The following is a 279733-nucleotide window of genomic DNA, read 5'->3' as shown; positions in this document are numbered from 1 at the left end:
TAGAAATAGTGGATGCATTGGTGATCATTTTCCAACAGTCTATCGACTCTGGATCAGTTCCTATGGACTGGAGGGTAGCAAATGTAACACCACTTTTTTAAAAAGGAGGGAGAGAGAAAACGGGTAATTATAGATCGGTTAGTCTGACATCAGTAGTGGGAAAAATGTTGGAATCAATTATTAAGGATGAAATAGCAGCGTATTTGGAAAGCAATGACAGGATCGGTTCAAGTCAGCATGGATTTGTGAAAAGGAAATCATGCTTGACAAATCTTCTGGAATTTTTTGAGGATGTAACTCGTAGAGTGGACAAGGGAGAACCAGTGGATGTGGTGTATTTGGACTTTCAAAAGGCCTTTGACTAGGTCACACATAAGAGATTGGTGTGCAAAATCAAAGCACATGGTATTGGGGGTAATGTATTGGTGTGGATAGAGAATTGGTTGGCAAACAGGAAGCAGAGTCGGGATAAACGGGTCCTTTTCGGAATGGGAGGCAGTGACGAGTGGAGTGCCGCAGGGCTCAGTGCTGGGACCGCAGCTCTTTACATTATTCATTAATGATTTGGATGAATGAATTGAGTGTAATATCTTCAAGTTTGCAGATTACACTGAACTGGGTGGTGGTGTGAGCTGTGAGGAGAATGCTAAGAGGCTGCAGGTTGATTTGGACAGATTAGGTGAGTGGGCAAATGCATGGCAGAGTCAGTATAATGTGGATAAATGTGAGGTTATCCACTTTGGTGGCAAAAACACGAAGGCAGAATATTATCTGAATGGTGGCAGATTCGGAAAAGGGGAAGTGCAACGAGATTTGGGAGTCATGGTTCATCAGTCATTGAAAGTTGGCATGCAAGTGCAGCAGGTGGTGAAGAAGGCAAATGGCATGTTGGCCTTCATAGCTAGGGGATTTGAGTATAGGAGCATGGAGGTCTTACTGCAATTATACAGGGCCTCACCTGGAATATTGTGTTCAGTTTTGGTCTCCTAATCTGAGGAAGGACGTTCTTGCTATTGAGGGAGTGCAGCGAAGGTTCACCAGACTGATTCCAGGGATGGCTGGACTGACATATGAGGAGAGACTGGATCAACTGGGCCTTTATACATTGGAGTTTAGAAGGATGAGAGGGGATCTCATAGAAACGTATAAGATTCTGATGGGACGGGACAGGTTAGATGCGGGAAGAATGTTCCCGATGTTGGGGAAGTCCAGAACCAGGGGACACAGTCTTAGGATAAGGGGTAGGCCATTTAGGACTGAGATGAGGAGGAACTTCTTCACTCAGAGAGTTGTTAACCTGTGGAATTCCCTGCTGCAGAGAGTTGTTGATGCCAGTTCATTGGATATATTCAAGAGGGAATTAGATATGGCCCTTACGGCTAAAGGTATCAAGGGGCATGGAGAGAAAGCGGGAAAGGGGTACTGAGGTGAATGATTAGCCATGATCATATTGAATGTTGGTGCAGGCTCGAAGGGCAGAATGGCCTACTCTTGCACCTATTTTCTATGTTTCTATGTTTCTATCCTTGCCACTGGACCAAGACCTAACTCTGTTAAGCCCGTGTGGTGGCTGGTGTGCAACAGCCACCACACGTTAAAAAATTCCAAATACAGGCATCTTCCACTCTTCACGATGTAGTTCTGGATCTGGAATATTAGGTCCTTCATTGAAACACCTGTGAACTCATCCCTTTTTGGCATGGAAGCAAGTCATCCTCGCTTCAAGGGACTGCCTATGATGATGATTTGCTCTAATTTGCCCATTACCCCAATCCGCATTTATTTATATGCCAAAATATTTTAATTAAAATCCTTATCCTTATCTTCAAGTTCCTCCATGGCTTCATCCCATTTTACTTCTGCAACCTTATTCCCCCTCTTTTGCACTTGGTCCTCCAACTCTGGCTTGTGAATCCCTTCCCCCTTCATCTAGCACTGGTGTTATCGCCTTCAAATGCCTCTGCTCCACTCTGTGGAACTCTTTCCCTAAATTCTTTTGCCTGTCCACTTTAATCTCCACCTTAAAGAATCTTCTCAAATGTATTTTTTCAATCACCTCTTCTAACTGTCTCACCTTGGTTCCACATTTACTTCTTTATTCCTTTTATCTGCTTTTTCCGATTGTCTTGGCACTATTAAAGGCACTTTCCTATTAAAGAGCTTGTATAAATCACTATAGGGCTGTAGTGATACCCGCCCTCCTGTATGGCTCAGAGACATGGACCATGTACAGTAGACACCTCAAGTCACCGGAGAATTACCACCAACGATGTCTCCGCAAGATCCTACAAATGCCCTGGGGGGGACAGACACACCAACATTAGCGTCCTCGCCCAGGCCAACATCCCCAACATCGAAGCACTGACCACACTCGATCAGCTCCACTGAGCAGGCCTCATAGTTCGCATGCCAGATACGAGACTCCTAAAGCAAGCGCTCTACTCAGAACTCCTTCACGGCAAACAAGCCAAAGGTGGGCAGCAGAAACGTTACAAGGACACCCTCAAAGCCTCCCTGATAAAGTGCAACAAACCCACTGACACCTGGGCAACCTTGGCCTAAAACCGACCTAAATGGAGAAAGTGCATCCGGGAGAGCGCTGAGCATCTCAAGTCTCATCGCCAAGAGCGTGCAGAAATCAAATGCAAGCAGCAGAAAGAATGCGCAGCAAACCAATCCCACCCACCCCTTTCCTCAATGACTATCTGCCCCACCTGTGACAGAGACTGTGGTTCTCATATTGGACTGTACAGCCACCTAAGAACTCATGTTAAGAGTGGAAACAAGTCTTCCTCGATTCCGAGGGACTCCCTATGACGATGAGTTGTTCTTGTTCAATTGCAGGTTTTGCTACATTGATTAAAGAACATCATTCTCCTAAAGAAAGAACATGCATTTATATAGCATCTTATCACATCCTCAGGATATCCCAAGGTGTTTTACAATCAATAATTACTTTTGAAGTCACTATTATTACGTAGCTTTAAATGGAGAAAAGGGAACAATATTAGAGGGGAAGGACACAGATAATACAAAAGTAAAAAAAACAGGTTTGCAATTAAGTTTTTTAAATATTATCAAATTACCAAAACTCCATGACCATCATCGTATTGGATTCCCTTGAACTGCCCTTACAGAATTCTTGTTTTGCTTTAAAATAGATACTACGCCGACATGCAGGCCATGATCCTTACTAACAGATCCATCACAGACCCAATTCACGTCCGGACCGGGGTCAAACAGGGCTGCGTCATCGTCCCAACCCTCTTCTCAATCTTTCTCGCCGCCATGCTCTACCTCACAGTCAACAAGCTCCCCGCTGGAGTGGAACTAAACTACAGAACCAGTGGGAACCTGTTCAACCTGCGCCATCTCCAGGCCAGGTCCAAGACCATCCCAACCTCTGTCGTCGAACAACAGTTCGCGGATGACGCAAAATGCGTCTGCGCACATACAGAGGCTGAAATCCAGGACATTGTCAACGTATTTACTAAAGCGTACGAAAGCATGGGCCTTATGCTAAACATCCATAAGACAAAGGTCCTCCACCACACAGCACTGTCCCCCAGTCATCAAGATCCATGGCGAGGCCCTGGACACCGTGGACCACTTCCCATATCTTGGGAGCCTTCTAGCAACAAGAGCAGGCATCGACGACGAGATCCAACACTGCCTCCAATGCGTCAGTGCAGCCTTCGGCCGCCTGAGGAAAAGAGTGTTTGAAGACCAGGCCCTCAAACCTGCCACCAAGCTCATGGTCTTCAGGGCTGTAGTAATACCCACCCTCCTGTATGGCTCAGAGACATGGACCATGTACAGCAGACACCTCAAGTCGCTGGAGAAATATCACCAACGATGTCTCCGCAAGATCCTACAATCCCCTGGGAGGACAGACACACCAACATCAGCGTCTTTGTCCAGGCCAACATGCCCAGCATTGAAGCACTGACCACACTCGATCAGCTCCGCTTGGCAGGCCACATAGTTCGCATGCCAGACACGAGACATCCAAAGCAAGTGCTCTACTTGGAGCTTCTTCATGGCAAACGAGCCAAAGGTGGGCAGCAGAAACGTTACAAGGACACCTTCAAAGCCTCCCTGATAAAGTGCGACATCCCCACTGACACCTGGGAGTCCCTGGCCCAAGATGGAGGATGTGCATCCGAGAGGGCGCTGAAAGCATGCAGAAATCAAGCGCAAGCAGCAGAAAGAGCGTGCGGCAAACCAGTCCCACCCACCCCTTCCCTCAACGACTATCTGTCCCACCTGTGACAGCGTCTGTGGCTCTCATATTAGACTGTTCAGCCACCAAAGAACTCACTTCAGGAGTGGAAGCAAGTCTTCCTCGATTCCGAGGGACTGCCTATGATGATGACAGGTATACAATGATAAATTAAAGTGAGGGATTAAGATGTTTAATTATGTACAATATGCACTATTATTTTCCAATAAGCATGACTTAAAGCATTTCAAATCCACTGCCAGTTTGTATACACTAAACAAAAATTTTAACTGGGACCACATTTTTTTAAATTACAGGGAACAGGTTGGTTATTTTGAATTAAACAACCAGTTGTGGCAGGTGCATTCTTTTGATGAATTCTAAGAAGAATGAATATAATAGCAGAGAAGAATGGAGCTCCGATGGATAAAAGAAGCTTGCTGGGAAGTTAATTACCACTGCCTTTTCCTGTGTGTCTTTTCTTTTCCACTCAAACCTGATTTTACACCCTCCCTTGTCGTAAAATAGTATTTTATCAGAAAGTTGGCATGGTAAAACAAGGTTGGTACTTTTAAATTAGTAAAGACTATAACATTGAATATATTTTCATCCGTGAGGTTTCATTTCTCCTCTATTCAGCATGTATTTGGTACACAAAGGTAGTGGCTTTTAACCCTGAGGTTTAAACAACAGTCTGGATGAACAGAGACATTGTAAATAAAAAGCATCTCATCCGTTAGTGTGTTGTAATATACTGGGTTTTCCCAATTACACACTGTTTAGCAATTAGGGTCCTTTTCATGATATAATATTCCAGTGAACTTTGTATGTTTCTAAGAAAGAAGAAAGACTGACTTGCATTTATATAGCACCTTTCACAACCACCGGACGTCCTAAAGCACTTTATAGCCAATGAAGTACTTTTGAAGTGTAGTCACTGTTGTAATGTAGGAAACGCGGCAGCCAATTTGGGGACAACAAGCTCCCACAAACCGCAATGTGATAGCGACCACATAATGGGCCCAAGTTTCGGGCCGCGCCTAGAACGGCGCAGCCCCAACCTGGACGCCTGTTTTTCGCACCACAAAGTGCGCCTAAAAAAAACTTTCCGATTCTCAGGCTCTCTGCAGGCCCTCTGGAGCTGGGCGCGGCGCAGCACAAGCTGTATGGGGCAGAGGCAGGTCCCTGCGCTGAAAACAGTGCCAGGACCTCTGCACAGGCGCGCTACAGTAGGCGCGCACGTGCAGTAGCTCCAGCGCCCAAAACTGTGTGGGAGGGGCCCGAAGCACGCAGCCCCTAGCCCTGGCCGAATGGCCTCACTGGGGCTGCATCGATAAGGCTGCCTCCCATGCCTAGCTCCTGCTACCTCCGGACCCGACCCGACTTGACTCCCCCCCCCCCCCCCCACCGGACCACCCCCCCCACCCCCGACCGACCTCCGCTCCCGACCGATCTCCGCCCCTCCCCCCCACCGATCTCCGACCGACCAACCCCCCTCCCCTCCGCCCCGACCCGCGCTCCCCCCGACCCGCGCTCCCGACCCCCCCGGATCCCGGACCCGACGCCACCTACCTGTCAATCCGGTAAGTCTAAGCTCGAAGTCTTGGGCCCGGCCGGGTCCGGCCTGTTCAGCCTCCCTCTCCTTTCTTTCTCTCTCTCTCTCCCTTCTCTCTCTCTCTCTCTCTCTCTCTTCCCCTCCCCTCCCTCCCTTCTCTTCCCCCACCCCTCCCTCCCTTCTCTCCCCTTCCCCTCCCTCCCTTCTCTCCCCCCCTCCTCCCTCCCTCCTTTCTTACCCCCCTCCCCTTCCTCCCTTCTCACCCCCCTCCCTTCTCAACCCCCCTCCCCTCCCTCCGTTCTCACCCCCCCTCCCCACCACCCCCTCTCCCCCTCCCCCATCCCCTCTCCCCCCCACCCCCTCTCCCCACTACATCCCCTCTCCCCAACTACACCCTCTCTCCCCCACTCCATCCCCTCCCCCCACTCCACCAACTCTCCCCATCCTCCCCCTTCCCTCCACCCCTCGCTGTCAGAAACACAGACACTGACAGACAGAGAGTGAGAGAGACACACACAGACAGACACAGAGATAGAGACACTAACAGAGACGAGACACACGGGGGGGGGAGGGGGTGGGGGCATCCCAGCACACTGTTGGAGGACTCCCGGTGCTGCAGTCAGTAAGTAGAAAATGTTTTATTTATTTTATTTTTTATTTTTTTATTTTTTATTAATTTTTTTGATTGATTTATTGGTTGATTTATTGATGTATTTATCATTTATTATTGATGATGACTCTTTTTGTAAAACTGAAGTGTTTAATGCTGGTAAACTTCCCTTTAAACACCCCCCGCCAATTCCCTACGCCTGATTTGTAGCCTACCCCTGATTTTCTAAGTGTAGACAAGGTTTTTCTGAGCTTACAAAAATCTACACTTACTCCATTCTAAGTTAGTTTGGAGTAAGTTTTCACTGCCTAAACTTTCAAAACGGGCGTAAGTGGCCAGACACGCCCCCTTTTGAAAAAAAAAATCTGTTCCAAACTGAAACTGTTCTAACTGACTAGAACTGGAGCAAACTAAATGCCGAGAATTGCAATTTCTAAGATACTCCATTCTAAACCAGTTGCTCCAAAAAAACAGGAGCAACTCAGGCCGAAACTTGGCCCCAATCTATTTTTTGTTATGTTGATTGAGGGATAAATATTGGCCAGGACACCGGGGATAACTCCCTTGCTCTTCTTTGAAATAGTGCCATGGGATTTTTCACGTTCACCTGAGAGATCCATGTGACTGATTTGTTTAATGTCTCTTCTGAAAGACAGGATCTCCGACAGTGCAGCGCTCCCTCAGTACTGCACTGACGTGTCAGCCTAGATTTTTGTGTTCAAGAGTCTGAAGTGGAACCCCAACCTTCTGACTCAGAGTCGAGTGTGCTACCCAATGAGCCACTATAAATAAGTACTTTATGCATATAGGTGCAATAAAGTATTTCAGCAGCATTTGCACAGACACACCATCGTTTTCTTACATCAATCAGTGTGCATACATTCATGTACTTAAAAATTCAGATTTATAAATTATTTTTATTTTGGTGTCACTTGTGATCATAGACAATATAAAGATGATTATATCTAAAGTATGCAATAATGTTCACTACATATTGGCTCATTAGTTGCATCATTTATATTTTGTTCATGGAATACTGCAGAGCTATTTATCATAGCAGCCTTGTCAACAGTTCAGAAATTGTCCTATGTGCATATTGGTTTCATTTTGATGACAAGTGGCTTTGATCCTGTTACATTAGAACTTATTTTCAGAAACTGAGGCTGTACTTTAAGTCATGAAATTACGATGTCAGCACCTTATAATGAACAGTTTATATAAACATTTTGATGGTAAAATACAAATGATAGAGTTTCACTGGTAATTTGGAATTTAGGTTTTTGGCTCTATAAAGGCAGTTTTAAAAACTTTTATGGAAACAAAGATAAATATATTCACTTTATGTGTTTTTAACAGACTTCATAGGTTTTAGAAATACACAGCGAGTCTGAAAAGAGACCAAATCCTTGGTCAAAGAGGTAGGTTTTAAGGAGGACTAGGAATGTCCCAGCTTCGACCCACAGTTTCTGCTGAGTTAGCTGGACTTTAGCTGGGGCAGGATTATCCAAGTTTCATCTCAGAGAGATAAAAAAATCAGGCAGAAATCCTGCTTCTGATCATTATCCAGTGACTAATGCTGAAAATGTCCATGTGTTCATGCCAGATGTGAATATTATCACCTTGTTTAAGCGGGCTAGCTTGTTTAGCTCCTATCATTAAGTCATTCGTTATAGTTAAATGTCAGCGCCCATTCCATATTAGAGATGGAAAATCCTCTTAAGGAGTGGCAACTTTGAGATGAGGCAAAAATCATTGCTATGCTGTGATGAAATGTAACTACTTAACACTTAAATATATTTGTCAAAATAAATAGCAAGCATTTGTGATTTGTATATATATATGTCATGTTTTGGGATTTATTTTATCATTTTTCCACAGAATTATTTTAAAATGGGCTTTTAAGTTAAAACTTGCTTCAAAGGGGTTAAATTCACAGGCAGCGGGGCGAGCAGGTGCATATAAGATTTCAGATGGGGCTTGTGAACTTAGCATCCTGAAGATAATTTGACATTTCAGTAATCATTCATACTTGTAACTGTTATAACAACCCTATTCCCTTGAACTTAGCAGGGGTCCTTGCCATGATGGATGGTGGATTCCACTCAGGGATGAGGGGAGAGGAGGGGTGGGAGGTGGGAAGATAGGCACAGGTGTCAGGCTTTTAAGAAAAGAATCATAGACACCAAAAAGTCAGTCAGGCAGTGAAGTGTTGTGGGAATGGTTGAAAAGACAGGAGACTGCAGGGAGAGAGGCTCTGCCTGGGTTGTAAAACAGGATGCAGAGAGATTTTTTTGTTTAAGTGCAACTAAATGATTCTGAGAATAACTGTTGCTCAGCATTAGAACAGCTTCATTCTACCATACAAGTCAATACAGGGCTGTGTGAATCAACTCCCACAGAAATAAGATACTCACATCACTTATGGGAGCAACTGATACCACTGAACCCGAGAAGTTACTTATGGCAGACTTGAATTTGTAACAGTTTATTAACAGACTAGCTTAAAATAAGATTTCCTTACTCTTGTACTCCAATCCTCTAGCAATAAAGGCTAATATGTAATTTGCCTTCATAATTGCTTGCTGGACTTGCATGCTAGCTTTCTGTGTTTCCTGGATGAGAACATCCAAATCTCTCTGGACACCAACATTTAATAGTTTCTCACTATTTAAAAAATATTATGTTTTTCTATTCTTCCTACCAAAGTGAATAACCTCACATTTCCCCACAATATACTCTACGTGCCACCTTCTTGCCCACTCACTTAACCTTTGCAGGCTCTTTGCATTCTCCTCACATAGAAACATAGAAACATAGAAATTAGGTGCAGGAGCAGGCCATTCGGCCCTTCGAGCCTGCACCACCATTCAATAAGATCATGGCTGATCATTCAACCTCAGTACCCCTTTCCTGCTTTGTCTCCATACCCCTTGATCCCTTTGGCCATATCTAACTCCCTTTTGAATATATCTAACGAATTGGCCTCAACAACTTTCTGCGGTAAAGAATTCCACAGGTTAACCACTCTCTGAGTGAAGAAGTTTCTCTTCATCTCGGTCCTAAATGGCTTATCCCTTATTCTTAGACTGTGACCCCTGGTTCTGGAACTCCCCGGCAACGGGAACATTCTTCCTGTCTCTAACCTGTCCAATCCCGTCAGAATTTTATATATTTCTATGAGATCCCCTCTCATTCTTCTAAACTCCAGTGAATACAAGCCCAGTTGATCCAGTCTCTCCTCATATGTCAGTCCTGCCATCCCGGGAATCAATCTTACTTTTCCACCTAGTTTTGTATCGTCAGCAAACTTGGATACATTACACTCAGTCCCTTCATCTAAGTCATTAACATAGATTGTAAATAGTTGAGGCCCAAGCACTGATCCTTGTGACACCCCACTAGTTACAACCTGCCACTGGAAAATGATCCATTTATCCCAACTCTCTGTTTTCTGTCAGTTAACCAATCCTTTATCCATGCTAATACCTTACCCAAACCCTTAGTTCCCTTATCTTTCTTAACAACCTTTTATGTGACACCTTATTGAATGCCTTTTGGAAATCCAAATACACTACATCCGCTGGTTCCCCTTTATGTACTATGATAGTTACATCCTCAAAAAACTCTAATAAATTTATCAAACACGATTTCCCTTTCATAAAGCCACATTGATTCTGCCTAATCATATTCTGATTTTCTAAGTACCTTGATATTGTTTCCTTAATAATGGATTCCCGCATTTTCTGGATGACCGATATCAGGCTAACTGGCCTGTAGTTCCAGTTTTCTCCCTCCTTTCTTGAATAGCCGGGTTACATTTGCTACCTCCCAATCCGTTGGGACCTTTACTGAATCTAGGGAATTTTGCATGACCACAATTGATGCAATCTACTATCTCTACAGCCAACTCTTCAGAACCCTAGGATGTAGGCTATCTAGTTCGGGGGATTTATCGGCTTTTAGTCCCATTAGTTTCTCAAGTACTTTTTCTCTACTGATAATTACTTTAAGTTCCTCGCTCTCATTAGTCCCTTGGTTCCCCACTATTTTTGGTATACTTTTTGGGGGCGAAACTCAGCAGCGCCTCATTTGGGGCATTAACTTTTAACGTTTTGGAAGGATAGCGCCCGGCGAGATGGGCTGCAAAATTGTGGAAAATTGGGCATTTTCGCCTCGGAGATGAAGGGAGGCGGTATCTGAGGTGCTAATGGCCTCATGGGTGCTGCTGCTGCGCTATTAACAGAGCTGTACCCAATTTCAGGTGACTTTCATTCAGCAATCATCAGCCTCCTGCTCATTCCAGTTCTTAAAGGGGATGTTGTTTCAGGCAGAACTGGCCATTTTCATCATTACTGAACTTCACTGAGCTGGAAGGAAATTCTGAGATTGCTGCTTAAAATCCTCTTAGAAGGGTCACTCGGTTTGATGACCTGACATTGGAAACATTGGTGTGGATGCAATGTTCCCTCAATCTGGGAGAAGGACATGTGGGCAGAAGTGGCCGCAGAGGTGTCGGCCAGCACCATGGTCGACAGAAGCCCAACACGGTGCCGGAAGAAATTTAATGACCTCAGTCAAGTGAGTATATGTTTGCACAACTCTGAGCCTCTGTCTGTACACACTCTGCAAACCAGCATTTATTCCAACAGACAACTACCAAGCATCTGTACTTACTCACACTCACATCCTCATTTCATGCCTTGCATACGTTCACAGCTATTCAACCACGGCAGGCACATCTTCCACATACATAGCTGGAGTCATACTCACACAGGTTCCTTTCTATTGCAGGCCAGGATGGCACATAACAGTAGGGAGCAGCAGCGGATTGGAGGGGGGGAGCTGAACTACGCCAGCTGACTGATGAAGGAGCGAGTGCTGCGGCTCATTGGCCCTCAGGTGGTGGGTACAGTGGCCGGCGGAGACTTCGAGCCTGCTGGGGGCAACAATGGTATCTTTATCCCGTCTTCTCATCCCACTTCCCCGTTAAACCAGAAGGCTTTCCAGCTCCTCATACTGTCTGCCTTACTCCATTCCTGCCTCCCTGCCCTCACCTTAACGCAACTCTTGTGCCATTTATGCTTTCAGATAACCATGCTGCAGATGCCCAGACTGTCCCTGAGCAACCAACTCCCCTCCACCCGCCGCCCCCCCACCCCGCCCCCTGCCCCGCCACCACGCAACTGAGTCAAGAGGGGGATAAGGATGAGGAGGGGGAAGAGGAGGAGGAGCTAAGCACTGCATCACTGCTCCTCTCACCCGCAGGCACCAGCGTAGATACTGGGTCTGCACTGGGTGATGCACTGGGGCCTAGCGGCCTGCAGCACGGTCAAGGGGAAAGGGAACCTCAGGAGCCATCTTCTCGAAGAGTGAATTTGCACGTGAGCTCTGCTGCACAGGACTCAGATGAGGACCTCGATGGGGGGGCCTTCACACAAAGGGTGCACCCTGACATGATAGGTGCAATGGCAAGGGTGCCCAAGAGCCTGTCGGCAGTGGTAAGGAACGTGGAGGAGTCTGTCTCCCGTATTGTGCAGTGCTCTGTGCACACTATGGAGCCCATCACTGCCAGTGTGCAGATGATGGTAGACTCCCAGAGAGACCGTGCGGATCCAGACCTCATGATGGATGTAAAGTCCTTACTCTATAGCATGAAACCACACGAGGCACATTCTGGGAACAAGGTCACTCTGTGACCATAACTCTTTATTCACAGGACTCCAAGTCATGACCCTGAGTGGGTCCTCCCTTTATATACCTGTGTGATCAGGTAAGGAGTGTCTCCCACAAGTTCACCCCTTGTGGTCAAGGTGTGCATCTAGGTTGAGTGTATACAGTAATGCTGTGGTGTTACATTGAGGTGTAATCACCTTCCCCCCCCTCCAAAGTCTTATTGGGATCATAGGTTTAGTCTTTCAGGTGGTCTACGCTCCCTCATGGAGCGCCGCAGTTGGGGCTCTGGTTGTTGGACACTGACGTGAGTGTCTGTCACTTGTGGTGATTCAGGTCTGTCCGGGCTGACCGCAGGGACTGTGCATTCTTCTGAATACTCTTGTTGCTCGTTCACTGGCAGTGTTGTGAGCTCCATCTCATGGTCTTCTCCAGGTTCCTCCGTGTCGATGCTGAACCTTTTTTTTACTTGGTCCAGATGCTTACGGCATATCTGACCATTGTTGAGTTTTACCACGATGACCCTATTCCCTCTTTGTCAATTACAGTACCCTCGAGCCATTTGGGCCCCATGGTATGATTGAGGACGAATACAGGATCATTTATTTCTATACATCTCCCCCTCGCATTGCGGTCATGGTACTCGGTTTGTGACTTGCGATTGCCCTCAACTATGTTGGTCAGGACTGAGTGAATAAGGGACAGCCGAGTTTTGAGTGTCCGTTTCATTAGTAGTTCTGCGGGCAGGACCCCTGTGAGCGAGTGCAGTCGGGATCTATAGGCCAGCAGGAGGCGCGATAGGTGGCATTGTAGGGAGGGTCCTTGAATCCTGAGCATACCTTGCTTAATGATTTGGACCGCACGTTCTGCCTGGCCATTGGAGGCCGGCTTGAACGGCACAGTCCTGACGTGGTTGATGCCATTGCCCGACATAAACTCTTGGAATTCGTAGCTTGTGAAACATGGGCCATTATCACTAACCAGGATGTCCGGCACGCCATGTGTTGCAAAGATCGCATGGAGACTTTCCACGGTGGTGGATGACGTGCATGAATTTAGAATGATGCACTTGATCCATTTCGAATATGCATCTACCACAATAAGGAACCTCTAACCCATGAACAGGCCCGTGTAGTCAACATGAATGCGTGACCATGGCCTAGTGGGCCTGGGCCAGGGCCACAGGCTGAGCGGGGTCTCCCTGGGGGCATTACTCAGCTGGGCACACGTCGTGCACCTACGAACACAGTGTTCCAGGTCTGAATCAATTCTCGGCCATCAAACGTGTGACCGGGCAATGGCCTTCATCAGCACAATGCCTGGGTGCTCGCTGTGGAGTTCCCTGATGAATGCCTCCCTGCCCTTCTAGGGCATAACTACCCGGCTGCCCCATAGTAGGCAGTCGACTTGGATGGAGAGCTCATCCATCCATCTGTGGAACGGTCTGACCTCCTCAGGGCATGCTTCGTGTGCGGGCGCCCAATCCCCAGTCAAGATACATTTCTTAATCAGGGATAGGAGGGGATCTCTGTCCAGATTTTGATCTGGCGGGCTGTGATGGGGGAGCCTGCGCTGTCAAAGGCATCAACAGCCATGACCATCTTGGCGCTTTGCTCCGCTGCCCCCTCAGTGGTGGCCAGTGGAAGCCTGCTGAGCATGTCAGCGCAATTTTCAGTGCCAGGCCAGTGCCGGATGGAGTAGTCATAAGCAGCCAGCGTGAGAGCCCATCACTCTATGCGAGCTGATGCGTTGGCATTGATAGCCTTGCTGTCAGATAACAGGGATGTTAATGGCTTGTGGTCCGTCTCTAACTCAAACTACCTACCAAAGAGGTACTGATGCATGTTTTTTACACCATAGGCACATGCAAGCGCTTCCTTCTCGACCATGCCATATCCCCGTTCTGCTTGAGAGAGCGACCTGGAGGCATAAGCCACAGGTTGTAGTTGACCCTCAGCATTGCCCTGCTGCAACATGCATCCCACCCCATAGGACGATGCATCACATGTAAGAACCAATTTTTTACAGGGGTCATAGAGGGTCAACAACTTATTTGAACAAAGTAGATTACGCGCCCCATCAAAAGCCCGTTCCTGACAGTCCCTCCAAAACCAATCGCAATCCTTACGCAGGAGCACGTGTAGCAGCTCCAACAACATGCTCAAGTTCGGCAGAAAGCTCCCGAAATAGTTCAGCAGTCCCAGGAATGAACACAACTCCTATGTGTTGCAGGGCCTGGGTGCTCGTCGAATCACCTCTGTTTTGGTGGGCCGAATCCCATCTGCCATAACCCTCCTGCCCAGAAACTCAACCTCAGGGGCTAAAAACACACATTTAGACTTCTTGAGTCGCAGGCCAACCCGGTCCAGTCGGCGTAGCACCTCCTCCAGGTTGTGGAGGTGTTCCTCGGTGTCCCAACTCATGATGAGGATATCGTCCTGGAATACGATCGTTCCAGGAATGGATTTAAGCAGGCTTTCCATGTTTTGTTGAAAAATCGCGGCCGCTGATCAAATGCCAAACGGGCACCTGTTATAAACGAACAGTCCTTTGTGCATGGTGATGGTGGTCAGTAGTTTGGATTCGTCGGCCAGTTCCTGGGTCATGTAGGCTGAAGTAAGGTCTAACTTGGTGAACAGCTTGCCGCCTGCCAGCATGACGAAAAGGTCCTCCATTCTCGGGAGCGGGTATTGATCTTGTAGGGACACCCGATTGATGGTGGCCTTGTAGTCGCCACAGATCCTGACAGAGCCATCCGCTTTTAGGACGCGAATGATGGGGCTCGCCCAGTCACTGAATTCAACAGGCGAGATGATGCCCTCTCTCAACAGCCGGTCCAATTCACTCTCGATCTTTTCCCGCATTACATACGGCACCGCTCTGGCTTTGTGGTGCACTGGCCTGGCGTCCGGGGTGATGTGTATCACTACTTTAGTGCCTTTGAAAGTTCCGACGCCAGGTTGGAATAATGAATCAAATTGTTGTAGGACTTGTGAGCACGAACTTCGCTCCACAGATGACATTGCATGAACATCCCCCCATTTCCAGTTCATCTCAGCTAACCAGCTCTTCCCCAACAGTGCGGGATTGCCCAGGACAATCCAGAGCGGCAGCCGATTCACTAACCCATTGTGTGTGACGGCCAACATTGCACTGCCTAGCACCGGAATGATTTCTTTTATGTAAGTCCGTAATTGTGTCTCAATACGTGTTAATTTTGGTCTACTGGCTTTAACTGACCATAGCTTCTCAAATTGCTGAACGCCCATGAGTGACTGGCTAGCCCCAGTGTCCAGCTCCATGCGTACAGGGATACCATTTAACAAAACCTTCATCATCATGGGTGGTGTTTTGGTGTATGAACTGTGAATATTCGCCACATGGACCCGCTGAACCTCGGCGTCCATCGACTCGCCCCAAAAGTCATCCTGCCTTAGAGGACCCTCTTCTGGTCCATCCGCCTCATATATTAGTCTGGTTGTAGGCTTCCTGCACATTCGAGCTAAATGGCCACTGAGATTGCAGTTCCTGCAGACAAACTGTTGAAATCTGCAAGATCTGGCTGGGTATTTTCCCCCACACCTCCAGCATGAGTTAAAGGTTCCATTGTTGGGAACAAAAGGACTATGGCTAGGCATTCCGCGGTGACTATCCCTTGGACTGCTCTTAAATACCCTATTTGTGCGTGTCAATGGCCCCATCCCGGGCCGCATTGTCCCCTGTGATGGCGTGAATGTCCGTTCAGCCTGCCATTGTCGCTGTTGAAGTCCTACTCTGGGGTCTATTGCTGCCTGGGGGTTGTCGAACTGCCTCTGCCTGCCTGCGGGGCTCTGAGTCACATTGACGATGTTGACTCCCTGATCCCTCACCGCATTAGTGGCAGAATTGCGTGCGTATATTATTTTCGCCTCTTCCTCCCCCGCCATGAAAGTTTGAGCTCACAACGCCACCGCTTCCAAGGTCAAATCCTTGATCTCAATTAATTTGCGGAAAATCCCCGCATGACCGATGCCCTCGATAAAGAAGTCCCTTAGCATCTCCCTCCTGCAGGCGTCTGTGAACTTACAGAGGCTAGCCAAACGCCGGAGGTCCGCTACGAAGTCTGGTATGCTCTGTCCTTCCTGACGTAGGTGGGTGTAGAATCTGTGTCTGGCCATGTGTATGCTAATCGCCGGTTTGAGGTGCTCCCCGATCAATTTGCTAAGTTCTTCAAAGGTTTTGTCCGCCGGCTTTTCGGGTGCTAGTAAGTCCTTCAGGAGCGCGTAAGTCTTTGGTCCACAGCTGGTCAAAAGATGACCCTTCGCTTGTCGGCCGCTGCATCCCCCAGCCATTCTTTCATAACGAAGCTTTGCTGAAGCCTCTCGACAAAATCATCCCAGTCTTCCCCTCTGGGCTACCGGTGGCCATTCTCGTGGGTCGTGAATTCCCATTTCTCGTCGCCAATGTAAAGTCCTTACTCTATAGCATGAAACCACATGAGGCACATTCTGGGAACAAGGTCACTCTGTGACCGTAACTCTTTATTCACAGGACTCTAAGTCATGACCCTGCATGGGACCTCCCTTTATATACCTGTGTGATCAGGTAAGGAGTGTCTCCCACAAGTTCACCCCTTGTGGTCAAGGTAGGTCGAGTGTATACAGTAATGCAGTGGTGTTACATTGAGGTTACATACATGACAATGGATGTCATGGGCAATGTGGTAGCTTCCATTGTAGCACAGGCGGAAGCAATGCAACATCTTTGTGCTTTAATGGAGTCAATGGTTGCTCGTTTGGAAGCTCAGACTGCTTTCATGTAGTCTCAGATTGATGCCATGCAATGTCGTGGTGCTGTCATGCAGTCCCAGCTGCATGCCATGCAAGCTCTGACTGCTGACATTGCCGTTGGGTCCACCACAGTCGACTGGGAATCTCACGGTGTCGCAGCAGCCCAGCAATCTGTCCTGCAGCAGATTAGTGGGGATACTGAGGTGCTACCCCAGGGGAGTGGCAGTGGGTCAGATGAGCAGGACCTGCTGTCCTCTCTCAGCATGACAGCATCCTTGATTCCAACACTGTCACTCCGCCATTGCACTTGTAGCTGCCTGTCACCCAGCCACCCACTGCCCAGCCTGAGCTGGTGTAGTTTACAGCTGAGCCTTCCAAGCCCAGAGCTGATTGATGGCATCCTGCAAGGCCATCTGTAGTCTCTGGCCTTGACACACAGCAACCTTCAGCAGCCACAGGGCACAGACTGCGGAGGAGTGTTACAATAGGTCAACAAAAGAGGCTATATAAGGAAATGCAAAAGGGTGATGAATAAATACACATTTATACATTTTATTGTTGTTTAATAAATGTTGATTCAAATGTTTAATGTTTGCTGTTGTCTCTCATTTCAGTTTTGGGACTTTGATATGGAAGGGCAATTTGATGTGATAATAGGGACATCCAGAGGAACTGGGAAGTGGGATGGAGATCAGTCGAAACGAGCTCTGATGAGACGGTCGTGGACTTCCCTTGCAGGATCACGATGGAGTCGCTGCCTCCTCCATCGCGGGTGATGCTGCTCCTGCTCCTCCTCGTCTTCCTGCTGTTGCTCCTCCTCCTGCTCCTCTTGGTTCTCCTCCTCCTGTGGTGGTGCGGCTATGCCTAGTGGCAATAGCTGTGCCCTCATGATGGCCAGGTTGTGCAGAATCAAGGTCAAGGCAGCAGAACCGTTGCACGAGCATGCCAATGGTGTGCTCAATGATGTTCCTGGTGGCGGCATGGCACTAATTGTATGAGTGCTGGGCAGGAGTAGCAGGGGTACGGAGGGAAGGTGGAGAGCAGATAGCCCTTGTCCCCAAGCAGCCAGCTGCGGGCTTAATGTGGTGGCTGGAACAGAGCTGGCACACCGGTCTGGCGCAGGATGAAGCCATCGTGTCTGCTTCCAGGATAGCGGATATTGACGGTGACGATGTGGTACATGTGGTCACTCACCAACTGCACATTCAGTGAGTGGTTATCCTTGCAGTTAAGGAAGATCTCAGGATTATGATGTGGTGCCCTTAAAGTGACGTGGGTGCAGTCAATGTCACCCTACAGCATGGGGAAGCCCACTATCCTGACTAATCCACATGCATGCTCGTGCTGTTTCTCTCTGGTAACGGGGAAGGAAATGTATTCCCTTCTCCTTCTGTAAAGAGCATCTGTGACCTCGCAGATTGAGATGGGAGATGTTAGAATTGTCTTCTGTTGCACACTGGAAGGATCCATTGGGGTAGAAATTGAGCACGATGGTGACCTTGACTGCCACTGAGAGAGCCCTCCTCACCCTGGTCTAAGGCTCGAGATCTGGTTGCAGGAGATGGCAGAGCTCTGTGATCACATCCTTGCTGAAACATCCTTCACTGCTCCTCAGTGAAATTGATGCATGAGAACTGCTGTCGAAATACTCTGGGAGGGTAAGGTCTTCTGTTGACAGCCCTGTTGTGCCTTCTCCCTCTTTAGCCACATCTTGCTGTCCTTGTATCTATCTTTCTCCCTCTCACTCTCTGTGCCTTTCTCCCTCTCTCTCTGTGCTTTTTTCCCCCTCTCTCTCGCTCTGTATTTCTCTCTCTCTTTGTGCCTTTCCGTCGTCTTTCTCTTTGTCTTTCTCCCTCTCTCTCTGTGCATTTCTCCCTCTCTTTGCATTTCTTCTTGTATTGCTGCATCTACTTCTTCCCATCTTTCTCTTTGTATTGATGCCTCTCTTGCTCTCTGCTTTTGTCACCACATTTGGCTCTGCCTAAGTAACCTCCAACGGTGATGTCACAGCAGGAAGTCGCGTGCCCACACAGTCCCCATGAAATGAGATAAATGTTGCAGAGTCAAATCTGCCCTGAGTTAAACAATGCAATGCTTAAGAGCCAAAATTGTCTTTGAGGTGAAAACCACTACAATCCTTGAAACAGGCACTCTGCCTATCTGTCAGCAAGCTGGAAATAATAATGGCCGACAGAAACGTTTTCGACAAGATGACGCCTTTAACCAACGCTTCTCCAGCCACCTCCCGCCTGCAATTCGACAGCTGAAGCTGTCGTTGTCAGTGCCAGGCAGTACTGGATGGGGGGGGAGGCCAAATTTATGGGGGACGCGGTAATGAGGTGGTGCGTACGGCGATGACATCATAATCACCAGGTGCACCCGAGCGGAGCACTACAGGCAGGAGCAGGAGACCTGGTAGTGCCTCTAAAAAACCTAAGGCCAATTTTGCTGGGAGTGATCGCTCAGGCAAAAACTGATTTGCGTCCCGTTAGCGCCCTCTGGAGGCACTATTGGGAGGCACAGATTGGGCCAATTTCGGCCTCTTTGTGTCTTCTGCTATGAAGATAGATACAAAATATTTGTTTAACGCTTCTGCCATTTCCTTGTTCTCCAATATAATTTCTCCTGTCTCAGCCTCTAAGGGACTCTCGTCCTTTTTACATACTTGTAGAAGCTCTTACACTGTTTTATATTTCTTGTTAATTTACTCTCATTCTATTTTCTTTTTTATCAGTTTTTTGGTCATCCTTTGCTGGTATCTAAAGCTTGCCCAATCCTCAGGCTTACTACTATTATTTGCAACATTATACACCTCTTTTTTAATCTAATACTATCTTTAACTTCTTTAGTTAGCCAAGGATGACACACTTTCCCCATGAAGTTTTTATTTCTCAATGGAATGTATATCCGTTGAGAATTTTGGAATATTTTTTTAAATGATTGCCACTGCTTATCTCTTGTCATACCTTTTAATCTAATTTCCCAATCTACCTTAGCCATTCGCCCCTCATATCTACATAAATGGCTTTGTTTAAAATCAAGGGGGCGAAATTGCCCCTTTCCGAAAGGCCCATGGGTGATAAGAACATTTCACCCAGGAGCAGGTGACGGAAGAGACCCGCCCGGTATTGCCCCAGGGATGGCGGCGGTAAAGATGTCTGTGTGCCTCGCCCGATAGTTTTCGCCCCTAGTGATGGCGCACACGGCGATGATGTAATCAACGCGCATGCCGACCTTTTATGCCTCACGGGGAGAGGTTGGCATGGGGAGTAAAGCTGTGGTGGTTAGTGTGCCTCATCCACCCTTAAAGGGGAGGGCCTTGCATCGTGGCTGCCTTCTTTCTTTTTGTCGACCAACTTTGTAGTCGGCACGACAATGGCGGCCGCTGGTTCGGCCAGGCTGCCGATTGCGCCTAATTTCAAAATTGTAAACTGACCTGTTTGCATGTGATTTATAAAATGTTTTCATTTGATACAATTTTGTATTAGTAACTCCAATGTGACAATGATGCCCTTTTTAAGAATTTACAATGGCATAATATTAGGCCAAAACCCTCCCTGGTGACCCAATGGGTGCCATGGAAGTGGCTGCATAGTTTGCAGCGGCTCTCCCCTTTAGGAGAAGGGGAGTTACATTGTGACGTCATTAGCACTACGCTGACATGGTCAGTGCAGCGCTGAATGACATTGCCACGCTTCTGCCCTTCTCTCGCCTCCAACACTGCCCTGACAATTTTTCTGTTAAAGACCCAAATTCTGGGTTAGTAACCTCTTCTTCCCGCCGGGCGATAAACTTTTATTTAATTCAAATTATGCGCTCCAAACCAGGAGTGGGGCAATTTCACCCCCTACGACTCTAGTGTCGGACTTAAGAATGTCCTCAATGTGAAATGCTATCATATTAGATGTCCGTCTGCCTGATGTTCATTATTGACAAAGTTGAATGTAACCAGTGTGCTCTGAAGGAATTTTCAATAAGTGGCTCCACCTGTAGCCCTGAGGGACAAGTGTAAGTACATTAAAAACTTTTTTCAACCTACAATTTAAGCATTTGCACTGTTCAATATTCCTTTTTAAAGTGCGTGTACATGCATGTAAATATATGTCATAAGAACATAAGAACATAAGAATTAGAACAGGAGTAGGCCATCTAGCCCCTCGAGCCTGCTCTGCCATTCAAAAAGATCATGGCTGATCTGGCCGTGGACTCAGCTCCACTTACCCGCCCGCTCCCCATAACCCTTAATTCCCTTATTGGTTAAAAATCTATCTATCTGTGATTTGAATACATTCAATGAGCTAGCCTCAACTGCTTCCTTGGGCAGAGAATTCCACAGATTCACAACCCTATGGAAGAAGAAATACTTCTCAACTCGGTTTTAAATTGGCTGCCCCGTATTTTGAGGCTGTGCCCCCTAGTTCTAGTCTCCCCGACCAGTGGAAACAGCCTCTCTGCCTCGATCTTGTCTATCTCTTTCATGATTTTAAATGTTTCTATAAGATCACCCCTCATCCTTCTGAACTCCAACGAGTAAAGACCCAGTCTACTCAATCTATCATCATAAGGTAACCCCCTCATCTCCGGAATCAGCCTAGTGAATCGTCTCTGTACCCCCTCCAAGGCTAGTATATCCTTCCTTAAGTAAGGTGACCAAAACTGCACGCAGGACTCCAGGTGCGGCCTCACCAATACCCTGTACAGTTGCAGCAGAACCTCCCTGCTTTTGTACTCCATCCCTCTCGCAATGAAGGCCAACATTCCATTTGCCTTCCTGATTACCTGCTGCAACTGCAAACGAACTTTTTGAGATTCATGCACAAGGACCCCCAGGTCCCTCTGCACCGCAGCATGTTGTGATTTCTCCCCATTCAAATAATATTCCCTTTTACTGTTTTTTTTCCAAGGTGGATGACCTCACATTTTCCGACATTGTATTCCATCTGCCAAACCTTAGCCCATTCGCTAAACCTATCTAAATCTCTTTGCAGCCTCTCTGTGTCCTCAACACAACCCGCTTTCCCACTAATCTTTGTGTCATCTGCAAATTTTGTTACACTACACTCTGTCCCCTCTTCCAGGTCATCTATGTATATTGTAAACAGTTGTGGTCCAAGGACCGATCCCTATGGCACACCACTAACCACCGATTTCCAACCCGAAAAGGACCCATTTATCCCAACTCTCACACTATGCAAAAAAAGATTTGTACTGAAAATAACCTGCTTAATTTATTCTGTTTTACTACTACCTTTAAGCAGTAAGCATACAGAAAAATAAATGGTATTTACCAGTGTTTTCTCTGGATAACCTGCGTCGATCCTTTCCAAACCAACTCTCTCTCTACAACTTGTATAGAAAAAACTTGAAAACTATATAGTCTGTTTCTTATGAATACTCTCAGTGCTAATTGAGTATGGTATGGCAAGTGTATTTTGAACAAGACACACATCCCCCCCATCCCCCGCCAGAAAGGATGTATTTCCTGCAAAACATGATGCTAACTTGTTTTTATCCTGTTCTCCATTGTCCCATCTCTTATCTCAAAACTGCCTTGGCTGTGAAAATACACAAATCTTGCATCCTGTAGTGTCATCAAAAAATCTGACAAATCAAACACTAAAGCACCTGGGAATGAACAACTTTCAACCATTTCATTAAGTAAAACAAAACCAAAAACTTCAGTCATGAGATTAAGCCAAGTCCTAATCCTACATATATATGTATTATACAACTAGTGTAACGTGGCCATCTTTAAAAAGGGGGACAAGTCCGACTGCGACAACTACAGGGGAATCTCCCTGCTATCAGCCACTGGGCAGGTTGTCACTAGAGTTCTCCTCAACCGTCTTCTCCCTGTGGCCGAGGAGCACCTCCCGGAATCATAGTGCGGATTTCGTCCCCTACGGGGCACAACGGACATGATCTTTGCAGCGCGACAGCTGCAGGAAAAATACAGGGAGCAGCGCCAGCCCTTATACATAGCCCTTTTCGATCTTACAAATGCCTTTGACACTGTCAATCGTGGGGGCTTATGGAGCGTCCTCCTCCGTTTTGGATGCCCCCAAAAGTTTGTCAACATCCTTCACCTGCTCCACGACGACATGCAGGCTGTGATCCTTACCAGTGGTTCCATTACAGACCTAATCCACGTTCGGAACGGGGTCAAAACAGGGGTGCGCCATCGCTCCAACTCTCTTCTCAATCTTCCTCGCTGCCATGCTCCACCTCACAGTCAACAAGCTCCCCGCTGGAGTCGAACTAAACTACAGAAACAGTGGATAGCTGCTTAACCTACGCCGCCTCCAGGCCAGGTCCAAGATCACTCCAATCTCTGTCGTTGAGCTGCAGTACGCGGACGACGCCTGCGTCTGCGTACATTCTGAGGCTGAACTACAGGATATAGTCGGTATTCACCGAGGCATATGAAAGCATGGGCCTTACGCTTAACATCCGTAAGACAAAGGGGGCCTCCATCAGCCTGTCCTCACCGCACAGCACAGTCCCCCAATCATCAAAATTCACAGCGCGGCCCTCGACAACGTGGACCACTTCCCATACCTCGGGAGCCTCTTATCAACAAAGGCAGACATTGATGCGTCGATTCAACATCGCCTCCAGTGCGCCAGTGCAGCCTTTGGCCGCCTGAAGAAAAGAGTGTTTGAAGACCAGGCCCTCAAATCTACCACCAAGCTCATGGTCTACAGGGCTATAATAATACCCGCCCTCCTCTATGGATCAGAGGCATGGACAATGTACAGAAGACACTTCAAGTCCCTGGAGATATATCACCAATGATGTCTCCGCAAGATCCTGAAATCCCCTGGGAGGACAGGAGCACCAACATCAGTGTCCTTGCCCAGGCTAACATCCCCGGCATTGAAGCACTGACTACACTCGATCAGCTTCAATGGGCAGGCCACATAGTTCGCATGCCAGACATGAGACTCCCTAAGCAATTGCTCTATGCGAAGCTCCTTCACGACAAACGAGCCAAAGGTGGGCAGTGGAAATGTTACAAGGACATCCTCACAGCCTCCCTGGTAAAGTGCGACATCACCACTGATATCTGGGAGTCCCTGGCCGAAGACCGCCCTAGGTGGAGAAATTGCATCCGGGAGGGCGTTGAGCTCTTCGAATCTCAATGCCACGAGCATGAAGAGGTCAGGCACGGCCAGCGGAAGGATCATGTGGCAAACCAATCCCTCCCACCCCCTTCCCCCGACGAATGTCTGTCCCACCTGTGACAGAGTCTGTGACTCTCATATTGGAATGTTCAGCCACCAAAAGACTCACTTTAGGAGTGGAAGCAAGTCTTCCTAGATTCCAAGGGACTGTCTATAGTGATGATGATGATCTCACGCCCAACATACAATTGAATATCAGACCTAAAAGCAGCAATAATTAATTTTAAGAATGTTTTGATGGAAAATTTCCCACAATTACACAAAAGTAACTATCGCTAACCTGGTGTCACTTTCTTCAGGGTAGGGTGACGAGGATGGTGTGAAAACCATATTTGGTGCTCTTTCTAAGAGGATATAGTGGGTGTCCCAGATAGCCCAATAACAGCATTCAACAGCATTCAAGTAAAGACCTAAACAGGGATAGAAACTCTCCACAAATGAGCTATCAGAAATGCTAGAATTCAGACATGACCAGAGCTTTATTATAGTCATGCAAATATTTACGTGACCTGCCTTTCCCTGGTGGCTCTGGACTTTCCTCCTATAGTAGTGACTATAGAATCCAAAAACTTCTCTTTTCAGGCTGCATATATCAACAAATTGAAAATGTATTCATTGCCCACTCGCAGAGCTAAAAGATGGAGAGTATTTTATTCACAAATTTCTTTCATAGCCATTGGATGTTAGTTTAAACCAAACTTTATCAGCACACATGGTTTTCACTCTCCTAGGCATCCAGGTGTATGAAAACCTATGTCTCAAATTTGTGGATTTCCTTTTTGAAATCTCGCACTCGCTTTCAACATTCAGCTCTAATCCAGGAAGGTGACTAATTTTGTGTATCTGGGGCTAGATTTTCCACTTTTGTGCTTCTCGCCCCAAAATGGGCGTTATTTCCGGTGTGGGCGGTAAAAAAGGGTTTCCAGATCGTCGGCTTCTCGCCTATTCTCAAAGCACCTTAGTCTCCATTTTTTTAAATGGGCATTACCATGAGCGATATGAAATGGGCGGTAGCGTTAAATCTCGCTGACCTTCTGCCATAAAGTGTCGCTGTCCTTAGCAATGGCATGGCAACGCTCAATTCCCGCGATTCAGGAGGTCAAAGGTCATCATGACATGCGCAGAAGAGGAGAGAGAGCGAGGGGGAGCTCAGAGGGACTGAAGGCATGTGTGGCTGTGGTGTGTGCTTGTTTGGCTGTTGTGGGAGGCACGAGGGAGATTCACCAGCAGCAAAAAGCCTACTAAGCACCAAGAACATAGTTGGCACTGAGTTTTTGTCCAACAAACAAGATATAACATGGACGGGATGGTGGAGGCCCTGGAGCTGGTAGCCAGGAACACTGGTGGCAGAGGGTTCCCAGTGGTCCCGGAGCGTGGCACTGCACCCCAAGGTGCCGCACCCACATTGCCAACCACACGAGTGCCAGCAGCACCATCTTGCTTCTGGCTCGGAGCACGTTCCCACCTCGGGACCGTCCTCTCCAATATCTATCCAAGCAGCGTTTCGGCCATCAAACCCCGCCCCCCCCACCCCCACCCCCAAATGAAGCATCGCCTGAGGAGCTCCTCAGCCAGGTAGCTTGGAGTCAGGAGGGGAAGGGGAAGAAGGGGTAGAGGTGGGGAGGAGAAGCAGGGGGTGGGTGGGGGGTGGGGGGAGGGGAGGGCAAGAGTTGTTTTTTACAAAAATAGTGATGATTTCAGACAAATGTTCGGTTTAAATGTTTTTTATTTAACAAGACCTTGTTGCGCATTGGCTCATATAGCTGTACCATTACACGCTGGTGATTCCTTAACATCAAAGGGTATAATGACACTTCCGTGTTTCTATGTTTAACTTCAATCAATTTAAACTTTAACTGTCACCATTGATGTATCACCTGCACACCCAGCAATGTGTCAGCCTTGTAAATAACACCAACATTCTTTCAGACAAAACGATCATTGATGAGCTCCTAACGTAAGACTCTTGCAGCTATCATGCCATCACAGGCCCTTTCATGTGGTCTACAGGGGGGGCGGGGGCATGGCTTCAGCATCAGTCTGATTGCCTGGCCCGATGTCAGTGTCCGCCTCCTCATCCTCTTCTCTTCTCTCTGGTGAGGTGGACTGTCAGACTCATCAGGCAATTCTTGTCCCCTCCTGATAGCCAAGTTGTGCAGCATGGAGCACACCACCACGAATTGAGCTACCTGCTCAAGGTGGTATTGGAGCTCGCCTCCTGAGTGGTCCAGGCATCTAAAGCGTTGCTTAAGCACACCAATGGTTTTCTCCATGATATTGCGAGTGGCTCTGTGGCTCTCGTTGTATCGCCTCTCGGCTTCGGTGTGGGTGTCACACAAGTGGGTCATCAGCCAGGTGGCAAGGCCATATCCTTTGTCACCAAGCATCCAGCATTGACCTTGTGGCTCATTGTTAAACAAGTCAGATACAGTCATCTCACACAGGATGTGAGCATCATGGATGCTGCCCAGAAATTGAGCATTCACTACCAGTATAATTTGCTGGTGGTCAACAACCAGTTGGACATTCAGGGAGTGGAATCCCTTGCGGTTCCTGAAAACCTCTGCATCCTGAAAAGGTGCCCGCATCACGATGTGCGTACAGTCTATTGCTCCATGCACCTTGGGGAAGTTTGCAATTCTGAGAATCCTAGAGCCCTCTCACTCTGTGCCTCCCTGGTTATAGGGAAACTGATCAAGTCCATATTGCGTGCGTACAGGGCTTCAGTGACCTGTCTAAAGCAGCAATGTGTGGCATGCTGAGAAAGTCCGCAAATGTCGCCAGCTGTGGCCTGAAAAGAACCCGACACGTAGAACGACAGTGCCATGGTAACTTTGACCTCGACAGACAGTGCAGTACTGGTGGTGCTGGCAGGCTGCAGATCTTCCCTTATCAGCTGGCATACCTCAGTGATAACCTCTTTGTGGAAGCGCAGTCTCCGAAGGCAGGTCGAGATAAGACTGCTTCTCCCTGTACTTGCGGGAGGTGTAACACCTGGTCCTCATCAGTCTGGCACATAATACTGTGGAGTGTACCTCCGGCGATCTCGAGTCTGCTGCATGTAATTGATCATCAAGAGAGGGTGAGAAAGGACAGACCCCATTGCAGTAGCTCTCTGTTTTCCACCGATTGGTCACAAACAATGAATGTTCTGATGAAGACACCTATTCAATTCCAATCGTTCACAGTATGGTCAAGATGTTTGTAGAGACGTTCACGTCAACTCCAACGACCTCCAGTGTACATCCGAACACCCCCAAGGTTGAAGCACAGCAGCCTTTTAAAGAATGCGATATGTGATGTAGAACATGGTATCCATAACGCTGTGATTAGTTCCGGTTAGTTCCACTACTTCTGGGTGGTTTTTGGGTGAGCAATATTGTGGGCGATATGTTGCGAGGTGGTGAAAGTGACACTGGGTGATCTCATGACCGCTAGTTTCAGTAAATATGCTCTTTACAACAAAAAAAAGTGGGCGGGTGGTATTATTGAATCTCGGCATTAAATCAGTGTGGATATTAACGCTGGGTGATATTATGGGTGTTGATTTCGCCCATTCTAATGATTCCGCCCAAAAAAGTGGGCGGGCGGTTTTATTTTTTTCCTGGCGTTAAGCACATGGGGAAAGTAACGCTCAGCGATAAGTTTCCGAAAAATGGCCATCAGTTTCCATTTTTGTGGCTAAATGGGCAATATCTGGGCGTGATACGTCATTTCAACGGTGGGCGTTAAGCATGCAAAAAAGGTGGAGGTTCTAGCCCCTGTTCTCTAGTCAAATTAAAATGTAGTTGTCTTTCTATTGACTCTCCAACATTGATCTGGGAACAATTGTACATGACCTTGATCTTATCAAAAATTTCATGTAAAGATTTGCAAAGTAGGTGGAGTCACCTCAAGACATTTATCAAATGTTGGTAGATATATTCAAAGTTGGTAGATATGTTCAAAAAAGGGAGTAAAGATAAACCCAGCAACTACAGGCCAGTCAGTTTAACATCGGTAATGGGGAAGCTTTTAGAAACAGTAATCAGGGACAAAATTAACAGTCACTTGGATAGGCGTGGATTAATTAAGGAAAGCCAGCACGGATTTATTAAAGGCAAATTGTGCTTAACTAACTTGATCGAATGTTTTGATGAGGTAACAGAGAGGGTTGATGAGTGTAATGTAGTTGATGTAGTGTACATGGATTTTCAAAAGGCGTTCGACAAAGTGCCACATAATAGGCTTGCCAGCAAAGTTGAAGCCCATGGAATAAAAGGGACAGTGGCAGCCTGGATATGAAATTGGCTAATTAACAGGAAACAGAGATTAGTGGTGAACGGTTGTTTTTCAGACTGGAAAGAAAGACTTGGTTTTATATAGTGCCTTTCATGACTACCGGACATCCCAAAGCGCTATAATGCATAGGAAGTACTTTTTGAAGTGTAATCAATGATGTAATGTACGAAATGCGGCAGCGAATTTGCGCACAGCAAACTCCCACAAAAAGAAATGTGATAATGACAAGATAATCTGTTTTGGATATGTTGATTGAGGGATAAATATTGGCCAGCACATCAGGGATAACTCCCCTGCTCTTCTTCAAAATAGTGCCTGGGATCTTTTATGTCCATCTCAGAGGGCTGGACAGGGCCTCAGTTTAATGTCACATCAGAAATACAGCACCTCTGTGCAACATTCCCTCAGCACTGCACTGGAGTGTCAGCCTAGATTTTTGTGCTCAAGTTCCTGGAGTGGGACTTGAACCTACAACCTTTTGACTCAGAGGTGAGTGTGCTACCCACTGAGCCACAGCTGACACTGAGGAGGGTATGCAGTGGTACTCCCCAAGAGTCGGTTCTGGGACCACTGCTTTTCTTGATATATATTAATGACTTAGACGTGGGTGTACAGGGCACAACTTCAACATTTGCAGATGACACAAAACTTGGAAGTATAGTGAACAGTGAGGAAAAGAGTAATAGACTTCAGGAAGACATCAACAGGCTGGTGAAATGGGCGAACATGTGGCCCATGAAGTTTAACATAGAAAAGTGTGAAGTGATGCATTTTGGTAGAAAGAATGAGGAGAGTACATATAAATTAAATGGTACAATCCTAAATGGGGTGCACGAACAGAGAGAGCAGGGATTATGTATGCATAAATCACTGAAGGTGGAAGAGAAGGTTAAAAAAGCAGTTAAAAAGGCTTATGGGATACTCGGCTTCATAAATAGAAGTATAGAGTACAAAAGTGTGGAAATTATGATGAACCTGTAAAAACACTGGTTCGGCCCCAACTGGAGTATTGTATCCAATTCTGGGCACCACACTTTAGGAAGGATGTGAAGGTCTTAGAAAAGGTGCAGAAAAGATTTACGAGAATGATTTTAGGAATGAGGGATATCAGTTAAGGTGATAGACTGGAGAAGCTGGGATTCTCCTTGGAGCAGAAAAGATTGAGAAGAGATTTGATATAGGTGTTCAAAATCGTGAGGGGCTTGGACAAGGTAGATAGAGAGAAACTGTTCCCATTGGCCGAAGGGTCCAGAACCAGAGGACACAGATTTAAGGTGATTGGTAAAACAATCAAAGGCGATGTAAGAAAACTTTTTTACGCAGCGAGTGGTTAAGATCTAGAATGCGCTGCCTGAAAGGGTGGTGGAGGCAGACTCAATCTTATCTTTCAAAAGGGAGTTGGATAATTATCTGAAAGAAAAAATGTGCAGGGCTACGGGGAAAGGGCGGGGGTGTGGGCTGAGAGTCGGCACGGGCTCGACGGGCTGAATGGCCTTCTTCCGTGCTGTAACCATTGTATGATTCTATGATTCTATGATCACCCTATCTTAGAGGATCCTTTACTATAAGATTACTAATTAAACCTTTCTCATTACACAAAACAAGTTCTAAGATAGCCGGTTCCCTGATTGGTTCCATAACATATTGTTCTAGGAAATTGTCTCAAATACATTCCATGGACTCGTCCTCCAGACTACCCTTGCCAATACAATTTGCCCAATCTACATGCAGATTAAAGTCCCTCACAATTATTGTATTATCTTTATTACAAGCTCCTATTATTTCTTGATTAATATTCTAACCGGTGTTATAGCTACTGTTAGGGGGCCTATAAACGACTTCCACCATTGTTATCTGCCCCTTCTCATTTCTTAACTCCACCCATACTGATTCAACTTCCCGATCTTCTGAGTCAAGATCCTTTTTCACTTTTTCCTTATGTCATCCTTCATTATCAGGGCTACACTCATGCCCCCTTCCTCCCTCCTGTTCTAGTCTGCCTGTCTTTTGGTATTTGCAGACCCGATACATGATTCTTCTGTCTGCTATTTTAACTGTTTATTTTAAATGTTAACATTTCAGTTGAAATACTAAAGGAATGTCACATGATTAATTTAAGCATTTATCTACTAATTTCTAGGTTGCTGTACTATAGAATATTGGTTACATTAGGTAATGAATAGCAATAACTAGTATTTTTTTATCACAACAGTTATATATACTTGTGCCACTTTGCAGCAGAAATCTAATTTAGACATATATGCATTTTGCATCTGCACTGTGACATGGTATTGTATTTTGTAAACCCATTCTATCACCATGCTGTGCAGGGATGCAAAAAGGAATAAAATATTCATAGATCTTCCTGGAGCTAGATTGTGATTTGCATCTTATGAAGTATAACTATCAAAAATTGCAAAATGTATGCTTTGTGACCATTCTTATAGCTTGGGAGCTCCACTACACCTTTATTATTGTTGAGCCTGGAGGCATAGATACCAGATCATAGCTTCTGTCAACTGCTGAAGAAAGAGTGCAGTTAACTAGAAAATCACACACGCTGAAATCTGTAAATTAATGTCTTAAGAGCAGCCATCCACAGCTTCCCTAACCTTGCCTAGTACATACTGCAAAAGGATAAAAGGCTCATAGCTGGTGCTAGGATAATTGGCACACATGTAAACTGGAGTTGTGCAGATGGAATGATGGTCAATGGAATCAAGGGTATTGGCACGATATTAACAGCAGCTCTCTGGTTCTCTCTTAGGAGCTATTATAGCAACATGTTGTCTGGAGCAAAGCAGCAGTGATTTTAAAATTACTTTGGACTTTGCTGACTCATGGATAATGATTGCATTCGTTGGAGATCCGAAAAGTGCCAGTCACATGCATTATAAACACAGTAGTCAAATTCACTGTCAGCAAAAGGACATATTTGATAAGAACTGTACCCTCCAAATCTTCTTTTAAATCTTCACACAGTCAATACAATATTTGTTTGAAATCTAAAAAATTGATGCATGGCTGACTAATAATTGTCAGATTAATTCAACATTTGTAAAAACAGAGGGATATTGTTCTTTCCCCAAAATAAGTATGTCAGTTTTACCGAAACCTTATTACCAAAGGATTGACTAAACTAATTGATATGGCAGCCATTTGTATTGTGCAACATCAGTTATGCCACTTCAGAATGGTGCAAAACTATTATTTTTCTGAATTGCAGTGTTGTGTACCAAAGTGATTAGTTTACATTTTGGCAAGGGGATTGAGGAGATCATAGAAAGTGCTGCTCTATCAACTGCTCCCTAGCCTCTCTAACTGCAATGTACTGTGATGGCCCTCCTTCCTGGAGTTCTCCCCTGCCTTCCTCGAATTCTTCCTCATCTGTTGATGCCTCTTCTTGTTGCTGTGCCCCCTCCAAATCCAGTCCTCTTTGCATTGCCAGGTTGTGCAGATGCAGAATATAACAATGATACCCACTTTGGCAGGGCCATACTGTAGGAAGCCCTCAGAGTAATCAAGGCACTTGAACCTTTACTTAAGGGCTCTATTTGTACCTGTGTTACACATGCATGGTGGGATTGTGGAGGGGTGTCATCAGCCATATGACATGGGGTTATCCCTTGCCCCCCTCTGACATTCATGGATGGTGGAGTTAAAATGGCAATTGGAGGGTTTCCGGTGGTAAAGGCCTGTAAGTTAATTTACGGAATTTTAACTGTTCGCCCGTCCCATTCCTGCCAAGTGAGTTGGGTTAAAATCAGGGTCAGAATGTCAGTTTAACTGTGAAGAGTATCACAATCAAGACCAAATCAGTCTGCAGCAAATATCCACACACGTGCACTTTCCAGGAGGGAATACTGGTTAGCAATCAAGAACGAGAACTCTGGCTATATTATTTCCTTCCCTCACCCGGAGCCACTCAGGCTAATTGTTGCTGCCCTGACTAAAATCAGCTAACCAAAGTCAGATTAGTGATCAAACATGGAACCCTTTGGTCTGTATGACTTAGTACCACATCACGAAGTGAGTGCATTTGCTAACTAAGTCATCGGGACAGCCTCTGTGAATGTGCCAATATTGTAAGAAGATGGATGGAATAGTTTGCTTGTGGAAAATATTGGGGGTTTTCAACAGTTTTAGTCACAAAAAATTAAAACAAGAGGAGATATATTGTATTACCAATTTGTATGATAATAAACCCAATAACACAAATTGCACCCTGTGGATGGCTTTGCATTGAACCAAATGTTCCCATTGTAGTTTGATCTAAATATTACAAATGTCAATGCGTGTTATTTAACAAAATCAAAGTGACAGTTATATTACCCCATGTTTGGAATGTTTAATCATGGCAAATACAGTTTAAAATGTAAGACTATGTTTTTAAGATGTCAATATAGTAATTAGTGTCATTCAACAGGGAAGCATCCAACAACACAAAGGTCACCTCTGTTCCTTCATTCTCTAGAAACCAGCAGAAAAGAACAATTAATCCAAGGAAAACCCTTGAATGGTATGTGTAATGTCTGTAAGCTTGTAATGTTTGTAGCTCCATACTGTGGATGTGGACGTATTGTGTACTGCATCTACAGAGTTAATAATTAAACAGAACCAGGGAGTTCTGGAGACTTCCAAGAGCTGCCTGTCATGTTAGGAAGCTGTGTGTGCTTGTGCTCTGTGAATATATCACATTTGGCGGTGAGATGGGATTTTTCAGATGATTTTAAAGCTAAAATTTTGTTGGTAAAGGATTCAGCCAGCCAACAGGGAGACTTTGGAAGCTTCTCTGTCTTTGGAAAAAGCTACAAAATCCGAGGTAAAAAACGAGAACACTAGGTACTGCAGAGTTTAAAATGGCAGCTCCCGCAGGTGTTCTGCGACGCTTAGGTGAATATAGACACGACCGGTAAGTTTTTAAAGCGTATGTGGATCGGCTAAAAATGTATTCACTTCAAATAACATAATCGAAGTTCCAGACAATGCAGTCCAGACTCAGGTGATATTGGAACGAAAGCGAGCTATCTTCTTATCTGCAGCTGGACCTGAATTGTATGAAACCCCAGTAAATCTGCTTGTGCCTGATGAGCCAAAGGACACAACGCTTAAAGAGATTTTAACGAAGCTGGAGCAGCACTATAACCCCAAACCGTTAGAAATTGCTGAAAGCTATCGTTTTGGTGTATGAAATCAAAAGATTGATGAAAGTATCAGTGGTTACATTGTAGCATTAAAAAAGCTATTTATTCACTGTAATTTCGGAAACTTTCAAAACCGAGCATTGCGGGACCGTTTTGTTTGTGGGATGAAAAATGATGCAATCAGAAGAAAGTTATTGACTACGGATGACTTGACTTTTGAGATGGCTTGTCAGACAGCGAGGTCGATGGGCATGGCCAATCAATATTCCCGAGAATTGCATAATAATTACGGTCATCAGTCAACCGAGGTGAATCGCCTGCAAATTCAAAGTAAAAGGGGTGGTGGGGGCCCAAAATCTCAGAAACTGGAAATTCTAACAGAGCATCGAAGTCGTGCTATAGGTGCCTGGGACAATACATTGCTCAAAGTTGTCCATATGTGAAGGCAGAGTGTTTCTTCTGCAGAAAGACTGGGCACCTTGCGAAGGCATGCCGACTGAAGGATAAACCAGCTTTTAAAGCTATGAGTCCAGCGTTCAAAGCTATGAGTAGAAATCCCAAGAGACTACATAGCATGGAAGAACAACAACAGGACGAGGAGATGTTAGAGTTACACGTCATCAGGAGCACAAGGTTAATGGACAGCGATTTGGAGATTATCAAAATCCACATAGATGTTGCGGGATTCAAGATACCAATGGAAATCGACATGGGTGCATCCGTGAGTATAGTAGCGGAGTCGCTATACCTCGACAAATTGCGTGATTTTGCATTGGAGAAATCCAAGATGGAGCTGCGAGGCTACTCGGGAGAGAAAATTCCTGTGGTAGGTCGTATCATCGTACCAGTGAAATTTCAGAACTTGCCTCTAATAGTAGGGAAAGGAGACAAGCCTGCCTTACTAGGAGAAATTGGTGAGATCACTGAAGCTGGATTGGAGTGAGATTTTCCATGTAGAAGCGAGATTTGCATCAACGGATGATGTTATCAAGAAGTATCCGAAGGTGTTCTGCGAAACAGGCAGTCCGATCGAAGGCTTCAAGGCAAGTGTCAGGGTACAGAAGGACGCTAGATCGGTTTACTGCAAGCCATGTTCTGTACCATATGCACCCAAGGAGAAAGTTGAGCAAGAACTCAAAAGACTAGAGACTGAGAACATTATTTGTAAGATAGGTCGATGTAATTGGGCTACACCCATTGTTGTAGTCCAATGGTAAGGTAAGATTGTGTGGTGATTTTAAAGTAACCGCAAACCAGGTTCTAGAGGATAATGTCCCCAATACATTGCTGAATATAGAAGATTTGTTCACAACACTGACAGGTGGTCAGATCTTCTCACAACTGGATCTTACGAATGCCTACTTACAGCTTGAACTAGATGAGGAGTCCAAGTCATGTTTGACTATAAATACTCATCTAGGCCTATATCAATTTAATAGGCTACCGTTTAGAGTGTCTTCCGCTCCTGCCATTTTCCAAGGGGTGATGAACCAGATTTTGCAAGGTATTGAAGGGGTAGTATGTTATTTGGATGACATACTAATTTCAGCACCAAATAGGCAAATTCATAATAACATAGTAAATGAAGTCCTCAAATGGCTATAGAAGCATACAGTACGAGTGTCTGCTCTTAAGTGTGAGTTATTTCAAAACTCAGTGGCATACTTAGGGTACAGAGTAGACAAAGATGGTTTACATCCAACCATGGGAAAACTGAATGCAATTAGAAATGCACCCACTCCCAGCAATGTCACTGAACTTCATTCATTCTTGGGTCTTTTGAACTATTATGGGAAGTTCCTACCAAACTTGACTACAGTATTACATCCACTGAATGAACTATTGAAAAAACAAGTCCATTGGAAGTGGTCAAAAGAATGCGATACAGCATTCAAGGAGTGTAAAAGCAAATTGGTAGAGAGCACCATGTTAGTTCACTATGATATATCTAAGGAGATTAAGCTAGCATGTGATGCCTCTCCGTATGGAGTTGGGGCAGTAATCTCTCATAAATTAAGTAGTGGGGAGGAGAGACCAATTGCTTTTGCTTCACGCACTCTCAGTGTCAGTTTGGTTGCTCTACCAATCTCTTCAGCTGTAACTGGCAGTTCATCAATGTATGAAAAATAAAACACTTCTTCCCTATCCGGTGTAACTTGTGCCAGTGAGAATAATTATGCGCAAATTGAAAGGGAAGCTTTGGCATGAATTTTTGGGGTCAAGAAGATCCACAAATACTTGTATGGTCATAAATTTACCATTGTTATGGACCATAAGCCCCTAACAGTAATCCTCCATCCAAAGTCCCCAGTTCCAACATTAGCTGCAGCCCGGATGCAGAGATGGGCTTTGATTTTGTCAGCATATACATCTGATATTGAATACAGATGATCAGCTGATCACAGTAATGCTAATGCTACGTCTAGATTGTCTTCCCCATCACAAGGAATGTGCTTGACCAAGAGTTTTGCACGCAGGTACTTATGGTGGACAGGTCTTGATAAAGATATAGAGTACATCGTGAGTCAGTGTACGACATATCAATCGGTAAGCAAGCAACCATCATCAGTACCATTACAGCCATGGAAATGGCCTCCCAAGGTGTGGCAAAGGCTGCATATTGATTTTGCTGAGTTAGAAGGACAACAATTGTTCATTGTGATTGATAGCCATTCGAAGTAGGTTGAGGTGTTTCCAATGTGGAAAATAACAACAAGTAAAACATTGGACATTTTGCGAAGCTTATTTTCTTCATTTGGACTCCCAGAAGAAATTGTTTTGGATAATGAACCACAATTTCATTCCAAAGAATTTGCACAGTTCACAAGCAAAAATGGGGTGAAACATACCAAGGTTCCACCGTACCAACCTGCTTTGAATGGTGCAGCAGAGCGCACTGTACAAATTGTAAAACGTGCCCTCATAAAACAAATGTTAGATCCAAATCCAAAGAAATGACAGTTGTCATTGGATCACAAATTGGCTAATTTTCTAATTACATAGAAACATAGAAACATGGAAACATAGAAACTAGGTGCAGGAGTAGGCCATTCGGCCCTTCTAGCCTGCACCGCCATTCAATGAGTTCATGGCTGAACATGCAACTTCAGTACCCCATTCCTGCTTTCTCACCATACCCCTTGATTGCCCTAGTAGTAAGGACTTCATCTAACTCCTTTTTGAATATATTTAGTGAATTGGCCTCAACAACTTTCTGTGGTAGAGAATTCCACAGGTTCACCACTTTCTGGGTGAAGAAATTCCTCCTCATCTCAGTCTTAAATGGCTTCCCCTTATCCTTAGACAGTGTCCCCTGGTCTGGACTTCCTCAACATTGGGAACATTCTTCCTGCATCTAACCTGTCTAACCCCGTCAGAATTTTAAACGTTTCTATGAGGTCCCCTCTCATTCTGCTGAACTCCAGTGAATACAAGCCCAGTTGATCCAGTCTTTCTTGATAGGTCAGTCCCACCATCCCGGGAATCAGTCTGGTGAACCTTCGCTGCACTCCCTCAATAACAAGAATGTCCTTCCTCAGGTTAGGAGACCAAAACTGTACACAATACTCCAGGTGTGGCCTCACCAAGGCCCTGTACAATTGTAGCAACACCTCCCTGCCCCTGTACTCAAATCCCCTCGCTATGAAGGCCAACATGCCATTTGCTTTCTTAACCGCCTGCTGTACCTGCATGCCAACCTTCAATGACTGATGTACCATGACACCCAGGTCTCTTTGCACCTCCCCTTTTCCTAATCTGTCACCATTCAGATAATAGTCTGTCTCTCTGTTTTTACCACCAAAGTGGATAACCTCACATTTATCCACATTATACTTCATCTGCCATGCATTTGCCCACTCACCTAACCTATCCAAGTCGCTCTGCAGCCTCATAGCATCCTCCTCGCAGCTCACACTGCCACCCAACTTAGTGTCATCCGCAAATTTGGAAATACTACATTTAATCCCCTCGTCTAAATCATTAATGTACAGTGTAAACAGCTGGGGCCCCAGCATAGAACCTTGCGGTACCCCACTAGTCACTGCCTGCCATTCTGAAAAATCCCCATTTACTCCTACTCTTTGCTTCCTGTCTGACAACCAGTTCTCAATCCATGTCAGCACACTATCCCCAATCCCATGTGCTTTAACTTTGCACATTAATCTCTTGTGTGGGACCTTGTCGAAAGCCTTCTGAAAGTCCAAATATACCACATCAACTGGTTCTCCCTTGTCCACTCTACTGGAAACATCCTCAAAAAATTCCAGAAGATTTGTCAAGCATGATTTCCCTTTCACAAATCCATGCTGACTTGGACCGATCATATTATCTCTTTCCAAATGCACTGCTATGACATCCTTAATAATTGATTCCATCATTTTACCCACTACCGATGTCAGGCTGACCGGTCTATAATTCCCTGTTTTCTCTCTCCCTCCTTTTTTAAAAAAAGTGGGATTACATTGGCTACCCTCCACTCCATAGGAACTGATCCAGAGTCAATGGAATGTTGTAAAATGACTGTCAATGCATCCACTATTTCCAAGGCCACCTCCTTAAGTACTCTGGGATGCAGTCCATCAGGCCCTGGGGATTTATCGGCCTTCAATCCCATCAATTTCCCCAACACAATTTCCCGACTAATAAGGATTTCCCTCTGTTCCTCCTCCTTACTAGACCCTCCGACCCCTTTTATAACCGGAAGGTTGTTTGTGTTCTCCTCAGTGAATACCGAACCAAAGTACTTGTTCAATTGGTCCGCCATTTCTTTGTTCCCCGTTATGACTTCCCCTGATTCTGACTGCAGGGGACCTATGTTTGTCTTTACTAACCTTTTTCTCTTTACATATCTATAGAAACTTTTGCAATCCGTCTTAATGTTCCCTGCAAGCTTCTTCTCGTACTCCATTTTCCCTGCCCTAATCAAACCCTTTGTCCTCCTCTGCTGAGTTCTAAATTTCTCCCAGTCCCCGGGTTCGCTGCTATTTTTGGCCAATTTGTATGCCACTTCCTTGGCTTTAATGCTATCCCTGATTTCCCTGGATAGCCACGGTTGAGCCACCTTCCCTTTTTTATTTTTACGCCAGACAGGAATGTACAATTGTTGTAGTTCATCCATGCGGTCTCTAAATGTCTGCCATTGCCCATCCACAGTCAACCCCTTAAGTATCATTCGCCAATCTATCCTAGCCAATTCACGCCTCATACCTTCAAAGTTACCCTTCTTTAAGTTCTGGACCATGGTCTCTGAATTAACTGTTTCATTCTCCATCCGAATGCAGAATTCCACCATATTATGGTCACTCTTCCCCAAGGGGCCTCGCACAACGAGATTGCTAATTAATCCTCTCTCATTACACAACACCCAGTCTAAGATGGCCTCCCCCCTAGTTGGTTCCTCGACATATTGGTCTAAAAAACCATCCCTTATGCACTCCAGGAAATCCTCCTCCACCGTATTGCTTCCAGTTTGGTTAACCCAATCTATGTGCATATTAAAGTCACCCATTATAACTGCTGCACCTTTATTGCACGCACCCCTAATTTCATGTTTGATGCCCTCCCCAACATCACTACTACTGTTTGGAGGTCTGTACACAACTCCCACTAACGTTTTTTGCCCTTTGGTATTCTGCAGCTCTACCCATATAGATTCCACATCATCCAAGCTAATGTCCTTCCGAACTATTGCCTTAATTTGCTCCTTAACCAGCAATGCTACCCCACATCCTTTTCCTTTTATTCTATCTTTCCTGAATGTTGAATACCCCTGGATGTTGAGTTCCCAGCCCTGATCATCCTGGAGCCACGTCTCTGTAATCCCAATCACATCATATTTGTTAACATCTATTTGCACAGTTAATTCATCCACCTTATTGCGGATACTCCTTGCATTAAGACACAAAGCCTTCAGGCTTGTTTTTTTAACACCCTTTGTCCTTTTAGAATTTTGCTGTACAGTGGCCCTTTTTGTTCTTTGCCTTGGGTTTCTCTGCCCTCCACTTTTCCTCATCTCCTTTCTGTCTTTTGCTTTTGCCTCCTTTTTGTTTCCCTCTGTCTCCCTGCATTGGTTCCCATCCCCCTGCCATATTAGTTTAAATCCTCCCCAACAGAACTAGCAAACACTCCCCCTAGGACATTGGTTCCGGTCCTGCCCAGGTGCAGACCGTCCGGTTTGTACTGGTTCCACCTCCCCCAGAACCGGTTCCAATGCCCCAGGAATTTGAATCCCTCCCTGCTGCACCACTGCTCAAGCCACGTATTCATCTGCGCTATCCTGCGATTCCTACTCTGACTATCACGTGGCACTGGTAGCAATCCCGAAATTACTACTTTTGAGGTCCTACTTTTTAATTTAGCTCCTAGCTCCTATCGTAATACTCTAGAACACCAGCAGAATTGTTTCTCAAATGACGGCCACAAACCAGATTCTCGTTGTTAAAACCAAACTTGGCACAGTCCATAGAAGAGACACAATTAAGACAGAAAGAGAATCATGATAGAGGTAGAGTAAAAGGAGAGAAGTGTGAAATTAAACCAGAAGGTGGGAGTGAAGAACCATCACCATAAATGATTAAAGTGGTTACTAGGAAGAGTGGTGAAGATATGTGGTCCTCGCACATATTTGGTCAAGATGTTTGATAATGGACAGGTAGGTTTGTTCACATTGATCATATTTTACTTACAGACATGGAAGGTGTTGAATGATTCAATTATTTCTGACTCATCAGATAGTTTTGATATTCTAGTAGCATAGCCTACATCCAATGTACTGGAAACAAATCCAAGAGAAAATCAGAATGTAAGTCTGAGTCCGAGTCAGGAAAACAAACAGTGAGAGTGAGTTCAAATGAAAATCAAGGAAATCCCTTGGAGGAAAACGTCCCTCAGGATGAGCCTCGAATGAGTGTAAATTCGACACCATGTTTGGAAGTTTCTGTTTGAGAGCGAAGGTATCCTCTTTGAAACAGAAAACAAGTGGTTAAGTTAAATTTGTAAATATGGAAAAAATAAGTCTATATCCTGTGTTATGTGTAAACATGCAAGTTATGGATGATGTTGTTATAATAACTTCTTCATTAAGGAGGGAAAAGTGTAATGTCTGTAAGCTTGTAATGTTTTTAGCTCCACACTGTGGATGTGGACGTATTGTGTACTGGAACAACTACAGAGTTAATAATTAAACAGAACCAGGGAGTTCCGGAGACTTCCGAGAGCTGCCTGCCATATTAGGAAGCTGTGTGTGCTTGTGCTCTGTGAATATATCACAATATGTACTGTTAACTGCACATCACAGTGGTTTTGTTTGCACCAGGTGTGCAAAGCATTCTGAAAGAGTTCCAAACGCACAATAAGGATGTATTTCCTTAATTATTGAGCAACAATTTACTACCTTTTGAAACTTGCTGAGTATAGATTTGACTGTTTGGTGGTAGACATATTTTCTAATCATTGCTGGGGTATTTCTGTCTTGTAGCAGTACCATTTAGGCCAATGTTTTCGAACACTCTTAGAGCCTGAAAACCCACAGAGCTGTTGACTAAGCAGTTCCTGCACCTGCTGCATTACTCTAAAGAAACAAACTGCAATTGAACTCTAGAGATGTCGACCGCATCACCCCCTTTTATTAGGACTTGTGCGGCCCACTAGAAATTGCACAGAGAAAATAGATGGCCTACCCATTTTCTGACATGTGCAGAGGAACAGCCCATCAACTTTTTAAATGAAGTCCGGGAGTTACAATTGCCCGAGCTTCACATTGGCGACATCAGTGGGGGTTTGCCAATCAATTTGGGCCAACAGTCTGCACAAACTAGACATCAGTTCAACTAAGATTATAGAGAACAATCTGGCCAGATTTCCTTGAATGTTAAATAAAGATGCTAAGGTAAAAATTTGCCTCAGCGCACAAACTCTGCAAAGAATAAATGAAGAAGAACAAGTGTCCAAAGTTTAGCAAAGATACTTTACTATTTTTTCATTTTGATCCTTACTTACTGTACTGCTGTAAATTCAGGGTAAATCATACTGTAAATGCTTCTTTAATCTGTTATTGTATTCTGTTATACTGTTATCCCAATTTAGATAAACCAGTTGCTGTATGCTATACTGTACTCATTAAATAAACCAGTTTATTTTGTTATAGACAATGCAGTGAACTTTTATTACAAAATACAATCTGTATTTTTTCTTTGTAACATGAATGCAAACATTTGCATAAAGGGCAAGTGTTGCTGGGAAAACCTTAATACTTCACACTTTTGGTATATTAAATTTTCTTGATCCATCAAAGAATTGATACATCAAGGTTTTTAATATTTTGAAAATTCAATATTTTCATTTTGGTCCTTTTAGCTTCAATTTATATCAAGACTCCACTGTATTATAGCCTGTATTTTTCATTTTGTCAATAACTAGCTGATTCTAATTAGCTTTGGCTTTAATTTCTTTACATTCACTTTAATCTCCACAAGATACTCCCAAAGCTACTGCAGTATTACTTTCTACAGGCTCCCAAGTCCAGCCTTCCACAGGATCCACCATATGCCCCGAGGCCATTTCCTTCACCAATGTTGCTGCTCTAATAAATCCATTATTATTCCTTCTACCCCGCTTAGTAATTACCAGAGCACGTCCTGATTTACTGAAGGTTTTTGAAACACCTTAACACTCAACACCTACGATAAATAAAATATTTTGTTCATACTCAAATGTTTAAACTGAAAGCACATACTTATCTAAACTTGAATAATTATCCCGTGTGCATGCAGTAATTATCTCTGTACTCCGCATCAGAGGCGATTTAAAACATGAAAATGTATTTGTAATATTCAATACTAAAGCAAAGCATCTTGGTGATATTGCATCTCCAATGTGTGCTGCTGTGGCATGGTACAACCTTTAAAATGCAAATTCATCCTCCTTGTTAAATCACTGTCAGCTAGGTCTTGCTATGACTCTTCTCATGGTTCTGAAATCAGCCCTTCCAAAGTTTTGTAATGTTGCATTGTTGGCTTTTGCCTCAGCTTTAGCTCCCAGATGCTCACCAACCTCCAGGTTACTAACCAGCTCTGGTGGACAGTTAAACAGCAAATCCAGCATAACATATATTCTAATAGCCAACCTCACATGTTGCGTACGTTAAACAATTCTTGTCTGCCTCGGTGAATTTGTTTATAATTTTACTTCTCCCTTCTAGTTGTCATCGATCTGTTCATTCAACCTTCAGGATGGTGAAATCTCCTATGATGTTCTGCAAGTCTCCTTGTTCAAATAGCTTCGTAGCCACGTGTTCATCTTGAGCTGGTGGTCTCTAAAGGTTACCAAATAAAAATTTACCGCCCATATCATTATTTTAACTTTCCGCCCTTGTGTTACTTTGTCCATCCTTTGGATAGATGATAGATCATTTTTTTAAATCGATAATACAATTGTGAATCAGGGGGTCACCCATGAAGCGCGTGGAGGTCAGAGGGTGATGGCCCGATATTTACAGGGAGGCTGGGAGGGAGCGGCGGGTAGGGGGGTGGATTGTAGCCGCAGGGAAACCCGGAAACATGGAGGTCATGCCGAATTGAACGGAAAAGAATATGCCGACAAAACTCAATTAAAAAAAAAAAATTCTGTTTCCTGGCTGGCAGCCCGATTGAGAGGCTGGCTGGCTGTTGGATGGGAAGCCCCGTGCCTGGAGGCTGCAACCGAAAAGCGAAGAGGAGGGAGGGTTGGAGAGATTGTGGGTTGAGGGGGATTAGGGAGGGGAGGGATCATGGAGATCGCGGGGGAAAGATCCTGGAGGTCAGGGAGAGATCGTGGAGGTCATGGGGCGAGATCGTGGAGGTCGCAGGGAGAGATTGTGGATCAGGGAGGAGAGTGTGGAGGTCAGAGGGTGATCATGGAGGTTGGGGGAGAGATCGGAGGCCGGGGTGGGGATTGTGGCACTTGTTTCTATATGTTTGTTTCTATAAGGGAAGTTAGCTGTTTCTATAAGGAGTTGGATATGGTCCTTACGGCTAAGGGGATCAAGGGGTATGGAAAGAAAGCAGGAAAGGGGTACTGAGGGAATGATTAGCCATGATCTTATTGAATGGCGGTGCAGGCTCGAAGGGCCGAATGGCCTACTCCTGCACCTATTTTCTATGTTTCTATGTGAAGGGAGATCGGAGGCTGGTGGGAGATCGTGGGTCAGGAAGGAGATCACGGATTCCTTGGGGGGATCGGATCATGGGGGGCAGTGGGAGAGGGCAGTGGGGAGGGAGGCTGATCATGGCAGGTCTACCTGTGGGCCACATGGAAGCGCTCCTGCTTATCCCGGCTCACAAGCAATGTTGGAAAGGGATTTACCTGCTGGATCCGTTCTTCTTCCTCGCTCCAGATGTGGGTTTTCCGAGCCCTGGAAAACCCAGCCCTCAGGCGTTAAATGTAAAACTTAAGTAAAATTGGAGGCACACAGCCTCATTAACATATTGAAACAAGTGACCTGCCTGTCGAGAGCAGGTCAGTTGCCCGCATCCCAACATGCCTCCGTTAAAACCGTAAGTTGGAGACAAGTTGGGTCGTGTTTCCGATTTTTCAAAAGTAATCTTTCTCCCTGCCCTGGGTTAAAGATCCTCCCATGTCTTGGTACAGGTGAGTGGCAGAAATTGGGGGACTGCAAAATTAGTCTAACATAGTCTGATCAGCAGCCATGACCAAGAGCCTTGAATGGTGTCTTGCCATCTGGGACTCCTAATCACAGCTGCAAAACTGGATACATCAATGGGGCTGGAAAGATAGAATAATAAGAAGGACTTCAGATTACTCGGACTTTGGAAAAGTTCAAGGGCTGTGGAAAGCTGTTCAGATCAGCTTTTCTTTGTAGGTCAATCCTTGCTCTCAGCTTCAGCTCTTTGCTGTCAGCCATGTTTCTAAGATGACAGTATTATAAATATTCCATCTCGCTGCAGATATTTCTAACTCCAATACTTTGTTCCTGATGCTCCCTGTGATTTTATTAAAAATTAAAGCTGCTCCTTCAAAATATTCTTTTCCATATTGATCTTCCTGTTGTTGATTGTCATCACTTTTTCTTTTTAGTCTATTTTTATTTGGCCCTCAACACCAATTATGCTCCACCCGCCGGCACCATCGCAATCCACTTTACAATCTTAAATCCTCCCTCACTGCATTATCTACCCTTGCTACAATAATATTGGCATCAGTCTGATTTAAGTGAAACCTGTCTTATCTGAACAATTTCTTCCTGCCCCAGAATGTGTTCCAATTTCCTTAAAATCTAAAACTTCCCTTTTGTAATATATTTGCTTCCTGGGTTCTTTGCTTAAGAATTTATAGCTACACATTTGCTGTAAAGAACTAGCTGATTTATAAACAAAGGTTTAACAATCAAGCTGAACCCTCCCAGTTCATCCACCAGGTTTATAACTGCATGTTTCATCGTAGAGAAACTGGACTCAATTAACTGGGGTTTTATTGAGTCTTATGAACATCACGTGACTGGCTAAGCGACTCTCAGTGCAACAGCTCCACAACTATTTTGGTAGAAACTTTCATTCAAATGCTCCCTTGCTTTTTTGAGGGCACCAAAAACCACAATTAACAATTGAACAGAAAAGGGAACCTTTGTCAAATCAACTCAAATTAAAATTCTGTTCCCAGTTGAAATTATGCACTCCAGTCCCTCTGGCGCCCACGTCTCGTGGCGTGCTCCATCTCCAGGGACACCCTGGCTTGAATGTTACCGCGGAAGAGAGGCAGGCAGTTGGGCTGAACGACCCCCTCGACTGCCCGCTGCCTGGACCAGTTGATGGCCACCTTGGACATGCCCAGGAGCAGTCCTACGAGGAGGCCTTCCGACCTGCCGTTTCCCTCCGCACAAGATGCCCAAAGATCAGGAGCATGGGACTGAATGCAACCAGAATTTGAGGAGCAGCCCCTTCAAATAATGGAAGAGGGGCTGCAACCTCACACACTCTATATAAACATGGAACATGGACTCTAACAGACCGCAGAAATTGCAGGCAGCCTGGGAGTCCGTGAACCGACTTAAAAACTGATTGCATGGGACTGCCAAGTCCCCAATAAATAAAGGGCGGACTCCCGCATAGAGAGCACTCCATTGGGGACCCCCACTTTCTCCAGATGGCAAGATGGTGCGCCATGGCGTGTCCGGATAGCAGACAAGGATGGCAAAGTGAAGAGTGTGCAAGAGCAGCCCGTACAGGAATCCCCTCTGTGCAAAACTGAAAAGCACGGAGGGGATTCCCGGAGGAGGCTCAAGCTGTGTGGTGCCGGCTCCCGAGGGAGGTTTCGGGGCTTGGCGCCGATGAGGAATTCCATCCGGATGGAGGTCAGTTCAGATGGGATCACCCCACATGCTTGAGCATCCTCGACACACCTAACAGAGTCAGGACCCAGTGCTGTTTTTAGTGACTCGATGGCATTGGCCGCGCGCCGGATGTCGGCCCAGGATAGGCGCCGTGCCAGCTCTTCAGGCGCCATCCAGCCTGCTTCTCCACCATCCAGTAGGTCCCTGACCCTGGTCACCTTGACAAACACAGCCCTCTCATCCACCTGCCACCTAAAATCGCGCTTGTGGAGGTACGGATTCCTGAACAGCGGCTCCCGAAGGACGGGGGAGAACTGCGCTTGGTGGTCAACAGCTGCACAAACCTGTGAGCATACTCACAGGTGAATACATTGCACATTCTACTTCATCTCTTTGAGCCACACATTGATATTTCTATCTACTGTCCAGTGCATGGCACCAAGAGTAACCTGCAATTTCAGTTCAATCTAGAACCTAAATCCTCAAACTCCTTTAGTAACACCTTCAGCCTATGTCGGGAGGAAATTGTGGAGGTCGGGGGTGAGATCCGAAGCTGGGAGGGAGATCATGGGTCGTGGGGCGTTCGGAGACTGTGGGGGGCAGAGGGGGAATCGTGGAGTCTGGGGGGGGAGGGGAGAATGAGGATGGGGGAGGGGGTGGGGGGAAGCGGGGAGAATGTGGAGGTTGTGTGGGGAGATCGGAGGCCAGGGGGAGATCGTGTGTCAGCGGGGGCGGGGGGGGGGGGGCGGGGCGGGCGGTGTGATCGTGGTGACCCGGGAGAAATCGGATCATGGAGGAGAGGGAAGGAAGGCCGATCACGGCAGGTCTACTTGGGGGGCCAGGGTTTAACGCTCCTGCTCATCCTGGCCCACAAGCAGTGCTGGAAAGATAATTATCTGCTCGATCCAGCCGTTCTTCCTTCCTCCAGATGCGGGTTTGCCGAGCCCTGGGAATCTGAGCCCTCAGCCATTAAATGTAAAACTTTGTTAAAATTGGAGGCACGCGGCCTCATTAACATATTTAAATAAGTGGCCTGCCTGCCTGCCCGCATTCCAACACGCCTCCTTTAAAACCGTAAGTGGGCGCATTGGAGGGAGGTTGGGGTCGGGTTTCCGATTTTTGAAATTTAATCCCCCCTCGCTACTTGTCCTGGGGTGTTAAAGTTCCCCTTTATGTCTCGGTACAGGTGACTGGCTGAAATTGGGGACTGCAAAATTACTGGAAAGATTTTTCTGTTCATCATTGTCATTGTTATATATGTGGACCTGTATTTACTCTGTAGAGCCACCAGAGGGCTCATCCCCTGGAGTCCCAAGGGATCCAGGTATACCTGGAAGCACATGTATTTAAGGAGGCTTCACAGGTTGGAGAGGCACTCTGGAGACCTGCAATAAAAGACTACGGTCACACTTTACTTTGAGCTTATAGTATTCAGTCTGACTCTTTCTCCATACACAACAGTCATCACTTTGTCTTTTTGGTCTATGTTTATTTGTCCCTCAAAACCAACCACCACTATCCCGCCACCACTGCTTCTCTCCCCTCACCCCCCAACAACTGCACTTTACAATCTTAAATTATCCCCCATGCATTATTTACCCTTGTTACCAGTCTGATTTAAGTAAAGCCTTTTTTTTTATTAGTTCCTCGGATGTGGGCATAATTGGCAAGAGAAGCTTTTAATGCCCATTCTTAATTGCCCTTGAGAAAGTGATGGGGAGCCGCCTTCTTGAACTGCTGCAGTCCATGCGGTGAAGGTACTCCCACAATGCTGTTAGAGAGGGAATTGCAGGTTTTGAGAAAGCAACGATGAATGAAGGGCAATATATTTTTGTCAAGATGGTTTGTAAATTGGAGGGGAACTTGCAGGTGATGTTGTTCCCAGTTGCCTGCTGTCCTTGTCCTTCTAGGTGGTAGAGGTTGTGGGTTTGGGAGGTGCTGTCGATGAAGCCTTGGCAAGTTGCTGCAGTACATCTTGTAGATGGTACACTTTGAAGCCATGGTGCGCCGGTGGTGGAGGGAGTAAATGATTAAGGTGGTGGACGAGGTGGCAGTCAAGCGGACAGGTTTTTCCTGAATGATGTTGAGCTTCTTGAGTGTTGTTGGAGCTGCACTTATCCAGGCAAGTGGAGAGTGTTGCATCGCACTTGTGTTTTGTAGATGGTGGAAAGGCTTTGGGGAGTCACGAGGTGAGACACTCCCCACAGAATACATATCCTCTGACCTGCTCATGTTGCCATAATATTTATGTGGTTGGTCCAGTTAAGTTTCTGGTCAATGGTGATCCCCAGGATGTTGATGGTAGGGGATTCGGCGATGGTAATGCTGTTGAATGTTAAAGTGCAGTGGTTAGACTCTCTCTTGTTGGAGATGGTCATTGCCTGGCATTTGTGTGGCGCGAATGTTACTTGCTACTTATCAGCCCAAGCCTGAATATTGTCCAGGTCTTGCTGCATTATCTGAGGAGATGCGAATGAAACTGAACACTGTGCAGTCATCAGCGAACATCCCAACTTCTGTCCTTATGATCGAGGGAAGGTCATTGATGAAGAAGCTGAAGATGGTTGGGCCTAGGACACTGCCCTGAGGAATTCCTGCAACGATGTCCTGGGGCTATGATGATTGACCTCCAACCACCACAACCATCTTTCGTTGTGCTAGGTACGACTCCGGTGTAAGATTTCTAAATCTCTGGCATTAAATTGACAGTGGGACTAATTCTTTTAAAACAATTCAGAATAGTTTATTAAACACACACATGCACATTTATCAGCAGTCGTCAGTTACCTATGGATCTACTTAGTTACAACAGATACAATGTTAATATAATGATTTATAAAAAGATATATGTTACTTTCCTCTGGCTGGCTGAGCACACGGCTTGCTGTTTCGGCTGGTCTTCAGCAGGAGGCCTGTGTGTGCTCAGGAGAGAAGGAGAAGTGTGAGAAAAACCTATGGCTTGAGTTCTTATACCTCTCAAAGCCACTGTTCCTCAGAAAGCCTCAGGATTGGATCTCGGTTCCAGGGCAGTTCCTTATTGGCTCTCCTCACCCGTGTCTGTCTGGAGGCATTCCTTGATTAGGTTAATGGCTTTCCAATCAACACAATACACAAACACCATGCTGAGAGTCTGTGAGCTTCCATTTTGAATCTTTCAAAACTGTCTTTTTGTATAATCTCATTTTTTAAACATTTATACATACACAGAATCAATTTTATTACTGAACACTTTTATTCTTACGAACTCCCCACCTTGAGGGGGAAATATTCTTATTGACTCCTCATATGGTTTATCTCCTCAGGGATCACATATCATAAAGATTGAAAGGGTTCTGATAGCTCTGCTGTTTATGTTTCTGTGAGGTGGATGACCGCTGTATAATGAATTTTAAACTTAGAGAGAGAGAGAGAGAAAAAAAGTGGATGGCCTCTAAGGTGCAGGCTACATGTAGGGGATTTACTATAGTACAATAACATCTCCATCGGAGACTCTCCCCTTCCCGTATCTTCGGTGCACCGTCGCTTCTCAAAGCACATCGATAATTGATGATGTTCGTGAGTTATGCTGCAGCTCCCGCTTCTCCATCTTCCCTCAGCTTCGGTCATGACCAGCATTGTTCTGACAATCGTGAGGATCTGTAACATGGTCTGTGGGAAACAAGATCAGTGCAGTATTTACTCTTTGGTAGTTTTTAACTGATTAATGTGAAACCACTTCTTGTACTTAACGCCCTTTTCCCCCGGTAACTGAATCATAGAAACATAGAAACATAGAAAATAGGTGCAGGAGTAGGCCATTCAGCCCCTCTAGCCCGCACCGCCATTCAATGAGTTCATGGCTGAACATGCAACTTCAGTACCCCATTCCTGCTCTCTCACCATACCCCTTGATCCCCCTAGTAGTAAGGACTTCATCTAACTCCTTTTTGAATATATTTAGTGAATTGGCCTCAACAACTTTCTGTGGTAGAGAATTCCACAGGTTCACCACTCTCTGGGTGAAGAAATTCCTCCTCATCTCGGTCCTAAATGGCTTACCCCTTATCCTTAGACTGTGTCCCCTGGTTCTGGACTTCCCCAACATTGGGAACATTCTTCCTGCATCTAACCTGTCTAACCCCGTCAGAATTTTAAACGTTTCTATGAGGTCCCCTCTCATTCTTCTGAACTCCAGTGAATACAAGCCCAGTTGATCCAGTCTTTCTTGATAGGTCAGTCCCGCCATCCCGGGAATCAGTCTGGTGAACCTTCGCTGCACTCCCTCAATAGCAAGAATGTCCTTCCTCAAGTTGGGAGACCAAAACTGTACACAATACTCCAGGTGTGGCCTCACCAAGGCCCTGTACAACTGTAGCAACACCTCCCTGCCCCTGTACTCAAATCCCCTCGCTATGAAGGCCAACATGCCATTTGCTTTCTTAACCGCCTGCTGTACCTGCATGCCAACCTTCAATGACTGATGTACCATGACACCCAGGTCTCGTTGCACCTCTCCTTTTCCTAATCTGTCACCATTCAGATAATAGTCTGTCTCTCTGTTTTTACCACCAAAGTGGATAACCTCACATTTATCCACATTATACTTCATCTGCCATGCATTTGCCCACTCACCTAACCTATCCAAGTCGCTCTGCAGCGTCATAGCATCCTCCTCGCAGCTCACACTGCCACCCAACTTAGTGTCATCCGCAAATTTGGAGATACTACATTTAATCCCCTCGTCTAAATCATTAATGTACAGTGTAAACAGCTGGGGCCCCAGCACAGAACCTTGCGGTACCCCACTAGTCACTGCCTGCCATTCTGAAAAGTACCCATTTACTCCTACTCTTTGCTTCCTGTCTGACAACCTGTTCTCAATCCATGTCAGCACACTACCCCCAATCCCATGTGCTTTAACTTTGCACATTAATCTCTTGTGTGGGACCTTGTCGAAAGCCTTCTGAAAGTCCAAATACACCACATCAACTGGTTCTCCCTTGTCCACTCTACTGGAAACATCCTCAAAAAATTCCAGAAGATTTGTCAAGCATGATTTCCCTTTCACAAATCCATGCTGACTTGGACCAATGATATCACCTCTTTCCAAATGCACTGCTATGACATCCTTAATAATTGATTCCATCATTTTACCCACTACCGATGTCAGGCTGACATCCCTGTTATAATTCCCTGTTATCTTTCTCCCTCCTTTTTTAAAAAGTGGGGTTACATTGGCTACCCTCCACTCCATAGGAACTGATCCAGAGCCAATGGAATGTTGGAAAATGACTGTCAATGCATCCACTATTTCCAAGGCCACCTCCTTAAGTACTCTGGGATGCAGTCCATCAGGCCCTGGGGATTTATCGGCCTTCAATTCCATCAATTTCCCCAACACAATTTCCCGACTAATAAATCACGAGTTCAATCGGTCTATAACCCCACCACCCGGGCTCAAAGGCAGCTTCTTTTTCCCATAATTTGGAATCATTACTGAGTCTCCTACCTCATATTCAAAGGGACGTACTTTCTTGTTAAAATATCTTTTAATTTGTCTTCTTGACTTCCCCAATTTGGTGGCCACAAATCGATTGATCTGATCGGTGTGATCTACCACTTGTCCCAGCCACTTGGAACGACAGGTTTTCATTATCAGGGGGCTCATCACTGTTAGTGTTAGCTGGCCTGGTGTTCTCATGAGCCTCCCCATCATGGCCTGATATGGGGAGACCCCTGTTGTTCTATGAAGTGTGAACCTTGATCGCTGTCCACTTGTACTGGTACTCCCCATCTACAAAACACATGATTCAATAGTGTTTTGGTTGCTGTGATTGCGGTGTTGAAGCGGCAGGGGAATGCTTAGATTTATCCACCACCACTAAGGCATGCTGAAAATTTCCTTGCACCTGTGGAAGTGGCCCAATGAAGTCTATCTGGAGGTGAGTCCATGGTCCTTGAGGTGGGGGTGCGCTTTGAAGCAAGGCTCGGTTAGTGCATGCGGGAGGATTGTGTTGCAGGCACGATAGGCATCATGTTATGTATTGGTTGATTGTTTGCCTCATGGAAGGCCACCAAGCTGTGGATGCTACCTTATAGAAGGTTACTAGGGCCAAATAGTGCCCTGCTGTGGGGTGGGAGTGAAAGAGGGAGAACAGTTCCTGACCCATCTCTGGTGGAACACACACCACTGGGCAGGCATTTGACTTTCTTTTGAACATCAGCAACTGCTCATCTGAGTCAGGGGCAGTGGCTAGTATGGTATTGGGAGCCCAGGCTGTTGGTTGAGGAAGGGATCTACCTTCCTCGTGCCAGGTGCTTACAACATATGACCAGTATTGCTGCTGCAGGGATTTTAAATCGAGGTGATCTTTTGGGGAGGCTTTGCTAACAGCATTGCAGGGCTCAACAACTATGTCCTCTATCTCCCCATCAATCGCAGTATCCTTGGCTGCTCTGTCTGCTCTGGAATTTCCCTCACTATGTGGACCCCCTTTTCTATGGGTACCTTTCCTATGAAGCAGGGCTGGGATCGCTGTTTAAGGTATGGCCAGAGCAGGCGTAACCAGGGCTCATGGACCAGGGCCTTACCGTCTATCGTACGATAGTCATTTTTGTGGTATAGAGGCAAGGAGAGCATGGTATTTATAGCATAGGCACTGTTGGACCAAATAGTCACGGGTCTATCTGAGGCTTCCTTCACATCAGTTAGAAGTGCGGCGATTTCTGCATATTGTGAAGACTGTCTGATGCATCTTCGCTGGATGGTTCTTTCTGTCAATACCACAGCAGACCCGGTATGAGGGGATCATTCAATATGATATGAGGACCCATCGATATAGACATCTGGGGCACCCTGTATCGGCTCTTTTTGCACAGGATGTGTCTCAAAGTTAATCAGGGGTAACGAACATTCATGCAGGTCCCCCTCATAGATCAGGAATTGTGGCAGCAATGTAGTGGGTTTGGAAATGGTATCAATGTCTCTTTCCATAAATTCCAGTATCCATTTGCTGAGGCGCTGCGAGGAAACTAGTGAATCTCCAGGTTTCATCAGTAGTTTCAGAGGTGTGTGTCCGCTGTGCAGGATTGTAGCCGGTAACCCAGTAATAAAGGTAAAGTGATGTACCGACCAGAAGACGGCCAGTATGTGGCGCTCGCATGCGGAATACGTCTTTTCTGTCCCCTGCAGAATTCGAGATGCATATGCAATGGGCTGTAGTTGATCAGCTCGCATTTGGCACAGAACTGCAGTGAGGCTTTGCTCTGTGGCCCCGACCTCCAAATGGAAGGGCTGCGTGGGATCAGGAAGCATCAGACATGCGGCCTGTATCACTGCAGTTTTTAATTTAGCCACGGACTGGGTGTGGGCATCAGTCCATGCCAGGCGTATGTCATCACCCTGCAGTTTTATTAAATCATACAGGGTCTTTGCACTCTCTGCAAAGCCTCTGATAAAGTTCCTTTGGCACCAAGAATGATCGTAGGGCTGTTTTGGAAGTTGATGTATTATCTCCATCTTGTGAGAGTCGGGGGATGATCCCTCTGGAGAAATGGACACTCCGAGAAAGGTGACCCATTTTTTTACTAATTGAGCCTGACGGGGATTCACCTTTAGTCCTGCCTGAGCCAACATATCAAAAGTTCGTGCAAAAGGGACAGATGCTCCTCCATACTGTCGGTTGCCAGCAGTAGGTCATCTACATACTGTAGCAAGCAAGGAGGGTGGGAAAAGTCTTTTAAAATTGCAGCCATTCTTTTGTGGAATATCATGATGGCATTGTGGAATCCCTGAGGCAGGCATGTCCAGGTATAGCTCTGGTCCTCAAATGTGAACGCAAATTTGTACTGGTCTTCTCTCTTAACAGGGATACTCCAGAAGCCATTAAGCGATGTCGAGGGTCGAGAAGTACTTGGAACCAGCAGGAATTTGAGATAATATGGTGGGAGTTTCTCTTACTACCAGTGAGCAGGCTGGAGTTACAGAATTTAACTTTCTGTGATCAATAGTCAGTCGCCAGCTGCTATCAGGCTTTTTAGCCGGCCATGTGGGTGAATTGGTCGTGAAAGTGCCTGTCCTAAGAACACGCTGCTCGACCAGGGATTTTATGTTGTCTCGGATGTAAGGGTGACTCTCCCTTGGGATGGGGTACTGTTTAGTGAATGAATGGGTGGGTCCCTCAATAGATTCCTCATCTGCCATTTTTCTACAGACATGCTTGTGGCAAACACCGCTAGGTGTTCCTGAATTAGTTTTGCCACAGTTTCATTTTTGCTCCCTGGAGGATCATACTCAGATGGCTTTTTAATAGTAAAAACCGAGTGAGCATCTGAAATTTCTATTACTCCTGCCTTATCTCTCAATCCCATCCAAACACAGTCCTGATTATAATCTATCACCACGCCCATACTGACCAACACGTCAGTCCCTAAAATTCCCCTTCCATCGGGTGTGGTCATCAGCATCGGCACTGGGATCTTACAGGTGAGGCCTCCCAACTGAAGTTTAGTTGCCTTCCCTGTATATGCGATGGTTGTATCACTGTTAAACCCTTTACGGGTCATACAACCCTTGCCTGCTGCTGCGTAGCGTTCAGGATATGGGGTGTGGATGATGGTAATGGCTGAGCCAGTATCGATAAGCATAATCTGCTGCCTGCCCCTTTTAAGACAACAAGGACCACTGGTCTCCCGCTACCATCATGTTGGAATCTCACTTCCGACCAATCTTTGGGGGCCAAACCCTGTCATATGGTCGATCATTGAATGAGTCTCTCTAATGAGCGTGCATCGGCGATTGTGTGCACCGATAAATGATTTTGCATCCTTCCCGTGGTAATTTGGGTTTGTATGAGGGTTATCAATTAATCCAATCTTTGATCTGTCCCAGAGGGCTTGGATTCGTCCCTCGGGAGGTATCTATGCATTGCATCATGGTTCGGTGCTGGTCTGGGTCTGCTGGAGTCTTTTGCTAGGTGGCCTACCTTCTTGCAATTAATGCACTGTCCCTTAAAGGGGTAGTTTCGAGATCCCTCCACCATTGACAATGGTTTATTTGCAGTGGGTGGTGACTTCACCTTTAACTGGTCTTTTACCATCTCCCAGGCTATTTGAACGCTGGTCTCTATATCTGTCCACTGATTGGTGGGCCTCATGGCTATGTCCAGGGTGGTTTTAACTAAAGGGTGGAGTTGGGTCAGGAACATCGATTTAAATTGTTCCTGATTCTTTCCTACTGTAGCATTTGCGGATGCTTGGTTCTGCGTACATTGATAGATATCGTTCAGGCAATTACCAAAGGCTCGAGGGGTCTCTTCTGGGCGCTACTTAGTCTGATTAAGCAGAGCCACTAAGTTCAAGTTTTGGATCCCTAAATGGTTTAGGATCTCGGTCATGAGTGCATCACCCGCTGCGCCAGACTGGAGGACTGCTTCTGGCAGATTATCTTTTAGGGAAGTGGAACAGGCCAAGAGGAGGACTCGTGTTAAATCTCTCTCTTCCAACTTGGGGTGACCCCTCCTGAAATTTGCCCACCTCCTATTAACTTCCATTGGGTCGTCCCCATCATTAATGAGCTCCAACTCGTGGCTGCATGCCATGACGTCAGCCAGATATGAGCCGTGAGTCGGCATGGTTACTGGTGATGTGACTATGCACATTATGTCGTGAAGAAGTGGTTACTACAGCTATGATTGGCTCTTGTGTCTCAAGGTATCCCATCCTACACCACCCTCTTGGGAACTACACTGACTGCCTTCCACTTCCCAATCTGTCTCACCCTTGTCCCCTTCTGCTGTCTCTGTTACGGCTCCCCGTGTTACTGAGGATACCAGAACCTGCTGCTCTCCTAACTTAGCATCGCTATTTCTAGTTGGCACTGGGAGTGATCTGCCTCCCTATATGGCTTCTTAATTACTTTCCTTAATGCCCCCCTAACATCTTCTATCTCTTGCTGGAGACTCAAGTTTTCCAACTTATATTTTTTTCGCTCTAATTTAGCTCGAATTCAGCAGAGGGTGACAAAGAGTTTAATTAAGAGGGGGAAAATAGAGTACAAGAAGAAGCTTGCCGGGAACATAAAAACTGACTGCAAAAGCTTCTATAGATATGTGAAGAGAAAAAGATTAGTGAAGACAAACGTAGGTCCCTGACAGTCGGATTCAGGTGAATTTATAATGGGGAACAAAGAAATGGCAGACCAATTGAACAGGTACTTTGGTTCTGTCTTCACGAAGGAAGACACAAATAACCTTCCGGAAGTACTAGGGGACCGAGGGTCTAGTGAGAAGGAGGAACTGAAGGATATCCTTATTAGGCGGGAAATTGTGTTAGGGAAATTGATGGGATTGAAGGCCAATAAATCCCCGGGGCCTGATAGTCTGCATCCCAGAGTACTTAAGGAAATGGCCCGAGAAATAGTGGATGCATTGGTGATCATTTTCCAACAGTCTATCGACTCGGGATCAGTTCCTCTGGACTGGAGGGTAGCTAATGTAACACCACTTTTTAAAAAGGGAGGGAGAGAGAAAGCGGGTAATTATAGACTGGTTAGCCAGACATCAGTGGTGGGGAAAATGTTGGAATCAATTATTAAGGATGAAATAGCAGCGCATTTGGAAAGCAGTGACAGGATCAGTCCAAGTCAACATGGATTTATGAAGGGGAAATCATGCTTGACAAATCTTCTGGAATTTTTTGAGGATGTAACTAGTAGAGTGGACAAGGGAGAACCAGTGGATGTGGTATATTTGGACTTTCAAAAAGCTCTTCCCACACAAGAGATTGGAGTGTAAAATCAAAGCCATTGGTATTGGGGGTAATATACTGATGTGGATAGAGAACTGGTTGGCAGACAGGAAGCAGAGAGTCGGGATAAACGGGTTATTTTCAGAATGGCAGGCAGTGACCAGCGGAGTGCCGCAGGGCTCAGTGCTGGGACCCCAGCTCTTTACAATATACATCAATGATTTGGATGAAGGAATTGAGTGTAATATCTCCAAGTTTGCAGATGACACGAAACTGGGTGACAGTGTGAGCTGTGTGGGAGATGCTAAGAGGCTGCAGGGTGACTTAGACAGGTTAGGTGAGTGGGCAAATGGATGGCAGATACAGTATAATGTGGATAAATGTGAGGTTATCCACTTTGGGGGCAAAAACGCGAAGGCAGAATATTATCTGAATGGTGGCATATTCGGAAAAGGGGAGGTGCAATAAGACCTGGGTGTCATGGTTCATTAGTCATTGAAAGTTGGCATACAGGTACAGCAGGCGGTAAAGAAGGCAAATGGTATGTTGGGCTTCATAGCTATGGGATTTGAGTATAGGAGCAGGGAGGTCTTATTACAGTTGTACAGGGCCTTGGTGAGGCCTCACCTGGAATATTGTGTTCAATTTTGGTCTCCTAATCTGAGGAAGGACATTCTTGCTATTGAGGGAGTGCAGCGAAGGTTCACCAGACTGGACCAGGGATGGCTGGACTGACACATGAGGAGAGACTGGATCAACTGGGCCTTTATACATTGGAGTTTAGAAGGATGAGAGGGGATCTCATAGAAACATACAAGATTCTGATGGGACGGGTCAGGTTAGATGCAGGTAGATTGTTCCCATCGTTGAGCAAGTCCAGAACCAGGGGACACAGTCTTAGGATAAAGTGGTAGGCCATTTAGGACTGAGATGAGGATAAACTTCTTCATTCAGAGAGTTGTTAACCTGTGGAATTCCCTGCTGCAGAGAGTTTTTGATGCCAGTTCATTGGATATATTCAAGAAGGAGTTAGATATGGCCCTTACGGCTAAGAGGATCAAGGGGTATGGAGAGAAAGCAGGAAAGGGGTACTGAGGGAATGATCAGCCATTATCTTATCGAATGGTAGTGCAGGCTCGAAGGGCCGAATGGCCTACTCCTGCACCTATTTTCTATGTTCCTATGTTTCATTTGCTTCAACAACGGCTGCTGTGGTATTTAAATTTGAAAGGCTTTGTTGTTGCAGCAATGAAGCTGCCTGTTTGGCCCCTCTTGCTAATTGCCTAATACTGTGGTTTAATTGACCAATTTCTTGTCTTAAATGGTGTATTTCTCCCTCTTTTAACTGCTTCACAAGTTGGAGGCCTTCTTCCTTTTGTTGTTATATACCTTCAATCTCTCTTTCTTTTAGGTGATTTCTTTTACTTGCAATTTTTTAAAATCTTGTATTACTTTGGCATCCTGCCTCACTAATTCCTGATCTCTTCAGGCACAATAAAATGTGCTGATGCCACAAGAGCGTTTGCCTGTTTTGGCCTTCGCTCTCCTTTAACTACTTTCTCCTGGATAAGTGCCACCAGCTCCCCAAAGGACGCAGGTTGACCCTTGCGGAGGTACCGTGTCTGTGCCTTTAACTCTTCTATGTCTTGTATCAGGAACTTTTTGGACAACTTCTACTGATAAACGAGCTCAACATTTCTTTTTATTGTTTTGGCTTTCTGTTCATGACCGATCCCTTCATCAAGTGTCTTTTGAATATAACTACTGGTGGGTCCCCACTTAAACAGTTACAACTATCGAGATGACTGCTCCTAAGACAACTTCTCCCGATCTGTTTAATCGTTTATAAGTTATGCTTCGCAACATAAGTTAGAATCACAACTCCCGAAATTTCCAATTATTCAAAAGAATCCTCAAAAAGTTGTCTCGCCAGATGCCCGCATTCTCCACCAATTTGTTAGATTTATAATCTCTGGCATTAAATTGACAGCGAGACTGATTCTTTTAAAACAATTCGGAACAACTTATTAAACACACACACGTGCATATTTATCAGCAGTCGTCAGTTACCCTACGGATCTACTTAGTTACAACAGATACAATATTACAATTATTGTGGTCCTAACACAGATGACGCTGCACACAGGGAGGTTAAAGTAACAGTGACCTCAGTCTTTAATAAGACACTCCAGAGTGAGGAACAGGCCTTAGGGGCCGGTTTATATGCAGTGCTCCCAAGGGATGCTGGGATCCCTTGGGACTTCAGGGGATGAGCTCCCTGGTGGCGGAACATGGGAATGCATGCTTTACAGATACACAACATCACACCCTGCCGCAAAGTCAAAGTGAAAACTATTTACAAGGTGAGGCGGTCGGGAGCCTTTCTTTTCCTGGTGGACCACCTCTATACAAATGTCTGTTCTGGTGTGTTGGCTGTGCCCTCGCTGGGCTGGCGTGTTGTTGGCCCTGCAAGGCTGCTAGGTGAGCCTGGCTTTGCTGGGCTGTTGGGCGTGATGGTTTCGATTTCCTGGTCCGGCGTGGTGTCGTTGATCCTTTAGGTGTGTGTTGTGGGCTCGAAAAAGGTGGTGTCTGCTGTGGGTTGTTCAGGGCAGTCTGTGGACTGCAGCCTCGTTTGGTCCAGGTGCTTTCTGCAAATGTGTCCATTGTCTAGTTTGACTACAAACACCCTATTCCCTTCTTTAGCTATCACGTGCCCGCGATCCACTTGGGACCATGTTCATGGTTTCGCACATACACATGGTCATTCAGATCAATGTCCCGTGACACAGTGGCGCGACCATCGTTTACATTTTGTTGCTGCCACCTGCTCTTCACCTGATCATGCAGGTTGGGGTGAACCAGCGAGAGTCTGGTTTTAAGTATCCTTTTCGTGAGTAGCTCAGTCTGGGGCACCCCTGTGAGCGAGTGGGGTCTCGTGCGGTAGCTGAGCAGTACTCGGGACAGGCGGGTTTGGAGTCAGCCTTCTGTGACTCATTTGAGGCTCTGTTTGATGGTTTGTACTGCCCGCTCTGCCTGTCCATTGGAAGCTGGTTTAAACGGGGCCGAGGTGACATGTTTGATCCCATTGCGGGTCATGAATTCTTTAAATTTGGCACTGGTGAAACATGACCCGTTGTCACTGACCAGTATGTCAGGCAGGCCGTGGGTGGCAAACATGGCCCTCAGGCTTTCAATGGTGGTGGTGGCGGTGCTTCCCGACATTATTTCACATTCAATCCATTTTGAAATAGCATCCACCACGACCAGGAACATTTTACCGAGAAACGGGCCCACATAGTCGACATGCATCCTCAACCATGGTCTGGAGGGCCAGGACCACAAACTTAGTGGTGCCTCTCTGTGTAATTTGCTCAACTGAGCACATACGCTGCATTGCCGTACACAGGACTCTAAGTCAGAGTCGATACCGGGCCACCACACGTGGGATCTGGCTATCACTTTCATCATTACTATACCCGGGTGTGTGCTGTGAAGATCCGAGATGAACGTCTCCCTACCCTTTTTTTGTAGCACTACGCGGTTACCCCACAACAGGCAGTCTGCCTGAATGGACAGCTTGTTCTTTCGCCACTGGAACAGCTTGATTAGCTCTTGCATTTCAACGGGGATGCTGGCCCAGTTCCCATGCAGTACACAGTTTTTTACTAGGGACAGCAGAGGATCTTGGCTGGTCCATGTCCCAATCTGGCGGGCCATGGCAGGTGATTTATCATTTTCAAATGCTTCCATGACCATCAACAAGTCTGCGGGCTGCGCCACCATCAACAAGTTTGCAGGCTGCGCCATTTCCATCCCCGCGGTGGGCAATGGTAGCCGACTGAGAGCATCCGCACAGTTCTCGGTGCCTGGCCTGTGGCGGATGGTATAGTTATACGTTGATAGCACGAGTGTCCACCTTTGTATGCGGGCTGAGACATGAGTATTTATCCCCTTGTTTTCAGCGAACAGGGATGTGAGGGACATGTGATCGGTTTCCAGCTCAAATTTGAAGCCAAACAGGTACTGATGCATTTTCTTTACCCCGAACACCCACGTTAATGCCTCTTTCTCAATCATGCTGGAGGCCCTCTCGGCCTTAGACCAGCTCATAGAAGCATAGGCGACAGGTTGCAACTTCGCCACAACGTTAGCTGGTTGTAATATACACCCAACTCCGTACGACGACGCATCACATGCTAGCACAAGTCTTTTACACAGGTTATACAATACAATAAGAACATAAGAACATAAGAATTAGGAACAGGAGTAGGCCATCTAGCCCCTTGAGCCTGCTCCGCCATTCAATAAGATCATGGCTGATCTGGCCGTGGACTCAGCTCCACTTACCCGCCCGCTCCCCGAAACCCTTAATTCCCTTATTGGTTCAAAATCTATCTATCTGTGACTTGAATACATTCAATGAGCTAGCCTCAACTGCTTCCTTGGGCAGAGAATTCCACAGATTCACAACCCTCTGGGAGAAGAAATTCCTTCTCAACTGGTTTTAAATTGGCTCCCCCATATTTTGAGGCCGTGCCCCCTAGTTCTAGTCTCCCCGACCAGTGGAAACAATCTTTCCGCCTCTATCTTGTTTATCCCTTTCATTATTTTAAATGTTTCTATAAGATCACCCCTCATCCTTCTGAACTCCAACGAGTAAAGACCCAGTCTACTCAATCTATCATCATAAGGTAACCCCCTCATCTCCGGAATCAGCCTAGTGAATCGTCTCTGTACCCCCTCCAAAGCCAGTATATCCTTCCTTAAGTAAGGTGACCAAAACTGCATGCAGTACTCCAGGTGCGGCCTTACCAATACCCTATACAGTTGCAGCAGGACCTCCCTGCTTTTGTACTCCATCCCTATCGCAATGAAGGCCAACATTCCATTCGCCTTCCTGATTACCTGCTGCACCTACAAACTAACTTTTTGGGATTCATGCACAAGGACCCCCAGGTCCCTCTGCACCTCAGCATGTTGTAATTTCTCCCCATTCAAATAATATTCCCTTTTACTGTTTTTTTTCCCAAGGTGGATGACCTCACACTTTCCAACATTGTATTCCATCTGCCAAACCTTAGCCCATTCGCTTAACCTATCTAAATCTCTTTGCAGCCTCTCTGTGTCCTCTACACAACCCGCTTTCCCACTAATCTTTGTGTCATCTGCAAATTTTGTTACACGACACTCTGTCCCCTCTTCCAGGTCATCGATGTATATTGTAAACAGTTGTGGTCCCAGCACCGATCCCTGTGGCACACCATTAACCACCGATTTCCAACCCGAAAAGGACCCATTTATCCCAACTCTCTGCTTTCTGTTCGCCAGCCAATTCTCTATCCATGCTAATAACATTTCCTCTGACTCCGCGTACCTCTATCTTCTGCAGTAACCTTTTGTGTGGCACCTTATCGAATGCCTTTTGGAAATCCAAATACACCACATCCATTGGTACACCTCTATCCACTATTACGTGGTTTGATGGTAGTTGTGATGAAAAGTCATAGCACAGTTTTAAAAAAAAACTTCCCAGCAAAAGATGCATGTGTTCAAGCTACCCTCTGGTGAAAATTGCTTCATAGTATAAATAAGATGGTGTCATCCATCGAGCAAAACCATTTTTACCCAATAAGGGAATGAAGGGTTATGGGGAGTGGGCGGGTAAGTGGAGCTGAGTCCACGGCCAGATCAGCCATGATCTTGTTGAATGGCGGAGCAGGCTCGAGGGGCTAGATGGCCGCCTCCTGTTCCTAATTCTTATGTTCTTATTAATGTTGGGGAAGTCCAGAACCAGGGGTCACAGTCTAAGGATAAGGGGTAAGCCATTTAGGACCGAGATGAGGAGAAACTTCTTCACTCAGAGAGCAGTGAACCTGTGGGATTCTCTACCACAGAAAGTTGTTGAGGCCAATTCACTAAATATATTCAAAAAGGAGTTAGATGTAGTCCTTACTACTAGGGGGATCAAGGGGTATGGCGAGAAAGCAGGATTGGGGTACTGAAGTTGCATGTTCAGCCATGAACTCATTGAATGGCGGTGCAGGCTCGAAGAGCCGAATGGCCTACTCCTGCACCTATTTTCTATGTTTCTATGTTTCTATCCATCATGCTCGTTATATCCTCAAAGAATTCCAGTAAATTAGTTAAACATGATTTCCTCTTCATGAATCCATGCTGCGTGTGCTTGATTGCACTATTCCTATCTCGATGTCCCGCTATTTCTTCCTTAATGATAGTTTCAAGCATTTTCCCCATTACAGATGTTAAACTAACCGGCCTATAGTTACCTGCCTTTTGTCTGCCCCCTTTTTTTAAACAGAGACGTTACATTAGCTGCTTTCCAATCCGCTGGTACCTCCCCAGAGTCCAGAGAATTTTGGTAGATTATAACGAATGTATCTACAAAAACTTCCGCCATCTCTTTTAATACCCTGGGATGCATTTCATCAGGACCAGGGGACTTGTCTACCTTGAGTCACATTAGCCTGTCCAGCACTACCTCCCTAGTGATAGTGATTGTCTCAAGGTCCTCCCTTCCCACATTCCTATGACCAGTAATTTTTGGCATGGTTTTTGTGTCATCCACTGTGAAGACCGAAGCAAAATAATTGTTTAAAGTCTCAGCCATTTCCACATTTCCCATTATTAAATCCCCCTTCTCATCTTCTAAGGGACCAACATTTACTTTAGTCACTCTTTTCCGTTTTATATATCTGTAAAAGCTTTTACTATCTGTTTTTATGTTTTGCGCAAGTTTACCTTCGTAATCTATCTTTCCTTTCTTTATTGCTTTTTTAGTCATTCTTTGCTGTTGTTTAAAATTTTCCCAATCTTCTAATTTCCCACTAACCTTGGCCACCTTATACGCATTGGTCTTTGATTTGATACTCTCCTTTATTTCCTTGGTTATCCACGGCTGGTTATCCCTTCTCTTACCACCCTTCTTTTTCACTGGAATATATTTTTGTTGCGCACTATGAAAGAGCTCCTTAAAAGTCCTCCACTGTTCCTCAATTGTGCCACCGTTTAGTCTGTGTTTCCAGTCTACTTGAGCCAACTCTGCCCTCATCCCACTGTAGTCCCCTTTGTTTAAGCATAGTACGCTCGTTTCTGACACAACTTCCTCACCCTCAATCTATATTACAAATTCAACCAGACTGTGATCACTCATTCCGAGAGGATCTTTTACTAGGAGATCGTTTATTTTTCCTGTCTCATTACACAGGACCAGATCTAAGATCGCTTGCTCCTTATAGGTTCTGTAACATACTGTTCTAAGAAACAATCCCGTATGCATTCCATGAATTCCTCCTCCAGACTACCCCGTGCGATTTGATTTGACCAATCGATATGTAGGTTAAAATCCCTCGTTCCTTTTTCACATGCCTCCATTATTCCCTTGATTATTGCCCGCCCCACCGTGAAGTTATTATTTGGGGGCCTATACACTACGCCCACCAGTGACTTTTTCCCCTTACTATCTCTAATCTCCACCCACAATGATTCAACATTTTGTTCATTAGAGCCAATATCGTCTCTCACAACTGCCCTGATATCATCCTTTATTAACAGAGCTACCCCACCTCCTTTCCCTTCTTGTCTATCTTTCCGAATTGTCAGATACCCCTGTATGTTTAATTCCCAGTCTTGGCCACCCTGCAACCATGTTTCTGTAATGGCCACCAAATCATACCCATTTGTAATGATTTGTGCCGTCACCTCACTTACTTTATTTCGAATGCTGTGTGCGTTTAGGTCGAGTGTTTTAATCCTAGTTTTTAAACCATGATGTTTAGTTTTGACCCCTCCTGCAGCCCCTTTATATTCAGTGGCCCTTTTTGGTTTTTGCCTTGGGTTTCTCTGCCCTCCACTTTTACTCATCTCCTTTCTGTCTTTTGCTTTTGTCTCCTTTTTGTTTCCCTCTGTCTCCCTGTATTGGTTCCCATCCCCCTGCCATGTTAGTTTAACTCCTCCCCAACAGCACTAGCAAACACTCCCCCTAGGACATTAGTTCCAGTCCTGCCCAGGTGCAGACCATCCGTTTTGTACTTGTCCCACCTCCCCCAGAACCTGTTTCAATGCCCCAGGAATTTGAATCCCTCCCTGCTGCACCACTGCTCAAGCCACGTATTCATCTGCGCTATCCTGCGATTCCTACTCTGACTAGCACGTGGCACTGGTAGCAATCCCGAGATTACTACTTTTGAGGTCCTACTTTTTAATTTAGCTCCTAGCTCCTTAAATTCGTCTCGTAGGACCTCATCCCTTTTTTTACCTATGTCGTTGGTACCAATGTGCACCACGACAACTGGCTGTTGTCTCTCCCTTTTTAGAATGTCCTGCACCCGCTCCGAGACATCCTTAACCCTTGCACCAGGGAGGCAATATACCATCCTGGAGTCTCGGTTGCGGCCGCAGAAACGCCTATCTATTCCCCTTACAATCGAATCCCCTATCACTATCGCTCTCCCACTCTTTTTCCTGCCCTCCTGTGCAGCAGAGCCAGCCACGGTGTCTGCTGCAGGTACAAGCAGCTTGTTGGAGCATAAAATGTTTCTGGCTTTCCCAAAAGCAATTACTTGATTTTTTCCCCATTCCCAGTTCTCACCTTTGCGCAATAACACATGTAGGGGCTCTAAAAGGGTGCTTAATCCTGGTAGTAAGTTACCAAAATAGTTGAGGAATTACTGCAGCTCCGTGACATTCTGTGGCCTGGGCGCGTTTCTGATAGCCTCTGCCTTGGCGTCTGTGTTCCGAATGCTGTCCGCCGCGATCTTTCTCCATAAAAACTCCACTTGTGTTGTCATGAAGACGCATTTCGACCTCTTCAGCCACAGCCCTACGCGATCCAGTCACTGGAGGACCTCTTCCAGGTTTTGTCGGTGCTCGGCGGTGTCCCGAACCGTGACCAATATGTTGTCCTGAAAGACCACCGTGTGTGGTACCAACTTGAGTAGGCTCTCCATGTTTCACTGGAAGATCGCTGCAGCCGACCAAATTCCAAACGGGCATCTGTTGTTGATGAACAGTCCCTTTTGCGTGTTGATGCAGGTGAGGCCCTTCGAAGACTCCTCCATCTCCTGCATCATGTAGGCCGAAGTAAGGTCGAACTTGGTGAACGTCTTGCCTCCTGCCAGCGTCGCAAGTAGGTCATCTGCCTTAGGTAGCGGGTATTGGTGCTGTAGTGAGAAACGATTAATAGTTACTTTATAATCGCCGCAAATCTTGACCGTGCCATCACTTTTGAGTACTGGAACAATCGGGCTGGCCCACTCGCTGAATTCCACTGGGGAGATGATGCCCTCGCATTGCAGCCTGTCCAGCTCGATTTCCCTTATCATGTGAGGTACTGCTCGCGCCTTGTGGTGAATGGGTCGTGTCTCTGGGACCAAGTGGATCCGTACCTTCGCTCCGGAAAAGTTTCCAATGCCTGTCTCAAAAAGGGAAGGAAATTTGTTGAGAACCTGGGTACATGAGGCCTCATCGACATGTGATAGCGCTCGGATGTCATCCCAGTTCGAGCAGATTTTGCCGAGCCAGCTCCTTCCAAGCAGTGTGGGGCCATCGCCTGGGACAATCCAGAGTGGCAGTTCGTGCACCGTGCCCTTGTAGATGACCTTGACCATGGCGCTGCCCAGGACAGTGATAAGCTCTTTGTTGTACATTCTCAGTTTCGTATGGATGGGGCTCAGGGCTGGTCTGAATGCCTTGTTGCACCACAGTCTCTCAAACATCTTTACTCATGATGGATTGGCTAGCGCCAATGTCCAGTTCCATGGTTACGGGTAAGCCATTCAATTTTATGTTTAGCATTATAGGTGGACATTTCATCGAAAATGTGTGCACCCTGTGTAATTCAGCATCTGCCTCCTCTCTCTGAGGCTCGAAATTGCTTTGATCCACCATGGACTGATCTTCCTCTGCCACGTGGTGGTTAGCAGGTCTTGCAAAGCTTGCAGCTCATTTGCAAGCTCGTTGGAGGTGCCCCATTGTTCCACAGCTCTTGCAAACATACCCTTTGAAGCGGTATGAATAGGCTGGATGGAAGCCTCCACAATGCCAACAAGATGTGAATTGCCTTGCATTCATCCTTTGTTGGGGACTCTGAGTCATCTGGATCACCTGATGACTGCTGGCAGTTGCAGACTCGTGGGTTCTGCCCTGTACATTCTGCTTGCAAATACAGTTCCAGTTAATTTATGAACATTGCTAGCACTTGTATGCTGAGAGATTTGTTTGGTGTTATCACTGGTGGACATAAATGCCTGTACTATCGCAATGGCCTTACTGAGGGTCGGTGTCTCTACAGTCAAAAGTTTTCGTAGGATGGTCTCGTGGCCAATGCCCAGTACAAAAAAGTCTCTGAGCATTTGCTCCAGGTAGCCATCAAACTCACATTGTCCTGCAAGTCGCCTTAGCTCGGCAACGTAGCTCGCCACTTCCTGACCTTCAGATCGCTGGCACGTGTAGAACCGATACCTCACCATCAGCATGCTCTCCCTTGGGTTAAGATGGTCCTGAACCAGTGTACACAGCTCCTCATACGACTTATCAGTGGGTTTCACCGGAGAGCCAGAAGATTCTTCATGAGGCTGTAGGTCGGTGCCCCGCAGACTGTGAGGAGGACCGCTCTCCTTTTTGCAGCGCTTCCTTCTCCGTCCAACTCATTGGCTACAAGGTACTGGTCTAGATGTTTGACATAGGCTTCCCAGTCCTCACCCTCCAAGAACTTCTTCAGGATGCCCACAGTTTGCTGCATCTTTGCGTTGGATTTCCATCCTCGTCGCCAGTTATTTTGTTCCTAACACAGATGAGGCTGCACACAGGGAGGTTAAAGTAACAGTGACCTCAATCTTTAATAAGACACTCCAGAGTGAGGAACAGGCCTTCGGGGCCGGCTTATATACAGTGCTCCCAAGGGATGCTGGAACATGGGAGTGCATGCTTTACAGATACACAACAAAAAAATGATTTATAAAAATGTATATGTCTCTTTCCTCTGGCTGGCTGAGCACACGGCTTGCTGTTTTGGCTGGTCTTCAGCAGGAGGTCTGTGTGTGCTCAGGAGAGAAGGAGAAGGATGAGTAAAACCTTTGGCTTGAATTCTTATACGTCTCAAAGCCATTGTTTCTCAGAAAGCCCCAGGATTGGCTCTCGGTTCCAGGGCAGTTCCTTATTGGCTCTCCTCACCCATGTGTCTGTCTGGAGGCATTCCTTGATTAGGTTAACGGTTTTCCAATTAACACAAACACCATGCTGGGAGTCTGTGAGCTTCCATTTTGAATCTTTCAAAACTGTCTTTTTGTATAATCTCATTTTTTAAACATTTATACATACACAGATTCACTTTTATTACTGAACACTTTTATTCTTACACCAGGTAGTGGAGAGTTTTCCTACTATTCTTATTGACTTCAGTTTTACTCGGGCTCCTTGATGTCACACTCAGTCAAATGCTGCCTTGATGTCAAGGGTAGTCACTGTCACTTCAGCTCTTTGGTCCATGTTTTGACCAAGGTTGAAATGAGGTCTGGAGCTGAGTGGTCCTGGCGGAACCCAAACTGAGCATCGCTGACCAGGTGAGTAAGTGCCATTTGATAGCACTGTCGACACCTTCCATCATTTTGCTGATTATTGAGAGTAGACTTATGGGCTGATAATTGGCCAGATTGGATTTGTCCTGCTTTTTGTGGACAGGATTTATCTGGGTGTTTTCTACATTGTCGTATAGATGCCAGTGTTGTAGCTGCACTGGAACAGCTTGGCTAGAGGTGGGGCTCGTTCTGGAGTGCAAGTGTTCAGCACAACACCTGGGATGATGTGGGGGCCCATAGCCTTTGCTGTATCCAGTGCGCTCAGCTGTTTCTTGATATCACAGGAGTGAATCAAATTGGCTGAAGACCGGCTTCTATCATTGTTGGGATGTCTGGCTAAAGATGGTTGCAAATGCTTCAGCCTTGTCTTTTGCACTCACATGCTGGGCTCTGCCAACATTGAGGATGGGGATATTCATGGAGCCTCCTCCTTCCATTAGTTGTTTAATGGTCCACCACCATTCATGACTGGATGTAGCAGGAATGCAGTGCTTTGATCTGATCGGTTGATTGTGCGATCGCTTAGTTCTGTTTATCGCATGCTGACTTTGCTGTTCAGCATGCATATAGTCCTGTGTTGCAGCTCCCCCAGGTTGGCACCCCATTTTCAAGCCTGGTGCTGCTCCGAGCATGCACTTCTGCACTCACTGATCCAGGGTTTGTACATTGGCTTGTTGATAATGGTAGAGTGAGCGATACCCATGAGATTACAAATTCTGGTGGAATACAATTCTGCTGCTGCTGTTGACCCACAGCACCTCATTGATGCTCAGTTTTGAGTTGCTAGATCTGTTCTGAATCTATCCCATTTAGCACGGTGGTAATGCCACACAACACAATGGAGGGTGTCTTCAGTGTGAAGCCAAATCTTCGTCTCCACAAAGACAGTGGTCGCTGCTACCAATGCTGTCATGAACAGATGTATCTGCAACAGGTAGATTGGTGAGGGTGAGGTCATGTAGGTTTTTCCCTCATGTTGATTCTCTCACCACCTGCCTTCAGGACTCTGCCAGCTCAATCAGTAGACTTTCAATCTACCTTCACCTGAGACTTTCCAACAGCCTACTGGCATTTCTTTAAGAGAACCTTTGATTCAATCTAAACTTTCCTTCGATACATCCTGAATTTTGCATAGTTGATCTCTCAAATTCAAAAAATGATTTTCAGGCGCTGAACCAATCCTGAAGGCTGGTGTGCCAGACTTCATCAAGCCTTTTTACCGGGAAGAGTACAGTAACTAACTTCACAACACTGTATAAGTCCCAACTTACTGCATGAAAATGGTGGTAAGTTACCTGCCAGACATTTCCTAGTGTCTGCCACAGTTACTGTGGTTCTCCGGAACCACCATTTTGTAGGTGTTGGTTGGCCCCAAGTTCCCCCAATGGAAGGAGAGGCCTTGTTGCAGCCTCCTCTCTTTCCAATCTATTCCCCACTTACTTTGATGTGTAAGCCTTAGTCTCTGTTGAGGCACATGAAGCTGCCAATTTCCTGATCTTTGGGGCTGGTCTTTCCCTTTAATTGCCTGGCTGCCTCTTCGGGTGCTGCAGCAGCAGTCCCATTGCAGCACAGGTTGAGTATTGTAGCTGTACATTGATGGGATCCCTCTTGGTGATAGGAGTCCCACTGGGAGTCCACCATGCATTAATAATGACTCCCGAACCAAGGAAATAGGTTGAGATTGGAGCAGATTTGGAAGTCTCCAAAGAGAAGACTCTAGCTCAGGACATCCTCCATCAGAACTACTCATGCTCCATGAATCACCCAGTGCCACATCCTCGCTTACAGTATCTAATTCCCCCTGATTGAAAGTATCTGAGCTGGTGCATGGGAGTGAGAAAGCAAATGTCATAGGGGGTTATATCAAATGCATTGGAGCAGCTGGACACGGGGCAGATTCCTGATACAGGGGCTCTTGTGTGACCTGGTCCTCTTCATCATCGTCCTCATCATCATCTTCTTTCTGTAGGAAAGGGGGCCATTAGCTAAGAATAGGTTAGTATAACCCCTTAACATTAAGGACAAAGTGGATGGTTAGGAAGTTTTTGGCAATCTGGTCCTTCTCAAGGATGTCACAGTCAATGCCTCGGTCTGCACCCACTAGCCCGCACTGATCTCACCATCTCCTTGGCTGAAGCAGAGTGTCCTCCCACCACCTCAACTGTCTGCTCTTCGTAGCTGTTCAGCTTTTTAATGTCAGATATGTTGCCTCTAGTCACGTGCCTTTCTTGGACAATGTGCACACCTTTCTACTGATTGAAAGCATTCGGGGAAGGCTAGCAGTTGGGGGATGTCAGATTCTTAAATCACCTCCACTATTCAATCTGCGAGTTCTTTCCATATGTTTATCTCTCTTTGTGTCAAACAAATTGATACTGTATTGAAGGCTCTTTCTGGACGGTTGAACTAAATAACGTTTCTCACAACTGTAATTATTTACTATTTCTGAGGACTTTTAGCCTGTCTTGGACGTCCATCTCAGGAATATCAAAGCCATTCGTTTTACCTGAGATAACTGTTTTGGAAAGGACATTTTGCTTGTGTCGTCCATTGCCAATATTTCAAGAAATGAGTCATTTGATACATTCACTATCCTGTTCCAGTGCTGCTGGCCTGCCTGACGTCACAGAGATGCCCAGTTCTGTTAATTATGCGGAATATATGGTAATATAGCCCTCCGCAAATGCTAATGAGGCGGCAGGCTATGTTAATGAGCGGGTCACGTGTCTGTAAGTATTATCCGGCTCTGCCGCAGGGGCCGCTGGGACAAGAGGCAGTTCCAAGATGGCGGCCGCGGCAGCAACGACAGGGATGAGCTCGGCGGGTCCGACCCTCACCGGGACCCTCAACAAGAAAAAGAAGCCCTTCCTAGGCATGCCGGCACCGCTGGGCTATGTGCCGGGTTTGGGCAGAGGGTGAGTTCCGTGCCCAATGTCTGGCGCCAAGCGCGGGCTGGGAGAAAACACACACACACACAAGCGGGCCGAGTGCGTTCTGCGGGCCAGGGGGGATCGTGGCTGTCCAACTGAGTGCCTCAAAGAAGCTCCTGGGACATTGGGTTTGGCTCAAGGTGGAGCCAGCGGATTATATAATGTCTTGCAAATGCTGATCTTGGGGAATTTGCTTCCTACCTCCTTTTTCTTAGGTTATGTTCTTTCATCCTATGGTGTCAGCTGTGGCTCAGTGGGTAGTCCTCTCTCCTCTTGCGTCATAAGGTTGTAGGTTCAAGTCCCACTTCAGGGACCTGAGCACAAAAATCTAGGCAGAAACCCCAGTGCAGTGCTGAGGGAGCGCTGCACTGTCGGAGTTGCTGTCTTTCGGATGAGGTCCTCTCTGCTCTCAAGTGGACGTGTTTTAAAAAAAAAAAAATCTCACGGCCCTAATTTGAAGAAGAGCAGGGGAGATATCTCTGAGGAATAAATATTGGCCAGAACATCAATCAACATCACAAACAGATTATCTGGTCATTATCACATTGCTGTTTGTGGGACCTTGCTGTGGGCAAATTAGCTGCTGTGTTTCCTACATTACAACAGTGACCACACTCAAAGTATTTAATTAGCTGTAAAGCGCTTTGAAAGGCACGATATAAATCCAAGTCTTTCTTAAGAAGCTGATGAATGCCCAGTTGTCAGCTGCCCATGGATTTTTGGCCCAAATACCATTCTTCATATGTGAACATAACAGGATAATCAAAGCAGAGCCAATCCCATCCTAACTTTTTGTGCTCACACTTTGTAACAGGGGTCAAGGGCTGTATAGACATCAGGGGTTAGAAAGTGGTGCAAGTTGCATCTGTAAAATGGGTGTGCTGAGGGTTAATCTTGGGGACCAAAGCCCTGAGCCCAAAGGAGGCCTGAATGATGTGTGACCATTATTAGGTTAAGCCAATTTTCAGCCATCTAGAGAATCACCTGCAACGGCTACTCTTACTGTTCCTGCATCGTTATCTCTGGTGTCACCCAAGGATCTATCATTGGCCCCCTCCTGTTTCTCATCTACATGCTGCCCCTTGGCAACATCATCCAAAAACACAGCATCAGTTTCCACATGAGCGCTGATGACACCCAGCTCTACCTCACCACCAATTCTCTCAACCCCTCCACGGTCTCTATAAATTGTCAGACTGCTTGTCTGACAGTCCTGGATGAGCAGAAATTTTCTCCAGTTAAATATTGGGAAGACCGAAGCCATTATTTTTGGTCCCCGCCACAATCTTTATTCCCTAGCTACTGACTCCATCCCTCTCCCTAACATCTGTCTGAGGCTGAACCACACTGTTCGCAATCTTGGTGTCACATTTGACCACGTTATCTGCGGCATAACTAAGACCGCCTATTTCCACCTCTGTAAAATCGTCCATCTCTGCCCCTGCCTCAGCTCATTTGCTGTTGAAACCCTCTGTTACTTCGAGACTTGACTGTTCCAACACACTCCTGGCTGGCCTCCTACATTCAACCCAATGTAAACTTGAGGTAATCCAAAACTCGGCTGTTTGTGTCCTAACACGCACCAAGTCTCATTCACCCATCACCCCTGTGTTTGCTGACCTATATTGGCTCCTGGTTAAGCAATGCCTTGATTTCAAAGTTCTCATCCTGGTTTTCAAATCCCCCCGTGGCCTCACTCCTCTCTATCTCTAATCTCCTCCAGTCCCGCAACCCCCCGAGATATCTACGCTCCTCAAATTCTGCCATCTTGAGCAACCCTGATTATAATCGCTCGACTAATGATGACTATGCCTTCTGTTGCCCATGCCCTAAGCTCTGGAATTCCTTGCGTTAAGCTCTGGAATTTCTTGCTTAAACCTCTCTACCTCTCTCCCCTCCTTTTAAGACGCTCTTTAAAACCAACTCTTTGACCCAGCTTTTGGTCATCTGCCCTTATTTCTCCTTATGTGGCTAGCTGTCAAATTCTTTGCTCTTATTATATTCCTGTGAAGTGCCTTGGGACGTTTACTACATTAAAGGTGTTATATAAATACAAGTTGTTGTTGCCTGTGGTGGCATTAGGCCCCGTACAAATATAAATGAACATAGGCAAAATAAACAAGAAAAGACAAACTGATCTATCCAGCCTGAACCATTTGAGGGGTTTAATGTCTTAGTCTAGAACTACTGAGGCAAGCTGTAGTGTCCAACTACGTCCTGAGCTGAGATCAGCCAACACAGGGATTGAACCTGGGACAATCTGGTCCTTGTGGCTTAAAGCTACATGGCATAATGCCTTTGCCCTGAGGGCAGCTAAATTCTATTGATGTTGCTTTCTGTTGAAAATTTTTTATGCATGTTGTAAGCATTGGCCTAATGTACATAAATGATGATTTGATGGCTTCAAACTTTGCGTTTTATTCGTAAAGTGGGACTTGAACATGGAATATGACATCAGTTCAGTGCTTTCCTCGGGCTTCAATTGTTTCCGTTGAATTTCACTTGTTTTTGCGGGATTCTTTGTTCCTGCGTATGCTAATGTGATCCTCAGGAAATGCCGACATAACTCGCCAATGGGAAGATTAGCGTAAATTTAGTTTAACTTGTTTGTTACACCTTTTCAGGAAATTCCAAGCCAGTATCTTCATACTGCAAGTTTAGCATTGGTTTCTGCTTTGCACAAGCATGTAGTGTAAATCTGGAGTCAGGGTCCTACCTGACAGGAGAGAAATTATGTGATACTCCTTGAAGAAGGTAGTCTGATGCACGAGTGTACACCCAGTGCAGTACCAAACCTGGATTTTAAAAAGTGACCAGAGGATCGATTGACTACCTTCTCTCTTCCCTGCGCCCCCCCCTCTAACTGTGGGCACTTTTTAAGTCTACCTGATATTACGTTGTGTTTAGAAAGTGGGCTTCCTCTCTTGGAACTGTCTAAACATTTGCAAATTAACTGTTGGGAGAGCAGCTCTGTGCAGAGTCCCCCCCAGGGTAGCACAGTTCAAGTTTCAGGCATATCCAAGTGTGTAAACAGTGCACTCTCAGAACTGCACCTGAGACCAGTAGCTGCAGTATGAACGGAGCTGTAACCACTCTGTGTTTCAATCAAAGTAGGTAGCTCTTTTTTTTAAAAAAGAATATATATGTATGACATATATTGAGCCAAAACTGCAAGTGGTTGAAATGATGGTGTATCTGTAATAAAATAAGATGCTTTTATCATTTACCTGCAGTCAACAATGGATTATCATTTGAGGAATACATAGTGTATGCAAGGATATTTTGAATCAAAGAACTCTTTTTATAAAAAAAAATCTGTGATAGCATAAGTTTCCGATGATGGTATGATGCATTTTATAACCTCTGGTTGACATCACTGCATTGTAATCAATCGCAGTTATCCACTGCAAGTTGAGCTTCCCTTGTCCGGAGCCCATCCTGCAATCGCTGGCCTCATCCTGCAATCGCTGGCCTGACCCTGCGATCCACCCCTCTCCCGTATGATCTCTCTGCCACACTCTCAGTTCCAAGCCAGCCAGCCCCGATATCCCTTTGCTCAGTACCTGTACCATCCAATTTAACGTGACCACCCCTTGTCTGGAAAAATCTCTTATCCAGAGCAGGCCAGGTCCCGAGGGTTCTGGATAAGAGAGGTTCAACCTGGATTCTGTGTTAATACTGCATTTTCAGATTTATTATGGCTGTAATCCCCAGACCTGAGGTCATAGAATATGAAATTTCTTTCTTTAAAATTATTAATTCAGACATTACTGATACCTACAGTTTTTCCCTGTAGCTCAGGTGCTCGATGCCATTTATCCAATCACCACGGCAGCTTGGGGAATTTAAATTCAGTTAATAAATAAATCTGGAATAAAAAAACTAACATCAGTAATGGTGACGATGAAACTACTGGATTGTCGTAAAAACCCATCTGGTTCAGTAATGTCCTTTACGGAAGGAAGTCTTTGACATCCTTACCTGGTCTGGCTTATCTGTGACTCCAGACCCTCAGCAATGCAGTTCAAGAAAGCGGCTCACCACCACCTTCTCAACGGCAATTTGGGATGGGCAATAAATGCTGGCTTTGCCCATGCCCCATGAACGAATAAAAAAAATTATAATGATGGACTCCCTTGTTCTGGATTCCCCTGTATCTCTGTATTCTTTGTTTCTCTGAATCCATCCCATCGAATTTCTTCATCGTTTTTAAAGACCTCAATTAGATCACCTCTCAACTTTCTAAACTGCTGGAAATACAATCCAAGTTTAATGTAATCCTTTAAACTCTAGTATAATTCTGGTGAATCTTGGCTATATGCTCAAAGGACAGTATATTTTTGCTGAGGTTTAATGCCCAAAACTAAACTCAGTACTTCAGTTGTACTCCAGCCTTGGTGAGACACTATCTGAAGCGTGGAGCTCCATTAAAGATGAAGCATAGGGTTAGAGTTTTTTGGGTTTAAGTTGAAGACATGTACAAAGTTGAAACAAATTACAAACAAAAGATCCCTTCCAAAAGAAAAGATAATTTGTGCTGATTTGGAGAATGACCATCCAAACTTTGTTCTTGGGTCACCTAGGTACCCCAGAGCCTTCGGGATCACATATAGGGCTGGATGCTCCAGAGGGGTGGTAAATGGTGTTTCTAGGTGTTAAGGCGGGTGTCCAGCTTTTACCGCCCAGCCGGCAAATTCGGTTCATGGTTTGCAATGATACAAAAACTTACCGTCCTGCCCTCTAGTTTCGTGCAACGCTGCACTAGCGCCTCAGATGTAAAATTAGGCCCTAAACTTCTGAAAAACCAGATGTTCCCAGGGGGCATCAGGCGGTATTGGCAGCGTATTTAAATGCAGGGAGGAGGATACTACATCGCAGGTCAGGTTGACTGCAACGGTTGCGCATAGCACGCTGCGTGAAGCTCCAACTTAAAAACAGCAGTTTTATTTGCCGTTACACTGTCCTTACAAGTGAGAGAATGTAATGGGGGCATTACTAGTTCGCCAACGTATGCATGCTATAGCCAGGCAGCCTCGAGCTCGAAGAAGGGCTCTTGGTCATGTCGGCCCACGGATAAGGAGAGGCCGAAGACATCTGAGGAGGAGGCCTCCCCACTGACCCCCCATGGGTTTACAGGTACTAACGCTTATACCTTCAGCTCTCTGAGGAGCAGTGTGTGAGAACGCTGTGCTTCCGAAAGGAAATGCTGACCTATGCCGCCATCTACAGACAGACCTACAGCCTACCAGCACCAACAGGACTGCGCTGCCTGTCGCAGTAAACCCTCCGGCTCCTTCCAGACATCAGCAGGGGACATATACAGCATCCCTCAATACGCTGCACATTGCTGCATTCGGCACGTTACAAAGGCTCTGTACACCCATGGAATGGACTTTATAAAGTTCCCAATGAGCAGGGACATCCCAGAATGAGCGGGCACTTGGGTTGGGCAGAATTGCGGGCTTCCTGAGGAGCCATTGATTGCACATACGTGGCCTTGCGGGCACCATTCCACAACGCAGAGTTATTCAGAAACCGAAAGGAATACCACTCCCTAAATGTCCAGCTGGTATGCGACCATGCTCAGCGCATCCTCGCAGTGAATACCCGCTATCCAGGGAGTGCACATGATGCTGTCATCTCATGTGAGAGCAGTGTCTCACGAATGTTTCAGCGACAAAGGGAAGGGTGCGGCTGGCTGCTCGGGGACAAAAAATATGGCCTAGCCACCTGGCTCATGACCACCCTCTGCAACCCCACCATCGAAGCCGAGAAGCGCTACAATGAGAGCCATGCAGCCACCCGCAACACCATCAAACAGACAATTGGGGTGCTCAAGCAGTGCTTCCGATGCCTCAACCGCTCTGGAGGCAGCCTTCAATACTCCCCTCAACAGGTCTCCGAATTCATTGTCATGTGCTGCATGATGCACATCTTGGCCATCATGAGGGGCCAGGCATTGCCATTGGGGATTGCAGGTCCGCCTTCGGAGGAGGAGGAGGAGGAAGATGATGATGAAGAGGAGCCTGGCGAGGCCCCGATTGGACAGCTACCCCATCCACGAGGGAGGCAGTGGGGCGGCGTGCTTGAATGGAGGAAGCTAAGGGATGCATCTAATGCTGGCCATGCTATGTGCCACCATAAAGGCACATATACGCTGAACTTTGGAATGATACACACGACACCAATGGCAAACGGTCAAAGTGATGTTTTTATCAAAAATAACAAACAATCCCCCCGCCCCCACCAAAACGAAACTTTTCAATAAACCGCGTTCTGCTGCAAGTAACTCAACAACGAATGCATTAATGAAAAACAACTATTTACATGCGTACTCGTACATCAAGGCATCTGCACAAGGTTGTCCCACTCCTTAATGGGATTTGCCCTGAGATTTCCCCCCTTTCCCTTCATACCCCTCCTATGCCTGCTGCTCCTCAATGAGGCCTCAGTGCCTACAGCAAGGCTGCTTGAGGGCAGCTGTGTTAGGGGGCAGACAGTGCAAACAGCCTAGGACCGGAAGGCCCAGCTACAGACTGCTGTGCTTCAGAATCGGCAGAAACAGTCTCTGATGGCTCGGGTGTGGTCAGTGTAAGGTGCACAGTGTCAGTGGTGGGAGCCGGAATGCTGTCTTCCTGAGGAAGGACAGCACCTTCCATTTCCTGGGAGCCACTGACACTCGGGATGAACCTCCGCATCTGGAGCATGATGTGTCTCCACAACCTGCTGACTTGCTTTGGCACCATCTTCCCCATTGGACAGAGGGGAAGACCGAGAGGATGGCACCAGTCAGCGACCGCATGACGTCACCAAGCTGCAGTGTAGCATGTGCCTGCGATGCGATTGCTGCTGCAACGTTATCCATGGCACGCGCCACATACTCTGGCACACCACTGTCACTGCTGGCCGCCATCTGCCTCTGGGCTGGAGTCCTCAGATGCATGGACAATGCGTAAGGCAGCCTCCACGACGCTCACGGCAAGTTTCTCTATGCTCTGGGGATCCTACCCAATGCAGCCATGAGGTCGCGGTGCATTTCCATGTTTTCCCTGGACATTGCCACCAAGTCGAGGTCCATGCCACGTCTGCATGTTCTTCAGCAGGACTACTGTGCCGACTCGCCCTCCGGGGAGTTGGCCTCCGAGCTTCCCCTCCCGCTCGGTGGTGTTGTAGGCCACTGGGGCCAGGAGCCTCAGAGTCCTCAAACCCCGGGAAATCGCTGGATGTTGTGTCGGCAGACTGTTGGGCTGAGAGGTTCAGGCAGCACACTTTCATTGGCTCCCTCATCGTCTTCCCCGTGACCAGATGTAGATGGCCCCCAAGAAGGCTGGCGCGCTTGTGGCTGATTATCTGCAAGCAGAAAACAACAGACATGTGGTTGGCAGCAGGGGAGGGGGCAGGGTAATAGCAGGAAGGTTGCATTGGACATGTATATGTAAGGGGCTAGTCCACTTCATATTAGGGGTCAATGAAGCCACATCAGTCTCATGTTCCATTTACGTACCCTCACTACCCGAAAGGGGCTCGGCATTGCCCCGGCCGCTGTGCGAACTGGGATGCCCATGAGGGCCGAGACTCGCTGTCCACCTCGGTGAGCTTCAGCAGCTGCGGCTGTCCGTCGTTGCTCCCGTCTGTTATGGGAGAACTTGACCTGCAACAAGAACAAATAGGAAGGGTTCAGTAAGGGTGCACCTCCTATTGTGCCACATGTCCCTTCCATAGTTCAATAGCTGCTACTGTGTGGATATGCAAATGTCTTCGCTTTAATATATGTGGCTGGTGACTGAGGTTTTTCAAAGATTGGGAGGAGGTGAGGGGCTGGTAGCATAGTGGCTCAGAGTGATGTTTATAAAATGTTTATCAGCAGTGGAGTGCAAGGTTGACAATGATTAGGGTACAAGAGGGTAGGTGCATCCTAAATGAGGAGACAATGGCTGGAGAAGTGAGCTTTCTGCTGCATTCTACAACCCACACCAGGGCAAACAACACATTGAGAAGGAGCAGCTCCATCAAAGACTTAACATTGTATGAGACATTGATCTTGCAAGCATGGCAGGTCTACATAAATGGGAAGGGTACTCACCCTGACGACCCTAGTGAGGTTATTGAACTTCTTACGGCATTGTGTGTCACTTCTGGCCACCATGTCTGCCACTGACTTCTGTGCAATTTCCCCCCAGATTCTCTTAAATATGCTGGGCAACAGCCTCCCTCCCCTAACCAGATGGAGTGCAGACCACCTCCTTTCAATGGCTTGCAATAAAGCCTCGGCAGCCGCTGTAGGGAATTGTCTGGCATGCTGCCTGCCCTCTTGCTGCGCCATTTCTCCCGAAGCGTCTGAAGTGGGCTGGGTCATCTGCATGCGTGCAGGAAATTGCTGCGCCCAATGTACCAACTGCACCCGGGAAAATTGAAAGGCGTCTGCACATGCGCGAAAGTGAACTTTTTAAGCGCCCTTTAAACTTCCTTGTGTATTGCCTGATTTTGCGCCCCCGATTATGGAACTTCATTTTTTTGGTGAAATTTGCAGACGAGAGCACAAACTTTTTCCAGGCGGTATTGGGACCGCCCCGCTGCCATTACTGCCCCGAAATCACAAAAGCCAAAAATCCAGCCCAAAGAATTTAATCTATATTCTCATTAATTTGAATACATCTCATTTGGATACGGGACTTATCCACCAATGAGGCAACAGCATTAAAAATATCGCTTTCTGAACTTCCAGGCAAAATCCATGTCGGACAAATCAGAAATTAAGAAATACTAGTAAATTGCCCATGGTCAGTTGATGAATTTTATTCTGGAAACACAGTTGGGAGCAACTCAGTCCACAGGGCCACCAAGTGGCCGGAACTTGCAGCAACAACATGGCGGATCACACAGCAAAATTGAATGAGGTGTGTTGACAGAAAAGCATGACCAAAAATTGTGACAATAGCATATAAGTTTTGTGAAAAGGAGTGTGCACCCGAAGCAAGATTTTTAATAATGTGTAACTAGATATAAACATAAATAGTACTGAGTTGCCTGGATTTCAAGAGCTGGATTGTCAAGGTTTATTGGTTTTGACATTGTTGCATTAAGTGACTTCTCAGTATTGTAGAAAGGTGGTATGTGCTCAGGATGGGGTAAATTTACTAGCGATACTTAGTTTAAAAATCATGCAACTATTTAACAATGGAAACATGGGGGTAGGTTTTTTTGTGTTTATCATGCATAAGACATGTACCGAGTTGAAACAAAATTACATAGAAAAGACTCCTCCCAAAATATAAAACAATACTTGTTAGACAAAAAACAGCTCACATTATTGAAGAATCACAACCATGTTGACCACCCAACATGAAATCAAAGATGAACTTCTATCTTTAAAAAAAGAAGCCTACCTTTTGTCTACTGTTACAGTAAAGAATCTGGTTAACCTTGTATCCAACAGGAAGAGAAACTAACGCTAACTGTAGCTCCGCTGTAGTTTGAATACAAATGCTCCATTTTGTGACCTCGTTAATTTAAATCTTGTACCTTATCTAGTGCGACTGGTTTTACAACCCGTTCTGATATTGGTCCTGCTCGAGATGCAAATGACCCAGTTGATGACCGTCATGCTCCCCCTGGAAAAAGAACTGTTGGTGATCAAATGAAAAAGAACCAGGCAGATGATGACGATGAAGATTTGAATGACACTAACTATGATGAGGTGATAACTAGTATAACTGTATATAAAAACTTCAATAAGAGTTAAAAATATGTTTGTCCCAGAAAATGAAAAAAAAATGAAGTTATGACCAGAATAGCATGGTGCGGTAAGCCATTCACAAGTGTTTTATTTTTGCTTCTGTTCCATAGATAGCCTTCCTTTACTTTGCCATTTATTGCTTAAAATTACTTCTAACATTTTGACTGTTGATAGAGTATCTTCTTCTGATTTTTAGTTTTTCAAATATTGCTGCTGTTGCCGTAATTTGAAACAGCCAGATTTACATAGACTTTACAGCATAGAAACAGCCCATTTGGGCCAGATGGTATATGCCGGTGTTCATGCTCCATATGAGCCGCCTCCTCATTCTACTTCACCTAACTCTCTCAGCATATCCTTCTATTCCTTTCTCCCTCGTGTACATATCAAACTTTCCCTTAACCTCCATGCTATTTGCCTCTACTACTCCATGTAATAGCAAGTTCCATATTTTTACCATTCTCTGGCGAAAGAAGTTTCTCCTGAATTCTTTACTGGATTAATTAGTGACTATCTTGTATTTTTGACCCCTAGTTTTGGACTCCTCCATAAGTGGAAACATCATCTTTACATCTACCCTATCAAACCCCTTCATAATTTTAAAGACATCCATTCGTATGCCCCTTGGCCTTCTCTTTTCTAGAGTAAAAAGCCCCAGCCTGTTCAGTCTTGATAATTTTAACCTCTCAGTTCTGGTATCATCCTTGTAAATCTTTTTTGCACCTGCTCCAGTGCCTTTATATCCTTTTGTAATTATGGAGATCAGAATTGTGCACAGTATTTCATGTGCTCTAACTAAAGTTCTTTTAACATGACTTCTGCCCTCCATTCTATCCCTCTAAAAATGCTTTCTTTGCATTTTTTATGGCCTTGTTAATGCACATTTCTACTTTTTAATGATTTGTGAATCTGTACTCCTTGGATGGATCCCTTCGCCCCTCTATCCCATTTAGACTTATTTTCCAAGGAGCATGTGGCCTCCTCATTCCTCCTATCAAAATGCACCATTTCACATTTATTTATATTAAAATTAATTTGCCATTAATCTTCAAGAATATTAACATCTTGTATTTTGTTGCAGTCTTCCTCAGTATTAATCATACCCTCAATTTAATGTCGGCAAATTTTGAAATTGTACTTCTGATTCCCGAGTTGAAATTGTTTATATAAATGGTGAACAGCAGTGATCCCAGTGGCCACTTCCCGCCATTTGCCAGTCTGAGTAACTACCGTTAACCATTACTGTCTGCCTTCTGTTTTGAAGACAGCTTGCTATCCATTCTGCTACTTGCCTCCTGACTCCACATGCTCTGATATTAGTCACGAGTCTATTATCCTTATCAAAGGCTTTTGAAGATCCAAGTATATTATATCTACCGCATTACCCATATCTACTTTCTCTGTTACTACTTCAAATAATTCAGTAAGGTTGGTCAAGGATGACCTTCCCTTTTGGAATTCGTGATGACTATTCTTCATTACACTTCTGTTTTCTAAATGTTTTTCTATTGCTTCGAGTAATATTTACTATCATCACTGATGTACCTAGTTGGAAGGATTGTACATTCAGCACACTGTTGGTTTTCTTAAAGTAAACCACCAAATTTAAAAATAAGTCCTTTTTTCTGAATATCTTTGCTTGATATTTTGGGGATTTAAAGTCATTTTCTTTTTAAGTTCAATGGATATGCTGGAAGTTTGTTCTCCAGTGGACCATATGAAAAAGATGATGAAGAGGCTGATGCAATCTACGCTGCATTGGATAAGAGAATGGATGAAAGAAGGAAAGATAGAAGGTATGAAAAATTACATTGAATTATATAAGCATATACAGCATAAACAGGCCATTCAGCCCAACCAATCATTTCCAGCGTTTATGCACCACTCGAGCCTCCCACATTATGACAGTGACTACACTCCAAAAGTACTTCATTAGCTGTAAAGTGCTTTGAGACATCCAATTGTCATGAAAGGCGCTATATAAATCCAAGTCTTTCTTTCATCCTTCCTCATCTAACTCAATCAGCATAACCCTCAATTCCCTTCTCCCTCATATGCTTATCTAGCTTCCCCTTAAATGCATCTGTACTATTCGCTTCAGCTTCTCGCTGTGGTAATGAGTTCCATATTTTCATCACTCTCTGGGTAAAGAAGTTTCTTCTGAATTCCCTATTTTATTTCTTGGTGACTATCTTATAATGATGCCCTCTAGTTTTTCTCTTCCCACAAGTGGAAACATTCTCTCTGTCTTATCAAAACCTTCAATAATTTAAGGTCACCTCTCAGCCTTCTCTTTTCAAGAGTAAAGAGACCCTGCCTGTTCATCCTTTCCTGATAACTTCTCAGTTCTGATATCTCCCTTGTAAATCTTTTTTGTGCCCTCTCCAGTGCCTCTATATCCTTTTTATAATATGGTGACCAGAACTGTACACCATACTCCCAAGTGCAATCTAACCAGCATTCGATAAAAGTTTAGCATAACTTCTGTACTTTTTAATTCTATACCTCTAGAAATAAACCCTATTGTCTGGTTTGCTATTTTTATGGCCATATTAACCTGTGTCACTACTTTTAGTGATTTGTGTATTTGTACTCCAAATCCTTTTGCTCCTCTACTCCATCTGGGTTCTTATTTTCCAAGTAATATGTGACCTTATTTTTATTACCAAAATGTAATACCTCACTTGAGCTGAAATTCATTTGCCAATTTATGCCCATTCTGCAAGTTTATTAATGTCATCCTTTAATTTGTTGCAGTCTTCCTCAACGTTGACTATCCCTCCTAATTTAGTGTTGTCTGCAAATGTAGAAATTGTGTTTTTGATTCCAAAGTTTAAATTGTGGACAACAGTGGTTCCAACACTCATCCTTGTGGGACCCCTATTCTGCAGCTTTGAATAGTAACCCGTTACCTCTACATTTCAAAACGGTATTGCATTTTAATACTGTAAAATTTCAGCATCCATTGAATTTATTCGTGAACATACTTCATTGTATTGTAAGTATTTTCTAAAGACCATCAAAACTGGAAATACTTATGAATGTAAATTGTAAAAACTGATTCAGCATGATATGCAACAGGAGGCACACACAGCTGGACATTAATTCAGATGCCTGTTTGTTTTAACAAATGATTTCATTCTTGAATGCAAGATAATGGATATTATATGGAATCTCATTAGAATACAGTAGCTGAAATATGATAGATGAAGCATAAATGCATAGCTTTGTCAAATAATTAGCTGATTAGCAAAAAAAAGATATATAGCTCATCACTCTCTAATGCAAATTTCTGTCTCCCACTTAATACCGAATCCATATTGTCTGCAACTTTTAAAACTGTATTCTCCACTAACAAAGCCAGGGTTCTGAGGTGTAGCTTTACCTGTAAGTTCTACCACCATTCATTTAAAGAGTACAGAGTAATTACACCCACCTACGCTGAAAAGGACCACATTTGCACTTTATAAGCCGGATAATAGGGCAGAATGTGCTGGCATGCCCTGTTAGACTTGTTCCTGCACCCTTCAGCTTAAAATGATTTTGCCCTATATGTTGCTGGAAGTGCGAGTTGATGGAGGGTAGCCAATGTAACCCCACTTTTTTAAAAAAAGGAGGGAGAGAGAAAACAGGGAATTATAGACCGGTCAGCCTGACCTCAGTAGTGGGTAAAATGATGGAATCAATTATTAAGGATGTCATAGCAGCGCATTTGGAAAGAGGTGACATGATAGGTCCAAGTCAGCATGGATTTGTGAAAGGGAAATCATGCTTGCCAAATCTTCTGGAATTTTTTGAGGATGTTTCCAGTAGAGTGGACAAGGGAGAACCAGTTGATGTGGTATATTTGGACTTTCAGGATGCTTTCGACAAGGTCCCACACAAGAGATTAATGTGCAAAGTTAAAGCACATGGGATTGGGGGTAGTGTGCTGACGTGGATTGAGAACTGTTTATCAGACAGGAAGCAAAGAGTAGGAGTAAATGGGTACTTTTCAGAATGGCAGGCAGTGACCAGTGGGGTACCGCAAGGTTCTGTGCTGGGGCCCCAGCTGTTTACATTGTACATTAATGATTTAGACGAGGGGATTAAATGTAGTATCTCCAAATTTGCGGATGACACTAAGTTGGGTGGCAGTGTGAGCTGCGAGGAGGATGCTATGAGGCTGCAGAGTGACTTGGATAGGTTAAGTGAGTGGGCAAATGCATGGCAGATGAAGTATAATGTGGATAAATGTGAGGTTATCCACTTTGGTGGTAAAAACAGAGAGACAGACTATTATCTGAATGGTGACAGATTCGGAAAAGGGGAGGTGCAACGAGTCCTGGGTGTCATGGTACATCAGTCATTGAAAGTTGGCATGCAGGTACAGCAGGTGGTTAAGAAAGCAAATGGCATGTTGGCCTTCATAGCGAGGGGATTTGAGTACAGGGGCAGGGAGGTGTTGCTACAGTTGTACAGGGCCTTGGTGAGGCCACACCTGGAGTATTGTGTACAGTTTTGGTCTCCCAACTTGAGGAAGGACATTCTTGCTATTGAGGGAGTGCAGCGAAGGTTCACCAGACTGATTCCCGGGATGGTGGGACTGACCTATCAAGAAAGACTGGATCAACTGGGCTTGTATTCACTGGAGTTCAGAAGAATGCGAGGGGACCTCATAGAAACGTTTAAAATTCTGATGGATTTAGACAGGTTAGATGCAGGAAGAATGTTCCCAATGTTGGGGAAGTCCAGAACCAGGGGTCACAGTCTAAGGATAAGGGGTAAGCCATTTAGGACCGAGATGAGGAGAAACTTCTTAACCCAGAGAGTGGTGAACCTGTGGAATTCTCTACCACAGAAAGTTGTTGAGGCCAATTCACAATATATTCAAAAGGGAGTTGGATGAAGTCCTTACTACTAGGGGGAATCAAGGGATATGGCGAGAAAGCAGGAAAGGGGTACTGAAGTTGCATGTTCAGCCATGAACTCATTGAATGGCGGTGCAGGCTAGAAGGGCCGAATGGCCTACTCCTGCACCTATTTTCTATGTTTCTATGTAAAGATTAGATTGAGAGAGGGAGAAGAGACAAGGAAAAATAAGTTTAAAAAATAAAAAATGTGCCCTTTTAGAAATCTCCACAAAAATTCACCTACATGCAGGAATGAGACTACACTTTTTTAATTGTTCACGCTCTGGGCCAGAGAGGTTGGTTGGCAGTCATTAACAATTATCACTTCGTTAAAAGGACACTTGTGCTATCAATTACTAGACTTCATTTTCTGTGGCAAGGGAAAGTAATATACAAATGCAGCAAGTTGATGAAACTCATGGGGACTTTTCGTGAAGCTAATGGCCGAGTGGGGTAAATCGTTCAGCAGCTTGTGGCGATTTGTAATTTAAAAAAAATTGTTCAAGGGATGTGGGTGTTGCTGGCAAGGCCAACATTTACAAATATACAAATCCCCTGGGAGGACACATGCACCAACGTTAGCGTCCTCGACCAGGCCAATATCCCCAGCATTGAATATCTGACTGCACTCGATCAGCTCTGCTGGGCAGGCCACATAGTTCGCATGCCAGACATGAAACTCCCAAAGCAAGCGCTCTACTCGGAACTCCTTCACGGCAAACGAGTCAAAGGTGGGCAGCGGAAACGTTACAAAGACACCCTCAAAGCCTCCCTGAAAAAGTATGACATCCCCACTGACACCTGGGAGTCCCTTGCCAAAGATCGCCCTAAGTGGAGGAAGTGCATCTGGGAGGGCGCTGAGCTCCTCGAGTCTCGTCGCCAGGCGCAGGCTGCAGAAAGAGCGTGCGGTAAACCAGTCCCACCCACCCCTTCCCTCAACGACTATCTGTCCCACCTGTGACGGAGACTGTGGTTCTCGTATTGGACTGTACAGCCACCTAAGAAATCGTGTTAAGAGTGGAAGCAAGTCTTCCTCTATTCCAAGGGACTGTCTGTAATGATAATGATCCCTAATTGTCCTTGAGGTGGTGGTGAGCCGCCACCTTGAACCGCTGCAGTCCGTGTGATGAAGGTACTCCCACAGTGCTGTTATGAAGCAAGTTCCAGGATTTTGATGCAGCGACGATGAAGGAATGGTAATATATTTCCAAATCAGGATGGTGTGTAACTTGGAGGGGATGATGTTCCCATGCGTCTGCTGCCCTTGTACTTCAGGTGGTAGAGGTTGCGGGTTTGGGAGGTGCTGCCGAAGAAGCCTTCGCAAGTTGGTGCAGTGTATCTTGTAGATGTTACACTGCAGCCATGGTACGACGGTGGTGGAGGGAGGGAATGTTTAAGGTGGTGGTTTGGGTGCCAATCAACGGGCTGTTTTGTCCTGAATGGTGTCGAGCTTCTTGAGTGTTGTGGGAGCTGCACTCATCCAGGCAAATGGAGAGTATTCCATCACATTCCTGACTTTGTGCCTTGTTGATGGTGGAAAGGCTTTGGGGAGTCAGGAGATGAGACACTCGCAGCAGAATACCCAGCCTCTGAATGGCTCTTGTTGCCACAGTATTTATGTAGCTGGTCCAGTTGAGTTTCTGGTCAATAGTGACCCTCAGGATGTTGATGGTGGGCGATTCGGTGATGGTAATGCCGTTGAATGTCATGGGGTAGTGGTTAGACTCTCGCTTGTTGGAGATCGTCATTGCCTGGCACTTGTGTGGTGCGAATGTTACTTGCCACTTATCAGCCCAAGCTTGAATGTTATCAGGTCTTGCTGTATGCGGGCATGGACTGCTTCATTATCTGAGGAGTTGTGAATGGCACTGAACACTGCAGTCACCAGAACATCCCCACTTCTGACCTTATGTTGGAGGGAAGGTCATTGATGAAGCAGCTGAAGATGATTTGGCCTAGGACACAGCCCTGAGGAACTCCTGCAGCGATGTCCTGGGGATGAAATGATTGACCTCCAAAAGCCACAATCATCTTCCTTTGTGTAGGTATGACTCGAGCCAGTGGAGAGTTTTCCCTGATTCCCATTGACTTCAGTTTTACTAGAACTCCTTGATGCCACACTCGGTCAAATGCTGCCTGATGTCAAGGGCAGTCACTCTCTCCTCACCTCTGGAATTCAGCTCTTTTGTCCACGTTTGGACCAAGGCTGTAATGAGGTCTGTAGCCAAGTGGTCCTGGTGGAACCCAAATTGGGCATTGGTGAGCAGGTTATTGGTGAGTAAGTGCTGCTTGATAGCACTGTCGACGACACCTTCCATCACTTTGCTGTTGATTGAGAGTAGACTGATGGGGCGATAATTGGCCGGATTGGATTTGTCCTGCTTTTTGTGGACAGGACATACCTGGACAGTTTTCCACATTGTCTGATTGATGCCGGTGTTGTAACTGTACTGGAACAGCTTGACTAGAGGCGCGGCTAGTTCTGGAAGACAAGTCTTCAGTACAACAGCCGGGCTGTTATTGGGGCCCATAGACTTTGCTGTATCCAGTGAGTATCTTCCTCATTACAAGTTGCTGACTAACTTGTACATTAATAATGGCATGCGTCATTCATACACTGTTATTTTTTTCAGCTGATTCTGGGCCAATACATTTTACATTTGCCCTTTTAAAACAGTGCACCCTCTGCACTTCAGGTATACAGAGACATTTCTGTCACACTTTTAGAAAGATCAATCTGACCTTGATTTTCTAAGAACAGTCAGCTTAGTTGATCAGAGCAAGGCAGTGCAATTGCAGCAAGGGTGCACTTTAGCATCAGAATTATACATTGTGTGTTGGATGATATAACACTCTTTCCCTTACAAAGCCGTGGAGAATACCACGGCAGATCATTAAAATGTATCTCACTTTGTATATAACATGCCAAGTGAGTGATCTTTTTTTCAAAAAATGCAAAAAGAGAAAATGTTATTTCCTGGTGGTTTTTCTAACCTTCAAATAACACTGCCTGTCCCCAAGGAAAGGAGCCAAGCAGCTGCCAATCTAGAGAAACTTAGACTACTAATGGTAACGTGGTTGTAATTGATTCAGGATGCCCCTATTAATCCAGTTCCTCATGAGGAGTGCCTGAGTAGTGGTCCTAATGGGACAGCTCAGATTAACAGCTGAGCATCGTAACTGTGCTCCAGACTACCCATGAGCAGCACCACAAATGTTTAGCTAATATAAATAATCCTGACCCTTGTGCTTTTATAATAAAAGTTAGTGAGACTTTACTGTAAATAATGACTACCCATTGAATGCATTGATTAAGCCTTTGGTTCCTGTACAATTGCCTCGAGATCTGTTTAATTTCACTGGAAGCTGTAAGGTGATTTGAGGTTTTGTAGCATCTCCTTACAGTAACCTTTTGTCTGTGCACCAATTTGACTTTAACGCCAAATTACAGTCATGGTCCAGGAATGGAATGACTCTTGATGTTCATTACAAAGCTGGCACAGTAGCCTATAACCTTTTTTTCATAAGATATAACATCCTGACTTAATTGAGTAGCTAGACTCTTGTGACAGATTCGGTGAACTATTGAACTAGATATGAAGGTTACACAAAAGAATAAAATATTAGTTCATGATACATTACTCATTATCTTATTGTCAAATTAACATTCACTTGGTCATTGATGATGAGACAGGTTTACTTTACATTACAAGTGAGTGTTAAGTGAGCGTTCTCGCTCAGGACAACATCCCCAGCATCGAATCACTGACCACGCTCAATCAGCTCCGTTGGGCGGGCCGTGTCGTCCGCATGCCCGATACGAGACTCCCAAAACAAATGCTCTACTTGGAGCTCCGACATGATAAGTGAGCCCTTGGTGGGCAGAGGAAACGCTTCAATGGAGTCCCTGGCCCAAGACCGCACAAAGTGGAGGAAAAATATCCGGGAAGACGACGAACACCTCGAGTCTCTATGCTGAGCGCAAGCTCTAACCAAACGTTAACAGTGTAAGGGGCACACGGCATCCCAAGCATCCCACCACCCGTTCCTTCAACCACCATCTGCCCCACCTGTGACAGACTGTAGGTCCCGCATAGGACTCTTTAGTCTCTCAAAAACTCAATTTTAGCGTGGAAGCAAGTCATCCTCTATTCTGAGGACCTGCTTAAGAAGGAGAAGGATGCATTGTTCTCTTTGCTAATGGCACCATCCTCTTTGGAGTGGTTAACTTTTCTTCCGAAACATTAGACAAAATCACCGCAGACAAACACAGAATTGGTCAGCGCATGAGCAGATGATGTGTTTTCAGCACTGGAAGAACTAAATTGGCAAGAAAGGTTGCAATACAATTGGTCTGAATCTATCTACATTCCTGCATCAAATTTATGATGTCTCTATCCTTACTATTAACTCTAGATCTATCCTGTCCACTATATAAAAAGTTTGCTATAAAAATCAAATGCAATGAGAGTTTCAAATAAGGTTTGATTTTAGGGTCCAAGTTTTGGATTAATTCTCTTTGTACTACATTTCTTGGAAGTAGTTGTTGGACATTTGTTTAACAAATCTATTTAATGTTCTGATTTGAAGGTATGTATTTTCATTTCTGTTTGGATGCGCGCGTTTTAAATTTAAAATTACTTTCTCTTTAAACAGGGAACAACGTGAAAAAGAAGAAATTGAGAAGTACCGTATGGAACGTCCAAAAATCCAGCAACAGTTTTCTGATCTGAAGGTAATTTTTTTTGTCTTTCAGCTTAAAACTCCCATCTCTTTATGGTATTTTCTCCTTTTACTTCTTCATTGAATTCTCTGTGTCATGCATTAACCTTGCTAAGAGACTTGAATTCGGTAGCCAAGAACACGCTATAATGACCCAATGGGTGCTGCTTCACTTCTGTGACAAAGTAGTTTAACTCTACTTGGTCCCTTACTGAGGTGAGGTATAGTAAGTGTGGCCCAGTGCCCTATCAGTTTGCCACATAATGTGTCAGGGCCTAATGCATTGTTATCTCTTGATTTGTAAGTAAATTATATTATCTCTTGTAGGAATCTTTTGATGTTTATGTAACACGTTTAAAAAAATGTCTCTTCAGAGAAAACTCTCAGAAGTTACAGAAGAAGAATGGTTGAGTATTCCTGAAGTTGGGGATGCTCGTAACAAACGCCAGCGAAATCCTCGCTATGAGAAACTGACACCTGTACCAGATAGTTTCTTTGCCAAACATTTGCAAACTGGAGAACAACACACATCTGTGGATCCCAGACAAACGGTCAGTATCACTGAAATATACAAATGCACTAGGATATTCAAAGCTGAATGATCTTAGCCAATAAATTTACATTTTTTTTAACATTGTAACCTCATTAATTGTTCTTGTATATTTTAATTAGTTTTTTCAGTGTAAAACATGTTATCACTAAATATAGAGATGGTTTGTAGTTCTATAGATGTTATAACATGTGAGCCATATAAAATTACCTGTTGGCAGATCTCGCATTGAAATATGTCAATGGCAAGACTATTTTATAATAATGCTGAATTGTACTTTAGTGGACATGGGATTGGTGCTGTACATGCGCATTGGGGCCCCAGTGTAAAGAAAAACAGCCAGAAAAGCAACATAGATTAAACTCTGGAAAACAAATCCAAAATCAAATAATTTCACCAGTATTATACATCAAAAAAGCATTTAAGGAAAATTGTCTGATTACATATGCATGTACTGCAGATTTGGAGGCCATACATGGTGCAATAGGACCCTATTCTAAGACAAAATCAGGTGAGCAAGCCCAGCATAAGGCAGCATTTTGCAAGATAAGTAAAATTTAAGCTTCAGACTGGTAAGGGGGAGGGGGGGCGGGCAGGCTTGCGGAAGGAATCGTTGCAGAGATTTCAAGTACAGGAAAGACAGTCCTATGGGCAAGTTTAATAACTTGAGTGTGAGTTTAATTATTTGATGTATTTACATGGGGTTTGAACTCGCATTATTCCAAGAGTGCTACTACTCAGCCAAGCTGACAGTGCATTGGATGTAAATTAGGTAATAGGGGTAGATACAAAATAAAAAATCTACTATATGCTTGGTGAGAAGGAAAAATCCAATGTTGGTATTCCTTTCTATCCCTCTGTTTTCCCCATCTAATAAAGTAGCATGTTGTGCTTTAGCTGGTTGATATGTTGCATAGTTTATACTCAATATTTTTATTTGGTTCTGGTTGCTAAGACCCAGTTCTGCTCACTGAGAGATAGGAAAACATCGAGGCTGTGGAGGTGGTTCATAGAAGGACATTGAAACTCGGCCCTAGTATCAGAAGATTGAGATACGATCAAAGATTAGAGATTCTTGAGCTGATCAATCTTGAAAGGAGGTGATCGTAAAGGGAGATAAGATAGTACATGGTGTTTTTAAAAATCATCATCAACGGGCACTCCCTCTGAATCGAGGAAGACTTGCTTCCACTCCTGAAGTGAGTTCTTAGGTGGCTCAACAGTCCAATACAAGAGCCACAGGCTCTCTCACAGGTGGGACAGATAGTCGTTGAGGGAAGGGGTGGGTGGGACTGGTTTGCCACACGCTCTTTCCACTGTCTGCGCTTGTTTTCTGCATGCTCTCGGCGTTGAGACCCTCAGTGCTCAGCACCCTCTCAGATGCACTTCCTCCACTTGGGGCTGTCTTGGGCCAGGGACTCCCAGTGGCACTTTGTCAGGGAGGCTTTGAAAAAAGGCAATTCTGGAACACTGCAAAGTGAACCGTAACAATAACATAAGGAGCACTGATTCAAACTCTTAAAACATAACCTAAGGACATGAAGTTTTTCACACTGAATGGATGTCTGGGCTGGGTAGTGATGCTGAAAGCCCTGAAATAATTTAAGAATTAGTTGGATGCTGTGATGGAGAGGCACTGTAGGCGCTTACTGAATAGCTTTCCTCATCCACAACACATGAGAGTATTATTTTTAAAGAAAACTGTAGTTCTGAGCCATCTTGTGGTGTTTTGTGTTCGGTATTGTTTTGTACAGTGACCATAATGTCTTAATTATCTAATATATTTGAATGATGTAAATTTCTTCCACATGACAGTTTACTCACTTAGGTTTATACTGTGACACTTGTACTGTGAGTCCACAGCAACAAAAAAGATGACCTGTCATTAGAAGATGAAAACACTAGCTGAAAAACATTCATCTTAATTAAGTAGTACTCAGCCCAGTATCGTGAGATAAATTAGAACCTATGGCTAGGAAAATGTGTAATGAATGCGTGAACCTCCCCAAGTTGCCTTTGGATAAAAATCCTTCTCAAGTGAATTGTACAGACTCCAGCATGGAGCACTATATACTATTGGTGCTCGAGTATTTACTTGCCTGACTTCTTTTAAACCAATGAATCTGCTGCACAATGTGAGAATATGGCAAATTTAAGCCAATTTCTGGTCACTTTAATAATCAGAATCGACAATCTGGTGGATATATTGTGTTTAATCAGAGTTTAAGACGGAATATAACACATTAGTTATATCGCAAAAACATGCAACCGTAACAAATAGTTAATACCCATCCCGATCGGACAAATGCCTGGCGCATGTGAGCAGTTCTCTGGCTTGCAGTCTGTTTATCTGTTTAGAGCTTCCTTCAATAAAGCATGGAATCACTGTGTTCGACCAGTTCAACTTCTGTTTCGCTCAGCCCTCGCACCGCCTGTGCGAGCAACCTTGAGGAGGCTACCTTTATTCCATTTTTAGGGGTGGGCCTGACCCTTGATATTGACCTAACCTTTTGACCTATAGAGCTTTCCCTAAAAACTTAATATCCAATAAGGCTTCTAGTTCTTTGTCTTGATTCTCGAAACAAAGCCTGTCCTAAAGATGTTATGATTTTGACCACATGTCACTGTTTACACGAATCCAGGGTTTCTTCCTGTGGAAATCTCTCTTGTCCCTATTCTCTCCTTTGATCCTATGAGGCCAGTCCAGAAAACTGCTCACCCCAGTGTTATCTCTTTTACGACATAGCAACATGTTTATGTTAACTCTCTCAAACGCCATCCATTTAAAGTCTTCTTGAAACAAATTGCCTTAAAGATACATAAACAAAACTAAAGCTTTAACTTGAAAATCACAGATAATGGGTGTCATAGTGCAAAATACAACAGCATCTCAGCAGGGTACCAAGACATTAGCATGTGTAAGCATCTTGAATAGACAATTCGTCTCCAGTTCAAAACAACGATTTAAACACAGCATTCCTATCAGTTTCAGTTTTATACATTTGTATCAGTTTTATACATTTTTAGGCATTCCTGATTTCTCACAAGTTAACATAGTTTTCAGCAAATACTGAATACTGGAAGTGTTTTTGGCATGGGGGACATCTACTTAGGATGGGAGACTGAGCAACAAGAATAATATACATTTTATATTGACGATGCTAATATGGTTATTCTCCTGAGAAAGTAAAAGGATTTCAGTGATGTTATTGCGGTTTCTATTTTCTATTTTCTTCAGCAAATGTCCCACCTTATTAAAGAGAAGCACTTAAATTGCACCTTACACATTGCCTGCACTTGAATGGTGAAGCCTGAGGCAACCCCTCCCACCCCCCCCCCAGGATATTGTGCCTCTGGCTTCTTTTCCATAAAGCTGGCAAGCTGTGGAGATTGAAACAGCCCGCCTGGCAAAGTGTTTGAACTCGTGTAAGTGAGGAAGGTTGCGGCTGACTGGGTTGGGAGGTAGCGGGGGAGCAACGGCTGTCCGTCTTCTTTGAATATAGGGTCGGGTGGACCACTTTCATGCAAGTATATATTATAAACTTGCCTCATTGGTTGCAACTCTTGTTGAATTACATGTAGGCCTGGTTTTCCTGAGTGCAAACCGTCTAATAGTTTTTTTTTGCTTATTTGCATTTGGCACCGCATTGCGATTTTAAAAAAAATGTATATATTTTTGTGTATTTACCAGTATGATGCCAGTGCACTTTTGGCTCATGATGAGTGTGTACCTTCTGCCCGCCATATTGGAGGATTAGAGTGCTATTTCGTGCCCAAAAAGCTAGTGCTGTGCAGCTGCATTTCTAGGCCAATTTCTCCTGCCCCCCCCCCCCCGCCGCCAAAAAGATTGGATGACCAGTAAAACTGATTTGGATGTGTTTGTTGAGTAAGCAGTGTTTGATTACTGATGTTGGACCTTTTAATGTCCACTTCGGTTCATTGGATATAGCTAAAGGGATCAAGGGGTATGGAGATAAAACAGGAAAGGGGTACTAAGGGATGATCAGCCATGATATTGAATGGTCAAATGGCCTACTCCTGCATCTATTTTCGATGTTTCAGCAAAAGGAATATGCTGTTGGAGGCCTGGTTTAATGTCTTGTCTGAAGCATGGTATCTCTGCCAATAGAGTCCCTCACTACTGCACCTTGAAGTCAATCTAGCTTATGTCCTCGAGTCTGAGAGTGGGACTTGACCACCTGCGTGAGCTGAAACTGCGACCAATTGAGCCAAGTTGGTTTATCAGTTTATTCATGTATTGATGGGTTTCAGTTTTTTTTCGTCTTTGCACTGTGCACCCTCACTATATGGACTGCAGCGGTTGACCCGCTGCCACCTTCTCGAGGGCAACTAGGGATGGGCAATAACTGCCGGTCTTATCAGCGATGCCCACATTCCAAGAATGAATTTTTAAAAATGCATTAAGTGTAAATAAAATATACTTACATCTATTAGAGTTTACTTGAATGTACTTCTAAGTGCAGTAACCCAACCATTGATATTTTTTGTATAATTTTACTTTAACCACCAGATGGCAGTGTAAGTTTTAGCATCTTTGGCATTTGGGGATCAGTTGTATAACTGTCGCTGGAACTTACAGCAGCATGTCATTACAAAAATAATGCACTTGATTATTCACAATGTGTGGGGCAGGTACATTCAGGCATATAAATGCTGTACAGGTAGAATGTCCGAAATCAGGAGTTCTAAAAACCGGAATGTTCCAAAAACCGGACGTTGTGCAGATCGCAGGAGTCGATGTCCGTAATCCGGAAATATATTCCAAAAAGCGGAATTTTTTTTTCAATGCCGTATGACACACTTGAGAAAACAGGAGGAGAAGTCATGATACAGATTAAAAATCTGATTAAGGGCAAGACAACCTGTGGAATTTTATTAAGATTGGTAGACTTGCCCATGGTATGAGGAGGATATCAAATGAAGAATATCAGAGCTACAAAACTTCAAATTTTAGAGTACTGAAGCAAGGAGTTGTCCGAGGTACACATTCTAAGCGCATTCACAGCAACCTCGGGCGCAGAGTTTGATGCGGGCAATTCATTGAGGCGTGACTGTGATTTTCCAGGATCAAGAGGGTGTAGATGAGCCATGGCATCCTCGCTGGGAACCTCTCCACACTCCCCATCCCAGTCGTTCCCACTTTTGCTGCCATAAGAAGCCAGAGCATCGATTGCCAACATTTGGATCCCGCTTGGTAAATAACACGTCCTGGCAGATTGGCAAAACTTGAGGAACGTTCGGGTTAAAGTCGATCGACAAAGGACAGCGGCTTCCTCGCGATGGCTTTGCTTTTAAATTCTGCGTATTTCTATTGGCTCAATCTTGTATTACCTTGGATTTCGGTGAAGCTTTTTCTTTTATTATTTACAACAGAAAAATGGGAAATCTGGAAATACCTGAAACTCGGCCCAGGGGTTTCAGGATTCGGGACATTGGATATCTATTCCGAAATCCGGAAAAACCTGAAAACCGGTATGGCCTCGGTTCCGAGGTTTCCGGATTTCGGAGGTTATACCTATACAAATATTTAGAAAATTCAGATATGTGACATCTGCTAGTGGGTTGGAGTAACTGTGGGTCACATGCCCTTTTCCTTTGTAGAATATGCAGCAATTGTTTTGGTTAGCACTGTGATAACTTTTCAAACATAACAGATGTGAGTAAAATATACACATGTGTAAAATATACATGTATAATGTTTGGGACATTTTGATAGCTCAGTTGGCAGTACTCCTGACTCAGGCAGCCATGGGTTCAAGGCTACACCAGGACAAGCATATAATCAAGGCTGCCATTTCAATGTTGTACTGAGTGAATCCTGCATTTTTGTAGATTCTGTTTTTTGTATGAGATGTTGGCCTGTTCAGGTAGATGTAAATATCTCGTGCCACTATCTGAAAAAGAGCAGTGTTATGGCCAACATTTCTTTCCTCAATCAGCACCATTAAAAAGAATGCAGATTAGCTGGTCATTCATCTCACTTGTTTATGGGGCATTGCTGTGTGCAGCTGACTGCCACTTTTGCAGACATAACAAGCAATTAATTATTTTTGAACTACCGTTAAGTGCTTTGACATGTCTCAAGGATGTGATAAAGCATCATACAAATGTAAGTTTGTTCTTCAACTGAGCGAAAAGCATGTTCAAATAAGCAATATTGCCATGTAATTAAAATCACTTTATCTCCATTAATGGTTTAATATTAATTGAACACTCATCAGTACGTTATTGAACTTCAAGTATGCTTTTGGCAGTCATTTGGATATTTTTCAGTTTTTAAAAAAAAATGTTTAATTGAAACTAAATCAGATCCTATGAAATGGGATACTATGTATTAAATCTAATTTTATTTCACTTTGTATTTCTGTTTCCGGTAGAAATTATAATTGTGGCACAATTTGTATATAAAGGATTAGGTTCTTCGTATTACAGTTATGTATTATGCCTCATGTAATCCAGTGCAGAGTTTGCTAAGTGCTTATTGTTTTATTTGTAGCAATTTTCTGGCTTGGCATCTCCTTTCCCTGGTGGCTTAAATACACCATACCCAGGTGGAATGACACCTGGTCTTATGACGCCTGGATCAGGAGAGTTGGACATGAGGAAAATTGGTCAAGCCCGAAACACCCTGATGGACATGAGACTGAGCCAAGTAGGTGAACGGCAATATGGCTAATGGTGTGACGAAATATTATATACAGAATGTAAAGCAGAACACACAGACACTTCCTGGGGGAGGGGGAATAATTTAGCACTAAAAATGTACCTGATTATTAGTAATGTGGAGTCTAAAATGCACATTTTTTCTTAATTGTGCACTGGACAACATAAATGTAATTGTTCTCTTTCCTTGAGGTATCTGATTCTGTCAGTGGACAAACTGTTGTTGACCCTAAAGGCTATCTGACTGACTTGAACTCTATGATTCCAACACATGGTGGAGATATTAAGTAAGTGTATTGTAATTGGAGTTGAAACATACCTTTTGGTCACCATGAAAAATCCAATTGTAACCCATTGTGATTTGAGACCTGAAGCTCTTGCTGTTGTGACTTTTCCTTTGTAATGCTGCTCTGTTTCTTTCCAATATCTATCTATACCAGCACAGCAAAAGCCTTGGCTCGCTCTGAACACCAGCTCGTGTCATTCTTTTTCCGCCCCGCCCACCTGAATAAAATATCTGCAAATTAAGGTCAAAATTAAACAAGACACAAGATATTCCAGTTAACAGCTTCCTGAGAAGAAAATAGAAATATTAGCAATACCACACAACTGTATTTTTAGGCAAAGGGTTTTGGTAGTGAGGGCTGGACCACCTCTTTAGCACTTGCCTCATGTAGTAACAGCTGGCATTATTACACTGTCTGGCGTGGCTAAATAGGAAATTCAGAACAATGACGAATGAGCAATTTTATTGGACGAGTGACTTTTGCTTCATCAAAATGTGTAGTTTCTTAGTTACCCTTGAAATTTTTATTACTATTTTTTTTAGAGATGAATGATGATTACTGCTGTACACTGTAACAGAGGTGCAAATTTTTTGTTTAAGAGTTTACAAAAATATCTGTTTACAGTTAAATACTATCTTCTTGTAACAGTGACATTAAAAAAGCCAGATTACTACTTAAGTCGGTACGCGAGACCAACCCTCATCATCCTCCAGCATGGATTGCATCTGCAAGGCTTGAGGAAGTAACAGGCAAACTGCAGGTGGCCAGGAATTTAATTATGAAAGGAACAGAGATGTGCCCAAAGGTAATCAATGTTTTCAGGTGGTTTGGTATTGTGCACTGAATAGACTTTTTTGAGTATTTTAATTTGACAAGGACTTTGTTCCATTTTGTTTTATTTGAATGTCTGTATTTCACCGTATAATAGTATATAGTGAATGTAGTGCATAAATCTCAGTAGCTTTAGGTGTTGATTTAATCCACGATTGTGTCATGACGTTGCGATATCTTTCTGTAATTTGATATATCCACCAATTTCATTCATTTACTAAATCTTGTTCAACTCCAGAGGTTCAACTGAAGATGTGTTTCCTGGTTTCTCCATTTTCAAGCTCCCTCACTAGTGCTCTTGCTAATTGTGTGATTCCATTGCCACCTTCAATGCTATTGGTATCCTGTATTAGGGAGGAACAAACTGTCAATGAAGACTGCATGTTGTCCGTGGTTCATTTTTCTCTAGGTTTTTGTTGGCATTCCTGCAATTTATTTCTCATCTCTCTTCCTTGCAGCAATCTCTATTGAAATCCGAGCCAGCTTATGCTGTAGTGCTGATTTCATCAGTCACAACAACTTGTACTTTTAATATGGCTAAACATTCTAAGGTGCCTCACAAAAGGGAAGAGAAATTAGATTGAGAAAGAGTTAGAAGAAGTTGCCAAAGGCTTTGTTAAAGAGGCAGGTTTTGAAGATGAGGAGACATATAATATGGTGCAAGGGATTTGGAAGAAAATTCCAGGGCACAGAGCCATGATGGCTAAAAGCTTACCACTGATAAATTGGAGGAAGTGGGATGCACAATAGTGAAAGGAATGAACTTGCAAGATGGGAATGATACTTTTGCTCTCACTTCTTAGGCCCAGAAAATTGGGTAGTAAAATTGCATCAGGATTTCTGCTGCACTCTAGTGGATGATTTTTGGTTCTGAAAATTATCTCCCCGAGAATGAATAACCCATTCATTGCATTGACCTCCACTGAACAGAATGGCTGGCAATTGCTGGCCTTATCATTAGTTAGGTCCACATTAATATTAATTGGACAGAAGAGTTAGGTAAAGGAGATAAGGGAATAGAGATCTTACAATGTGTACAGAACATCTCTCTAAATCAACGTGTAAAAAGCCCAACAAGGGAGGATTCGCTATTGGATCTAGTCATGGGAAATGAACCAGAGCAGATAAGAGAAGTAAAAGTAGGGGAACATCTGAGCAATAGTGACCATAATATAAGACGCTTTAAGATGATAATTGAGAAGGACATAAGTATGACGAAAACAAAGGTAGTAGATTGGAGAAAAGCTGATTTTAAAGGGCTGAGAATAGAACATTTGGAAAATAAAATGGCAATATTGGCAAAAAACGATGTATTGCAGCAATGGGAAACATTTAAAACGGTGTTCAATAGAGTGCAGGAACAATATATTCTGTTAAAAGGAAAGAACAAACTAAACACTAATGAAACTCCATGCATAAATAAAGCCATAAGGGAACAATTGAAGGTAAGGAAAAGGCATACATTAAGTACATAGACAGCAGGGGAGTGCATGGTATGGGAGAATATGAAAAGATTAGGAGAGAAGTTTAAAAAAAAAAATTAGGAAGGTAAAGAGAAACTATAAAATTAAATTGTCAAGGAACATAAAACAAAATAGTAAAATATTTTACAGGCAAGTCAATAAAAAAGGAAGGTTGGGATGGGAATAGGGCCATTAAAGGATAGACAGGATAAGACCATAGGTAACAATGAGAGATTGCAGAAATATTAAATAATTGTTTTGCTTCAGTATTTACCAGGGAGATAGAACAGGTGAACATGACATTGAATGATGAGATTAGTACATTTAAAATAAAAAGAGGAGATATATTAAATAAACAAATCAAATTCAGAAGATAAAACCCCTGGTCTGGATGGATTGCCTCCACACATTTTAAAATAATCTAGGGAAGAGACAGCGGAGGCCTTACTACACATTTAATAATTCATTAGAAAAAGGTGTAATGCCAGAGGACTGGCGGATAGCTAAGATAATACTTATATTTAAGAAGGGGGATAGAACATGTTCAGGGAATTATAGACCAGTCAGCTTAACATTTGTGGGCGGAAAAATAATGGAATCTCTACTAAAGGAGAAAATAGAAGAACATCTAGAAACCAAAAATATAATAATGAATAGTCTGCATGGATTTCAAAAGGGAAAGTTTTGCTTAATCAATCTCATTGAATTTTTTGAAAAGGTAACAGAGAGTAAACATTGGTAATATAGTAGATGTAATTTATCTAGATTTTCAAAAGGGTACCGCAAGGTTCTGTGCTGGGGCCCCAGCTGTTTACACTGTACATTAATGATTTAGATGAGGAGATTAAATGTAGTATCTCCAAATTTGCGGATGACACTAAGTTGGGTGGCAGTGTGAGCTGCGAGGAGGATGCTGTGAGGCTGCAGAGCGACTTGGATAGGTTAGGTGAGTGGGCAAATGCATGGCAGATGAAGTATAATGTGGATAAATGTGAGGTTATCCACTTTGGTGGTAAAAACAGAGAGACAGACTATTATCTGAATGGTGACAGATTAGGAAAAGGGGAGGTGCAAAGAGACCTGGGTGTCATGGTACATCAGTCATTGAAGGTTGGCATGCAGGTGCAGCAGGCGGTTAAGAAAGCAAATGGCATGTTGGCCTTCATAGCAAGGGGATTTGAGTACAGGGGCAGGGAGGTGTTACTACAGTTGTACAGGGCATTGGTGAGGCCACACCTGGAGTATTGTGTACAGTTTTGGTCTCCTAACCTGAGGAAGGACATTCTTGCTATTGAGGGAGTGCAACGAAGGTTCACCAGACTGATTCCCGGGATGGCGGGACTGACCTATCAAGAAAGACTGGATCAACTGGGCTTGTATTCACTGGAGTTCAGAAGAATGAGAGGGGACCTCATAGAAACATATAAAATTCTGACGGGGTTAGACAGGTTAGATGCAGGAAGAATGTTCCCAATGTTGGGGAAGTCCAGAACCAGGGGTCACAGTCTAAGGGTAAGGGGTAAGCCATTTAGGACCGAGATGCGGAGGAACTTCTTCACCCAGAGAGTGGTGAACCTGTGGAATTCTCTACCACAGAAAGTTGTTGAGGCCAATTCACTAAATATATTCAAAAAGGAGTTAGATGAGGTCCTTACTGCTAGGGGGATCAAGGGGTATGGCGAGAAAGCAGGAATGGGGTACTGAAGTTGAATGTTCAGCCATGAACTCATTGAATGGCGGTGCAGGCTAGAAGGGCCGAATGGCCTACTCCTGCACCTATTTTCTATGTTTCTATGTTTCTATGATAAGTTACTCCATAATCGATTGATGAACATAGAATGTGGAGCCAGGGGACAAGTAGCAGAATTGATAGCAAGCTGGCTTCAAGACAGAAAGCAGAGAGTAGGAGTGAAAGGTAGCTATTCATAGTGGCAGAAGGTGGACAGTGGTATTCCACAAGGATCAGTGCTAGGAATACTGTTGTTCACAATTTATATTAATGATTTAGACTTTGGAATCAAAAACACAATTTCTAAATTTGCAGATGAAACCAAATTGGGGGCGATAGTCAATACTGAGGAAGACTGCAACAAATTAATGGAGGACATTAATAAATTGCCGATTGGGCATATAATTGCCAAATGAAGTTCAACACATATAAATTTGAGGTATAACATTTCGGATTAAGAATAGGGAGATCAATTATTACTTGGAGGGTGAGAGGATCAAAGAGACCTCTGGGTACAAATGCACATATCACTAAAAGTTGCGACACAGGTTAGCAAGACCATTAAAAAAAAAAGCAAACCAAGCACTTGGGTTTATTTCTAGAGGTAAAAAGAATTGACAAGTAGGAAAGTTATGCTAAACCTGTATCGAACCTTGGTTAGACCACACTTAGAGCACTGCGAATAGTTCTGGTCGCCTTATTATAAAAAGGATATAAAGGCACTGGAGGGTGTGCAGAGAAAATTTACAAGGATGATACCAGAAATGCGAGGGTATACATACCAGGAAAGGATGAACAGGCTGGGTTCCTTTTCTCTTGGGGAAAAAAAAGAAGGCTGAGGGATGACCTAATATAGGTCTTTAAAATTATGAAAGGTTTTAGGTAGTGGATCCAGAGAGAATAGCCCCAAGTTTCCACATGATTTGCTCCTGATTTTTAGGAGCAACTGCTGTAGAACGGAGTATCTTAGAAATCGGAATTCTCCACATTTAGTTTTCTGCAGTTCTAGTCAGGTAGAACAGTTTCACTTTGGAACTGAATTTTTTTTTCAAAAGGGGGCGTGTCCGGCCACTGATGCCTGATTTGAAAGTTTCCAGTGAAAACGTACTCCAAACTAACTTAGAATGGAGCAAGTGAAGATTTTTGTACGCTTGAAAAAACCTTGTCTACAATTTAAAAAATCAGGCGCAGGTTACAAATTAGGCGTCGGGAACGAGGTGGGGGGGGGGGGGGGGGGGGAAGGGAAGTCATTAAGTTCTACAATCAATCCTTAGTTATACTTATACAAATATTATACAAATAAATCCAACCTGAATAAAAATTTATAAGCAAAGAAAAGATTAAATAAACCATGTTCCTACCTGTGTGAAAGTGCTTCAGGCAGGCCTTTCAGGCAGCGGTGTGGCGTCGGTCTCGGGGCCAGGCAGCAAGCAGCGCTTCAGGCAGCGGTGTGGCGTCGGTCTCTGGGGCAGGGGCAGGCAGCAAGCAGCCTTGGTGCTTGAGGCAGGCCTTCATTCCCCGCGAAGATGCAGCACCCGGACGGACTTGAGGCCATTCGGCCATGGGATTGCAGCGGCGTCAGTGGCTGGTCGGGAGCAGCAGCAACCTTCTAGCTGTGAGGGGGACTGACTGCTAAAAGCGCTCCCTCACACACAGAAATATCAAGAAAATTAAAATGCAAGCCTTTGCAAGGGTTCAATAAACAAATTTTCACTTTTTCTGCAGCACTTTTAAAAATGGCCGAGTGCCAATGTTTACTTCAGACTGCGCGTGCGCGAACGCTCCAACGCGCACGCGCAGGGTTGCCGGCACCAAAAAAACTCATTTAAATTGTACCCGCCCCCTCCCACTTATAAAATTGGCGCGAGTGGTAGGCTCCGCCCCCTGTGCGCCACGCCAAGCAGACACGAGCTGCAAGGAGCTCGAGAATACCGCGTTTTTTTCAGGCGCCCAGCTCTGAGGGGGGCCTTTTTCGCCGCGTGTGGAAACTTCGGGCCAATGTTTCCACTTGTGGGGAAGAGCATAGCTAGAGGCCATCAACATAAGCTAGTAATCAAGAAATCCAATAGGAAATTAGGAAGACAATTATTTACCCAAAGAGTGGTGAGAATATGGAACTCGCTACCACGGAGTGGTGAAAGTGAATAGTATAGATGCATTTAAGGGAAAGCTAGACAAGCATATGAGGGAGAAGGGAATTGAGGGTAGATTTAGATGAGGAAAGATGGGAGGAGGTTCGGGTGGAGCATAAACGCCGACATGGACCAGTTGAGCCGAATGGCCTGTTTCTGTGCCGTATATCCTATGTAATCCACATTAGCCACTGCCACTCCAGTCTCCCAGGTATTCGTGAATGGGTAGGATGAACAGAGGGCTATTGTATGTAGAAATTAAGCCTAGTTGAGGGAGGGGCAAGTTGGATGTCTTTCCCACAGAGGGGAGAGTTATAAAATGTAAGGGGCTACATTTAAACTAGTTAAATATAGGAGCAACCTGAAGTACAATAATCTACTCTACTAATCAGAAAATTAATTAAAGGAGTGACTTCAGACTCCTTATGCAAGTATTAAATAAGTGTATTATGAAAAATTGCCTTGTTTTAATCCACTTGGAGTAAGTAATTTGAATTTATTTTCTGATTACCACTCCGTGAAACACCTTGGGATGTTTTTCTACATTAAAGGTATATAAATGCAACTCTTTGTTGTAAAAGTGTATGGAGATATCTTAATATACCATTATGGTTGATTGAGGATTATGAAAATTGCTGATTGTCAGTGAAGGCAATCATAGCCTTTGGATCAATTTCAACTTGTTCATAAAGTAAATCAAAGTTAGCCTAATTTATTTTCAGTAAATTACATTGTGTATTTTTAGAGTGAAGATGTTTGGTTGGAAGCAGCACGACTACAGCCTGGTGACACAGCTAAAGCAGTGGTAGCAAATGCTGTCCGACACTTGCCACAGTCTGTTCGCATATATATACGTGCTGCAGAATTGGAAACGGATATCAGAGCCAAGAAACGAGTTTTGAGAAAAGGTGAGTACCGAGTTTGCTGTTAAACACTTTCATCTTTTTGGTCTAAGCATCTGCACTTGGAAAAAAAAATACAAAACAAATAAGGAGAAGGTGGCACATTGTTGATAGCACATTGTTCTTTTGCCTTTGAAATCTAGTTTTAAAAAACCCAGTGGGACCAGTAGAAAGTGTCCTCTTATAATTATAAATAATGAGCCAGTTTCAGTCCATTTCTTAATGGGTGTCGTTCCCCAGAACAAAGCTGTCCACAAATAGGTACTAAATAGCCGGATCACGTAAGAGAGGCAACGCAACCTGAGGCTAAAGAGGAAGTGTATGGGGTACACACCTTCACCACTAAAAGCCCTCTAATCATGTTAAAAGTCAAAGTCCATGGAATCTGGGGGCGAGTCATGAGCCAGTTATGAGTCAGAAGGCTTTTGAGAAACTGGGGCAATAAGGCACAAAGGCCAAAACTAAGCCCTATCCACACCAAGCTGCGCACTTAGACCAAAGAGCTCATACCAGTCATTGGCAGTGCGGCAGTGAAGGTATCGTACGATGGAGCTGTGCCTGATTTACCACTGGATTCTACTAGGCGATGGCCCAGCGCTGTTCAGCAGAAGATGGCTAGGAAAGATCTGATAGAACTGGGACGACATCAAAGCACTGTCTTCGGTGGATGACGCCTCGTTCGCCCAAGTGCTAAACAAATTCCTGTCGTTATTCGAACCAGGCATCAGCAACTTCACAGGCGGAAAAGTGCAGATCGATCTAGTCCCTGATGCAAGACCTGTTCATCACAAGGCCTGAGCTGTTCCATATATGATGCAAGAGAAAGTCGAGATCGAGCTGGACAGACGTCAACGAGAGGGGATCATATCGCCAGTCGAGTTCAACGAGTGGGCCAGTCCGATTGTTCCGGTGTTGAAAAGCGATAGCACGGTCGAAATCTGCGGGGACTACAAGGTAATGATCAACCGAGTCTCGTTACAGGACCAGTACCCACTACCCAAAGCGGATGACCTGTTTGCAACGCTAGCAGGGAGGAAGTTGTTCACCAAGCTGGATCTAACCTCTGCTTACATGACACAGGAGCTGGCTGAACCTTCAAAAAAATTGATGTGCATCAATACTCACAAAGGACTGTTCATATACCACAGATACCCTTTTGGGATTCACTCGGCTGCGGCCATCTTCCAGAGGAACGTGGAGAGTCTGCTGAAATTGGTTCCGCGCACCGTGGTGTTTCAAGACGACATCACTGGTTGCAACACCACCGAACACTTGCACAACCTGGAAGAGGTTCTAAAGCGATTGGACAGAGTAGGACTCTGGCTGAAATGCTCTGTGTGGTTTCCTGGCGCCAGAGGTCGAATTTCTGGGGAGAAAGATTGCGGCGGACGGCATCAGATCCACGGAGGCCATCAAGAATGCACCCAGACCACAGATTGTGACGGAGCTGCGTTCGTTCCTGGAACTCCTCAACTATCTACCGGGGTTGATCACTTTGCTGGAGCCTTTGCATTTATTGCCCACCACCGGGGTGCAATGGCGCAACCTGCAGACTTCTTGTAATATCTTCTGCCGACTCTGCCACGTGGTGAATTGCAGCACGTCTGCACATTCGCTGGAGGTGCCCCATTGTTCCACAGCCTTTGCACACGTCCTGCTTGAATCGACATTGATGGGCTCGATGATTACCGCCGCAGCGCCAACATGATAATGGATTCGCATTTACGCTTCACGGCGGACTCGGAGTCATCCTAGGTCTGTCTTTGCGGGCGTGTATGCCATGCCATGTACAGTTCTGCCTGCTGAAGGTGTTATTTTATACACAGTACTCGCCAATGAGCTTCGATGCTGCAATGATATCTGTTTAGTGTTATCATTCGTGGACATGAAAGCCTGGGCTATCGTGATGGCCTTGCTCAGATCTAGGGATTCGGCAGACAGCAGTTTGCGAAGAATGACCTCGTGGCCGATTCCAAGCACGAAAAAGTCCCGCATCACTTCCCCCAAAAATCCAGCAAATACACAAGGTCCCGCAAGGCATCTTAGGTCGGCGACATAGCTCGCCACGTCTTGGCCCTCGGAGCGATGGTGCGTATAAACGCGATACTTGGCCATCAAGATGCTCTCCTTCGGCTTGAGGTGTTCCTGAACCAGCATGCACAACTCTTCATATGTCTTCTCCGTTGGTTTCGTCGGTGCTAGCAGATTTTTGATGAGGCCATATATCGTGGATCCGCAAACGGTGAGGAGAATCGCCCTGCGCTTGACTGCGGTTTCTTCTTTATCCAGCTCGTTGGCCACGAAGTACTGGTCATGACGCTCAACGAAGGCCTCCCAATCATCACCCTCAACAAATCTCAAGAATACCAATGGCAGCCATAACCACGTGAAAGTTCGTGATCTGTTATTCGTCGCCAATTGTTATGTTCAGAATAGCTCCCAAGACTATATTGTAAGCTCAAACTGTTGTGACCTTGGTCTCTTTAATGTAACTCCAGAGTGAGGAAGCAGCATGGTAGACTGCCTTTTATACCTGCTTGTCCAGGGAGTGCAGGTGCGCCCCCTGGTGGCAAGTCTTACATATTGGTAAAGTTTACATACATACCAAGAAGGAAGGTCACCTCGCAAAAGACTGCAGTTGACCCAGACAGGCACCGGACCATGATGCAACACATAGATACCTTCTGAGGACGAACCCAAACCTTCTAAAGAAGGATGAATCCAAGCCCTCTGGGACGGATCAACGATTGGACCAGTTGATAACCCTCATGAAAGCCCAAATTGTCACACGGGGATGCAAAATCATTTACCGGTGCACGCAATCGTCAATGCACACCCATTGGAGGGATCCTTCCAAGGATCCGGCCCCCAAAGATTGGTTGGAAGTGGGGTTCTAATACGATGGTAGCGGAGAGGCCAGTCGTCCTTGTTGTCTTAAAAGGAGGCCGGCAGCAGATTATGCTTATCGATACTGGCTCAGCCGTTACCATCATCCACACCCCATATCCTAAATGCCATGCAGCAGCGTGCAAGGGTTAGATGGCCCTTAAAAGGGTTTAATGGTGATATAACCCGTATTCAGGGAAGGCCTCTGAACTTCAGTGAACTTCAGTTGGGAGGCCTCACCTGTAAGATCCCAGTGCCAGTGCTGATGACCACCCCAGACGGAAGGGGAATTTTAGAGACCAATGTGTTGGATCAGTATGGTGCGGTGATAGATTACAATCGGAACTGTGTTTGGATGGGATTGAGAGATAATGCAAGAGTGGTAGAAATTTCAGATGCTCACTCGGTTTTTGCTATTAAAAAGCCATCCGTGTGTGACCCGGGGAACGAAAATGAAGCTATGGCAAAACAAATTCAGGAATACCTAACGGTGTTTGCCACGTGCGAGCATGACTGTGGTAAAATGGCAGGCAAAGAATCTATTGAGGGACCCCCCCCACTCATTCACTAAACAGTACCCCTTCGAAGGGAGAGTCACCATTACATCTGAGACACAATAAAATCCCTAGTCGAGCAGGGCGTTGTTCGGACAGGTACTTTCACGACCAATTCACCCACATGGCCGGTTAAAAAGCCTGATAGCAGCTGGCGACTGACTATTGATTACAGAGAATTAAATTCTGTAATGCTAGCCTGCTCACCGGTAATAAGAGAAGCTCCCACCATGTTATATCAAATTCCTGCTGGTTCCAAGTACTTCACGACCCTCAACATAGCCAATGGATACTGGGGTACCCCTGTTAAAAGGGAAGACCAATACAAATTTGCTTTCACATTTGAGGACCAGAGCTACACCTGGACATACCTGCCTCAGGGGTTCCACCATGATCTTCCACAAAAGAATGGCTGCAGTTTTAAAATACTTTTCCCTCCCTTCCTGCTTGCTACAGTATGTAGACGACCTACTGCTGGCAACCGACAGCATGGAGGAGCATCTGTCCCTTTTGCATGAACTGTTGACATTGTTGGCTTAGGCAGGACTAAAGGTGAATCCCTGTAAGGCTCCATTAGTAAAAGAACAGGTCACCTTTCTAGGAGTGTCCATTTCTCCAGAGGGATCGCCCTCTGACACACTCAAGGTGGAGATAATACAGCGACTGCCATTACCCACTTCCAAAACTGCCCTATGATCAGTCTTGGGTCTGGTGGAGTACCAAAGGAACTTTATCCCAGGCTTTGCACAAAGACCCTGTATGATTTGATACAACTGCAAGGTGATGACATATGCCCAGCATGGACTGATGCTCACACCCAATCTGGTTAAATTAAAAACTGCAGTGATACAGGCCGCATGTCTGATTCCTCCTGATCCCCCACAGCCCTTCCATTTTAGAGGTCCGGGCCACAGAATAAAGCCTCACTGCAGTTCAGTGTCAAACACGAGCTGATCGACTACAGCCCATTGCGTATGTGTCTCAAATCCTGCAGGGGCAGACAAAACTTATACTGTGTGCAAGCGCCACCTGCTGTCCATCTTCTGGGCGCTATATCATTTTACCTTGATTACAGTCCTACAGGCTACCATCCTTCATAGCAGTCACACACCTCTGAAACTACTGATGAAACCTGGAGATCCGCTAGTTTCCTCGCAGAGCCTCAGCAAATGGACATTGGAATTTATGGAAAGAGACATTGATATCATTTCCAAACCCACCACATTGCTGCAACAATTTCTGGTCTATGAGGTGGACCCGCATGAATGTTCATTATCCCTGATTAACTTTGAGACCTATCCTGTGCAGAAAGAACCCATACAGGGAGCCTCAGATGTCTACATCTATGGATCCTCATATCACATCGAAGGATCCCCCCACACCGAGTATGCTGTGGTCTTGCCAGAGAGAACCATCCAGCGAAGATGCAATAGACAGTACTCACAATATGCAGAAATCGCTGTGAAGGAAACTTCGGATAGACCTGTGAATATTTGGTCCGATAAGTGCCTATGCTATAAACATCTATCGTGTCAAAAATGACCATCATACAATAGACACACACCCTTGGAGCAGAAGCGGATCATGACGGAGGTACGGCGAATGTTTGTGGCGGAGGTGCGGCGAATGTTTGTGGCGGAGGAGCGGCGAGAGATCGTGGCGGATGTGCGGCGAATGAGGGTACGTGGCCCAGATGAACCAAGGGCCATGGGGCAGCACGGGCCAGCCCACATTGCGATATGTGTGCGCACTACGTCCGTACAGCAGAGCAGGTCTCCAGTCGTCCTAGTTAATCCTTGCCACTGGATAAAGGCCTAGCTCTGTCAAGCCCGTGTGGTGGCTGATGTGCAACGGCCACCACACGTTAAAAAAATCCATGCACAGGCATCTTCCACCCCCTCAATTGGAGTTCAGGAATGGAACATTAGGTCCTTCATTGAAACATCTGTGAACTCTTGTGGAAGCAAGTCATCCTCGTTCGAGGGACCGCCTATGATGATGACTAAATAGCCAATTTCAGTCGAAGGTCAAAAGGATGTTTATGGGAATTTGAAAAATTTGTACTGATGCAGTAGGTCAATGGAAAGAAAAATCAGCGGGGTGTGTAACCGGTGGTCAATCCGCGATCGCCCATTTTGCGCCCTTGCCACAGTTGAATTTGTGCTCCTCTGTCTTGAAACTATGACGATGTGTATCTAATTCTAGTAAAATTTTAACTGCTTTCGTGGTCTTCAGTCCTGCCAACATTGATCCATTTCACATTGTAATACAAGACCGCTGTACAAATCTGAAGGGCAGGTATTTTTAAATTTGTATTTAATATCCAAAGCGATATGAAACATCATAATTTAGCTGAACAAACAAAAAATTCAGCCACCGGTGTTGGGCAAAGCAGCCTTTTCTGGGTGCTTCCCCTCCTGTGAATTGTGTGTCTAAATTTTTGGCACTGTATTCTCCCTTCATATTATGACAAATATTAATGATGTGATCTCAAAATCAGTGAGGGCAGACTTTAACAATGTTTACAAGGAATTTATATCTATATAGATCTTTTGGAGAATGAATTAAATTACTTCCGAATTAGAATCTCTTAAGGTACTAGGTGTGCTTTGTTCTGGAGAAATTCGTATTTCATTTTTCAGTTGAGGTAGTTTTAAAAAAAAATTTTGTTGACTATTCTTACTTGCAGAGTTCATTATTTTCATAGTCCCCAAAATTGAGCATTCTTTGCTGTCAAATGATGTACGATTTGTAATTTAGTGCTAACGCATTCATGAATAAGGTACTTAATCCATGTTTGTGTTTTAATGAATAGTGATGAAGCCCAACTGCTCTCTTTTTATATAGAAAATCTGTTTTCAATTTTTTTTTTACTGGACGGAAGAAAATTTGTTTTTGCAATGTAGTTCACAATGTTTTTATGGTGTATTGAATTTTTAAAATGACATACAACATGCAAATAAAAACATGATAGTAAATGCTTCTGAAAGCTGATCTGTATCTCATTGCCTATGTTTGGCTTTTACAAATAGTTGATGACTTACTGCTTTTGTTGTTACTCCTGGTTTTTTAGCAAATTTCATGAGACAACGTAGGGCTTGCATTCTAATGGTTAAGATAATATTTAATTACTATAATGTTATCTGGTGTCATCTAGGTATGATGAACTTTGTTTTAAAGACTAGAAGAAACATGAAAGATAAGATTACCTCAATTTTTAATGTTTGTTTTGGCTACTTTACTTTCACTTACCAGAAACATTGTTATTGACCTAAGGAGCAATTATGATCTGTTCACACCTGAAACTTAGTTTAAAATATGCTTAAGTGGTTTATGTATTTACTTTTTCCAATATTTTGGCATCACTTAGAAGTGATATAGAAGTTTATTGATGGTTATAAAATGAAACTAAACTCTACAGTGAAATGATTATTATACAATTGATTTCTTACAGTACAATAGTTTATTTGATATATTTCTTGATTGTTGGACTGTAGGTAGTTCTGTGGAAATTCCAATCTCCATGAGCCGGTTGGTTTATGATAGTGCAGCAAACTATGGGCCCAAATTTCCCCATGAGTTGTACCTTTTTTTTGGTGTAACTTTTTAGTTGCAAATATGGCCATTTAATTTGCGCCAGTCTAAGTGAGTTAGTTAGATTTTTTGTTAGGTCAGTTTTTTTTTCAAAAGGGGGCGTTCCCAGCCACTTACACCATTTATGACAATTTGGCCAGAAAAAAGTTGTACTAAGCTAACTTAGGGCAGTGTATGTGTCCACTTTTGTCCGCACAGAAAGACCTTACTGACAGTTCAAGGAATCGGCGCAAGTAACTACATTTAAAGCATCACCAAGCACCAAATAAAAGTACAAAAAGTAAAAAGCAATTAATTAACAAATAAAATAGAAGGAACCCTGCCCCTAAAGCACCAAGACCAAAGTAATAAGCAATCAATCAGTAAATAACAAATTAACAATAGAAGTCCGACCTTGGGGAATGCAGCGGGCCACCGATGAGGGAGTCCATTCGACCAGGGCTAGAGATGGTGTGCTTCGGGCCCCTTCCATGCAGCCTGCAGCACGTGTTTGCAGAAACGGCCTGCCAGGAAGGAGCTACTGCATATGTGTGCAGACTCTAGCGCGCATGTGCAGAGATCCCGGCACTGTTTTCAGGGCCGGGACCTGGTTCCGCCCTCAATCCATTCGGTCACGCTGCGCCACGACCGAGGAGAGGCTGGGGAGCGGCCAGAATACGGACGTCTTTTTTTCGGTGCGCTTGGAGGCGGACAAAAGCGGCACACCTCTGGTGAGGGCGCCAGAAAAACAGGTTAGGGAAATTCTAGCCTAATATTACAATGAATTCATCCAAGTTTCAGAAATAGGTTTTCAAGTTTCCACTTTTCATTACAAATAATCCATTCCTGCCTTTGCTGATTTAAGAGACGTTCAAACCAAGAAACTTTCAGTCTTAAGTGCACAAGGAAAGCATGATGTTTTACTTGTTTTCTGGTGGAGTCAATCGCTAATTGTTCTGCGAACCGGTTAAGTGTAGAAAATGCAGTGAAATTTGTAAAGTATTTTACAACACGCTAGTTTTACTTTGTTCTGTGCAAGAATGTTTTTTTGTTGGAGGGTGAGAGTTATGGGATGTTTTGATGCCTGTATTATTCAAAACGAAATTAAATGGGCCCAAGTTTCCACACGATAAAAAACGGGTGCCCCTCCGAGCCGGGCGCCCGTTTTTCGCGCCTAAAACGGCGCCTAAAAAAAAACCTCGCGTTTCTGGAGCGCCCTGCAGCTCCTTGTCTGCTTGGCGCGGCGCCCAGGGGGGCGGAGCCTACACTCGCGCCAATTTTGTAAGTGGGAGGGGGCGGGTACTATTTAAATTAGTTTTTTTCCTGCCGGCAACACTGCGCGTGTGCGTTGGAGCGTTCGCGCACGCGCAGTGTGAAAAAAACATTGGCACTTGGCCATTTTTGTAGTTCTTTGTAGCTGTTTAATTTTTGAACATTTTTTTAATAAAAGCACATTGCCATCAGCACTTACAGCCTTCTCACTGTCTCCCTCCCTCCCTCCCCCCCGCGGGAAGAACGGGCGGCGCCTCCCCGTGGGAAAGAACGGGCGCCTCCTACACCCCCCCCCCCGGCGGAAAGAACGGGCGCCTCCTCTACCCCCCCGCCCGCGGGAACCTCCTCCTCCCCACACCCCCCCCCCCCGCAGGAAGAACGGGCGCCTCAGGCTGACTGCAGCATTCTCCGTGCCTGAAGCACTTTCACACAGGTAGGAAGATGGTTTATTTAATCTTTTCTTTGCTTATAAATGTTAATTCAGGTTGGATTTATTTGTATAATATTTGTAGAAGTATAAATAAGGATTTATTGTAGAATTTAATGAGTTCCCTTCCCCCCCCCCCTCCCCACCTCGTTCTGGACGCCTAATTTGTAACCTGCGCCTGGTTTTTTTAATGTGTAGAACAGGTTTTTTCAGTTTTACAAAAATCTTCACTTGCTCCATTCTAACTTAGTTTGGAGTACGTTTTCACTGTGGAAACTTTCAAATCAGGTGTCAGTGGCCGGACACGCCCCCTTTTGAAGAAAAAATTCTGTTCCAAAGTAGAACTGCAAAAAAAAATGTGGAGAATTGCGATTTCTAAGATAGTCCGTTCTCCACCAGTTGCTCCTAAAAATCAGGTGCAAATCATGTGGAAACTTGGGCCCATAAAGAGGTCGCTATAATTTTTATCCATTCAGTATAAATTAAGAGAAAAAAAACTTGTCCTTTCTCTTTACAGATGCTGACTGATCTGTGTATTTCCAGCACCAGTATCTTCTGTTTTTATTATACCTATTTGGTGTTCGTATAATACATTGCCCAGTAAAATAAAATTATTTTGTTTTTTCCAGCCCTCGAGCATGTGCCAAATTCAGTGCGTTTATGGAAAGCAGCAGTTGAATTGGAGGAACCAGAGGATGCACGGATCATGCTCAGTAGAGCTGTTGAATGCTGTCCTACAAGTGTTGAAGTAAGTATACAGGAGTTGAAGATTTTAAAAAAAAACAATTTGTGTTTATGCTATATGTAGTGCAGTGGGTCCCCAACTTAGAGACTTCATAGAATCATAGAAATTTACAGCATGGAAGGAGGCCATCATGTCCGTGCCGGCTTACCAAGAGCTATCCAGCCTAATTCCACTTTCCAGCTCTTGGTCTGTAGCCCTGTACGTTACGGCACTTTAAGTGCACATTCATGTATTTTTTTAAAATGTGGTGAGGCTTTTTACCACCCTTTCAGGCATTGAGTTCCAGACCCCTACCACCCTCTGGGTAAAGAAATTTCCCCTTGTATCTCTTCTATACCTCCCTTAGATTACTTTGACTTTTAAATATGTAAGTTGTGGAATTGTGAATCTGAATTTCAAATCTCTCTCTTGTAGCTTTGGCTTGCGTTAGCAAGATTGGAGACCTATGAGAATGCTCGGAAAGTGTTGAACAAAGCAAGAGAAAACATTCCAACAGATAGGCATATCTGGATTACTGCAGCAAAGCTAGAAGAAGCTAATGGAAATACTCAGATGGTCGAAAAAATCATTGACAGGGCTATTACTTCACTTAGAGCTAATGGAGTGGAAATTAATAGAGAACAGTGGATTCAGGTAATTACTCATGTTAGAGTGAGAACTGGACAGTCCTTTTCACTTGGGTTGAATCACCTGTTGAATTCTGTTAAGTCAAGTGAATCTGATATATGTGCAGTGTAGTAGACCTGAACTAAAAATTGATGGTCTGCTACTATTGTGTTTCCCAGCATAACATGCTAAAGGAAAGTAGTGATCATAACATTTCGGGTACTAGAAAGCTGAATGTGTGATGTTGGAGATAATACTTGAGAGCTCATAGTGTTTAAAGTGGTAAGAGCTAATTAGTTCTCTCATACTTTCATGTATTTTACACGGAAAACTCGAGTAAGTACAGGGCTTTTCTGAAAGGGAAGCAAAAGACACCATCAAATTTTATGATTTAAAAAAAAACGATATTTTAGATATTGGGCCAAAAATTGCAGCTAAAGGCAGATGCCTTCAACCAAAATGTTTTTAATGAAAATACCTGGTGGTTCTGGAGCAACGTAGACTTGCGCTCCAAGGCCTAGCTGCGTAGTCCAGCATAGCGGCCCACATATTCCAGGAGCGTATGTGCAGCCTGGGATCACGTGGGCCGGACCAATGAAAATGGCGTATCCCCATTCACAGTAATGGTGATCTCCATTTGTACGGGATACCCCCCCCCCCCAAAACACAAACATTTAAAATAAACAAGAAAAACGCCACATATTTAAAATTATTTGAAATTGAATTTTAATGTTTTAGACAAAAAAAAGTGATTTTTTTTTTAGGTTTTAATAGGGGTAAAAATAAACTTACCTTAACGGACAGGGTTTTTAATAAAATTATTGATAACATTTATTTTTATATCTTTTTAAAACTCTTAGGCTGACAAAAGCAGGCCTTATGCCTGCTTTTACCAGGCATAAGAGTTTGAAGAACATTCGCTGAGCAAGAGTTGGCAAATAGCCCAAATCTCCAACCGCAAAGGCCCTTCTCCTGGGGATGCATTGGAACTGTCGAAATTTTGCCTGATCTCAAGATTTCCAGATTTCGGCACACGCAAAGAACCGACACTTGCGGGGGGGCCTCTAAGGTTGCGTGCGCACATCGTACGTGCTCATACAGACTGCGATTTTTGGCCCCTTATTTTAAGTCCCACATTCTGATTTTTGCTCAAAATTTCTCGTGATTTCCTTGCTAGGTTCTTCAATTTTGTCATCCAGAATACTGTAGCTTGTCTCCTCTCCTGCAATAAGACTCTCATGCCATTACCACTGTTCTGGCTTCCAGTGTTCCAGAGTATCAACTTCAACATTCTGGCCCTCACTTTGAAATCTTTCAGGACTTCTACTGACCTGCATCCTCAAATCCTCTATTGCTCTACGCACCCTGTGGTCCAAGGCTGGCCCAAATCTTCTAACCTGTTCTGCTGTTAGTGACTGCACTTTGAGCTACCTTGCCCCCATCCTCCAGAACTCCAACTGTCAGCATCACCTTGCTTGCCTTCTCACCTTCCACCCTCTCTGCAAAAACCTGCTTGAGACTTTTGTGTTTTAGTCCCCATCCTTATTCCTTCTTTTTCCACACTCCTTCTCAAAGCTTGAGTTCCATATATTGCGTGCTATGGAAGTTCAAATCGTTTAACTGACCCTTAATTCTTTTAAAAAGAGAATTTAATTTGCATTGCAATAATTTACTGAAAGTCCTGTCTCTAACTCACGGCCAAGTACATGCTCATTGATTATTTAATGCTAAAATACTGTGCTTGTTCACTAGAAGTGGATTGAGACTGCCCGGACTCATTTAAGTTGAGATTTTTAAAGAGTGGTTTTTACCTGCCTACCACTTGTTCATGCTGAAAATCTGGGCAGTTGGCAGACCAATTTTTTAAAAATAATCTCCCGTCCATTGGCTGCCCAAGGCCTGCCTGACTCGATTGTTCAAGTAGGCCTCAATAGGTGGATCGCACTCCCACCCGATGGAATCAGTCATCCGAAAATTGCCCACTTCTAGCTGTCAGGGAAAGCTGCAGGTTTCATCACGTTCAAACTTTGGTCCCGTGGTGAAAGAGTACATCCTCGCCTAATGGGTCATAAAATGTTAGGCAATTTATTTCCTAATTTAGTTAGTCTCGCTTCTTTACCTACGTCAGATAATGGTGGGAACATGATGGAGCTCAACATGTTGATTGCGGCATGTACTGTAGCATTAGATTGGAGTTTAGTGAGACTCCACAACTGCATAATTGTGGTAATCAGAAAGATAATGGAATTGTGTTTTGGGTTGCAGTAGTAGTGATTTCATGATTTTACTTTTGTTTGCTCAACAAGAACATTAATTAATCTGTATCTCTTTTAAAGCTAGAACATAGTTTTCTTTAATTTGCAAAAAGCTGTGTTTAAAAACTGCAAAAATGATTGCGGCTTTTAACCACCTTTTGCCTTTTTTTTTTAGTGAATTAGCTCTGTTACCAATATTCAGTGCATATTTTGATATTGCTGAATCTATTTTTACTACTTTGGATGAGTAACCTCACACTACCACAAACACAAGCTACGCCCTGTCTGAGAATGCCTCCTGTATTGTTTCCTGACTGCTTGTACCTGGAAACAGTTTTGTAATATCTCGTATATATCAGGACTTCCGAGAACTAATTGGTATTTTACCAAAACATTCCTATGTTGCTTTAAATGTTTTCATGTATGCTGTCAAAAACTAAACTTCAGTTAAAAGCACAAAATCATGGCAATTGTTCAATTATTCTGCTGAATCATAAATACTGTTTCATAATTATTAATTGTAGGTAATTTATGATCAAAGAATGCCATCCCTTTGGACTGCACACAATTCACTCCAACTGAATTGGTGAACTTGGCAGTGTGGTAGAGTTGTGGGCTTTCTCTGTGCAGAGGAAATTTATAAGCGTCGTTTTTCCGTTTATAGTGTTCCGAGGCTTGAGTACATACTCTACATTGAAAGTGTGTGGGTTGTAACTTTGCTACTTTATCAGTAAGTACAGGGTATTGCTGTATTGCCTTAATTAAGTTTAAATTATTTTTTGGCTGCTTGTTGTTGACAGGAATACTTTACGTTTGTCATGGGGTGGAGGTTGTAGAGAATATGGAACTAGTAGGTCCAGTTCTATTGTGAAGAAATACTTGTAAAAGGAAAAAAAAATCACATTCATTGGTGGCTAACATCTGTCGTTGGGAAAATGCAGGAGTCCATTATTAAGGAAGCAGTAGCAGGACATTTGGAAAAGCATAATTTAGTCAAGCAGAGTCAGCATGGTTTTATGAAAGGGAAATCATGAGGCTGCAGAGTGACTTGGATAGGTTAGGTGAGTGGGCAAATGCATGGCAGATGAAGTATAATGTGGATAAATGTGAGGTTATCCACTTTGGTGGTAAAAACAGAGAGACAGACTATTATCTGAATGGTGACAGATTAGGAAAAGGGGAGGTGCAACGAGACCTGGGTGTCATGGTACATCAGTCATTGAAGGTTGGCATGCAGGTACAGCAGGCGGTTAAGAAAGCAAATGTAATGTTGGCCTTCATAGCGAGGGGATTTGAGTACAGGGGCAGGGAGGTGTTGCTACAGTTGTACAGGGCCTTGGTGAGGCCACACCTGGAGTATTGTGTACAGTTTTGGTCTCCTAACTTGAGGAAGGACATTCTTGCTATTGAGGGAGTGCAGCGAAGATTCACCGGACTGATTCCCGGGATGGCGGGACTGACCTATTAAGAAAGACTGGATCAACTGGGCTTGTATTCACTGGAGTTCAGAAGAATGAGAGGGGACCTCATAGAAACATTTAAAATTCTGACGGGTTTAGACAGGTTAGATGCAGGAAGAATGTTCCCAATGTTGGGGAAGTCCAGAACCAGGGGTCACGGTCTAAAGATAAGGGGTAAGCCATTTAGGACAGAGATGAGGAGAAACTTCTTCACCCAGAGAGTGGTGAACCTGTGGAATTCTCTACCACAGAAAGTGGTTGAGGCCAATTCACTAAATATATTCAAAAGGGAGTTAGATGAAGTCCTTACTACTCGGGGGATTAAGGGGTATGGCGAGAAAGCAGGAATGGGGTACTGAAGTTGCATGTTCAGCCATGAACTCATTGAATGGTGGTGCAGGCTAGAAGGGCTGAATGGCCTACTCCTGCACCTATTTTCTATGTTTCTATGGGCCCAAGTTTCCACATGACTTGCGCCTGATTTTTAGGAGCAACTGGTGGAGAACGGACTATCTTAGAAATCGCAATTCTCCACATTTTTTTTTCTGCAGTTCTAGTCAGGTAGAACAGTTCCACTTTGGAACAGAATTTTTTCTTCAAAAGGGGGGTGTGTCCGGCCACTGACGCCTGATTTGAAAGTTTCCACAGTGAAAACGTACTCCAAACTAACTTAGATGGAGCAAGTGAAGATTTTTGTAGAACTGAAAAAACCTGTTCTACACATTAAAAAATCAGGTGCAAGTTACAAATTAGGCGTCCAGAACGAGGTGGGGGTGGAGGGGGGGGCGGGGAAGGGAAGTCATTAAATTCTACAATCAATCCTTATTTATACTTATACAAATATTATACAAATAAATCCAACCTGAATAAACATTTATAAGCAAAGAAAAGATTAAATAAACCATCTTCCTACCTGTGTGAAAGTGCTTCAGCCTGGGAGAATGCTGCAGCAAGCCTCACAAAACGGGGGGGGAGAGGAAGCCGTTCCAGACGGCCGGCGGGCGGAAGGGAGGGGACCGGGTGACCGAACGCGGAGGGGGGACGGGGGACGGGGAGGAGGAGGAAGGGAGGAAGCCGTTCCAGACAGCGGGAGGGAGGGAAGGAACTGACCGCCGACCGAACGCGGGGGGGGGGGGGGGGGGGTGAGGAGGAAGCCGTTCCAGACGGCGGGAGGGAACCGAACGCGGGGGGGAAGGAAGCCATTCCAGACGGCGGGAGGGAGGGAACCGACCGAACGCCGGGGGGGGGGGGGGGGGAGGAAGCCGTTCCAGACGGCGGGGAGGGACCGAACGCAGGGGGGGAGCCGTTCTGGGCGGGCAAGGGGGGGGGGGGGGGGAGTGCGGGACCGACCGACCGAACGCAGCGGGGGGGGGGAGGAAGCCGTTCCAGACGGCGGGAAGGAGACAGAAGGCTGCAGGAAGCCTCAGAAATGGAGGAGCCATTTCCCGACGGCAAAAGGAGGAAGTCGTCGGGAAACCGCTGCCTCAACTTTCCGAGACTTCCTGTAGCCTTTTCAGTGCTGATGTGCTGATGGCAATGTGCTTTTATTAAAAAATGTTCAAAAACTAAACAGCTACACAGAACTACAAAAATGGCCGAGTGCCAATGTTTTCTTCACACTGCGCGTGCGCGAACGCTCCAACGCGCACGCGCAGTGTTACCGGCAGGAAAAAAACTAATTTAAATAGTACCCGCCCCCTCCCACTTACAAAATCGGCGCGAGTGTAGGCTCCGCCCCCCTGGGCGATGCGCCAAACAAACGGGCGCCCAGCTCGGAGGGGCGCCCCTTTTTTATCGTGTGGAAACTTGGGCCCTATGTTTCTATGTTTGACAAATTTGCTGGAGTTCTTTGAGGATGTAACAAGCAGGGTGGATAAGGTGGAACCAGTGGATGTGGTGCATTTGGATTTCCAGAGGCATTCGATAAGGTTCCACATAAAAGGTTACTGCACAAGATGAAAGTTCAAGGGGTTGGGAGTAATATATTTACATGGAAAGAGGATTGGCTAACTCTTTTCTGTTAGAGAGTTGGGATAAAGGGGTCATTTTCTGTTTGGCAAACAGTAACTAGTAGGGTGCCAGAGGGATCGGTGCTGGGGCTTCAAGTATTTATAATCTATATTAATGATTTGGATGAATGGATCGAGTGTAATATAGCCAAGTTTGCTGATGATACAAAGATGGGTGGGAAAGCAAGTTGTGAGGAGGACACACAAAATCTGCAAAGAGATATACAGAGGCTAAGTGAGTGGGGGAAAAAATTTGGCAGATGGAGTATAATGTCGGAAAATGTGAGGCTATCCACAGTTGCAGAAAAAATAAAAAAGCAAATTATTAAATGGAGAAAAATTACAAAATGCTGCAGTACAGAGGGACCTGGGGGTCCTTGTGCATGAAACATAAAAAATTAGTATGCAGATACAGCAGATAATCAGGAAGGCAAATGGAATGTTGGCCTTTATTGCAAGGGGAATGGAGTATAAAAGCAGAGAAGTCCTGCTTCAACTATACAGGGTATTGGTGAGACCACACCTCGAGGGTTTTGGTCTCATTTAAGGAGGGATATACTTGATATGGAGGCAGTTCAGAGAAGGTTCACTCAGTTGATTCCTGAGATGAAGTGGTTTACTTATGAGCAAAGGTTGAGTAGGTTGAGCCTGTACTCATTGAAGTTCAGAAGAATGAGAGGTGATCTTATTGAGACATCTAAGATAATGAGGGGGCTCGACAAGGTAGATGCAGAGAGGATGTTTCTACTCATGGGGGAATCTGGAACTAGGGGGCATATTTTTAGAATTAGGGGGTCGCCCATTTAAAACTGAGATGAGGAGGAATTTCTGAGGGTTGTAAATCTGTGGAATTCTCTGCCCCAGAGAGCTGTGGAGGCTGGGTCATTGAATATATTTAAGGCGGAGAAAGACAGATTTTTGAGCGATAAGGGAGTAAAGAATTATGGGGAGCAGGCAGGGAAGTGAAGCTGAGTCCATGATCAGATCAGCCATGATCTTATTGAATGGCAGAGCTGGCTTGAGGGGCCAAATGGCCTACTCCTGCTTGTATTTCTTATGTTCTTATCATGTCCCCTAAGTACTTTACCGTGTAGGCAATATGGCAGCCAAATTGCACCCAGTCAAGTTGATCGGCTAGTAAGTCCGTGATCCAAACTACTGCTGTCTTAACTAAAAAAGGTGATGTTCCAGTATGGTTTATATAAAAAAAAAAGGGGAAAGATGATATACAGATTGAACCTCCCTTATCCGGCACCCTTGGGACCTGACCTGTGCCGAATAAGGGATTTTGCCGGATGAGGGGAGGTCAGCGGCTCGAGGTCGGCGAGGGGGGAGGTCGGCGTCCCGGGCAGGCCCGAAGTGTTGGCGGGCCCCGGCGGGTGTGGGCGTGGCCCCAGCGGGCCGGTGTCTGCGTGGCCCCAAAGTCGGGGTGGAGTTCGGTCCCATTCTGCGTATGCGCCCCTGGCCGCCATAATTGTGCTGGACGAGGGGTGTTGCCGGATAAGGGAGGTCCAACCTGTACTAACCTTGGTTGTCTTCTCGGGCAGTTTTCTTTTTTTAAGTTGCAAGTTTGAAACTGTCGAGTTGCCCTATTGTATTTGCAAGTGTAAATTTTGAGGTGTCTCATCCAACAACGTGCGTATTTAAAAATTTGCTAAATTACTTTACAATGCTAAGCAGAATGGACCTGTACTGCAATTTGGAGCTAATAAATTAAAAAAAAAATTTAATAAAGAAATGCAAATCTTGTCGCTTCCTGGCAATCGCGTGCAGAACCCACTGGCATGCTTTTAGATTTGGCTCACTGCTTCAGTCGATCAAAGAGCCATTTGATGGCAAAATGTTTGCCTCGTGTGTGACTCACCAGTGAACTTCCTCCAGATGTTATGGCAGTCTTTAGATGTTTTGGGTATTACAATTTTTTTTTACACAGCACCCTGATTTAGTTTCTACTGGCCCAAATTTGACCCTTCGTTTTTTTTGGCGCACTTATCTGAGGTCCGCCGAATTTCTGCTCAAAATGGCGGCGAAAATATATCGCCATATTCTCCCCGCTCTGTGGACCGTCCTAGTGCTTGGCGTGGCAATCACGGTGGGGGGCGGAGCTAGGGCCCTGCTTAGGCCGGCAGCTGTCCGTATGTGCAGTAGCTCCTCCTATGATGATGTGTGCCTAACGCGTCCCGCCCCTATCCCAGGCCGAGTGGCCTGCCGCTCAGGCCAGCTGCTGCCTTCCCATCTCCGGGAGAGTGAGTGACGATTCGCCTCTCATGAAGAAAGTCAAGTGAAAGACTCACGGATAGTTTCAGTCTTGTTCTCAGTGGAGATGAGCTTACAGCATAAAATGAGCCCATCTATCCTAAATAGAGCTAACTGCCAGACTCATTTAGAAACTATCAGTATTGCGAGCGTGGGACATGGAAACCTGCACTGCGATGAAACCTGCTTGAAAGTGTAATTGAGATGCATTGTTGGGACAATTATGTAGGTTGATCGAGTGATACTTGCCGTGGAGGTGTTCGATGTTGTCACTAGACGTAAAGATAAAATGTGGACGAGCTAATGCAAAAGCAGAGCAAACCTCGGTGAAGGGAACGATGTGAATTGCCCGCAACGTATAGCCTTCCTGCCAGCCCCCCTTTAAGTTCCTTCCAGCAGCCTCCTTCTGCGAGCCCAGCCTGCTGGTTCTTGCGTGTGTGGCCAGCTCACTGCTCTCCCGCCCGGGCTTCCCACCAACAGCACCTACTCCGGCCGAGTGGCCTTTCGCACCAACTTCCCGGGCCGAGTATGAAGGTAGGACTTAAATTTTTTTTAAATATTTATTTATTAATTATTGATAGTTTTTATGCTTCTTGAATGTTGTGAAGGTGTTTAGTGCTTTGCAAGGTCCTCTGTGCTTCCCTTCCCCCCTCCCCCATATCTCTGGCTACCTGCGCTGATTTCTTAACTCTCCGCAAAGGTTTTCTGTGCAGCCACAAGTGGCCACATAAGCTGGCCTAAGTTAGTTTGGAGCAACTATTAGCTGTCCAAACTGGATTAAATGGCCAAAACAGGCGTAGGTGGCTGGAAACGCCCCCTTTTGAACAAAACAAAACTAAATTTAAAAATCCTAACTAACTCACTTACACTGGCGCAAATTGAATGCGGATTTTTAAGATACTCCAGAAAAATCAAGTTGCTCAAAAAAAAAACCGGAGCAACTCCTGGGCAAATTTGGGCCCAACATTTTTTGGGTTGCTTTTAAGGCATATTTCTAGTTCATTAATGTCTTATATCCATGCAACCGTAAATTTTACATGATTTATTAAGATGGAACCCATGGAATTAAGGAGAAAGTGGCAGTATGGATACTAAATTGCTTCAATGACCGGAAGCAAGGGGTGGTGGTGGATGGATGTTTTTCAGATTAGGAGGCGGTTTGCAGTGGTGTTCCTCAAGGGTTAGCTTTGGGTACATCACTCTTTAGAATTTTTATAAACTCGTATGTGGGGAGCTGTGTTATAAAGTTTGCATATGCTACGAAACATGACAGTAGAAGATCATGGTGAGGACAGATATAGACTTCAGGATGACATAGACAGAATGATGAAATGGGCAGAAGCATGGCAGATGGCGTTCAATGCAGGGAAGTATGAAATAATGCATTTTGGGAGGACTAATATGGAAAGACAGCGTACTATAAATGGCATGATTTTGATGAGTGTAGATGAGCAGAAACATCTTGGTGTCCATATACACAAACCCTTGGTGGCAGGACAAGTTGATAAGGTGGTTAAAAAAACATATGGGTTACTTGAGTTTCTAAATAGAGGAATAGAATATAAAAGCAAGGAGATCATGCTCGAACTTTATAAGTCACTGGTTAGGCCTCAGCTGGCATATTGTGGACAATTCTGGGCACCTCACATCAGAAAAGATGTAAAGGCGTTAGAATGGGTCAAGACGTTTACGAGGATGTTCCCAGGGATGAGGGACTTCAGTTATGATGAGAGATTGGAAAAGTTAGCACTGTGTTATCCTTGGACCAAAGAAGATTAAGAGGTGACATAATAGAGGTTTTCAAGATGATGAGAAGTTTTGATGGAGTAAATAAGGAAAAACTGTTCCCTTTGGCAAGTGGGTCAGTAACTGGAGGTCATAGATTCGAAATCATTGGAAACCGATCTAGAAGGGAGATGAGAAATGTTTTCACTCAGTTGTCGGGATCTGGAACGCTCTACCTGAAGCTGATTCCATAACTAATTTTGAAAGGGAGTTGAACAGGTTTTTAAGGATGAGGAGCTTACAGGGTTACGGGCAAAGAGCAGGAAGTCGGACTAAGCATTTTGCTCTTTCAAAGAGCCAGCACAGACACGACAGGCCAAATGGCCTCATTCTGTGCTGTAAGTTTCTATAATTCTAATTTGGCGTTGTAATGCTGTCAGATTTATTACCAAACCTAATAATTAACTTCTTGACAACAATATATAAAATAGTTTATACAGTATGGATTTCTAAGTGTTTTTGTTGAATTTAATACTCTTACCAAAAAGAGCAATATAATAGTGTAAGCTCTGATAATAATCACAGGTGCGAAGTAGTAACCTAGAAATTAATGCCGATATTAACAGAGTTTGTATGACATTCCTCAATCAGCGAATTTAATGGTAGCACTAACCTATTTGAAATAAACGAGTAACTGTATACAAATGGTGGACACTAGAGTGTCAGATGTAAATGTTCAGTGCTAGTCTGCTAATGTAGTTTCTACAGGCTCAATTTTGGCCAGGAGTTGCTCCGTTTTTTTTTTGGAGTATCTTGATTTTTCTGCCGTATCTTAAAAATCCCCATTTTTGCATATTCAATTTGTGCCAGTGTAAGTGAGTTTGTTAGTTTTTTTTAGTTTAGTTTAATTTTTCTCAAAAGGAGGCGTTACCAGCCACCTATGCCAGTTTTGGCCATTTAGGCCACTTTGGCCATCTAATAGTTACTCCAATTCTACTTAGGTCATCGTATGTGGCCACGTCAGAAAACCCTTGCGGAGAGTTAAGAAATCAGCGCACGATAGGGGCGGGAAGGGAAGGGAAGTGGAGAGGACTAAAGCACCAAGACTTACAAAGCACAAAAAGTAATGAGCATTCAATAACAAATAAAACATCGAAGTAAGTCCTACCTTCATCTGAAAACTCGGCCCGGGAAGGCAGTGGGCCGGCCGGTGCTGGAGGCCACTTAGCCTGGGATAGGTGCAGGATGCCCAGGAGACCAGTCAGCCAGGGATAGGGGTGGGACGACTGGGAGACCACTCGGCCAGGGATAGTGGGGGGGGAGAACTGCCAACATCAGAGCATACACAGGCTGCAGGAAGCAAACACACCAGACAGCAAAACACAAGCAGCTACAATTCCATTTATAAATGGCCGATTGCCAAATTTCGGCGCTACTGCGCATGCGTGGACATCGCGACCCAACTCCAATGCGCATGTGCAGACAACCGGCACTGTTTTCAGCGCAGGACGATGGCTCCGCCCCCGACTTGACTGGCCATGCTGCGCGACGACCGGGGAGAAGGCCGGACAGCGGCCAAAGCGGGGAGAAATTTTTTCGGCGCACTTCTGAACGGAAAAAAACGGTAAGTGCGCCGAAAAAAGGGGTGGGCTAAAATTGAGCCCTATATTTGTGTAACCTACTTCATGATTTAGTGATGACTTCAAGTTTTGCATACAGATACCCATTTGTACCTGAATTAATAAAGTGGATACTCTTGTTTTATTTGCTCTTGGGATGTGGGTGACACGAGCAAGGCCGTATTTTATGGCCAGCCTTGTTGCCCTGAGGGCATTAAGTGTTAACCATGTTGTGTGGGACTGAAGTCGCATGTAGACCAGACTGAGGAGGAGTGGCAAGTCTCTTCCTGAAGCGTGTTGAGTTTCTGTGGCCACTTATCTGGTGCAAGCACTCAAATTACCAGATTTATTGAATTCAGTTTCACAATTGGTGTGATTTGAACTCATGACATCTGGGCTTCTAGTCCTGTATGTAAGATTGCAAAATTCGTGGAAAGACCCCCCCCCCCCTCAGTGTTTGGACTCATTGAAAAGGAAATCGATTTGGGATTATCGAGCAGAAAGTTTGGGATCCTAAAATGCATGTGGAAGAAACTACGAGCTTTAACCAAGTTTGGGATTTTAAAAGTCATATTGGGTCCGTGTGGAAAAGGACTGCAAAATTGAGGGGCAACTAGAACATAAGAACATAAGAATTAGGAACAGGAGTAGGCCATCTAGCCCCTCGAGCCTGCTCCGCCACTCAACAAGATCATGGCTGATCTAGCCGTAGACTCAGCTCCACTTACCCGCCCGCTCCCCATAACCCTCAATTCCCTTATCGGTTAAAAATCTATCTATCTATAGAAGTCAGTCGTTGGGTATTGAAGCTAAACAAATTGTCTGGAGAATTGTGTAAATTCGAAAACCCTTCTCCCCAAGAGACATTAACATAGCAACAATCGATCCAGAGATAGCCAGCCATAGCTCTAAGCATGAAACCCATCCAGCGCATGCATAATGTTAATAGCCCATCCAGCCCGCATGGAAAACCCAGGCCTAGGCAGACAACGTAAATACCAAAACTCAATTTCCTAAATCAAAAACGAATCCAACCGATCGGCACATCCGAAACGAGTTATCATTAACAAGCCAGCCAAAATATGACACAGAATTACTAAGCCCGCCAAAACGAAGACAATGATTTGGCGCGCAGATTAGAATGACTCCCAAAGTATAACTGGGGCCCTGTTTTACGGGTTTTAAAAAAAACCCTCTTCCAGAGAGCCTGCTTCACAGCCTTCAACGCAGCTCTCTGAACGTCAACATCTTCAGCTTCGACGACACTCCTGGACCACACTGCTCTGCTACCGAAGAAGGAGGAAGACTATCATCAAGGCAGAGAAAAGCAATTCCCAGTAACTTCGGACGACATCATCGTGGCAACAACTGACCACAGCCAATGTGGTAACATCGAACCACCGCGATCGACAAATTCCAAGGACAAAACTCCTCAAAGAAACTGAAGATTCAAAAGGTTCCACTCTACAATCTGTTCCTAGCTACCAACAGGTGAAACATTGCCTAAAAGAACTTTAAAACCTATTGCTGACTGAAGAAAGTGGGTACTCACCCCATAAAATCCAATACGTGCCCTACCGTATCAGCGGACACCACCCAACTGAAGGCTATGCAGTAAGAAGTCTTCCACAACATTCGGGGTACGGCAAGCAGAACCTACAGAGTCCAACGAACCCTGAAACCGCGAACCACCGCTAACTGACAATAAAAGGATTGGTGAGCATAATCCCTGTTTGCCCTGGAGTTCAACCTAGTCAGAGTTAGGCATTGGGAGGTGAGAGGTGTATTATTTTCTGTAACCCCTTTTGAACGTGTGATAAAGTGTCCGTTATTCTAGTGAATTGTGTGTTTTGATATTGTACTTTCCTTTCGTTAATAAAATCGAAGTTTCTTGCACTTTGTCACATCCCCAAATAAATCCAAAGTCTCGAACCCAGGGAGTGGGAGTGATTCGAACCACTCAAGGTCAGTTGTGAACCTGACCCCGAGACTACCTCCCTACATGTACCATAACCACTATGCAACCACAGCCACCTTTTTAAATGGCGCAATAACGAGACAGCAGTTATACGCTGGGATTTGATTTATAATTATAATGTACAACAATGTTAACTTATATCTCGCCTCATCTGTTCTGTGCCTCTGCCTTTATATATTTTTTTGTTTCTAAAGTTTATTTTCATGCTTCTGATTCCTTCCTGGCCAATTCTAGATCCAAAATGTAGCACTGCTGGAAGTGTTCTCAGCACTGTTGGAAACCTGAACTGTCCCAACCCCTCATGATTTGAAATCTTTTGTTGCAATAGACTTTTTTTTACGAGCAGCAGGAAGGATGGGTAAACCTACCTGCATATAACCCTCCCCTTGTACCTCTCGCTTCCCTGCACTCAATGTCTTGCTTTCTCTAGGAAGGAACAGCATTGTATTCTGGATGCATATTGGATGATTTGATGAGATGTGGAGCAGCAATTGGAATACATTAGTTGGGAGAAGATAAACATGACCTGTCATTGGCAAGTGCCTTAAACCCCAGATGCCTGCCAACAGCAGCTGTGTACATGCAGGACTAATGTTGAACTTTGCTTTTATCATTAGCTTTCCTGTTTTGAAATGAATATGAGCTGAGCAATAATCTATTCCAGTTTGCATGTGGTGTAGCATTGTGAGTTTTATGCAGATTTCCATCTTTGGTCATTTTTTGTGTTGTATGAATTCAGGCTAAGTGTTTCAGTATAACGAGGGCCACAGTCTTGTAACTGAATAAGTAAAATTCTATTTTTGTCACATCGGGTACCAGGATTTTACCAATATTCTAGTGATCAGTTTCCATGATTTGTCCACTTGTAATTGTGGCACTAGTTTATTGGTAACTGAATAAGTCAAATTCCTTTTTTTAATGTATGGGATTATAGGATTTTGCAGAATTTTTACTGGTGTTTGGACATTTTAATCTGTGGTTCCATCCATTTTCCAGTAATAATTGCAAGGCAGTTGCTGCGAAAACAACCAGTTAAAATAGCACCACTTCTATGGTTTTTAATTTAAACTTCTAACACCACCCATGTTTGAAGCTTTAGCCCTGATTTTAACCTAACGTGAACAGCTCACGTTCGGGTCAGACGCCTGATTTACATCCTGCCCTATTTTATGCTCAATTGACTTCAGTGGAATTGAAGATGGGGGTGTAAATTGGGTATCCAACCCAATTGTGCCCTGTTCTCGCTGGGTGTGTTGTGTTAAAATCGGGACTGAGACTTCATGGGACTTTTTATTGTAGCGCAAGTAGAGCCTTTAGATAATTTTTTTGTTTTGGGAGACTGTTTTACTGGGTATGAATACACTGACCTAGAAAATAGAAAATGCTGGAAATACTCAGCAGATCAGGCAGCATCTGTGGAGCTAGAAACAGAATTAATGTTTGAGGTCAATGACCTTTCATCAGAACTGAAAAAAGTTAAAGATGTAACCGGTTTTAAGCAAGTATAGAGGCAGAGAAGTGGGTGGTGGGGGGGGGGGGGGGGATCTATGATAGGGTGGAAGGTAGGAGAGATTAAATGACAAAAGGGATGATGTTCAAGGTGAAAGGAGATGGTAATGGAACAAGTAAAGAAACAAAGAATGGGTCCAGAGGAGGTGTAAGTGGGAATATCAATCATCACGAACAGCTGCCGTTTGGGGGGAAAAAATGGGGCAGAGGTTAAGCTCTGAAATTGTTGAAGTCAATGTGGAGTCCGGAAGGCTGTAACGTGCCAAATAGAAAAATGAGGTGTTGTTCCTCAAGCTTACGTTGAGCTTCAATGGAACCGTGTAGGAGGCCGAGGTCAGTGTAGGAGTGGGGGCTGGGAATTAAAATGATATGCGGACTGAACGGAGGTGTTCCGCAAAGCAGTCACCCAATTTGCGTTTGGTCTCCCCAATGTAGAGGTGAGCGCATCGTGAGCAGCAAATGCAGTATACTAGATTGAAAGAAATAGAAGTAAATCACTGTTTCACCTGGAACGTGTGTTTGGGGCCCTGGACAGTGGGAAGGAAGGAGGTAAAAGGGCAGCTGCTGCATCTCCTGTGTTTGCACAGGAAGATGCTGTGGGAAGGGAAGTGGACCAGGGTGTCATGGAGGGGATGGTCCCTTCGGAATGCTGAAAGGGGAGGGGATGATGTGATTGGTGGCGGGATCATGCTGGAAATAGTGGAGGATGATCCGTTGAATGTGGGGGCAGGTGGTGAGGACTCGGGCTACCTTATCGTCCTGGGAGGGAGGGGAAGGGGTGAGAGCAAAAGTGCAGAATATGGGAAGGACATGGTAAAATGATGATCTACCTGACATAACGCTGGTGTAGGACTTGAAAGGAGCCTTTGTGATCAAAAACTATTGAGTATTCAATTTTTAATTGGTACTGCACGGAAGTATCAGTTTTCATTTGGTTGCACTCTTGATTTGAATGAGAAGGAAATGTGTTCAGGCCCCACTCTGGCACTTGAACACAAACCCTAAGATGGCACTTCATTGGCGTGCATTGTCAGAGGTGCCTTTTGGGTAAAATGCTAAACCGAGCCTTTATGTGTCTGTTCAGAATAAAAGATCCTATGGCACTATTTGAAGTGCAGGGTCCTACCCAAATTTCCTTTCTCAACCACCACCATGCTGATGGTAGGATAAAGCATTACATAAACATAGGTATATGTTCTTTCCTTAATTGTAGTGCTGATGATAGACCACTGCATGTCATTAGAGGGCTTTCTACCAAATCTTCTAAATCTGCACATTTAATCGGGAAGCTGGTGGTCAAGTATTACATTTTTTTTTGTAGCTGTATTTAGTTTTCCTATTTGAATGTGGAAAATACTGGTACAGGTATAATGGCTAATTCTGTGATCCTGTGCTCTAAATGGGGAAGTCTTGCTTGATGGGTGCTGACTCGTTGAAAGAGTTTCTAGATTCTCCAACTGTGAACTGGCATTAACAATTACAATTATTAAATGAATTATTTTCTCTGAAGACAGTAGTCACTGAAACAAACGGCTTGTATATGGATCAATAAAATTGAATAAAGGATATTCAATAATTGCTGTCTTTTGTACGGAGCAAGTAGTAAATACACAGTACGTTTCATTGCCTTTTCTCCTACCCTTTTAAAATGTAAAACATTGGCATATTTTCAATGGTATGTACATACTTTTGAGTTCATGGGTAAAGACATTCATTTACTACTTCTTACTATGATGAATGTTCCTAGAAGAGCGAGTTCCTCAATTTGCTGATTTCCCACCCGCTGAGTACGACACTCATATTTTTCCAGAGCTATTCAGCGGCTAGTCCTATTTCTCTTGCAGATTGCATAGTGTAAAGATTGAGATTTTGGTCCATTGAGGGTATTTTGCAAGGTAACCTGCAAAAGCGCTAATCTTGCCACTTGAAATGAGTGTTGATGCTCATTTGGAATGAAGGCAGTTGCTGGATTGTGAATGTTGGTGATGCATGGCACCAGATATAGCATTCTTGGCTCAAGGAGAGAGAATGGCTTTCTGTTTTATTTGCTATTCATAAACAACTTTCACTTTATTTAATCTAGATGTCACCAGGATCAATTACAGTCTTATTATTCCAGCTCTATCCACAATTTTTTACTGTAAGCTCTGCAATTCTTCTTAACTAGGACTAAAGTTGCAACATTGTAATGGGTAACCATTTAAAGTTTAATGTCAAATTTTATGAACACTTTTTAACAATGTGCCTGATAGAACAGTATGCATCTTGGCTGCAATAATGAAAATGTTCCGGTTGCATGTGACTTGTATAAAGCAATACCAACTCCGCTTGCCAAAGTTATTTAATATCTAAAAGTCAAATTACATGGGAAATATGGCTCTGGAATTCCCTCCGCAAAACCTCTTCGCCTCACCACCCTCCTTTAAGACGCTGCGTGAAACCTACCACTTTGACCGGGTGTTTGGTTGCTTGCCCTAATGTCACTTTCTTTGGCTCAGTGTCGAATTTTATCTGATTGTACGCCTGAGAAACACCTTGGGATGTTTTACTATGTTAAAGGTGCGATATAAATGCAAGTTGTTCAAAGGGGACTAAAGAGAAGGATTATACCAGGTGGACCAGTGTTGCCCTATAGAATCATGGCTCCTGATCCCCTACCCGCAGGCTTTCAGAATAATAACTGCCTGCTGCATACTCCGTTGTACCCTGGAAAGCAGTCTAGGTATACACCTCAATGACTAAAGGGATAAACAGGATAATACCACAGTTAACGATAGAGATGGCAGAAATATTAAATCATTGTTTTGCTTCACTATTCACCAGGGAGATGGAACAGGTGGACATGACATTGGATGATGAGATTAGTAATGAGACAAGTGCATTTAAAATAGAGAGGATATATTTAATAAACTAATCAAACTCAGAGGATAAAACCCCTGGTCTGGATGGATTGCATCCACACATTTTAAACTAATCTAGGGAAGAGATAACAGAGCCATTACTACACATTTAATAATTCGTTAGTAAAAGGTTTCGTGCCAGAGGACTGGCGGATAGCTAACATAATACCTATATTTAAGAAGGGGGATAGAACATGTCCAGCGAATGACCGGTCCAGAGACTAGTCAGCTTAACATCGGTGGTAGGAAAAATAATGTAATCCCTACAAAGGAGAAACTAGAAGAACATGTAGAAACCAAAAATATAATAATGAATAGTCCGCATGGATTTCAAAAGGGAAAGTCTTGCTTGACCAAGCTCATTGAATTTTTTGAAGAGGCAACGAGAGAGTAGACATTGGTAATGTAGTAGATCTAACTTATCTAGATTTTCAAAAAGTCTTTGATAAGGTGCCCCATAATAGACTGATGAACAAGGTCAGAGAATGCGGAGTCAGGAGATAAGTAGCAGAATGGATAGCTATCTGGTTTCAAGACAGAAAGCAGAGAGTAGGGGTAAAAGGTAGCTATTCACAGTGGCAGAAGGTGCGTAGTGGTGTTACACAAGGATCAGTGCTGGGAATACTGTTGTTCGCAATTGATTTGATATTAATGATTTGGACTTTGGACTCGAACACAATTTCAAAATTTGCGGATGACACCAAATAGGGGCGATAGTCAATACTGAGGAGGACTGCAACACATTACAGGAGGACTTTAAACTTGCAGAATGGGCATATAATTGACAAATGAAGTACGACACAAATTAATGTGATGTATTGCATTTTGATAGGAAGAATGGGGGAGGTCACATTACTTTGAGGGAGAGAGTCTAAGAGGGGTAGAGGAACAAAGGGATAAGTATAAATCACTAAAAGTTATGACATGCGTTAGCTAGGCCATAAAAAAAAAAGCAAACCAAGCACTAGGGTTTATTTCTAGAGGTATAGAATTGAAAAGTAACAAAATTATGCTAAACCTGTATCGAACCTTGGTTAGACCACACTTGGAGCACTGCATACAGTTCTGGTCACCATATTATAAAAAGAATATAGAGGCACTGAAGCGAATAGCATAGATGCATTTAAGAGGAGGCTAGACAAAGCATATGAGGGAGAAGGGAATAGAGGGTTATGTTAGATTTAGATGAGGAAAGACGGGAGGAGGCTCGAGTGGAGTATAAACGGCGACATGGACTGGTTGAGCTGAATGGCCTGTTTCTGTGTTGTATATCCTTTGTAATCCTAAATGGTAACACAATGACGGCGTACGAGGTTGAAAATGCTTAGTACAGGAGGTGTGGGAAATTAGCAATAGTTCCTTTTTATTATGTGCCTTCTCTATCCGAGTGCTTGAAAAGAGCTTGTAGCTTCTGGCCAATCAAAGTGCTTTCCTGTCAATTAATGTCCATTTCTGCAACAATTTGGTGAGTGATCAGTTAGATTTACATCTTTAACAATGGCATTAACATGAGCATTCTCAATCATTTATATGGGAACAGTGGTAATTAGAAATTTCCTATTTTTTGGATATACCCATTTGAGGAAAATTGGGCATTTCTGCTACTAATGTATTGTCATCATTTTATCATAGTTTAGTAGACTTTGATTAAAATACTCAGTTAGACAATGGATTGAGATTCTAATACACTGCATCACCATGTTGCCTATTTGTCTTACCTTCGAGTCTGTTGCCTCTTTCCTTCAGAAAAGCCCTTCACTTCTATAGCACAAACTTGTAGACAGAAGATATTGTGGAATTCTATACAAACCTTAAAAGAATATCCCATTTCTGGTAGAAGGTGTGTTTTGGACTAAGTGTGCCCTGATACATAATAAATTGACTGTTATACGTTGGACATCCTGCATAACTAATTCTGTTTCTCTGCTGGTGTATGCATCCTGATTGACTTAGTCCTTCAAAAGTAGTTTTGTCCCTTTTGCAGGATGCTGAAGAATGTGATAGAGCAGGAAGTGTTGCCACCTGCCAGGCCATTATTCGTGCAGTAATTGGAATTGGCGTTGAGGAAGAAGATCGGAAACATGCATGGATGGAGGATGCAGAAAGCGTAAGTGTGGAGAATATTTTGTAGGTGTTTTAATAGAAGACACTACCCAAATTAAAAGAGAATAGTTTTAAGATTTATGGAATGTTATTTTTTGCTGGTGACTTAAGTGGGTGTGCCCTTAGACTTAGAAAAGACCATAACGGTAATACATTTTTATTTAGTACTTCTGTTATATTATTTAAGAACTGTCCATTTTTGTGGTGGAACGAATTACTGAGTTGTAATAACAATGTGGATTGTACCATTGACAGTTATCTCATAATAGAAAATGTTGTGTGTACTCTCCTACAGCTCAGTGTTTTAAATGCTCCACATGGTGTGGTGCTGAGCTATGCAGGCCAAGAATGTTTAGATTTGATCCTTGTTTTGGGTAATCAATATCTCTTTGAACAGTTCATACTTGTCCAAGTGGTGTGTCATTCTGTTCCTGATGGATTCCAGTAACTTCCCCACAACTGATAAACTAATAGGTCTGTAGTTAGCTGACATCTCCCTCCCTCTCTCCCTTCTTAAATAATGGAGTGACATTAGTAAATTTCCAATTCATAGGCACAATTCCCAAATCTAGAGAGCTTTGAAACATTATGACTGAGGCATCTTCAATTTCCTCACTTTAAAAAAAAATACCTTGGGGTGGTGGAGTCCATCAGGCCCGAGAGAGCTGTCTACCTTAAGTCTCGTTGATTTCTCCAACCCTATTTTTTAAAACTTGTATTAAATCCACTTACTTCCTATTCTAGACTTATTTAGATTCCTTTTGTATTGATGGTATTTTGTCTCTTACTCCGCTGTTGAAACATACAAAGTACTCATTTAACAAGTCTACCATTTTTCTTTATTGTCAATTATGCTCATAATCGCCATTGCCACTCTCAATATATTTATAAAAACTTTTGCTGTTAGTTTTGATATCCTGTGCAAGCTTATTTTCATATTCCTTTTTGCACCTCATTACTTTCTTTTTCTGCCTTTGTTGCTTCTTGCAGCTCTCCCAGTCTGCTGGATGACCAGTTTTCTTTGTATTTGTGTAAGCCTTTTCTTTTAGTTTGATACTGTCTCTACCTCATTTGTTGAGTATAGTTGCTGAACTACACAAGTGAAGCTTTTGCCTTTTAGGGGTATATACTGATGTTTTATTGTACCGACAATACCTCCAACTGTTTTGTAGATTGATTCATTAGCAGTTCAGCCCAGTTTACCGTGGTCAATTCATTTTTCATCACTTCAACATTTGCCAGTTAAATTTAAAAGCCTGATTTATGACTCTCCCTTCTCCCCCTCAAACCTATCAAATTCAATATTATCATCACTATTCCCAAGGTGTTCTCTTACCGTCAGATTGTTAACTATTTGTGGAATCATGGATAATTTAGAATTATCGCTGAAAGTGAGGAGAGGTTAGGAGAAATGTTTTACTCTGGGTTGTTGAAGCACAGAATATTTTGCCACAGGGAATGGTTGAGGCAGAGACTATTGCATATTTTAAGGGAAAATTGATAAAATATTTTAATCCGAGGAAGACGATGCTATGGGGAGAATGGGGAAGTGGGATTGGTTTTGCATTGTTTAGCAAAGAGCCAGTGCACGACTGGACTGCCTTCTCTGCTGTAAATTTTGATGGTTGTATAGGAGTGCGGCGTTACTGAATAAGTCTAACATTTATAATTCTCATGCATGTATAATAGTTGTGTATAACCTAAATTACACTATAGAAAGCTGTCTTCAAAAGGCTAGCTGTTGACCCACATGAAATAAACTCTGTAAACTAAAGGATGCTTGCTATTGCTTATCCTGTGACAAATGTAACCCTCTGTTCCAAATATGATTGGAGCTTCGAAGAAATTGCATGTTTACTTCAGAGTAATGATTTAAGCTTCTTAAATATATTCACTTTAGCTTGGTAAATATGTTGAATGCCTGTTTGTTCCAATATGTTTCATCAATTAATGTTAGACAGTTTTTGATTTTAATTTAGACAGAGTTCTTCCTCATTTAATTCTGCTTCATTCCTCAGTGTATTTCCCATGGAGCACTTGAATGTGCGAGAGCAATCTATGCACATGCACTCCAGGTCTTCCCAAGCAAAAAAAGTGTGTGGTTGAGAGCTGCCTACTTTGAAAAGAATTATGGCACCAGGTACTATTGAAGTAGAAATACAGTGCTAGCATAATTGTGTTTGGAGAAGGTGGTCACAAATAACTTTACTGTATTTAGTACAAGAACCATTGTTTTTGTTGGGCTGTCTAATTTTTATTATTCATAGACTGGATTTAATTACTATTTTTGCATCAAAATTTAATGGGATTAAGCTACTAGCACCTTTTTAATCTTGGATGAGATATGGTAGAGTACACGTAAACACCTTTGATAGAGTTCTACCTTCTTTAAATTTTCTCACATGCACTTAACCGCTGTAGTGCAGTTTCCCATCCATAAGATTGATTATTGTAACACATGGTAATTTTACCCTAGATGTATGTCACTCTTCCCGTGCATTTATATTCCACTTTTTAAGTAGATTAGACAAAGTAGTCATATATCATCATCATCAGAGGCAGTCCCTCGAAATCGAGGAAGACTTGCTTCCACTCCCAAAGTGAGTTCTTTGATGGCTGAACAGTCCGATACGAGAGCCACAGACCCTGTTACAGGTGGGACAGACATTCATTGAGGGAGGGGGTCGGTGGGGCTGGTTTGCCGCGTGCTCCTTCTGCTGCCTGCGCTTGACCTCTTCACACTGTTTGCGTTGAGAATCGAAGAGCTCAACGCCCTCCCGGATGCACTTTCTCCACCTCTGGTTGGTCTTCGGCCAAGGTCTCCCAGGTGTCAGTGGTGATGTTGTACTTTACCAGGGAGGCTTTGAGGGTGTCCTTATAATGTTTCCACTGCCCACCTTTGGCTCGTTTACCATGAAGGAGCTCTGCATTAAAGTATTTGCTTAGGGAGTCTCGTATCTGGCATGCAAACTATGTGGCCTGCCCAGCAAAGCTGATTGAGTGTGGTCACTGCTTCAATACTGGGGATGTTAGCCTGGACGAGGACACTGATATTGGTGCGTCTGTACTCCCAGGAGATTTGCAGGATCTTGCGGAGACATTGTTGGTGATATATCTCCAGCGACTTGAGGTGCCTTCTATACATCGTCCATTCCTCAGATCTATACAGGAGGGTGGGTATTACTACAGTCCTGTAGACCATGAGCTTGGTGGTAGATTTGAGGGCCTGGTCTTCATGAATCTTGATGATTGGAGGGCAGTGCTGTGTGGCGGGGACAGGCTGGTAGAGGACCTTAGTCTTACGGATGTTAAGCATAAGGCCCATGCTTTCATATGCCTCAGTGAATATATTGACTATATCCTGGAATTCAGCCTCAGAATGTGCGCAGACGCAGGCGTCGTCCGCATACTACAGCTCCGTGACGGAGGTTGGGGTGATCTTGGACCTGGCCTGGAGGTGGCGTAGGTTAAAGAGATTCCCACTGGTTCTGTAGTTTAGTTCCACTCCAGCAGGGAGCTTGTTGATTGTGAGGAGGAGCATGGCGGCGAGGAAGATTGAGAAGAGGGTTGGAGCGATGATGCAGCCCTGGTTGACCCCAGTCCGGATGTGAATTGGGTCTCTAATGGATCCGTTGGTAAGGATCATGGCATGTCATCGTGAAGCAGGCGAAGGATGTTGACAAACTTTTGGGGGCATCTGAAACGGAGGAGGACGCTCCATAGACCCTCACTGTTGACCCTGTCAAAGGCCTTCGTAAGGTCGAAAAAGGCCATGTATAAGGGCTGGCACTGCTCCCTGCATTTTTCCTGCAGCTGTCGCGCTGCAAAGATCATGTCCGTTGTGCCCCGTAAGGGCCGAAAACCGCATTGATTCCGGGAGGAGCTCCTCGGCCACAGGGAGAAGACGATTGAGGAGAACTCTAGCGACAACTTTCCCAGTGGCTGATAGGGAGATTCCCATGTAGTTGCCGTCGTCGGACTTGTCCCCTTTTTAAAAAATGGTCATGGTCACAGTCACTGCATCTCCGAGATCTCCTGGCATGCTCTCTTCCCTCCAGATGAAAGAGATGAGGTCACGTATCTGCGCCAACAGCGCCTCGCCGACATACTTTAGCGCTTCAGCAGGGATTCCATCCGCACCCGTAGTCTTGTTATTCTTGTGCTGTTTTATGGCTTCGCCTACCTCGTGCAATGTTGGAGTTTCACTGAGTTGGTGGCGGGTCGCATGCTACGGGATGGAGTCAAGAACACTCGAGTCAAAGGCAGAGTCTCGATTGAGGAGATCTTCAAAGTGCTCCTTCCATCGGGCCCTGACAGCCTCGGTGTCCTTGATGAGTGTTTCCCCGTTCCTGGCCAGGAGTGGGATGGGGCCTTGGGAGTTTGGACCGTAGGTGGCCTTGACTGCAGTGAAGAAGGCTCGCAGATCGTGGCTATTGGCCAGTTGTTATATCTCCTGTGCTTTCTCCATCCACCACCTGTTCTTTAAGTCCCGGGTTTTTTGTTGGACCTGAGCCTTGAGCCGTCTGTAATGTTGTTTTACAGCTCCCGGGTAGTCACAAAGTAATCCCAACAAATTGAAAGTCAAGGGAGAAGAAGTTTCACTTTGAATTCTCTGCCCTTCAGTGATACCTATTTCAAAAAAGTTTTAAAACGTTGTCTTTGACTCAATTCAATGACCAGTCCTGGTGTGCAATGGCAAATCTCGTGATGAAACAGTTTAGAACAGTCTTCCTTCCAAGGTAGTCTATATTGCATTGCGGTTTGTCACAGCCTTCATAATTTCCCAGCTGGTACACAAGCAGAAGTTTACAAATGAGTCACTTGCTTCCTTGAATATAACCATGAATGGTCTGGATGAGCCCAGCACCCAGATATGCGGTGCCACATCCCACGTAGAAACTTAGAAATTTGGCCCATCAGCTTCTACGTTTCTAACCGTAAACCTTTCTGATGAATAAGGTACACTACTTGGGGAGGAAAAAATAATTCCTACTGCACTGGTTTTGTTAATCTATGTATCTGGAAAATAATTACTGTTTTTCCTTTAAGCAGTAAATTAACTTACTAAAGTTTCATTGAAATCATTATTAATAAACACTAAAAGCTGCAGCAGCTTTGAATGTACAAAATCCGAATAAGTTATTAAATGATTAAGTGAGGGTTCTGATTAGTTTATGTTTGTTATATATCAGGATTTAAAGAATTGAATGAGAATGGTCAGCTTACTACCATATATTTGTAACAACTCCTTAATATGATGCCTGGCACAGCAAGAAATTTTGTAAGCAATGAGTTATTATCCATGTGGATATCAAGACCGTTTGGCTCAAAAAAGTGTTAACGATCTTGAATGAGATGGGAATATCTAACTTTGAAAACTAGCAGTAATACATATAAAATATTTGTGGACAGAGCAGAAGAAATGATTAAATAATTTGCCTAATATCTATTGAATTGTCGACCTAATATTTCTTTCTTTATAAAAGTTATTGTGGAACCATTTTATTGTCAAACATGTTATATGGTAATGAGGTAATTACATAATTTTATGACCACCTTAGATTTCAAATAAATCTCAATGTATGCGAAGATGTAATAAGTTACTAACCTGAATACAGGTCAATCATTACATTTATATCTGGCTTGAATACAATAGATGCTTTCTTGGATTTACCATGAGAGCAATGTCTAATTATAGTTAAATAAAATGATCTTATTTTATTTCAGGGAATCTTTGGAGGCTCTTCTGCAGAGAGCTGTAGCTCACTGCCCAAAAGCAGAAGTCCTTTGGTTAATGGGAGCTAAGTCCAAATGGTTAGCTGGAGATGTGCCTGCAGCTAGAAGCATTCTTGCACTTGCTTTTCAGGTCTGTATCATTTGTTCTTTGCTGAGAGTTTGAGACAATGCTTTGAATTTCCTGATGTCATATTGCATTCACAACAATAACTTAACAGCAAAAGCAAAATACTACAGATATTATAAATCTGGAATGAAACAAAAAGTGCTGGAAGCACTCAGCAGGTCAGGCAGCATCTGTAGCAAGAGAAACAGAGTTAATGTTTCATGTCTATGACCTTCCATCAAACTTGATTTGATAATTTGACAGCATATGGTTTTAATATTTTTTCAAAAAGCATTTATGTTTTTTGACTTTTTATTTCCCCCTCACCCCTCCCTTCCACTCCTTGCTCCTTCCCCCACTGGTGCCTCCACTGTCCAAGTTTTATCTTCCAAGTAGAAAGGAGGGACAGACTGTGGGCTTATCTGGCCGCTGCCAGTGTTAGGATTAGATCTTTTTTTTCTTCTAGTAGCCATCTTGAGAACATACCGTATATACTCGCGTATCATGCGACTTTTGAAGACCTAAATTGTAACCTAAATTTGGGGGGGGTAGCATGATACGCGAGATACAAAATTTGCGGGTGTGAAGTGCTGGCCAAGATTAGGCTGTTAAGCTGTTAAGCAGACCGTATCCATTTACGGTAAGTCAAATAGTACATATGTATATCAAATAAAGATGATTTTGATAAAACTGCTGTTTTACTTGCTGATACACACGTAATGTTTACGCTTTCCAAATCAGCTGAGAGGCTAACTACCAAAGGAAAACAGAAACGATTCTTAATTTCGGACACAGCTTTCTCCGACACCAAATAGCTTTGCAGCCTTAACGTTGTTGCTTTGTTCCGCTTCGGCAACAACTTGCAGCTTAAATTTGGCAGTATATTTCTTCGCAGATCTTTTCTCCATAGTGGCTAAGGGTAGAATGTAAAAATATATTTGTCATAGTTTACTACCTTAGATGAGATTTGGAACAAAATAAGGTAACTGTTTATTATCGTAATGAGAAACAGCAAAACAGCTGTTGCTCATTCGGTTGTTTACGGCGGAAGAGTCGTTTCATGATTCGGTTGTTAAGGTCTGTATTCGATTGTTGTTGTGTGTTAGGGTACTTGTTATGTGTTGGGTACTTGTTAAACTTGTTTGAAAGCCTAGCCTAGTGTCATCTGGAATCAAATTTAGGGGTCGCATGATACGTGAGATCGTAGGATACGCGAGTATATGCGGTATAAGAAATTTGTGTAGATTGAGAAATCAATTTTCACTAGCACTGGACATTTTTAATTTGGATTAGGAATCCCTGAATAAAAGTTTAATTTTTGTACCACTGAAGATTATTGCATTGTCTAATTTAATATGCATTTTACATATGTATTAGAGCAATAATAAAGAGAGAGTGATGCCAGGTTGGATCAGTTAGTTGTACTCTTGTTCCAGAGTAAGAAGGTTGTAGGTACAAATCTCACTCCAGGACTGGAACACATAATATAGCTTGATATCAGTGAGATACTGAGGAAATGCTGCATTATATGAGGTGTTATCTTTCAGTTAAGACATGAAACTGAGGCTTTATCTATCTATTCTGGTGGTTTAGGTAGATATTAAAGATCCCAGGGCACTATTCAAAAGCAGTTCTGCTGGTGTTCTGGCCAGCAACCCTCCCTCAGTCAGCATCATTTATTGGTCATTCATTACATGGATTTTAACTGTGAAGGATAAAAACATAATAGAAACAGGAGTAGGCCATCCGGCCCATCGAGCCTGCTTCGCCATTCAATAAGATCATGGCTGATCTGATCATGGACTCAGCTCCACTTCCCTGCCCGCTCCCCATAACCCCTTATCCCCTTTTCGTTTAAGAAACTGTCTATTTCTGTCTTAAATTTTTTCAATGTCCCAGCTCCCACAGCTCTCTGAGGCAGCGAATTCCACAGATTTACAACCCTCAGAGAAGAAATTTCTCCTCATCTGTTTTAAATGGGCGGCCCCTTATTCTAAGATTATGTCCTCTAGGTCTAGTCTTCCCCCATCAGTAGAAACATCCTCTCTGCATCCACCTTGTCAAGCCCCCCTCATAATCTTATATAATTTGATAAGATCACACCTCATTCTTCTGAATTCCAATGAGTAGGCCCAACCTAATGAACCTTTCCTCATAGGTCAACCCCCTCATCCCCGGAATCAACCTAATGAACCTTCTCTGAACTGCCTCCAAAGCAAATATATCCTTTCATAAATATGGAAACCAAAACTGCATGCAGTATTCCAGGTGTAGCCTCACCAATACCTTATCTGACTGTAGCAAGGCTTCCCTGCTTTTATACTCCATCCCCTTTGCAATAAAGGCCAAGATACCATCGGCTTTCCTGATCACTTGCTGTACCTGCATACTATCCTTTTGCGTTTCATGCACAAGTTTCCCCAGGTCCCGCTGTACTGCGGCACTTTGCAATCTTTCTCCATTTAAATAATACCTTGCTCTTTGATTTTTTTTCTGCCAAAGTGCATGACCTCACATTTTCCAATATTATACTCCATCTGCCAAATTTTTCCCCACTCACTTAGCCTGTCCTTTTGCAGATTTTTTTGTGTCCTCCTCACACATTGCTTTTCCTCCCACCTTTGTATCGTCAGCAAACTTGGCTACGTTACACTCCGTCCCTTCTTCCAAGTCGTTAATATAGATTGTAAATAGTTGGGGTCTGAGCTCTGATCCCTGCGGCACCCCACTAGTTACTGGTTGCCAACCAGAGAATGAACCATTTATCCCGACTCTCTGTTCTCTGTTAGTTAGCCAATCCCCTCTCCATGCTAATATATTACCCCTAACCCCATAAACATTTATCGTGAGCAGTAACCTTGTTGATTGTTGATTTTGCATGTATAATAGCCCTTCCCTCAGCCAACATCAGCACAAACAGATTCATTGGTCATTGCATGGATATTAACGATGTAAAAGATGAATGTTGATTTTGCATATATAATAGCCCTGCATTTCAAAGTAATTGTGTGTAAAGCACTTTGAGACACTTCTGAGAAAAGTAATGAGGCATTACATAAATGTAAATCACTTAGTTTTGCAGTGATAAAAAATGCTTAAGTTCAACCACCAAGTTCAAGTGAAACATTGGTTTAGTGTTTTTTAGTAAATACATTTTTGGTTCATTGTAAATTTTTGTTTTGTAATAGGCTAACCCTAACAGTGAAGAGATTTGGTTGGCTGCAGTTAAGCTGGAGTCTGAGAATAATGAATACGAAAGAGCGCGAAGACTCCTGGCTAAAGCTAGGAGCAGTGCTCCTACTGCAAGAGTAAGTAAACATAAAGCATTTAAAAATTAAACTTAATATAATCAATGTCCTTTGGGGTGGAAGCATCTATGATTAGTGCGCAACCTGCTTTGCTACTTTCAAGGAATATTGTATACTGTTTACTGAGTTGTAAACTATTTATGGACTTAATTGAAGAAAATATTTCCTAACTCTCCATTAACATATGCTTAAATTATAATTACACTAACAACGGAGGTATTATTGGTCAAATCCAAACCTCTAGCCTCTGCCTGGTATTTTCTGTCCTACAAGGTTTAATTGTGCGATGCAAATTGGTTAATTTCTAGATAATTACAAATCTCTGCTTGGTGACTCCCATCAGCATCATCATCATAGGCAGTCCCACGGAATTGAGGAAGACTCGCTTCCACTCTTAACATGAGTTCTTAGGTGGCTGTACAGTCCAATATGAGAGCCACAGTCTCTGTCACATGGGACAGATAGTCGTTGAGGGAAGGGGTGGGTGGGACTGGTTAGCCGCACGCTCTTTCCGCTGCCTGCGCTTGATTTCTGCATGCTCTCGACGACGAGACTCTAGCAGCTCAGCACCCTCCCGGATGCACTTCCTTCACTTAGGGTGGTCTTTGGCCAGAGACTCCCAGGTGTCTGTGGGGATGTTGCACTTTATCAGGGAGGCTTTGAGGATGTCCTTGTAACGTTTCCGCTGCCCACCTTTGGCTCGTTTGCCATGAAGGAGTTCCAAGTAGAGCGCTTGCTTTGGGAATCTCGTGTCTGGCATCCACACTTAGTGGCCTGCCCAGCGGAACTGATCAAGTGCGGTCAGTGCTTCAATGCTGGGGATGTTGGCCTGGTCGAGGTCGCTAACGTTGGTGCGTCTGTCCTCCCAAGGGATTTGTAGGATCTTGCGGAGACATTGTTGGTGGTATTTCTCCAGCGACTTGGTGTCTACTGTACATGGTCCATGTTTCTGGGCCATACAGGAAGGCGGGTATTACTACAGCCCTATAGACCATGAGCTTAGTGACGAGGGCCTGGTGACTATTGTTTATGTAAAATACTGAAGGGTACTTGAATGGGCGGGTAATAGTGTTGTTATAAAATCCTTTATGTGAAATACTTTGTATAAATGTACTCTGCCTAAACATTCAAATGCAAGCACTTGACCCAAGGAAGTAATCTGATACCTGAGCCAATCATTACACTAGAGAACTGTTGCTGATTGTTTAGCTAAATTTGTCACTGGGGGCTATGATACTTCCCACCCTGCTGCATTGATTTTGTTTTAAGCATTGTCTATTTAACAAAGGATTACCCCAGGATGAGTCACCAAACACCGTTGACTCAGCTGAAAGCAGCTAATTCAACTCAGCAAGTGTTCAACTTAATATCATTCTGTGTGGTGTATTTGCCCATTTAATTATCAGGGAAGGTCATTTTAAGTTTTAAGTAGTTTTCTGATGATGTATTTTTTTTTAAATGCTGGAAATCTGAAATAAAAATGAAAACTAGTGGAAATATATCCATAAAAAGAAAAGACAGCTTTATGCATTGAATAGTCTACAGCTCTTTGCAGGTGCTGATGGATTTGCTGTGCATTTCCAGTATTTTCTGGTTTTGTTTCTGACCTGACATGATACTTGTAACATTTCACCCTCATTGGGGTGGTTACATGCTGTAGCAAGTAAGCATAGTTGATTTTAACACACTTTTTACTTTGTATCAGAAATAAAATTGCGACTATCGCTAATTTTTGGGATTATACCTACTGACAGCTTACTTGCCTCCATTTCTCGCCTATCCCAACAAAAGTGGGGGAAACAGAATAAATCATATTAGGAAATCTTTTTATAACATGGGGATCACAAGTGAATGATGTACCCATAAGTTTCTAATTGGCTGAGCAAACACAATTTATAATTCAGATCAATCTGAGTTTTCATTTTCTTTGCTACATCACTCCAGGAAAAGGAACTGTTACTGATGATATTTCTGCATATTGTAGGTATTCATGAAATCTGTGAAATTAGAGTGGGTGTTGGGAGACATCCCTCGAGCTCGAGAGTTGTGTGATGAAGCACTGAAACATTATGAAGATTTCCCAAAACTATGGATGATGAAGGGTCAGATTGAAGACCAAGAAAATATAGAGAAGGCCCGTGAGTCATACAATCAAGGGGTATGTATATTTTGTGACCATTAAATGTACAATGTTTTAATAGATTATGGGCATTTAAAGGAAATCTCTATCACTAGCTGGGCAGATACAATTCACCTCGATCTCTTTTTTTTTAAACTTCTAGGCCCCAAGTTTCCACATGATTTGCTCCTGATTTTTAGGAGCAACTGCTGTAGAACGGAGTATCTTAGAAATCGGAATTCTCCACATTTAGTTTTCTGCAGTTCTAGTCAGGTAGAACAGTTTCACTTTGGAACAGAATTTTTTTTTCAAAAGGGGGCGTGTCCGGCCACTGACGCCTGATTTGAAAGTTTCCACAGTGAAAACGTACTCCAAACTAACTTAGAATGGAGCAAGTGAAGATTTTTGTACGCTTAAAAAAACCTTGTCGACACTTTAAAAAATCAGGCGCAGGTTACAAATTAGGCGTCGGGAACGAGGTGGGAGGGGGGCGGGGGGGGAAAGGAAGTCATTAAATTCTACAATCAATCCTTAGTTATACTTATACAAATATTATACAAATAAATCCAACCTGAATAAAAATTTATAAGCAAAGAAAAGGTTAAATAAACCATGTTCCTACCTGTGTGAAAGTGCTTCAGGCAGGCCTTTCAGGCAGCGGTGTGGCGTCAGTGTCTCGACGGCAGCGGCCGGCAGCAAGCAGCCTTCGAGCTGAGCTGCGGTGCTTGAGGCAGGCCTTCATTCCCCGCGAAGATGCAGCACCCGGACGGACTTGAGGCCATTCGGCCATGGGATTGCAGCGGCGTCAGTGGCTGGCCAGGAGCCGAAGAATGAACACAGGACACACGCAGCTCATTAAGGTTCTTGAGGCCATTCGGCCACGCTTTAGGGGCGGCGTCATTGGCTGGCCGGCAGCCAAAGATACAGCAGCAGCCTTCGAGCTGTGAGGGGGACTGAGGCCATTTGGACAAGGAGAGTCAGCCACATAGACAGTTTTATATTTAAATTTGCAGAATGGGTGCTGCATTGTCAACACCACATATTATGCAATGGTTTGCCATCAATTCACTGCATAGGAGAGAATTGATTAGAGCTCACCGCACCAGGAACGTCGTAGCCCGTAGGTTGATGGGCAGGAGACCTTACCCACGTCAACAATATCGAACCAGGCGCTCGTACCTGGACATGAGCGAGGCTGATTGTGTGAAAAGGCTGCGTTTTCGCAGAGAAGTTGTCACTGAGATCTGTGATATGGTGAGAGCAGATTTGCAGCCCAGAAGCAGAAGGATAACTGCCTTGTCTGTTGAAGTGAAGGTAACAGCTGCACTTTCTTTCTATGCCTCGGGATCGTTTCAGGCTACAACTGGAGATGTGTGTGCCATCTCTCAACGTGCAATACATACCTGCGTTTACCAGGTCACGGCAGCACTTTATGCGCGAAGGAATGACTTCATCAATTTCCCAATGACCGCACAAGCGATCCATGAGAGGGCTGTGGGCTTCTTCAGGATTGCCGACTTCCCAAAGGTACAGGGCTGCATTGATTGTACCCACATAGCCTTGCGAGCACCCGTGGAGGAATCTGAGCAGTACCCAAATAGGAAAGGTTTCCATTCTATCAATGTGCAGCTCGTGTGTGATGACAAGCAGCGCATCATGTCAGTCGATGCGAGATACCCTGGCAGCACCCACGATGCGTTCATCCTACGCGACAGCGTTCTATCTGACATGTTTGAGCAGCAGCCAGAAGGGCAGAGCTGGCTACTGGGAGACAAAGGGTACGGCCTGACCACCTGGCTCATGACGCCCATACGCGTGACACAGACAGAAGCTGACCGTCAATACAACATGGCGCACATTGCGACGCGCAGCATCATTGAGAGGACCTTTGGCATCTTGAAACAGCATTTCCGATGCCTGGACCATTCCGGAGGACAGTTGCAATACTCTCCTCAGATTGTCGGTCACTTCACTGTTGTGTGCTGCATGCTTCATAACTTAGTCATCATGAGGCAGCAGGAGCTGGTAGTGGAACCCGAAGACCGGCGTGTGGGTCCAGTGCATGATGATAGTATTACGGAAGACCAGGATGTGGATGATAACGACAATCAGGAAAGTATGCAAGTGCCTGATGCCGGAGCACAAGGTCGGAGGAGGGCCGTCCATCGTACCCCTTTAACGATTGCTCGAGACTTGCCCCAGCAGCTCAATCGTGAATGCTTCAACTACTGATGCCTGAGGGCTCTGCGACCACTTTTGCATATATGGACATGTTTATTCTTTGCAGTTGTTCCTACGTTGTGTTGTGTTAATGGAACATGAAACAGTTTTAATGAAAAAATACTTTATTGAAAAGTTAACGTCACTCTAATAAAATATTTGTTGTATCAAACTATACTTTTTAATATGACTCTTGAAGATCACTTATAAACTTGTAAAGTTACAAAAGTTACAAAACATTTTCTATGTGAAAAATTTTACACTCTAAGATCACTTACACTTCAAGATCACTTTTTAGATGCAAAATTAAATAATTTACAGAATGTGAGAGCATTTACGCTATAAGATCACTTGAAAACCCTGAGATCACTTATATGTTGTAAAGTTACAAAACTTACAAAACAGTTTCATTGTGAAAAATCTTACACTCTGAAGAACACTTAAACTTCAGGATCACTTTTTAGGTGCAAAATTAAATAAGATACAAAAAAATGTGAGAGCATTTACACTATAAGATCAGCAAGTGATTTATTCAGCAGTGCTGCTAAAAGCACTCCCTCACACACAGAAATATCAAGAAAATTAAAATACAAGCCTTTGCAGGGGTCCAAGAAACAAATCTTCACTTTTTCTGCAGCACTTTTAAAAATGGCCGAGTGCCAATGTTTACTTCAGACCGCGTGCGCGAACGCTCCAACGCGCATGCGCAGGGTTGCCGGCACCAAGAAGCCTCATTTCAATTGTACCCGCCCCCTCCTACTTACAAAATCGGCGCGAGTGGTAGGCTCCGCCCCCTGTGCGCCGCGCCAAGCAGACATCGAGCTCCTTGAATACCGCACTTTTTTTCCGGCACCGTTTTCGGCGCGAAAAACAGGCGCCCAGCTCTGAGGTGCGCCTTTTTCGCCGCGTGTGGAAACTTGGGGCCATAAAGTCATACACAGTGACTCTCAATTGGAAATAATTTTCTACAAATTTTGCTAGTTTTATATGATGTTGCTTGTGTATATTTAACCATTAAATTATTTTGTATTGTATTTGTTTTCTGAACAGTTGAAGAAATGTCCCCATTCCAGTCCCCTTTGGTTGCTTCTGTCCAGACTTGAAGAAAAAGCTGGTAATCTTACAAGAGCAAGAGCCATCTTAGAAAAAGCACGTCTGAAAAACCCACAGAATCCAGAATTATGGTATGAAAAACAGCGCAACCTTTAATTAGCAATATACTGCATTACAATTGGCAAGTTTCTGAGAAATATGTGACACAATTTTGTGAAATGGCAAAAGAAATCTTTTAAGTTGCTCCTTTTTATAAAGTTCGGTTGAGAGCTGGTTAAAGACTTAAGTGACCAGTAGATTCACGTGTTTGCCCCTCAGCACTTGGTGTTGTGCATTGCTCCATCCATTTAACTTCTTTAAAGTCATTTTTGTTTTTTTTATATTTTGTACACTGAATAACTTGTTTCTGTAAAATATTTCTATTGTGCCTCAGGTTGGAATCTGTAAGACTAGAATATAGGGCTGGTCTGAAGAATATTTCAAATACATTAATGGCAAAGGCTCTTCAAGAATGTTCGAACTCTGGTAAGTTAATTTAAAATAAGTTCGTCATAAAGCAGATAGACTAGTGCTTTCAGTTACTAAACATAACTGGCGTGCAAATTAGTCACTTTTTTGGTGTTTTGGTATGTTTGCTTTTTGTCTTAACAAATGCACAAATATAATATACAACAGGGACCAAAAACAGATGTCAGCCTGCTGTGTAAATTGACATTGCTGCTGAACCCAATGTTTTCAGTGTGAGGTAAACACTTTCTTTACTTAAAATTCAGAGAGCTATCCGTATGCCTCCCAAGAGTTGAATGGGATAATATTGGAGCTAGTTTGCTTTCTTGCTGTACCGCTCTCTTTATTTTATATTATGTTCTTCTCCGTGATGCATTATTCCATAGCCAAAGGAATGGACAGGTGACCCACCTCCGGGCCTTGTGAATAGTGGGACGGTCCTGTTCGTCATTTGCTATTTCACTCCGTGGAACAGTTGAATTTTGAAACTTGTGATTGGAATGGAATGTTGCAGTAACTGTTCGTTCAACCGTGCCAAAGCACTTGCCACTGCACTCATGTCTCTGTGTGGGAAAAATATGACCTTCACATTGCAGTTCCTATCTTGCAATGACAGATCCATAATATTGAGGGTTAATCCTTTTATTAAAAATAAAATTAAAAATCTAATTTGTCAAAATCGCCATCTTCTAAAATGACAAACACTCATTGCATCGTTTGAAATGTATTTGTAAGTATCATAGTTTTATCAGCATATTTAAATAGGTCAGTTCTGTTGCAGCCTCTGAAGCAATAGACTTTCATCAATGGTTTAGTTTTAAAATGTAAATTGTTTATGTCTGCAGCGAGAAATGTAAATTTAAGTTCAAACAAGATAGAGAGATTTGACGATGGATTCATTTGCTCTTGTAATACGCTGGTAAATATATTTGTGGAGAAATCTTTTGTGCACTATATTAATACAATTGTTAACCTGTTTAGAATAAATAAATTATTTCTTGCATTAAAATAGTGCACAAAGGAATTAAAATAAATAATGGCACTAAAGAAATGTTATACAAGTATTAATAAGTACACTACCAGATGAAACTGAACCTGTAGATGACTCTAATTACATAAGAACATAAGAATTAGGAACAGGAGTAGGCCATCTAGCCCCTCGAGCCTGCTCCGCCATTCAACAAGATCATGGCTGATCTGGCTGTGGACTCAGCTCCACTTACCCGCCTGCTCCCCATAACCCTTAATTCCCTTATTGGTTAAAAGTCTATCTGTGATTTGAATACATTCAATGAGCTAGCCTCAACTGCTTCCTTGGGCAGAGAATTCCACAGATTCATAACCCTCTGGGAGAAGAAATTCCTTCTCAACTCGGTTTTAAATTGGCTCCCCCGTATTTTGAGGCTGTGCCCCCAGTTCTAGTCTCCCCGACCAGTGGAAACAACCTCTCTGCCTCTATCTTGTCTATCGCTTTCATTATTTTACATGTTTCTATAAGATCACCCCTCATCCTTCTGAACTCCAACGAGTAAAGACCCAGTCTACTCAATCTATCATCATAAGGTAACCCCCTCATCTCCAGAATCAGCCTAGTGACTCGTCTCTGTACCCCTTCCAAAGCTAGTATATCCTTCCTTAAGTAAGGTGACCAAAACTGCACGCAGCACTCCAGGTTGCAGCAGGACCTCCCTGCTTTTGTACTCCATCCCTCTCGCAATGAAGGCCAACATTCCATTCGCCTTCCTGATTACCTGCTGCACCTGCAAACTAACTTTTGGGATTCATGCACAAGGGCCCCCAGGTCCCTCTGCACCGCAGCTTGTTGTAATTTTTCCCCATTCAAATAATAATCCCTTTTACTGTTTTTTTTTCTCCAAGGAGGATGACCTCACATTTTCCAACATTGTATTCCATCTGCCAAACCTTAGCCCATTCGCTTAACCTATCTAAATCCCTTTGCAGCCTCTCTCTGTCCTCTACACAACCCGCTTTCCCAGGAATCTTTGTGTCATCTGCAAATTTTGTTACACAACACTCTGTCCCCTCTTCCAGTTCATCTATGTATATTGTAAACAGTTGTGGTCCCAGCACCGATCCTTGAGGAACAGTGGAGGACTTTTAAGGAGCTCTTTCATAGTGCTCAACAAAAATATATTCCAGTGAAAAAGAAGGGCAGTAAGAGAAGGAATAACCAGCCGTGGATAACCAAGGAAATAAAGGAGAGTATCAAATTAAAAACCAATGCGTATAAGGTGGCCAAGGTTAGTGGGAAAATAGAAGATTGGGAAAATTTTAAACGACAGCAAAGAATGACTAAGAAAGCAATAAAGAAAGGAAAGATAGATCACGAAAGTAAAATTGCGCAAAAACATAAAAACGGATAGTAAAAGCTTTTACAGATATATAAAACGGAAAAGAGTGACAAAGTAAATGTTGGTCCCTTAGAAGATGAGAAGGGGGATTTAATAATGGGAAATGTGGAAATGGCTGAGACCGTAAACAATTATTTTGCTTCAGTCTTCACAGTGGAAGACACAAAAACCATGCCAAAAATTGCTGGTCACAGGAATGTGAGAATGGAGGACCTTGAGACAATCATTAGATCCAATATTTCCACCGATTTCCAACCCGAAAAGGATCCATTTATCCCGACTCTCTTATTTCTGTTAGCCAGCCAATTCTCGATCCATGCTCATACATTTCCTCTGACTCCGCGTACTTTTATCTTCTGCAGTAACCTTTTGTGTGGCACCTTATCGAATGCCTTTTGGAAATCTAAATACATCACATCCATCGGTACACCTCTATCCACCATGCTCGTTATATCCTTAAAGAATTCCAGTAAATTAGTTAAACATGATTTCCCCTTCATGAATCCATGCTGCGTCTGCTTGATTGCACTATTCCGATCTAGATGTCCCGCTATTTCTTCCTTAATGATAGCTTCAAGCATTTTCCCCACTACAGATGTTAAACTAACCGGCCTATAGTTACCTGCCTTTTGTCTGCCCCCTTTTTTAAACAGAGGCGTTAGATTAGCTGCTTTCCAATCCACTGGTACCTCCCCAGAGTCCAGAGTATTTTGGTAGATTATAACGAATGCATCTGCTATAACTTCGCCATCTCTTTTAATACCCTGGGGTGCATTTCATCAGGACCAGGGGACTTGTCTAACTTGAGTCCCATTAGACTGTCCAGCACTACCCCCCCCCTAGTGAGAGTGATTGTCTCAAGGTCCTCCCTTCTCACATTCCTGTGACCAGCAATTTTTGGCATGGTTTTTGTGTCTTCCACTGTGAAGACCGAAGCAAAATAATTGTTTACGGTCTCAGCCATTTCCACATTTCCCATTATTAAATCCCCCTTCTCATCTTCTAAGGGACCAACATTTACTTTAGTCACTCTTTTCCGTTTTATATATCTGTAAAAGCTTTTACTATCTGTTTTTATGTTTTTGCGCAATTTTACTTTCGTGATCTATCTTTCCTTTCTTTATTGCTTTCTTAGTCATTCTTTGCTGTCGTTTAAAATTTTCCCAATCTTCTATTTTCCCACTAACCTTGGCCACCTTATACGCATTGGTTTTTAATTTGATACTCTCCTTTATTTCCTTGGTTATCCATGGCTGGTTATTCCTTCTCTTACCGCCCTTCTTTTTCACTGGAATATATTTTTGTTGAGCACTATGAAAGAACTCCTTAAAAGTCCTCCACTGTTCCTCAATTGTGCCACCGTTTAGTCTGTGTTTCCAGTCTACTTTAGCCAACTCTGCCCTCATCCCACTGTAGTCCCCTTTGTTTAAGCATATAGTACGCTCGTTTGAGACACTACTTCCTCACCCTCAATCTGTATTACAAATTCAACCATACTGTGATCACTCATTCCGAGAGGATCTTTTACTCGGAGATCGTTTATTATTCCTGTCTCATTACACAGGACCAGATCTAAGATCGTTTGCTCCCTTGTAGGTTCTGTAACATACTGTTCTAAGAAACAATCCTGTATGCATTCTATGAATTTCTCCTCAAGGCTGCCCCGTGCGATTTGATTTGACCAATCGATATGTAGGTTAAAATCCCCCATGATTACTGCCGTTCCTTTTTCACATGCCTCCATTATTCCCTTTATTATTGCCCGCCCCACCGTGAAGTTATTATTTGGGGGCCTATAAACTACGCCCACCAGTGACTTTTTCCCCTTACTATCTCTAATCTCCACCCACAATGATTCAACATTTTGTTCATTAGAGCCAATATCGTCTCTCACAACTGCCCTGATATCATCCTTTATTAACAGAGCTACCCCACCTCCTTTCCCTTCTTGTCTATCTTTCCGAATTGTCAGATACCCCTGTATGTTTAATTCCCAGTCTTGGCCCCCCTGCAACCACGTTTCTGTAATGGCCACCAAATCATGCCCATTTGGAATGATTTGTGCCGTCAACTCATTTACTTTATTTAAAATGCTGCGTGCGTTTAGGTAGAGTGTTTTAATACTAGCTTTTAAACCATGATTTTTAGTTTTGACCCATCCTGCAGCCCCTTTATATTCATACATATTGTCCCTTCCTATCACCTTGTGGTTTACACTTACCCCAGTGCTACTCTGCTCTGTTGCCTCCTGCCTTTTGCATTCTTTCTTGGGATCTTGTTCATCTGAGCGCTCACCCATTCTAACGAGCTCAGAGCCCTCTCCTGGGTTCCGAATACTCCTTGCATTGAGGCACCGAGTTTTCATGCTTTCCTTTTTATTACACTTTGATCCTTTAGAATTTTGCTGTACAGTGGCCCTTTTTGTTTTTTGCCTTGGGTTTCTCTGCCCTCCACTTTTACTCATCTCCTTTCTGTCTTTTGCTTTTGTCTCCTTTTTGTTTCCCTCTGTCTCCCTGCATTGGTTCCCATCCCCCTGCCATATTAGTTTAACTCCTCCCCAACAGCACTAGCGAACACTCCTCCTAGGACATTGGTTCCAGTCCTGCCCAGGTGCAGATCGTCCGGTTTGTACTGATCCCACCTCCCCCAGAACCGGTTCCAACGCCCCAGGAATTTGAATCCCTCCCTGCTGCACCACTGCTCAAGCCACGTATTCATCTGAGCTATCCTGCGAGTCCTACTCTGACTAGCACGTGGCACTGGTTGCAATCCCGAGATTACTACTTTTGAGGTCCTATGTTTTAATTTAGCTCCTAGCTCCTTAAATTCGTCTCGTAGGACCTCATCCCTTTTTTTTACCTATATTGTTGGTACCAATGTGCACCACGACAACTGGCTGTTCACCCTCCCTTTTCAGAATGTCCTGCACCCGCTCCGAGACATCCTTGACCCTTGCACCAGGGAGGCAACATACCATCCTGGAGTCTTGGTTGCGGCCGCAGAAACGCCTACCTATTCCCCTTACAATCGAATCCCCTATCACTATCGCTCTCCCACTCTTTTTCCTGCCCTCCTGTGCATTATTGGAATTATTGTTACCATGTCTTGAATATAATTGTCTCAGTTGTTTCTGTGAGGCATACCCATAATAACTAGTACAGTGTCATAGGTTGCTATGTTGTACGCTTGAATTATTCTATTCAAACTGATTCAGCACACCAGTTAATGCTTATTTCATTTGTCCTTTTTTTTTGTATTTTTTTTTTTCCCCTCTCTCATATGTTTGCTGTGCACGTTCTGCACTCTATGCCTCTGTTGCCTGGTTGGCTTTCTGATCTAAGTCCGCACCTCTGTCAAGAGTAAAACAGTATTTTCTGAATAGAAAAGGCATTTGGATGAAAACACAGACTGTCACAAAAGAGCATGTGATTTTACAAAATGTAGTCTTTGCTTGTTTTCCTTTCTTGTTTCTCCCTTTTATAATAATGGTTCCATCCACAGATACCAACTTGTCATACCATTACATTTTTTTTCAAACTGATTTCATAAGTGACTTCCTCTCTTTAGAATTTAGTTTTTCATCATGGTTGCTTGGGACTTTTCATTATGTTAAAGGTGCTATATAAATGCAAGTTGTTCAGTTTGTCTGACACTGACTTGCTAGCTCAATATGTTCAGAACATTTAAAAATATTTTCATTGGTTTATGAATAACTTCTCATTAGTGTACTGGAGATAGTTGATTCTGGCAACTATCTCTGCAATTTTAAACAAAATGTAGCAGTGGCAAAGGAAAAGCTGGATACTTAGAGATAACGGGCTGAATTTTCAGTTAATTTGCGCCTCGGCGAGATGCCAAAAGGTGTTTTTGGCCGTCAAACGAGGCGCACAAGATTTTGCGCCCGGGTGGAACTTTGACCAATGGTTTTGCGACAGCACTAAAACTTACCGCTACGACACCAACTTAACCGTTAGGATGACTTAAATCACTGTGCTAACGCCCCGGGCGGAACTTTCGTGCATTTCGCCTGATTTAGCGTCCACTCCAGGACCCACACAGAAAAACCAGACGGACCCAGGGCACACCAGGCGCCATGTTTAAATCAAAGTTGCAAGTTGCAGTTGTGACTGACTGACCGACGGCTGGGAGACGAACGCTGCGTTACTGCATACTTGATTGTGAACTTTTTTGTGAGTCTCTTGTTTATAGTTTGTTCAAAGGATCATTAAGATAATAGAATGGGGGTCATGCTAGGTCGGGAGGCATTCGTGCTGACTGCTATTGCCACACGGCTTCAACCTGATAGAAACATAGAAAATTGGTGCAGGAGTAGGCCATTCGGCCTTCGAGCCTGCACCACCATTCAATATGATCATGGCTGATCATGCAACTACAGTACCCCATTCCTGCTTTCTCTCCATACCCCCTGATCCCTTTAGCCATAAGGGCCACATCTAACTCCCTTTTGAATATATCTAACGAACTGGCCTCAACAACTTTCTGTGGTAGAGAATTCCACAGGTTCACAATTCTCTGAGCGAAGAAGTTTCTCCTCATCTCTGTCCTAAATGGCTTACCCCTTATCCTTAGACTGTGACCCCTGGTTCTGGACTTCCCCAACATCAGGAACATTCTTCCTGCATCTAACCTGTCCAATCCTGTCAGAATTGTATATGTTTCTATGAGGTACCCTCTCATTCATCTAAATTCCAGTGAATGTAAGCCTAGTCGATCCAGTCTTTCTTTTATATGTCAGTCCTGACATCCTGGAAATCAGTCTGGTGAACCTTCACTGCACTCCCTCAAAAGCAAGAATGTCCTTCCTCAGATTAGGAGACCAAAACTGTACACAATATTCAAGGTGTGGCCTCACCAAGGCCCTGTACAACTGCAGTAAGACCTCCCTGCTCCAATACTCAAATTCTCTTGCTATGAAGGCCAACATGCCATTTGCCTCCTTCGCCACCTGCTATACCTGCATGCCAACTTTCAATGACTGATGTACCATGACACCCAGGTCTCGTTGCACCCCACTTTGCCTAATCTGTCACCATTCAGATATTCTGCCTTCCTGTTTTTACCACCAAAGTGGATAACCTCACATTTATCCACATTATACTGCATTTGCCATGCATTTGCCCACTCGCCTAACCTGTCCAAGTCACCCTGCAGCCTCTTAGCATCCTCCTCACAGCTCACACTGCCACCCAGCTTAGTGTCATCTGCAAACTTGGAGATATTTCATTCAATTCCTTTGTCTAAATCATTAATGTATATTGTAAATAGCTGGGATCCCAGCACTGAACCTTGTGGTACCCCACTAGTCACTGCCTGCCGTTCTGAAAAGGAACTGTTTATTCCAACTCTTTGCTTCCTGTCTGTCAACCAGTTCTCTATCCACGTCAATGCATTACCCCCAATACCATGTGCTTTAATTTTGCACACCAATCTCTTGTGTGGGACCTTGTTAAAAGCCTTGTCAGAAGGCTTAGTGTTGATCATTTGCAATACAATCGAAGAGGTCTCAGACGTTTGGGCAGGAGGCCTTACCCCCCCCCGCCCCCTCCATGGGTTTACAGGGAACATCAGTCCTACCTACACATTTCTGATAATGCAGTGCATTCGAAGGCTGCGCTTCAGAAAAGAGCTGGTTGCAAGAGATACGTCAGCTCCTACAGCCTACCAGCGGCAACAGGACTGCACTGCGCGTCGAGGTGAAGGTGACTGTGGCACTTGCCTTCTATGCCTCCGACTCCATTCAGGCATCAGCGGGGAACATATGTTCCATCTCGCAGCACGCTACACATTGCTGCATTCACCAGGTGACTAATGCACTATACGCACGCAGGATGGACTTCATAAACTTCCCAATGACCAAGGAGATCTAAAATGAGAGGGCTATATGTTTTGAACGATTTGCTGGCTTCCCCAAGGTTCAGGGTGCCGTTGACTGTACGCACATCGCCCCGCAAGCATCTTCACAGAAACCAGAAGTTTTCCGAACGTACTCAGCTCATCATGGCAGTCAATGCCTGATATCCAGGCAGCATCCATCATGCTTTCATTCGCGTGAGAGCATTGAACAGACCATTGGAGTGCTGAGACAGCGCTTCAGATGTCTGGAGCACTCTGGAGGCTGCCTTCAATACTCCCCTCAGCAGGTCTCCGAGTTCACTGTGATGTGCTGCATTCTACACAACTTCGCCATCATGAGTGGGTAGGAATTGCCAATGGGGATTGCAGGACCATCTCGGGAGGAGGAGGAAAACGAGGACGAGGAGCCTGACAAGGAACCCATGCCACTACAACTACAGTGGAGGCATTGTGGAGATTTTGCTGCTGCAAAAGCCTTAAGTCAGCATCTCATAATTGAACGCATTACCTGATGAATGAATGGCAGGTTTGAGCATTGCCTGGCCACTTTATTCCACCATGTTGACTATTGCCCCTCTTATTCTGCAAATGGGACACTAGACAGGAATGCTAAAGGTGAAGCAAAAATGTATTCAACATCGTAACATTGCATCCTGAATTGTCATAAATAAAATAAATATTCATCTGCATCTTTGTGAAACTTAATCAAAATAATCATCTGCATCCTTCATTGTGATAAATACATAATCACCTGCAATCTGATACTTTAAGAAAATAATGAAAGAGCTGCATCCTGCCCCACTATTGCTTGCCACCGTCTTTTGCCCTCCTTCCCTTTATTCCCCTCCCATGCCTGCTGCCCCTCTTAAAATTGACACCAGGGCGTACAGGAAGGCTGTCCAAGCGCTGCTTTCTTGGGGGAGGGGGGAGAGACAATGGAGACGTCATCTGAGGATGCACAAACAGCTCGTGGCGTGGAAGGCCTGCTACCGACTGGCTAGCCTCTTCTTCGGCTTTGCCAGTCACAGGTGGTTTGGGTGACAACCATCGATGATGCTTTGTTGCGAGTGAGTGGGGGGAGACGGAATGCTGTTATCCCGTGAAATGTCACCACCTACCATATTCCCCCTCTCCCTCTCTACAGATGGCCACCAAAGCACTTATGCCATACTGTCTGAATGTACTAGTCCTCTGTTTAATGAACTTGGATGTTACATGTGATTCATCAGGAGGACATCGAAATGGGGAGCCAGATTGTTCAAAAAGCGATCCTATGTTTTATGCATTGTAGGAGGCAACCCACAGTGACTGACAGCAACTTCTTTTGACACTTGAGAGTAAACTTGCAAGGAACATAAAAACCGACTGCAAAAGTTTCTACAAGTATGTAAAAAGAAAAAGATTAGTGAAGACAGATATAGATCCTTTACAGTCAGCAATGGAAACATTTATAATGGAGAACAAGGAAACGACAGAACAATTAAATAAATACTTCGGTTCTGTCTTCACGGAAGAGGACACAAATAACGTCCCAGAAATGCTAGGGAACCAAGGGTCTAGTGAACAAGATGAATTAAAGGAAATGATTATTAGTAAGAAAATAGTGCTGGAGAAACTAATGGGACTGAGGACCGATAAATCCCCAGGGCCTGATGATTTGCATCCCAGAGTACTAAACGAGGTAGCCCTGAAAATAGTAGATGCATTTGGTTGTCATCTTCCAAAATTCTGTAGATTATGGAACAGTTCCTGCAGATTGGAGGGTGGCAAATATAACCCCACTATTTAAAAAGAGAGAGAGAAAACCGGGAACTACAGACCGGTTAGCTTAACATCAGTAGTAGGGAAAATGCTAGAGTCAGGATGTGATAACGGGACACTTGGAAAATATCAGAGGGATTAAACAAAGTCAACATGGATTTATGAAAGGAAAATAGTGTTTGACTAACCTACTGGAGTTTTTTGAGGATGTATCTGATAGAATAGATGAGGGAGAGCCAGTGGATGTGGTGTATTTTGGATTGTCAGAAGGCCTTTGATAAAGTCCCACATAAGAGGTTAGTGTTCAAAATTAAAACACATGATTGGGGTTAATATACTGGCATGGATTGAAAATTGGTTAACTGACAGGGAACAGAGAGTGGGAATAAACTGGTCTTTTTTGGGGTGGCATGCAGTGACTAGTGGAGTACCACAGGGATCAGTGCTTGGGGCCCCAACTATTCATAATATATATAAATGATTTGGATGAGGGAACCAAATTTAATATTTCCAAGTTTGCTGACGACACAAAACTAGGTGGGGTTGTGAGGTGGATGCAAAGGTGCTGCAAGGCGATTTAGATAGGGTGAGTGAGTGGGCAAACACATGGCAGATGCAGTATAACCTGGATAAATGTGAAGTTATCCACTTTGGTAGGAAAAACATAAAGACAAAGTATTATTTAAATGGTGATAGTTTGGGAAATGTTGATGTACAAAGGGACCTAGGTGTTCTTGTAGACCGGTCATTGAAAGCAAACATGCAGGTGCAACAAGCAGTTAGGAAGGTAAATGGTATGTTGGCCTTCATTGCAAGAGGATTTGAGTACAGGAGCAAGGATGTCTTCCTACAGTTATACAGGGTCTTGGTGAGGCCACACCTGGAGTATTGTGTGCAGTTTTGGTCTCATTACCTAAGAAAGGATATACTTGCCATAGAGGGAGTGCAACGAAGGTTCACCAGACTGATTCCTGGGATGGCAGGACTGTCGTATGAGGAGTGATTGGGTTGACTAGGCCTGTATACACTAGAGTTTAGAAGAATGAGAGAGGATCTCATTGAAACGTATAAAATTTTGACGGGGTTGGAAGGACTGGATGCAGGGAGGATGTTTCCCCTGGCTAGGAAGTCTAGGAACAAGGGGTCACAGTCTCAGGTTACGGGGTAGGAAATTTAGGACTGAGATGATGAGAAATTTCTTCACTCAGAGGGTGGTGAACCTGTGAAATTCTCTACCACTGTGGAGGTCAAGTCACTGAATATATTTAAGGAGGAGCTAGATAGATTTCGAGACAAAAAAGGCATCAAGGGGTATGGGGCGAACAGGAATATGGTGTTGAGATAGAGCCATGATATTGAATGGCGGTGCAGGCTCGAAGGGCCTACCACTGCTCCTATTTTCTATGTTTCTATGACACTGGGCCAGTCTTAGCCACAGTGTCCGAGGCAGAGACTTCCTCAGCGATTCCTCCTGGCTGAATTGCCTGGCACGCTGTCTTTCTCCCCCCCCACCCCATCCTCCTCCATGATCTGTTCAGAAATGGCTGAGCTGCTCTGGATGCACATGGGCGCAGGAAATGGCTGCGCCCTGCACTAGCGTTTGCGACAGGAACGAAAACCAGAAGGTGGAAGCGCGGGGAAAATAATGCACATGCTCAAAATGGCAGACTGCGTCAGCGCCGGAACTTTCGGCTCCGGCACACACCACCTGTGTTGCAATGCCAGACTTAACGCTAAAGCTTGGGAGTTTTCATTCGGCGAAAGTTCCTCGCTCTGGCACTTACGTTACCCCGGCGCTAATCTTTTTTGCTCCACCGTGAATTGTGCCCGGAAACACCGAAAAATGAAAATCCAGCCCAATAGTTTCCACAACTTTGTTTATTTTTTTAGGGGTTTCTCACTTTTGCCCTAGATGCCTTTAGAGCTGTTGAAGAGCTATTGTGGTTTTAAAAAAAATAACCATACAATCTTGCATTTAGAAAAAGAAGTGATCTATTTGCAGCTTTGCATCTCTTCTCCAGTTTGGACTAATAAGTAATAGCAGTGATGTTTGATTCCTGTTCAACATTTAAGCATTTGCAGTAATGACATTGTCTTGTCGAAAAGCTTAGTTGTTAACTTGGTTTTAAAGTAGCAGTCGCAGCTGGTTGCATAATGTGCAGAAAACCATTAAAATTTGACTGCAACAAAAACACATGAGAAATATAGAAACATGGTTTTATTAAAGACAGATTTATTCACAACTTGCTCAGCATGAAGCTTCAAGTTTTAGTTATCACAATGAATTAGACTTTTTTTAAATGCAGCAATTGTTCCTCATGAACAAATTCAGTTTATATTTTGGCCTGTTACTTGTGTGATAATGCAGGTTTTCCTGTTGGTTTAGTAATTTTGTCCTCTTTGCCTTGTCATTAAGTGGTACAGCTGGTTACACCTAGGTGCATTTTAGAATGGTTTGCTTTCTTTTCCCCTGGGAAATTGATTAACTTTTCCTGCGTGTAATTTAATACGAGTGAAGCAACGTATTTATGGTGATCAATCAAGATCTCTTGCCTTCAAAAGCTCCTACAGTTAGTGACCCATTTGGGGCTTCTACAGTGCAGGCCAATTTTTATTTAATTTGATGCTTGGGAAGCTTTAAATATCAGTCGAAATAATTATTTTGTATTTTTATTTTATAACTGGTGCCTGAACATTTCTTCAAGTTTAAAATTTATGTTTTGTGAATAAATGATAGATTCAGTGTAATGGTGAATTCATTTTCAGATTTAATTAAGTTTAGACCTTGGATTCAAATCCTGACAGTAACTGACATTCAACTTGTCTGTCACTTGGTAAATTCTCAAGCTTTGTATGTTGGAAGTACAGTAGCATAGTGGTTATGATACTGGATTAGTTATTCAGAGGCCTGGACTAATGATCGGGAGACGCAAGTTCAAATCCCGGCAGCTGGGGAATTTATATTCAGTTAATTAAATAAATCTGGTAAATTAAATAAAAAGCTAGTATCTGTAATTAAACTACCGGATTGTTGTAAAAACGCATCTGGTTCACTAATGTCCTTTAGGGAAGGAAATCTGCCGCCCTTACCTGGCCTGGCCTACATGTGACTCCAGACCATCAACAAAGTGGTTGACTCTCAACTGCCCTCTGAAATGGCCTAGCAAGTCACTCAGTTGTACCAAACCGCTAGAAAGAAGTATACTTCCCTACCTAACAGCACTGTGTAAGTACCTTCACCACATGGACTGCAGCAGTTCAAGGCGGCGGCTCACCACCGCCTTCTCCAGGACAATTAGGGATGGGCAATAAGTGCTGGCCTTGCCATCCTGTGAACGAATAAAATAAAAACTGTCCTTAACCAATCAGATTGAAGAATTGTTAATGAGCAGCGCAGTCTGAACAAGGAAGTGTCAATTAGAATATTTAATGTCAAATATAGAGGTGGAAAGAAAGATTGGATTGAGAGAAAAAAGTGACAAAGAAAAAGTAAAAAATAAATGTTCTTTTCTTTAACAATCGGCAACATTAATTCAAATCTGAAGGATTGAGATTCCACAGTGTAGAGAGGTGTTGTTGCACAGTAATTAAGACTTATCATCAATATTCCCGTTAAGCTGCGTAGCTGATGGAAAAACGGCATGTGCACGGAAAATTGTATCGGTCGCACACCCCAAAAAGGGAGAACATTGCTTATCACGTCATTAAAAATTAATTTGCCTTGGAATGGACAAGCCCTAATTTTTTCCTGTTAAGATTAGTGGTTATCTATCACGCAAGTATCCCAACTTCACGCCCTTCCATTTATTTGAATGCCGAGTCTCACAGCAAGGTACTGGTATACCGTAGCTTCTGGAGGAGCAGGGCAACTCGGACAGCAACTTCTGGATTTCCAGGTTTAACTGGGCATGTGCGGTTGCCGGAAGTTGCTGTCTGATTTACTCTTTAATAATAGTGAGCACTGAGAGCCTTGTGGTTATTTCTACCACGGTTGGTATATTTCTGTGTTGCACATTGTCAGTTTCATCAAATTGCTGGCAGGATAATTTCCTGGTTCCAGTCAGAGCTTGTATCGTTTTTTTTCCAAGGACGATATTCCTTGATTTTTGCCAAGTTATTTTCCTCTTCCCTCTCCCCTTCTTCCACCATGATCTCATGAGACATTGAATTAACCTGCTCCTGAAGTTCTCGTAGCGCACATCATGAGCAAGTTTCTGCAGGATTTCCTCATGTGACCTTTATGCTACTTTAAAAAAACTCTGTAAAAAGACAGGGCTCATGGATAATGGCATTGCACCAATTACATTTTGTAAAACACTCAGCGTCCCTATTGATCTTTGCCTGAGATACATCGCAGCTTTTGTTCAAGCAATGTCTGCTACACCTAATGGGGCGTAATTGAGCTATAATGTATACTGTAAATAATATACTGTAATAAAGTGATTATACTGTAATAACCTGTATTATAGTTCTCCTCCAGGTTACTCAACATTAAATTGATTTGTGTTGTTTCTCCTGTACCATTAATCTTCCTGATACCATGCAGTGAAGTTATTCTGTTGGGGTCACTCTGCCTAACCAATCTGATATATTTATGAAGCATTGCATAGAAGGGCAGTATTTTCACATAATCAAATTATGAATTAGAATTTCAGATCAATAACTTTTTCTCTCTCCCTCCTGGCTGCTAAAAACAAAAAACTTGTCCTGCTTGTGAATCTCTCAGGCTGTATTAAACTCTTTCGAAAACTCAGCAGTTTATAGATTTTATTTTGAAATGAAAGGATGACCATTCGGCAGTCCGCTTGTATTACTGATATAAACAGTGGTTCTTAACATTTCAGGTCAATGACCTTTCTTCAGAACTGGAAAAAGTTAAAGGTGTAACAGATTTTAAGCAAGTATAGAGGCGCAGGGTAAGGGGGGAGGGGAGGAAAGAACAAAAGGGAAGGCTTGTCACTTTAATTCTCCGCTCCACTCCCACTCCGACCTCTCTGTCCTCAGCCTCTTGCACTTTTTCAACGAAGCTCAACGTAAGCTCGAGTAACAGAACCTCATCTTTCAATTAGGCATTTTACAGTCTTCTGGACTCAACATCGAGTTCAGCAATTTCAGACCATAACTTCTGCCCCATTTTTTCAGATGGCAGCTGTTGATGATTCTGCCATTCCCATTTACACCTCTTCTAAACTCATCTTTTCATAGAATCATAGAAATTTACAGCACAGATGGAGGCCATTCGGCCTATCGTATCTGTGCTGGCCAACACAGCTATCCAGCCTAATCCCACTTTCCAGCTCTTGGTCCGTAGGTTACAGCACTTCAGGTGCATATCCAAGTACTTTTTAAAATACTATGAGGGTTTCTGCCCCTACCATCCTTTCAGGCAGTGAGTTTCAGACCCCCACTACCCTCAATGAAGACATTTCCCCTCAAATCCCCTTTAAACCTCCTACCACTTATTTTAAATCTATGCCCCCTGGTTATTGACCCCTCTGCTAAGGGGAGTAGGTCCTTCTTATCCACTCTATCTAGGCCCCTCATAATATTATACACCTCAATTAGGTCTCTCCTCAGCCTCCTCTGTTCCAAAGAAAACAACCCCAGCCTAGCCAATCTTTCCTCATAGTTAAAATTCTCCAGTTCAGGCAACATCCTCGTAAATCTCCTCTGTACCCTCTCTAGTGCCATCACATCTTTCCTGTAATGTGACCAGAACTGCATGCAGTTCTCTAGCTGTGGCCTAACTAGTGTTGTATACAGTTCAAGCATAACCTCCCTGCTCTTGTATTCTATGCCTTGGCTAATAAAGCAAGTATCCCGTATGCCTTCTTAACCACCTTAGCTACCTATTCTGCTACCTTCAGTGATCTGTGGACATGCACTCCAAGGTCCCTCTGTTCCTCTATACTTCAGTGTCCTACAATTTATTGTGTATTTCCTTGCCTTGTTAGCCCTCTCCAAATACATTACCCTCGCACTTTTCCAGATTGAATTCCATTTGCCACTGTTTTGCCCACCTGACCAGTCCATTGATATCTTCCTGTAGTCTACAGCTTTTCTTCTTCATTATCAGCCACATGGCCAATTTTTGTATCATCTGAAAACTTCTTAATCATAGCCCCTACAACCATATCATTGATATATACCACAAAAAGCAAGGGACCTAGTACTGAGCCCTGCGGAACCCCACTAGGATCAGCCTTCCAGTCACAAAAACATCCATCGACGATTACCCTTTGTTTCCTGCCTCTGAGCCAATTTTGGATCCAATTTGCCACTTTGCCTTGGATCCCATGAGCCTTTACTTTCATGACCAGTCTGCCATGTGGGACCTTATCAAAAGCCTTTCTAAAATCCATATAGACTACGTCAAACGCACTACCCTCATCGACCCTCCTTGTTACCTCCTCAAAATAGTCAATCAAGTTAGTCAGACGTGACCTTCCCTTAACAAATCCATGCTGACTGCCCTTGATTAATCCATGTCTTTCTAAATGAATATTTATCCTGTCCCTCAGACTTTTTTCTCAATACAGTTGGACCTCTCTGTTCCGGCACCTTTGAGACCTGACCGGTGTGGACCAGAGAATTTTCCGGACCACGGGAGGTCACGCCGACCCTACACTTACCGGGTCCTGATGACAGCGTTCGGGCTCCTGAACGCTTCTGCCATGCTCCTGCTGCAAAACTTGGGCCTTGCTCCCTTTCTGCGCCGACCCGACCTAGGAGGGAACACCGGACGCAGCGGGGATAAGAGGAGCAGCCAGCCCCAGGACATAGTTTGCCGACTCGACCTAGAGGGAACACCAGAGGCAATGGGGATAAGATGAACAGCCAGCCCCAGGACACAGCGCGCCGACCCGACCTAAGAGGGAACACTGTAGGCAGCGGGGAGAAGAGGAGCAGCCAGCCCCAGGACACAGCGTGCCGGCCCGACCTAGGAGGGAACAACGGAGGCAGCAGGGATAAGAGGAGCAGCTTTACCTCCATGAACAGCACGGGATGCCGCCTCCGCCGGAAATGATGCCAAACCAGGGATGTTTCCGGACTGAAGAGTCCCGGACTGGAAAGGTACAACCTGTAATTTTCCCACCACACAGGTTGGGCTGACTGGCCTGTAATTACTCGGTCTATCCCTTTTTCCCTTTTTAAACAATAGTACAATATTTTCAGTCCTCCTGTAGTCAGAGGATTGGAAAATGATGGTCAGAGCCTCAGCTATTTCTTCTCTTCTCAACTGCCTGGGATACATTTCATCCAGGCCTGGGGATTTATCCACTTTCAAAGATGCTGAACCCCTTAATACTTCCTTTCTCACTGTTTATTTACTCTCAATATTTCACTCCTCTTCCCTGATTGCAATGTCCACATCGTCCCTCTCTTTTGTGAAAACAGCCGCAAAGTATTCATTACGAACCATACCCACCTGTTCCAACTCCACACACAGGTTACCTTTATGGTCCCTAATAGGCCCTACTCTTTCTTTAGTTATCCTCTTGCTTTTACTGTATATATCAAATATCTTTAGGGTTTCCTTCATTTTCCTTGCCAATTTTTTTTTTTCATGCCCTTCTTTGCTTTCCTAACTTCCTTTTTAATTTCACTCTCGCCCTTTCTATACTCCTGTAGAGTTTCTGCAGTATTGAGACCTCGGTGTCTGTCATAAGCTTCCTTTTTTTTTTTCTTTATCCTATCCTGTATGCCCCTTGACATCCAAGGGGCTCTAGATTTCTTTAAGGGAACATACTTGCTTTGAACCTTTACTATCTCTTTCTTGAATGCCTCCCACTGCTCTGACACTGATTTACTTTCAACTAGCTGTTTCTAGTCCACTTTGGCCAAATCACATCTCAGCTTAGTAAAATTAGCTTTTCCACAATTGAGAACTTTTATTCCCAGTCTATCTTTGTCCTTTTTGATAACTACCCTAAATCTAACTGAATTATGATCACTAGCACCTAAATGCTCTCCTACTGATACCCCATCCACCTGTCCAGCTTCATTCCCTAAAACTAAATCCAGAACTGCTGGGCTTGCTACATACTGGCTAAAAAAAAGTTCTCCTGAATGCATTTTAAGAATTCTGCTCCCTCTATACCTTTCACACTAATTCTATCTCAGTTAATAATGTTTCTTTACTTGTCCCATTGCCATCTCCTTTTGCTTTGTAATATCATACCTTTAGTCATTCAATCTCTCCTGCCTTCCACCCTATCACAGACCTCCCCTTCCCCTTTATCCTGCCTCTGTACTTGCTTAAAATCTGTTGCATCTCTAACTTTTTCCAGTTCTGACAAAAGGTCATCGACCTAAATGTTAACTCTGTTTCTTTCTCCACAGATGCTGCCTGACCTGAGCATTTCCAGCATTTTCTGTTCTTATTTGTTTGCAGTATCCGCAGTATTTTGCTTTTGTATTAGAACTAAAAACAGATATTGAATTGGAATTTGGCATGGAAAAGCAGATTAGTGGTGGAAAAAGCATAGAAAATTGAAATAGATGGACTAAATGAAATAAAATAATTAAAAAATATTGGTGAAATTCGACTTGGGCGGTATCACAAAACAGTTTTCTTTTGCCATTGACTTAAATGGAACAGAAAATAGGGCGGGGTGTAAAACGGACAACCAGTTAGCTTATTGCCTGTTTTGCTTGACCGCCAAAGTCAAATCTCAGCCACATTGGCCCGGAATTTGCAGTGGATAAAGACAGCGAGCGAACAGCGTTCGCTGTCATTATCCCCTTTGACACTGGCCACAACTTCAGGGTGTAGCGCATGTGCATCATAACGTAGAAATCCTGAAGTTGCGGTCAGTCATTCATTGCTCCGACCCAGACTGTGCTGTGACTTCCCCCGCCCCCCCCCCCGCCCCAGCAACCACCCACCATCCCTCCTGCCCCATCTATCAGATGGTGGAAACTGACACATACTTCGGCTTTTCTGCAGTAATATCGCTTTTAAATATCCCATTAAAAGTTAGACCCTTTTGGATTAAGTGTAACTGGGGTTTTAACAGTGTATTCCCTGCTAAACAAGTTATGGCCCTGAAAAACTAATCTTAATTTAGTGCAGTGTCAAATTTAACCATTTTAAATTTAAGTTTTAAGAATTATATATCTTTTTTTTAAGTTTGGTCACCTTTATTTCAGGTTTGCCTTTTCCCCATTTGAGAGCCCCAATTTTTGTTTTGCTCTCAACATTTTTAAAAAGTTAGAATCAATGGAGCTTGTCCACTTCCTGGTTCGCTGTCTGAGAATTCTGCCATTTGATTGGCTGCTTAGACAGTTTGTTGACATCACAGCTCGCATTAGGGATTCCCCATTAACGTGCGTTGATTTCAATTACGCTTCGGAAAAGCCGAACTTCTCATCACAGTGTTCGAGATCTTTGTGGGAAGTTTGCTTCAGGGCCAGAGGCGAATGTCTTTGCTTCGTCGCTGTCTGAAAATTTTGCCTGGGGTGAATGAGAAAAGTGTATATGGGTGGTTGGAGTTCTAACAGTAGAATAACGCATCACTCCAGTGCATTATTCCTGAGAAGCAAGTTTTAAAAATTTGAATGGTGGAGCAGGCTCGAAGAACTCAATGCCCTACTCCTCCTCTTTCTTTTGTTTCTTATGTAAAGTTAAGATTCAGTATTGAAGGTTATGATAAATCAGTCAAGCTTTGTACTCTCCAATGTAATTGACACCCCTTTCATTAACCTACAGTATTATATATGCTCCCAAATAGCTAACATTCATTCACAGTGCATTTCTTTGCAGTTGATGTGTTTGGTCTTGTTAATCTCCATAGAGACTTTCCAAGTGGTATTCCATTCTACATACTGGCACTGAGTAATTCCAAGAAAGGTTGTGTATTGATACAAATTTGGCTTCTAATGCATCTCGTACCTACAATTTCAATGGATTGTCCTAACTTGCTTTGTGTTGCTTTGCACAGAACACAAGCTGAGCACTGGTATAATGATTTTCACTCATGCACCAGAGTAATATGTGAACATATGATTGGCATATTGATCTGGCGATATCTGTAATGTAGTCCTACTTGGGTTCACAAGGACCTTAATTGTGTATGCTGCACAACTTTGCCTTAGAGAGGCCTCATCATGGAGGCCCCACAGAACAATGCCTCCCATCAGCAATAGCCTGAAGAAGATGCAGAGGACCGTCCATTGCCTGCAACTTGAATGTATCACTACTGTTGTACAGCAGTATTTCCTCAGTGTCCATGTATGAAGAATATGCTCAAACCTCGCTTTGTACTTCTCCCAAGTGCTCCTTCATGAGGTGGCTAGCTGCTTTGTTGCAGTATGTGTCTTTTGGAATTGAGGCTTGCCTCACAGCAACCAAGTCTCAAAATGGATCTGCTGCAAGCTACAGCTATGGTAATGGTGCATTGTTGGTAATCAGACTGGATAGCGATATTGCACTGGGATGTATTGTGGCAACAGTCCTTAAAGTTTTGTGCGGAGCTTTTGTGAATGGACAGCCCTGCAGTGTTTAAATTCAATGACTAAGACCACAATATGTGTTCTGCCGTAGGACATAAGAATACATTCCATGGAATTTGGCAGCCACATCTTTCCCAGACACACATTTTGTTCACTCCTCCTTTGCAATAAATACTTATAATACAGAAAATCAGATGGAAAAAAGCGCATGTCCATAATGGTGCCAGCCCAATTTTGATTTTTTTTCTCTTGTTAATTTAAAGTAATGGACAGATGATCAGGCAGGCTCACTTATGGCAATGCAATCTTCCCCATCCAATTTTCCAGTATTTGCTGTATCCAAGCAATCCCAGTATGCCCAGGTGAAAGAACTGGAAAATCTATCCTTATTTTTACATAATTAAACGGATTGTTTCTAGTGTCAAACCCAAACAGTGTCGCACTTCAAAAACCTCACGCAACAGTAAGACATTGTAGTTGTGATTGGCTCAAGTAACCACTATCCACTAGTTGATCATGCTGATTGGTTGACATTTAGATCCGTGAAATATTTGAACCAATCACAAACACTAGGTTTCACTGGGCAGGGAGAAAAGTTTCCAATCTGCTACAAGCAAGCGCTTCAAAAATACCTAATCAGGTTACTCCCATTTTTTTTTCTAACCGATCAATCAGGAAGCAACAATAATTATTTAACAAATCAATCAGCTTGCTCAAGTTTCTGTGTTGCTTGTGAATGTCATTTTCCTTTCTTCACTTAGGTCAGTGTTTTCAGCTAAAAATAATGGAGTTGAATTTCCACAGGAATTCTGCCTAATTTGTGTACAAATCGGGGGAACCCCTGTGGAAATTCAACCCCAACATTTGTAACTTAAATTATACAATTCACAAAAACATACTATTACCTGTAAAATTGATTATGAAATTGCCAGTATGATGTTTCCCCTCATGCAAGTCTGTTCTTTGCCTTGGACTTGAGGCTAGAGTTCTGCTTTAATTCAAGAATTCGAAGATTCACTTTGGCTTTGAGTGTCTGAGATTTCTAGGTTGTGTTGCCAAATTCTGTAAGAGAAAGAGAACAGCATCCACCCTGCTCCTCGGGAGCTCTAATACCAGGAAAGGTGACAACTTCTCGTAACAACCATGTTATCTGGAGAGTTATAACTGCTATTGACACATTGTCTATTTATGATGTCTCATGGGAGCTGTGGTTCTCACGCAGCTTCTGTAGAACAGCAGTACACAGAATTCACCATAACAATCGTTACATAAATAGCAAACGGTAGAAAATTTACAAAAACCTGAGGCGCAAGTTATGGGATGAAAATACTATATATTTAGATGCTTTTAATTCCAGTCTATTTTAAGCCATTAAATTAAAATCTTGTGCTAATTAAATTTGGACAAAGATTTTTCTTTGTGCTGAGCTGGAAACAGCAGATATATTAGGAATTTGATATTGACCGTGGGCTTTGTGCCCAAGACAGTCAGCGAAGTCTGAATCATTAGTCTGGAATTTGCGGTGGGTAATGACGGCAAACTAACAGCGTTCATTGTCATTACCCCTCTGAAATTGACAATAACTTCAGGATTTAGCGCATGCGCATTTAAACGTTGAATTCCTGAAATTGCAGTCAGTCATTCACTGCTCCGACACTGGCTGCGCTGTTTCCCTGCTCTCCCTCGCACCCCACTCCTCCTCCCAGTGTCAGCTGTGGCTCAGTGAGTAGCACACTCGCCTCAATGGACTTAAGCACATAAACCTAGGCTGACACTCCACTCCAGTGCAGTGCTGAGGGAATGCTGCACTGTCGAAGGTGCCGTCTTTTGGATGAGACGTTAAACCTGCTCTCAAGTGGATGTAAAAGACCTCATGGCACTATTTTGAACAAGAGCAGGGGAGTTATCCCCGTTGTCCTGGCTAATATTTGGCCCGCAATCAATATAACAAAAACATCTGATCGTTATCACATTGCTGTTTGTGGGAGCTTGCTGTGTGCAAATGGGTTGCCATGTTGACCACATTACAACAGTGACTACACTCCAAAAGTACTTAATTGCCTGTCAGGTGCTTTGAGACGTCCGGTGGTCATGAAGGTGCTATATAAATGCAAGGCTTTCTTCCACCTTCCCCCAAAAGAGCCGGCAATCAATATAGTCAATGGAACTGATGTGACTTTTCCATGGTAATATCGCTGTTAAATAACCCATTAAATATTAATACAAAAGCAAAATACTGCGGATGCTGGAATCTGAAATAAAAACAGAAAATGCTGGAAATTTCAGCGGATCAGGGAGCATCTGTGGAGAGAAAGAGTTAATATTTCAGGTCAATGACTCATAATCAGAACCATACCATTAAATGTTGAGCCTTGTTGGAATAGGTGTAACTGGGGTTTTAACAGTGTATTAACTAGTAAACAAACGTTCTGGTGCTGGAAAGACTTTTATATTTGGAGTGTTAAATTTCTCCATTATGATAAAAGTTACAATTTTTAAAAAGGTCATTTTTTTTTTAAGTTTGTTCATGATATTTCACCTTCTACCTTACCCCCATGTGAGAGTCCCAATCTTTATTTCACTCTTAACAGTTTTTAAAAGTCTGGATAAAAACAGCTTCTCATTTCCTGTCTGAGAATTCTGCAATATGATTGGGTGCTTAGACAGCTTGTTGACCTCGCAGCAGCATTGTACTAAGAATTCCCATTACAGAATGCTGAAATTAATTGAACGTCGAAAAAGGCAAACTACTTGTTTTTCAGGGCCTTTACTTCACCGCTGCCAGCAAATTATAAGCCATTGTGAATGACAACTCAAAGATGTCCTGCAGCACCAATAGTTTCAGCAAGAACTACACATCTACAGTGGAAGTAAGGGAGAAGAAAAAATGCCATTTATAATTATGAAGGCAAAGGATGGAAGCAACTCCAACAAAAGCTGCAAATGCACATTCGGAGATGGAGCCATATATAATTTAGAATATAAATAACTTCCAACTTCAGCAGGGGTGTAAAACAGGCGCTAGCAGATAGGCCGCCCATTATACACCCTGCTTGATTTTCCTTTCCATTGAGGACGAAGTTGAAAATTCCACCCAGTATTTCAAAAACAGATATATTTGAGTGTTGTATCTTTATATTTTTAACCTAAAGAACATGTGATTTATTGCTTTAGTAAATTTGCTCCTTTATAGAGATGAATGAATCACTCACATTTAGGCAGTAGTGAGACCATGGTAAACATCACAAACCACACACCAGGTCCTGGAATATCAGTAAGCAATGCCACAGAAAATGGGTCTACAATACGAAAATATTTTGTTTGATATATTAATTATAAAAGATTTACATTGTGCTCCAATAAATAGTATCCCAAATGTTTCAATTGTAGGTATACTTTGGGCTGAAGCTGTTTTCTTGGAAGCAAGACCACAAAGGAAGACCAAAAGTGTAGACGCTCTGAAGAAATGTGAGCATGATCCTCATGTCCTCCTCGCGGTGGCAAAGTAAGTTGCCATGTTCATTCTTTTAGCTGTGTCAATAAATGTGATGATTATGTATGAAAACCTCACATTGGCATTTGTGCAAAGTAATGGCCGCCCATTTAAAACAGAGATGAGGAGGAATTTCTTCGGGTTGTAAATCTGTGGAATTTGCTGCCTCAGAGAGCTGTGGAAGCTGGGACATTGAATAAATTTAAGACAGAAATAGACAGTTTCTTAAACGATAAGGGGATAAGTGATTATGGGGACCGGGCGGGGAAGTGGAACTGAGTCCATGATCACATCAGCCATGATCTTATTGAATGGTGGAGCAGGCTCGAGGGGTCATTAAGGCCTACTCCTGTTCCTATTTCTTATGTTCTTATGTAAACCATTTCACTCCAGTGCTGCTTGTTGTGTAAATGTAGTCTAAATTTGGAGTCTGCGATTGACCTGATACAAGAACAAAGTCGAGTATGGCTCCTTGAGCAGGAACTCTCAATGCACTAAACTCTGGCGTTGGAGCGTAATTCTACATTTAATCTACAAAATTAAATTTTTAGTCTCTGAAAGTGTAGTGCAAATGTACCCCAAGAGTAGTAGGGTGTAAAAATTGAGAAATTACATCTAATGCATATGTGGTTTTAATCAATTTAAATAAAATTATTTCAATTAAGTTTATTGTTTGAAATATGGAAGCCTTGATGAGGGGATAATGCCAATGTTATTTGTACATAGAAAAAAATAACTTGCATTCTTATAGCGCCTTTCACAACCTCAGGATATCCCAAAGTGCTTTACAGCCAATGAACAACTTTTAAAGTGCAGTCACGGTTGTAATCTAGGGGCCGCCAGACAATTTGCACACAGTAAGATTCCACAAACAGCAATGAGATAGTGACCAGATAATCGGTTTTAGTGCTGTTGATTGAGGAATAAATTTTGCCCAGGATACCTCTAAGCATCAACGACATTGCCCATAAGCAAGTCCTTACTGCCTATGTCCCAGAGGGTGCCTTTGAACACCCAGTATCTGGTAATGTAGGAAGCGCAAGGGTGGAACAGAAACCCTTGTCACTGTATTCAGCTTACTGGGTGAGCCTTGGTCATCTAGACTTCAATAAACATTGGAATGGAATAACCTTTCTATCAGACCATGGCTTCAGGTTTACTAAGAATAACAGATAAGCAATAGCAAATATAAAACAGAAGATCACAGTAGTTTACGGAAAATAATTCTTGAAAACAAAAATAATAAGTAGATGCAACACTCTGCTAATGAGATATTATCCAATTCAATATCTTCGAAAAGCCAAAAGAAGAAAAAAGGTAAATAGAAGTAATGGGCTTGGGTCCAGAGTGGCACATGAATGGACATGAGATAATTCAGGTTACATAAGCATGGCAGAGATTAGGAGAGACATGTCCCTGTTGTAAACCGAGGATGGGTAGGGGATATTAGAGTCCAAAGTAGTCTAGTCCAGTGATGGGATGAAGTTGATTTGTATACAGGGCGGAATCGACTTGGAGCATCGATGAATCATCAATGACAAGTATCTAGTTTAAATACTGTACTTCATTTTGGTTTGTTTCCATGGTACACGGGAAATTGTGCATACATTGAAATCATCAGTTATACTGTGAAAATATTTTAATGTAGTCAGCAGCACAGTTAAGTATTAAACATTTTTGAATATCTGTTGATACTTTCTATATTTGGAGGAAGTTGCTGGTTTATACAATTTTAGCCTTTTTTATAAAGGAAAGAAAACCTAAAAGAAACAATACTGAAAATCTGAAATAAAAATGGAAAATGCTGGAAATGCAAAGTTCAGTGTCTGATCGAGAAAGATAGGTTAACATTTTTGGATATCACTTTTCATGATCACGTTTTAGATGCAAGACAATCAGTGATGTATTTCCAATATATACTGTGTTTGGTACTTGTGTAAGCGAATTGTCAGGACATTGAGCAAAATAAAATGATGTCCTTGGTTGATGAAGGACTTCACATCTGCAATCTAATAAAAAAAAAATTACAAGCTGACTCATTCCGTTCTGGTGTGTATTCTACAAGTATGAGGTAAAAAGATTGAAACCATTTTATATGATAAATTTGTGTTACCATTTAACAAATTAACTAGCAGTTCAGATTCCCTTTTAAATGTTACATTCTAAATCTTGGAATTGAAATTTTTGCGTTTAAAAAAAAAAAAAATATTGACGTCCAATAATTTAAATAGAGCAATAAAAATAACAATTAGTGCCACAAAATGTAATTATCAGATTATTTGAATGAAAAATAAATCCATTAATTCTAAACATACAGACTGCATACATCTGTGCTGCTTTTGAAGGCCTTCAAAATGATTATCAATATTCCGTGAGGCTCAAGCAACTTCTGTGACTTGAGTATTTTTTAATTAATTGAACAATTTCCAGTTTATAGGGATGTTTTTAGTAGATGCCATTCGTATATGTATTTGGTAACAAGACATTAATTTCTCTGCTCATTCTTTTGAAAAATGGCATAAAAGAGATTAGACTGATTCTTCTCTTTGTAGCAACCATCGCTTTCTCTTTTTTTTGCTTTCCAATGCTTTTCTTTTGTATTTCAGACTGTTTTGGAGTGAACGCAAAATAACCAAGGCCAGAGAGTGGTTTCACAGAACTGTGAAAATTGATCCTGATCTGGGAGATGCTTGGGCTCTGTTTTACAAATTTGAGCTACAGCATGGCACTGAGGTAACTAAGATTATCAATGCAGCCATAGACATGAAGAATTCTGTAGTTTAGCAATATAGGGCCCAAGTTTCGGGCCGCGCCTAAAACGGCGCAGCCCGGACCTGGACGCCCGTTTTTCGCGCCACAAAGTGCGCCTAAAAAAAACTGACCTATTCTCCGGCTCCCTGCAGGTCCTCTGGAGCTGGGTGCGGCGCAGCATGAGCTGTAGGGGGCGGAGCCAGGTCCCTGCGCTGAAAACAATGCCGGGACCTCTGCACATGCGCTACAGTGGGCGCGCATGTGCAGTAGCTCCAGGCGCCCAAAACTGTGGGAGGGGCCAGAAGCACGCAGCCCCTAGCCCGGGCCGAATGACCTCACTGGGGCTGCGTGAATAAGGCTCCTCCCACCTGACTGGACCCGACTCGACCTCTGCCCCCCCCCCGGCGACCCGACCTCCGCTCCACCTCCCTCCAACCCGACCTGACCTCCTCCCCCCCCCCCCCCCCCCTCCCCCCGAGACCCGACTCCACCGACCTGTAAATCCAGCCCGGAGTCTTGGGCCTGGCCGTTCAGCCTCCTTCTCTCCCTCCCTTCCCTTCCTCCATCCTCTCTCACTTCTCCCCACCTCCATCCCTTCTCCCCACCTCCATCCCTTCTCCCCACCTCCATTCCTCCTCCCCACCTCCATCCCACCTCTCCCCCTTCTCCTCCTCTTCTTCCCCCCCCCTTCTCCTCCTCTTCTTCCCCCCCCTTCTCCTCCTCTTCTTCCCCCTCTTCTCCTCCTCTTCTTCCCCCCCTTCTCCTCTTCTTCCCCCCCTTCTCCTCCTCTTCTTCCCCCCCCTTCTCCTTCTCTTCTTCCCCCCCTTCTCCTCCTCTTCCCCTCCTTCTCCTCCTCTTCTTCCCCCCCTTCTCCTCCTCTTCTTCCCCCCCTTCTTCTCCTCTTCTTCCCCCCCTTCTTCTCCCCCTTCTTCTCCTCCTCCTCTTCCCCCCTTCTCCTCTTCCCCCCTTTCCTCCTCTTCCCCCCCTTCTCCTCCTCTTCCCCCCCTTCTCCTCCTCTTCCCCCCCCTTCTCCTCCTCTTCCCCCCCTTCTCCTCCTCTTCTTCCCCCCCTTCTCCTCCTCTTCTTCCCCCCCTTCTTCTCCTCTTCTTCCCCCCCTTCTTCTCCTCCTCCTCTTCCCCCCTTCTCCTCTTCCCCCCTTTCCTCCTCTTCCCCCCCTTCTCCTCCTCTTCCCCCCCTTCTCCTCCTCTTCCCCCCCCTTCTCCTCCTCTTCCCCCCCCCTTCTCCTCCTCTTCCCCCCCCTTCTCCTCCTCTTCCCCCCCTTCTCCTCCTCTTCCCCCCCTTCTCCTCCTCTTCCCCCCTTCTCCTCCTCTTCCCCCCTTCTCCTCCTCTTCCCCCCTTCTCCTCCTCTTCCCCCCCTTCTCCTCCTCTTCCCCCCCTTCTCCTCTTCCCCCCTTCTCCTCCTCTTCCCCCCCTTCTCCTCCTCTTCCCCCCCTTCTCCTCTTCCCCCCCTTCTCCTCTTCCCCCTCCTTCTCCTCCTCTTCCCCCTCCTTCTCCTCCTCTTCCCCCTCCTTCTCCTCCTCTTCCCCCTCCTTCTCCTCCTCTTCTTCCCCCCCTTCTTCTCCTCCTCCTCTTCCCCCCCTTCTCCTCTTCCCCCCTTTCCTCCTCTTCCCCCCCTTCTCCTCCTCTTCCCCCCTTCTCCTCCTCTTCCCCCCCCCTTCTCCTCCTCTTCCCCCCCCCTTCTCCTCCTCTTCCCCCCCCTTCTCCTCCTCTTCCCCCCCCTTCTCCTCCTCTTCCCCCCCCTTCTCCTCCTCTTCCCCCCCTTCTCCTCCTCTTCCCCCCTTCTCCTCCTCTTCCCCCCTTCTCCTCCTCTTCCCCCCTTCTCCTCCTCTTCCCCCCCCCTTCTCCTCCTCTTCCCCCCCTTCTCCTCTTCCCCCTCCTTCTCCTCCTCTTCCCCCTCCTTCTCCTCCTCTTCCCCCTCCTTCTCCTCCTCTTCACCCCTTCTCCTCCTCTTCCCCCCCCTTCTCCTCCTCTTCCCCCCCCTTCTCCTCCTCTTCCCCCCCTTCTCCTCCTCTTCCCCCCCTTTCCTCCTCTTCCCCCCCCTTCTCCTCCTCCTCTCCCCCCCTTCTCCTCCTCTCCCCCCCTTCTCCTCCTCTTCCCCCCCCCTTCTCCTCCTCTTCCCCCCCCTTCTCCTCCTCTTCCCCCCCCTTCTCCTCCTCTTCCCCCCCCTTCTCCTCCTCTTCCCCCCCTTCTCCTCCTCTTCCCCCCTTCTCCTCCTCTTCCCCCCTTCTCCTCCTCTTCCCCCCTTCTCCTCCTCTTCCCCCCCCTTCTCCTCCTCTTCCCCCCCTTCTCCTCCTCTTCCCCCCCTTCTCCTCTTCCCCCTCCTTCTCCTCCTCTTCCCCCTCCTTCTCCTCCTCTTCCCCCTCCTTCTCCTCCTCTTCACCCCTTCTCCTCCTCTTCCCCCCCCTTCTCCTCCTCTTCCCCCCCCTTCTCCTCCTCTTCCCCCCCCTTCTCCTCCTCTTCCCCCCCTTTCCTCCTCTTCCCCCCCCTTCTCCTCCTCCTCTCCCCCCCTTCTCCTCCTCTCCCCCCCTTCTCCTCCTCTTCCCCCCCCCTTCTCCTCCTCTTCCCCCCCCCCTTCTCCTCCTCTTCCCCCCCTTCTCCTCCTCTTCCCCCCCCCTTCTCCTCCTCTTCCCCCCCCCTTCTCCTCCTCTTCCCCCCCCCTTCTCCTCCTCTTCCCCCCCCCTTCTCCTCCTCTTCCCCCCCCCCCTTCTCCTCCTCTTCCCCCCCCCCCTTCTCCTCCTCCTCCTCCCTCCCCATCCCCTCCGCCTCCACTTCCCCTCCCCCCCCCAACCCCCCTTCTACCTCCCCCCTCCCCTCGCTGTCAGAAACAGACACTGACAGAGTGAGAGAGACACACACACAGAGAGATAGACACACTGGGGGGGGCCATCCCAGCACGCTGTTGGAAGACTCCCGGTGCTGCAGTCGGTAAGTAGAAAATGTTTTATTTTTTTTTAAATTTTAATTATTTTTTTTATTTTATTGGTTGATTTATTGATGTATTTATCATTTATTATTGATGGCTCTTTATTTGTAAAACTGGTGTTTAATGTTTGTAAACTTCCCTTTAAACCCTAGCCCCCCCCCCCCCCCCATTCCCTACGCCTAATTTGTAACCTACGCCTAATTTTCTAAAGTGTAGACAAGGTTTTTTCGAACGTACAAAAATCTTCACTTACTCCATTCTATGTTAGTTTGGAGTAAGTTTTCACTTTGAAAACAGGCGTAAGTGTCCGGACACGCCCCCTTTTGGAAAAAAAAATTTTTGTTCCAAAGTGAAACTGTTCTAACTGACTAGAACTGGAGCAAACTAAATGCCGAGAATTCAAATTTCTAAGATACTCCATTCTAAACCAGTTGCTCAAAAAAATCAGGAGCAACTCAGACCAAAACTTGGCCCCCATTGTGTTATCTGGAGCTCAGTAGGGTTGCAGTACTATATATTGTTATGATGTGAGGGCCTTCAATTTACATTGGTGGATCGTTAAGTGATTATTTTGTTTCCATTTTGGAACTGCCTAATATATAATAAGCAAATTTCAGAGTACATAGATGTATGCAAGATGATTATATAAACCTATATTTTGGAATTGGTTACCTGCCGGCCTTTGGGACGAGAGCATGGTATGTTGCATGAGTGGGGAAGTAAACTAATGGGGATCCAACAACTTGCCAGCATTGTTGTGCTGCCCATTCAAAAGAACCTTCTGACTCAACATATACAGAGGCAATGGGATATAGAAATCAGTGTGGCTTAAGGATAGAGGCTTGAACATATGGTAAAAGATGCACTCACCTTGTATGAATACAAAAGTATGGCTTACCCAATTGAAAATATTCAACTGAACATACCTTACACACACGTTAATAAGTGCTTGACGTTATGTTGTATGAAGTATTGCTGGTATGTGGGGAGGATGGAGTCAATATTATGCATAGGTTGGGATTTTAGACAATTTTTTTTTAAAAAGTGCTGAAATCGGTCTTGGAACTTTTACCATGAAGTTGCAGGTTGGTAAGGAGTGAGAGATAGATTAATGTGGCTGAGAGAATCGCTTTCCAGCACTGCAAAAGTGCTAAGTAAAGGTATATAACAGTAGTGTAATACGATGCAGTTGGATAAGATGGCTTATCATTTGAGGAATAGGCTTTAAAAAAGTGTGGTTTCCAGTAGTATATTATTTAAATGACCATTTAATATATTAAAATGCATAAAAACAAAAATACAGTTAAAGACCAGGCAGCAATTTCCAATCTTAAATAGCAAGAGTTGGAAGTTTTGAAGGTTTTTTACAATGTATCCAATTGCATTAATGTAATGTTTGTAATTTTTGTTAAATATAAATTTAAAAAACTAAAACTACAGAAAAGTTTTATTGCCAATTAAGTGTAAAATAAATAGCACATTTAGCATAAACAATGATTATTTTTTGCCATGACTTTAATATAACCTGAACACGCAACATTGTGGTGCAAGCTAAATAACTACCCTCCATCATAGCAATAAAAAATATGAATGATATCTATCCAAACCTATAATTCTAATTATATAGTCAGTGGTCCCCAAAAGAGCTGCTGTATAATGATTCCAAAATGTATTTTTTGTGAATTTAAGATACAGGGTGCATAACCATGTATTTCAATTTTGTGGTTCTGTTAAGTATAGGATAGCTGTAATGAAACACAACCTCTTCAGTACCACAAAAAAAATCTGGCTTCATCTTCAGCTCAGAAAACACCTGCTACTACTTAGCTTATAGGTCAAAGTGCTTGTGATTCAGCAATAGCAATTTATGTCTATTCCCTCTCGTCTGCTTTAGGTATCAGGTTTTTTTTGTATTTTTCAATAAAATAAATCTAAGCTTCAAATGCACTTTATTTCCCCCAACAGGAACAGCATGAGGATGTGAAAAGGCGGTGCGAAAATGCAGAGCCAAGACATGGAGAGCTTTGGTGTGAAGTATCCAAAGATATCACAAACTGGCAAAGAAAGATTGGAGAGATTCTTATGCTTGTAGCTGCTCAAATAAAAAATACATTTTGAATGAATGTTTTAAGATATTGGTGTGTCTAAACAGTGGTTATTTTTATTTGTAGGAATAGACTAGTACTTCAGTGCAGAAATCTGTATCTGTGCTCTGTCTTCCTTACCCCATGTAATTTATCCCAACTTCTAAGATTTTCTGCTGAGTGACATGATTTCTATGTTGTTATATACAATACTTTTTTTTAAAAACAAAATGAGTATCATCCTAGTATTACTGACCAGTGGGTAATATATTTTTTAAAAAACTGATGACTTGATGCTGGTTGTAGTGTAGTAGCTGTTAACTGTTGGAGGATATAAAATATGAAATTAAATACGATATAAATTGATCTTGTTTATATAAGTTTTCTGTAGCAACGTCAAGAGAAAATCATATGTGTGAAATATTTCAATGTTTGTGTTCTCTGGGAAAGTTGTTTAAATTACCATGTTATCTGTAAAAGGACTTGTAAGCCTGTTCATCCTGAATACTTTTTAATAAAGTTCAAAGTGAAAATAGTTGCATTTAATACTTTTGTACTTGAACTCTGACTACTTTTACAACAGCTCTGTATAAGTTACTTCACTTCAGAACGGCTTTGTGTTAAATTGAAAGTATCAATTGGAAATTGTGGTCTCCTAAATGTACGAGTAAAATTGTGTTGAATTGAAGAATTGGCCTTTTTATGATGTGTTCCTGTTATAAAAGTTATGGTTTCTATATGCAGTTAACTTTTCCTAAATTACAAGGGAATCAGCATGGGTGTGGAACCGTCTGCAGTGAAGATTGAACCAAGTGCCTGCTAGCAATTCAGAATGCTGTTGCCATACGTAGTCTCCTAGCACATGTATTTACTCTTACATTAGTAGCAAAATGCAGGAGCATGAATTGCGAAGAACAGTGCTGTGTGCCTTTCAAGCTGCTATTTGCAGGAGTGGCAGAAATCTTCAAAAATGCAAGTTTTATGATGAGTTGCATGGAACGGGTTTATGTGCTCAAATGCATCTGGCAGTCCCTTCTGCAAATGCTGAATCACTGGCAGGATCAACAACCACAACTATCAAGTCTAACGAGAGTGAAAGAAGCAAAGATGGTAACAGTAGGCCATGCATACCCATCCCAGAAGATCAACACCACTCGGGCTGCTTCGTCTCATCGATTCTCTCCTCTGAAGATTAATCTCCAGGGAGAGAGGCCACACCTGGAACCACAGCAACTGAGCAGCAAACAGGTGTGTACTTCCTGCTACATGTATTTATTCTTCACACGAGCACAGTTTGACACGTTGGCCCAGAAGTTGCTGGAGTGGGGCATCTCGAGGTGTGCACTATTAGACTTCTTCCTGCACCCTTCAGCATTATAACTTGCTGGAAGTGTCAGCAAGGGCAATAGAGCATATGAGATCGAAGTCAATGATTGGACCAACAGTCTATCTCCTCAACTAATGAGATTTGAGGATTGAGAAAGCAACAGGAAAAACTGAAGGTCAGTTCGTTAAATCAGCTACAAAACGTGAAATAGAGGAAAGGAAAGATTGGATTAAGAGACAGTGAAAAGACAATGTAAATAAGATTTTTCTTAAATCAATGCAAATTATTACCTGTAGGAACCGTTTAAATTGTTTCCTTTCTGGGTGGAGAGGTTGAGTGGCTTTGCAGGAGCATTCCATTTCCTGGCTGCAGTGTGAATAGGCATCAACAAAGCCCATTATTATAGGGCTGTAGTTTACGGCCCCTACAGCTGTGTATCAGGTGCTTATGCACCCGTAGGGGCCGTGCAAGTTCCAGGTTTTGGCATTAAAGCGCATGCACGAAAACCCAGAACTTGCGATCTGTCAAGAATTTTCTTAACTGATCGAATAAATTCCCGGGAAAAGGATGTCCGTGGGCGGATAGCCCAACTTCTGTCCAGCGAATGCCCTTAAAATTCTAACGCCTGGTAAAAGCAGGCGTAAGGCCTGCTTTTTGCAGCGTAAGATCTTTGATAAAATTTTATTTGTTTTTAAAATAATTTCTACTTTTAAAAACCCTGTGAAGTAATGTAAGTTTATTTTTAGCCCTGTTAAAACATCTAAAATTATTTTTCAAAAAATGTAATTTTTGTTTCAAATATTTAATTAAATGCCATTTTAAATAAGTAATGGTTTCATTTTTTATTTATTTGATGTCTAGATGTATTTTTGGGGTATTCCCATTCATATTTATTTGGATTCTGTACATACGGAATCCCCATAAGCATAAATGGGGATTCCCTTTTATTGGCTGGGTTAGCCCACATGATCCCACGGGCTTGCGAACCGCATGCACCAAAGGGATAAGTGGGCCTCTATCCATGGGTTCCCGGAGAGCCCCAGGACTGCCAGGTACGTGGACATCTTATTTGCGGATCGGAGGCATTTCCCTGCGGTGGGTGGGGAGCCTGGTTTGCCGCATGCTCCTTCCGCTGTCTGCACTTGGTTTCTGCGGGGAAGATGTAGGATTGCTAAATGTAGCAATGCCCAAATTGGCAGTTAAGAGCTGCTGTATGCATAGTTAAACATTTTTTAATGTATGTTTTCAATTTCATGCGGTATGAGTATGGTAGCCCAGTGGTTATGGTACTAAATTAATAACCCTGTGGTTGAGCGTTCAAGTCTCTGGGCAGTTGTGAAATTGAATTTGATAAATCTGATAATTTGTGGGTTAGCACCAGAAATATAACCATGAAAGCTACTGCTTTGTTTTTTAAAAATCAAGCTAGTTCGTAATCCTTGAGGAAAGGGAACCTGCCACACCCCTATCTAGTCAGGTCTACATGTGACCTGTCCTGCAATGCGTGGTTGACTCTTGGGCCTAAAAGGGACCTGTGTTGACATCCAAGGCCCCAAAGTGCTGGGCCGGAAGTACGCTGTCTTCCATATTGGGTAAGGACAAAGGTGTCCTTTACCTATGCCTGAAGCAGGGGGGTAGGCCCTTTGCATATGCAAATAAAAGATTAACACTTAGTTGAAGTCCCCTCTACAAGGTTAGTTTGCCCTGAGGCAACCGGCGTCATCACAGGCTGCACTCAGGGAAACCAACGCTAGAGATCACCTGCAACAGAGGGTAGGAAACCTAACTGAATAAAGAGTGCCCCAGCGACCCCACATAATCACCCTCCTGATCGCCGCTGCACTCAACCCCTAATCCTCCTCGGCCTTCACGTCTATGCCCCCCCCCCCCCCCCCGGGCCTTGCTTTGTTTCCTCTCATCCTATCCTTGGCCTGATCCCTGGAACCTTGTACCTAAGGGCAGCTGAGACACGAGCAGAGGCTCGATTTTTCTTCAGTATTCATTCAGTATTCGTTGGCAGGCTATTGTGCTCTATTTCATAGAGGTCTTAGACTCAATATTTTGTAAACCTCGGACCTCAGCCTTCTGGTGGAAGGTATTTACCTGTCTGCCCTTGGGCGATCAGTAATAGGTGCTCCTGAATTTATGAGCCCATTCAGATCAGCCATGATCTTTTTGAATGGCGGAGCAGCCTCGAGGGGCCAAATGGCCTACTCCTGCTCCTATTTCTTATGTCCTCAGAGTTACTCGGGATGGGCAGTATCACCTACATCTGAAGAACAAATAAAGAAATGTAAGGGGCTGTAGCTGACACGGATATCAGACCGTGTGGAATCACTGGATTTCTCTTACCCTGTTACAACACTAAACCACAGTATTGCCAATATTCAGCAGTGAATCCTGCATATCTACATTGGCTGTTTGCACTATATCTGGCTGTTGGACAATTCTTTCCATTACTTATTCAGACCCCTTATAGAGGAAGCTTGCATATGTTATATCGAATACGGCAAGTAGCTTTTATGAACAATAATGCAATGTGGATATTTTATACTGCAAAAGGCATTTCTAGTGTATTTTCAGCCTACCAGAAACTTGCTCAATCACCAATTGTGAGCTCCACAGCTTGTGATTGGGATATCATTGCCGTGGAGAAGACAACTGTTGTCAGCAAGTGATTTCAGAAGCCGAGTATAGAGTATGCAGCATCTTCAAGTAAGTGAACCGGCTCCTCTACGCCATTCATATGCACAATACTTGCATCAAGTGATGTTCCACCTGAACTCATGGTATATATTGGAGAGCAAGCCAGTACAGGCACATCATGAATGTCTCTTAGCTGTCGAAAAAAAGGTTGCAAAAGTAACAATTATGCTTCATTATTGCTTGTTTGATTGTAGAAAACCAGTTACTGTTATAAATTCCTGGGAGCCCTGTAGTCCTAGGATTAGAATGTGGCTTTTTGTGAGCAACCATTTGTCCTTTCAAAGTTGGCTACAAGCAAACCTTGGCACTTTGACTGCAATACAGCACCTCAGCAATTGTAGTATACATTTCATGCACCATTACATATATGATTGATGTAACACCAAACAAATGTAAAAGTGTGGAGCTCACGTGTTCCTAGTTGCCACAAAGTAACAGCTTGACTGGAATAGCAGAGTAAAATGTATCAACACAAACTGTACAGCTATAGGGATCAATTTTCCCCAGTAATTTTCACCATTTTTATTGCCCTAAATTTAAAAAATCCAAGTTTCCCCAAAGATTGTGCGCCAGCGTAATTCAGTTAGTTACGGTTTTTTTAGTTCGTTTTTATTTTGCGTTCGCGGGGGTGTAACCTGATGTCTACGCCAGTTTTTCACAATTATGCAAGTTTGACCAACTTGCATTTCTCCTAGGACAACAAATGTGACCGCTCCCAGAAAACCTTCTGGGCCCTTGAGAAAAAACAGCACACATCAAAAACTCGGCGCAGAAAGGCGCCATTGTTTTTAAGTGAAGTTTTGGAGGGAGTCAAGAATACACAAATATGCATCATCAAGCTTAAATATTTCCAACTGAAAACACAGAAAATGGAAGTTTCATACAAATCTTTACGTTTGGATTTTTTTAAAAGTACCATACCACCACCAAACATCTCCAAACTGTGCTCAAGGGTTGCAGAATCGGTCCCGGTCACGAGCTCGGGGCTCAGCTTGAAAAGAAGCCCGAGGGGGAAGCTGAATCGAAGGATTGAGAACCCTTACACTATGCATCAAATGAAGCCTGGATGTCCTGATCTAAGCAAGCCTATTGTGCATGTGCAGACCTGGGTGTGGTCCATACTAGAGTATTGACCATGGGGAGAGAGAGACAACAAAGAAGCTTGTCCTGTCTGCCGTTTTGAGCTTCTTGCAAAAGTACAATTTAATTATGGGAGCAATACTGACTGCCATACCTCGTGCAAGCCTTCTGCATGATGGTGCTGCGGAGGATACAATTGATTCAATGTCATCGCATGAGGAACCTCAGAGCACGTAGGATGATGGGCAGGAGGCCTTACCCACATCGGGTATATTGAGACAGGCATTCATACCTGTACCTGAGTGAAGCAGGTTGTGTCAGAAGGCTGCGTTTCCGCAAAGAAATTGTAACCGAGATCTGAGAGTTAGTAAAAGCAGACCTGCAACCTCGAAGCATTAGGAGGACTGCTTTGTCAGTTGAACTAAAGTTTACAGCTGCACTTTCATTCTATGCATCTGGATCATTCCAGGCCACAACTGGGGATGTGTGCTCCATTTTTCAACATGCAACACATGTCTGCATTCGGCAGGTAAATGCTGCAGTATATGCCCGGAGGAATGACTACATAAAGTTCCCCATGACTGCCCAGGCAATGCCCATCAGGGCTGTGGGCTTCTCCATAATTGCTGGCTTCCCAAAGGTACAGGGCTGCATTGATTGTACCCACATCGCCTTGCGAGCACCTTCGGAGAATTCCAAGATTTACAGGAACAGAAAAGGCATCCACTCCATTAATGTGCAACTCGTGTGTGACGACCTGCATTGCATCATGTCCGTTAATGCAAGATACCCTGGAAGCACCCGTGATGTGCTCATCCTATGTGAGAGCACTATATCTGTCATGTTTCAGCAGCAGCCAGAAGGGCAGAGCTGGCTACTGGGAGACAAAGGGTATGGCCTCGCCACCTGGCTCATGACGCCCCTACGCATAATCTGGATGGAAGCTGACCGTGAATACAACCATCGTACATTGCGATGTGCAGCATAATAGAGAGGACCATTGGCATCTTGAAATAGCGTTTCCACTGCCTGGACCATTCTGGAGGCTACTTGCAATACTCCCCTCGTTACGTATGCAACCCTATGTAACCAGCATTCTACCGCCACCAGAGGCGTATCTGCTGGAGTCCCAAGGGATCCCAGATTGGGAGGCCTTTGTGGAGCGACTCAACCAATACTTCGTGGCCAACGAGCTGGAAGGGAGTGTGAACGCTGCCAAACGAAGGACGATCCTCCTCACTGTCTGCAGAGCAACAACCTATGGCTTCATGAAAAATCTTCTTGCTCTGGTGAAACCAACAGCCAAATCATATGAAGAGCTGGTCCAGGAGCACCTAAATCCGAAGGAGAGCATTCTGATGGCTAGGTATCGATTTTACACATGTCAACGGTCTGAAGACGAGAAAGTGGTGAGCTACGTTGATGAACTAAGGCGCCTTGCAGGACATTGCGAATTCGATGGATTCCTGGAGCAAATGTTAAGAGACTTCATTGTGCTTGGCATTGGCCATGAGGTTATCCATCGCAAACTATTGACTGTTGAAACACCGAACCTAAGCAAAGCCATAACAATAGCCCAGGCAATTATGTCCACCAGCGATAACACCAAACAAATTTTGCAGCATAAAGATGTTTTGGCAAGTACTGTACAAAAAATAACATTGTTTTCAGGCAGGAATGCATATGGCAGAACACACGCCTGCAGCTGCACGACCTCCAATGACCCAGAGTCCACCATCAAGCGTTAATGCAAGGCAATTAACACCTTGTTGGCAGAGGTGATCATCGAGCCCATCAATGCCACTTCAACACTATGTGTGCAAAGGCTGTGGAACAATGGGATATTTCCAGCGAATGTGTAGACGAGCTCAAACCCTGCAAACCACCACATTGCAGAGGAAGACCGATACATGGCGGATCAAATTAACTAGACTCAAACCGAGGAAGCAGAAGTGTACGGGGTACACACCTTCACCACGAAATGCCCACCGAACATGTTAAAAGTCGAACTGAAAGGAATTCCAGTATCCATGCAATTGGACACGAGTGCGAGTCAGTCTATCATGAGCAAAAAGGCCTTCGACAGGCTGTGGTGCAACAAAGCACGCAGGCCCAAGCTGAGCCCTATTCATATCAAGCTGAGAATTTACACTAAATTGGCAGCGCAGCAGTAAAAGTCTCCTATGATGAAGCAGTGCACGAACTCCCACTATGGATTGTACCAGGAGAGAGTCCCATATTGTTCGGCAGAAAGTGGCTGGGAAAAATCCGCTGGAACTGGGACGACATCCGAGCTCTTTCGTCCGTCGACGACGTCTCGTGCCCAGGTTCTGAGCAAGTTTCCGTCGTTGTTTGAGCCAGGCATCGGAAGTTTCTTGGGGGCGATGGTGCAGATCCACTTGGTTCCCAGTACATGACCCATCCACCACAAGGCACGGGCGGTGCCATATATGATGTGAGAGAAAGTGGAGATCGAGTTGGACAGGCTGCAACGAGAGGGCATCATCACGCTGGTTGAATTCAACAAGTGGGCCAGTCCGATTGTTACGGTTCTCAAGGGCGATGGCACGGTCAGAATTTGTGGGGACTATAAAGTAACGATTAACCATTTTTCGCTGCAGGTCTAGTACCTGCTACTCAAGGCAGACGACCTATTTGCAATGCTGGCAGGAGGAAAGACATTCACCACGTTGGACCTGACCTCGGCCTATATGACACAGGAGCTGGTGGAATCTTTGAAAGGCCTCACCTGCATCAACATGCACAAAGGTCTGTTCATCTACAATAAATGCCCATTTGGGATTCAATCGGCTGCGGCTATTTTTCAAAGGAACATGGAGAGTCTGCTAAAGTCGGTTCCGCACACCGTGGTTTTCCACAGATCGTGACACCATCGAACACTTGAAGAACCTGGAAGAGGTTCTAAGTCAGCTAGATCGCGTGGGCCTCAGGTTGAAATGCTCGAAATGTGTTTCCTGGCGCCAGAGGTCAAGTTCTTAGGGAGAAGAAGCGCGGCAGACGGCATCAGGCCCACCGACGCCAAGACGGAGGCCATCAAGAACGGGCCGAAACCACAGAACGTGACGGAGCTGCGGTCGTTCCTGGGACTCCTCGACTATTTCAGTAATTTCCTACCCGGGTTAAGCACCTTGCTCGAACCCCTACACGTGTTGCTATGCAAGGGAGATGACTGGGTATGGGGGAAATCACAAGAGACAGCTTTTGAGAAAGCCTGAAATCTGTTATGTTCCAACAAACTGCTTATCCAGTATGACCCATGTAAATGTTTAGTGCTAGCTTACAATGTGTCTTAGTACAGGGTCGGGTGTGTGTTACAACAAGAAAACAAATCGGGAACAATGCAAACGGTCGCTTATGCGTCCAGGAGTTTTGTCCAAGGCTGAAAGGACCTACAGCATGATTGAAAAAGAAGCTCTGGCATGCATTTACGGGGTTTAAAAAAAAAAATGCATCAGTATCTGTTTGGGCTCAAATTCGAGTTAGAAACTGACCATAAGCCGCTCATATTGCTATTCTCAGGGAGCAAAGGTATCAATACCAAAGCCTCTGTTCACATCCAAAGATGGACGCTCACATTGTCTGCATATAGCTATGAACTGCGCTGATGCCCTCAGTCGGCTATCATTGCCCACCACCAGGGTGAAAATGGCACAGCCTGCAGACTTGCTCTTGGTGATGGATGCATTTGAAAACGAAAAGTCACCCGTTACGGCCCGCCAGATCAGGACCTGGACCAGCCAGGATCCTTTACAGTCCCTTGTAAAAAAACTGTGTCCTCCATGGGAACTGGTCCAGCATCCCAGCGGAAATGCATGAACAGATCAAGTCGTTCCAGTGGCGTAAAGACGAAATGTCCATACAGGCGCATTGTCTTTTGTGGGGTAATCGAAAGGCAGGGAAACGTTCATATGTGACTTACACAGTACCTACCCAGGCATAGTAATGATGAAAGCTATAGCCAGATCCCACATGTGGTGGCCCGTCATCGAATCAGATTTGGAGTTTTGCGTGCGTCAATGCAACACTTGCTCTCAACTGAGCAATGTACCCAGGGAGGCACCGCTAAGTTTGTGGTCATGGCCCTCCAAACCATGGTCTAGGATCCACGTTGACTTCGCTGGCCCATTTTTAGGCAAAATGTTCTTGGTTGTTGTGGGTGCTTATTCAAAATGGATTGAGTGTGCAATAATGTCTGTAAGCACATCCACTGCCACCATCGAAAACCTATGAGCCATATTTGCCATGCATGGCCTGCCTGATGTGCTTGTCAGCAACAACGGGCCGTGCTTCACCAGCTGAATTCAAGGAATTCATGACCCACAATGGAATCAAGCATGTCACATCTGCCCCATTCAAGCCCGCATCCCACGGCCAGGCAGAACAGGCAACCCAAACCATCAAGCAAAGCTTCAAACCCGTGTTGGAAGGCTTCCTGCAGACCCGCCTATCCCGAGTCTTACTCAGCGACCGCACTAGACCCCACTCGCACACCGGGGTTCCCCCAGCCGCGTTGCTCATGAAAAGGGTGCTCAAGACAAGGGTCTCTCTCATCCACCCTGATCTCCATGATCAAGTCAAGGGCAGGCAGCATCAACAAAGCATGTACCATGATCGCGCAAATTTGTCACGCGATGTTGAAGTCAATGACCCTGTATTTGTACTCAACTATGGACATGGTCCCAAATGGCTTGCTGGCACTGTCATAACCAAAGAAGGGAGTAGGGTGTTTCAAGTCAAACTTGCAAATGGACTAACCTGCAGAAAACATTTGGACCAAACCAAACTGCGATTCACAGACAGCCACGAGCAACCTGAAGAGGGACACCACCAACTTCGACCTTCTGACACACGAGTGGCAACCGACATCACGGTTGACCACAAAGCTGAACTCATCATCCCCAGCAGCCCAGCCAGGCCAGCTGCGTAGCAGCCCAGCGAAGAACCAACCAACTCACCTGTACCTGCATTCATACCGACTAGGGCACGAAAGGCCACAGATCCTCTCACCCTGTAAATAAGTGTACTATTGACTCTGGGAGGGAGTGATGTTATGTATACAACCCTATGTAACCAGTGTTCTACCGCCACCAGAGGGTGTATCTGTTGGAGTCCCAAGGGATCCCAGCATCCCTTGGGAGCACTATATATAAGCAAGCCACCCTGATCTTCCCCTATTGTGCTCCTGGTTCTTTCTATCTTCTAAGCTGTTTGAACTCCGTCCTTTCAGAATTCAATACTCCGGAGTTGGAATAAAGATATTAAGGTCACAGTTATTCACGGCTACAGTACTCAGTTATGTTGCTTTATTTGAGACATAACACAATTTGAGATTGTCGGTCAGTTCACTGTTCTGTGCTGCATGCTGCACAACTTGGCCATCATGAGGCAACAGAAGCTGCTAGTAGAAGAACCTCCTGAGGTGAGAGGGGCTGATGATGAGGAGGAAGATGCAGATGACGAGAGGAGGAAGAGCACGAGGACGAGAAAGGAACTACCTGAATCCAGAGCACGGCAGCAGAGGAGGGCGGGCCTTGTGCCAGCAGCTCATCCGTGAACGTTTTGTTGCTTGAAGGCTGAGCGCAACTATTCCAAATGGACCATGTTTCCTGTTTCGACCTGTTCCGTAATGCTGTGTTGTGTTAATGGAACAAATAATGGAAATGATTCAGTTGCAACTTAAACTTTTTAATAAAATATATTTTAACAAACATTTGTTTGTACTTAACTTTAATACAATAATATTTTTAAGTTAAGTAATCAAACTTTAATGTTTTCAGTTAAGATCACTTACAAACTTTATCACTTACATACTCTAAGATCAATTAAAACTTTAAGATCACTTAAAAACTTTTAAACTTGTAAATTTACATAACTTACAAAAAACTTTTAATTTGAGAACAATTAAAATAGTAACAACAACAAAAGTAAAAAAAGGCTGCACCCATCTCTCCTCCACCTTATTCTAAATCCGCCCACTGTGCTTGGTCTTGGTGACTCCACCACCCCTGCTCACAGGCGGTGGCGCAGTGTTTCTCGGGTTGGTACCAAGTTTATTCTTTCGAATATCTCGGGTAATGCGCACTTCTTGATGGGGGGGGGGAAGGCGGTAATGTGGTAATGTGGAAGACCTGGCTTGGGACTTTTCAGAGGCTGGTCTGGGGATTGGAGTGTGAGTGGCAGTTAATTCTGTCAATAGACGCGGGGCCTGGGCGTGTTCCCTTATTGCAGCAGCTTACTCCGACATTCCCTCCCTCATGTGCCCTGACAGTGTGTCAACTACCTGCAATATTCCCTCCCTCATGTTCACTGACTGTATCAACTACCTGCGACATTTCCTCCCTCATGTGCACCGACATTGTATTGGCTACCTGAGATATTCCCTCACTCATTTTCTCGGAGAGTGTTTCTATTTCTCGTGAAAGTGTTGTTACTTCTCCCAACAGTCCCGAGATCTCATCACCCACCCCACTGATGGTGTCGCGGAGTGATCTCCGTAAGGTCAATGCTCTCCACACTCAATGCCATCATCTGAACTACATCTTTCAGATCCTGTACCTTAGGAGAATGCTGTCAAGCTCTCTTTCCCTTCCTCACCTCAACAAGAAATAAGGGACATGTACAATAAAGGTACAGCAGTTATCAGGGGTGACTTTTATCTATATATTCACTTGGCTAACCAAACTGGTAGCAATGCGGTGGAGAAGGATTTCCTGGAGTGTATTAGGGATGGTTTTCTAGACCAATATATCGAGGAATCAACTAGAGAGCTGGCCATCCTAAATTGGGTGATGTGTAATGAGAAGGGACTAATTAGCAATCTTGTTGTGCAAGGCCCCTTGGGGAAGAGTGACCATAATATGGTAGAATTCTTTATTAAGATGGAGAGTGACACAGTTAATTCAGAGACTAGGGTCCTGAACTTAAGGAAAGGTAACTTTGACGTTATGAGGCGTGAATTGGCTAGAATAGACTGGCAAATGATACTTAAAGGGTTGACGGTAGATAGGCAATGGCAAACATTTAAGGATCACATGGATGAACTTCAACAATTGTACATCCCTGCCTGGAGTAAAAGTAAAACGGAGAAGGTGGCTCAACCGTGGCTAACAAGGGAAATTAGGGATAGTGTTAAATCCAAGGAAGAGGCATATAAGTTGGCCAGAAAAAGCAGCAAACCTGAGGACTGGGAGAAATTTAGATTTCAGCAGAAGAGGACTAAGGGTTGAATTAAGAGGGGGGAAATAGAGTACGAGAGGAAGCTTGTCGGGAACATAAAAACTGACTGCAAAAGCTTCTATAGATATGTGAAGAGAAAAAGATTAGTGAAGACAAATGTAGGTCCCTTGCAGTTGGATTCAGGTGAATTTATAATGGGGAACAAAGAAATGGCAGACCAATTTGAACAAATACTTTGGTTCTGTCTTCATGAAGGAAGACACTAATAATCTTTTGGATGTACTAGGGGACCGAGGGTCTAGTGAGAAGGAGGAACTGAAGGATATCCTTATTTTGTGGGAAATTGTATTGGGGAAATTGATGGGATTGAAGGCCGATAAATCCCCAGGGCCTGATAGTCTGCATCCCAGAGTACTTAAAGAAGTGGCCCTAGAAATAGTGGATGCATTGGTGATCATTCTCCAACAGTCTATCGACTCTGGAGCAGTTCCTATGGACTGAAGGGTAGCTAATGTAACACCACTTTTTAAAAAAGGAGAGAGAGAAAACAGGGAATTATAGACCGGTTAGCCTGACATCAGTAGTGGGGAAAATGTTGGAATCAATCATTAAGGATGAAATAGCAGCGCATTTGGAAAGCAGTGACAGGATCGGTCCAAGTCAGCATGGATTTATGAAAGGGAAATCATGTTTGACAAATCTTCTGGAATTTTTTGAGGATGTAAGTAGCAGAGTAGACAAGGGAGAACCAGTGAATGTGGTGTATTTGGATTTTCAAAAGGCTTTTGACAAGGTCCCACGCAAGAGATTGGTGTGCAAAATCAAAGCACATGGTATTGGGGGTAATGTACTGACGTGGATAGAGAACTGGTTGGCAGACAGGAAGCAGAGAGTCGGGATAAACGGGTCCTTTTCAGAATGGCAGGCAGTGACTAGTGGGGTGCCGCAGGGCTCAGTGTGGGACCCCAGCTCTTTACAATATACATTAATGATTTAGATGAAGGAATTGAGTATAATATCTTTAAGTTTGCAGATGACACTAAACTGGGTGGCGGTGTGAGCTGTGAGGAGGACGCTAAGAGGCTGCAGGGTGACGGCAGGTTAGGTGAGTGGGCAAATGCATGGCAGATGCTGTATAATGTGGATAAATGTGAGGTTATCCATTTTGGGGGCAAAAACACGAAGGCAGAATATTATCTGAATGGTGGCAGATTAGGAAAAGGGGAGGTGCAACGAGACCTGGGTGTCATGGTTCATCAGTCATTAAAAGTTGGCATGCAGGTACAGCAGGCGGTGAAGAAGGCAAATGGTATGTTGGCCTTCATAGCTACGGGATTTGAGTATAGGAGCAGGGAGGTCTTACTGCAGTTGTACAGGGCCTTGGTGAGACCTCACCTGGAATATTGTGTTCAGTTTTGGTCTCCTAATCTGAGGAAGGACATACTTGCTATTGAGGGAGTGCAGCGAAAGTTCACCAGACTTATTCCAGGGATGGCTGGACTGATAAATGAGGAGAGACTGGATCAACTGGGCCTTTATACATTGGAGCTTAGAAGGATGAGCGGGGATCTCATAGAAACGTATAAGATTCTGACGGGACTGGACAGGTTAGATGCGGGAAGAATGTTCCCGATGTTGGGGAAGTCCAGAACCAGGGTTCACAGTCTTAGGATAAGGGGTAGGCCATTTAGGACTGAGATGAGGAGAAACTTCTTCACTCAGAGAGTTATTAACCTGTGGAATTCCCTGCCGCAGAGAATTGTTGATGCCAGTTCATTGGATATATTTAAAATGGAGTTAGATATGGCCCTAATGGCTAAAGGGATCAAGGGGTTTGGAGAGAAAGCAGGAAAAGGGTACTGAGGGAATGATCAGCCATGATCTTATTGAATGTTGGTGCAGGCTCGAAGGGCCGAATGGCCTACTACTCCAGCTATTTTCTATGTTTCTTTGTTTCTCACCCTGGATGTGCCTCGCTGCACCCCACTGGGACCCGCAGCCTCAGACAGAGGGGTCCTGGGTGTGCCTCGCTGCACCTCACTGGAATCCCCAGCCTCAGACTGTGGGAAACCATGGAATGTCCCAACACTCAGGAAAGGGCCTGGCACCTCAATGGGCGACACCTGCACCTCATCCAAAGAGAGTATAACAGTGGGGGCTTCATCCATCACCTCCCCCTCACCCCCATGCTCTTGGTCTGGAAGGTAGGATTGGAAGATGTTTTCTTCTGGCTCATCCGTGTATGAGTCTTCTGCATCGTCAGGATTGGTCTCAAGTTCTGCAAAATATAACAGAACAGACAAATGGTTAGCAGTAGAGGAGGTGGCAGGGTGGGTGACATGAGTAGCTCACACAACACAGGCAGCAGGCTCATTTGAAGGACTACGATGAATGATAGCACATTGCATCAACCGAAGCGTAGCTGACGGAGACATCCCCATGAACCGAAGCATGGCTAGCCCACGCAGTACTTAACAGTTAGCAAAGCCGACTGTGAAATTGCAGGAGTTGCCCTTTCCCTCGAGTGTGGGCCCAGCTTGTGCAGTGGTGGTTGCTTGTCTCCAGCAAGACCCATCTAAACAGCGACCCTCTCTTCCAAGAGTGTCAGTGGGTGCAGCTTTGTCGTGCCTCCTCCTATTCAAGTTCTTTCCCTTTTCTTGTGTGCCACCTTTCTCTGCAAAGATGAAAATATAACTTTTTAGAGAGGGTGTCTTTCTGCTGGGTAGAACATACAGCTGGTCACATTTACAATTACAATTCCAGTGAATAAATGAAAATATTACTTACACTAACTACTTGACCAACGCCCTGCCACCGCTTTTTGCACTGACCTCCAGACCTCGGGGTGGTCACCATTGCACAGTAATCTTCTGCAAGTTGGTTTCAGCGTTTCTTCATTTCTTTTGGTGAAACTTTTATGTGACCTCTGCTGGTCTCCAGCTCCTGCCATTTGGCCTCAATTACAATAAACAGTGCCTCCACTTCATCCTATAAGAAATTCTTGGTCCTTGAGCCGCATTACGTCTTGTATTGCAGCTCCGATTTTTCCAATGAGAATTAAAGTTCTCACTCAACTGGCTCTTTAAAAATGGCCGAATGCAGATCGGGAGCTGTACTGGGCATGCGCGAACATAGCATTCACGTCAAAAACGTCCTTTTTTTTGTGCATGCGCAGAAGGGAGTGCATCGTTTTTTTCGGCGCAGACATTAGGCTCCAGCCCCCCGAGGCTACAGGACAGGCTGCGTGGCGCCAATTTCAGAAAATAGAATGGAGAAACTTGCTACATTTTTTGCAGTAGTTGGGACCAAAAGAAACGTGCATAACTCTGGCAATATGCCAAAAAAACGGTATTGGGGAAAATTGAGCCCATTATACTTTGTGTATTCATTCAAAAATTGACCATCCAAGCTCTGAATGAGATTCCCTTTATATATTTCCTCTCAGAACTGTTATTTTCATAGCCTACTCCAAATTGATCAGTGCTGTAAGTGACAAATCTTTGCCATTTTTTTTGTGCAAAACAGCAAGCTATTTCCTTATTGTTCAGTATATAATGCCTCAAAAGACTTGTTACTGTAAACTCACTTAGGTGTAAACCTGGTCCACTTTATTCGCGCCCAACGTGACCACAAGACATGGTACCAGCACTTATATACCAGGGCCCGCACACACGCGCGTACAGCCCGATGACCTCCGACAGTGGTGCCCCCTGGTGTCTAGTGACACCAAGCATCAATACATGACAACATCCCCCTTCAAGATCTTAGTATCAGTCTCTTTACATATTAAGACGGCCTGGGGCTTTCCGCTCACGAGTTGATCGTCTCAGTTCAACTCCAGTTCTGGGCGAGCGTTCTGAGTCAGTTATGACTGGAGGCTGAGTAGCCAATCTGATGGGAGTGGTAATGACCATGTCAGAGACTGAAAGTCCAGGTTCGGTAATGACAGCAAAGTCCTCTGATTAATGACCACTGGTTGGTCGGTCACTGACGGCATCTTCCTCAAGTGGTTCCAGTTCATGCGTGTGCTGCAGTTTCATTTGATCAACATGTTTTCTGCATGTTTGCCCATTCTTGAGCACAACAATAAACACTCTGTTACCCTCCTTGGCTGTGACAGTACCGGCAATCCACTTTGGACCTTGACCATAGTTCAATACATAAACCGGATCATTGACAGAAATATCACGTGACACAGCAGCACGATCATGATACAATTGCTGACTTTGACGTCTGTTTTCAACACGATCATTCAAATCGGAATGAATAAGAAAGAGCTTGGTCTTGAGACTTCTCTTCTCAGTAGTTCAGCAGGGGAGACCCCGGTAAGCATTTGAGGTCTTGTCCTGTAACTAAGCAATATGCGTGACAAACGAGTCTGCAGTGAACCCTGAGTTACACGTTTCATGCTCTGCTTGATCGTTTGAACAGCACGCTCTGCTTGTCCATTAGAAGTAGGTTTAAATGTTTAATACCATTGAGTTTCATGAACTCTTGAAACTCAAGACTTGTGCAGCAAACCTGTTGTCGCTCACAACAATGTCAGGCAAACAATGAGCAGCAAACATGACACGAAGGCTCTCAATGGTAGCTGTGGACGTACTGGATGACATAAGAATACACTCTATTCACTTTGAATATGCATCCACCACGACAAAAAACATCTTTCCCAGGAAAGGGCCCGCAAAATTGATGTGTATCCTCGACCATGGTTTAGATGGCCACGACCAAAGACTCAGTGGAGATTCTGTTGGTACTTTACTTAGCTGCATGCAAGTATTGCACTTATGCACACATGATTCCAGATCAGAGTCAATTCCAGGCCACCAAACATGAGCCCTGGCAATGGCTTTTATCATGACAATGCCAGGATGAGTGCTATGTAGCTCATGTACAAATTTTTCTCTGCCTTTCATGACAACGCGATTGCCCCACAGTAGACAATCTGACTGAATGGATAGTTCATCTTTGCGACAGTTGTAAGATTTGGTCTCATCACACATCTCCATAGGTATTGCAGACCAATCACCACTGAGGACACAACATTTTACAACTGATAAAATAGGGTCATGGCTGGTCCAGATCCTAACTTATTGAGCAGTGACAGGGGTACCTTCACTCTCAAAAGCCTCTATTACTAACAGTAGATCTGCAGGTTGAGGCATCTCCATATCTGGTGTGGGCAAAGGCAAACGACTCAGTGCATTGGCACAATTCTCAGTGCCCGGTCTGTGACGAATAACATAATCATAGGCAGACAACTTCAACGCCCACCTATGAATGCGGGACAATGCATTGGTATTAATACCTTTGTTTTCCGAAAGCAATGAAATGAGTGGCTTGTGATCCGTTTAAATTTCAATGCGAAGACCAAACAGGTACTGATGCATTTTTTTTTACCCCATACACACAGGCCAAAGCTTCTTTTTTCTCCATGCAGTAAGCTCTTTCTGCTTTTGACAAACTTCTCAAAACATACGCAACAGGTTGTAGTTTACCCGACTCATTTGCTTATTGGAGTACACAGCTAACCCCATATGATGAAGCATCACAGGCCAATACAAGACGCTTACACGGATCATAGTGAACCAGCAGTTTGTTCGAACAGAGCAGATTCTTGGCTTTCTCAAAAGCTCTATTTTGAGATACACCCCAGACCCAGTTGTCACCCTTTCTGAGCAGTGGCTCAAGTAAAGTGCTCAATCTGGGTAAAAGATTATCGAAGTAGTTGAGTAGCCCAAGGAATGAACGCAGCTCCGTCACATTCTGAGGCCTGGGTGCATTTTGATGGCCTTGGTTTTCAAATCCGTAAGCCTGATACCATCAGCAGCAATCTTCCTCCCCAGGATTTCAACTTCAGGTGCCATGAAGACACATTTTGAAAGTTTCAGCCTGAGTCCCACTTTGTCCAGTCGATGTAGAACTTCCTCAAGTTTGTTTAATGTTCAGCAGTGTCGCGACCTGTGACCAGAATATCATCTTGGGACGGACTTTAGTAGACTTTCCATAGTCCTCTGAAATATGGCTGCAGCTGAACGAATTCCAAAAGGACACCTGTAGACAAATAGTCCTTTATGGGTATTGATGCAGGTAAGTTTCTTCGAAGTGTCGACAAGCTCCTGTGTCATATAGGCTGACATCAGATCCAGTTTAGTGAACGACTTTCCACCAGCTAGCATGGAGAACAGGTCATCAGCTCTCGGTAACAGATACTGATCCTGTTTCGAAAATCAGTTAATCGTAACCTTGTAGTTTCCACAAATCCTGACAGTGCCATCACTCTTCAACACAGGATCAATAGGACTGGCCCACTCATTAAAGTCGACCGGTGATATGACCCCTTCACGTTGGAGTCTGTCAAGCTCAATTTCGACCTTCTCCCTCATCATATAGGGAACAGACCGAGCTTTATGATAGACAGGTCTTGCATCAGAATCCAGATGAATCTGCACCTTGGCTCCCGTAAAATTTCCAATGTCCGGTTCAAACAAAGAAGGAAACTTCTTCAACACTTGAGCACAGGAAGTGTCATCCACCGATGACAACGCTTTGATATCATCCCAATTCCACATGATTTTTTTGAGCCAATTCCGGCTGAACAGCATTGGATCATTGCCTGGGACGATCCATAATGGAAGATAATGAACCACACCATCAGATGACACCTTGACGACTGCACTGCCAATCACCGGTATGAGTTCCTTAGTGTAAGTATGCAACTTGGCATTGACTGGACTCAGCTTAGGCGTCACTGCCTCAGTGTCCCACAGCTTGTCGAATGTCTTTTGGCTCATTATCGACTGATTCTCACCCGTGTCCAGCTCCATCGATACCGGACACCATTCAGTTTCACATTAACCATTATCGGTTGGCTCTTTCCCAAGAATGAATACAGACCATACACTGCCTCCTCGGGTTGTGCACCTAGGCCAGCACTAGACTGGTCATCATCACCAATGTGATGAGCGGCAGCACGCTTGCTCAGTTGTGGGCACATTCTCTGAAGATGCCCCACTTTGGAACACCCGTTACAGATGTACTGCCTAAACTGACACTGATGAGGCCGATGATTGCCCCCACAACGCCAACAGGGTGAAATAGGATTTATATCATATGGCGGACTTTGAGCAGCTACAGGTTTCACATAAGCAGTCGAGTAGGTCCTGCCATAAGCAACTCTGCCAGACGACGACACAATCTTGTTTACAGTACTTGCCATGGAGCTCCGACTTTTCGATGATATCTGCCTCAAATTATTATCAGTCGTCATGCAAGCCTGGGCAGTCGCGATGGCCTTGCTCAAATCCAGCATCTTTAGTCAATAACTTCCAGAGAATCACATCATGGTTGATGCCTATCACAAAGAAATCTTGCAGCATGTCTTCCAACATGGTCCCGAATTTACACGGCTCAGCAAGACGTCATAGGTCAACAACAAATCCCAACACATCCTGGCCCTCAGCACGAACATGTGTGTAGAAGCGATAGCGTGATATGATAATCCCCTCATTTGGCTTGAGATGGTCACGTACCAAAGCACACAAATCCTTGTATTCTTTATCCGTTGGACATGCAGGCGAGAGCAGATTCTTCATGAGGCCATATATTCTGAACCACAAACAGTGAGGAAAACCACCCGGCGCCTAACTGTGTCATTGCCTCCCGCCATGTTGTTGGCCACAAAATACTGATCCAGGCAGTCGATAAAAATCCGCCCAATCCTCACCATCCACGAATCTCTCCAGTCGTGCTCATTGTGCATGCAAAGGTTCTTAAGTTACCTCATCACCAAATGCTAAGTATATAGGGCCCAAGTTTCGGCCTCAGTTGCTCCTGATTTTTTGGAGCAACTGGTGTAGAACGGAGTATCTTAGAAATTCAAATTCTCAGCATTTAGTTTGCTCCAGTTCTAGTCAGTTAGAACAGTTTCACTTTGGAACAGAATTTTCTTTTCAAAAGGGGGCGTGTCCGGCCACTTACGCCTGTTTTCAAAGTTTCGGCAGTGAAAACTTACTCCAAACTAACTTAGAATGGAGTAAGTGAAGATTTTTGTACTTTCGAAAAAACCTTGTCTACACTTTAGAAAATCAGGCGTAGGTTACAAATCAGGCGTAGGGAATGGAGGGGGGCTAGGGTTTAAAGGGAAGTTTACAAACATTAAACACTTCAGTTTTACAAATAAAGAGCCATCATCAATAATAAATGATAAATACATCAATAAATCAACCAATAAATCAATCAAAAAAAATTAATAAAAAATAATTTTTTTAAAAAAAATCAATAAATAAAACATTTTCTACTTACCGACTGCAGCACCAGGAGTCCTCCAACAGCGTGCTGGGACAGTCCCCCAGTGTGTCTCTGTCAGTGTCTCTATCTGTCTGTCTGTGTGTGTGTGTCTCTCACTCTCTGTCTGTCAGTGTCTGTGTTTCTGACAGCGAGGGGAGGGGGAGAAGGGGGTTGGGGGTGGGGGGAGAAGGGTGGGGAGAGAGGGGGAGAAGGGGGGGATGTAGGGAAGGAAGGAGAGAGGATGTAGGGAGGGAAGGAGAGAGGAGGGAGGGAAGGAGAGAGGAGGGAGGCGGGAAAGAGAGAGGAGGGAGGGAAGGAGAGAGGAGGGAGGGAAGGAGAGAGGAGGGAGGGAGGGAGGGAAGGAGAGAGGAGGGAGGGAGGGAGGGAGGCTGAACGGCTGGGCCCAAGACCTTGGGCTGGATTTACAGGTAGGTGGCGTCGGGTCTCGGGGGCGGGGGGGTCGCGGAGGTCCGGGGGGGGGAAGAGTTGCGGAGGTCGGGGGGGGGGGGGGGAGAGTCGCGGAGGTCCGGAGGGGGGGGGGAGCGGGGGTCGGGTCGGGTCCGATCGGGTGGGAGGAGCCTTATTCACGCAGCCCCAGTGAGGCCATTCAGCCAGGGCTAGGGGCTGCGTGCTACGGGCCCCTCCCACAGTTTTGGGCGCCTGGAGCTACTGCACATGCGCACCCACTGTAGCGCGCCTGTGCAGAGGTCCCGGCACTGTTTTCAGCGCAGGGACCTGGCTCTGCCCCCCACAGCTTGTGCTGCGCCGCGCCCAGCTGCAGAAGACCTGCAGGGAACCGGAGAATAGGTAAGTTTTTTTTAGGTGCACTTTCTGGTGCGAAAAACGGGCGTCTGGGTCCAGGCTGCGCCGTTTTAGGTGGGGCCCGAAACTTGGGCCCATAATGACTCAAAAGACTTGTTACTGTAAACTCACTCAGGTGTAAACCTGGTCCACTTTATTCGCGCCCAATGTAAATACAAGACATGGTACCAGCACTTATATACCAGGGCCCGCACACACGCGCGTACAGCTCGATGACCTCTGACAGTGGTGCCCCTATTGTCTTGTGACACTAAGTATCAATACATGACACTTATGATGTTGCTTTTCCGCTTCCAATGCATTACAACGAGTAAAAATGGACCGCACACTTTCAGTATTTGCTCTTGATCATTATGAAATGAGGTTGCACAATTTCATTCATTCTGTATACTTGCATGGACCAACAATGTAAGAGAAGTTAAATTTGAAGGTTTTTTTTCTATTAAAAATGGCCTTGTTCTGCTTAAATGGCATGAATAATTTTTCCAAAGCTATTTCTAAGCAGCATTCTTTCCAACATCATGTTATAGCACAGAAGAAGGCCTTTCAACCATCATGCCTGCTTGGTAGAGCTATCCAATTGGTCCCACTCCCATAATCTTTTCCTAGTTGTCAAGTATTTCACCATCTTGCAATGACAATAGTTATGTAACTGTAACTCATGCACACCGTACCTGTACCCCTGAAATGCACACCCTGACCACAGGCGGTGAGCTTGCGGGAGACACTCCTCACCTGGGCTTCCAGGTATAAAAGGGGATGTCCTCCCCAGGGTCAGCACTCTTTGGTCCTGGGAAATAAAGTGAAGGTCACAGAGTGACCATGTCTGATATATACATGCCTCGTGTGAGTTTGTAACAAGGTGCAGAGACACTACATTTGGCGATGAGAAACGGGAATCACCGAACTACGAGGATGGCCACCAGTGGCACAAAGGAACATTACTGTGTGGGTGAGGACTGGGACGACTTTGTGGAAAGACTCCAGCAGAGCTTTGTCACAAAGGACTGACTGGAAGAGACAGCAGCTGACAAGCGGAGGGCGCATCTACTGATCAGCTGTGGTCCACAGACGTATGCGCTGATGAAAGACCTGCTCGCACCCCAAAAGCCAGCGGACAAGTCCTTCGAAGAGCTCAGCCAGCTGATCAGTGAGCATCTCAAGCCAGCAAGTAGCATACACATGGTCCGGCACCGGTTCTACTCTCACCAGCGTCGGTAGGGTCAAAACGTCTCGGACTTCGTGATGGAACTGCGGCGTTTGGCCAGTCTCTGTAAGTTCTCCGATGCCTGCAGGGGGGAGATGTTAAGGGACTTTTTCATCGAGGGCATTTAAACATGCCGGCATTTTCAGAAAGCTCATAAAGACGAAGGACTTGACTTTAGAAGGGGCGGCGTTGATAGCTCAGACCTTTAAGGCAGGGGAAGAGGAGACCAAGCTAATTTACGCACGCAGCCCTGGTTTCAACGTTGTGATGAACCAGGGAGTTAATGTTGTAAAAGTGATACAGAACCCAGAACACAGAACCACAGGCAGGCAAGGGCAATTCGACACCGCCCAGGCAGGCAGGCAAGGGCAATTCAACAAGCTCCAGGGTGGGCCTGCAACAGGGACAATGGAAAGGGGATCGGCAATTCATGCCATCACGAGGAACAATGCATCCCGTGATGGGACCATTAACACCCTCCATCAGAGTGCTTAGAAACAGCCAAATGGGCCATCAGAGAGGAATGCCTGAGAATAGTCCTTTTGTTAACAGCAATCTCAACTCATGCTGGAGATGTGGGGGGAGTCACACTGCAAAAAGCTGCAGGTTCCAGCTTTATACCTGTAGGATTTGTAATGTCAGTGGACACTTGGCCAGGATGTGCAAAAAGACAGTAGCGAGGCTAGTCTGCGAGTCAGAGGAACCAGACGAGGGGTCTGCAATGCAGAATGAGGCCTGGGGAACAACTATGGATGCTGAAGTTCAGAGAGTTCATGTGGCTGACGTCCACAGCTCATACATTAAAACACCACCCATGATGATGAAAGTCTTACTGAATGGCATCCCGGTGCACATGGAGCTGGATACAGGAGCTAGCCAGTCTCTCGTGAGCGCCCAACAGTTTGAGAGACTATGGCCACACAGAGCTAGCAGGCCCAAACTGGAATGCATTGAGACGCAGCTACGTACGTACACCAAAGAGATAATCCCAGTGCTGGGCAGTGCAAACTTGGTGGTAACACATAATGGATTACAGAACCGGCTGCCACTCTGGATTGTTCCAGGAAATGGCCCCGCGCTTTTGGAGAGGAGTTGGCTAGCTGAGATGAATTGGAAATGGGGGGATGTGCACGCCATTTCATCTGTGGAGCGAAGTTCATGCTCGCAGGTATTGCAAAAATTCGAGTCACTCTTTCAACCCGGTGTCGGAGCGTTAAAGGGCACTAAAGTAGTGATACGCATCACTCCGGACACCAGACCAGTGCACCACAAAGCCAGAGCGGTGCCGTACGTGAGGCGTGAGAAAATTGAAAGTGAACTGGACAGGCTCCTCAGAGAGGGCATAATTTCGGCCGTTGAATTCAGCGACTGGGCAAGTCCCATCGTTCCTGTCCTTAAAGCAGATGGCTCGGTTAGGATTTGTGGCGACTACAAAGACACCATCAACCGAGTGTCGCTACAAGACCAATACCCGCTTCCGAGAGCGGAGGACCTCTTTGCCACGCTGGCAGGTGGAAAGCTGTTCACGAAGCTGTACCTCACTTCGGCCTTCTTGACTCAGGAACTGGCGGAAGATTCCAAGCTTCTGACCACCATCACGACGCACAAAGGATTATTTGTCTACAACAGGTGTCCATTTGGCATTCGTTCGGCAGCGGCTATCTTTCAGTGAAACATGGAAAGCTTGCTCAAGTCCATACCTGGAACGGTCGTATTCCAAGACGACATCCTTATAATGGGTCGAGACACCGAGGAACACCTCCGCAACCTGGAGGAGGTGCTACGCCGATTGGATCGGGTAGGCTTGTGGCTGAAAAAGGCCAAGTGCGTGTTTTTGGCCCCAGAGGTCGAGTTCCTGGGCAGGAGGGTTGCCACAGATGGGATCTGGCCTACTGAATCAAAGACTGAGGCGATTCGCCGGGCGCCCAGGCCCGGCAACACGTCGGAGTTGCGATCATTCCTGGGACTTTTGAACTATTTTGGGAACTTTCTGCCAAACTTAAGCACATTGTTGGAGCCGTTACACATGCTCCTCTGTAAAGGTTGTGAATGGTCTTGGGGAGATTGTCAAGAACGGGCTTTCAATAAGGCGAGGAACCTGCTGTGTTCCAACAAACTGTTGACTTTGTATGACCCCTGTAAAAAAATGGTTTTAACATGCAATGCATCATCCTATGGGGTTGGGTGTGTGTTGCAGCAGGGTAACGATGACGGCCGACTCCAACCGGTGGCTTACACCTCCAGGTCGCTCTCCCAGGCAGAGCGTGGATACGACATGGTCGATAAGGAGGCACTCGCGTGTGCCTACGGTGTGAAAAAGATGCACCAGTACTTTTTTGGCAGACAGTTCGAGCTAGAGACGGACCACAAGCCGTTAACATCCCTGTTGTCCGACAGCAAGGCTGTCAACGCTAACGCGTCAGCTCGCATACAGAGATGGGCCCTCACGCTCGCTGCGTATGACTACACCACACGGCACCGACCAGGCACCGAAAATTGCGCTGACGCACTCAGGAAGCTCCCACTGGCCAGCACCAAGGGGGTGTCAGAGCAGAGCGCCGAGATGGTCATGGCCGTTGAGGCTTTTGACACTGCGGGCTCCCCCATCACAGCTTGACAGATTAAACTCTGGACCAACAGGGACCTCCTCCTATCCATGATAAAGAAATGTGTCCTGACTAGGAATTGGGTGCCCGCACACAGGGCGTGCCCCAAGGAAGTCAGGCCATTTCAGAGACGGATGGATGAACTCTCCATCCAAGCCAACTGCCTGTTATGGGGCAGCCGGGTAGTCATGCCCCAGAAAGGAAGGGAAGCGTTCATCAGGGAACTTCACTGTGAGCACCCTGGCATCGTGTTAATGAAGGCCATTGCCCGGTCACATGTATGGTGGCCGGGGATTGACTCAGGCCTAGAACACTGGGTTCGCAGGTGCACGATGTGTGCCCACCAGGCCATGGCCACGCATTCACGTAGACTATGCGGGCCCGTTCATGGGGAAAATGTTCCTGATCGTTGTCGATGCATACTCGAAGTGGATCGAGTGCATCACATTGAACTCGTGCACGTCATCCATCACTGTGGAGAGTCTGCGTGGGTTTTTCATGACCCACGGCTTGCCAGACATCCTGGTCAGCGACAATGGCCCGTGTTTTACCAGCCATGAATTCCAGGAGTTTATGTCGGGCAATGGGATCAAGCACGTCCGGACAGCGGCGTTCAAGCCGGCTTACAGTGGCCAGGCCGAACGGGCGGTCCAAGTCATAAAGCAGGGCATGCTACGCATCCAAGGACCCTCCCTTCAGTACCGCCTATCGCGCCTCCTGCTGGCCTACAGGTCCTGGCTGCACTCGCTCAAGGGAGTCCCGCCAGCGGAACTCCTCATGAAACGCACGCTCAAGACGCGGCTGTCCCTCATTCACCCAGACCTGGCAGACATTGTTGAGGGCAAGTGCCAGTCCCAAACCGAGCTCCATGATCGAGGCTCAAGGGGGAGGTGTATAGAAATAGATGACCCGGTATTTGTTCTTAACCATGCTTTGGAACCCAAATGGCTTGAGGGCACTGTAATCGGCAAAGAAGGAAACAGGGTCATGGTGGTCAGACTAAACCATGGGCAGATATGCCACAAACACTTGGACCAAGTAAAGACAAGGTTCAGCATAGACACGGAGGAACTGGAAGAAGAGCATGATGAGATAGCACCCACACCACTGCCAGCGTACGAGCAACAAAGACAGCCCTCAGCATGCACAGTCCCGGCAGCCAGCCCGGACAAGCCGGAATCACCTCAAGTGACAGAGACGCATGCTGAGGCTCAGCCACCAGAGCCACAACTGCGGCACTCCACGAGAGAGCGTTGACCACCCGATAGACTTAACCTCTGAAACTAAAAGACCTAAGGGGGGAGGTGATGTCATGTATTTCACCATCTTGCAATGACAATAGTTATGTAACTGTAACTCATGCACACTGTACCTGTACCCCTGAAATGTACACCCTGACCACAGGGGGTGAGCTTGCAGGAGACACTCCTCACCTGGGCTTCCAGGTATAAAAGGGGAGGTCCTACCCAGGGTCAGCACTCTTTGGTCCTGGGGAATAAAGTGAAGGTCACAGAGTGACCTTGTCTGATATATACATGCCTCATGTGAGTTTGTAACAAGGTGCAGAGACACTACACTAGTAGCCCTGTATTTTTTATCCACTAAAGTATTTATCCATTTCCCTTTTGAGAAATACTATTGAATCTGCTTCCACCACACCTTTAGGCAGTGGATTCCAGATCACAACAATTCGCTGCATAAAAAATGTTTCCACATGCTGCCTGTGGTTCTTTTGCCAGTCACCTTAAATCTGTGTCACCTAGTTACTGACTCTTCTTCCACTGGAAACAGTTTCTCATTATTTGTGAGGCACAACCACTGCGTTAAATGAGTAGATTCAGAACAGCTCAAAACTGGGCATCTATGAGACCCTTGGGCCATCAGCAGCAGCAGAATTATACTCCACCACAATCTATAAACTCATGGCCCCACTAACCCTCACTCGACCATTATTATCAAGCTAGGGGACCAACCCTGATTCACGGAAGAGAGTAGAAGAGCATGCCAGGAGCAGCAACAGGCATGCCTAGAAATTAGGTATCGTCATCATAGGCAGTCCCTCGAAATTGAGGAATACTTGCTTTCACTCTAAAAGTGAGTTCTTAGGTGACTGAACAGTCCAATACGAGAATTACAGTCTCTGTCACAGGTGAGCCAGGCAGTCGTTGAAGGAAAGGGTGGATGGGACTGGTTTGCCACACGCTCCTTCTTGCTTGCGTTTGTTTTCTGCATGCTCTCGGCGAGACACGAGGTGCTCAGCGCCCTCCCGAATGCATTTCCTCCACTTAGGGCGGTCTTTGGCCAGGAACTCCCAGATGTCAGTGGGGATGTTGCATTTTATCAAGGAGGCTTTGAGGGTGTCCTTGAAACGTTTTCTCTGCCCACCTTGGGCTTGCTTGCCGTGTAGGAATTCCGAGTAGCGCGCTTGCCTTGTGAGTCTTGTGTCAACCTGTGAAGCTACAACACAGACTACATGCATGCTGACCAGCAGACGGAGCATGTTATAGACAAAGCTAAGAGATGCCACAACCAATGGATCAGATCAAAGTTCTGCCACATTCCGTTATGAAGGGTGGTGGACCATTAAACAAGTAACAGGAGGAGATGGCTCCAAGAACATCTCCATCCTCAATGATGATGGTGGAACCCAGCACATGAGTACATAAGACAAGGTTGAAGCAATTGCAACCACCTTCAGCCAGAAGTGCCGAGTGGATGATCCACCATCATATACACCAGTCTTCAGCCAAATCAATTCACTCTACATGATATCAAGAAATGGCTGAGCCTGCTGGATACAGCAATGGCTATGGGCCCCAAAAATATCCCGGCTGTTGTGCTGAAGATTTGTCTTCAGAACTAGCCTCGCATCTAGCCAAGCTGTTCCAGTACAGCTACAACACTGGCATCTACCCAACAAAGTGGAAAATTGCCCAGATATGTCCAGTCCACAAAAAGCAGGATAAATCCAATCTGACCAATTACCACCCCATCACTCTACTCTCAATCATCAGCAAAGTGATGGAAGATATCGACGACAGTGTTATCAAGTGGCACTTACTCACAAATAACCTGTTCACTGATGCCCAGTTTGGGTTCCGCCCAGTCGACTCGGCTAAAGACCATATTAAAACCTTGGTCCAAACATGAACAAAAGAGCTGAATTCCAGAGATGAATTCAGAATGACTGCCCTTGTTGTCAAGGCAGCATTTGACCAAGTATGGCATCAAGGAGCCCAAGTAAAATTGAAGTCAATGGGAATCAGGGGAAAAACTCTTCACTGGCTGGAGTCATACCTAGCACAAAGGAACATGGTTGTGGTTGTTGGAGGTCAATCATCTCCACCTCAAGACATCGCTACAGAAGTTCCTTAGAGCAGTGTCCTAGGCCCAACCATCTTCAGCTGCTTCATCAATGACTTTCCTTCCATCATAAGGTCAGAAGTGGGGATGTTCGCAAATGATTGCACAGTGTTCAGTTCCATTCGCAGTTCCTCAGATAATGAAGCAGTCCATGCCCACATGCAGCAAGACCTGGATGACATTCGGGCTTGGGCTGATAAGTGGCAAGTAACATTTGCACCACATAAGTGTCAGGCAATGGCCATCTCCTACAGGAGAGAGTTTAATCATCTCCCCCTGATATTCAATGGCAATACCATAATTGAATGCCCTACTACCAACATCATGGGGGTCACCATTGACTAGAAACTTGACTGGACCAGGCACATAAATACTGTGGCTACAAAAGCAGGTCAGTGGCTGGGTATTCTGTGGCAATTGACTCACCTGCTGACTCCCCAAAGCATTTCCACCATATACAGGTCAGGAGTGTAGAGATGGAATACTCTCCACTTGCCTGGATGGGTACAGCTCCAACAGCACTCGAGAAGCTCGACACAATTCAGGATAAAGAAGCCGTTTGATCGGCACCCCATCCACCACCTTAAACATTCACTCCCTCCACCACTGGCGCACCGTGGCTGCAGTGTGTACCATCTCCAAGATGCACTGCAGCAACTCGCCTAGGCTTCTCTGACAGCACCTCCAAAATCCGCAACATCTACCACTTAGAAGGAACAAGGGCCACAGGCATTTAGGAACACCACCACCTCCAAATTCTCCTCCAAGTCACACACCATCCTGACTTGGAAATAAAAATCGCTGTTGCTTCATTGTCACTGAGTCAAAATCCTGTAACTCCCTCCCTAACAGCACTGTGGGAGTACCTTCAATACACGAACTGCAGGCGGCTCACCACCACCACCTTCTCAAGGGCAATTAGGGATGTGCAATAAATGTTGGCTTTGCCAGCGACACCCACATCCCAAAAATGAATTTTTAAAAGTCTTGTCCTGCCGCCTGCAAAGGTTTATCTCTCTGTTCCTGCACTCCCTTCAAAATTGTACCAATTAATTTATATTGCCTCCCCTCATTCTTTCCTTCTGACTTCTCTGCGTTAAATTTCATCCACTATATGTCTACCCATTTTACCAGTCTGTCTATGTGTTACTGAAGTCTATTACTATCCTCCTCATTGTTTACTATATTTCTGAGTTTTGTTTTATCTGCAAACTTTGACATAATGCCCTATACACCCAAATCCAGGCCATTAAGATATAGATTAAAAAAAGCAGTGACCCTAAAACCGACCGCTGGGGAACACCACTGTATACTTCCCTCCAGTCTGAAAAACAACAGTTCACCACTACTCTGTGTTTTCTGAACCTTAGCCAATTTCGTATCCACGCTGTCACCGTCCCATGGGCTTTAATTTTGTCAACAAGTCTATTATGTGGCATTTTGTCAAACGCTTTTTGAAAATCCATATACACATCAACCGCAGTACCCTCTCCATTACTTCATAAAAAAGAACTCAATCAAGTTAGTCAAACATGATTTTCCATGCTGAATTTAATTTATTCGCTCATACTTTTCGAAATGTCAGTTAATTTTGTCTCTGACTATTTTCTCTAAACATTTTCCCACCATCGACATTAGGCTGACTGGCCTGGAATTGCCATTTTATCCCACTCCTTTTTTTTAAACAGGAGTGTAACATTTGCAACCCTCCAGTCTTCTGGCACCACTCCCATATCTAAGAAGGATTGGAATTTTGACCAGAGCCTCTGCAATTTCCACTCCTATTTCTCTCGGTACCCATCCCATCTGGACCAGGTGACTTTTCTACTTTGAGGACTGTCAACCTTTTAAGTACGTCCTCTTTATCTATTTTTATCCTATCCAATATCGCTACTACCCCCTCCTTTACTGTGACATTGGTAGCATCCTCTTCTTTATTGTGCCCTCTGCCTCCACAATAAATCTCCTTTTTGGTCCCTAATCAGACCCACCCTTCCTTTGACTACCCTTTTAATAGTTATATGTTTATATAAGACTTCTGGGTTCCCTTTTATGTTAGCCGCTAATCTGTTCTCATACACTCTCTTTGCCCCACTTATTCCCATTTCTAGATCTACTCTCAACTTTCTGAATTCAGCTTGGATGTCCACTGTATTATGAATCTTACATTTGTCATAAGCCTCCTTTTCTGTCCCATTTTAATCTGTATGGGCTGTATTTTTGGTAATTAGCCGCCCATCAACGCCTCAGAGGGGCGGCAAAGGCGGCGGAAAGTACTTGCACCCGAACGGCCAGCTTCCAGTGCCCCGCCGGGACATTCGGTGCCGGTTTGGAGGGGGCGCGGAGCATTACCGCCCAGAAATGGCGAGTCGGTGTGCAACACCCCTGGTTGCAACACCGGCTCGATTTTTGCCTGTTGCCCAACCCTTAGCACCCCATAGCAGGCCCTGGTGAGAATGCCTGTGAAAGCAGGCATTCCAAGCTGCAGCGGCCACAGTGAGGTAAGTAATGCCGACCTCAGGTAAGTGTGATTGTTTAAAAACCTTTTTTTTTTGCAATTTATGTTGTAGTGGCGTGAGTCATGTATTGGGAATGTTTTTTTTCATTTCCCCCCCCCCCCCCCCAATCTTTCATAGAGTGCTCCAAGGCCAGCTGTTTAGCTCGGGATTTTCCATTGCTCAGCCGGCCGAGCGCCCTCAAAGAGGTGTGCAATGTCTCCCTTAGCACTCCGCTCCAAACTCCAGGCCCAACTGATGAATTTTGCGACGGCAGATGAAAACCATTTGCTGGCACAAAATTTACTGCTCTGCCCAGGACACCGCCCCAACTGAAGTGCAGCCGAATTTCTCCTCCTATGTCTTTAGTCATCAGGAAGCTCTAGCTTTGGATGCCCTTCCTTATCCCCTCATGGAAATGTGTCTATTCTGTACCCAAGCCATTTCCACTCTGGAAGCCTCCAATTTTTGATTTCAATCTACCTGGGCCAGACCCCTTTGCTACTCACTGAAGTTAGTGCTCCTCCAGTTAAGTATTTTTATGCTTGATTGTTCCTTGTCCTGTTTTATAACTATTGTAAATCTGATGATATTATGATCAATGTTCCCAAAATGCTCCCCCACTAAAACATGCTCCACTTGCCCCACTTCATTCCACAAAACCAGATCCAGGTGTGCTTCCTTCCACTTTGGACTAGAAACACACTGATCAAGAAAGTTCTCTTGCACACAGTTCAGAAATTCCTTCCCCTCTTTGCCCTTTAAACTATTACTATCCCAATTTATATTTGGAAAATTTGAGGTCCCCCATTATCAGTACTCTGTACTTCTTGTATCTTTCTGAAATTTGTTCCTCTATCTCCTTCCCACTATTTCCCACCAAACCCAGTGGTGTAATATCTCCTCTATTTTTCCTTAATTCCAGCCGAGTAGATTCCGACTTTGACTCCTCAACCACATCATTCCTCTCCAGTACTGTAATAGTTTATTTGATCAATACTGCCACACCCCCTCTTTTTTTATCCCATATCTTTCCTCAATACCTTGGAGGGAGCAGCGTGCGGCAGCCCGGCCCAGAAATCGGCACGGTCCTGGCCTGCAAGACCATCAGCAGGCCGGGGACATTGGAGGGAGCAGCGTACGGCGGCCCGGCCCAGAAATCGGCGCGGTCCCGGCCTGCAAGACCATCAGCAGACCGGGGCCATTGGAAGGAGTAGAGTGCGGCGGCGTACCACTGCGTGCTGCTACAGGAGGGCGACGGCTGTGAAGTCAGGTCGCTGATTGCAGTGTGGGCAGGCACAGCAGGAGGGGCGAAGGAGCGGCAAGAATTTGTAGAAGGAAGTGACTGGGGCCTAGGAGAGGTGTGACTCTGGGGCCCAGAAGAGGCGAGGGCCCAGGGGCAGCACGAGCCAGTCCACACTGCGATATGTGTGCGCACTAGTTCCATGCAGCAGAGCTGGTCTCCAATCATCTTGGGTAATCCTTGCCACTGGACCAAGACATAGCTCTGTCAAGCCCGCATGGTGGCTGGTGTGCAACGGCGACCACACGTTAAAAAAATCCACACACAGGCATCTTTCACCCTCCAAATGTAGTTCGGAATCTGGAATATTAGGTCCTTCATTTAAACATCTGTGAACTCATCCCTTTTTGGCGTGGAAGCAAGTCATCCTCATTTCGAGGGACTGCCTATGATGATGATAGCCAGGAATGTTAAGTTTCCAATCCTCACCTTCTATGAGCCAGGTCTCGGTTATTGCCAGTACAGCTTTAATGACAGTGCATCTTTAAATAGCAGGCTTTCTCTTTGTGTGCAGGTAATTCAAGTGTCACAATGTCACACAGAGTTGTCAGAATGTCAAATGACTTCAAACCAATTTTAAAACCAAGGAAAGCTGGTTTACATTAGCTCTCCAAGCCCAAAAGTGATTTACATAGAAACATAGAAAATAGGTGCAGGAGCAGGCCATTCGGCCCTTTGAGCCTGCACCACCATTCAATGAGTTCATGGCTGAACATGCAACTTCAGTACCCCATTCCTGCTTTCTCGCCATACCCCTTGATCCCCCTAGTAGTAAGGATTACATCTAACTCCTTTTTGAATATATTTAGTGAATTGGCCTCAACAACTTTCTGTGGTAGAGAATTCCACAGGTTCACCACTCTCTGGGTGAAGAAGTTTCTCCTCATCTCGTTCCTAAATGGCTTACCCCTTATCCTTAGACTGTGAACATTGGGAACATTCTTCCTGCATCTAACCTGTCTAAACCCGTCAGAATTTTAAACGTTTCTATGAGGTCCCCTCTCATTCTTCTGAACTCCAGTGAATACAAGCCCAATTGATCCAGTCTTTCTTGATATGTCAGTCCCGCCATCCCGGGAATCAGTCTGGTGAACCTTCGCTGCACTCCCTCAATAGCAAGAATATCCTTCCTCAAGTTAGGAGACCAAAACTGTACACAATACTCCAGGTGTGGCCTCATCAAAGTCCTGTACAACTGTAGTAACACCTCCCTGCCCCTGTACTCAAATCCCCTCGCTATGAAGGCCAACATGCCATTTGCTTTCTTAACCGCCTGCTGTACCTGCATGCCAACCTTCAATGACTGATGTACCATGACACCCAGGTCTCGTTGCACCTTCCCTTTTCCTAATCTTCCACCATTCAGATAATAGTCTGTCTCTCTGTTTTTAACCACCAAAGTGGATAACCTCACATTTATCCACATTATACTTCATCTGCCATGCATTTGCCCACTCACCTAACCTATCCAAGTCACTCTGCAGCCTCATAGCATTCTCTTTGCAGCTCACACTGCCACCCAACTTAGTGTCATCCGCAAATTTGGAGATACTACATTTAATCCCCTCGTCTAAATCATTAATGTACAATGTAAACAGCTGGGGCCCCAGCACAGAACCTTGCGGTACCCCACTAGTCACTGCCTGCCATTCTGAAAAGTACCCATTTACTCCTACTCTTTGCTTCCTGCCTGACAACCAGTTCTCAATCCATGTCAGCACACTACCCCCAATCCCATGTGCTTTAACTTTGCACATTAATCTCTTGTGTGGAACCTTGTCGAAAGCCTTCTGAAAGTCCAAATACACCACATCAACTGGTTCTCCCTTGTCCACTCTACTGGAAACATCCTCAAAAAATTCCAGAAGATTTGGCAAGCATGATTTCCCTTTCACAAATCCATGCTGACTTGGACCTATCATGTCACCTCTTTCCAAATGCGCTGCTATGACATCCTTAATAATTGATTCCATCATTTTACCCACTACTGATGTCAGGCTGACCGGTCTATAATTCCCTGCTTTCTCTCTTCCTCCTTTTTTAAAAAGTGGGGTTACATTGGCTACCCTCCACTCGATAGGAACTGATCCAGAGTCTATGGAATGTTGGAAAATGACTGTCAATGCATCCATTATTTCCAAGGCCACCTCCTTAAGTACTCTGGGATGCAGACCATCAGGCCCTGGGGATTTATTGGCCTTCAATCCCATCAATTTCCCCAACACAATTTCCCGACTAATAAGGATTTCCCTCGGTTCCTCCACTATGTTTGGGAAAAGTGTAAGTGTAACCTAAAGCTGAAGGTGTTAATGTTCATTCATTCTAGCTTCCCATTGTATAACAGTAGCACTTTCCATTTCAATCTTTATGTATAATACTTCAAACATAATTCATTATCAAAGGCAATATTTTGCAAAAAATGGAATAAAGATGCAGTACATCTCGATTTGGATGGGTAATGTTCAATACTTCATGTAGTCAACTCTGATGCAACATTTTTATTTAAAATCTTTAAAATCATTAGATTTTTTTTGTCTAGTTAATGGGCACATTATTAAATCTATTGGTACAAGCAAAGTTTAATGTACCAGCAATGACTGGAAGCTTTGCAGTGCAGATGTACTATTCAAAACTCTTGCCAAGGAATTGTTGAAGAATGTGGTAGCAAGTTTTTTTTATTAGACGAAAGTGAAAGTCTGGCAGCTGCTCACGGAAGTTTGTTGAAGTTAATCAAGCTTGAGCTGAATGAAATCGAGGGTAAGCAGAGAATTCTGTCGCTTTCTCTGGTCATGGCATTTAGTACGCAACAGCGATCAGGGCTGATTCAACATGAAGTTAACTAAAGAGGACTAATCAATATGTCAATGATCTGCATAATTGCATGAATGTTTGGTGGGAAAGGGACATGAATATGGGGAAGTGAAACTTTTGCATCAAAGAAGTTTGACAATGATCAGTAATTACTTCTTGGCCATCGATTCACAGTATTGTGGATTATCCAGTATACCATGCTAAATGGTAAGCAAAGGAAAGTCACTTTCTGCCTAATTTTACTTTTAGAAATTTGAGTTTCTTCTATGGAAAGATGTAATTTGCTTGTATAGTTATTATTGATTGACCATTGATCTGGGAGATACCTGTATTTCTCAATCAAAATTCAGCAATTTCAGGTGCGCATTTGATGTTAGAATCAATTTAAAGCCATGTTGGTTTGAAAAAAATGTGTCTTTCTATTTAAAAGCAGAACTGAGAAGTCTTGTTGCCAAGAAATAGCAGCACTGCAACATAAAATTAAAGGCAGACTATACTGATTTTTAATTGTGAGTCTCAGCTTTAGTTTATTAAAGTTTGATTTTATCTGAGCTTTCAGCCACATTCAAGCCCATGGGTGGAATTTTCCCCTTTAGAAGGGGATAGTTCCATCCTTGTATCTCTAAAGATAAAGTGACATTTTTGCCAGTTATACTGTTAATTTTGTATTGCTGCAAATCTGCACATTTAAAATTCACCAGTCAACAATGAATCTCTGGGCTCACCTGTTAAGTGCACATATGTATAAATGAACATGCTTAAATGCATATGTGTGGAACTTTATTCTGGCAGTCAGAATTCGATGTAGAGCCAGATAGTATAAACAAGCTGCTGAAATAGATTCTGTTGCTACCAGACTCAGAACTGTAGCCAAATAAAGTCAATTCCAGCCAGGCTTTCCAATACTGTATATGGATATGCACATTATGTAAGGCATATGTGTGCCATGCTCTATTTCTAGCATATTGTCCCTACTATCAAGTGTTTTGATCATCATTGTTTTCCAAAAAAACCTTGAAAATACATTTAATTGTTGCAACATACTACTATTTGTACTTACCTGAGTATAACTAATTAGAGATATTCTGTAAAAATGTAAGTAAAGAATTAAGTTCAATTGTACTGATGGCATCTTATAGGTTTGATTGCAATCTAATTTTTAATTTTGACTATAACAGTACTGGAATTTAAAATATTGCAAAATAAGTTATGTGATTAACTGATAATGTCGTGTGTTTCTATAACTAAAAACCGGAGGTCACGCTAGTCATCAAATACCCATCCAATTTTATTCAGTTGAGTTTATTTCTTAGTATTGGTCATGAACTGAAAAACAGAAAATAGGCATGAGAATATTCGCAAAAATAAAAGCGCATGGAATTATAGGCAACCTTGTGATATGTGTTAGTAATTGATTGGGGGTTAGGAGACTGATAATAAGGATATAGAGAATGTACTTTGATTGGCAGGATGTGACAACTGGTGTTCCTCAGGGATCTGTATTGGGGCCTCAGCTTTTCACCATATGTACCAATTACTTCAATGAAGGAATTTAGTAGTATATCAACGTTTGCAGATAACACTAAGTTAGGAAGCACAGTAAGTTATGTAGGTGGGTGCAGGAAGTTACAAAACTGCGTGAGTGGGCAAAACTGTAGCAGATGGAGTTCAAAGAGGCCATCTAATTTGGATCCAATAAAGACAAATCAGAAGTTTCTTAATCGCGAGAGAATAGGAACTGTGGAGGAGCAAAGGGATTTAGTGGTCCTGGTACACAAGTCATTCAAAGCTAGTGCACAGGTGCTGAAAGTAATCAAAAAGGCTAATGGAATGTTGGTCCTTTAGTTGTATAGAGCCTTGGTCAGACCCCATCTGGAATACTGCATTCACTTTTGGGCACCACACCTCACAAAGGATATATTGGCCTCGCAGAGGGTGAAGTGCAGATTCACCAAAGTTATACCAGGGCATAAAAGGTTAAATTATGAGGATAGGCTGCAGAAACTTGACTTGTATTCCTGTAAGTCTAGAATGTTGAGGTGTGATTTAATTGAGGTGTTTAAAATAATAGAATCGATAGGATAGATATAGAGAAACTATTTTCTCTGATGGGCTAGCCAGAATTCTAAAATTAGAGCACCTTTTTCACACAAAGGGTAGTGACAATTTGGAACTCTCATGCAAATCATATAGGATGCTGGGTTAATTGATATTTGAAAGAATTATGTTGGGTATCAAGGGATATGAATCAAAGGTGGGTAAATGGAGTTGAGGTACAGATCAGCCATGAACTGATTGAATGGTGGAACAGACTCGAAAAGATGAATGCCTACTCTTGTTCCTATGTACTAAGTCAAATATGTTGTTTTACCAGAATATTTCACCATACTAGAAAACATATTTAGAGCATGCAATTTTAGAAACATAGAAACATAGAAAATAGGAGCAGGCGTAGGCCATTCGGCCCTTCAAGCCTGCACCACCATTCAATAAGATCATGGCTGATCATTCACCTCAGCACCCCTTTCCTGCTTTCTCTCCATACCCCTTGATCCCTTTAGCCATAAGGGCTATATCTAACTCCCTCTTGAATATATCCAATGAACTGGCATCAACAACTCTCTGCGGTAGAGAATTCCACAGGTTAACAACTCTCTGAGTGAAGAGGTTTCTCCTCATCTCAGTCCTAAATGGCTTACCCCTTATCCTTAGGCTATGTCCCCTGGTTCTGGACTTCCCCAACATCAGGAACATTCTTCCTGCATCTAACCTGTCCAGTCCCGTCAGAATTTTATATGTTTCTATGAGATCCCCTCTCATCCTTCTAAACTCCAGTGAATATAAGCCTAGTCAATCCAGTCTTTCTTCATATGTCAGTCCTGCCATCCCGGGAATCAGTCTGGTGAACCTTTGCTGCACTCCTTCAATAGCAAGAACGTACTTCCTCAGATTAGGAAATCAAAACTGAACACAATATTCCAGGTGAGGCCTCACTAAGGCCCTGTACAACTGCAGTAAGACCTCCCTGCTCCTATACTCAAATCCCCAGACTATGAAGGCCAACATACCATTTGCCTTCTTCACTGCCTGCTGTACCTGCATGCCAACTTTCAATGACTGATGTACCATGACACCCAGGTCTCGTTGCACCTCCCCTTTTCCTAATCTGCCGCCATTCAGATAATATTCTGCCTTCGTGTTTTTGCCCCCAAAGTGGATAACCTCACATTTATCCACATTATACTGCAATTGCCACGCGTTTGCCCACTCATTTAACCTGTCCAAGTCACCCTGCAGCCTCTTAGCGTCCTCCTCACAGCTCACACCGCCACCCAGCTTAGTGTCATCTGCAAACTTGGAGATATTACACTCAATTCCTTCATCTAAATCATTAATGTATATTGTAAATAGCTGGGGTCCCAGCACTGAGCCCTATGGCACCCCAGTAGTCACTGCCTGCCTTTCTTAAAAGGACCCGTTCATCCCGACTCTCTGCTTCCTGTCTGCCAACCAGTTCTCTATCTACGTCAGTGCATTACCTCCAATACCATGTGCTTTAATTTTGCACACCAACCTCTTGTGTGGGACTTTGTCAAAAGCCTTTTGAAAGTCCAAATACACCACATCCACTGGTTCTCCCTTGTCCACGCTACCAGTTACGTGCTCAAAAAATTCTAGAAGATTTGTCAACCATGGTTTCCCTTTCATAAATCCATGCTGACTTGGACCGATCCCGTTGATGTATTAATTGTTTCTTGCTGCACCTCTTGTGTGTTCTGCGTCTATGTTGTGTACTGATTGCTGTGTAACAGTGTGTACTGCATGAGTCAAAAAATGCAAGCCTGTTTTGACAAAGAAACATTTCAGCCAGCTACATAAACATAATCCAAATACTTTTATAAATACTTCCCACTAACTGAACTTTGTCTGAGTAAATTGGGCTTATCCAAATAACAAGTCACATAATTTATCTAGAAACCACAACATTTTAGCAACAAAATAACTCACCAAAACAGTTTTACTGGGCTACATAGCATGATAATGAAAAACATTATTTCCCTGATCCAAATTTTCCTCTGTTGGAATTAGATCAAAGCGAATACAATCCACTACACAGATGTCTTTCAGTTTGTCCAACTTTTTATTTCTTACAAAGAACTGCAACTGTAGTTAAATGTGTTTATGTGAACTTATATACATCAGATTTGATGCATTAATTGCATATGACACATTACATTTGGAAAATACATTTTTAAGTTGTAAGCAAATAAAATACTATAGACCAGTTAGCCTAACATCTGTGGTTGGGAAAATGTTGGAGTCCATTATTAAAGAAGCAGTAGCAGGACATTTGGATAAGTAAAATTTGGTCAGGCAGAGTCAGCATAGATTTATGAAGGGGATGTCATGTTTGACAAATTTTCTGGAGTTCTTTGAGGATATAACGAACAGGGTGGATAAAGGTGGATAAAGGGGAACCAGTGGATGTGGATGTGGTGTATTTGGACTTCCAGAAGGCATTTGACAAGGTGCCACATAAAAGGTTACTGCACAAGATAAAAGTTCACGGGGTTGGGGGTAATATATTAGCATGGATAGAGGATTGGCTAACTAATAGAAAACAGAAAGTTGGGATAAATGGTTCATTCTCTGATTGGCAACAAGTAACTAGTGGGGTGCCGCAAGGATCAGTGCTGGGACCCCAACTATTTACAATCTATATTAACGACTTGGAAGAAGGGACTGAGTGTAACGTAGCCAAGTTTGCTGATGATACAAAGATGAGAGGAAAAGCAATGTGTGATGAGGACACAAAAAATCTGCAAAAGGACATAGACAGGCTAAGTGAGTGGGCAAAAATTTGGCAGATTGAGTATAATGTTGGAAAGTGTGAGATCATGCACTTTGGCAGAACAAATCAAAGAGCAAGGTATTATTTAAATGGAGAAAGATTGCAAAGTACCGCAGTACAGTGGGACCTGGGGGGATGGAGTATAAAAACAGGGAAGTCTTGCTACAGCTATACAAGGTATTGGTGAGGCCACACTGGAATACTGCATGCAGTTTTGGTTTCCATATTTACGAAAGGATATATTTGCTTTGGAGGCAGTTCAGAGAAGGTTCACTAGGTTGATTCAAGGGATGAGGGGTTAAATTATGAGGAAAAGTTGAGTAGGTTGGGCCCCTACTTATTGGCGTTCAGAAGAATGAGGTGATCTTATCGAAACATATAAGATTATGAGGGGGCTTGATAAAGTGGATGCAGAGAGGATGTTTCCACTGATAGGGGAGACTAGAACTAGAGGGCATGATCTTAGAATAAGGGGCCACCCATTTAAAACAGAGATGAGGAGGAATTTCTTCTCTCAGAGGGGTGTAAATCTGTGGAATTTGCTACCTCGGAAAGCTGTGGAAGCTGGGACATTGAATAAATTTAAGACAGAAATGGACAGTTTCTTGAGCGATAAGGGGATAAGGGGTTTTGGGGAGCGGGTGGGGAAGTGGAGCTGAGTCCATGATCAAATCAACCATGATCTTATTGAATGGCAGAGCAGGCTCGAGGAGCCGTATGGCCTACTCCTGTTTCTATTTCTTATGTTCTTATTAAAAATAGAATAGTCAAGCATGATCAAGTTTGTTCAATTGTTTTTGACATTAGTGCAACAGTAAGGACAAAAATGAAGTGTTACAACTTTCAACTGTTAACTTATATTATTGGAATATCTCTCTTTATTGGTGCTTAATATGGGCCGTATCTTTTTAGAAAATCCCATCTGCATCAGTGCTTAACTGGTACCCAGACAGCTTAGCCATAGTATTGACCTTCAGCATGTGAGCATGGCAGTGACCTCATAAAATCTAGTTTCTCCAGGAAAAAAACAAAACATGATGAGGCTTGACAGATACGATGGCTGAAATATTGATATGATAAGATTACTTTTCCAGAGATTAACCCCTTTGCTATCATTTCATAAACCTCTACAGAAGATCTTTTTAACTAGAGGTAGAAAAGGTCCATCCTTGAGGTGATTTTATCGAAACGCACAAGATTATGAGGGGGCTTGACAACGTGGATGCAGAGAAGATGTTTCCACTGATAGGGGAGACTTGAACTAGAGGGCATAATCTTAGAATAAGGGGCCGCCCATTTAAAACTGAGATGAGGAGAAATTTCTTCACTCAGAGGGTTGTAGAAACATAGAAACATAGAAAATAGGTGCAGGAGCAGGCCATTCAGCCCTTCTAGCCTGCACCGCCATTCAATGAGTTCATGGCTGAACATGAAACTTCAGTACCCCCTTCCTGCTTTCACGCCATACCCCTTGATCCCCCGAGTAGTAAGGACTTCATCTAACTCCCTTTTGAATATATTTAGTGAATTGGCCTCAACTACTTTCTGTGGTAGAGAATTCCACAGGTTCACCACTCTCTGGGTGAAGAAGTTTCTCCTTATCTCAGTCCTAAATGGCTTACCCCTTATCCTTAGACTGTGACCCCTGGTTCTGGACTTCCCCAACATTGGGAACATTCTTCCTGCATCCAACCTGTCCAAACCCGTCAGAATTTTAAACGTTTCTATGAGGTCCCCTCTCACTCTTCTGAACTCCAGTGAATACAAGCCCAGTTGATCCAGTCTTTCTTGATAGGTCAGTCCCACCATCCCGGGAATCAGTCTGGTGAATCTTCGCTGCACTCCCTCAATAGCAAGAATGTCCTTCCTCAAGTTAGGAGACCAAAACTGTACACAATACTCCAGGTGTGGCCTCACCAAGGCCCTGTACAACTGTAGCAACACCTCCCTGCCCCTGTACTCAAATCCCCTCGCTATGAAGGCCAACATGCCATTTGCTTTCTTAACCGCCTGCTGTACCTGCATGCCAACCTTCAATGACTGATGTACCATGACACCCAGGTCTCGTTGCACCTTCCCTTTTCCTAATCTGTCACCATTCAGATAATAGTCTGTCTTTCTGTTTTTACCACCAAAGTGGATAACCTCACATTTATCCACATTATACTTCATCTGCCACGCATTTGCCCACTCACCTAACCTATCCAAGTCACTCTGCAGCCTCATAGCATCCTCCTCGCAGCTCACACTGCCACCCAACTTAGTGTCATCCGCAAATTTGGAGATACTACATTTAATCCCCTCGTCTAAATCATTAATGTACAATGTAAACAGCTGGGGCCCCAGCACAGAACCTTGCGGTACCCCACTAGTCACTGCCTGCCATTCCGAAAAGTACCCATTTACTCCTACTCTTTGCTTCCTGTCTGACAACCAGTTCTTAATCCACGTCAGCACACTACCCCCAATCCCATGTGCTTTAACTTTGCACATTAATCTCCTGTGTGGGACCTTGTCGAAAGCCTTCTGAAAGTCCAAATATACCACATCAACTGGTACTCCTTTGTCCACTTTATTGGAAACATCCTCAAAAAATTCCAGAAGATTTGTCAAACATGATCTCCTTTTCACAAATCCATGCTGACTTGGACCTATCATGTCACCATTTTCCAAATGCGCTGCTATGACATCCTTAATAATTGATTCCATCATTTTACCCACTACTGAGGTCAGGCTGACCGGTCTATAATTCCCTGCTTTCTCTCTCCCTCCTTTTTTAAAAAGTGGGGTTACATTGGCTACCCTCCACTCGATAGGAACTGATCCAGAGTCAATGGAATGTTGGAAAATGACTGTCAATGCATCCGCTATTTCCAAGGCCACCTCCTTAAGTACTCTGGGATGCAGTCCATCAGGCCCTGGGGATTTATCGGCCTTCAATCCCATCAATTTCCCCAACACAATTTCCCGACTAATAAAGATTTCCCTCAGTTCCTCCTCCTTACTAGACCCTCTGACCCCTTTTATATCCGGAAGGTTGTTAGTGTCCTCCTTAGTGAATACTGAACCAAAGTACTTGTTCAATTGGTCTGCCATTTCTTTGTTCCCCGTTATGACTTCCCCTAATTCTGACTGCAGGGGACCTACGTTTGTCTTTACTAACCTTTTTCTCTTTACATACCTATAGAAACTTTTGCAATCCGCCTTAATGTTCCCTGCAAGCTTCTTCTCGTACTCCATTTTCCCTGCCCTAATCAAACCCTTTGTCCTCCTCTGCTGAGTTCTAAATTTCTCCCAGTCCCCAGGTTCGCTGCTATTTCTGGCCAATTTGTATGCCATTTCCTTGGCTTTAATACTATCCCTGATTTCCCTAGATAGCCACGGTTGAGCCACCTTCCCTTTTTTATTTTTACGCCAGACAGGAATGTACAATTGTTGTAATTCATCCATGCGGTCTCTAAATGTCTGCCATTGCCCATCCACAGTCAACCCCTTAAGTATCATTAGCCAATCTATCTTAGCCAATTCATGCCTCATACCTTCAAAGTTACCCTTCTTTAAGTTCTGGACCATGGTCTCTGAATTAACTGTTTCATTCTCCATCCTAATGCAGAATTCCACCATATTATGGTCACTCTTACCCAAGGGGCCTCGCACAATGAGATTGCTAATTAATCCTCTCTCATTACACAACACCCAGTCTAAGATGGCCTCCCCCCTAGTTGGTTCCTCGACATATTGGTCTAGAAAACCATCCCTTATGCACTCCAGGAAATCCTCCTTCACTGTATTGCTTCCAGTTTGGCTATCCCAATCTATGTGCATATTAAAATCACCCATTATAACTGCTGCACCTTTATTGCATGCACTCCTAATTTCCTGTTTGATGCCCTCCCCAACATCACTACTACTGTTTGGAGGTCTGTACACAACTCCCACTAACGATTTTTGCCCTTTAGTGTTCTGCAGCTCTACCCATATAGATTCCACATCATCCAAGCTAATGTCTTTCCTAACTATTGCATTAATCTCCTCTTTAACCAGCAATGCTACCCCACCTCCTTTTCCTTTTATTCTATCCTTCCTGAATGTTGAATACCCCTGGATGTTGAGTTCCCAGCCCTGATCATCCTGGAGCCACGTCTCCGTAATCCCAATCACATCATATTTGTTAACATCTATTTGCACAGTTAATTCATCCACCTTATTGCGGATACTCCTTGCATTAAGACACAAAGCCTTCAGGCTTGCTTTTTTAACACCCTTTGTCCTTTTAGAATTTTGCTGTACAGTGGCCCTTTTTGTTCTTTGCCTTGGGTTTCTCTGCCCTCCACTTTTCCTCATCTCCTTTCTGTCTTTTGCTTTTGCCTCATTTTTGTTTCCCTCTGTCTCCCTGCATAGGTTCCCATCCCCCTGCAATATTAGTTTAACTCCTCCCCAACAGCACTAGCAAACACTCCCCCTAGGACATTGGTTCCGGTCCTGCCCAGGTGCAGACCGTCTGGTTTGTACTGGTCCCACCTCCCCCAGAACCAGTTCCAATGCCCCAAGAATTTGAATCCCTCCCTGCTGCACCACTGCTCAAGCCATGTATTCATCTGCGCTATCCTGCGATTCCTACTCTGACTAGCACGTGGCACTGGTAGCAATCCCGAGATTACTACTTTTGAGGTCCTACTTTTTAATTTAGCTCCTAGCTCCTTAAATTCTTTCCGTAGGACCTCATCCCTTTTTTTACCTATGTCGTTGGTACCAATGTGCACCACGACAACTGGCTGTTCTCCCTCCCATTTCAGAATGTCCTGCACCCGCTCCGAGACATCCTTGACCCTTGCACCAGGGAGGCAACATACCATCCTGGAGTCTCGGTTGCGTCCGCAGAAACGCCTATCTATTCCCCTCACCATCGAATCCCCTATCACTATCGCGCTCCCAATCTTTTTCCTGCCCTCCTTTGCAGCAGAGCCACCTACGGTGCCATGAACTTGGCTGCTGCTGCCCTCCCCTGATGAGTCATCCTCCCCAACAGTACTCAAAGCAGTGTATCTGTTTTGCAGGGGGATGACCACAGGGGACCCCAGCACTATCTTTCTTGCACTGCTCTTCCTGCTGGTAAATCTGTGGAATTCGCTGCCTCAGAGAGCTGTGGAAGCTGGGACATAGAATAAATTTAAGACCGAAATAGACAGTTTCTTAAACAATAAGGGAATAAGGGATTATGGGGAGCGGGCGGGGAAGTGGACTTGAGTCCATGATCAGATCAGCCATGATCATATTAAACGGTAGAGCAGGCTCGAGGGGCCGTATGGCCTACTCCTGCTCCTATTTCTTATGTTCTTATGTTCATTCTCAGGATCTATGTATAGATAACAGAATGTGACATTGTCTGCTTGCTGAATCCACTCCATTGAGAGGACGTAAGTGCAGCCCTGTTATTTCCACTTTTCACATGGAAAATTTCTGGAAAGGCACCCCACGACTTTCCAGTTTTTATGAAAGGGAAGCCCTGCAAGATTCAAGTTCCTCAATCTGGAATAAGAGCGTTATACAAACACACATCCTTTTTAAGTCAATGGCTGCTGTAACACAACGGAAGATTAAACTGTTCTTTGATCTCACTCCAGCTCACTGAATTTGTGACTGCATGCCTTGCTGGCTGAACAGGACTTTTGCATGCACATGAAGACTTGAGTGTTTCATACACGTCCTGAAGTTCTTAACAAAGGTGACGCATCAGCTCCATCAGGAAGCCATGGTAGACATCTCCTACACAGATAACAGCTCTGATAAGGAGCATCAATTCAACTTTGGAGATCTGAGCTGGGCTCTCTGAACAGAACTAGAAGTAACAGACCATCTGTTCAGCTGTTTAGATCCCATAGGAAAACACTTTTGTACTCAAATGTCTAAGTAATGATTAGTGAATTGACTGGTCAAATGCATCCTATCGTACTATTATTTCATAGGATGAGAACCAACTGAAGCAATCAAAAGATATTCTAATAATTCAGCATATCCAGGAATTTCTGGAAGGTAACTACTTACAGTAATTTGTACGTGTTTGTCAAGTATTACTGCTTTGACACAAGTTCCTGAGGATGAGGAAGCCATTTGATAGAGGCGTGTTTAACTGGCAATCAGACAGATTTCTTGTGTCTCCTTTCTTTATGAACTAGTACTATGGGAAAGTTAAGCATATGTGAACTATGCCAAATAAAGAACAAGTAGGTTGTTGATCTTTCAGAATCCTAACTCTCCTTATTCTCTTAGGCTTTTAAACAGTAATTTTTGAAACAGAACTGCCTTTTTTATTCAAAATAGTGTACTGTTTGTTAAACCATGTGAGGAATTACTATTTGTGATATTACTGAACAAATGCTGAATGTCCTCATATGACAATCCTTTGTTCTGCTCTTTAATAAAGCCATTGTGTTAATGTCTTTGCTAATATAGTAGAGAGAAGAATGTGATATGAGCAGGTTAATCTGACTAATGCCATCAGTAGTAATTTCTTGGTTATGGTGTTGTTTTCCCTTTTTGAGAACAGATATTTTGCCCTTTTAGGACATAAAGGAAACATCTCTTTACAATCTTATTCCGCCAAATGGCAAGATGCCGCTGATCAAGAAGTGAAGTGGATGCATACAGTGAATGGACTTAGATTCTGTTCGAGAACACTATCCAAGTTCCAAGCAGACCCTTTGATAAGGACAGTCAGTGGTCTAGATTATTAGTTTTATGTCTCATCTTACTCATTGCATATGCAGTTTTCAAAGTGGTGAATCATCCTTAATTTATAATATTGCTCTATATTTTCAACACGGAGTATAAAACGCACAGCTTCTCTGAAAGCATGTAAGCTGTTGCCTGGTTTAAAGTGGAATTGGGTAAGTATTTGAAAAGGAAGAATATAAAAGTTTACAGGGAAAGGGCAGGAACATGAGATTAGAGTAAGTACCTCCAATTGAACAGTTATCACCAGCACAGGCGTGATGTGCTAAATGGCCTCCTTCTGTGCTGTAATTTTTGTATGTGCATTAGAATCCTTGATATTTATGTGCTGTCTTGAAAAAGCATTGACCATGCAAAAGTGATTATTTCCTGTTGTGTTACTTTTCTCTATAGTTTGTCCCAGGCTTGTGACCAGTGTTTTCCTGCTACTGATACTGATGTCTTCAGTCACATGCAAGTGCAAAGGGAAGAAGTGCAAGATTGGTACCATCCTAGAGAATTATAAAGCAATCATGTTTGATGAATTAAGAAGCCTAGTATGTACATGAAAACTAGCTTTTGGATTTTATGAACATTATGAAATATTAAATTAAATAACCACATTTATACTATAATTTCATGTTTTGCAGAAAAATACCACTGGAATTTCTGAAAACAATGAAATGCTGAAACACCCAAAAATGTTTAGTTGTCAATCTAATAAGGTACAGTTGGAAAAACTGCAACAGTAAGAATTTTTCACAGTCGATAAAATTAAATCTTTTTTGTCACACTGTAAACTGCTCATTATTTATTTTCTATTGTATAAGCTTATTGATTAATTTCAGTCATTCTAATGGATATCTGTAATATATGTGAATAGGTGCATACAGGCAAAGTTTATTTTAAATACATATTCATTTGCATGAGGATATTTAATACATGTATGGTTCCATTTCCTAATACATCAACTTGGATTTATGTGGTACTGCTTGAGTAAAATAATGTCTCAGGTTGCTTTACAGGGGGAAGATTGTTATGCTTCAAGGGTTAGGGTGTCAGAGGGCTTTTGAAGGCAGGAAGACAGGTAAGAAGGCAAGGTAGTTTAGGAAAAGAATTGCAGGGCAATGACTGAAGGGTTAGCCTGCAATTGGAGGGTGGTGGTGGACAAGCAGTATTCTGGAGACCAAGCGTTCTAGTTGGAATGTAAGGCTGAAGAAGAGTTCCCAAATAGGTAAGGCATGGCCATGAAGGGATATGAATTTGAGGATGAGATTTGAGTTGATTCGTGGGAGCTGAGGGACCCAATGAAGCTGGGTACAGTGCTGGGGGACTTAATGTGAGAGAGGACTTGGATCATAGAGTGTTAGATTGGCTGAAAGTTATGAAGGGTTGAAGTGGGGAGGTCAGTGAGCAGAGCAATTTAGAAATTGATTATCAAGTTAACGGCATGAATGAGAGTTTTGGTAGTAAAAGGGGTGAAGTACAGTGCAAGTGAGAATTACTGCAGAGGTGGAAGAAGGCAGTCTTGACAATGGAATGCAAAGCTCAGGGTCAAGAAAACACTTGAGGTTGTGCGTCACCTGGCTTAGCCCAAGGAAGCAGCCAGAGAGGCTAACGGAGTTGGTGGTGGCGGTATGGCATTACTAATGCGCTGAATACAATAATTTCAGGTGCTGATACTGAGCTGAAGGAGTTTCAACTCATTAAAGACTTGATGTCAAATAGACATCTGTATCGTAAACAAGAGACCTAGATTCAATGATGGCTAGAGTTGGCTAGCATTGGATTATACACAGAAGCTGATCGTGTACTTGAGATGATGTTGCTGAGTATGTAGGTGATAAATAGGAGGAGACCAAGAGCACACCAGAGGTGATTTTGCAGGCACAGGAGAAACTGTTTTTTAAGGAGATAGTGCCTGTATTGGGACAGGTAGGACTGTAACTATGAGGCTCTGGTGTCATAGATTTGGACTAGTAAGGAGAGATGTTAGAGAAGAATGGAATGGTTAATAGTGTCAAAGGGGACTGGTATTAAAATCAAACATATTTTAATCTAAGTATGTTTTCTACATTTGTGTTTTAGGAACAAAAGATACTTCAGTCAATTTATTGTATGACTTTATTCCTAAAAAGTCAAGTGACCTGCACTGCAACTAATGACATAGATTCAGCCTTGTGCAAGATAAGTAACCAAATGGAATCTGTAATAAAATGCCACTGTAACAAAGTATACCAGGTTGGTAACGGCTCACTATCTATAATCATAAATGAAAAGTCTTGTGAATGTGCGCATTTCCTGTAACTATCACATTTACTCCCTATGGCACTTTCCTGTCATGTCTATTTCCACCATGCCAATCTATCGCACCTAAACTATACCTATCTAAACTTATCATGTACACCTACCTTTGAGTACTCCAAGCTCTCATCTCCAAGGTAGATGGCATTGAAGGCTCCATGCTTCACAGCGACACCTGTTTGAGGCCTACTAAAAATTGGCCTCTTGCTTCTTCCCACGTCCTTTCTCTCCTTTCTTATGTTCTTGCTGTTGCTAATCTGCCGCCCCTACCTCACCCTCCCTCCCGCCACAGTAACAGCTCAGGACTCAGCATTGAGTCACAGCACGGGATTTCCAGTCATGGGGTAGTAGGGAGAGAATTTCGCAAAATGATTTACCCAGCAGTGACTTGGGGAAATTTGATATTACTAAAAATAAACACTCACTCTTGAGAATTGAGGGAATTAATTCTCCTTCATTCTCCATCCTCCCTCCCACTCCTATATTCAGCTTCTCTGCATTCCTCCTCTTCCCTTCCTCCTCCTCCTTACAGCCTCTCACTGCGCCCGCCTCCCCCTTCCCCACCATTAGCACGAGTATCTTCCACTTGCCACTCGCACTGTCCCATGCCAAGAAGCAATGCATTTCCCTCCCATTCCCCACTTCCAATTTCTATCAAGAAAATCCCAATACAATATGTCAAAATCTTATCATTGGAGAAGACAAAGATTACAACTACGATATTTAGTTAAGTCATACATATTTTTTTTAAATTTAAGATCATCTGAGTGTGATTGGAAAAAAATTCAAACAAATGCAATTGTCATTTTGCAAAGGCACCATCCTGCAACTCCCCTCCCATAATTCTCACCTCCCAGGATCTCCCTCTCAGTACTCCCACAGCCATCAAGCTTCTCTTTCATAATGCTACCTTTCACCTCAATCTCAGTGCTGCCTCACTTCAAAGCCATTTTGTCACATTCTGCTATCTCTCTTCTAATTCTCTCACACCCTAGGACTTCCAAGCCCATCACTGCTGCCATACCTTAACACCACCCCCTTCCACCCCTACCAGATCCTATTCACCCGGCTGTGCTTCCAACACTCTAACCATCATTTCCCTATTCTTCAACATCCCTTACCCCACCCATTCGCCCAGATCCCCAATGCTTCCACACTCCATGACAGGGCTGGTTCCAATGCTTCCTGATTCCAGGACTACTTTTCCAACAGTATCATCCCATGTGGCACCCAGCCCTCTCACCCCTCCATTCTCCTGTACAAATACATACCATTCTTGCAACCTAGAACATCTTCCCTACCACCTTCCTCTGTAACTTGCATTATAAAAAAGGTAACAGATAAAGTTATTTCATCGTAATCAAGGCCACTTATTTATAATTCTTGTGCAAAATTAATTTGAGCCTAGAAATACTGCTAACAATCCTACAGTACGCAACTAAAACAAATTTAACTCTTCAATCAGTGTGAAGCAGTGGCCCTGAAGATATATTGTATATTAAATGGATTGGAACAGTGTATCCTCTGAGTAACCATAAGCAATCCTATGGTCGACCTATTAGTTCACTATATGTAAAATATATTTTATGTGTTCATCACACTCCAGATGTCATATTCCAAAGTCACCCTCTATCTTGTTGTGTGGCATTACCACCGTGCTAAATAGGATAGATCCAGAATAGATCCAGCAGCTCAAAACTGGGCATCCATGAGATACTCTGGGCTATCAGCAGCAGCAAAATTGTATTCCACCACAATCTGCAACCTCATAGGCCAGCATATCCCTCACTCTCCATTACCATTAAGCCAGACGACCAACCCTTGTTCAATGTGGAGTGTAGAATGCCAGGAGCAGCACCAGGCATACCTAAAAATGAGGAGCCAACCTGCTGAAGCTACAATACAGGACTACGTGCATGCAAAACAATGGAAGCAGCATGCTATAGACAGAGCTAAAGGATCCCACAACCAACGGTCTTCAGCCAATTCAATTCACTCCACGTGATATCAAGAAATGGCTGAACGCTCTCGATACAGCAAAGGCTATGAGCCCTGACAAGATCCCGCTGTAGTGCTGAAGACTTGTCCTCCAGAACTAGTTGCATCTCTAGCCAAACTGTTCCAGGACAGCTACAACACTGGCATCTACCCAACAAAGTGGAAAATTGCCACGGTATGTTCTGTCCACAAAAAGCAGGACAAAGCAATCCGGTCAATTACAGCCCCATCAGTCTACTCTCAATCATCAGCAAAGTGATGGAAGGTGTTGTTGACAGTGTTATCAAGCAGCAGAATTGTATTCCACCACAATCTGTAACCTCATAGGCCGGCATATCCTTCACTCTACCATTAAGCCAGATGACCAACCCTTGTTCAATGAGGAGTGTAGAAGAACATGCCAGGAGCAGCACCAGGCATACCTAACAATGAGCAGCCAACCTAGTGTAGCTACAATACAGGACTCACCGATGCTCAGTTTGGGTTCTGCCAGGTCCACTTGGCTCCAGACTTCATTACAACCTTGGTCCAAACATGGACAAAAGAGCTAAATTCTAGAGGTGAGGTGAGAGTGACTGCCCTTGACATCAAGCCAGCAATTGACCTAGTGTGGCATCAAGGAGACCTAGTAAAACTGAAGTCAATAGAGATCAGGGGGAAAACTCTCCCCTGGCTGGAGTCATACCGAGCACAAAGGAAGATGGTTGTGGTTGTTGGAGGTCAATCATCACAGCCCCAGGACATTGCTGCAGGAGTTCCTCAGGGCAGTGTCTTAGGCCAACCATCTTCAGTTGCTTCATCAATGACCTTCCCTCCTTCATATGGTCAGAAGTAGGGATATTTGCTAACTTCTGCACAGTGATGAATTCCATTTGCAATTTCTCAGATAATGAAGCAGTCCGTGCATGCATGCAGCAAGGCCTGGACAACATTCAGGCTTGGGCCTGAAGTAACATTCAGCCACACAAGTGTCAGACAATGACCATCTCCAACAATAAAGAGTCTAACCACCTCCCCATAACATTCAATGGCATTACCAATGACAAATCCCCTACCATCAACATCCTGGGGTTCACCATTGACCAGAAACTTAATTGGACCACCCACATAAATACTGTGGCTACAAGAGCAGGTCAATGGCTAAAAATAGTGGAATCACTACTAAAGGAGAAAATAGAAGATCATCTAGGAACCCAAAATATAATAATGAATAGTCAGCATGGATTTCAAAATGGAAAGTCTTGCTTGATGAACCTCACTGATTTTCTTGAAGAAGCAACAGAGAGGGTAGACAATGGTAATGCAGTAGATGTAATTTATCTAGATTTTCAAAATGCCTTCGATAAGGTATCCCACCTTCGGGGCCATAAAAGGAGCGGCGAGTGGCGGCCATGGGCAGCGTGGCAGCCCCGACCTGCGTGGGAACATCAGCGGCGGGTCAGAGCCATAAAAGGAACGGTGAGCGGTGGTCATGGGCAGCATGGTGGCATACCACTCCAGTGTACAGCATGAGCTGGTTCAGGAGAGCGATGACTTGGAGGAGGGTGACTGGATTGGATGTCACCAAATTCCAGGTCGCTAATTGGAGCGTGGGCAGGTACAGCTGGAGCGGCGAGGTCGGGGTGAAGGAGCGGCGACAGATTGTAGAGCGATGTGATTGGGGCCCAGGAGAGGCATGAGTTCAGAGCCCAGGAGAGGCGAGGGCCCAGGGGCAGCACGGGCCAGCCCACACTGCGATATGTGTGCGCACTAGGTCCGTGCAGCAGAGCTGGTCTCCAGTCGTCCTGGTTAACCCTTGCCACTGGACCAAGACCTAGCTCTGTCAAGCCTGTATGGTGGCTGGTGTGCAACGGTCACCACACGTTAAAAAAATCCACGCACAGGCATCTTCCACCCTTCAATATGTAGTTCGCGACCTGGAATATCAGGTCCTTCATTTAAACACCTGTAAACTCATCCCTTTTTGCTGTGGAAGCAAGTCATCCTCGATACGAGGAACCGCCTAAGAAGGAAGGAAAGAAGGATTCTGCATCAAGTGACCCACCTCCTGACTGTCTAATGTCTTTCCAGCACCTACAAGGCACGTCAGGAGTGTGATGGAATACTCTCCACTTGCCTGGATGAATGCAACTTCAACAACACTCAAGAAGCTCGACACCATCCAAAACAAAGTAGCCAACTTGATTAGTACCCCATCCACCACCTTAAACATTCACTCCCTCCGCCATTGGCGCACCGTGGCTGCAATGTGTACCATCGACAAGATGCACTCCAAGGCTTCTTCAACAGAACCTCCCAAACTGGCAACCTCTACCATCAAGAAGGACAAAGGCAGCAGGCATATGGGAACATGACCAACTCCACATTCCTGTCCAAGTCCCACACCATCCTGACTTGGAAATATGTCATAGTTCATTGTCACTGGGTCAAAAACCTGGAACTCCCTCCCTAGCAGCACTATTGGACTATCCTCACCATACTGAATGCAGCAGTTCATGAAGGCATCTCACCACCATCTTTTCGAGGGCAATTAGGGATGGGCAATAAATGCTGCCCTTGCCAGCGAAACCAAATGGCCATGAATGAATAAATAGGAGTTGCATTTTGACACAGATGCAAACCATCTTAAAAATGCTGTGTTCTTCTGATTTGGAGCCCAAAATTTTGCAAGCAGCTACAGGAATTTGCAGTAGTTACAGTTACCCAGATTTGCCTACTCAGACCACTTCCCCACAGAGAGTACTTGAGCAATAGCCTTCAAGAAACAGTCCATGTTACCAGCTAAACATCAGAATCATCCTCCAGCCTACAGACTACCTATGAGAGATGTCACAGTGATCAACTAGTAATTTATGTATATATGTATACATCCAGAGATTGAAGGCATATTGTACCCTTCTTTAACTCTCCATGGTTTATTTTACAACTGGTTGGAAGGCTGCTTGGAGCACATATTGGTAATAATGGTTGGGAAATTATGCAAATTGTGCCTGAATTTCCAATATTTGCTCCCAGAGAGCTAGCCTTCTCGCCAGGAGCATTAAGTCGTAAAATTATGCCGACTGTGTGCAGGCTACATTCACCATTTGAAGTTGGATTTTCAGTCAAGATAGAATGATTTCACTTTGCTAGTTGTAGGATTTTCCAAGTAAAACATGCCGAGACAGCACAACATTCCTTGTAAGTTGTCATCAGTTGGCAGGGTTGTTCATTTTGGCTTGAAGTGTAGTTTATAAAGGAACAGGTGTTGCCTGTTGCAGAATAGGCCCTTCTTCAAAGATTGGACATTAAAGCACATACCTGGAGCGGTATAAGGAGTGCCTTCCCTTACATCTAACCTGTGCTATACTAACCTCGGATTGGTTAATGTTGGTGCTGAGGGAAAAAATATCCTGATTGTCGTCACTGACATCCCTTATCTTAAATTAACCAAAATATATATATTTTAAATAAAAACAGAAAATATATAAATACTCAGCAGGCCAGGCAGCATCTATGGAGAAAGAAAGAGTTAACGTTTCAAGTCGATGAATTTTCGTCAGAACTGATCGGCTCCCGGGAGATTGTCCAGGAGTTTGCGGAAGGGCTGCCATGGCAGTGCCACGCCCTGCAGATAGCACCTTGAGCTGCCACATAACCGCCGATTGCTGTGTGCGGTGACCCCTCAGTGCTGCGTGCCGACCTCCTACTGCTCCGCGGTGGCTGGAGCGAGTGAGTGTCAACGGCAACTTCGTGGGTCGCGAAGCTGGCCGGACATCCGCTCGCAAGATAAAGAGGGAGGTTGCCAGTGCCCCGCGCTGCCATCTTACTTTTTTGGCCGGCTTCTCTACGTGCACTTTCACGTGGTTTGGGCCACCATCATGCAGCCTGGCACTCCATTTTGGGTGACGGGCTGCAGCTCTGGTCCCACACTGCCCTGGTGGTGTAGTGCAGGCCTTCAGGGGCCTTGCAGAGTGTGCAGCAACCCTCCTCTTTAAGCGAAGGGGAGGGGCATTGAAGCGCGTCAGTGCTACTCACCGTAGCATCGCCCCGGCACCTGCCCTGAAAGGAAGTGGAGCGCGTGAGATTGTGCTCCACATCCTTTAAGGGGCGGTAAGCCCACTTCACCTGCCGGGGTGGGACCTCTGCACCGTGCCCAGGAGGTTACCGTTCCCAATCGGGGGGCAGGGCAATTTTGGCCCCTCGAGATCTGTACTAGTGCCAACTCCAGGAATGGCCTTATTGTAATTCTGCCAGGACAAGGATTCCATTAACATGCTATGACAGCATATGGTGTATTCTTATTGCGCCTGTACTAATATAAGTAGACCTGTGCCAGAATACTAAATCTAATGTTCATAAATCCAATACTGTCTTTGGTTCTGTATATATTGAGGACAGACCTCTTGGCTGTTAGCTATTGCAGCAGCATACAGATTGACTGAGCTGAAGCATTAGACCTATTTGTCATTGCATGGCTTGGTTGGGGTGCTAGGTATGTTCTTCCTTCCCCACCCCTAACACACCCCAGGCCCCTCCATGCAGTCTGATTTATTTCCATCTTATATATAACCCTGCCATAACTAGTTCCAAATCAGCATGGGCAATCTAAATTGTGTTCTTAGTTAGCATGGGTATACAGCACAAAAAAATGCCCACAATTCAGCAGCAACTGACACTAATGGGCGTTGCGCCCATTTTTCAGGCATAATAAAGGGCACAACATATACCAGTGACAGCCTGCATGCAATCTGTCAGATGTTCCACCCATTGATAAATTCGTCAGGACCTTTTTTAGGTGTCATGGGTGTCTAAAACAGGCATTAGGCCCCTGACATATGTAAATGGGGGCTGAATTACTTTTGAAGGGCCCCTGAAGATAGTTTAGAATAAGTAGAGTTGTTGTCAGGCCTTCCTGCTTAGAAATATTCAGTGGCCCCCGCATCTACCAATAAAAAGTAGGATTTTTCAATTCCTTTAAAAAAAACATTCCTTTGGAGCCAGGAAGAGCAGCAGGGCTCCGCCGACTCCACTTTCATTGCGATCAGATCCCCCAGAATCCACACCAATCCCACTCCCAGAACTTATCTGAGGGCTGGTGTTGGTGAGACAGGAGTCGCAAAATTGAATTTTCCTGTGGATGAGCTGTGCAGAAGGCCCTGAATATATAGAGGAGGCCCAAGCACCAATTCCTGGCAATCCTTGGGCACCTCGGTTTGGGCATGCCGAATCTGGGCCCAAAAACAGTCCCAGATGAAAATCTGCCCTTAAATTTGTTATTTGACTGAAGGGATGAATGCTGTGAAAAATACAGATTAGAGTAATGGGTGTTTTAGAGGTTTGAATAAGTTCATTGTTGTCATAGAGACAGCCTTATGGGTTTTACTTTGCATCTGACCATGGTATTTCTGATCCAGAAGTGCGCAATGCCAAAGTGGAAAGGTCTTCTATTCTGATGTCCCTCACTCTGATCAGCTACAAATTCACCAACACATCGTGCTGTGGTGCAAGAGCTGTAGGCTTTTCTAGCTGGATACGCTAGGATAGGGTGCATGACCTTCCTCATCGGTATCTATCTTGTATTAATAAATCTAAAAGCTTCATTGAAGCTAACTCCTACATTGTAGATTCAAAGGTTAAATGTCCCTATAGTCTTTTCATCCAGTATTAATAAATATAATTCCTACTCTACCTATAAAAAAGTTGAATAACTTGTTATCTTTCCGTTATCTTTTAGCAGTTGAATAGAAACACGAGGTGTCGCACTCATCAGTCCGGCCACAAGAAAAGAGGCAAAAAACACAGAAAAGTAAAAACGAGGAAAGCAAACAAGGAGCAACTAAAAATAATCTCAAATTTGTATTTGTGTTGGGAAAAATTATTCGTTGGACCCTGTCAAAGCTGTGCCAGAATTGGATGAAAGCGAACATAACAATTTTCCTTTGGTACAAATGTGGCTAACATTTAACAGTGCTGCTTTCCTATCTGTTTAAGATACTCCTATTTGCATTTCGCATATTAATTAACTTTTAAAATGTAACATTTCCTGATGTGAGATATTGAACAAACATTTGTGTCTGTGAATGTAATTGTTGTAACTTATGTACAGTGATCATCAGGTGGTTGGCGAGGAAGAAACCTGGAAACTCAATGGCCCAGAATTTGCTGGAGCGGGGCAGCCCCCTTTAGTTAGACATTTTTCCTCACTTTTCAACTCAAAAATATTTTGCGTTAGAAATTGCTGGATGCAAGCTGGTAATGGCATGGCAAGGTCAACAGAACATCTGGGACCCTGGTGAACAATGGGATCAACAATATATCTCCTTAACCAATGAGATTTAAGGATTGAGAAAGAAATAAAGGAAATAGGAAACAGAGAAGAAAATAGGGTGAATTAGAGTCAAGCCAGATACAGAACGAGAAATAGAGAGAGGGTAAGAAAGATTGAATTTAGTGAAAGAAAAGAGACAGAAAGGAAAAGTTAAAAATGTTAATTTAACATTTAAAAATCTCTAAGAACAATTTACTACCTGCAGGAATGAGACTCCACAGTTTCAATTGCTCCCTTTCAGGGCTGGAGAGGTTGAGTGGCATTGTGGGTAACGTTCCTGCTAAGATGCGTGGCTGCGCAGCAGTCTGGAGGTCCTGCACAGGCTGCTCGCCGGCTTTTCAATGGGAGGAACCACGCACATGCGAAATTTTGAATGGGCCGTGCAGCTCGTTAAAGGGACCACGCATTAAAAAAAAATTAAGGGGAACATTGATTGCAGGAACATAAAGCTCGCCATTAAATGTGGACTTAAGCTGTTAAGTACCATCCCTAACTTTCTGAGGCGAGTTTAATTGGTAATATTTCGCAAATGCAGCAATTTCTTGAAACTCACAGAGAGGTTGACGGCGAGATCTCGTTTTGTGAGAATAGTGGCAGAGCGGTGCAAATCAACCAGCAACTTGTGATGATTTGCAGCTCATGGGGTATCTCTTCCTCACAACAAATTGTTGGACACTTTACACACTATTAACGGCATGTGCATTAAACTCACCAGTATTTTGCCGGCAAATTCTGGCCTACTATATTACATGATTCTACAGGAATATAGTGCTTCATTGGTGATGATTTACCATTTAGCATGATTATACCTGTAAAGTACAAGTTATAAATGGCATTCTTTAATATTCACATGCACGTAACATCTTGAAAATTTCCATGAAGGGCATGAGCCTGCCTCTTCTAAAATAAAATTATTGTGTGGAAAACTCTAATATCAAGTAGATGTCATTGTTTAAAAAATGTAACCTAATGGTGACATTGTACTCCAGGCAGCTGAATGTTTGACTCCCAGTCAGAAGGTCACAGACTGCGTATTTCTTGATATTTAAACTCAGCCTCATCCTGGTGAGGAAAAACAGTTCTCAGCTAAGGTGCTAAATGAAACATTTAATGGGGTAGGAGTAAAATCTACCAGTCTATAATTCACTTGTCTTAATTTAAATAGCTTCCCTAAATAGGGGATTATGGAATTTCATATGAGTATATTAAGTATTTGTGTGGTAATAGTCACAATTCGACAATCCTTCGAGGCTTATTATTGAGTAACAGCAGTCAAAAGTGTTTGCCTCTATTGCCATCCTACCTTCCTAGTTGATGATGTTGGTGGAGTTGGAGAGGTTCCTCAAAGCAGAAATTGTGGAAGTATCATATTAATGTGAAACAAAAGATTGAAAAATAAATCATGAAAAGTAAGACTTTGGTCAGATTAATTTCTAAATGAACTTCCTTTGATAGAAATACAATGCACCAAGAAATCAGTTACATAACATGTACTGAATTTCTGCTGTATTTCCAAAGCTGGACATGCACTTATCAAAATAATACTGTATGCATTTGGATTATGCCAGTTTAATAGACACATTTACTTCTGTGTCCTTATTTGAGGGCAGTAGATATATTGCTGCTTTTCAAATTTAGTTTTGATGGTATCAAATTTCAGACTCTTTGGTGTAATTGATAGTGATCACGTGACTTACAAGAATATAAAATATGTTATAAATTATTTTTTAAAATTTTGTCTCTGAAAACTAGTTCTCTGAGACCAGTAACACATATGACGTCAATAATATTTATACAGGAACATGTATGTTAATGCACTTTCCATGGGATATGTCTGTAAAATTAGAATCTATAGGTAACCTTGAGTATGTCTCTGTAGTCTAGAAGAGGAATGTCTTTAAATCACTCCTTGTTATTTCCCAGGACCTCCTGTGCAATCTAGCTGAAGAGATCTTCACTTTACTCAAATTCAAGGAACTGACACGAATATGGCTGTGATTTGTTATTGTACCATTCCTATACTTTGAAAGGAAAGGAATAAAGTTACAGCTTGCTAACAGGATTTTACTGGTGAACACATCTTCGTACACTAACATGTGAATTTTCATTTGTGTACATCTTTTTGATTCCATCTTAAAATCCAAGCTAGTAACTGGTATAAGCTTGGAAATGACTGTTGATTTTAATAGATGATGAGTTCAAATGACATTCCTTACCTGTCGTTTTAGCAGAGGCAGTAGCTCATTTGAAATAAACAAATAATACGTGCATCAAGAAAGCAGTCAGAGATGTGATACAAATGGGTTAAATGTCTGTCATGGAATCATCACCAGCAGTCATTTCTAGCTTATAATATTCTATATTACAAAAAGATCTAGTCCTTTGATGTGCTAGGAATTATTTGGTCAAGCCTTTAATTGTCACAGTAACCTACATAATTTTATACAACACCTGGTATGGACAAAGTCATTTTTGTTTCTGTCACAGTTAGAAATAAGATATCTTTTTGCTTTGACCCATTTACAGTGAAACACTTTACAATTGTCCCTTTCAAAAAATAAATCATCTGATTCATATTGATGTAATAGGACCCCGATTTGCATAAAACTCCAACATTAACTCATGTATACGTTGTTTAGAGTTGAGATTTTGCAATCCATTTTTGGCACCAGCAAGCAGCCAGCTACCTGGAAGGGAAGGCAAAAGTGTCTGTTGCCATGGAGATGCTAACTAATAGGATTTCAACTAATGACCCTAACATTTTTGCATTTTATTTGCCTTCTTACTTTTTTCTCCCTGATCCCAGTCATGAAAAGGTTCTGATGCTGGTAAAATGACAGAATTTAAATAAGAGGCTAAAAACTGATTGAAAAATAACATTTTGTTAACTGGTTCTAACTTTCTAATCGGTTAATGTTGCTTGCTATACCTGGATCGCCTATTACAGGTGTAATGTAAACAACAGTACCCAATATAGTTTGCAAAGAACAAAGTGAAAATTTAGTATCTCGTGTAAAATATGGAGCGCATTCAGATTTTCACACTAATAGTCTTTGGCCTGTATACTGGAAAATATTAAACAGCATGCACAATATTTCAGCCAAAGAACATAATGAAAGACAGGCATGAATAAGGGTAGAGTGTTTGTATATAAAGTCAGAATAAACAACAACCCCTACACATTTGGATCATGCATCATTCCTTTATTAATAAAACATGGTAATCTAATCACATTAAACTTCTGGCAAAATACTTTTTCTGTGTTGATTTTCAAACATTTCCTCCATTTTATGCATTGTTTCTACAGCACAAACTTGTTTGGACATTATCCTTCAGAATGTTGAAAATTATAATTAATTTTCTAGTTTAGGCACCTCAGTACATGCCTTTATAGGTTTTCTAATTCTTTATGAGATCCTAACAAATGATCTGTTGAGATTGCCAAAATGTAAAAATTCCAGTTGTCTTCGATCCAACTGTTTGTCTTGAAATAACTCCAGCCAATCCTTTTCTCATATTTCTAATTGAGGAAGGAATTGTTTGTCAGATTTCACATAAATCTAAATTAGACAAAATGCTTCCACCACTACAAGTAAACTGTTATTGTGAATGTTGCCATCTTGTTCAAAAGCATATGCCAAAACAATACACTCTTATTAGGCAGGATTTTAAATTGATGAATACAATATGGGTTGACATATATTTGGATGGAGTTGTTGCCCTCTTGTGGAGGATGGTAGTATGAAGTTGTTTTACTTAATGGGGTGGAAATTACAGTCGAAGGCAAACGTCTCCGACCCGCAAGAAAAGTACACAGTACCTGATTGCACTGGGCAGTAGTCTGCGCCAGCAAATGTCCATTTCTTGTGGAAGGGTACAATCTGTCAAGGTGCCACATAAGAGATTACTGCACAAGATAAAAGCTCATGGGGTTGGAGGTAATTTATTAGCATGGATAGAGGATTGGTTAACGAACAGAAAACAGAGAGTCAGGATACATGGGTAATTTTCCGGTTGGGAAACAGTGACTAGTGGGGTGCCGCAGGGATCGGTGCTGGGTCCTCAACTATTTACAATCTATATTAATGACTTGGATGAAGGCACCGAGTGTAATGTAGCCAAGTTTATTGATGATACAAAGCTGGGTGGGAAAGAAAATTGTGAGGAGGACACAAAAAATCTGCAAAGGGATACACACAGGCTAAATGGGTGGGCAAAAATTTGGCAGATGGAGTATAATGTGGGAAAATGTGAGGTTATCCACTTTGGCAGAAATAATAAAAAAGCAAATTATAATTTAAATGGAGAAAAATTGCAAAGTGCAGCAGTGCAGAGAGACCTAGGGATCCTTGTGTATGAAACACAAAACGTTAGTATGCAGGTACAGCAAGCAATCAGGAAGGCAAATGGAATTTTGGCCTTTATTGCAAGGGGGATAGAGTATAAAAGCAGAGAAGTCCTGCTACAACTGTACAGGGTATTGGTGAGCCACACCTGGAGTACTGCGTACAGTTTTGGTCTCCATATTTAAGGACGGATATACTTGCATTGGAGGCTGTTCAGAGAAGATTCACTAGGTTGATTCCGGAGATGAGGGGGTTGACTTATGAGGATAGGTTGAGTAGGTTGAGCCTATACACATTGGAGTTCAGAAGAATGAGAGGTGATCTTATTGAAACATAAGATAATGAGGGGACTCGACAAGGTGGATGCAGAGAGGATGTTTCCATTCATAGGGGAATCTAAAACTAGGGTACATAGTCTTAGAATAAGGGACCGTCCATTTAAAACTGAGATGAGGAGAAATTTCTTCTCTCACAGGGTTGTAACTCTATAGAATTCTCTGCCTCAGAGAGCTGTGGAGGCTGGGTCATTGAATATACTTAAGGCGGAGATAGACAGATTTTTGAGCGCTAAGGGAGTAAAGGGTTATGGGGAGCGTGCAGGGAAGTGGAGCTGAGTCCACGATCAGATCAGCCATGATCTTATTGAATGGCGGAGCAGGCTCGAGGGGCCAAATAGCCTACTCCTGATCCTATTTCTTATGTTCTTATGTTCTTAAAATCTTGACAGATCGCATGTTCTGGGTTTTCGCACATATGCATCGCATGCGGAAACCCGGAACTTGCAGGGCACGTTCAACTGCATACGCTGTGCTTACATGGTCATATGTCCCAGAAAATCCAGGCCAATATATAAATCTATCTGTCCATCCTTTTATCTATCTATCTGACCATCCACGTTTTGCATCTAGTGTGCACCATATCTCAAGTGTCACACTTTAGATGTTGCAGATCAGATGTCACACTTAATAGTGTCATATTGAATATGCATTAAAAAATCTATATATTATTAAAAAATGGTGTGTCTTCCCATTTTTCTATTAAAAAATTGTGAACAGTGTCTGTTTTTTCCCCCATATTAATTGCATTTGCATCTGGTGAAGGCTGTTATTTATTAAGGGATTTCCCCATAAATATGACAGCCTATGACTAGTTCCATGTTCTGGCCATTGGGTGGCATTTTGGAGCAGATGCGTTGTTTGAAAATGTTTTTCAACCACCATTTTTTCTTCACAGCTATATTTTTAATTTATAAAATGAGGTTTTAAACTACATATTTCACAATAACATAATCACATTTATAAAATGCGTCTTTTTGTGCTTTTTATTGTTTTCATTAAAGGTTTTACATGAAAGTTCTGGCCTGTCTCAAAATCCTGAGTTTCACCTAGATATTTTTATGACTCAACAATAAAGAATGAGTTTTCCCTCAAATCTGCATATTCTGACCAAGTGCAGTTTGCAGAATATCCTAGCATACAATCTGTGCACCAACATCAGAGTTGAAGGATAGACAGGTGAGTCTTCTCATCCTCTGAGAATTTGAGAGTTGTTTTGCTTTATCCAGAAAATTTTGAAAGGAACTTAGGATTGAATTCTCAAAGCGTTCAATTTGGGCAAATGATGAATAAATATAAATATGTTACAATTTTTAAAACTACATACTTCATATATATCAATTGTGGCTCACTGGGTAGTACACTAGAGTCAGAGGTTGTGGGTTCAAATCCCACCCCAGACACTTGAGCACAAACATTAAGTCTGGCGCTCCAGTGCAGTACTGAGGTGCTGTCTTTTGGATGAGATGTTAAACTGAGGCCCTGTCTGCCCTCTCAGGTGGACGTAAAAGATCCTATGGCATTATTACTACTTTTGGGGAGGGCTAACAAGGCAAGGGAATACACAATAAATGGTAGGACACCGAGTAGTGTAGAGGAACAGAGGGACCTTGGAGTGCATGTCAACAGATCCCTGAAGGTAGCAGGACAGGTAGATAAGGTGGTTAAGAAGGCCAACGGGATATTTGCCTTTATTAGCTGAGGCATAGAATATAAGAGCAAGGAGGTTATGCTTGAACTGTATAAAATGCTAGTTAGGCCACAGCTAGAGTACTGTGTGCAGTTCTGGTCACCACATTACAGGAAAGATGTGATTGCACTAGAGAGGGTACAGGGGAGATTTACGAGGATGTTGCCTGGACTGGAGAATTTTAGCTATGAGGAAAGATTGGATAGGCTGAGGTTGTTTTCTTTGGAACAGAGGCTGAGGAGAGACCTAATTGAGGTGTATAAAATTATGAGGGGCTTAGATAGAGTGGATAGGAAGGACCTATTCTTCTTAGCAGCTGGGTCAACAACTAGAGGGCATAGATTTAAAGTAAGTGGTAGGAGGTTTAGAAGGAATTTGAGGAGAAATGTTTTCACCCAGAGGGTGGTGGGGGTCTGGAACTCACTGCCTGAAAGGCTGGTAGAGGCAGAAACCCTTATGGCATTTAAAAACCCACAAAGCTAGGGACCAAGAGCTGGAAAGTGGGATTAGGCTGAATTGCTCTTTGTCGGCCGGCACGGACACAATGGACTGAATGGCCTCCTTCTGTGCTGTAAATTTCTATGATTCTATGATTGAAGAAGAGCAGGGGAGTTATCTCAAGTGTCCTGGCCAATATTTATCCCTCAATCACCATAACAAAAACAGATTATCTTTTTTTTATTTGTTCATGGGATGTGGGTATTGCTGGCAAGGCCAGCATTTATTGCCAATCCCTAATTGCCCTTGAGAAGGTGGTGGTGAGCCACCTTCTTGAACTGCTGCAGTCCGTGTAGTGAAGGTACTCCCAGTGCCGTTACGGAGGGAGTTCCAGGATTTTGCCCCAACGACGATGAAGGGATGGCGATATACTTCCAAGTCAGGATGGCATGTGACTTGGAGGGGAAGTTGCAAGTGATGGTGCTCCCATGCGCCTGCTGCCCTTGTCCTTCTAGGTGGTCGAGATCGTGGTTTGGGAGGTGCTGCCGAAGAAGCCTTGGCAAGTTGTTGCTGTGCATCTAGTCATTATCACATTGCTGTTTGTGGGAGCTTGCTGTGTGCAAATTGGCTGCCGCGTTTCCTACATTACAATAGTGACTACACTGCAAAAGAACTTCATTGGCTGTGAAGCACTGTGAGTCATCCGGTGGTGCAAGTCTTTCTTTTTTTTCATTGTTCTTTTCTGTGAGGAGCTCAGATGTGGAGACAAACTGCTGTTATCATGTCAGAAATAGCAGTATTAATAGTAACAGCTAGTCATGTTTTTCTAGTGTTGATTAGAAAAGAAAACAGAGATTGTCCAGAGCATTGATTTTTTAGTCATTATTTTGTTTTTGTTTTTGTTTGTATATAGAGTTAAAAATCTCTCTTTAATCATTCTTGGCAATGTTTTGTTATAAAAACTTAGAAACGACATAAATGATGAAATTTCACTTTTATGAGGTAATTGGTGTTCGTTTATGGAAATTTGTGTTTATTAAAGACTATATGAGACAGCAAACTCTCTGCTGTACACAGGATGTGATCTATGATTTTCTGTTCAGTAATGTTAACAAGAGCAAATGTTATGTTTAAATGCATGCAGGCAAGAGCATAAAGATAGGAAGCGGCTGATAAAAATGGTAATGGGGTACCTCACAAATGGGAACACATGGAGAATGGAAGCCTAATGGTTAGACAGGGCCCAATGGAAATCTGAGTCCCATTTTCCTGGACCTCTTTCCCACAAGAGTGTTAGTCCTTGCTCTCACAAATGCTGGCAAATCCCTCCACTCACTGTTAACAATGCCACAGGATCTCTACTATTACTATTTAAAAAATGAAAAGCTAGACATTTCCTGCTTTCTTTCTGACCCTCATAACCCCAAAGTGGAAAATAGAGATGTATAAGTAGACGCCAAGCTACAGTACCTGATCAGTATTAAAGGGTCAGACCCAGTTAAACACTGCTCCATCTTAGCAACTAAAGCCATGTCAACAATGCCATGGGACATCAGTTAGTTTTTTGCAAAATCTTATGTTGTCAAAGTGCCTGTATATAGATATTAAAAAAACAAATGACTGGAAACTGGTGTTTATCTGAAAGGTATATATTAGAGGGTCTATCTGCAAGAGCACAGAGATCTCATTAGCACAGAATTGAAACAAATTGAATTGCAAAAAAAGTGAGGACGTTAAAAGATGAATTTGGTGAGAGTGCAAATTAAGTGCGGAGGGGGAAGGAGGTGCTAAGTAATTTAAACTAAGGGACAAGGGTAAATAAGTAATCAATAAATAAATAAATCAGAGTAATTAAATCTAAGTGCATAAGATAAGTACTAAATAACAACATTAAAAGGGATTCAAATTGCATAAAATAAAAATCTGGTATACATAAATAATAAATAGGAGTTATGAGGATACTAAACTATAGCATATATAGATATATAAAAACATAATTAGATAGACTTTAAGTAAATGAGGGGCCAGCTGAGACCCATTCCTGCAATTGCAGTGCCATGTTGAAACTGAAGAATGCTTTCCATGTGCTGGATAACCACGTGTGCAAGCAGTGCCTTCGACTGCTCAAGCTCTGGGGTTCTAAGCTTGAGGAGCAGCTGGAATCACTGCAGGGCAAATGGAAGGCTGAGAATTTCCAAGGTTGCATGTTCCAGAAGGTGGTCACTCCGCAGCTACGGAGAGTTCAGCGGGATAGTAAGTAGGTGGACATTTAGCAGGGTTCGAAGGAGAGATTGGGAGTGCAGGAATCCTCTGGGAGTGTTGTGCACAGAAACCAGTTTTCAGTGCTGAATAGCAATCCAGAGCAAATCCACGGCACCGTGGGGCAAAGGACTGCACAAGGGTTTGGAGGGTTGGTTGGTGGGGGGAGAGGTGGTTGAGTGCACAGCAAAGTTTCAAAATGCAGTGGTCATAGGGGATTCAATAGTCAGGGGGATAGACAGGCATTTCTGCAACCACTGACTCAAGTCTTGTATAGTGTGCTGCCTCCCTGGTTACAGGATAAAGGATATCACGGAATGGTTGCAGAACATTCTGAGGGAGATGGGGAACAGCCAGACAATTTGGTCCATGTTCGATCCAACAACATAGGAAGGAAAAGGGTTGAAGTCCTGCATTCAGAGTTTCAGGTGCTAGGAGGAAGTTAAAGAGTAGGACCTCAAAGGTAGTAATCTCTGGATTACTCCCATGCTAGTGAATATGCTCGCAGGAAGAGCATCCGGGAGGGTGTTGAGCACCAGGAGACTCGTCGCCGAGAGCATGCATAAATCAAGCACAGACAGCGGAATGAGCGTGCAGCAAACCAGGCTCCTCACCCACCCGTTCCTTCAACTACTGTCTGTCCCACCTGTGACAGAGACAGTAATTCCAGCATTGGACTGTACAGCCACCTGAGAACTCACTTTTGGAGTGGAAGCAAGTCTTCCTCGATTTCGATGATGATGAATATGGGAGCAGTAAGATAAGGTGGGTTAAAGCACGGCTGAAGAAATGCTGCAGGAGGGAGAACTTCAGATTCCTGGGGTATTGTGACCAGTTCTGGGGCATTGAGACATTTACAAAATGGACAGATTACACCTCAATAGGACTAGGACCTATATCCTTTAACTAGTGCTTTGGGGGAGGTTTAAACTAATTTGGCAAGGTGATGGGCACCAGGATGAAGCATTAGAGAGAAGAAACAAGGTACACAGATAACTGGGAGAGACAAACACCATGAGAATAAAGAATATTTCAGAAATAGGAGGGAAATGCGAGGCAGACTAGGATGGCTTTCGAGTGCTTGTGCATAAATTCGTGGTAAATAAGATTGGTGGACTGCAGGCACAAATTGCTACGTGGGATTATGATATAGGCCAATGCCAGAGACCTGCATCAAACAAGGGGAGGATTGAGAAATTATTATTTCTGGTTACAAAGTATTCAGGAAAGATAGAGAAGGAAAATAAGGAGGGGTCATGGCAGTATTGATCAAAGATACTGTTACAACACTGGAAAGGGACGAGGAGTCAAAGACAGAATCTATTTGGTTAGAATTAAGGAACAACAGAGGAGCTATTACACTACTGGATGTATACTATAGGCCACCAAATAGTATGAAGGAGATAGAGGAATAAATTTGCAGGCAAATTTCAGAAATATGCAAGAATGATAGAGTAGTGATAATGAGGAACTTCAATTATCCTAATATAGACTTGGAAAATAACACTATAAAGGGCAAAGAGGGGTAGGAATTCCTGAAAAGTGTATGTAATATATGCATCACAGGTTTGTAGAGATGTCGCTGACCAGGGTCAGGGACCTGCTCGATGGCGGAGGAGCGGGCTGGATGGCACCAGAGGAGCTGGCACGGCGCCTAAACTGGGCCGACGTCCGCCGCGTGGCCAATGCCATCGAGTCGCTAAAAACAGCGTTGGACCCTGACTTTGTTAGGTGTATCGAGGAGACTCAAGCACATGGGGAGATCCTGTCCGAACTGACCCCCGTCCGGACGGAATTCCTCATCACCGCCAAGCCCAGAAACCTCCCTCGAAAGCTGGCGCCTCACAACTTGAGCCATCTCGGGGAAATCACCTCCGTGCCTTTCAGTTCTGCGTGGAGCGGGTTTCCTGTATATGCTGCTCCTGCACACTCTCCACCTTGTCATCCTGATCGGCCATCCGGAAACATCATGGCGCGTCATCGTGCTGTCCGGAGGAGGCGGAGGTCCCCGATGGAGTACACTCTACGCAGGAGTCCTCCCACTATTTATTGGGGACTTGCCTGGAGGGTGGTGCACGTAGCAGTCCCGTGCAACAAATTTTTAAGTCGGTTCACGGGCTCCCAGGCCGCCTGCAATTTCTATGGTCTGGAAGAGTCCCTGTTCCATGTTCTGATAGAATGTGAGAGGTTACAGCCCCTGTTCCATTATTTAAAGGGGCTGCTCCTCAAATTCTGGTTGCACTTCAGTCCCACACTCCTGATCTTTGGGCACCCAGTGCGGAGAGGAGCGGGTCGGTCTGAAGGCCTCCTCGTAGGACTGCTCCAAGGTGGCCATCAGCCGGTCCAGGCAGCGGGCGGTCGAGGGGGTCGTTCAGCCCGACTGCCTGCCTCTCTTCCGCGGTTACATCCGAGCCAGGGTGTCCCTGGAGATGGAGCACGCGGTGTCCACCGGTACGCTCGCGGCCTTCCGCGAGAGGTGGGCACCGGAGGGACTGGAGTGCATCATCACGCCCAGCAACCAAATTTTAATTTGATTTATATGTTTTAAAGCTTAATTTGTTTTATTGCCGGGTTTTACTGTCCCCCAGTCAGGGGGCACTTGTATAATTTGCCTCTCGGTGCCCTAAAAAAAAAACACACAAAAAAACACACAAGAAGAAAAAAAGGGCATTGAAAATTGTTTGGAGTGTTCCCCCCCCCCCCCACTTTATTCAGGGGGCACTTGAACTAATTGTTTATTTGTTTACAACCAAAAGAGTTATAAAGCTGTTGGGTTTTTACTGCCTTAAAATAACCTTCCAAAAAAACAAATAAAAAGGGGCACTTGAAACGTGTTTGGAGTGTCCCCCCTTCTTTTTAATCTGGGGGCACTTGATTTAATGTTTATTTTGTTTACAACTAAAAGAGTTGTAGAGATGTTGCTGACCAGGGTCAGGGACCTGCTCGATGGTGGAGGAGCAGGCTGGATGGTGCCAGAGGAGCTGGCACGGCGCCTAAACTGGGCCGACGTCCACCGCACGGCCAATGCCATCGACTCGTTAAAAACAGCGCTGGGCCCTGACTCCATTAGGTGTGTCGAAGAGGCTCAAGCACATGGGGAGATCCCGTCCGAACTGACCCCCGTCCGGACGGAATTCCTCATCACCGCCAAGCCCCGAAACATTCATCGGGAGCCAGCGCCTCACAGCTTGCGCCTCCTCCGTGAAATCCCCTCCGTGCCTTTCAGTTAAGTGCGGAGGGGTTTCCTGTACGGGCTGCTCTTGCACACTTTCCATGTTCCATCCTCGTCTGCCGTCCGGACACGCCATCTTGCCGACCAGAGGAGGCGGTGGTCCCCAATGGAGTGCACTCTACGTGGGAGTCCTCCCACTATTTATTGGGGACTTAGCCTGGAGGGTGGTCATGGAGCACTCCCATGCAATAAGTTTTTAAGTCAGTTCACGGGCTCCCAGGCCGCCTGCAATTTCTGCGGTCTGGAGGAGTCCGTGTTCCATGTTTTTATAGAATGTGCACCCTGATCTTTGGACACCCTGTGCGGATGGGAGCGGGTAGGTCCAAGGGCTTCCTCGTAGGACTGCTCCTGGGCACGGCCAAGGGGGCCATCAGCCGGTCCAGGCAGCGGGCGGGCGAGGGGGTCGTTCAGCCTGACTGCCTGCCTCTCTTCCGCGGTTACATCTGAGCCAGGGTGTCCCTGGAGATGAAGCACGTGGTGTCCACCGGTACGCTCGCAGTTTTCCGCGAGAGGTGGGCGCCGGAGGAACTGGAGTGCATCATCACCCCCGGCAACCAAATTTTAATTTGATTATTATTGTTTAAAGTTTAATTTGTCTAATTGCCGGTTTTAGTGCCCCCCCCTTTATAGCCAGGGGGCGTTTGTATAATTTGTGTTTTTAGTGCCCTAAACCACCCCCCCCAAAAAAAAGGGCACTTGAAAAGTGTTTGGGGTGTCCCCCCCCTCCCCCCACATCCCCCGCCTTTAATTGGGGGCACTTGATTTAATGTTTATTTTGTTCTCAACAAAAAGAGTTGTAGCGATGTTGCTGACCAGGGTCAGGGACCTGCTCGATGGCGGAGGAGCAGGCTGGATGGTGCCAGAGGAGCTGGCACGGCGCCTAAACTGGGCCGACGTCCACCGCACGGCCAATGCCATCGACTCGTTAAAAACAGCGCTGGGCCCTGACTCCATTAGGTGTGTCGAGGAGGTTCAAACACATGGGGAGATCCCGTCCGAACTGACCCCCGTCCGGACGGAATTCCTCATCACCGCCAAGCCCCGAAACGTCCATCGGGAGCCGGCACCTCACAACTTACGCCTCCTCCGGGAAATCCCCTCCGTGCCTTTCAGTTCTGTGCGGAGGGGATTCCTGTACGGGCTGCTCTTGCACACTCTCCATGTTCCATCCTCGTCTGCCATCCGGACACGCCATGGCGCACCATCTTACCGTCCGGAGGAGGCAGGGGTCCCCAATGGAGTGCACGCTACGTGGGAGTCCTCCCCCTATTTATTGGGGACTTGGCCTGGAAGGTGGTGCACGGTGCAGTCCCATGTAATAAATTTTTAAGTCGGTTCACGGGCTCACAGGCCGCCTGCATTTTTTGCGGTCTGGAGGAGTCTGTGTTCCATGTTTTTATGGAATGTGCGAGGTTGCAGCCCCTGTTCCATTATTTAAAGGGGCTGCTCCTCAAATTCTGGTTGCACTTCAGTCCCACACTCCTGATCTTTGGGCACCCTGTGCGAAGGCCTCCTCGCAGGACTGCTCCTGGGCATGGCCAAGGGGGCCATCAGCCGGTCCAGGCAGCGGGCGGTCGAGGGGGTCGTTCAGCCCGACTGCCTGCCTCTCTTCCGCGGTTACATCCGAGCCAGGGTGTCCCTGGAGATGGAGCACGCGGTGTCCACAGGTAAGCTCGCGGCCTTCTGCGAGAGGTGGGCACCGGTGGGACTGGAGTGCATCATCACCCTCGGCAACCAAATTTTAATTTGAACCACATCAAAAGTTTAATTTATTTAAGTTTGTCGGTTTTAGTGCCCCCCACCCCCCACCCCACCCACCGCCTTTTAGCTAGGGGGCACTTGTATAATTTGTGTTTTGGTGTCCTCAGGAAAAAAAAACAGGGGACACCTGAAAAGGTTTTGGAGTGTGACCCCACTTTAATCAGGGGGCACTTGACTGTTTTCTACAAAATAGTTGTAGAGCAGTTGAGGGTCAGGGACCTACTCGATGGCGGAGGAGCAGGCTGGATGTCATCAGACGAGCTGTCGCGGCGCTATCCTGGACCGACGTCTGGCGCATGGCCAATGCCATCGAGTCGCTAAAAACAGCACTGGGCCCTGACACCATTAGGTGTGTCGAGGAGGCCGAAGCACTTGGGGAGATCCCGTCCGAACTGACCCCCGTCCGGAAGGAATTCCTCATCGACGCCAAGCCCCGAAACCTCCCTCGGGAGCCAACGCCTCACAACTTGAACCTCCTCCAGGAAATCCCCTCCGTGCCTTTCAGTTCTGCACGGAGGGGATTTCTGTACGGGCTGCTCTTGCACACTCTCCACCTTGCCATCCTCGTCGGCTATCCGGACACGCCATGGCGCACCATCTTGCCGTCCGGAGGAGGCGGGGATTCCCAATGGCGTGCTCTCTATGCGGGAATCCTCCCTTTATTTATTGGGGACTTGGCCTGGAGGGTGTTGCACGGAGCAGTCCCGTGCAATAAGTTTTTAAGTCGGTTCACGGGCTCCCAGACTGCCTGTAATTTCTGCGGTCTAGAGGAGTCCATGGTGTGCAAAATCAAAGCACATGGTATTGGGGGTAATATACTGACGTGGATAGAGAACTGGTTGGCAGAAAGGAAGCAGAGAGTCGGGATAAACGGGTCCTTTTCAGAATGGCAGGCAGTGACTAGTGGGTTGCCGCAGGGCTCAGTGCTGGGACCCCAGCTCTTTACAATATACATCAATGATTTAGGTGAAGGAATTGAGTGTAATATCTCCAAGTTTGCAGATGACACTAAACTGGGTGGAGGTGTGAGCTGTGAAGGGGACGCTAAGAGGTTGCAGGGTGACTTGAACAGGTTAGGTGAGTGGGCAAATGCATGGCAGATGCAGTATAATGTGGATAAATTTGGGGGCAAAAGCGCGAAGACAGAGTTTTATCTGAATGGCGACAGATTAGAAAAAGGGGAGGTGCAACGAGACCTGGGTCTCATGGTTCATCATTCATTGAAAGTTGGCATACAGGTGCAGCAGGCGGTGAAACATAGAAACATAGAAACATAGAAAATAGGTGCAGGAGTAGGTCATTCGGCCCTTCGAGCCTGCACCGCCATTCAATGAGTTCATGGCTGAACATGCAACTTCAGTACCCCATTCCTGCTTTCTCGCCATACCCCTTGATCCCCCTAGTAGTAAGGACTTCATCTAACTCCTTTTTGAATATATTTAGTGAATTGGCCTCAACAACTTTCTGTGGTAAGAGAATTCCACAGGTTCACCACTCTCTGGGTGAAGAAATTCCTCCGCATCTCGGTCCTAAATGGCTTACCCCTTATCCTTAGACTGTGTCCCCTGGTTCTGGACTTCCCCAACATTGGGAACATTCTTCCTGCATCTAACCTGTCTAACCTCGTCAGAATTTTAAACGTTTCTATGAGGTCCCCTCTCATTCTTCTGAACTCCAGTGAATACAAGCCCAGTTGATCCAGTCTTTCTTGATAGGTCAGTCCTGCCATCCCGGGAATCAGTCTGGTGAACCTTCGCTGCACTCCCTCAATAGCAAGAATGTCCTTCCTCAGGTTAGGAGACCAAAACTGTACACAATACTCCAGGTGTGGCCTCACCAAGGCCCTGTACAATTGTAGCAACACCTCCCTGCCCCTGTACTCAAATCCCCTCGCTATGAAGGCCAACATGCCATTTGCTTTCTTAACTGCCTGCTGTACCTGCATGCCAACCTTCAATGACTGATGTACCATGACACCCAGGTCTCTTTGCACCTCCCCTTTTCCTAATCTGTCACCATTCAGATAATAGTCTGTCTCTCTGTTTTTACCACCAAAGTGGATAACCTCACATTTATCCACATTATACTTCATCTGCCATGCATTTGCCCACTCACCTAACCTATCCAAGTCGCTCTGCAGCCTCATAGCATCCTCCTCGCAGCTCACATTGCCACCCAACTTAGTGTCATCCGCAAATTTGGAGCTACTACATTTAATCCCCTCGTCTAAATCATTAATGTACAGTGTAAACAGCACAGAACCTTGCGGTACCCCACTAGTCACTGCCTGCCATTCTGAAAAGTCCCCATTTACTCCTACTCTTTGCTTCCTGTCTGCCAACCAGTTCTCAATCCACGTCAGCACACTACCCCCATCCCATGTGCTTTAACTTTGCACATTAATCTCTTGTGTGGGACCTTGTCGAAAGCCTTCTGAAAGTCCAAATACACCACATCAACTGGTTCTCCCTTGTCCACTCTACTGGAAACATCCTCAAAAAATTCCAGAAGATTTGTCAAGCATGATTTCCCTTTCACAAATCCATGCTGACTTGGACCTATCATGTCACCTCTTTCCAAATGCGCTGCTATGACATCCTTAATAATTGATTCCATCATTTTACCCACTACCGATGTCAGGCTGACCGGTCTATAATTCCCTGTTTTCTCTCTCCCTCCTTTTTTAAAAAGTGGGGTTACATTGGCTACCCTCCACTCCATAGGAACTGATCCAGAGTCAATGGAATGTTGGAAAATGACTGTCAATGCATCCACTATTTCCAAGGCCACCTCCTTAAGTACTCTGGGATGCAGTCCATCAGGCCCTGGGGATTTATCGGCCTTCAATCCCATCAATTTCCCCAACACAATTTCCCGATTAATAAGGATTTCCCTCAGTTCCTCCTCCTTACTAGACCCTCCGACCCCTTTTATATCCGGAAGGTTGTTTGTGTCCTCTATGTGAATACCGAACCAAAGTACTTGTTCAATTGGTCCGCCATTTCTTTGTTCCCCGTTATGACTTCCCCTGATTCTGACTGCAGGGGACCTACGTTTGTCTTTACTAACATTTTTCTCTTTACATATCTATAGAAACTTTTGCAATCCGTCATAATGTTCCCTGCAAGCTTCTTCTCGTACTCCATTTTCCCTGCCCTAATCAAACCCTTTGTCCTCCTCTGCTGAGTTCTAAATTTCTCCCAGTCCCCAGGTTCGCTGCTATTTCTGGCCAATTTGTATGCCACTTCCTTGGCTTTAATACTATCCCTGATTTCCCTTGATAGCCACGGTTGAGCCACCTTCCCTTTTTTATTTTTACGCCAGACAGGGATGTACAATTGTTGTAGTTCATCCATGCGGTCTCTAAATGTCTGCAATTGCCCATCCACTGTCAACCCCTTAAGTATCATTCGCCAATCTGTCCTAGCCAATTCACGCCTCATACCTTCAAAGTCACCCTTCTTTAAGTTCTGGACCATGGTCTCTGAATTAACTGTTTCATTCTCCATCCTAATGCAGAATTCCACCATATTATGGTCACTCTTCCCCAAGGGGCCTCCCACAACGAGATTGCTCATTAATCCTCTCTCATTACACAACACCCAGTCTAAGATGGCCTCCCCCCTAGTTGGTTCCTCGACATATTGGTCTAAAAAACCATCCCTTATGCACAGAAGGCAAATGGTAGGTTGGCCTTCAAAGCTAGCGGATTTGAGTCTAGGAGCAGGGAGGTCTTACTGCAGTTGTACAGGGCCTTGGTGAGGTCTCACCTGGAATATTGTGTTCAGTTTTGGTCTCCTAATCTGAGGCAGGACGTTCTTGCTATTGAGGGAGTGCAGCGAAGGTTCACCAGACAAATTCCCGGGATGACTGGACTGACATAATAGGAGAGACTGGATCGACTGGGCCTTTATACACTGGAGTTTATGAGGATGAGAGGGGATCTCATAGAAACATATAAGATTCTGACAGGACTGGACAGGTTAGATGCGGGAAGAATGTTCCCGATGTTGGGGAAGTCCAGAACCAGGGGACACAGTCTTAGGATAAGGGGTAGGCCATTTAGGACTGGGATGAGGAGAATCTTTTTCATAGAGAGTTGTTAACCTGTAGAATTCCCTGCCGCAGAGAGTTGTTGATGCCTGTTCATTGGATATATTCAAGAGGGAGTTAGATATGGCCCTTACGGCTAAGGGGATCAAGGGGTATGGAGAGAAAGCAGGAAAGGGGTACTGAGTGAATGATCAGCCATGATCTTATTGAATGGTGGTGCAGGCTCGAAGAACTGAATGACCTACTCCTGCACCTATTTTCTATTTTTCTATGTTTCCACGTTGTTATTGAATGTGTGAGGTTGCAGCCCCTCTTCCAATATTTGAAGGTGCTGCTCCTCAAATTCTGGTTGCACTTCAGTCCCACACTCCTGATCTTTGGACACCCTGTGCAGAGGGGAGCGGGTAGGTCAGAAGGCCTCCTCGTAGAATTGCTCCTGGGCATGGCCAAGGGGGCCATCAGCTGGTTCAGGCAGCGGGCAGTTGAGGGCCCGACTGCCTGCCTATGTTCTGCGGGTACATCTGAGCCAGGGTGTCCCTGGAGATGGAGCACACGGTGTCCACTGGTACGCTCGCAGCCTTTTGCATGAGGTGGGCACCCAAGGGACTAGAGTGCATCATCACCCCCGGCAACCAAATTTTAATTTGATTTATGTTACTGGCAAAAGTTTAATTTGATTAACGTGTCGGTTTAGTGCCCCCCTTTAATCAGGGGGCATTTGTATTAATGTTTCTACATAAAATAGTTGTAGAGACGTTGCTATTGGGGACTTGGCCTGGAGGGTGTTGCATGGTGCAGTCCCGTGCAATCGGTTATTAAGTCGGTTCACGGACTCCCAGGCTGCCTGTAATTTCTGCTGTCTGGAAGAGTCCGTGTTCCATGTTTATATGGAGTGTGTCAGTTTGCAGTCCCTGTTCCAATATTTGAAGGGGCTGCTCCTCAAATTTTGGTTGCACTTCTGTCATATGCTCCTGATTTTTGGGCACCCTGTCTGGAGGGGAGCGTGCAGGTGGGAAGGCCTCCTCGTAGGATTGCTCCTGGGCATGTCCAAGGTGGCCATTAACTGGTCCAGGCAGTGGGCAGTCAGGGGGGTCGTTCAGCCCAACTGCCTGCCTCTCTTCCATGGTTACGTTTGAGCCAGGGTGTCCCTGGAGATGGAGCACGCAGTGTCCACCGGTACGTTTGTGGCCTTCTGTGAGAAGTGGGCGCCGGAGGGACTGGTGTGCATCATCACCCCCAGCAACAAAATTTTAATTTGATCCATTAATGTTAAAAGTTTAAATTTGTTTAATGTGTCGGTTTTAGTGCCCCTTTGATAAGGGGACACTTGAAGTATGGTTTTACAAAAATAGTGTAGAACTGTTGCAAATTTTAAGTTGATTTAAAGTTTCCTTTAAAGTTTTAAATTATTAATTTGTGGGTTCTGGTGCCCTTGCCAAAAGGCGGCATTTGATTTACGTTTCTACTAAAATAGTTGTAGAGCTGTTGCATTGTGAGTGGCTTAGCCGGTCACTTGATGTTAACAAGACTCAATAAAACCCCAGTCATTTGGTTCTAAGTCATCCACAATGAGGCATGCAGTTGTGAGCCAAGCGGATGAACTGGTAATGTGTAGTATGATTGTTAAACCTTTGTTAATAAACCTGTCATGTATGTATGCTTGGGGTTACTAGCCGCCAGGTGGCGCCACTGTCGGAGCTCATTAGGCTGTATGCATGTGTATGCGGCCCAGCTATAAAAGGCAAGCAATCATATAATCACTTTGGGCCCTAATAATGCAGAGCCAGATTTGTACCTGTGTTAGTTTACAGTATTCAGTCTATCGACTTATTACATACATAACATTTGGCGACAAGGTAACTTAAGAACCTTCGCATGCAAAAATGAGCACAATTGGAATTCTGGAGAGATTCGTGGAGGGAGAGGACTGGGCAGATTTTGTAGTTCGCCTGGACTAGTACTCTGTGGCCAACAAAATGGAGAAACCTACTGATGCAGTTAGGCGCAGGGCGGCCTTCCTCACGGTTTGGGGTCCGAAAATTATGGACTCATAAAGAATCTTCTCTCGCCTGTAAGTTCAGCAGACAAGGACTATGAGGAATTGTGTGCTCTGGTATGTGACCATCTCAAACCAGAAGGCAGCATCATCATTTCACGATATCAATTCTACAAGCACGTTCGTTCTGAGGGCCAGGCCAGGATGTGTCGGAATTCGTTGCCGAGCTAAGATGTTTAGCTGGACCGCGTAATTTTGAAAATGCGTTGGGAGACATGCTGCGGGACTTTTTTTTTTAATAGAAAATAGGTGCAGGAGCAGGCCATTCAGCCCTTCTAGCCTGCACCGCCATTCAATGAGTTCATGGCTGAACATGAAACTTCAGTACCCCCTTCCTGCTTTCTCGCCATAACCCTTGATCCCCCGAGTAGTAAGGACTTCATCTAACTCCCTTTTGAATATATTTAGTGAATTGGCCTCAACTACTTTCTGTGGTAGAGAATTCCACAGGTTCACCACTCTCTGGGTGAAGAAGTTTCTCCTCATCTCGGTCCTAAATGGCTTACCCCTTATCCTCAGACTGTGACCCCTGGTTCTGGACCTCCCCAACATTGGGAACATTCTTTCTGCATCTAACCTGTCTAAACCCGTCAGAATTTTAAACGTTTCTATGAGGTCCCCTCTCATTCTTCTGAACTCCAGTGAATACAAGCCCAATTGATCCAATCTTTCTTGATAGGTCAGTCCCGCCATCCCGGGAATCAGTCTGGTGAACCTTCGCTGCACTCCCTCAATAGCAAGAATGTCCTTCCTCAAGTTAGGAGACCAAAACTGTACACAATACTCCAGGTGTGGCCTCACCAAGGCCCTGTACAACTGTAGCAACACCTCCCTGCCCCTGTATTCAAATCCCCTCGCTATGAAGGCCAACATGCCATTTGCTTTCTTAACCGCCTGCTGTACCTGCATGCCAACCTTCAATGACTGATGTACCATGACACCCAGGTCTCGTTGCACCTTCCCTTTTCCTAATCTGTCACCATTCAGATAATAGTCTGTCTCTCTGTTTTTACCACCAAAGTGGATAACCTCACATTTATCCACATTATACTTCATCTGCCATGCATTTGCCCACTCACCTAACCTATCCAAGTCACTCTGCAGCCTAATAGCATCCTCCTCGCAGCTCACACTGCCACCCAACTTAGTATCATCCGCAAATTTGGAGATACTGCATTTAATCCCCTCGTCTAAATCATTAATGTACAATGTAAACAGCTGGGGCCCCAGCACAGAACCTTGCGGCACTCCACTAGTCACTGCCTGCCATTCTGAAAAGTACCCGTTTACTCCTACTCTTTGCTTCCTGTCTGACAACCAGTTCTCAATCCACGTCAGCACACTACCCCCAATCCCATGTGCTTTAACTTTGCACATTAATCTCTTGTGTGGGACCTTGTCGAAAGCCTTCTGAAAGTCCAAATATACCACATCAACTGGTTCTCCTTTGTCCACTTTACTGGAAACATCCTCAAAAAATTCCAGAAGATTTGTCAAGCATGATTTCCCTTTCACAAATCCATGCTGACTTCGACCTATCATGTCACCATTTTCCAGATGCACTGCTATGACATCCTTAATAATTGATTCCATCATTTTACCCACTACTGAGGTCAGGCTGACCGGTCTATAATTCCCTGTTTTCTCTCTCCCTCCTTTTTTAAAAAGTGGGGTTACATTGGCTACCCTCCACTCCATAGGAACTGATCCAGAGTCAATGGAATGTTGGAAAATGACTGTCAATGCATCCGCTATTTCCAAGGCCACCTCCTTAAGTACTCTAGGATGCAGGCCATCAGGCCCTGGGGATTTATCGGCCTTCAATCCCATCAATTTCCCCAACACAATTTCCCGACTAATAAAGATTTCCCTCAGTTCCTCTTCCTTACTAGACCCTCTGACCCCTTTTATATCCGGAAGGTTGTTTGTATCCTCCTTAGTGAATACCGAACCAAAGTACTTGTTCAATTGATCCGCCATTTCTTTGTTCCCCGTTATGACTTCCCCTGATTCTGACTGCAGGGGACCTACGTTTGTCTTCACCAACCTTTTTCTCTTTACATACCTATAGAAACTTTTGCAATCCGCCTTAATGTTCCCTGCAAGCTTCTTCTCGTACTCCATTTTCCCTGTCCTAATCAAACCCTTTGTCCTCCTCTGCTGAGTTCTAAATTTCTCCCAGTCCCCAGGTTCGCTGCTATTTCTGGCCAATTTGTATGCCACTTCCTTGGCTTTAATACTATCCCTGATTTCCCTAGATAGCCACGGTTGAGCCACCTTCCCCTTTTTATTTTTACGCCAGACAGGAATGTACAATTGTTGTACTTCATCCATGCGGTCTCTAAATGTCTGCCATTGCCCATCCACAGTCAACCCCCTAAGTATCATTCGCCAATCTATCCTAGCCAATTCACGCCTCATACCTTCAAAGTTACCCTTCTTTAAGTTCTGGACCATGGTCTCTGAAATTACTGTTTCATTCTCCATCCTAATGCAGAATTCCACCATATTATGGTCACTCTTCCCCAAGGGGCCTCGCACAATGAGATTGCTAATTAATCCTCTCTCATTACACAACACCCAGTCTAAGATGGCCTCCCCCCTAGTTGGTTCCTCAACATATTGGTCTAGAAAACCATCCCTTATGCACTCCAGGAAATCCTCCTCCACCGTATTGCTTCCAGTTTGGCTAGCCCAATCTATGTGCATATTAAAGTCACCCATTATAACTGCTACACCTTTATTGCATGCACCCCTAATTTCCTGTTTGATGCCCTCCCCAACATCCCTACTACTGTTTGGAGGTCTGTACACAACTCCTACTAACGTTTTTTGCCCTTTGGTGTTCTGCAGCTCTACCCATATAGATTCCACATCATCCAAGCTAATGTCTTTCCTAACTATTGCATTAATCTCCTTCTTTGTAATCGGCATCAACCATGAGGAGATCCTGCGTAAGCTACTGGCGGTGGAGACGCTGGATTTGAGCAAGGCCATCACGATTGCCCAGGCATGTATGACGATGGACAAAAACTTAAAGCAGATATCATCGAAAAATAGGAACTCGGCAAGTACTGTAAACAAGATTGTATCGTCGTTTGGCAGAGCTGCATATGGCAGGGCCTACTCGACTGCATATGTGAAACCTGTAGCTGCCCAAAGTCCACCAATGGGAATTAATCCGATTTCACCGTGTTGGTGTGGTGGGGGCAATCATCGGCCTCATCAGTGTCGGTTTAAACAGTACATTTGTAAAGGCTGTTCGAGACTGGAGCATCTCCAGCTCATGTGTCCGCAACTGAGCAAACGTGCTGCGATACACCACATGGAGATCCGGATATGCAATCTGAGATACCAGAGGAGGAAGTGTATGGACTGTATTCGTTGCTAATAAAGAGCCAACTGATAATGATTAATGTGAAACTTAACGGTGTGTCAGTACTGAAGGAATTGGACACGGGTGCGAGTCAATCAATAATGAGCCAGAGGACATTCGACAAGGGTTACCACGGCTGTGAGGCCTAAGCTGAGTCCAGTCAATGCCAAGTTGCGTACGTACACTAAAGAACTCATAACGGTGATTGGCAGTGCAGTAGTCAAGGTGTCGTGTGATGGTGCGGTTCATGATTTACCGTAATGGATTGTTCCAGGCAATGGTCCAATGCTGCTTGGCAGCAATTGGCTAGAAAAAAATTTAATGGAATTGGAACAATATCAAAGCGTTGTCGTCGGAGGATGATACTCCATGTGCTCAGGTGCTGAGCAAGTTCCCCTCGCTGTTTGAACCAGGCATGGCAAATGCATGGGAACCAAGGTGCAGATCCACGTGGACTTGTATGCAAGACCCGTCCATCATAAAGCTCGGGCGGTTCTGTACATGATGAGGGAGAAGGTCGAAATCGAACTGGACAGACTCCAGCGTGAAAGGGTCATATCACTGGTCGAATTTAACGAATGGGCCAGCCCCATTGTTCCTGTGTTGAAAAATGATAGCACTGTCAGGATTTGTGGAGACTACAAGGTTACGATCAACCGAATTTCGAAACAGGATCAATATCTGTTACCGAAGGCTGATGACCTGTTTGCAACGCCAGCCAGGGGGGAAGTCGTTCACTAAACTGGATCTGACATCGGCCTACATGACACAGGAGCTGGTTGAGACATCGAAGAAACTTACGTTCATCAACACTCATAAAGGACTGTTTATCTACAACAGATGTCTTTTTGGAATTCACTCGGCTGCAGCCATATTTCAGAGGAACATGGAGAGCCTACTGAAGTCCATCCCTAGAACCATTGTTTTCCAAGATGACATCCTGGTCACAGGTCGTGACACCGCCGAACATCTGAACAACCTAGAAGAGGTTCTACATCGTCGGGAGAAAGTGGAACTCAGACTGAAACGTTCAAAGTGCGTCTTCATGGTACCGGAAGCCTAATTCCTGGGGAGCAAAATTGCTGCTGACGGCATCAGGCCTACGGACTCGAAAACCGAGACCTTCAAAAATGCACCCAAGCCTCAGAATGTGACGGAGCTGCGTTCGTTCCTTGATCTACTCAACTACTTCGGTAATTTCCTAGATTGAGCACTTCATTAGAGCCACTGCACATGCTGCTAAGAAAAGGCGACAACTGGGTTTGGGATGCGTCTCAAGATAGAGCTTTTGAGAAAACTACTAATCTGCTTTGCTCTAACAAGCTGCTGGTACATTATGATCTGTGTAAGCGTCTAGTATTGGCCTGTGATGCTTCGTCATATGGAGTTGGTTGCGTGCTCCAAAAAGCTAATGAGTCGGATAAACTACAACCTGTTGCGTATGCTTCTAAAAGTTTGTCAAAGACGGAAAGAGCCTACAGCATGGTAGAAAAAGAAGCATTAGCCTGTGTGTATGGGGTTAAAAGATGCATCAGTACCTGTTTTATCTTCGGTTTGAATTGGAAACAGATCACAAGCCACTCATTTCATTGTTTTCAGAAAACAAAAGGTATAAATACCAATGCATCATCCCGCATCCAGAGGTGGGCATTGACATTATGTCATTCACTATAGACCTGGCACCGAGAATTGTGCCGAAGCACTAAGCCATCTGCCGTTGCCCACACCGGAGGTGGAGACGCCACAACCTGCAGACCTACTGTTAGTTATGGATGCTTTTGAAGGTGAAGGAACCCCTGTCATGGCTCAACAAGTTAAGACCTGGACCAGACAGGACCCGATCTTATCGGTTGTGAAACGTTGTGTCCTTAGTGATGATTGGTCTGCCATACCCAAGCAAATGGGTGATGAGGCCAAACCTTACAACCGTGGCAAAGATGAACTATTCATTCAGTCAGATTGTTTACTGTGAGGTAATCGTGTTGTTATGCCTAACAAAGGCAGAGAGAAATTTGTACATGATCTACATAGCACTCATCCCGGTATTGCCAGGTCTCAAAAATGGTGGCCTGAAATTGACTCTGATCTGGAATCATGTGTGCATCAGTGCAACACTTGCATGCAGCTAAGTAAAGCACCAGCGGAATCGCCACTGAGTCTGTGGTCGTGGCCATCTAAACCATGGTGCAGGATCCACACTGACTTTGCAGGTCCCTTCCTGGGAAAGATGTTTTTAGTTGTGATAGATGAATATTCCAGAGTGTATAATAAGGTCATCCAGTACATCCACAGCTACCATTGAGAGCCTTCGTGTCATGTTTGCCACTCATGGTCTGCCCGACATCGTTGTAAGCGACAACGGACCTTGCTTCACTAGTCTGGAGTTTCAAGAATTCATGAAACTCAAATGGTGTCAAACATATGAGGTCAGCACCATTCAAACCCGCATCTAATGGTCAAGCAGAGCGTGCTATCCAAACCATCAAGGTTCACTGCAAACTTGCTTGTCATGCATATTGCTTAGTTACAGGACAAGACCCCACACGCTTACCGGGTTCCCCCCCTGCTGAACTATTGATGGAGAGGTCTCAAGACCAAGCTCTCTCTTGTCCACCCTGACTTGAACGATCATGTTGAATACAGATATCAAAGTCAGCAGTAGTATCATGATCGCGCTGCTGTGTCACACAACATTTCTGTTAACGATCCTGTGTATGTACTAAATTATGGTCAAGGTCCCAAGTGGATCGCCGGTACTGTTATGGCCAAGGAAGGTAACTGAGTGTTTATCGTCAAACTCAATAATGGGCAAACATGCAGGAAACATGTTGATCGGATAAAGCTGCGGCACACGGATGAACCGGAACAGTCTGAGGAAGACACAATCAGTGACCAACCAACCTACCCTCAGTCAACAGAAGACTCCATTGTCATCAATGAATCTGGACTTTCAATCTCTGACATGGTCATTGCCACTCCCATCAGATCAGCTACCCAGCCCCCAGTCATAGCAGACTCAGAATGCTCGCCCAAGGCTGGAGTTGAACTGAGGCGATCAACTCGGGAGCGGAAAGCCCCGGACCATCTCAATTTGTAAAAAGACTTCCTAATATCTTAAAGGGGATATTGTCGTGTATGTATGCTTGGGGTTATTAGCCACATATGGCGCCACTGTCGGAGGTCATTGGGCTGTACACGTGTGCACGGCCCAGGTATAAAAGGCAAGCCATCATGTAATGTAATCACTTTGGGCCCTAATAAAGCAGAGCCAGGTTTGTACCTGTGTTAGTTTACAGTATTCAGTCTATAGAGTTATTACATACATAACAAAACCAACTCGTTCTTAATAGCAATATGCTGCTATGAATTCTTAAGCAAAGAACCCATGACGCAAATAGATTACAGTGTACAAGAGAACTTTCTTGATACGTATGTTTCCAGCCCAACGAGCTATGAAGCAGTGCTGGTTCTGTTTCTGGGGAATCAAGTGGAACATGTTTCAGTGAGGGAGCATTTTGGAAACATTGATCACTGTATCATTAAGTTTAGAGTAGTTACAGCAAAGGACAAGGATCAATCAAATGTGAAAATACCTACTGGAGAAGGGCTCATTTCATTGAATTGAAAGAGGTTTTGGCCCAGGTGGATTGGAATTAAAGAGTTGCAGGTAAAACAGGAAATGAGCAATGGGAGGCCTGCACAGAGTAGACACATTTCCACGAGAGGGAAAGGAAAGGCATTCAAAGCTAGAGCTCCCTGGATGACTAAAGTCAGTGAAACAGAAAAAGGAGGCGTATGATAAACGTCAGGCTCATAATACAGTAGAAAACTAAGCTGAATACTGAAAGTACAGAGGAGAACTGAAAAAGGAAATGAGACAGGCAAAGAGCGTGTATGTCAATAGATTAGTAGTTAACATAGAAGGGAACCAAAAGTCTTTTTATAAATAGTAAAAGGATAGTCAAAGGATGGTTGAGGCCAATTAGGAACCAAAAAGGAAATCTTTTTGTGGAGGCAGAGGGCATGGCTGAGGTACGAAATGAACACTGGCATCTGTCTTCACTAAAGAAGAGGGGGCTGACAGTAAAGGAGGAGGTAGTAGAGAAATTGGTAAGATAAAAATTGATAGAGGTACTTAAAAGGATGGCAGCACTCAAAGTAGAAAAGTCACACAGTCCAGATGGGATGCATCCAAGGTTGCTGAGGGAAGTAAGGGTGGAGGTAGCAGAGGCTCTAGCTACAATCTTCCAATCCTCTGTAGATGTGGGAGTAGTGCTAGAGGACTGGAGAATTGCAAATGTTACACCCCTATTCAAAAAAGGAGAGAGGGATAAACCAAACAACTGCAGGCCAGTCAGCCTCACATTGGCAGTGAGGAAACTTTTAGAGACAATAATCAGAAGCAAAATTAATTGGCATTTTGAAAAATATGGGCTAATAAATGATGAGCATGGATTTGTTAAAGGCAAGTTGTGTTTGACTAACTATATTGAGTTCTTGGATGAACTAACAGAGAGGGTTGATGAAGGTAGTGTGGTTGGTGTTGTGCATATGGACATTCAAAAGGCATTTGATAAAATAGCACACAATAGATGTGTTCTCAAAATTGAAGGTTTAAAGAGGCAGTGGCAGCGTGGATATGAAATTGACTACGAGACAGAAAGTAGAGAGCAGTGGTGAACGGTTGTTTTTCGGACTAGAGGGAAGTGTACAGTGGTGTCCCCCAGGAATCGGTATTAGGACCACTGCTCTTTTTGATATATATTAATGATCTGGACTTCGGTATACAGGGCACAATTTCAAAGTTTGCAGATGACACAAAACTTGGAAGTGTAGTAAACAGTGAGGAGGATAGTAACAGTCTGCAGGGGGACACACGCAATCTGATGAAATGGGCAGACACATGGCAGATCCAATTTAATGCAGAGGTGTGAAGTGATGCATTTGGGTAGGAAGAATGAGGAGAGGCAATATAAACTAAATGGTATAATTATAAAGGGAGCGCATGAACAGAGGGACTAGGAGTGTACATACATAAATGATTGAAGGTGGCAGGACGTTGATTAAGCTGTTGGAAAAAGCATAGAGTACAAAAGCAAAGGAAATTATGCTAAACCTTTTATAAATCACTGGTTAGACCACAGCTAAAGTATTGAGTCCAATTCCGAGCACCACTCTCCAGGAAGAATGTCAAGGCCTTAGAGAGGATACAGAGGAGATTAATTAAAATGCTACCAGGGATGCGGGACTTCAATTACATGGAAAGATTGGAAAAGCTAGGGTTGTTCTCCTTACAGCAGAGAAGATTAAGGAGAGATTTAATCGAAGTGCTCATAATCATGAGGGGTTTTGATAGAGTAAATAAGGGGAAACTGTTTCCAACAGCAGAAGAACACAGGTTTAAGGCAATTGCCAAAAGAACCTGAGGCAAGATGCGGAGAAATGTTTTAATGCAACGCGTTGTTATGATCTGGAATGCATTGCAAGAAAGAGTGGAGGAAGCAGATTCAATAATAACTTTGAAAACGGAATTAGATTAAAAATTGGAGGGGAAAAGTTTTCTTGGCTATGATCAGGCACGATCAGCCAAAAGGCAGCTGTTTGTGCTGTTTCATTCTATGATTAACTAAAACCCAAACCAGTTTAATCACGAGGTGCTGTATGTAACAGCAGTAACAAAGAGACCAACATTACTAAACAGTCATGCTGCATGCATATGCAAACAGCCCCACAGTCCCTATAGCTGATATCAGTACAGCTGAAGTTACTGTATTTTATTACATATTCTTAACAGCCAATTGCTGCATTTTAGAATGTATCTCAGTGTATTTTATTGTCTGATGTATTAATATAGAAGAAAAACTTACTAACAGTTTAAAGGGGCTGTTTGTATCATCCTACCAAATTCATGTGGACCACAGCAAAGGTTGACAATATTGTGGAAGCTAATCAGACCAGTGCAATATTACGAGATGATCAGTTTCAAGTGTGCAATATAGAAACATTATCTGTTCTAAAATTATGGTGGACTCAGGTTACCCCATTTCATGTGTTTTTAAAGCTTTAGAATTAAAAGTAGCATTTTAGAGTTTCTTCTTAGGCAGTCCCTCGGAGTTGAGGATAACTTGCTTTCACACTAACATGAGTTCAAAGTGTTTGGCGCATTCCCGAATGCTTCTTCTGCACTTTGAGCAGTCATGGGCCTGGGATTCCCAAGAGTCGGTTACATTTTTTCAGGGAGGCTTTGAGGGCATTCTTGAAGCATTTCCTCACGCTGATCGTGACGGAGCTCGGAGTACAGTGCCTGTTTTGGGAGTCTAGTATCAGGCATGCGGACTACGTGACCCGCCCATTGGAGCTGACTAAACGTGGTCAATGCTGTGATGCTGGGGATGTTGGCCTGAGAGAGAACATTGATGTTGGTGCGGCTATCCTGCCAATGGATTTGCAGAATTTTGCGGAGGCAATGTTGGTGGTACTTCTCCGGTGCTTTGAGATGCCTTCTGTACATTGTCCATGTCTCTGAATATATAGGAGGGCAGGAATCACTACTGCTCTGTAGACAATCAGCTTGGTGCCGGGTTTGAGAACTTGGTCTTCAAACACTCTTTTCCTCAGGCGACCGAAGGCTGCACTGGCACACTGAAGGCGGTGTTGGGTTTTGTCATCGAGTACCCAACACTGCCTTCTGTTTAGAGTTTACAGGAGTGCTTAGTTAACAGGATGTTGGCCCATTTCTTCCAACTGCCTCACATTCAGGTACAACCCTTAGACACAGATCCTCTAAAAGGCCCAGCTGAATCAACAAACTACCTCTAAACTTTATGGATGCTGATCTTCTGCATTTTAAACCCATTTGCTATAACAAAGGAGAACCAGTTGATGTGGTATATTTGGACTTTCAGAAGGCTTTCGACAAGGTCCCACACAAGAGATTAATGTGCAAAGTTAAAGCACATGGGATTGGGGGTAGTGTGCTGACGTGGATTGAGAACTGGTTGTCAGACAGGAAGCAAAGAGTAGGAGTAAACGGGTACTTTTCAGAATGGCAGGCAGTGACTAGTGGAGTGCCGCAAGGTTCTGTGCTGGGGCCCCAGCTGTTTACATTGTACATTAATGATTTAGACGAGGGGATTAAATGCAGTATCTCCAAATTTGCGGATGATACTAAGTTGGGTGGCAGTGTGAGCTGCGAGGAGGATGCTATTAGGCTGCAGAGTGACTTGGATAGGTTAGGTGAGTGGGCAAATGCATGGCAGATGAAGTATAATGTGGATAAATGTGAGGTTATCCACTTTGGTGGTAAAAACAGAGAGACAGACTATTATCTGAATGGTGACAGATTAGGAAAAGGGAAGGTGCAACGAGACCTGGGTGTCATGGTACATCAGTCATTGAAGGTTGGCATGCAGGTACAGCAGGCGGTTAAGAAAGCAAATGGCATGTTGGCCTTCATAGCGAGGGGATTTGAATACAGGGGCAGGGAGGTGTTGCTACAGTTGTACAGGGCCTTGGTGAGGCCACACCTGGAGTATTGTGTACAGTTTTGGTCTCCTAACTTGAGGAAGGACATTCTTGCTATTGAGGGAGTGCAGCGAAGGTTCACCAGACTGATTCCCGGGATGGCGGGACTGACCTATCAAGAAAGATTGGATCAATTGGGCTTGTATTCACTGGAGTTCAGAAGAATGAGAGGGGACCTCATAGAAACGTTTAAAATTCTGACGGGTTTAGACAGGTTAGATGCAGAAAGAATGTTCCCAATGTTGGGGAAGTCCATAACCAGGGGTCACAGTCTGAGGATAAGGGGTAAGCCATTTAGGACCGAGATGAGGAGAAACTTCTTCACCCAGAGAGTGGTGAACCTGTGGAATTCTCTACCACAGAAAGTAGTTGAGGCCAATTCACTAAATATATTCAAAAGGGAGTTAGATGAAGTCCTTACTACTCGGGGGATCAAGGGTTATGGCGAGAAAGCAGGAAGGGGGTACTGAAGTTTCATGTTCAGCCATGAACTCATTGAATGGCGGTGCAGGCTAGAAGGGCTGAATGGCCTGCTCCTGCACCTATTTTCTATGTTTCTATGTTTCTATGTCTATCTCATGATAACTTCAGCAGGATCATTCTGCTTTCTGACTTCCTTCCCTGATCCCACACTCACCACCTTCCCTCCCAAACTCCCTCCCTGCCACATACCTGGACCCAACGGGCAGCTGTTCTGTCCTGTCCACGACCGTTCCGAGCAGTAAGTGGGCCAACAGTATTTAAATAAGACCTGGCAGTTCAAATCCCCATGGCCTCCTGCTTCCTCTGCCGGGCGAGAAATTAACACACTGGTGCAATTTCCTGCCGGAAACCCGCTCTGAGTTAAATTCCCCCCAATAGTCTTTGCTTATATAAGATCTTGTTTATTAATGTAATAGCTTGTATTGATATAGCACCTTATCACTTGCTCAGGACTTCCCAAAGTGCTTCGTAACTGATGGATTACTTTTGAAGTGCTATCGCTGTTGTAATATAAGCAAACACAGCAGACAGTTCGCACACAACAGGGTCCAAATGAATAAATGACCAGGTAATCTGTTTTTGGTTGAAGAATGAATGCTTACCAGGACAATTCCCTACTTTTCTTCAGCTACTACCTGAACAGACAGATTGGGATTGACCTGAAAAGACAGAGCCTCATTTTACATAGGATATATGACACAGAAACAGGCCATTCAGCCCAACCAGTCCATGCTAGCCGTTTAACAATGTATCCAAAGGATAACCCCTCTGACAATGTAGTATTCCATCAGTATAGTACTGAAATGTCAGTCTAGATTTCAGGAACGTTCAAACATCTAACTTTGAGTCATTACGGCACAGAAGGAGGTCATTTAGCCTATCGAGTCCATGACAGCTCTCTGCAGAACAATCCAGTCAGTTCCATTCTCTTGCTCTATCCTCGTAGCCCTTCAAATTTATTTCCCTCAAGTGCCTATCAAATTTCCTTTTGAAATCATGATCGTCTCTGCTTCCAACACCCTCGTAGGCAGTGAGTTCCAGGTCATTACCACTCGCTGCATAAACAAGTTCTTTCTCACATCCCCCCTGTATCTCTTGCCCAAAACCTTAAATCTGTGTCCCCTAGTCATTGTACCATCAGCTAATGGGAATAGCTTTTCTTTATCTACCTTATTTAAACCTTTCATAATCTTGTACAACCCTATCAGATCTCCTCTCAATCTCGTTTGCTCTAAGGAGAATAACCCTAGCTTCTCCAATCTAACCTTGTAGCTAAAATCGCTCATCCCTGGAGCCATTCTAGTAAATCTCCTCTGCACCCTCTCAAGGACCTTCACATCCTGCCTAAAGTGTGGTGACCAGAACTGGATGCAGTACTCCAGTTGTGGTCTAACCAGAGCTTTATAAAGGTTCAGCATAACTTCCCTGCATTTGTACTTAATATCTCTATTTGTGAAGCCCAGGATTCCATATGCTTTGCTAACTACTCTCTCAATATGTCCTGCCACCTTTAAAGATCTATGCACATGAACCCCCAGGTCCCTCTGTCCCTGCACACTCTTTAGAACTGTGCCATTAAGTCTATATTGCTTCTCCCTGTCAAATTCTATCTGCCACTTGTCTGCCCATTCTGCCAGCCTATCTATGGGCTCAACTTTGTCCAACCCCTTTTTTCGGCACACTTACCTTAAGTGCGCCAACTTTGCGCGCTGGAAACCGCACCGGAAAAGATTCGCCCCATCCTCGCCGCTCTTCCGAGTCCCCGGAGTCCCAGCATGGCGTGCATTCTGAAGTGGGGGACGGAGCAACAGGCTAGCGCCGAAAACAGTGCCAGCACCTGCGCACATGTGCAGTGGTGTCAGCCTGATGTGCGCGCATGGGCAATAGCGACAAAACTTGGCATTCGGCCATTTTTAAAGTGCATCGCAGCTGCTATTCATTGCGTTGCAGAAGGAGAGCTCTGAAGCGAATTAACTGCTGAATGCAAGCAGCAGTGTCTTGCCTGAAATTAACTGTTGCATGCCTGGAATAGTGTTTGGGATCATTGCAAAAGTGCTGTTAAGTGTCTCAGAGAACTGTGATTTTTGAAAAATCACAGTTTGACTAAGTGCAGTGGAAAAGTGTCTCAGAGCATTGCAAAAGTGCTGTTAGTGTCTCTGAGCAGTTGCAGCAATAATGCAGCAACGACCGCCAAGAACAAAGAATTCCTTGCATGACGAAGTCGAGTCACCAGTTACTGTCATTGAGAACAGATGGCAGCACCTGGATTCCAGCAGCCATCACATACAAGTGTCACCCAAAGAGATGAATTAAAGCTGGAACAAAGTTGCAGAAGAATTCTGCGGATTGGTGATCAGCAAGAGATCTGGAAGCCAGTGGAAAAAGAAGTGGCAGGATCTTGGTCAAGTAGTTAGTGTAAGTAATATTTCCTTTTATTCAATGTAATTTCAATTGTAAATGTGACCAGCTGTATGTGTCCCACCCAGCAGAAAGACACCCTCTCTAAAAAGTTGAATTTTAATCTTTGCAGAAGAAACTGTCCCACAACAAAAGGGAAACAACTAGAACAGGAGGAGGCCCGGCAAATCTGCACCCACCGACACCCTTGGAAGAGAGGGTCGCTGCTTTGATGGGTCCTGCCTGGAGAAAAACCATCAGTACTGCACAAGCTGGGCCCGCACGTGAGGGAGACAGTAAGTCATGAAAATTCATCGTGGCCCTTCAAATCAACCTGCTGCCTGGCCTGCTATGTGTGAGCCAACTCATGCCACCCATCCTGCCCCCTCCTCTGCTGCTGACCATTTCACTGTTCTGTTCTATGTTGCAGAACTTGAGGACAATCCTCCTGATGATCCAAATTAAGACTCAGACATGGACAAGCCTGACGAGGAGAGCAACCCTCCAGAACAACATGGGCATGAGGGGCACTTTGAGAGGATGTGGGAGGGGTTCGATGACAGGAGTGTTCTACTGACTCTTGAGGAGGTCAACATATCTCACTTGCCAGGCTCTTCAACGATTAGTGGTTCGACATTCTATGGTTTCCCACCGTCCGAGGTTGCAGGTCCCAGTGGTGGTGGTGGTGTTGTGCCGCAGCATTGCACACCCATGGCCCCACCTTCCAAGGTTACAGGTCCTAGCAGTGGTGGAGGTGGTGGTGGTGGTGCTGGTGCAAATCAGCAGGGAACACCCAGGGTCCCAAGGTCCCAACCTGTGCCACCCAGAGGAATGCCGTGAGCCAGATCCAGGGGGAGGGGAAGGAGACATGGACCCTGAGATGCAGGATGCAACAAATGTGGTTCAGATGATGGCATTGGGTGGGGAGAGCGTTGAGCTTACCCGATCACTCCTGGACACCATAACTGGGATGAGTGAGGAGGTAGCGGGACTGTCAGGAGAAGTAACAGTAATGGCACGGGAAATGGGAACCATGTCCGCTAACAGCAGTGAGGGAATGGTGGCCATGAGGGATGGAATGTCAGAGGTAGTGGGAAGGATGACAGTTGCAATGACCAACGCCATGAGGGAGGGAATGTCTGAGTTAGCTGCTGCAATAAGGGAACACGCCCAGACCCCGTGCCCATCGACAGAATCAACTGCCACTCCCACTCCAATCTCCGCACCAAGCTCTGAGCAGGCCAAGGCCACGCCCTTCAGCTTGCCGCCTGGGCCCTCCAACTTGCCACGTGACGTTGACACCCCCCGCCCTTAAGAGGTGCCCAGTGGCTGAGATGTTAGAAAGAAGAATCTTGGTGTGCACCCCAGAAACACTGTGCCACCGCCTGCGGGTAGGTCGTGGCGAGCCCAAGACCAAGCGCAGCAGGCGGCCTTAGACTCAGGGGGATGAGAGATGGGTGCAGCCTTTCTTTGCTGCTGTTGTTTTTGTTTGTGTTGTTTATGTCACTTCACTCACTGTTCTAACTGTTCTCAAATTGGATGTTTTTTGTAAGTTATGTAACTTTACACATTTATGTGTGAACTTAAAGCTTAAGTGATCTTAAAGAGTAAAGTTTGATACAAGAATATTTTTATTACACTAAAGTTAAGTACATTGCAAAGTTTTGAATTAAATATATTTTACATTAAAAATGAATCATGTTCCATTAATACAACAAAAGATTAGGAACAGCTCCAAAAAATAAACCCTCCACTCTCCACCCCCACCCCTTCCAGCATCCCCGTTGATATAGAGGCCAGCATCTTTCCCTCTCTCTCTCTGGCTACCGCCCCTCCCCGTGACATCGAGGCCAGCATCTCTCTATCTATCTCTCTCTCTCTCTCTCTCGCTACCCTCCCCCCCCTCCACCGGTGATATCACGGCCAGCCAGCAGCTCGCATTTCTCCGATCGCTCTGGACTCCGGTGCACATCTGCCCTTCCCTATCCCAGGCCGAATGGCCTCACGCACAGGCCGGCCCGCTGCCTTCCCAGGCCCACTTCGAAAATTAAGGTAGGATTTACTTCATTTTTATTAGTATTTTACTCGTTTGAGCTTTTCCTTGCAATGTTTGGTGCTTGGTTGTTGAGGTCCTCTCCAGTTCCCTTCCCTCTCCTAATGTTTGCCGAATGTGCGCTGCATTTTCTTCACTGCCCACAAGGTTTTTCAGAGCTGGCCACATTCGCTGATCTAAGTCGATTTGGAGTAAATTTTTGCTAGCCAAAGTGGCATAAATGGCCAAAACTGACATAAGTGTCTGGGAACGCCCCCTTTTGAAAAAAAAACTGACCTAAAAGAAATCGTACGTAACTGACTTACTCTGGAGCAAATTTTGGGGGGCGAAAATGGCATTTTTTAAACTTACGCCAGAAAAAACAAGTTACTCCAAAAAAATTGATGCAAGTCATGGCCAAAGCTGGGCCCTATGTTCTGTTGCAGTCGATTGATATCATCCTCACTGTTTGCCACACCTCCAAGTTTGGTATCGTCAGCTAATTTTGAAATTTTACTCTGTATTCCAATATCCAAGTAATTTATTTGTATATATATATAAGCAGTGGTCCTAGCACTGACCCCTGGGGAACCACCATCCTCCAGTCAGAAAACTTTGTCAAATACCTTCCTAATATCCATATAGAAAACATCCACTGTATTCCCTTCATCAACCCTCTGTTACTTTATCAAAAAATTCAATTAGTTAGTCAAACACAATCTGCCTTTTACTAATCTGTGCTGGCTCTCCTTAATTAACTTTAACCTCACCAAGTGCATGTTAATTTTTTTCCTTGATTATTGTTTCTAAAACCTTACCCATGACTGATAAACTGACTGGCCTGTAGTTATTAGGAATGTCCTTACATCCTTTATTGAACAAGGGTGTCACATTTGCCACTTTCCAATCCTCTAGCACCTCCCCTGCATCTAGGGAAGATTGAAAGATTATGGCAAGCTCTTCGCTATCTCCACCTCCACTTCCCTTAGCAACCTGAGATGCAAGCCATCCCTACCAGGCGACTTAGCCACTCCAAGCATAGCTTAGAGGTAATTGAGAAAAACTGACACTTTATGGAAAGGATATTCAAATGCCAGGCACATGTTTTCTGCCTGTAAAATGGGTGACTGGCAAAGGATAATTTTTGGACACCCAATTCAATTTTCAGACAGGCCTTTAAATGTGTGTTCCACACTCCCACCCAAAACAAGCAGAAGGCTGTTTAAATATGAAAATTGAGGCCCTACTCTGGTTAGGTGCCCGATTATAATTTTAATATACAAATATATATCCAAGTTTGCTGACAACACTAAGCTAGGTGGGACAGTAAATAGTGTAGATGGGAGCAGAAAGTGACATTGATAGATTAAGTGACTGGGCAAAACTGTGGCAGATGGAGTTTAATGTGAGGAAGTGCGAGGTCAGCCAATTTGGACCTAGATCAGAATACTTACTAAATGGTGAGAAGCTAGGAACTATGAAGGAGTGGAGAGATTTAGGGGTCCATGTACAGAAATCACTAAAAGCTAGCGGACAGGTTCAAAAAATCATTTAAAATGCATACGCAATGTTGGCCTTTATCTCAAGAGGGCTGGAATACAAATGGGGGGGAAGTTATGTTACAATTTTTAAAGCGTTTGATCCTCATCTAGAGTATTGTGTTCAGTTCTGGGTACCGTACCTCAGGAAGGATATATTGGCCTTGGAGGGGATGCACGCAGATTCACCTGAGTGTTACCAGGACTAAAAGGCTTAAATTATGAGTACAGGTTGCATAGACCAGGCTTGTATTCCCGTGAGTATAGAAGATTAAGGGGTGATCTAATTGAGGTGTTTAAGATGATTAAAGGATTTGATAGGGTAGATAGAAAAAAATTATTTTCCCTGGTGGGGGAAGTCCAAAACAAGGGGGCATGATGGTAAAATTAGAGCTCGGTGAGGTCAGGGAGCACATCTTCACACAAAGGGTAGCAGAAATCTGGAACTCTCGCCTCAAAAAAGCTGTTGAGGCTGGGTCAATTGAAAATCTGAAAACTGAGATTGATATGTTTATCATTACCATTTCAATTCGACCCATCATCCCTTTTGTCTCTCCTGCCTTCCACCCTATCACAGACCTTCCCTTTCCATGCTTAAGAATGTGCTCTTTTCGAACATTCGGCAGTTCTGACGAAGGGTCATCGACCCGAAACTTTAACTCTGTTTTTCTCTCCACAGATGCTGCCTGACCCGCTGAGATTTCCAGCATTCTCTGTTTTTATTTCAGATTCCAGCATCCACAGTATTTTACTTTTTTATTGATATGTTTTTGTTAGGTAAGGGTATACAGGGTTATGGAACCAAGGTGAATTTAAGATACAGATCAGGCATGATCTAATTGAGAGGCGGAACAGGCTGGAGGGACAGAATGGTCTATTCCTGTTCCTATATTCCTAAGTGGAGTGAACATGTGCCACGTGTACTACTCGCAGTTGTATTGGGCATTGAGTGGCCTAACCAATGGTTCCAGATAGAATTATATAAAGAGCCATAATTTACTGTCAAAATAACAGTGAGACTAATGGTACTCACTGCTATTTATGCGTAAATGGTACAGCGACTTCAGATGAGGAGTAGCTGGGCAGTTGAACTCAAATATCCAAATGTTACTGTCCAAATTGCGCCGCTCCACTATTAGTTTCGCGAGAATAGCATTTCGCTGCCTGCCTCACCATTGGCATGCATTGAATGTCATGAAGTTGCTGTATTTGCGCAGTAGATAGAAAACTAAATACGTCACAGATATTTAGGGGTAGTAAATAGAAGTGTATGTACCCTTTTAATGAATTGATCATTGTTAATTACCAATCATCTTCTCTGGCACTATTACAAGTATGGAGTCTCATTTCTTCAGGTTTTGAATTTTTCGGGGTGATTTTAAAATTGTCAACTTTTTTCTTGTTATCCCTTTATCTTTTTCTTTCTCACTCTTAATCCAATCTTTCCTTCCCTCTCTATTTCTCTTTCTGTACATGTTTGGACATTGAATTCGCCTCCTTTAATTCATCCTCCTTCTCAGTCCTTCTGCTGTTTATTTCCCAATCCTTAAATCTCATTGGTTAAGGAGATACCCTGTTGGTTGCCCTGTTCACTCAGCTCCCAGATACCCTGTTTCCCTCGCACTTTGTACACAAAATTGTTTTAAGCTGAAGCGTGCAAGGGCAAGTGTAACTGACGCCAGGTGCTGTTAGATGCCCTGCTGCAGAAAATTCTGGCCCAATATCTACAAGCACAAAAATAGGCCATTCAGCCCAATTGGTCTATGCTGGTGTTGATCCTTCACACCAGGCTCCTCCCACTCTAATTACACGCCCCACATCCCTCTATTTACTTCTTCCTCATGTAGGCATCAAGCCTTTCCTTAAATGCATCAATGCTATCTGTTTCAACCACTCCATGTGATAACCATCCGCCAACCCCCCGGGGGATTAAAGGGTTGGTGTGCAGGGCGCTGACATCATCGGCGGTTGCGCGGTGGGCCGGGGCGCTAGCCGCGGAGCGCATCACTGCCATGGTAGCGCCTCCGCAAACTCCCGGACAATATCCCAGGAGGATGTAACGCCCCCTCCTCCCCCGGGCAAAAACTGTCTTGTGCCGTTAGCACCTCCTGGGGGGGGGGGGGGCGCTAACGGGGCTATAAAAAGGGGCAATTTTCCCCCTCTATCCATTTCTCCCTCTCCCTTTCTCTGTCAGTTTATTTCGGAGAAGTGGAAATCCTTCAAGTTTATGATTCTGTTACTTTTACTTATTTCATATATTTGCCTACACATTTCTCCTCCACCGCCTTTCCACTATTTGGTGGTCTGCAATGTATCCCGAATAGTATATCCGATCCCTTCCTAACTTTTATCTTGATCCACATAGATTCTGTTTCTGTCTCTGTTTTATTAGTTATGTCCTTTCTTGCTACTGACTTTAGGTTATTTCTGATTATCACAAATACCACACCACCCCACCTTCCATTCCCATCATTTCTGAATACATTATATCCTCCAATATTTAATTGGCAATCATCTATGGTCTCCAGCCTTGTTTGCATTAATCCTATTACATCTATTTCCTCATTTCTAATTATTGACTCCAATTCCCCTGTTTTGTTGCTGAAGCTCTGCACATACAATTTAATATGCATTTATTTTTCATTACTCCTGTGTTATTTTTATTCCTTCCTATAACTTTTTCTGTTACTGAGTATTGATGTTCTCTTCATCTCTCTATGTACTCTGACCTTTGCTCTCATCCCCTCTTTTGCTTATCTTTAGGTTACTATTATAACCACCCAAACACTCCCCCATCACTAGTTTAATGCCATTTCTACAGTCCTATTTATCCTTTCCGTTAGGACCTTGGTCTCATGCAGTTCAGGTGCAGCCCATCCCAGTGATACAGCTGCTTCCTGTCCCTGTCGTGGTGCCAGTATCCCATGAATTGGAAACCATCCTTCAGCACGACTCTTTCAGCCACACATACACTTTCCTGATCTATTTATCCCGATGCCAGTTAGTTTGGATGGTAATCCGGAGATTACAATACGCAAGGTCCTGCTTTTTAATTTAGTTCCTAGTTCCTGGTCCTCCCTTAGCAGGACTTCCTTCCTCTTCTTTCCTATGTTATTGCTTCCAACATGGACCACAACAAAAGGTTCTTCTCCTTCCAAGTTCCTTTCCAGCTGCTTTGAAATATACCTTACCCTGGCACCGAATAGGCAACTCACCCTCCTGGGCTCTTGATCGT

General features: G+C 44.3%; 1 protein-coding gene across 1 annotated transcript; it reads left to right on the top strand.

Moving 5' to 3' along the window:
• The first annotated feature begins 70847 nt into the window (after positions 1 to 70847).
• Positions 70848 to 182288, top strand: prpf6 (PRP6 pre-mRNA processing factor 6 homolog (S. cerevisiae)). Its single transcript, XM_070896139.1, has 21 exons — positions 70848 to 70994; positions 80541 to 80706; positions 82423 to 82541; positions 90294 to 90372; positions 90734 to 90910; positions 97427 to 97582; positions 97786 to 97880; positions 98529 to 98685; positions 104781 to 104943; positions 114279 to 114397; positions 114809 to 115027; positions 134696 to 134818; positions 136833 to 136954; positions 140542 to 140680; positions 143845 to 143964; positions 145949 to 146122; positions 149354 to 149487; positions 149790 to 149881; positions 173716 to 173830; positions 176425 to 176551; positions 181479 to 182288. Exons 1-21 carry the CDS (start codon positions 70864 to 70866, stop codon positions 181629 to 181631), a joined length of 2880 nt encoding a protein of 959 aa, XP_070752240.1. The 5' UTR covers positions 70848 to 70863; the 3' UTR covers positions 181632 to 182288.
• The last annotated feature ends 97445 nt before the right edge of the window (positions 182289 to 279733 follow it).

The sequence above is a fragment of the Pristiophorus japonicus genome, chromosome 12 (genome assembly GCF_044704955.1).
Source record: "Pristiophorus japonicus isolate sPriJap1 chromosome 12, sPriJap1.hap1, whole genome shotgun sequence".
In the NCBI taxonomy this organism is placed as follows: domain Eukaryota; kingdom Metazoa; phylum Chordata; class Chondrichthyes; family Pristiophoridae; genus Pristiophorus; species Pristiophorus japonicus.
This window is presented reverse-complemented; position numbering and strand designations above follow the sequence as displayed.

Excerpts from the sequence above, each read along its gene's own strand:
- prpf6 (XM_070896139.1), top strand. The coding sequence starts at position 70,864 with ATGGCGGCCGCGGCAGCAACGACAGGGATGAGCTCGGCGGGTCCGACC. Across the intron at positions 97,881-98,528 it reads ACACATGGTGGAGATATTAA|TGACATTAAAAAAGCCAGAT; the intron begins GTAAGTGTATTG and ends TTCTTGTAACAG. Across the intron at positions 134,819-136,832 it reads GGATGGAGGATGCAGAAAGC|TGTATTTCCCATGGAGCACT; the intron begins GTAAGTGTGGAG and ends TTCATTCCTCAG.